Raw genomic sequence first — 259,723 nt, 5'->3', positions numbered from 1 at the left:
CCTTTCTCTTTGAGGAGGGGGAGTGAGGGAGCGGCTGTGGTGGAACTCAGCTGCCCACCTGAGTAAAACCCCCACAGGTGCATGGCTGCAGCTAGGACTGGGAATACCAACCAGCTCAAATCCAGTTAAAAGCTGTGAGAAAGGCTGAGGAGTGCAGCATGCTTGCCTGGCAGTTTGTGTGTTGACAGCACAGTACGAAGCCCAGGGTCTGTCTGTGACATGCAGGGGTAGCAGTGCTGCTTCTGTAGAGGTGGCTGCTCCAGCAGCCTGCTGATCCCTGCACAGCCCTGCTGGACTCAACCAAGCGAGTTCCTGCTCATGAATCACCTCCGCTGCTTCCAGTCCGAATTTTCCTTGGAGTTTGTCCAGACAGGCTATAGGACAAGGTATGAGATCATGATGAGACCATCAGATGCCTTTTGGGGAAAGGCAGCAAAAAATGAAATGCCCAGCGTGGCATTCTGTAGTCAGAGGAAAGCAGGAGGGAACCTGCTGGGGCACCCTGATTTAACAGCAGAGTGCAGGACCTGACCTTCAGGGACACTTGGTTCTTCTTGTAACCTGGACAGACACACATGCTCTGAACCAGTTAAACCCCAAGCCTGGGATGCAGGGAAGATGTTTCCCTTTGATCCCTCTGCGTAAGACCTCAGACCGTTGAGGCCCCTCCTGCTGCTCTGCACCACAGACCCCAGTGTATACAGCACACAATGATTCCTGCAGAGAAAAGGAAAACCTCGCACTGAATAGCAGGAAGCATTTCATCAGCCAGCTCTAGCATGGCCTACTCTCCCTGGGGGAGCACGGGTGTCCCTCTGCTTGAGTCAGCCACAGTTTAGAGTCCACTGCACAAAAGGCTAGAGGATGCTCAGGAGTGAGGGACAGTGCCTTGGCTTGGGGAGGACGTGGCATGGGGACTTCCCACCTTGGTAGCGACGGATGCTCTGCATTGGGCTGGTGCTGGCTCCTGTAGGGGCAGGCTGCTGCCCAGCTCTATGCGATGCTGCTGGTGGTCTGTGAGCCCAAGAGCAGATCTGGAGCTTTCTGGCCCGTAAGCTGCCCAGAGAGGTTGGCCATCATTTTCAGTGCCTTCCCATTCTCTTCCAAGTCATTGCAGCCATTATCCCAGCAGGCCCAAGCAGTGCTGCTCCCCAGGTAGAGAGCTGGAGCTGGGGACAGTCCATCCTCTGCCTGCACCTCCCAGATCCTTGGCACAGAGGTGTAAACCAAGAGGGCTGACCACCTCCAGATCCAGAATAAGACAGGCCTGGGCCAGGTCTGAGTATCCCTGTGATCCCTAAAAGGGAGGATCTGCTGAGCAATTTTGCCCTGAAGCAACGCAGTGAATCTGGATGCCAAGCTGAGATGGTTATTAAATTGACTACTGTAACATAGTGCATTTTTTTCTCAATTAAACCCAAAGTTAGGATTTTGTCTGTCTGTAAGCCTGACTCTGGAGAACAGCCCATCAGTCCTGCCGTCCCAGCCCACAAGGGTGAACCGTGGCATGGTGGGGGCTGCTTCCTTCCCCAGTTCCCACAGGCCTGTGGCCAAGCAGCCCACTTTACCTCCACAGCATCCAGAGACCTGGGCAGGACAGAGCTCAGCATGACCCTAACGGGCTCTGGGGTGTCACCTGCCTCAGTGCCACAAGAACAGCCAGACTGGGGAGCTGCCTGGGGGCCTTCATCCCTGCCTTATCTGGGCAGAGAACATCCACAGGATGTTCTCTCATCCTTTCACAGCCCAAAGGGCAGAGAACCAGCCAGCTTCCCCCTCTCTACACCTTCAAAATATGTTCCCAGCTCTTGGCCTGTTAACTTACCCTCCATAGGCAGCCCAGCTTTTGCCACAGCCCCGTGATCCAGAACACATCCTGGGCAGCATGGCAATGACGACGTGGTCCCGTGGCTCTCAGAGCTGCCACCACGGGGAGCACCTCCCCTGCTTTCATCCCCAGGTGCAGGGATGCCCCATATCTTGCTCCCCCCCACGCAGTGGCTGCCTTGGGTCCATCACAGGCAGGACTGCAGCAGCGGTTGCATGGCCCCGTGCTCTGTCTTCCTGCACACAGCACCCCGAGCTGAGCGCCCACAGGCTGGGATCCCTGCCCATGCCAAGTCAGCAGATCCTGTTATTAGCCCAGCTGGGGCTTGCAAAGGCTTTCACCCCCACTCCTGCACCTCCTGCTCACTCCTCCCCAGCCAGAGCAAAAATCAACACAACAATTCCGGTTGTCCGCAGAGAAAACATTCCAGCTGAGGTATTTCCAGTGCTGCCGGACCTGGGTCGGGCAGAGCTGCAGGCATGCAGGGCTGCTGCTGAGGAAAGGCAGGACGGTGCTGCAGGATGGAGCTGGGAAACAGGAGCCCAGAGCTGGGGTGCCCCAGCAGCACGGGGAGGTGGGGATGCAGCAAGGGCCTCCTGCACAGCCACTGGGGATATTAATTGCTTAATGGACATTGAAACGGTCCAGAGTTCAGAGTCCTTGATGAGACCAGCACTCTCACAGCATTAAGGTTCAGGTTCACACAAAGCAGAACGAGTAACTTGTTTCCCCATTGCTGGGACTAGGGCTGCTGCGGCTTCTGCTCTCTGGATGCTAATGCACAAGGGTACTCACTGCCGAATACCTGCTTCCACCTATTGCAGCTGTGTACTTTAACCCTTCTATCTTGGGAAGCACTGGAGCCCTAAAGCATTGCTTCATCCCCCCTCCCATCCCCCAGGTTACAGCAAAACTCACTGGCTGTGCAAGGGGCTTGCATTACTAAACTCACTTCCTAAAGCAATCCCTCCCCCAGTCAGCAGATGAGCATAGAAATTATTTCATGCTTTACCAGAGCTACTTGGGGCTAAGCTTGTCAAAAACAAACACACACTCTCTACAGACTGTTCACTGCCCCTGCTTCAGCATACACTGTAGGAGCACGAGCAGAAAGCGCTCGCTTGGCATTCCCTTTTGAAAAATTCAACTCTGACATTTGCAAAAGCGAAATGGACTTGAGGAAAGCAGATTTCATGCAGTGGGATAGACATTTTTCTCTGCTTAATTCATCAGGAATGGGTCCTGCATCACAATCTGAAACCCCAAGTGACCTCAAGCCCCAGAAACCTGCATCCACAACCCTCAGCCAGCCCAGCAACCTCTAGGAGCTCCTCCAGGGCAGGTATGAGAATCCATCTCATAATTTTCAGCCAAATGCTTACTGATTCCTGGATTTTAAGCCCTGTTCGTGTTGATCTGTGATCAGTGGTGGAACTCAAGGAGGCTTTGCTTCATCAGCAGATACCTAAATACCACATCCAATACGTGACTCTGAATAAACACGTGGGGCCAGCCTGGCTACAGGCTCTTGCCCCTGAGAAGCCAAGGCAGCTGCCCCATGGCAGGGTGAAGCACAGATACTGGCACCAGCCCCTTCCACCACACTGCTCAGCTCCAGCAGATGCTCTGCTGCACCCTAAGGGCAGCAGGAGCAGGTCCATTGCCCACCACAGCACACTCAGGATCCATGCCACTGTTTCACAGACGCACCTTGGTGTTTTGAGATATCCCACTAGTAAGGGCTTGTTACGTACACCCTACAGGTCTGACTCCTTTCCACCCCCATCATTAAATTAACGAGCCAAGTGTTTGTTACAAAGTTATTTATTAGAATATTACATTGCACTTAAAAAATAAGGGCGGTCTGACCCTGTCGCGTCTTGACCTACCAAAGGACACAGGGGCAGACCTCCAATAAATATAAATACTATGTACAATTTATCTAAAATAAATATATAATTTAAAAGGAAAAAATATCGTGTTAAATAGCTGTTACCCTCCCACCCCTCCTGTGCCTAAGAAAGCCCCGAGCCAAGTTTCTCCGCCTTTCACAGTTTGTTCCTCCGCGTGCACCGCAGCGGGCATCCCCCAAGCTCTGGGCAGCCCCTCTGCTGATCGCTGGCCGGTTCCTCCTGCCCTTCTGCGGGGCCATCTCTGCAGCATGGCAAGGGATCTTGCCTCGTGGAGAGTCTCTCTCCCCAGTCTTCTCCATCCCAGAGGCTGCTGAAGCTCCCTGCAGCAGCACTGCTGCCCAACAGAATCCAAAGCGAGCACGGTCGTGCTGCTCCAGCAAGCTCCTGATGCACTGCAGGGTCCCAGGGGCAGCACTGGCTCCGTGGCTCACATCTTCCAGGAGGTAGAACTGCGTTAGTGCCGAGCCCTGAAACACAGCATCACGGGATCAGTCGCTGGCTGCACACCAGTATCCAAAGACGCTGCTGATGTGCTGCCCACAGCCACCCTCGCCCACGGAGCTGAGCCCTGTATACCAGGGCCAAGGTGCTCACGGCATCCAACTGCTGAGAAAGCTCTTGTGGCCACTCTGCAGGACGGGACCCAGGAGAATTGAGGCCAGGATGCCAGGGGAAAGCCGTGGCAAAGTACAGGTAACCTCCCGTGTCTGTCATGGCATTGTTCCCCTGCACATGGCTTCCCCAGGGCAGAGGACAGCAGTGATAAATCTTGCTCTGATCCTCCTTCCCTAACCTTCAACTCCTGTCAAAAAGTAGAAATCCCACCCCCAACACTACCCAAAATCTAATAAATAACATTTCAGAAACCCTTTGAAGGCATTACTTGATACACCACCACCCCCAAAGAGCAAAATACTTCCATTATTCGAAGGAGAAGTAGCCGTAATGTGTACGGGAACACCTAACATCAGGGTTTGGACCAAGGCAGAGGAAGTCTGCAGGCTTTCCAGCACCCAGCTACCACTGACATGTGGCCACCTCCGGGCCAGAGCACACCCAGAGTAACATCATGGGGCACTCCCATGCCCAGCTGCAAAGCATTACATTGCTGCAAGTAATAAGCAAAGGACAAGTGGGAGTGAAAAGGAAGGTCTTTTTTTTAGATGTGTATATAAATAGAGGCAATATCTAAGGAGGGGAAATGACTCAGTGGGTCAGACAGAGGGAGCAGAGCGAGTTACAGAGTGGGGGATGAAGAGGGAAAGCAGCTTCCCTGCTGCCAAATATCCCCCAACCATGCAGCAACAGGCCAAAGGAGAGACATAAGGTTGTAAAGGAGGAGGTAGCAGGCGGGTGTCAGAGGACAGAGATTTGAACTGAAAGGGAAGGAAAGATAGCCGGGGCCACACGCGGCAGCCCTTGCTTTTGGGCCAAATCCAGCAAGCTGCTTCTCCAGGCTCAAAGCAAATTCAGCTCATGCCTGGCTCTGGCACAGGATCAGCACAACCAAGCAGAGCCCCAAGCCCCCACCAATGCCCCAGCCCACAGCAAGGGCTCACCTTGCCAGCACCTGGCATCCTCAGTGATTCACAGTGATGCCCAGCTTTATTTTCTCTTCATTTTCTACGTCGTAGACACCCCTCTTGTGACACCTGTGAGGCCAAGCAAAGAGAGGCTCAGAGCATGGAGCAAGCAGCCCCTGCCACCGTTCCCCACAAACGGGCTTCCCGGGGACAGGGCTCCAATAACACAGCCCCCACCCGCTCACCTGAGCATCAGCAGGGCTGCAATGATGACAAGACACAGCGAAGACAGGACCACAGCGACGACAGCCAGTGCTGTGGTGTGGTCATACGTGCTAGGAGGGTGCTCTACAGGCAGTGAAAGGCCATGGCATCGCTCTCCGTGATATCCTGGCTGGCATCTGGGTGAGAAAGAGAGTTTTTAAGGATGGTGGTGGCCAAGCAGCAGCGCTGTTGGGTCCCTCAATCCCCAGTGCAAAGGAACTGCCTCTGCTTTGCTTTGGCCAGAATCCTACAGCCTTCTCCTGGTCCTCATCCTGAGGCAGGAGGCCTGGTTCTCAGGGCATGTAGAAGTTGGGTGCCAGGCAGGCTGCCTCCGAAGGGAGGGGAAGCCTCAGGCAAGGAACAGGAAACCAGCTGGGGCCATGGACTCAGTGCTTCCCTTGGAGCAGGATTTCCCTGTGCTCTTAGCCAGGGCAAGAAGCGCAGGCTCCCTGCAGATCTGTGAAGTTGTTCACATATCAGAAATATCTTTCCCCATCAGAGCTGTGAGGCAGCCACCCAAGCCTTCCCCATGAGGCAAAGCACACTGACGTGACCAGCTGAATGCATCCACTGCCACCAACCCTCAGCAGAGCTGGGCAGCACCACACATGCTCCTTCCCAGCACAGGGACTCCATCCAGCCCTTCTGCCTGGCTCACGATGCTGGGGCAAGTTCCAGGACAGCCACAAATTTCTATCCACTCTCCATCCATGCAGCAGGGCTGGGTGCTGCGCTCTGGCACCATCCACCCTCACTCCCAGCAGAAGCAGAGGTCAATAAGACCCCACAACATGGCACAGCTGGAGCCAAAAGCAGCCAGGAGAGCAACCACAATCAAGTGACACCAGTCAACACAAAGCCTTGGGGCAGTTTGTCCCCTGAGCTGCTGCTGTTCTGAGAAGACAGCCCAGAGACAGGCCACCAGAACGGGAAGCCCCCACCTCAGCCCCAGCACCAAGGCTGGAGCACCCTGCCTGCATCCCCAGCCTTCCTGCAGCCGGTCAGGAAGGGGGCACGAGGCTGGGGCCGTGTCACACCCTGCTTTGGGCAGCCCCACGACACCTGGTCTGAGGGCCCAGCAACATTTTCATGTCAGGCTCCAGGCAGAGGAAACTAAGTAGTTCAAAGACCTGCGCAGACACTGATCCCCATGGATTGCAGGGGGTGAGAGCTTCTGGGCACTGTAAGCCAGGGAGCTATTATCTGCTCTGGGCACAGGGCTGAGTAGCTCAGGGGATTGATTGCAAAGACCAAAGCCTCTTATATCCACCAGCTCAACCCTTGTCCACGTCAGCAGAGATCAAGTGTGTACCCATGGCTATTTCCTGAGGTGGCAGAGCCAGATCCAGGTGCCCAGGCAGCAAGTAAACTATTTCTCCTCCACCTGCCTCGTCTGATCCCTGCTCGCTACCTGCGCCCCACGGAATCTGTCACACACAGACCCGCGTGGTGACACAGCCCTGGCCTCAGGACCAGAGAGCCACAGGGATGTAGTTTTAGCATTCTGCCCCCCAAGGAACTGCCTCTAATCCCACCTGCCTCACAGGTGCCTCAGTAGATGCTCTCCCCGTCCCATCTGGGGACGTGGCAGGGCGAAGGAGGGAGCCCGTTCTCCTCCCCAGCTCCTGCACTTTGATGGCACAGAGCCACGTAACCCACGCTGAACAAGGGATCACGCACACCATGCTCACATTCTGGAGCCTGGCATCTCTGTACCTGCAACACCCCTGCTGGGGACGCAGCCATGGGAGCTCCTTAGGGCTTGCAACAATGAGATGGGTCGAGGAACATATTGAGAAGGGACAGAGTCCCTCACACCAGACCTATAGAACACCTTGGATGTAGGACCCAGCCCTTCTCAGAGGCCCAGGTGCTCAATTATTTCTCTGGGCCCAACCAAACCTCAAAGAAAGTCAGCCCCTGGACAGCTGCCAGGCCTCTCAGCCCCACAGGTTGGCCTCCTCCAAACTCCACCGCTGCAGGCCTCTGTGCCAACCTCAGCCAGAGCTCACTGAGTCATGCCCCACAGGCAGGGGTGCTGCGGAGCCTCCTGGGTCTAAAGCTAAGATTTTGGCAAGAGACAGAGCTGTTTAAAATTCAGGCCAGAGTGGAGGCTAAACTTTCCCACTGCTCCTCAAGTGGGACGCTGCGCAGAGAAGATGCAAAGTCAGAGCCATCCCCCCATGGACAGGGAACATGCACTAAAAATATCCCCTACGCTCTTCCTCTGCGCTGCCTAGAGAATTCAAGGAACAATGACTAAGGCTTTCCCGGTACAGGCACACACCAGAAACTCACATGCAGGATGGAGCACCCAGCTCTCGGATGTATTTGCATTCACCATGAATGCAGAAATCCTTGTACTTTCGCAGACACGGGTCTCTCTTCTTCCCCAAGCCTTTTCCTTTTCTTCTTTTATTCCCGTTCCCCTTTTTCTTGGGAGTAACCAGGCCTTGAGGCTTTGACAAGAAGGCAACTGGAAAACAATTTCAAAAGGAGAAAAAAAAGTTTATCACCTCAATTTGTCATTTGACGAAGAGACAGAGCAGCAAACCCTCTGTTACTGTGGCCAACTCAGCCCTGGCATTTGTGCAGCCTTTTGTTCAATCTGCCCCCAGGCAAAGGTTTTTCCATTTTTTCAGATTTTCACAAATATCATGGCCTTTCCAATTCATATGAACAATTCTAAAGGAAATAAAGGAACAATTAAACAAGAAACCAGGGGGAAAAACAAGAGCTTTATGCATCTCAAATGTTGCTATTATATGCACCAGTTTCCACTGAACACAGAAGACTGCTAATTGCGCTGCTATCTGGCTTTTATTTCCTTGATGAGTGCGGTCTTTTGTAAAGAGTCCATTCATGGCCCCGAGGGACTCGCCTTCCTGTGGTTACAACGATGCTTGCATACAGGACAAGAGCAGGATTAGAAGAGCAAACCCAGGTCAATTTTTGGTTTTGCAAAACCAAGTCGATGGCTAAGGAAGAGTTCCCATGAATTACAAAGGTATTTCTTAATTGCAGCGCAAAAATTGGTGGGTTTTGGTGCAAGGCCAGCTCCCTGCCAGGCTGGTGGGAACCGGAGCGAGAAGTCCCATGCGTGCTCCCCACAGACACAGAGTGAAACCATCAACATTATTGGAATAGTTTGGAGATGGGCAGATGTCAAAAATAAGCCCCCACTCTGCTCCCACCCCGAAAAGATCTGGCGAGGTGCCAGGAGGTCAGGGAACACTCCCTGCTCAGAGGGAGACTTCTCAGCTCTGCCTGGCCACGGCAGCCTCCCCGAGACTGGGGAAATAGGAACTAAATCGTGTTTAAACCAGGGAGGGTAAGGGGAAAAAGGGCAGCCACATCTAACCTGGCAAGTTTCAGCCTGCCCCATTCCTTCTCAGCAGCTTCCTTACATAACCGAGTCCTCAGCAATCTCTTCCTCCCTGTGCAAGACCATTTGCCTGTCTAAGGAGACATTTCAAGATCTCAACATCCTTCAAGGTAGGACTGGAGAACACTGACCCACCAGAAAACTCTGTGACTTGGTACAGGCGAGGCACAGAGCTCCAAGCAAGCTGCCTCAGGCTGGGAACAGGGGCTGCCCCCTCCCCAGCAGGCTACCACTGAGGGTGCCCCGCAGACCGGCACTGCCACAGGGCTGGCACAGCGCTGCTGACCCCCCCGTGCTATTTCACTGGTGGCCTCCACCGTTACCACCCCCTTGGGGCTCTGCCCCTTGTCCCCCAAATAGTGCAGCTCCAGAGGCTTCAGATCATCTTGTGTGTTGGCAAACAGGTCCAGCCCAGAGGGGCAGGGGGATGCCAACAACACCCTTGGTATTTGGATACCTCATGCCATGGGTCCTCATGGGCTGCACCACCAAGGAGAAGGTGCCTTCAACACACAAAGCGTGTTTTTCTGATTATAGCTCAGCTCAAGGCATTGAGAAAGTGCTCCAAGAGGCCACATGCTGCTGACCATGCAGTGCTGCCTCAACAGCTGCTCTTTCCCACCCCGTCAACCTGTCCTCCCCGCACACCAGGCACAGCCCAAGCCTGCCAGATCGCTTGCACCTCAGGGGGACGCATTGAGGAGCATCTCCCCATCGAGCCTCCCATCAGGAGGGGCAGCAGCGTTTCCCAGGGGCTGAGTCCCCTTTGTTTAGGGCTTAACCCAGTTTTGCAAGCCAGGGTTTGAGTCACAGTTGGACGAACGCAGACAGCAAAGAAAAGCAAAGAAAGGAGGGCTGGAGAGCCGGGGTGACCTACATGGAGCTGAGCACATTCACCCTGGTGCCAGGTTAGCAGTCTGAGCACACCACATGCCCAAAGCTGGGCAGGTGTGGGTCGCTTTTCTCAGCCTGCAGCGGGTCCCCTATCCCATCCCGCCCTCACAACCCCTGGAGAGCCCTCCAGACGCCCTCTGGTCCTGACCCGGGGGGGGGAGAGGAGCCAAGCATGAATGCACAGAGAGCCTAACAGAGAAACAGTGTCCCCAACGCCCCCGTGGCAGGGACTGCCGGCTGACTAACCCTGCCTAGGTATGAGGAGCAGCCGTGTGTGGGCGGCGGGTGACTCACAGCGATCCCCTCGCTGCCATCCACTGCTGCCGTGCCCGGGGGAGCCACTCGGGCCCACGAGGTGACCGCAGGGTCGGGCTCCCACCCGGGGCCAGCAGGGACCCCCATGCCCAACACCAGCACCCCAACCTGGAGCAGGGAGGTGCCCGCTCTGCCGGGACCCCCACCCGGGGCTACTCTGGCATCGCCACCACCGGGCAGCCCCGATGGCCACGGCTACCACCAAAGCACACCCAGCTCCTGGGGACCCCCGACACCTCCCCCAAATCCGGGTTCACTCCGCAGCCTCACTTTTCAGTCCGGACCCACCACGGCTCACCCTCCAACCCCTCCGCCCCGCCAAGGGGCCGCTCCCCGATGCCGGTGAGGCCCCCCGGGATCACTCACGTACCTCTGGGCACCTCGCTCAGCTCGTCCCCCGAGGCCGCTCCGCCGCCCTCCTTCTCCGCGCTGCCCCCCAGCAGCGGGGCCGGGGCCGGGGCCAGCTCCCCACCGCCGCCCTTGTTCAGCACCTCGTTGTGCAGCTCCTCACGGCCGAGCCCCCCCGCCGCCGCCGAACACACTGCGGGGAACGGGACACGGTCAGATCGGGACCCGAACGGGACACATTCCCCCTCACCAGGCACCCCCACACCCGGGACCCCCGCTTCCAGCCCCGTACCTGCTGCCAGCAGCGCCTGGATCAGCACCGCCCGCCCGTCCATGACCCTTCTCCCGTTCCCGGCTCCGCTCCGCCGGCACCACTCGGCCCCCCCCGGCCCCGCCGCCGGTAGAAAGCAGCAGCGGGCGGCGGGGCGGGGCGAGGCGGGGCCGTGCGGGCCGCCCCTTCCTCGGAAAGGGCTTCCCCCGAGCCCCGAGGGGCCGCCTCCGTCGGGGCTGCAGCCAGCCCCGGTCCCCCCCCTCCGCAGCTGGAGGTTTAGGATCGGGGGGTGTCCTCCGAGGTTGGTCTGAGCCTGGGGTGTCCGGAGCGGGGCGCGCTGCCGGCTCGGCGGTGGGACTGGGGTGCTTTGAGGGGTGTCGAGGGAGTTGTGGAGTCTGGTGATTCATGGAATTGTAGAATAGAGTCATAGGATCATTAAGGTTGCGAAAGACCTCCAAGATCATCTGGTCCAACCGTCCCCCTACCACCACTATCACCCACTAAGCCATGTCCCCAAGCACCACGTCCAACCTTGCCTTGAACACCCCCAGGGACGGCGACTCCACCACCTCCCTGGGCAACCCGTCCCCATGACTAACCACTCCTGAGATGAAATGTCTCCTCATTTCCAATCTAAACCTCCCCTGGTGCAACTTGAGGCCATTCCGTCTACCCCTATCACTGGTTACCTGTGAGAAGAGGCTGACCCCAGCCCCCCACACCTTTCATTCAGGTGGTTGTAGAGAGCAATGAGGTCTGCCCTGAGCCTCCTCCAGACTAAACAACCCCGGTTCCCTCAGCCACTCCTCATAAGACTTCTGTTCCAGGCCCTTCCCCAGCTTCGTAGCCCTTCTCTGGACATGTTCCAGGGCCTCGATGTCCTTCTTGTAGTGAGGGGCCCAAAGCTGAACACAGCACTTGCGGTGCGGCCTCACCAGAGCAGAGCACAAGGGGACGATCACCTCCCTGGTGCTGGCTGCACTACTCCTGACACAACCAGGATGCCGTTGGCCTTCTTGGCTACCTGGGCACACTGCTGGCTCGTGTTCAGGCCAGCATCAACCAGCACCCCCAGATCCTTTTCCTCTGCACAGCTTTCCAGCCACTCTGTCCCAAGCCTGTAGTGCTTGTTGTTGTGACCAAGTTCAGGACCCAGCACTTGGCCATATTGAACCTCATCCCACTGACCTCTGCCCATTGACCCAACCTGTCCAGGTCCCTCTGCAGAGCCTTCCTACCCTACAGCAGATCGACACTTCCCCCCAACTTGGTGTCATCTGCAAACTTACTGAGGGTGCACTCAATTATTCCTTTATGACCATCCTAAAACTGTAGAAGGGAAGAAACAGATGAGAAAAATCAGACTGGAAACTTTCTGTTCACTTGTCTTGCACAGATGAAGAAGAAAGGGGATCACTGAGGATCCAGCATACACCATGGCATGTGGAACTTGGAACTTGCTGCTGCAGGATGTTCTCCGGATCATAATGTTAGTGTCAAAAGTGGACAGGTTTCAAGAGGAGCCAGGCTCTCTGTTAAGTACAGCCTGCAAGAAGAGTGTCAGACAGGAAGCAGAACTTCACAGTTTGGAGGTAAAACCTTTTCTGGCATTAGCAGTGGGGATGGCCCCCTGTTAAGGAACAGACTTCAAGCCGTGTGAACCTTGCCCTGTTGCCAGCAAGTATTGGAAACAGGTGACAGGCCATATGACAGCCTGAGAAAGTAGTGGAAATCCTTTTTTTTTTTTTTGGAGGACATCCAGCAAAGGGCTACCAAGATGATGAAGGGACTGGGGCACCTCTCCTTTAAGGAGAGGCTTGAGAGAGCTGTGACTGTTTAGCCTGGAGAAGAGGAGGGTTGGGGATCTCATCAGTGCCTGAAAATACCTGCAGGGAGGATGGAGCCAGCATCCCATTTCAAGGGTACCCAGTACCAGGACAAGAGGCAACAGGCACAAACTGGAACTCAGGAGGTTCCCCTGGACCATCAGGAAGCACTTCTGTACTGTGTGGGTGACTGAGCACTGGCACAGGTTGCCCAGAGAGGTTGTGCCATCTCCCTCCTTGGAGACCTTCAAAAGCCGTATGGACTTGGTCCTGGGCACCCTGCTCTGGGTGTCCCTGCTTGAGCAGGGGGTTGGACCAGAGGTCCTTGCCAGCCTCAACCAGCCTGTGATTCTGTGATAAGCCCTGGTGCCACCTTTGTGCTTGGATGAAGAGTTCATTAACTAGGTTGATTCATGGCTTCCTCTCGCAATCTGGCGTGAAAACATCGAAGTCAGCTGATCGCCCTGGCTCTCCCCCACGGTTCCAGTCCGTGGTGCTCGTGTGTGGGGGCTGGCTGTGTTTCAGTCTGTCTCCTGTGTCATGCTGAGAATCGCTTTGGTTTGTGTTGAGTTTGGCCTTGTTTTCATGCCAGGTGACAGGCTAGAAAACAGTGATGACGCCAAACATTGGGCAAGGGCAGTGGCTTTGCATTGTTTCAAGTCACATTTGAGATGGACACATCCCCTTGATTGTTCCTGGTGGTAGCTTGAATTCCCAAGCCAAGAACTCTGGTGCCAGTTTCAGTTCAGCAAGGCATAGTCGCGGCATGATTAAATATTCCTGTGATTGTTGTTGTTGTCTCCAAGGAATACTGCCGGATTTGGCAACCCCCCCCTACTCACGCCCTCCTTCTTGCTCAGACTTGACTTTTGCAATTGTTTGCTGGATGTTGTTCCTTCCGGCTCCTCCAGGCATCATCAGCCTTTAAGAATTTGGCAACAGAAGCAGCACAGGTGAGGTGAGTTCATCGCAGCAGAGTGCTTCTTGCTCCTCTGAGCAGCAGAGGTGCTGGCACCTCCAGGACTCCTACCCATTCATTCCCTGGTATGCCCCTGTGTCAGGAAGGGATTTTCTGCCCGTCCAGTTCCCAGCCACGTTCCACCAAAACCCTTGAGGATGGTCTTGCACGGCTGACATGCGTGGGAGGTGCTTTTCCTGACTTACCTGGAGCAGCACCAAGCCAAGTGAGCACATAAGGAGAGAAAGGCACCAGCTCGTGTCATCTGTGAAGGTTTTGCTTCCTGCATTCCTCAGCCCATACAAAATGTTTGACTCTGGCTTAGTGGCCGAGCAGCAGTAAAGGTTTGTTTTCAGGCTGTGGCTCATGCATAGGACCCTGAAAAAGCCCCGATACCGGCAGCGCAGCCTGCTGGTGTTACCAGTGGCAGGACTGGGCACTTGTGAGTTGTGTCAGGTCCTGGGTGGCTGAGATCAGCAGTTCTCCCACAGACCCAGAGCTGGGTTTGAGTCCACAGACCTCCTGACTAAGCTGTGTCTCAGCTCAGAGGCAGCCCCACTGGCCAGGCCTGCCCAGGAGCAAAGCAGGTGGGGATGTTTAATTCTCTTTTCCTGCTCAAGAAGATCCTGGCATCCTCCACCTGTGCCCCTGGGTCTGTGTTTGTTGGCTTCCTTCTCTCAGGCAGTGCACCTCTGCAGCTGCTGTGCCTCCCCCTTGCCTGCAGCAACCAGCAGCCCCTGTGGCATGAATATATTCTGCTGGCTGTTGTTCCCATGGACACTGTGTTCTCCTGCTCTAAAGCCCAGGAAGCCTTTCTGCCCAAAACCCTTTCTGCCTTGTGCTGCCGGTGTGCTGGCTGCCTCCCAGCCCTGAGGCCCCACATCTCTAGGATCGTCAGAGCTCTGTCTGCTCCTGTGCAGCACCACCCTGGAGGAGCAGCAGCCGTGTAGGAGCAGCACCCTCACGAGGGATGCAGAAACATGAGTGCCCCAATGATCAATAAGTCAAAGATCAGTGATCAAAGGTCAATAAAGCTTTTGCTGTGCCCTGGAAGCGGCTTTGTGACTCTTGCTCAAGACAGGTCAGCCCATGCTACTGGTGGAACTGGGCAAACGCTGCCAGCCTGTTACAGCAGGGTCAGAGTGGTTTCAGGTGCTTTTCCTGGGCCTGGGCCTGGGCCAGTTCCAGTGGCTTTGCAAACACTTTTCTTTTTTTTTTTTCTTTTTCCAACTGTTCTTTTCTCTAGCCACTGTGCGAAAAGACCTTTTGCAAACAGAGGAAGAAAACTGGCAGAAAAGCTGGCTGTTCCAGAAGAACCGAGGTGCAGGTCAAGCTCAAAGACCCATCAAATACCCTGGGCAAGATGCGTACAGATCCCTTTCAACTCCTCTCCTTGCAGGTCTGCGTTGAACACTGGAGAGAAAGCAAATCCAAGGGCGAACACACTTTTCTCTCCCTATTACCACACTTTTCTTGCCTGTGGCAGCACAGCAGGCAGTGGCTGGGGAGGGGCAGGCACTGCAGGCTGGGATCCTGCCTGCACACATGCCCTGTCTTCACCTCTGCTCTGGAAGCAAACCACAGGTCAGCTTTTCCACGCTGCACACGTAGGTGGCTCTCCGCAGGCCAAATGAAAGCTGCTGCATAGCTGGTAACCTGCAAACCACCCGTGTGCACTGGCATACTCCTTAGGAAAACACTGCTATCGCAGGGCAAACAACCCGGCAGGTACACGGAGCACAGCTGGCGTGGCGAGGGCCTCTGGGGGACGTGGGTGCCAGGCTCCAGCCCTGAGGGCAGTGCTTGGATCCCTGGGGATGTGGCAGGGTGAGATGTGGCTGAGAAGTGAGCAGAGAAGCGAGAGAAAAGGATCAGCGTTAAACTGAAAGGGAGAAGTGAGAATTTGGTACCTAACGGGAGAAGCAGGTTGAAGCGATGAGGGCAGGGAACAGAGCAGAGCAGAGAGGACATCCAGTGTCTCCTGAGCCAGGTGGGCAATCGCTGCCCCTCGAACAGGACAGCCTGGGGGTGTGGGTGGGCTGCTGAAGCTGCTGCTCCCAGACACGGCCTCCCACTTTGCCCAAGGAGCACTGGGGATGCGTGGCAGCCCCAAAGGGGCTGGGGATGGGCCTGGTAGGTGGGAAGCCCCAGTCAGTAGCTGTTGGTGCCAGAGCAAACCTGGTTTGCTGCATCCGATGGGATGCAGGCACAGGGCAGTGTGTAGGCATGAGGCAGATGTGGTTGTAGCTTTGGGATAATGAGGTTGGCTGGGAGGTGTGCAGGGAACGGGGGGGATGAGGAGTAGGAAAAAGACATTTGACCATAACAAGATGACCTTTTTTGACCAATTTGACCAAAACCCCCTTCTTGGGGTGGGACTGAGTGCCACACGGGGAATGGGGACCAGTGCAGGACCTGTCAGAGCTACCTGGGGAAGGCACAGGAGAGGCCGAGCAGCACAAGCAAGAAGAGTTCCTGTCCCTGCTCAGCACAGAGGGTCTCACACATCCCAGTGCCTCACTGTGGACCAGAGCCACCATGGCCTTAGCCTCAGCTCCTGGCCCACTGAGCCCAAGCTACAGCTGCTGCAGAGCAGATACCAGCACAGCACAGGCCATCGTGTGCCCCTTTGGCACTGGGGCCCAAGTTTATGACCACCCGTGCTCCCCTGAAACGTGACTTCAGCAATGGTGGTGCCTGGCCCTGCTCCAGGCTGCTCCCAGCACCAACTCCTGCACAGACTGACTGGTTCCAGTACAAACAGCCAGTGTTTGCTGGGCTGTTTGTGTTGCATGTTGTGGTATTTGCACTGTATACAACGGGACTGTTTGTTTGCAAGGCACGAAAGTAGCAAAACCCCACGGCAGTGCGCTCCGTGCAGGCAGGGCTGCATGTTGTGGCAACACAGCAGGCTTGTCTCCATCCTGCCCTGGCGCAGCAGCACAGGGCACCGCTCCCTGCCATCAGCTTTTCTCCAGGCGTGGCCAGCTCAAGGCACAGGGGTGTCCAGCTGTCCTCACAGAGGAGGGTGGGCTGCTAACAGTTGCTTGGGCATGGTGAGAGTGGGTCAATGGTGGTGCGAGGAGGCCGACTAGCCCCTTGCTGCTAGGCCAAGTGAGGGCTGGGCCCTTCCTCCTGCGCTGGCAGAGCAGTGATGGGAAGGAGAAGCACTGAGCGGGGCACAGGCTCTGTCTCCACCGGCTGTGGCTTCACTGTGCCAGCTCCCTCTGCCCAGGAGGGCCGTACAGATGTCCCCACATCCTTCCTCCTTGCACACGCTGCAACATCCGCTCGCCTGCCGCATCCCATGGTGACATCCACGCATGCCGTGATGGCCCTTGTCGCCACTCATGACGCACTGTTCACCTTCTGCCGGGAGCCCGCCAGCAGCTCCTCATCTGCCAGAGGCTCCCTCTTGCTCCACTCTGGATTTCCTCAGCGGTGACACATCTTTGCCTGTCGCACATCCCCGTTGCCCCATGCCAGCAAGGGAAGAGCACGGTGCCACATCCCCCTCCCCAGCAAACACTGCCATGGGGCCGTGTGCTCCTTCCTCCCACACACCGTGCGGAGAGTGGGCACAGGTATTGGTGGTGGGTTCTGGCATTTAACCAGGAAAGCCCAATCTCACCCTCACTGCAGCAATCACAGAGTCATCACGATGGTTATCTGGCTCTTGTCATTGTCCCCAGCAGCAAGCGAGGTGGGTAAGGATGGGCCGTGTCACCCACAAGCCCAGGTTTAAAGCAGCTGGTGGCAGACCTGGGGTCCCCAGGGGTGCCCAGGTTGGTGACTAGGAGCAGTGGGAGCCAGAGACACCAAGGTTTTCAGGGCTAGCCACTGTATTTTGATAATGCTGTTTGGGGTTTGGCTCCTGGCTGTTAGTCTGTGGCCAGTTTGAACTGGCTCACAGCTTTTATAAGGGCGAGATGAGCAAGATGCCAGCAGCTCCAGAAGAGTGAGCACCCAGCAGAGCTGGTGCATGTGGCTCCCAGTCACTGGTCACAATGACAGACCAAGTGCCTGGGCCGGACAGTGCAGCTCCCCAGGCAGCAGATGCCCACCCACAGCTCAGGCACGAAGACACCCCGAGCAGCAGCTCCGATGTCCTCTACCCAGTGGTCAGTGGCAGCATCTTTGCCTCAAGCATCTCCTCAGCAGCAGAGCGAGTCCGTGCCATCCTGCAACAGGAAGAGGTGGGGGACAGAAAGTGTCCACTGCTGTTCATCCAGCTCAACGAGCTGCTCAGCACCCCGGCAGGCCTGGAGTGGAAAGAGACAGCCAGGTAGGCACTCGTGCTGTGGTCGGGCCAGCTGGTGATGCTTGGGGAACCCAGGGTGAAATGGTCTTTAAACTGCTAAGTGCTCCAGCAGTGCTGAGCTGTCTGCTGGGCAAGTCCCCTGCCTTACTCTGGCATGTAATGGGTCCTCAACAACAGGGATGCTCAGTTTGCTCTCCCCCCTCCGGTGCCCGTGCTATGTCTTCCAGGAAATTCTTCTTCCCAATTTTGCGTGACTCATTTCATCTGAAAGTTTCCACCAGCCGTGAGGACACAGTGTCAGGCAAGGTGCAGACAGTGACCCTGTCTTTGCACAGTGCTGACACAAGTATTTCCTCAGTTCTGCTTCTGCATTTCCTGCCTCTCCATGGCCTCAGCATCTATGCTGCAAGCTGGTGACGGGACAGTGCTCCATTGCTCGCTGTCTTTGAGCACTGGCCTGGCACAGCTGAAGCAGAACTGAAAGCATAGCAGCAAGATCACTGTGGGAAAACGGGGAAAGTAAGTGTCGTAGAAGAGCTGGGGAGAAGGATGTACCCTGCACTGCACTGGCGTCAGGGGCAAAGCCTGGGTGCAGACCACGAGCAGTCCAGCAACACTGGGCAGCTCTTCCCGAGAAGTGGCTGCAACCTTCTCAGAAACTGCTGGTGAAAATGGGGGCGTGCTGCCCTCCTCAAAAATTCTGGGACAGCATGGAGGAGTTGGGTCTCAGCCCAGCACGGGGGCTAGGCCTTCGGCCGTGATCCCTGCACACACAACCTGAAGGCCTGGGAGACGATTTGATTTCTTTTTGAGAGCATGGAAGAAAGGCCTGGAAAAATGCTTTGGCCATAGGGCAGCACTGCCAGGGTGGACCTGGGACATAGGGAGAAGGAAGGAGTAGGATGTGGAAATGGCTCAGGTGCCTGAGGCAGCAGGAGGCAGAAACAACCCGAGGGGGAGAGCTGGGAGCGGAGGAGTAGCTGGAGCTCAGGGCTGGCTGGGGCAGCTCAGGCCAAGGAGGGAATGAGGCCCTGGGGCTGAGGCACCAGCGGAGAGGAGCCAGGCCCAGCCATGTGCTGGTGTGGGGTAGGAGCGTGGCCAGGATGTGTCCCCTCGCCATGCCACCCCTCCGCAGCATGGGAGGGATGATGTGTGTGAAAGGGGGCTCTGGCAGCAGCGGGGGCCAGAGGGTATGGAGGAGAAGTGGGTGCCACTGCCCAAAAGCCAAAAGTGAGTGTGCTGGGCGATCTCCTCTGTCCTCTGCCAGCATGGCTGTGCCCCAGGCTCCGCCTCAGCCACCATGGGCCCCTCCTGAGCCTGCCTGGAGGAACGGCCAGCACTGGGCCCGCAGGGCACGCTCGCACCGCGCCGCGTGCTGGTGGGACAAAGGGAAGCTCTGTGTGTGCTGGGCTGCAAATATTTGGCACGGCCTGTTCAGGGTAAATGCCTCAGAACACGTCTCTTCTGACTGCCAGCGAGCACTGCTAGCTACAGGGATGGGTGAAATTCCTCCAGGCAGGAACTCGGAGCAAGGTGTGAGGTGGCAGGGGTAGGGATGTACCTGCCCGGGTTGCTCCTGCCACCAGCCACCCACACTGCCAGCCCCGGGCCCCAAAAACCCATCCCACCTGGTCTAGCCCCATGCTGAGATCAGCTCCTGCTGCTGGGCACGGGACCCCAGAGCAGCCCACTTTGTGCCACTGACCCTGTAATTCTTCCTGGGTAGGTGGATAAAGTTCGAGGAGAAGGTGGAGGATGGAGGGGAGCGCTGGAGCATGCCCCACATCCCAGCCCTCCCCCTGCACAGCCTCTTCGAGCTGAGGACGTGCCTGCAGAAGGGGACAGTGCTCCTGGATCTGCATGCCCACAGTGTCAAGGAAATAATTGGTACGTGGGAAACGTAAAGGTCTCCTCAGAGGATGAGCTCCCTCTGGGAGAGGGGCCAGGCCACCAGGAGATCCCTCACTGAAAGCCGTGACACAGGATTGCCGGGTAGCCAAAGAGGCTCTGCCAGGCCAGCAAAGGGGGCTTTTCTCTGGCAGAGCCCCGTGGCTGGGATAGCACAGGGAGCTAAGCTAACCCTGTCCTTGTTGCAGACAAGGCGCTTTGCAGGCAGCCCGACAACTGGGTGCTGCCGCCTGAGCTGAGGGACCGGCTGGCAGCTCTGCTGCTCCTCCAGCCGCGGCACCAAGCCACCAAATCCCCACTGCTGGCACTCGCTGACCTCGGCCTCAGTCCCTGCAGAGGTAACGCCTGGCACCTGGCCGTGCCCATGCTGGGAGCTGAGTCGCTCACGGCCCAGCCACTGTCCCTCCTGCTGTGTCTCTGCTGCCTCTGGGCCACCTACCTGGGGCAATACCCATGCTGAGATTTTGCTTGCACATGTATTTTGCTGCCTTTTTTTTTCCTCAGGGAAGGCCAAAAACTGCCCTCAGCCCAGAGCCCAGCTCTCAGAAACGCCTCTCAAGGAGCAGGTAAGGCAGGAATGGAGGCAGGAGGGAGCCAGGATCAGGGTCTCGGTGGACGTAGTCAATTTTTTTCCAAGCAGCGGATGCATTTCTTGGCCTCAAACCCAAAGTGGGCTGAAAAATTCTGCCCACTAATGGCATTACTGTTACGGGATAGGCCTGTGTGTGTCACTGCAGATCCAAGCCTTCCTGATGTGTCATCTCTGAGGGAGGTAGGGAGTCCCCAGGCCATGATGCCCCAAGGAGATGGCCAGGCAGGTGCACAGTGCAGCTGACAAGGCTGGCAGCTGGAAGTGCTGCAGCAGCTTGGTTTCATTGCAAGAAGTTCCCTGGCCCCTGGGCAGCCGTCACATCCTGAGTTCCAGCTGCTGAGCAGAGGGAAAGCCTTAGCTGTGACAGTGCTGTGGCAGGTGTCATCCTACACGGACTTTCCTTTCCGTGTCATTTCAGCTGAGGAACCGATTTAAGAAGAAGCTCCCACCAGGGGCCGAAGTTGCCAACGTTATGGTTGGTGAAGTTGACTTCCTGAAGAAGCCGTTTACTGTCTTTGTTCGTTTAAGGGAGGTGGCGGCACTTGGCTCACTGACTGAAGTTGCTCTCCCCAGCAGGTAACTGGAGCTTGGCTAGTGGCCCTTTGCTGGCCACACAAGCCCCTTTTCCAGCCCTGCAGTCCCCTCTGTGGTCTGTGTCCCCGCTCGCTCCTGCATCCCTCAAGCTCTGGACCATGCAGCACAGAACAACCACTTGAGCTAAGCACCAATGCCTAGACTCACCTGGTGAAAGCCAAGGGGAAGACACCCAAAGCCACACAAGGAGCCTGCGCAGTCCCAGAGCCCTGACTCACTGCCTGACTCCAGCTTTCCAGAGTCCCTCAGGAGCTTAGTTCACTGCAGCTGGGAAGTGCTGAGAGCAGTGCCAGCAGCTGCCAGGCTGCTGGGGGAGTCGACCCCTGTGTTGTCCCCACCTGAACTCCCTAGGAGAGTCTGGATGCACTCAGCTTCCTCCCCAGGAGCATCAAGGCTGGAAAGGGTTTCAGATTTTGGGGAGCCTTTCTCTTTCCTGCCAAGCTGGCCTGACGGACGCTTTTCAGAGCAGCGGGGTGTCTCTTGCTCTAGTACGGGGCATTGTCAGCATAGAGGGAGAGGAGAGGGTGCAAGAGGTGTTTTGCCGTGGTTGCAGGGTGTATCACTTGAAGCTGTAACAGGGAGGTTCCAGTGTGTCCCTCTGAACTGGGGACTTCCTTAGGAAGCACACTAAGACAGACAGGGATCTGGAGGAACATTGCCACCTCCTGGCCACTGCAGCCAGAGCATCCAGAGGATGAACAGAAGCGGGACATTCACCTCCTGTAGTCTCCTTGATGGGAATTGTGTGGCTTGATGTCGAGGCATATCCTCATGGAGCACTGCTGTGTGTCTTTATATGGCTGACAACAATGCTTTTCCACATATTTTCTGAATGGCCCTTTTTCCTCTCTGGGCCCAAACGGGAGCAGGAGAGTTTGTCCCGACCCCTCCCATTACCCGTAACACCATTCCCCTTTGCCAGCCACTCTGAGCTGCCACGTGGATGCAGCCAACATTCCGGGGCTATCAGCCCCCCAGTTCCACCTCTAGGATTTTATCTGTCTGGTTTTCCCATTGCCTCCATGCATGCACATATGTGAATGCAATCCCAGGCAGCTGCTGCTCTGTGCTGCTTTCCTCTCCTTCCTACTACTTGGAGCAGGGTCTGGGAAGCTTCAAGCACTGGCATTGCATATCAGGGCTGGAGCAGGCTCTTTTCAGCCACACTTGGCCCTGCTCATGCTGTCAGAATAGTTCCCCTGTCCCATTTCTGGATGTTGATCTGGGTCTGATCGCTGTAACCACTCTGCAGCCTCTGTGTATCGTGACAGTAACAGATTTCTGCAGTCTTAGAAAAAAAGTGGGGAACTTGGTTAAATATCTGGACTGGCTGCCCCTCTGTAGACTTTCTATCACAGCTCTCTGTGAGGTGTGGGATTTTAGCCATATTTCTTCAAGGGCTCAGCCCTCTTCCCATTCTCTCCCTATGTCCGTGTAGTCCCATCAAACCTGGCTTCCCATGCAGCTAGCAAGCTCTCCTTCCTGATAGTAATGCTCCTGCAGACTGCCTGCGAGCAACATCCCCACGAGCACGAACCCACACATCAAGCACCTGACTCTTCCCGTGCCCCAACGAGCTGCCTCCCACCCCACTCAGCCCTTTCTGCAGCCCTTGGGGTCCCGGTGCCCTGTGGTCTCCTGGCTGAGTGTGGTTTCTAGGCACTGGGCAGCAGGCGTGTGTCCTGTCTTCTGCCCACCACCCCCAGCCTCCTGCTTGGGGTAGCCACCCACCTGCCCACGTGCAGGGGAGGCTGCTTGGCATCAGCAGTCCCTCAAGCTCGCAGAGCCTTTGTCCCTGGGATCCCAGCAGCACGGTGGCCTGCCCTCAGAAGAAGCTCCCACAGGAGAAGTTGCTCGTACGGGGATGTTCACGGGTTGCTGTCCTGTCCACAGGTTTCTTTTCATTCTGCTGGGCCCCCACGCCAAAGTGAAAGCCTATCACGAGATCGGAAGGGCCATGGCCACACTGCTGACAGACGAGGTAAGCCTGGTGCAGCAGTTGTCCTGAGCACTCGGGGTGGAATGGGGCAGAGCTGAGGACACCAAGACTCCTCCTCTGCAGGCTGCAGTGTGAGAAGCAGGGGACAGAGAAGGCTGGCAGCTTCCATTGCCTAGGATAAGAAAACAAGAAAATAAGAAAATAAGGAAATAAGGAAAAAAAAAAAAAAAGATTTTGGCTTGGTCTGTAGGATCTAGGTGTACCCATTGAAATGAAGTGTATGGGTGCTTTCCTGGCTGGGAGTCTGGGGGAAGAGCTCTGAGCAGCTGAATGCAGGGTTTTACAGCTAACCCACTGTGTATCACCACAGCTCTTCCAAAGGGTTGCCCTGCAGGCTAAGAACCAGGAGGACATCATTGCAGGGATTGATGTGTTTCTGGATGAGCTGACCGTGCTTCCTCCTGGGAAATGGGATGCCAGTGCCCGAATTCCTCCACCAAGCTGTTTGCCATCTCCACACAAGAGGTATCCTTGGGGGAAGATCTGCTGCAAAAGATCTCTGCTGCAAGCCTGTGATGCTGAAATCTGGGTCTCCATGGGGGTGAAGTCACCCAGGAGCCAATCTTTGCCAGGGAACTCCTCCTAGCCAAGCCCCTTCACGTCTCCAGCTGATGCAGATCACAGCGATGGTCCCCAGTGCTGTTGGTCCTGTGGTCCCATGTGGATCTTGACAGTGAGGGAATGGCAAAACCCCACGATGTACTGTTTGTGCAGGAGCTGCTGGGAGTGTGGAACTGGAGCACACTCCAAGCAGGACACCTCCTGCTCTGCCCAGCTCCCCCTCTAGAACTGCTCCGGCTGGGGCTCATTCAGGGGCTGGTGAAGGGAATTTCTCCTCCTCATCCTCCCGATCCTTTTCCTCCTCCTCATTGCCAGGGGATATACAAGGTTCCTCCAGCCCTGCCTACAACCCTCTTCCCTCTCCAACCTTCCTGTCCCCTCGTAGCCTCTCCTAGATGCATCGGTGTCCTGAGGGTCTGTAGCCTACCTGCTCAGGCTTCCCTGGCTCTGCCTCAGGATCTCCATGCACCTGCGGGAGAGGAAACCTCACTGCAATGGGAGCACGGCAGCAGCAGAGGACAGACCTGGCCTGGGCCACCAGCACTTCAGTGAGGAGCTGGAGAGGACAGGGAGGTGAGTGCGTGGACAGAAAGGTTATCTTGCCATGGAGCAGGCCTTCACCTGCTCCATCAACCCTAGCTTAGCTGGGCAGTTCAAAGGTCCTCCCCAGTGCGTTTGCCAGAGCCACCACCTCCAAACCGTGCTGGCTGCTAGCTCCAAGGGAAGGGACCAGCAGCTCTCTGGTGGGGCTCTGGCCATCAGTGCTCTGAGACCTCTTTCCTCTCACAACCTTCTGGCTGTAGGCTCTTTGGGGGGCTGGTCCGAGACATCCGGAGGAAGGCACCTTGGTACAGGAGCGATTTCTCTGACGCCCTGCACATCCAGTGCCTCTCAGCAGTTCTCTACATCTACCTGGCGACTGTCACCAATGCCATCACCTTTGGGGGCATGCTGGGGGACGCAACAGCCAACATGCAGGTCAGTGTGCTCACGGGGTGCCAGGCTGGGCGTGAACCATGCCACAGGGTAGGCATGTGGGGCTTGCCTGGCAATGAGCGTCCCGAGGGCAGGGCTGCCAGGGGAAGCACAACACAAACCTCCCTGCTCATGCACCACTTGCCCAGGTTGCAGGACCTCATGAGGCACCACCTTCTGTTGGTGCCCGTGGAGTGATGGCCAGGCCTGTGCATTTTAAACACTGTCTTTGGACAATAGTTTGCCCTTCCCTGGCCTTCCCAGGGCCCCAGTGCCAAGCTAGGGCCCCGCACTCTGGGGCTTCCCCTGCTCCAGGAAGGATGAGGGATGGCAGCTGCCTCAAGACACAGCCTGCAGGCACAGATGGGGCTGGTGGTGTTCTGGTGTGCTGCCCCACGGTGGGCCCAGGGGAGCTGCAGCCCCATCTATTTGCGTTGCAGGGCGTGCTGGAGAGCTTCCTGGGCACTGCTTTTGCTGGCTCCATTTTCTGCCTCTTTTCCGGCCAGCCCCTGACCATCCTGAGCAGCACTGGGCCCGTGCTGGTCTTCGAGCGCCTCCTCTTCTCCTTCAGCGAGTAAGGGCTGCGCTGAGGGGGGCTCCTCGGGGGACATACCCCTGCTGCCACCATCCCCTGGCATGGTTACCTTCCTGTGTCTGTGCCGTACTGAGGAGCTGGGTCACCCTTCCTGCTAGGGACTACAGCCTGGACTACCTGGAGTTTCGCCTCTGGATCGGGCTCTGGGTGGCCTTCTTCGGCCTGGTCTTGGTGGCCACTGAAGCGAGCCACCTGGTGCAGTACTTCACCCGCTTCACCGAGGAAGGCTTCTGTGCTCTCATCAGCCTGATCTTCATCTACGACTCCCTGAAGAAGATGCTGAGCCTGGCAGAAGCCTTCCCCATCAACTGGCACTACCGAACCGACGATGTCACCTTGTACAGCTGCTCCTGCAACCTGTCCAGCCCAGGTGAGCCCAGGCTGCCCTGGCCGTGTTCGTGGGGCTGTACCTGCACAGGGACCTCACGGCTTGTGGCACAGCCCCAGCCCGGCAGCCTCAATGTTTTCTGCTGTGGACTGGTCTCCACCAGCCTGTCCCAGAGCAGGAACAAGGGAGGTGAGGCAGGTGAGCACAGCACGTCCCAGGCACCACAGAGCACAGCCCTGCCTTGTCCAGGGGCTAGGTTTGGCCCCAGGGATTGCTGTGGTCCCCAAGGAAGATGAGGGCTGTCTGGCTCACCCTCATCCTGCCTCTTTGGCTGCTCTGGGCATATCCCAGCGGGATATGGGGGCTGCCTTCCTGACTCTGGTGACAGCCCCATTGACACTGCCCCATGCCAGGGACCCCTGCTGAGCCCCTCTGTGAGCTGTGGCTGGAATCAGGGCAGAGACACCATCCATCCACCCCTCACTCAACCTGTGTCACCTCGGTTGGAGTGCCCCGATGAGCACAGCCCAGCTCCTGCAGCCTGGGGATGGGGGGAGAAAGCCTTGCAGGGTCTGCGAGGGGCTGTGCCAGGGATGCATCCTGTACAGCTTGGCTCCAGCCCCTTCACACAGCTGCCGATCAGCCTCTCCCTCTGCTGCCCAGAGACATCTCCAGGCCTCGGGGGTCCCAAAAGCCCTGCCTGGGCAGCCAGAGCAGCTCAGATCCCCCCGGGGATGCCACAGGAGCGGGGTCCTGGCTGCCCCAAGCCCAGCCCCGGGGCACTGACTCCCACCACTCTCCCGCAGGCCACATCTGGGCAGGGAATGCCACCGACACAGCGCTCCCTTCGCCCACAGCCCTGCATGAGGTACGGACCCTTCTCCTTGGGGAGGATGCAGGGCTGCCCACCGTGGCCCTCGGGCTCTGGGTGCCCGCATCCCTGGCCCCTTTCCTCCTGCTCCCTCCCTGCATCCCCGCAGCCTCCCGCAGCCCCCGCCTGGCTGAGCCGGGCGCAGTGCCTGAGCCGAGGAGGGCAGCTCCTGGGGACCAGCTGCCACTACGTGCCTGATGTCACCCTCCTGTCCTTCCTGCTCTTCGGGGGCACCTTCCTCTGCTGCACAGCGCTCAAGCACTTCAAGAGCAGCCGCTACTTTCCCACAGGGGTAAGTGGCCCCCAGCCGTGTTTCTGGGGTGCACGGATGGTTCCCCACACCGTGGCTGTTTTGGGGATGGTCCCCGGCCAGCCCTGGTAAAAGCCTCCCTGTCTGTGGCACGGCAGCTTCGGAAGCTGGTGAGCGACTTCTCCATCATCCTGGCCATCCTCATCTTCTGTGCCATCGACGTGGCCCTTGGCCTGGAGACCCCCAAGCTCCTCGTTCCCAGCGAGCTGAAGGTGACTGGCAGGCGGGGAATTGGCAGCACCTTCAAAGAGGTGCACGCAGGGCAGGGGCTGTGGGCCTTGCCTGGCCTTTTGGGCACACAGCGCTGCCCAGGCACCGCTGGGTGGGGGAAGACACCAGGGCAGGGGGCTGCTGCGGCTTGTGCAAGGTCTCAGCCCGGAGGAGGGAGGATCTGTAGAAGAATGGAGCCTTTGCTACGACTTGCTTGCTCCAGGCCAGCCCAGGCACGTCCCACGCACACCGCGGGTGCTGGAGGGCTCGCCCTCGCTGACAGGAGCCTGCCTGCTCATCTCCACAGCTCCTCGACTGTCTCCAGCATTGTCTCACAAATCGAGGGGGCCTTGGAGGAGAGAGGAGACAGGGGGCTGCCCAGAAGAGCTGGCATCCCTCCTCCGTGGGAAGCAGGTGTAGCCTACCCAGCCCTGGTGTAGCGCAGGGAGTGTAGTCCCTGTGGACAACAGGAGAAGCAGCTGGAGCAGCAGGCGTTGGCATGCCAAACCCACTCTGGGCAGCCGGGGAGCCTGGATGCCCAAAGGCCGCGGGGATTTGCCATGCCAATGCCTAGGAGCTCAGCTCTTCACGTTGCTGCTGGTGTCTTTCCCGTCAGTGTGGTCTGGGTGGAAATGCAGGGCGGATTGGTGGCATGGCATCAGTGTAGGTTCCTCCCCTGCACACAAGGGGCCGAGCCGCAGCTCCTGCGCTCTGTAAATCACCTGGCCCAGTCCTGCTCACATGGGACAACCGCCTCATGCTACGGCTCGTGCTGGAGCTGGAGGCACGAGCTCAAGCCTGGGCTTGGGCTCCCCACCCTGGGTGTGGAGAGGGATTGGCAGCGCTAAGGAGCAGGCTCAGCCTCTTCCAGGAGCTGGACTGTCGCCCACGTGTGCTGCCACCTCCTGCGAGGGCCTTGGGCACTGGTGGCTCCCTGTCATCAGACTCGCAGCATCTCCCTTTCTACCCACCACTTAGCCTCTGCCCCCACAGCCCGTGTCCCGGCAGGGCACGTGCTGCCCTAGGTGTGCCCAGCTCCTGGCACTCGCTCGTGGTGCCTGCTCAGACGGAGCCGGGGTGTCCTGGTAGGGCAGCCGGGTGAGTCAGGCCACCCAGCAAAGACCATCCGCAGGTACCCGTGTTGCTCCAGTTCGGGCACCCACGGGCTGGTCTCTTCACCCTGCTGTGGCATCACGTCAGCCAGCATGATCCTTCTGCCTCCCGTAGCCCACGAACCCCACCCGGGGTTGGATTGTCCTCCCCTTCGGAGCCAACCCCTGGTGGGTCTGCCTGGCAGCCGCCGTGCCCGCCGTCCTCGTCACCATCCTCATTTTCATGGACCAGCAGATCACGGCTGTCATCCTCAACCGCAAGGAGTACAAGCTGAAGGTGAGCGGGGGGCAGAGGATGGGCAGGGGCTGCCTGTGGGGCCAGCCGTGGATGGGGAGCACCCTGCTGTACCCCACATCTGAGCCCTGGGACAAGCTGGGCAGCTGGGGACTCAGTGGGGCCTTACCATGGACACACACCCGCCCTGCTGGCCGGTGGGGACAGCCCCCGGGTCTGCCATCCTCCGGGACAGCGCCTTGCCCCCTGTGGGAGCCCTCCAGCCCCGTGGTGCTGCCACGAGCCACAGCTCACCCCCAACCCTGCCCTTCCTCGTTGCAGAAAGGGGCAGGCTTTCACCTGGACCTCCTCTGCGTCTCCCTGCTGATGATCGTCACCTCTGTGACGGGCCTCCCCTGGTACGTGTCGGCCACCGTCATCTCCTTGGCGCACATGGACAGCCTCAGGAAGGAGAGCACAACCTCAGCGCCGGGAGAGCAGCCTGAGTTCCTGGGCATCCGGTATGGTCTGAGCTCGTCCCCCACAGCACCCCAATTTTGGGTGGCTCCCCTGTCCCTCCTGCCTGTGGCTGCAGTGCCAGGTACCCGCAGCAGTCAGCAGAGCTGGCACCAAGCTTTGGGACTGCTCGTGAGTCCGTGGGGAAGCCCCTGAGCCCCCCAGCAGTGCCTGGTGGGGCTCGGTGGTTGGGAGAGGCTCCCCGAAGCCCAGGGGCGCTGCTGTGTGCCGCCCCCACGTGCTGCCACCACCAGCAAAATGAAAAAGCCTCCGCAGGGACCCAGTTGGATTCCTGGGGGCAGGCAGGGGCTGTGGGTGCCTGAGGGAGCCCCGAGCCTCGTGTGACACACGTGCCACCGCCCGCAGGGAGCAGAGGCTGACGGGGCTGGCAGTCTTCATCCTCACAGGAGTCTCCATCTTCATGGCACCCATTCTCAAGGTACGGAAAGCAGCTGCTGGTTTTGGCCTCCAAGGGTTTTTTGCCTCCTTTCTGAAGTCAGAGAGGAGTGCATGCAGGCAGCAAGGCCGGGGCCGTGGGCTGGTGGTTCCCAAACCCCTCCAGCCGCAGCCGGCCCCGGTGCCATATCACAGAGCTCAGTTACGGCCCTTCAGGCACCCATCCCAGGCCAAAACCTGCCTTTGCTTTGCCAGCCACCCTGCTATTAATAAATCTTAAGCCCCAAGACACATCTCCAAGTGGCTTGGTGCCTTAGCTCCAGCATTGGATGGCTCCTGCCATGTGCTGGAACATGAGGACACCCGGTGTGAGCGTCCCCTCTCTGAAGATGGAAATTGGTTGCATTGGTTTCCAAAACAGACAGGAACACACCTAGCCCTCGGATCCATCATATAAGCAAAAAGACATGAAATTGTGCTCTTGGAAGTGAGCAAATGTCATGGCCAAATACGCAGGCTGTTCTTAAGGGAAACAAAGCTCGGCGAGCGCAGATCACAGCCTGCTGAAGCCTCTCCCTGCTGTTTTGCAGTACATCCCAATGCCGGTGCTGTATGGGGTCTTCCTGCACATGGGGGTGGTGGCTCTGAACAGCATCCAGGTGAGTGGGGCTGCACAGAGCACGCCTCTGGACTGCTCTGGGGAAGCCTGTGGGTACTGTTTGGGGGATGCAGGGGTTTGCTCGATACCAGCTTTTACTTTGCTGCGTGGCACAAAGCCTGGATTCTGCATCCGTGCAAGTTGCAGTGCAGCACTGAACCCACACGCCCAAGGCAGTGGGGCAAAGAGGGGCCTGTAAGGGTCAGAGGAAAGGGAAAGAGGCATCTGGGATGTGGGGGCACATGAGCAACTGCTGCACTGGTGGATCAGGTAGTTTGGGAGAAGCAGAGGAACAGTGGATGGCCCAGACCTGCTCTCCACAGCTGCAGGGGAGCACGTCCCCGCGGTGTGTCTGGGAGCTGCAAGCAGAGCAGGGGACCAGGGGACCTTTATTTATTTATTTTTTCCTCTAAATGGTACTTTTTCCTTGCAATTCCCCTGTTCTGGATAAGCTGGGAATCCTCCCTCCTCCCTTTGCTCGGGGAGCCCGGGGGTGGGGAGGGCTGTGCTGCATTAAATGCAGGAGCAGTTTCCTGCAAGAAGGGAAGAGTCGTCCAGCTCACAATGAGAACATGATTGCAGGGAGGTGCTGTGGGCTCAGGCCGGGAAGTCAAGGGGTTATCATTTCTTGGTTGCACTTTGGACAAGCTTGAGTTGTTTCTAAACGCTTCCCTTGAAAGAGCTTCCTTGGTTTGGAGCGATGTTGTGCCTCGCCTGGCAGCCCTGCTCAGACAAATTCACCTCTCACAGACCCTGTGGGCAGCCGCAGGGGCAACTCCTGGCGCCCCTCTGGGCTAGCTGGCGAGTGCTCACGACAGGGAGGGAGGTGGCAGCTGCCGGGAAGCTGGAGGTGCCAACAATGCCCTTCCCTGCGCCATGTACGTGAGGAGCCTGCTGTCCTCTTGCTGCAGTTCACGGACCGGGTGCGGTTGTTCCTGATGCCAGCCAAGCACCAGCCCGACCTCCTCTACCTCCGCCACGTGCCCCTGCGACGCGTCCACCTCTTCACAGCCATCCAGGTCCTGTGCTTGGCTGTGCTCTGGGTCCTCAAGTCCACGGTGGCTGCCATTATCTTCCCGGTGATGGTAAGACACAGCCGGTAGCCAGACAGCACTGCCGGCGACCAGAGCAAAGCCACGCACCCACCCTGACCTGCATCCACGTGGGCAGTGCCATGCGGTGCCCCAGCCCTGAGCGCTGTGCCCTGCTGACCTGCACTTTGCCCTGGCCCCAGCTGCTAGCCCTGGTGGGGATCCGGAAGGGGCTGGAGCGCATCTTCTCCCTGCACGACCTGAGCTGGCTGGACAGCATCATGCCTGAACCAGGCAGGAAGGAGGCAGAGGGGAAACTGCCCCGGAAACACGAGGAGGAGGAAAGCGACACCGAGGAGGTGGGTGATGTCCTGGGAGCTGTGCTCTTTTGTTGTTGTCGCCATGGGCGTGTTGGTGCTGAGGCTGAGCCTGGCCTGGGCGTGCAGCTCAGGGCAGTGGCATCTGCAGCCCGGAGAGGCAGGGAGAGCCAACAGCCTCAGCACAAGACGTGGAGCCCAGCTGAAATTGTACCAAAGCCATGAGTGCTTGCGTCTGGGAAGCAGCACAGGAGCAGGGACTGCAGCAAAGCCAGGCCACGGGCTCAGCTCACGCCATGCCACGGCGATGCTCAGTGCTTCACGTGGCAGCCTGGGCCAGCCGCTGGGTCAGGCTGCTGGCAGCGGCCAGGGTTGGCTCTCCTGGCTCTGCCAGCCTCACCCCTCTCTCCCTTCTCCCTCCAGTCTGAGCTGATGCATCGCCAAGGACCAGAGATCAACATCTCCGTCAACTAGGCTTGCAGCTGGGACACGGGGCAAGGCGAGCGGCAGAGGAGCATGGACCTGGGACCACCCTCACTGCTCATCTCCAGCTCACCAGAGACACCCGACCTGATGGCGTGCGGTTATTCCCACACCGCATTGCAACCGGACCCAAACCTCCCCTCATTCTCCACCCTCCCAAGCCAGGTGTGCTCAGGGAGATTCATCCCCCGTGGGTGCATCCATACCAGCGCCAGCGTGGACTTTGGCAGCACAAAGGCTGAACCGAGGGACTCAGAGCCAGGGGGTGCCACAGGACCAGCAGCCACCCCACACATATTTGCTGCCCACAGCTCCTGGGATGGCCGACCCCCTGCTTTAGGGGTGCCCTGAGTTTCTCTCCTTTCCCCCTCATCTCGCTGTGGGGTCGCTGCCCGCACCACACCGCCCTGCGCCCCCTCAATGCCCTCATCCCCGCCTGCCACCAGGTGCAGCCCCAACAGCGGCTCCGTCCCCCCCTGCCACCGCCAGGCCCCGGCTGAGGCTGCGGGGAGCCCCGCGGCATCGCTGCGGGCGGGGTGGCGGAGATAATTACGGGTAATTTGCATTCGTCTTAATAAAGGGCCCCGCGCGCCCCCCTCCCTTCTCCCCCCGCCACAGCCGCCCGACTGCTGCCTCAGGGGGCAACGCCTGGGGGAGGGGCGGGCGGGAGGAGTGACAGCCCGCTCGGCCAATCGCGGCCCGCGCTGCGCGCGGGGGGGTGGGACGTCAGGGGGCGGCCCGCGCGCCTTGACGGGCAGCGGCTTCGTCCAATCGGCGGGCGCGGGCCAGGCTTTGGCGGTGACGGAGACCTTCACGGGGATCCGAAGGGGGGAGGGGTCTTAGGCCGCGGCAGGAGCCAATCAGACGGCGCCAGACGCCGTGCGCTGTGAGCGACAGCGACAGCGCCCAATCAGAACCCGCGCTTCTCGTCTCACCGTTGATCGACGGGCGGCTGGCCCAATCGGCACGCGGATCTCCGGCAGGGCTCTTGATCGACGCGCCGCGGAGCCAATCCACCCGCGGCTCGTTCAGGAAGCGAGCCCGGGGAAGTGGGGCGGGGCGGCGCTCTCCCAACCGCCTCGGCGTGTGCTCTCAAGGCAGCATGCTGGGAGCGCGTGACGCGGCGCGGAGCGACAGCCGCGCGGGCCAATGGCGGGCGGCTCCCGCCCTCCCTCCACCAATGGGCGCGGGGGGGGGGGGCGGTGCGGCGGCGCGGCCGGCTAGGGTGTGAGAAGTTAGTGGCGCTGCTGCGGTGCCGTGAGGGACGGAGACGCCTGGGCTCGGCGAGCGGCGGCGGCCCCGGATCAGCGCCATGCTCACGGACGGCACCGCCGCCCCCCTCGGCGACGAGGAGCTCGATTCGGTCGCCCCCCGCGCGCCTCCTCCTCCTCCCCCTCCCCCCCCTCCTCCTCCTCCTCCTCCTTCTTCTTCTTCTTCTTCTTCCTCCGCCGCCGTCGTCGTTGCCGCCGCCGCCGCCGCCTCAGAGCCGCCCGCCGCGGCCGGGCCGTCCCCGCTGGGGCTGCGGGCCGTGCGCCTCTTCGGGGAGGCCGGGCCCGGCGGGCCGGGAGGCCCCGGAGCGCCTGAGGCCGCCCTCGACTTCAAGCTGGCGGCCGCCGTGCTGCGCAGCGGGGGCGGTGGAAGCGGCGGCGGAGGTGGAGGAGGAGGTGGAGGTGGAGGTGGTGGTGGTGGTGGAGGCGGCTCCGGCAGCGACGAGGACGAGGTGTCCGAGGTGAGCCGGGGCCCGGCCTGCAAGCGGGGGTCGCGGCCCGCACCACGCCCCCTCCTCCCGCGCCGCCCCGGGGCCTCGCCGTGGGCGGGAGAGGCCGCAGCGCAGCGGGGCCGAGCGGCCGGGGCCTTCCGGAGGAGAGCGAGAAGGGCCCGGGCCTGGGCCGAGGGGTGGTGAGGGGGGGAAAGGGGCTCGGCTGATCGCCCCCTGGGTGGCTCCAGGCTCCTCCGGGCTCCTCCGGGCTCTCCTCCGCTGCCTCCCGGCCCGGCCCGGCCCGGCGGGGGAAGGTGTGCGCCGTGCTGCTGCCTCCTGACCTCGGGGAGTGGCTTCCGCTGCAGGGGGGGGGGTGGGGGGGGAGGCGAAGCCGTCTCCGTACCTGGGAGAACAAAGTGGAGGCTCCAACCCCGCCGCCCGATGACTCGGGGGGGAGAGAAATGAATCTGTTCGATGCCCCCCACGGATGGGGTTGGTGGAATAGGAATCCTCGCTACCCGGCAGCCTCTCTCCTGGAGGAATGGTGGAGGGGAATGGAGGTGGCTTTGATCTTCCAGACCTGCGGGGAGTTTTAAGGGAAGGGGGTGGGAGAGGGGCCGGAGCCTTATCCCAACCCAAACGGGGCTTCATTGGGCAGGTAAAATTGTACCTGGTGCTGCTTTGTGTAGCACGGGGAGAGAAGGCTCTGATTTGTCCCAGCTGCCCACTTATTACACCAAAGGGGGAACCGATGTTCTCGGTCACCTCCTTTAGAAAGAAGAATTAAGGATGCCAGCCACGAGCACAGCCCTTAATATAGTTTTAGTGGATGTCAGGAGAGAGTGGAAGCGCTTGGAAGCTTGTTGCAGATCCAGAGCTTTGCACTCCCATATGGTTCTGCAGGAGGAGGAAGATGGTAGCCAGTATGAAACGTGCCATTGGAGGGGGGGAGCAGGAGTGGTTACTTTAGTACATGTCCACATTCCTTCTGAGAAAATAGAAGGAGGCAAGCCTACATTTGTCCTTCTGTGTCTAAATTTTCTGCTTCCCGTTGACTGTTCTCTTTCACCCAGTGCCCCCCAAAGTCTGAACTGCCAGGTCTGAATTAAAAAGTGATTAAACCGATGCAGACCCACTTTTGCACCATATGGCTGCCTAACCAAAGTTAAAACTTGTGGTAACAGCAGGGCATTGAACTAAACTCAAAATCTAGTGATCATGGAGCTAAAACTTGTGAACATTTCTTAATTGACTGATGTTCCAAGCATATGGTGATACAGGATTGCATGTTCAGGTGCTTTCCTGTTTTGGGGAGCTGGAAGGCTTGTTGTAGGGTGAATAGGAGACAATGAACTTAGGAGTTTCTGCCATTTAGGCTGTTCTTTTAATGTCTGTCCATTCACATTTCAATATATTCTTGAAACGTGCAACGCTAGTTACAGAAACTGGAAAATGATGCGAAATAAACTATTTATTACAGCGCAGTGTCAATGGCACTCTTTGCAAGATGAAAATGGCAGAGTTGTGCTATGATAGCTTATCCCTTTTGAGCCTGCCCTATTATTTAAAGGACGTGAAGATTGAACACTTTAGCTGTTCAGTTGGTCTTTTGACTATTGGCAAGTATTAAGATAGGCCATTATAAATAATGTCTGGGAGGCTAGCACTGAGGTTAAAAAATAAAAAAAGGTTTACAAACCGTTGTTAAAGTAAAATTACTTGTTTGAAAAACATGAGAAGAGCTTTCTTACTTAAACCGTGTCATCAAAATTAAATTGGAATTAAAACACTTGAAGAGTTCCAGAACATGGTTAGAGGACTTGGACCAATCCCTAGAGCTGAAATTGCAGGGGAGTTCTGGGGTTTTGTGTTTCTGGTTTTGCAGAGTAGTGTGTGGAAGAAATGTGGATGGCGAGGATGTGCCTTGCACATCTGTACAGCCTTGCTAGTTGATGGGGTGTGGTTGTGAGGACCCAAAGTGAATTTTCAGTTTTCTTTTCTTGGTATGAGAACTAAAGGAGCACCTGTTGCCAGTGTGGTGTGGGTTTTTTTTTTTTTTTTTTTTTTTTCTTTTTTGTTGTTATTTTTCACAGAATATTAGGGATTGGAAGGGACTTGGAAAGATCATCTAATCCAGTCCCCCTGCTGGAGCGGGGGATTTTGTTTGAACAAAGAAAATTAAACTTGGGATGGAACATTACAATTCTTGAACAGCGCTGTTTTGAAAACCTCCTGGCTGTTTGGCTTGTGGTCTTGTGTCATGAGTCACTGAGTTGGGTGTATGGCTTTAGCTACTACCACTGAGTGGAATTAGTGAGAACTGGAAGGGAGAATTAAATAAATAATGTGAGCGTCTGCCATGCTGCCATGATCTGTGCCCTGTTCTTTACTTTTGAAGTCATTAAATAATGGTACAATATTCGGTAGCCTGTGCCATGGCTGTGCAGGTTTTGTATCCTTGTATTAGTCTGGGGGTAATACGCTGTAACTCATTAAAATGGCAGATTAAGCAGGAAAAAAAAGTAATCAGGGAAGTGCAGGAAGAAGAGCATAACGAAGTTTTTATTTAGGGGATGAAAAGAGCGATGTGCTTTCGCTGCTCCATAAAAAATATATATATATATTGCATTTCTTCCTTCAGTTCTTGAAGTAGTTTGCAGTGGGAGTGCGCTGAGTTTATCCTCCTGGTGCAAAACAGGTAGAAAAAAATGAAGTTTTCTGGTGTCCCAGCTCAGAGCTGGCTGATGGCAGGCACCGGGCAGCTGCTTGGTACGCCAGGGACTGAAACGGGTCCTGTGTGAGCTGTGCGAGGGCTGCAAGGTGAAATTGAAAGGCAGCTATAGGGAATATTTTCTAGACTTACCAGTTAAAACTATCACATGCAAACTGAAAGGACTGCAAGCTGAAGCACGCCTTGGGCCAAGGAAGGAAGAGACCAGGAGGCTTTCTGCTACTTCTGGGTAAAATAGAAAGGAAACCATGGTTCTCCTGAAAAACCTTCACCAGGGCTTGTGTTCTGCGAGGCGAGGTGGTTTCCACCTTGTTGTGTGTGATTGCTTCATGCCCTTCTAACCTTGATCAGGACCTGGACGCAGCTTACATGGAATTGAATTTTGGTGTAATTTTACGTCTGCTATTGCCACTCCGTGTGAATTTTGCTGGCACTTCAAGTGGTGCCAAAGGCACGAGTATCAAGCAGCCTCCTAGATAATGGTTGGGAAGCCTGTAGGTCAGGGTGAAGGCATGCTGTCGGGGCGGTGAGTAATGGTGCGCCTATGCGGAGTTCGCAGGGTCCCTGCCTGAGAGGACTTCCAAGCACGGCGTGCGGGTTCTTATCGCCTGCTGGCTCGGCAGAAAGCTGCTATGGAGACATATGGAGTTGAAGCAGGTGATAAATACGGCAGAGTTAGTGCTCGCAGGATTACTGTGTGGTTTGATCTGTTGTAAATCAAGTATGAGAAGCTGCCAAAGGTACCAAAGGACCTCGGAGCTCTGTTTGGTCAGCGGCTCTTGGCCATAACCATCCGTGTGGCAACTCCTGCGCTCTGGGATTCGGGGCTTGGAGGCACGCAGTGGCAACGCTACCCACCTCTGGACTCAACTGAGCTCTTGGTTTCCCCTCTCCGGAGCAGGATGCCTGCCTCCACCAGCCTGCCTTACTTAAGCCTGTACCTATTGCATAAGCCTCTGGGGATATTTACATAAAGCATAATTAAAAATCAGACATAACCTCCCTCCTACAGTGAGCAGAATTATTATTCGAATGGCATGCATGCCAGATCAGTTCAGCACTTGGAGTTTTTGTTTGGGGCTTAATTTATTTTTTTTTTTTTTTTCACAAATATTAAGTCTTTTAATTTTTCAACTGGGTTTTGAATTCAAAGTAAATACTTAAATGGTTTGTTTTAAATTAGCAATGCAATTTATTAAAGGCATGGCTGCGTCAGTGAACTTCTTAAGTGTGGCACTGCTTAAATGGTATTTACAACGTGTCTCTGGCTTTTGAGGTTGATTTAATGCGTATAAATTTTAGTTTCAGCATGGTTAAAATAATGGAAGGGACATTTTCTTGACAATAAGGAATAGAAATTCAAAAGGTTGATGCAAATTAGCTTCGATAATATTAGCCAGAAAAGCCTTTTCTCTGAAAATTTACTAGTTGATGTTTTTATACTATTTTTACTATCTCTTTCAAAGTTTGGGAAGTAAGAGATGGAACAAGATGGAAAAATTTTGTCTAGAATTACTCATTGATTAGAAAACATCGAGGGATAATGGGGTCAGGTTCCCAAAAGTATTCATTTAGATCCTTAATTTTGCAGGAAGCTGGTCAGTGGGGTTCATTCCTGTCCAACCTTTTAGGCATCTAATTCTTGAAAAATCCTGAGAAGTATCTGAGATACTTTGGAAGTCTGGCCTGAGGTAGCCAGAAACGATCTGTCTAGTTGTAGCTAGGACTTCATGTTCAATAACACTTCCAAACAAACTGCTTTCTAATTATTTTTTTTTGTAGAATCCTGGTTTTCCTCTCATGCAGCTTGACCCAGTTGAATACGTGACCTAAAATAAATATCGTCAACCTTTTTCTAATGATAGGTATAGAAAGCAAAGATGTGAAATCCTACTATATAATTATAGAAACATGCAGGACATCCCCTTGGTAAGGAAAAACTTACCAAATTTAGCAGAACATCTCTAGTTAGTTACAAATTTGCACATAGGTTTCACCATTCAACTGGTTTCTGTATGGGGGTGCACAGGGTTCGTTTAGGCTTCAATGCACAACAGATTACAGCTGGCAAATGAAGAATTGTCATGTTCTGATTCAAATTGGGGCAACCCAGCAGCTCTCCTCTGAAATTGATGCTGGAATGCTCTCTCCTCTCTTCTCCTGTCCTCATCTCAGAGGAATCTGAGCAGCAGGATGATGCTGCTGCAGCATTGTCCTGTGTTGAGAGGTCAAGCCCTTCCCGGGATACTCCCTTGAGAAAAGGCGAGGTGTGGAGGGAAGGGAAATGTAAAGGCACTCCTTTCTTCTGTGCGCACACGTGGCCTGGCCTTTAGAGGCTGTGAGCAGCTCTGTTACTGGCTTGGCGTGCTTGTGGAGGGAGTTGAGGCTGGGTTTTAGCCCCTGCAGGTGAGGAGACTGCGTGGCTTTGATCTGAGGAGGTCACTCTGAGTTCTCGTGACATCTGTGAAGATACTTCAGAAGTATTGAGCTGTTGTGGCCAGGGGAGGAGAAATGACTCTGAAACTGAGGAGAGTCTGACATGAAAAAGACAACTTTCTCAGGCTTGTTTCACCCTTAAAACTTCATCGAGCAAGAAAAGTAACTTCTGCATCTTGTCTGAGGGCTCTGCAGAGCTCAGTGCCAGCTAAGTTCTGAAACCTTGGCCTTCAGTAGGGTGCTTCAGTGTTGCCTCTTTGGATCCTTGCAGACGTGTGGATCCAGCCAATGCACACATTGCAAACAACCACCTAAAGTCCGCCTTAAAGCTCACATCTCTCACTGAAACGTCCCTTAATGGAAGAGTTCAGAAATCAGTGGTTTGGTCAAGGCTCATTTCAAGGTTCGTTTTTTTTTTCCTCTCCTTTTAACTACCCCTCTCTGGTTGTTGTGAAGGTGCAGAGGTTTCATTTTGCTTGTTTTTGGAGAAATGCTGAGCAAGTGAAATTTATGGAAGAAATGCACCATATCACAGCATGTTGTCTTCCTTTTACTCTTGCAGCTCATTACCTAATGTTAACAAAATATTGATTCTTTGACACTTTAGCAGATTTTTTAATCAAAATATTTAAAAACTTTCTCACATTTTTGCAGTATTCCACATCTTATGTTCTGATGCATATCGGAAGCACCAAAAATATAAATAGAAGAATTGGTCCTGTACTAGATCTTGTCATTTCTTGATTTCTTTTTTTTTTTATGGTTGATATCACTCATTTATTTCTTGCCTTTTTCTTTTGGGAGGAGGTTATGCAGATTTTTTTTTTCCAACTTCTTTTCATCTTCAGCTCTTCTAAAGCATCCCCAGCCTAGAAGTCCTAGACTGAGTAGAGTTCCTCATGGTCGAGTTACTGTGTTGTGTTTTTCAGAGCGCTGGTATTGAGTGAGAGTGAACATGTGAGGCTGTTCTGTCCAGGAGTGATTTTGAAAGTTCCTGAACTGGATACCGGTCCACAGGAAGGATGAATCCCTATTTGTCAAGTTAAAAGATTTCTAATAAACTGAGAGGTTCTTCTAGGAAAGCCCTGACCTCTGTTGAACTCTTTCCTTTCCAAATCCACAAATAAAGCCAATGGTTTCACATGGCTGATGGGTAATAAATCCATCCTATTTCAAACCAAGGGAAAAAGGGGAGATCAGCTTTTAGGGCTGAATGCCCTGTCTTTGAGCCATGGTCTGTGGTCATGGCAGCTTCAGAGCATCATCTGTTGTGAGTGTGTGGTCGTCCTCAGCGTGACAACATAGCAAGGGGGAAAGGGAGTCTGGGAAAAGGATGCTTAAAGTTTTGGATTTTGTAGTTTAACCTCAATGCCGTATATGGAATGTTTTAGTTCTTTTTGCTAAAATAGTTAACTTTAAAGCCCTTCTACTGCTGCATCTGGAGTTTTCATTCAAGCCTATTCTAGATAGGGGTCTCTGCTGTGTTATTCAGTATGATGGGTTTTAAAATGGTTAACCGATGGATTAGTAGGTACAGTTTGGTTTTTGCTGGTTTTTCAATAGTAGAGGTCACACCAACTTGTTTATGCAGGCGTTGAAAAATATCTGCCACTACCCTCAGCTCTGAGAATGGTAGAAAGCCCAGCAGGGTTTTCAGTTTGGTATGAGGCTCTAGATTAGCTAAAATTTAGTCATGTTAACTAGTGAGGCCTCTCTCTGTATGTGAGAGAAGTTGAAATGGGAACGGATTATCGAAGTATTAGAGCAGGCTGCATTCATCAGCTCCACGTGTATGATTTTGAGCACTGGAAAACTGTGTGTCCCTTTGGATTGCTGAGAGGCGTGAAAAGGTCACCTCCAGGTTAGTTAAGCTGTTGTTATTGAGGCTGTGCATTGGCATGAGAGGTGCTTCCCAAGACGATGGCTTACAGTACTTGCCATCTCAGTGGGCGTGGGCTTTTGCATCAGCAACCACGTGCATTTGTTCATCGTCTGAAGTTTCTGTCACTTGATGAAAGCCCAGGCATGAAGATTCTCGAGCAGAGATCCCGCCCCAAAAGCCCTGGCTACGTTGAAACAAGAAGGATCTTGATGCCTGTAAGTTTTATGTTCCTTAAGTCAGGACATGGACTAACACCTGCTGTTTCTCAGGTTGAGACAAGGAAAGAAGGGCTATTTCTACAGGTCTGCCAGAAATAACAGGTGATAGGAGGGAATCTTAAAGCAAGTAGGTGCAAAGGAACACCGAAAATGTGATTTAGAGTGGGCTGAGACAGAATACACGAAAACAGGTAGTGTTTAGTGTAGATGATGCTGATTTTAGATGGTAAACTCTACTGGGCTCCCTTTGGGGGTCTTCAGTGAAGACAGTACATGTCATGAACAGGCAGGCAGTTCAGGAGCATTAATGTGAATTTTGGATAACTTCTTTGTCAGTTCCAGTTCTGTAAATGGCAGTTCCTTGTCATAAGATAATATTTTATTATAAATTAGGAAAACTTAGTTATTTTGTTTCTGCTTACCAGGCTTTGAATATTTGGTGGCTGCAGGTTAGTTTTTAATGATTGTGTTTTGTTTTGTTTTTGTAAAAATGAGTGTAATTGGTGTTTTCTGCTCTGCTATACAGAGAAGGTTTTGTAATGCTGTCTGCCTCTTGTAACAAGAGGCTGCAATCTGTGTTCAGTGGCTTAGGTTTTTGTGAGGGTTAACTAGGGGTACGGTCGTGTCTTGGGTTTGTTGTTCTTGAACGGTGTTTTAATACAAATGAATTGCAGATTTCTAGTTTGTGGAAGAACAGTAAATCACACAGCTTTGTCTTTTAGACAAAATATCTAATGTCCATTTTTTGCTTAAGAGAGAAATTTGCTATTTACCTGAAGTGGTTAAATGTATGTGAACCTTGATGACCGGTGTTTTATCGTGATTGCCTGCTTTTGCATTTTCTATTAGTATTAGCACGAGGAAATTGAAACCCTAGGATTAACAATCTCTAACACTGGAGAGTAGTCCCATAAAACATTAATTCCGAGTTATTACTTTATCTGCATGTTTCAACTACTAGCCATAGTCTTCAGAGCTGACTGCTTGCTTTGGGTGCTTGGCTTGAGATCTCCTGGTTGAGAAGCTGCCTGGGGAATATCAGGTCTGTCTTACAGCTGATGCAGCACCTATCGTGACTGAAGTCAGCTTCTGAAATCAGAAATTAATACTGACATCGGTTCCAGTGTGTGTGCCAGCACACCGAGGACATACCCCACAGGTCTATATGTGACTGCCGGGTGTCTGTGCCGTGCTGTGTGTGTGGCAGTCCCTTCCTTTGTCTCCAGTGACAGACCATAAAGTTAGCATCGTGTCCATCTCTGTGTTACATCTCGAGCAGTGTTTCCAAAATCAGCTGGTATTTTGAAAGAGGCTTATTACAGCCCAGCTCCTCTAGCTGCTAGTTTCATTTTGAACACAAGCCAGCAGTGTGCCCAGGTGGCCAAGAAGGCCAACAGCTCTGGTGAGGCCGCACCTCGAGTGCTGTGTTCAGCTTTGGGCCCCTTGCTAAAGGAATGACATTGAGGTTCTGGAACATGTCCAGAGAAGGGCTACGAAGCTGGTGAAGGGCCTGGAACAGAAGTCCTATGAGGAGTGGCTGAGGGAGCCGGGGTTGTTAGTCTGGAGAAGAGGAGGCTCAGGGCAGACCTCATTGTTCTCTACAACTACCTGAAAGGAAGGTGTGGGGGGCTAGGGGTCGGCCTTTTGTCTCAGATAACCAGTGATAGGGGTAGAGGGAGTGGCCTCAAGGTGTGCCAGGGGAGGTTTAGGTTGGAAATGAGGAGACATTTCTTCTCAGAAAGAGCAGTCAGGCACTGGGATGGGTTGCCCAGGGAGGTGGTAGAGTCACCGTCCCTGGGGGTATTCAAGGCAAGGTTGGACGTGGTGCCTGGGGACATAGGTTAGTGGGTGACATTGGTGGTGGGGGGGATGGTTGGACCAGATGATCTTGGAGGTCTTTGCGAACCTTAATGATTCTGTGATTATCCAATAATTGCTTAATATATATCGGAATAAAGCTGTCTTTTTAGATAACCCAGCCTCATTGTAGTCAACTTGGTGTTGTAGTTGGAGCTGAATAGAAGATGATCTGTTGGAGATCAGTAGATCGTAGTGACTTATTTAGGAATTCAGTTCAAGCCTACCAGCGGGGGTATATGTCCTTAATTATGGCTGTATTGTTATTTATGGTGATTACATGATGTTCTTATTCTTATGTGCTGACTTTGAAGTACTTTGAAATGCTTCTTTTCTTTCTCTCAAAGTGCCAAGAACATTAGAGTGCTGAGGTCCCACTGAAAAGTTTGGTGAAAACACCCATGTTCCTTTATGTTCTCCTCCACTTTTACCTGTTCTCTAGAAAATGAAACAGTAATGGCAGGATTATACTGTAATGTAGGTGTAAAAATACTTGGCTGATATTGCTGGGTTCTAGGGAAGCAGTGTTGAAAGGTACTTCGTAAAGTAAGCCCAAAGCAGAGCTCTCACTGGTATGAAGCCAGGGATGTGGCAGTTCTCGAGTGCCACGCAAGTAACAGTTCTTCGCTTTGCTTTCTCCTTGGGTTGATCATTTTGAGTAGTGTTGAAGGTGACGTTCTTTAAATGTGGAATTCAGAGGGGCTCCATGCCAAATTTGAAGTAGAAACTCATTTACAGTATTAACTTAGTTTTATCACAGAATATTAGGGATTGGAAGGGACCTTGGAAGATCACCCAGTCCAATCCCCGTGCTGGAGCAGGAACACCTCGATCAGGTCACACAGGAACATGTCCAGGAGGGTTTTGAAAGTCTCCAGAGAAGGAGACTCCACAACCCCCTGGGCAGCCTGGCCCAGTGCTCTGTCACCCTCACCGTTAAAACCTTTGTCTCACATTGAAGCAGAACCTCTGATGTTCCAGCTTACAGCCACTGCCCCTTGTCCTGTCATTGGGTGTCACCAAGAAGAACCTGGCTCCATCCACCTGACACTCGCCCTGATATGATACCTGCTGTCCTATCAGTACTCCCAAAAACTTTTTCAAGTAGGAATGATGAAATAGTAGTCAGATACTGGCCTTCAGTGTAATAAAGAACGTGGCAGTGTAAAGTGAGTGGTAGGATTTATCAAAGAAAAAAAATATTTTAGTGTAGTTCTAATAGAGCACAGTACACTAATTGTGGAATACCAATAGTTTAAACACAGGTGATCTATTTCCATTTTGTAACTTTGAACTTTTAGCCTAATACACAGGCCTGCATTAACCCTAAGGAAGCCAGGGTCCCTCTGTGTGTTAAGACCTGTTTGAGACTTGTCCAAATGGAATTGTTGCAGAAATAATTAGGAAGATACAGAAGAGAAAATAATTTCCAATTTCTAATGCAGAAGAGAAAATTGGGTAGCAGCTTATTTGCATTGTGATTTTGCTCAGGAGCCCCAGTCACGATGCTCGACTCCTTGGTGTTGTAGGCACTGCAGATGCAGTGCAAGGATGCCTGTTACCCCACTAGTGCTCATTGTTCAGAGCGTATCTGGACGAGTCAAGTTCAAGGATGTGATTTCACAGCATCTTTCTCTTACACTTTTCATAAAGATACTCCTCCAGGTAGTTTGGCACAGAAGCTGCAATGGGCTGCCTTCGTGTGCAGCAGGAGGAGGAAAGAACAGTGCTGGTGCAGCTAGAAGAGGAAGCTTTTCCAGTCTGTGGAGCCGGTGAACAGTCCAGGCTAGTCTGGAAAATGTTCTTTTGTCTGTAACCAGCAGCTTGGCTCTTGTTGGCATAGAAATACCTTTTTTTTCTTTTACTTTTTAAAGTAAAAAAAGTAAGTTCAATGTAGCGTAGATCAGCTTAGATTTGGTATTAGAAATCTAATCCCAATCCTATAGGTCATTGCCAATTTTGTAAGAATTGCTGGTGTTATTTTGGATGTTAGTGCTTGAGAAGTTGCCTGTGTGTGCCCCTGACCTGAGGTGAACTCTATCATGGTATTAAGGTATAAATACTGATGTACTTCAGTCCGAAGATCTGTGAATGTGGCTGTTACCGAGTGAGCCACCAGGAGTGTAACTGGATCTGCAGAGCTGTGAGATCGCTGCAGTCTTTGGCAGGGCTTCAGGAAAGCTCCATCAGTGCTCTGGCTGGATGTGGAGGATCACAGTACGGTGGATTGCCCTGATGTTCAGGGCCCTGTCCTCAGGTCCTACCCAGCTAGCAGCTTGCGATGCCTTTCGGAGTTTTTGATTGGGAATTATTGCTAGCTGTGAGTATTTCGGGAATTAGGCTGACATGTTGAATCCATGTATTCCTAATGAGTCTTTCCAAATAAGATGCTTATCAACCACTGCTGGCCAAAGCAGCTCAAAAAATAATCCCCAAATAGTGCAGTGACCAGGGACTAACAGTTTGCCTACAGATCTCATCAGGGTAAAGCAAGATACCTAAATTTTGCAATACAAGCATTATGTGAGGTCTTCCTGGAATTTGCGTGGTGGTGGTGGTGTTGTTTTTTTTATTATTTTTTTAATTTTTCCCCCTGTTTATTTAAATTTAAAATTTGTTGGATATATTTGGTGCCATTTGGTGGTGGTGATGTAACCATCATAGGTCACTCTCATTCACAAGTTGAGGTTGTTTCTTGCTCTGCTGATAGTGATGAAGTATCCAGCTGTGCATCCTCTGTAGCCGTGCCTGAGTGGAGAAACTCTGTCCATGTACAGAACCATCGCTTGTTCTGACTTGGAAGTTCATTGAAACCCATTTTGAAAGATTGGCAGTGGCACAGTTGCTTAACCAGGTTGTGGATTTTCACACTCTTTGTAGCCACAACACAAATATATACATTGTTAAACATGGGAAAAAAGAAAAATCAAAACCAGAGAATAATGAAGTACCCTGAAGCACTCCTGTATGCAGGCGTCAGCTTCTCCCCAAGTTATCTTTGCGTCAGCCCTTACGCCAGCAAGGAGTCCTTAAACTGAACAGAAACTGAAAGTTGAGTTCTGCGGAGGGGAGTCCTGGCGTACGAATACCTTTTGCTGTGTGTCATCAGCCCTTCTTTGTTTGTAGTAAAAGTGCGCACCCCTGGTTCAGGTCACTGCTTCTCTGCTTTTGTAACTCTCAGCTCTTTCTCACAGTGAAACAATACCCTTTAGTTTTAGGGCTGTTGTATCTCATTTGGACTGAACTAGAAGTCGTGCTGCTTAAAGCCCTGAGTCATAGCCTGCTGTCTTACCTTGAATGTTCGTGTGTTGGCACGCGAGGTACAATGCCTTTAAGTTAGCCAATATTAGGCAGATCCCCTGAGATGAGGAACTGGTGATCTGTATTCCTGAAGGCTACTCTTCCCCCCCTTCTCCCATGAATACAATTCATTGTACTCCTGTGTTAATGTTGCATTTCACTGGAGTAATGATGATTGCATTGGAGGCTAGGGGAAAAAGTTAAAAACGTTCACATAGCAAAAAGAAATTAACAGTTGCTTTTGAGGGCAGTGTTACAGGTAGCTCTCTAGACCCACAGCATCCTTCACCCAGTAGGGCACTTCAATTAATTTGTAGATGGCCTGATCTGGATTTTTGGAGCATTAAGGTGGCGTGTGATTTTACTGACTATGGTGGTAGGTTACCACCGGCATGGGAAAATTAGGGGAAAATAAGAGAAACGAAAATGAGGTTGGGATGTGAAGTTAGAAAGGACAGAAATTTATCTCATTTCTAAGGGATACTGAAGGCACCAGTAGCCTTGAGCGGGTAATTTCTGATTGAGATAGGGTCTGTGTCTTCATTTTAAAATATTGCTGAGGATAGAGGGAGTTATGCCTGAACTTGAGGCAGATTCTGAAATGTAGTTGTGCTCTCATTAGCGTATGAGTCAGGTATCCTCCTTGTTTATTCTGGCAAGCTGTCCTTAAAGCACAGTGTGTTGTGTTGAGTAATTCCGTGAGCTTGTGTTTTGAGATGACGTGGACCAGTGGTGGGACAGCATTATTGCTACTTAGTTGGAATACCTGCTTGCTTAATTGTCCTACCGATCTGTTCTTGTCTAGGAAACACTGATGGCAGGTTTGAAGTGTCGGTGCGGGAACAGATGTTGTGGTTTGAGTTGTAGTTGGCTGTCTTTTTTTCTACTCAAAACAAACAAAATCCCTGCGCTGCATTAGCTGAAGTCCCTTTCAAAAGGGAACTGAAAAATGCTTTAGGAAATCTTTCAGTCCCTCCCTGGCTCTCAGGTAGTAACAACTTCGGTATGGCTGAACCTGATAGCTGCTTTTGGTTTTTGGTAACAAGGTAGGCAGACCCCTGGTGACAGAGGTGCTCCAGCCTCTTGTAGCAGGCTGTTCTGGTGGTTAACAGTGCAAACATCCATAACATTTTTCTGGTGTTTAATCTGAGCGGCCCTTGCTGTAGCTTCAGCTCTTGTTAATTAAACTGTTGATGTGCTGCTTCTCGTGCTGAGTTTTTTCTTTTGTGATTTCATCAGCTACTTTTTCAGTGAGTTGATCAAATCACTTCTAAGGTTCTGTCCAATAATCTGTACAGTTAAGCCATTACCATGATAGTACAGCTAAGTTATTCCTTGGATTTTATAATATTTTACGTTTATTATAAAATGTCAAAAATTGTAAAACCGTTTTTTTTTGATTTCACAAACAGGTTGAATCGTTTATTTTGGACCAAGAAGATCTTGATAACCCAGTACTTAAAACCACATCGGAGTTGTTCTTATCGAGTGCTGCAGAAGGTGCAGACTTGAGAACTGTGGATCCAGAAACACAAGCAAGACTAGAAGCCTTACTGGAGGCAGCAGGTACTTTATGTATTTATTTTTTTTCTGAAACCAACTTGCACACAGATCTGGCAACCTGTAAATTTTGACCCTAGTAAAGTGTTCATGAGTCTGGAAGTTTACTGTGATGATGAGGAGCTGAGAATAGCAATAAGCTCATAGTTCTTATGGGTGTCGAGGGTTGCTTAGCTCACTGTTTCTGTGAGCATAAGGTTAGAAAAGTTTGTTTGAAGTAAGTGGTATTTCCTTGATCAGGGAAGATTACAAGTTACCAGAGGGAGAGTTACAGGGGAAAGGATGGAAGGAAGTAGACATGCTAAAATCATATTTTTCTTTATGCTGCTTTTGTCAATATATAATTATTAATTCAGTACTTCGGAAATTCCTGCCTATGGCAGGGGGGTTGGAACTAGATGATCTTTAAGATCCCTTCCAACCCAAGCCATTCTATGATTCCAATCTATGAAATTCCCAGGTGAAATACTAGTTTCTATTTTGACTTGCATAAAAATCTTTTTCTGTTCTGTAGTTTTGAGATATGGCTGTTGGAAAATGCATACTTATTGCTTCCGTTACAGAACCAGACTAGATAAACACGGTGCCACCACATTTGTTAGTTTTATGGTGAAAGCTTGACTAATTAAGGTTTTGTAAATTTTGTGGCTCAGATACTTGCAATGAAATAGGAAATCACATCTTTTTCAAAGTTCCAAGGAAAAAACACCCTGCTTTGAAAAAAAATAGTTTGATCACTGAGTGCATACTGAGACTAGTAGTCTTGTGCTGAAGTTGGAGTTTTCAGGCATTAGCTTTGAACACCCTTTAGGGGTAGATAAAATATATTTGTAGGTGTTAAGCTATCTATGGTCTTAAAGGAGAATTTCAATCTGAGGAAGCAAAGTTTGAGAAGTGGGCCTGCATGAACCTAAAGAGGTTCCACAAGGCCAAGTGCAAGGTGCTGCACCTAGGCTGGGGCAATCCCAGCCATGAGGACAGACTGGGAGAAAACTCATGGAGAGCAGCCCTGCAGAGAAAGACCTGGGGGTTCTGGTGGGTGAAAACCTTGATGTAAGTCAGCAGAGTGTGCTTGCAGCCCAGAAGGCCAACTGCAACCTGGGCTGCATCAACAGAGGAGGGGCCAGCAGGTGGAGGGAGGTGATGGTCCCCATCTGCTCTGCCCTTATGAGGCCTCACTTGCAGTCCTGCATCCAGGTCTGGGGCCCCCAGCACGAGAAAGAAGTGGGTCTGTTAGAGGGAGTGCAGAGGAGGGCCAGGAAGTTGGATCAGAGAGCTGGAGCACCTCTAATACGAGGAAAGACTGAGAGATGGGGGAAGATTCAGCCTGAAGAAGGCTGAGGGGAGACCTTATTGCAACTTTTCAATACTTAAAGGGGACTAAAGAGGACTTATAAAAAAGATGGAAAGCAACTTTTTCCTTGGTTAGAGTTAGATAATGATAGGACAAGGGGAACGGTTTTAAACCAAAAGAGGGGAGATTTATATTAGATACTAGGAGGAAATTATTCGGTCAGAGGGTGGTGAGGCGCTGGAACAGGTTGCCCAGAGAACCTGTGGATGCCCCAACCCTGGTGGTGTTCAAGACAAGGTTAGATGAGGCCCTGGGCAACCTGATCTAGAGGATGGCATCTGTGCCCATGGTAGGGGGATTGGAACAAGATGATCTTTAAGGTCCCTCCCAACCTGAGATGTTCTGTGAAAGGGGGCAGGGGACTTATTTTGGTTTCTTTGCATTTTGAATGTTAAAAACAAACAAACAAAAAAAGTACAGCTTTTGTCAGCAGAAAATTGCAGCACCTTAATTAATGATGGATCTCTGAATTTAATCTAAATGAATGTAGTTCTTGGGGACCAAACTTTGCTTTGCAGGAAAGATAGAATGTATCTGGAGTTCTCTGAAATCCCAAATTTAAATAGTTGGATCTGTTGCAGTTCTTCTCAGGTACCTAATGACTGATGTGGCCAAAAGCCTATTGCTAGCCTTATAAATTGTCAGCGAAGATGTCTGATGGCTAGTGTTATGAGGTACTGGTCTCTGAGGTATGTGTTTCCATCTAGGTTTGCAGTGTTTGAAATGAGTTCACAGTATATAATAAATCTAGGATGTACCATTGCTGCTTATAATGTCTGTGAGAATGCTTTCTTCAGGTTTCTAAATAGCAGTTTGCCACTTGTCCTCTGGATTAGCTAATTTGTTTTTAGTCTGAGATTCCTATGCTTTGATTTCCTCTTGTGCTTGGAGTGGAGATGTAGAAAATGGACAGAGCAGAATCTGGAAAGAAGAACAAGCCTGTTGGAGGGCTTTTGTTTGTTGGCTCCATCTCCTCTAAAAAGACGGGATGAAATTAATGCCTCTTGATTAATTTTTGTGGTTGAAAGATTGAAAATGCTTGGGAGAAAGTTCCCTAGTTAAGGCGTAGTTGTCTTTCCCACTGTGAATTCAAATACTAGAAATATCATTGGTTTAAAAAAAAATATCTAAATGATAAAAATATCCAAAGGAAACACTGAGAATCTGGTGTCTTATTGATAAGACTTAAATTGAAGGTGACTAAAAAATAAGCTTGTCTTTCTGGGAGAGGTTCTAAATAGCTTTATTGGGGGGCTCACACTCATCTGACTGGCTTGACTGAAAACACCCTTTCTAGCCTTAAATGAGCCGTTTAGGTTTCCATCATGGGAACAAAATGACCTAATGCTGTGATTTTTGCATTGTTTTGCAGTTTGGCAATAAAGGTGATTTCTCCTGTTAGTCATGTTTTAGTCACATTTCATTCCCCAGTGTTAAGTATAGCTTGCAAAAAGTAGATGGCAGCACTGCTGCTGGAACAAGCAGTTAGGCTACAGCTTGTCTGATGTGGTTTGCAGGGCAGCTCGGCTTCCTTTGTTGTGATTTACCCCCTCCTGCAGGAGGCTTGATCTTAACTTGCAACCCGCAGTACAGTCAGTCGTGTGCTTCATGTCTCAGATTTCGTAGTATTTTTCACATGCCGGGTTCAGGCTGTGTCCTTAGGATTTAATGACTTGCAAAACTCGTTCTGCTTACTGTTCCCAAATCCCTTAATGCTCACATCTCACGTGAGCACGTTGGTTATTCGTTCTGGAAAGTTAGTTCTAGCAACTGCAGCCAGATGAAATATTCTTTTTCAAATTACATATGCGGACTTTTCTTCAACCATTCCGTTCTTTTTATTTTTTAATTTTAATTTTTATTTTTTAGCAGCTGTTTTGATTTGTGAGCCCTTAGACCTGCATGTGAAGGTGTAGTGATCTGAGTTTAGCTGAACTGCTTACGAGTATTCCTATCCATCATGATGTAGTGCTGGATTTTTTTTTTTTTTCACAGTTTAGTTTTTGATTCCATTTCTGTTTTCAGGATGACTTAAAATATTTTATGTTCTCAGATGCTGAGTGGGGACGGTCTTAGAATTTGTAGTGTTATGGCCATGCCCCTCTCCACTTCAACAGAGTAGTAGATATACACATGTACACACTAAATATACATACACGCATGCAGACCATGCTAGATTCAATGCATTTGCTAGGCCCTCTGAAAACCTGGCTAATTAGCTTTATTTATGACAACCAGGCTCCTGTAGTCTGTTTAAGCAAAGCACAATCACTTTGTTAATGAAAAACTACCTTTAAACAAATTCAAGTGATTGTATTTTTTGACAAATAAACCCAACAAACTTGCTTTACATTCTGAAGTCTGAGACACTTCACTGTTCTGAAGCAGAAGTATGAAGGTCATAAGTGACTTGTTCTGATCTTCAGAAAAAGAACTGAATCCTGTTGTTTGGGAAGCTATCCTAAACAAGCCGAGTCTGTTGCTTGTTTCAAGCAAAGTCTCGTCAGTTTTGACCCCTAGTAGTAAAAAAGGGATTTATAACTAAATTAACCTATGGAAAGAGAAATTGAAAGAGAACGCTGCTGTTTTGAGACATCTCATTTTTTTCAGACTGTAACTGAATTGATTCTTAGTATTTGGATGCTGGGTTCATGTTCTGCACTAGAAACATTCAGGTCCACTGTTAATTAAGGTAATGTTGGTTTCCTAAAATAACATCCCAGCTCTAAAGAACTGTGGTACTTTTGTGGATCTTCAATAAGGCTACCTATTAAATTATTTATTTATTTATTTATTTATTTTGAGACAATAGTTGGCTGTTGGAGGATGAGCTTTGAATGAATGGGTATAATGCTTGTGTGTGAGTCCTTTACGTGCTCTAATCCTTCCTGGTACCTCAGAAGGGACCAGAGCTCTTGCTGCTATTGGCAGATTATTTAGTGGGTCCCTCAGCACATGTTCTTACAAGGACAAACTCCTCTCCAAAGAGCTGGGGAAGGTTTGGCAGGTTACAGCTGTTCCATGTTCTGGCCCCTTCTTTTATAGGCATCAGGAAGGGAAAATGATTTACTTCTGTAGCACAGGGCTCTTTAGGGGAGTACAGGTGGTTTGTTGTTGTTGTTTTTTTTTGTTTTTTTTTTTTAAAAAAAGGAAAGATGTATTGGTTGAAGCACGTGGTCAAATAAAAGTCTTGGATGCTTGTTTGATGCTTTCAACACCTGAAATATGGAATACCACAAAGTTGTAAAATGCCAGTGTTAATCCCTGCAGTTAAAGCACCCTTTTCATAGTGTTCCAGTGTGGTTATGGTGAGTTTTCTGGGAAACGATATAGAATGCTGCTGAATTGTTTTAGAGCTTGAGGAAACAGCTTGGGTACTACGTGCTTAACAGCAGGTCTTGTGAGCGTGGTTACAATCAGTTGGAATTTTGAAGCACTTGGACAATGAAGCATCAAAAAACAGATATAGAAGAAAGCGGCAATTTTTTTTTCTTTTTTTTTTGTAGAGTTAAGAGTACTTTTTATTCCTGTTGAATATTTAAATAGGGAGGAGTTGCGTTAGCACGCAATGTGTTGTATTAAAGGAGACAGAAAACGGACTGCCCCTTGCCAGCTCAGTGTCTACCTGACACGTGCACTCCTTGGCAGTAACCATGTGGGCAGCACTAGGAATAAGTCTTAAGTCTTATCTGCAGGTACATTGGTACTTCTGACATAAGAATTGTGCATAAAAGTCTGCTTAGGGCATATCATAGGCTTGTGCAGGAAGATGGCTTGCACCATTTTGTGAGTGACTTCTTCAGAAATCCTACTATGATTCATGAAGAGACCTGTGAGGAAGATCACGGTATTTTAGAGAGGAGCCATCTTCAGCCAAGGGTTAATGAAACAGATGTAAGTAGTCCATTATTATGTTCACAGAGTGGAGGTGTATTTCAACAGAAAAGGATGTAAATAAGACTAAAAGGTGGCTGGAGACCAGCAAATAAATGAAGTTGGGTGTTTGAGACTTTAGAAAGATCAAATGTAGTGTAACTCTGTTCAAATAAATGGTCAAAAAGAAATGATTTTTTTTTTAACAAGTGTCTGTTACTACAACAAGCATGCCTTTAAAAGAGGCAGTGGGCACAAACTGGAGTGCCAGTGGCTCTGTCTGAGTATCAGGTAGCACGCTGCCTTGCTGGAGACTGGGCAGGTTGTATGTTCTGGAACTGGGGACAGCAAAAAGGGGATCTGACCACCTGCTTAGTGGAAACAGAGAACACAGGTCAGAATAAGAATGGGCCCAGATCAAATCTGCCCACTTTACGATAAACTGAGAGGGTAGAGTTAGATTCAACAGCAGTAAAATTAAATGCTTCCCAGTGTGTCTCTTTATATAGCTCTGTATTTACCCACTCCACGTGCTTTTTGTGATGTGAGCAAAACCATTCATTATTCACTGATGGCACTTTTTACAGTAAAGCTGATGTAAAATAAATAAAAATCACCCAACATTAGAGGGCTTGAATGCAACAAAGTAGACTTGTGATCCAGCACTACTGGGGAGTGCGTATGTGGTCTAAATGAACAATTGGAAAGTTTCATGGCTTGCTTTCATCCTGCATCAGAGACACCCTTTGGAAAGTGTTGGAGACTAGGCTAGGTAAATATTTTGATCCATTTATGATAAAAAGATTCATATTTGGATCTGGTATTTCTTTTCTTAGAGTTGATGAGTAACTTACCTCTGGTTTTTAAATATAGGTGAGCATCTCATGCATTAGAAACTTAAACTAATTCTAAAGGGTGATCCAAGCTTCACTTCAAATTTTAGAATTTGTGGGCTGCAGAAAACATGGGTGATTCTGTTTATCAATTTAATGACTGCACATCTGTACTTGTGGTACGTAATGAACGCCCTTCTAGATCTGTGTCGTTTTTTTTGTTTTTTTTTTTTTTTTTAGAAAAAGTGGGCCCTTATTGGAGGAATCTAAGAGGGGATTGCTGGGATTGGAGCAAAGGTGAAGCTGTATTATTGTTAAATTATAGCAGTAACAAATTTGGAGTGTGTTTAGGCTTCTTCAACATGGCAAAAGCCTTTCTTTAGTCCAAGCAACCGTTTTGTTTATTTTTAAAGAAAGACTTCACCCTGATTTGCTTTGATCTGAAATACTTGTGTTAAATCATCATGGTATACGTATCAAACAAATGAAACAGTTCTCATCAAGATGGCCTCAATGGGCTTCGTTCTATGGGTTTCTGTAGAAATCAGGGCTGTGCTACTATTAAAATCACTAGTGCTTTGTAACTGGAATACTTCTGCCCTTTGAGATACTGACACATTACAGTGACTTGCTCATTTTCTTTCTTCACCATCTAAAGACTCAGAATGGGAAGGAATATATGGTATGTGAAACTCGCAGATGTGTTGTGCTTTTGATTAAGTTGTATAAACTGAGTTTTGTGCATGTAATTATTAATATGAAATTTTGCTAAGGTTTTGCATGACTGAAATATTTTTCTAATCTATTAGTCATTTAGATTAGAAAAAATCAAGTCTACTGTTGTGCTTAGAAACATTAACTTCCATATTGGAAAGTGTTTTGAACTGTATTGACTTCATGGTGTTGGATTCTTAGTTGGATTTTGCTGTGAAGAACAGTTTAATTTTAACACTTCAGTTGATGCTTCTGGGTGTCAGACAGTTATGTTACCATATTTGATCTGAATGTTAGGTTTTTAGAATTCTTTTATTTGACAAAGGAGATTCCACGATTTTAACTTTTCCTTGCGGGATGTGGTGGTGGGAAGAGTCAAGATAATGAGTGAAAACCTTTAACTGGTGAAGTTGAAGAACACTGGCCAGGGCACTGTTCAATCTTTTTAGGTTACTGCTATATATAAGTGGTCACTGTTAATCAACTAGTGTTTTATGCCTGTACTGTATGCAACTTGCACAACTCTTTTTTTAATATTTTTTATTTGAGCTCATAGATGCATTTTTATTCACTTCTCTTTCCTGTTTTACTTCTGTCTTGTTTTTTATGCGAGTTGGATTCATCTGCGAGGCAAAATCCTTCACTCTCCTGTTCTAATACGGGGATATTTCTGGTTAAAAGCTTTTTCCAGTTGGCATTATTTTGAGGGCGTCTTGTTATATCAGTGCTTCAAGTAGCCTCAGCCAAAGATTGAAAGTGGGGACGGTTTGGGCTGGAGAAAAGAGCTGGTGCTGTGTTGACAGTCCTGCTTAACACGGGATGGAAATGGAGCTCAGCCAGTACTCAGTGGGAATCCTAGCCTAGGACGTCCATGCTTCCTTCACTAATGGAAGTGGAAATACCGTGTTCAGGCTTCATGGGGGGGTAAAGGTGCTAAAGGAGTGGGGTAAAGGGGCTTTGTGCTACAGCAGGTGGCTCGGAGCTCGGTGTGCAGTACTGCGGCCTGCGCTGCGGAGCTGGTGCCCTGCACAGGGTTAGGGGGGGCTCTTGGGGCCAGGTACTCTGCTGGCAGTATATTGAAGCAGTATATGAAAACAAAAAAACTCTATTTTGGTCATCTTGAGTTTTATGCTTGTTATATAAATAAAGATAGTTATGTAAATGTTATGTAAATAAAGATAGTGCTGAGCAATACCACGTGCAAGATGGTTACGTGGCGATGTGATATTAACCACGTGCAGGAAGAAAAAGAACACTAGCTCAAACCACAGGTTCCTTGAGGCTGAAAAGCTGGTAAATATTGCTGCTGCCCCAAATATCTTATACCAGAATGTGTCTTAGTTGTGTGTGGTGTATTTCTGCTGTGTCCTGTTCCGTTTATGTGCTTGTTTCCATGTCTCAATAGTGATAGGACAGGGGAATGGTTTTAAACTAAGATGGGAGATTGAGGTTGGAAATCAGGAGAAAGTTTTTCACTCAGAGGGTGGTGAGGCACTGGCACAGGTTACCCAGTGAGGTTGTGGATGCCCCGTCCCTGGAGGCATTCAAGGTCAGGCTGGATGCAGCTCTGGGCAGCCTGCTCTAGTGCTTGGCAACCCTGCCCAGAGCAGGGGGGTCGAAACTAGATGATCTTTAAGGTCCTTTCCAACCCAGGCCATTCTGTGATATGATTCTTTTTGTGATGCCTGTGTAAGAGAGGAGCACTGACAGTAATGGTATGAAGTGAAGCAGTTACTGTGCCTACAAGTTGGAGTTCATCAAAACATAACTCTTTTCCCCAAGTGCATCAGCATAGGGGGAAAGGAGTGAGAAGGTGGGAAAAGCCTGGCTGAAAAGCCTGTCTCTTGCTTGTATCTCCTGCAAGAAGATGTGTTTATAAGTAACTCGGTTACACAGGCAGGATAAAGTCTGTGGGTATGATTGTTTTCTGTGCAGAAATAGGATCCAAATCTCCCCAGTAAGATTTTTTTTTTTTTTTTGACTTTCTGGAACTTAATGATGAACTGTGATTGAAATAATTAGTGCTAGCCACTTAATCACACAAGACAGACTGGTAAGTCAGGCTCATGGTAGTCTGAGTGTGAAGCCACCCATTCTGGGGCGGCATGGCAGTAAGCTGTGAGATGTAACAAGTACATCTGAAACAAGGCTACCTGATACCTTGCTAAGAGTTGCTTAAACCTTCTGCTCTCTGCACTTTGACAAGTGGCTCAGGAGACTTGCAAAGAATAAACTGACCTCTTCTTGGTGTACTTACAACATGTTGTTCTATCAGTTTTGTAGCTGAACTAAATATTGTGTTACTGTGGTGTAGCAGATACATCTGATTCTCTTTTCAACTGGTAAGTCACCTTTGACAAAATCCTGCTTTTTTATATTTAGGGAGTAATCACAGTACATACTAGTTTCTAGTAAAAAATATGATAAAATATGCCTAGTGTAAATGATCAAATTCTGCTTATATCTAGAAAGCTAGACTATTTTTCATGAGACTAATGAAAAACTAAAAATACATAAAAAATATTACCACTCATTCTTGGTTCTTATGTGATCAAGAGGTCTTTTTTTTTTTTTTTTTTTTTTTGAAATAGGACCTGAGCACTTTCATTTCCTATTTGAAATTCTGAAGACTTTATTTTGAAAGTAAAGAGTTTACATCTCTTTATTTATAGCAAGCTGTAGTATGTTAAGCATCTTGCACACTTTTGTCAATACTGTTTCTAATAGGTAGCTTTTTATCCTAAACTTGCTGAAACATTCTTTACATGCTTCTTTTAATAATATTTATGAATATGAAGTATTTAAATATTTGAAGATTAGACACATACCAATACACTTAAATTTCTGTAATGCATTTTTAATTATTCTTGTTTTATCCATCAGGAAACTACTTGCTGTGGAAACAGTGCAGTTCTGTAAAGGCTTTTTTCTACCCGTGTAACAAAGCGTTATCTCTACAACACCAATGTTAACTTCTTGTTTAGCCATTACCTTTTACTCATGTTTTGCACAGCTTCTTAAAACTTAATAATAGGGCTGGAAGAAATCTCAAATGTAGTTTTATCTCCTTCTCTTCCTTTTCCCCAGGCAACCTCAGCCGTGTCTGTGCCGTTCCTGACAGGTAGCTTTAAGAACTGGTTAGGCAAACCATTGCCAGCACTGGAAGCTCCCGGCGTGCTGAGCCAGTTGTAGCCCTTAAGACTGAGGACTGATACTTAGAAAAAACTTCTAATCCTATGTGCTAAAATATGTAACTCGGGGGTCAAGGAAACACTAAACTGGAAGCACTAAACTGCTTTGGAAGGACTTCATGAGGAAGAGGAAGGAAGTTCTCCTAGTAAAGCATCTGATCTTTTTTTTTGTGCAGTTGCTTTAGCTTCTTGCTTTACGCACCATATCTAGAGTTCATTTTCATTCCAGCTCGACTTTTCTGTTCTTGTTCTCTGGAGTCTCCGTATGTGATCTGTGTTCTTCAGGGCTTGTCGCCCCAGTTTAGTAACATCACTGAAGCTGAGCTCTATTGATTCATAGAGAGTAGGAGTATTACTTCATCTGTCCTGCAAGATGTGCTTTTGTTTATCTGTCACATTTTGTTGACTGTCTCTTTGCAGGGGGAAATGTTGATTTCCAGATTGAATTTGACCTTGAATAAATCTACCAATACTCTTCTGAAAACTTACCTGAACAAGCTATTCTGTATTTGTGCAGCTGATTATTTCTGTATGCTTACATGTATTTGTTATTTCTGTTTGAATATGTCCTTTGAGAAGAACACCTTGACTCAGAATCATTAGTTCTGAAGTTCTATCATTGCTTTCAAAGAACTATACAGCTTTTGAGTAACAGAGGAAGGACACAGCTGGAGAGAATAGAGTGATCAGCCTGGCCTGACTTCTAGCTTGTTTTGTCTTGCTTTGCCAGAACAAGCAAGCACCATGTTTTAGAAGCTTCTACAGGGAAAGGGGTAGGTGGGAATGAGAAGAGGAAAAATGTCCTTGTGGCCATGCTTTTGGCTAATAGTCTTCTGCTACAGTGAGCGTATCGAGTGCCTGATCTTCCTAGATTGTAGGTAAAGATATAATACAAGGAAGAACAACTTTTAGTTTCTTGTACAGATAAGAACAAAAATCTGGAGGGAAATGATGGAAGAAGTTTGCTTTACTAGAATCTTAATCTGGTGAATCTTTCTGTCATTTGAAACAACTTCGTCTGTAATCCCATCAGATGGGATTCATGCTTATTACAACTTTTCTTAACACTGTGCTCCAAACAAACACAGTAAAGCTTGCTTGTTGTGATGCTATGCGTTTGATTCTGTGACCTCTGATGGACAAAAACCTCCATCTGATGAAGCAGAACTGTCTGAATTGGTTAGAGATCCAGACCTAGGTGAAAGAGCATCTCTTGACAGCATTATGTTGCCTTCCTTTTCATTTTTTTTGATTGTGTTTTTTTTTTTTTTTTTTTTTTAATTTTAAGAGGATATCCCTAGGAATTAAAAACACAATGGGATGAATTTCCTGGACTTTTCTTGTAGAGGTTTTCTTTCTAACACATTCAGGGTAGGTGGGTGTGTGCTTTCTTAAGGTTGGGTCATGGTAAAATAAAGTTGATGTTCTTTCTGAATCCTGATTTTGGTGGTTTTCTACTCTAACCTACTGTAGCGTTCCTAGAGGTACTATTTTCAGAACGCTCTTTTATTTACTGACAGTACACCCTTCCCTCCCCCGTTGCTGAATTGCATAGTGAACCAGAGCTATTTTTTGATTAAGGAAAGTGTTTACAGTCCATTTGGACTCAGTTTTTCACTGAATGCTGCAAATTTGGGGTTCAAGTAGGATATTTGTCTATAAATAGCCTTTACAGGTTATTTGAGGTCTGTTCCTGCATCTTGATTGTGCGGAGATCTTGTCCTGCTGTTAGTCTCCAGAGGGCGATGATCCTTTTCCTCCATAAGCCGTAGGTTACTTAAACATCAGAAATAATTCCATTGTTTTCACCTTCTGCCACCAAATAGGTGAAGGTGTCTGCAAAGTATCTTTTTTTTTTTTTTTTTTCCAAAAGTCAGAAGCACTGAGGAAGATAAGGTGTAATATTTGTCATGGAACGGCAGCAGTAAAGAATAGGAATTCTGTGAACCTTCTACAGTATGAATGAGTTTTATTCTCTTCATCAAGTTGAGTATGGGACGTGTTTTTTTTTTTTTTTTCCTTTGGCATTTAACCTCTCACAGTGGACAATATTATTCCTAAGTTCTGTCTTTCCGTGTTTCAGCAGTAGTCTTAGTTCTGAGGTGTATACTTAAGATTCTTGGAGGCAAGCAGCTGTTAAACTTGCAGTGAGGAAATACTAGTGTTTTTCCATTAATTGCACTAAGGTGGTTGTCTGCGTTTTTACAAGGTAAGCTTTCCTATCACTGCAGGCACATCTCAATACCACACTCCTTCCTCCTAAACAATGTAACATCTCTGCAAAAACACAAAACCAATCTTTCTTACAGTTCATGATGGTTTTTTGCTCCTGGATCATTAAAAAGGCTGCTGCCTTTATAGCTTTATAGGTTAGTATTGTAAGCACTACAATCTCATAGAATAAATTCCTCCAAGAGTGACTTAGGGCTTTAAAGTAGTTTTAAAGCCCCCAGCAATCCTATTTTTTTTTTTCTCAGTCTCTAGTCTGGATGCTTCCTAGAAATACTGTGCGTCAGAATTGATGCCCAGAACTCTCAATTTGGAGCCCAGCTCCTTTGATTCTTGCTGGGTCACTCACTAGTTGATACCAATTCTTGTATGGTCATTTAGTGCTGTATACTGTCATCGCAATCCAGCTGAGTGTGCTGGTATGCATGGGTTGCACTTACGCTTCACTGAAGGGACACGAGCAGGTGACTGTCTCTAGGGCAGATGTGCTGAGTCTGCCATTTGAGTGGGTCCATTTAAAAGCTAAACAAATCCAGGCAAACAATTCAGCTTGTAGTTGACGTTTTCTCTTAGCTAATCGCTGTGGTATTGTCAAATGGGGTACAACCAGACGAGCGTTTGGGTTTATAAATGTTCTTTGAATACTTGCTGATGCTGTGGCCCTGGAAAAGATGTAGCAGAAGGAAGAAACTGAGTAGGGAAGAGAAGGCTTGGTATGGAAAGGTCTTCAGGCACCCAAGTAATTCACTGAGACTTGGCTGCCATGGAAAATCTTTCTGGGTGCGTACTGCAGACTTTCACTTATGTGTGGGGTGGGGGAATGGGACACGGGACATACACAAACAAAAACAGCTTGGTCATTCCAGAAAATTCAAAAGTGAAGCAATAAGCTTATATTTAACATAGAATATGCAGTATATATTACGATATCAAATACAAATTTAATATATAATATACAGTCCCTCCCATTTCATCTTAGAGGTGCTCCAAAACAAATTCATGTCCATAGTAATGTACAAGTTTATAAACTAGTGCTTAATCCTGTCCTTTTTCATTTGGATTAAGGTTAGTATCGTGCTTTGAATATTCCTGTAAAATGCAAGATTAAATTTATTTGCAATCAAAAACAAGTTAGAAAGGAGACTTTGTCTTGGGTAGAAGACCTTTTTTTAAAATCAAAACCAAACAAAAGTGTTATGCAGCTGATAGAATTAGCTGTTACTCTGACTTGGTTTATAGAAAACACCTGAGTTACTCTCAGAACTTCTGTAATATTGCAGTAAGCCCAGTTTATATTCTGAGGGAAAACTGGCAAGATACTGTACTTTTCTGTAGGATACAGAATATTTTTTCCTACGTATTCCAGTATAGATTCCTAATTTGACACGAGATCTTTACAGCTGGAATCTAGGGAAAAATCTGCTGCAGGTACCACCCCTGGCTTCACATGCGGCTTTCAATAGTTGTAGTTAGACTGGGTTGCAGCTGTCCCAGAGTTAGAGCAATTCCTTGTGTTTTTCTGACTCTTTTCCATCATAGTTCTCACTCAGCAGTCCCTGTTGATGCCAGTTTCTTTTGTTGTTGTTTTGTTTTGTTTTCTGGTCTGGTGTTGTACTTTTGCTGTTAACTCATAATGAGTAAATAGAAGCTTTCTCCTCCTCTAGATCTAAATTCAAATGCATCTATGTACACTTAATGTCTTGCAAGGCTTAGTTCTCCCAGCGAAGATGTTTTTAAAAGAAGTGGCTACTCCAGGCTAAGCTAGACAAGTCTGTTTTCATAATTGTTTTTTTTTTTGTGTACCTGCTAGAAGAAATATGAGTACTTTGCCATACTTGAATAAAATTATTCAGGTTTTGTGCTAGTTTGCTTTGTTCAAAGCAATTCGGTCACTGAATTGCTGTTTAAATCGTGACTTTGACAGAAGTGTCAAGTTCTTGCTGTATTATTGCTTGTGTGTTAATTCTAGCTGCTTCTCTAAAGCAAGAGCTGATCCAAGAGGCAGATATTTGTACCAGATGCTTAACTGCAGTGAGATGGGTGAAAGTCATTTGCCCTTTGAGAACTTCCTACCTTCTGTGATTACTGCTGGAGCATCCATCTCTGCATTGCCGTGCAACATCTGCAGCTAATTTTCAGTTCTGTTTTGTGTTCTGGCTTCAGCAGCACCGAAGAACTTGTGGTGCTTGGCAAGAACACATGTGGCTAGGCTCCAGCTGAGGAAGAATGGAAGAATCACCCTTTTGATGAAAGGATTGAAGTTTTGTGAACAGTAAAACTTGCTAATAGTTGGTGCACAAAAAGCAGCAGCAGACCGTTAGTTCTCTATACGAGAATCCATCCCGTACTGTATTCAGGGATGGATTTTGCAGCTAATTGATAAGAACAGAAAATGGCTGATGACAAAGATCTGTGACTGTAACGTAGGAATAATATGTGATGCTTCCATACTAACCACGTGTAATATGTTAGGAAAGAAAGTGTGCTTGGTTGCTTGATCAGCATGGCTTTATGCACATACATATTTCTAATGAACGTGTCCAAATGTCTGGGTTCCTCTAAAGAATCAGAAGCATTGAGGATTGTATCTGGTAGCTTGTGACCTTGTAATCAGGTGAATGCTTCTTTGATAGAGATATAATAGGGAGAAAATATTGGAAAACCCAAATTTGTTTCTTTTTATGAACGTGTTCTCTTAGGAAACCTAACCATCTGGACATTCTGAATAACTAGCACAGAAACATTGTGGTTGAGGTAACTTGGTGCCTATTTGCTCTTACTGTCAGGCAGGAATCTTCTGTTCCTAGCTCCACAATTGGCTCTTCTCTTTCCAGTTGTATTTGCTGGACCATTTGTTGGTCACGTTCAACTTGCCATTCTGCCATAAAGCTCCTTTTTCCAAAATGTGAGTGTCCTGCACTTGGTGGGAGTGCCTTGGGAAAAATCAGAATAATAGCATCGTAGAATGGTTTGGGTTGGAAGAGACCTTAAAGATCACCTAGTTCCCACCTCCCTGCCATGGACAGGGACACCTCCCACCAGACCAGGTTGTCTTCATGGAACAGGCACTCCAGCCCCTTGATCATCTTTGTGTCCCTCCTCTGGACTTGTTCTAACACATCTGTGTCCTGCTAGTGCTGAGGGTCCCAGAGCTGTGCGCAGCACTGCAGGTGGGGTCTCACAAGAGCAGAGGGGGAGAATCACCTCCCTCGCCCTGCTGGCCGTGCAGCTTTGGTGCAGCCCCAGATACAGCTGGCTGAAGAGGAATAGGAGGAGTACTATCATCTGCTTTCCTGGCAGCTGCCAAATACTAGAATATCTCCTGTTATTTCAACTGAAGAAGAGGTAACTAAAGAATTTGCTTAACTTCTGTGTAATGGGCGAAAAAGGGCATTAGCAAAATTACAAGGGTTGAAAACTCAAGCTGAGAGAGAAATGTGGATGCACATAGCGATGCAGGGAAAAATACAGTTTTGCAGCAGAAGTTTGTATCAAATGTATATAAGGGATAAATAAGTGCATTAGGACAGGAAATTTAATAGTACAGTAAGGTTTCAGTGCACTGGAACTAAGATAAGACTATGATTTTCGTATTCTTTGTTGAAGATGAGAGTTACATGCTTGACTTTGAGAAGACTCAAAGCCTTGATGTAATTTTTTAGCATTTTAGAAAACAAAACTAAAATAAAATGTACCGTATCAAATTCTTACTACTTCCTGCCTGGGACCGATAATGTTGTAATGACCAATTGTAAAGATGTAGAAAAGTTTTGTTGTGTTGTCTTTTTTTCCTCTAGAAAAGCATTAAAGCTTTATACACAGGAAAAATTTCTTTTAAATGAGAAATTTCAAAGAAACGAAAACATGTTTTGGGAGTTTGTTAGCTGTGGTTTAAATACTTCACCATTATGTAATAAAAATGTTTATTCTCTGTCTGGTTGCAATCAAGGTGTTCTCTTTTCTCTCAGAAGGGATTTGGAATTTGCTACCTTATTCTTGCTCTTCGTCCTGTCCCTTCCCAATCAAGACAAATTCGTCTACTTTTACAAGCCTTTTGTAACTTTTGAGGTCGTGTTTCAGACATGCCAGGATTTTAAATATTAGCACTGCCATTGTCTGATTTTTTTTTCAACTTAGGCGTAACTTCAAGTTTCATTTGCACTGTAATTAAGAATTTTTTCTGACACGAGTACTGGCTCCTTTTCTCACAAGAGCTCTTAAGCCTGTAGAGCTATTTGCAGAAGAGTTTTGGAAGATAGCAAAGGCTTACTCAAGTTAAGCAAGGTCTATCTGCTGTCAGATTGCCTCTAGTGCCAAAGGTTATCCTCTGTAATCCTCTATTTGCCAGTACCGTCCATAGGGAAGATTATTCTCACTTCTGTAGAGGTATCGTGCTTGGGAAAGCTTGAATTTTTTTTCTGTAGCTGTATGGGATTGCCCATTGATGGGAGTTACTGGATTGAATAACCCTACGGTGTAGGCTGAGGAAAGAGCAGAAGGACTGAGACCTTCTGCAGGGACGTTTTGTGGTTGCTCTGCACTAGTTGGCCACAATCCTGCTGAGGTAAGATGGCCCAGCTGGTCCCAGATGCATCCCAGCAGTGCCAGATTCAGTTAAACTACACAAATCAGCTCAGAGTTAGGTGTGCAATAGACACTGCTTCCCTGAAGCAGAGGTTATACTACATGCTATAGAAAGATGATTGAAACTTTTGGCTGGATAAGGTCATGGCAGTGCTAATTGCAGGGTTTTACTGCTGTGAAGAAGCCTTTAGATAAGGCCAGGGTACTAAAAATGCTGTTACTCCGAAAATGCATCAGCATGAGGAATGGAAGCATTAGGAAGGTTTGTGGCTGGATTTGGCTTGTACATGTGAGGTGGTTAGCGATAACTTCAAATGTTTTTTTGCCTGTCTTTTATTTGGAGGCATCCCATGAGACAGGAAAAGCTTAGTGTGTTTTAAATGCTTCCTGAATTGAGATATACTGAGTATGCCAGTGATGTTCTGCTCACATAAAATGTCCTGTCAGAAAGATGCTTCATTTGCCTTGTTGCATGATTGGTTTCCAGCAAAAATGCTGAACTTTTCTCATCTCAGGATTGGGTTGGGAAAACTTAAAGCATTAAATCTAGTTCAGTAAGCAGGAGTCCCTTGTAGGTGAGGGGTTTTGAACTGAGGAAATGAGCATCACCTCTTGCTGAGGTCTCTTCTATTTTGAGGCTCCTTCAAAACCTAGATCTTGTAAGAGGGGAAGGAGTAGTGAACAGAAGATCCAGCGCCTGTCCTAAGGTATTTATGTCTATGCTAGAAGCTAGCATCTTACTACTTCCTGATTTTTGAGTTATCCTGACTTTGGGGTGGGGGTTCAGTATTCATTTGTTGGATTTGATCTTGGAAAGGGGTTTTGGGGCAGGTGTAAGAGGTATGCCATAAAGGAGCGAACCAGCATCAGAAGCTCTGATACATGAAGTGGCGACACAACACTGCCAGCAAGTTCTGAAGGTACTGAGCATGAAAGCATGGAAAAAATATATTCATACGTTAAATTTAGTAAGCCTGTACAACTTTCTTGGATGATCCAGCCCTGCTGTATTTAAGAGAAGTGTGAATTTTATTAATAAATATAGTAATGGTCCACCAAGTTAAGTTTTAAGCACAGGTGTAATGCGGAGAAGCAATCGGAGCTGAATATGGAATGTTTTTTTCATGCTGCTGAAGTGAACTTAGTCTGAGCTAGTGCAGAACAGGTGCTTTAAAATATTATGACCAAATCTGTGTCACCATAGTCTTGTCTGATTTGATTTGCATTCAGATATGCTTCTTGGAAGCAATCCTTTTTCTTAAAGAGGGATTAAGTTTCCCTATATTTAAGTACAGTATTATACACTGTAGAAAGACTGATCTGGGAAGAATTTGGTGCAGGGAGACTCAAGCAAATATTACTTCATGATATTTTTGGTGTTTAAATAAGTTCATATATGAAACTGCATGCTTATTTAAGCACTAATGGGTAATCTTATAATGGTACACTAATAGGTGATAACATGTTACATAGATATTTAAAAGCTTAGGTCTCTCTTAAAGGATGAGAAAAAGCCATAATCATAGTTTTCTGGGTAGCGTGGTGATGAGCAAGTTTGTTGTGACAGAACTATGTGTTTTATACGTTGGGAGATTTAGAATACAAAAACTTTGAATGAAGGTTTCTACTCAAATTTCATCTTTATTGTTAATAATGTGAAAGATGAGGTAAAAAAATACTACGGCAAATAGGGTATTTGCTACTAGTGTATTTACGTAGGGGCAAAGGTCTCATAAGAGGACTTCTACGGTATGATATTGAAGTCAAAATGTTTTTTGGAATTCAAAGTAGAATCAGCTACTTGTATTCCGTGCATATTCAGGTTCTTCAAATACCATTAAAAAATAAGGCATGTTTCTTGACCTTGATTTTCATTTCATTTCTTTTAAGCTGTCTCCGTTTGCATCACAACTTGCCTTTGTGGAAAGAGTGGTTCGAGACCTTAAGAAAACACAAGATTCAGTTAAGCTTCTGGGACTAGCAGATGGTTCCACGTGAGCTGCAGTTTTGTTAGATTTCATTAAAAATGTGAGGTCATCAGCCTGGCCTGTTAGCTGGGGATTGGCCTCAGTGGCCTTTGTTTCTGTGATGCCGGAGGCTGTCCTGAGGAGCCCCATACCCCTGAGGTCCCAGAGGAAGTCGAAATAAAGGAGTTGGGCTGGGTGAGGACCAATTAAGCAAGCTGGACATCCATAAGTCCATGGGTCGCGATGGGATGCACCCCCAGGTGCTGAGGGAGCTGGTGGAAGTCATTGCTAGGTTGTTCTCCATCACCTTTGGTAAATCATGTGCATTGGGAGAGGTGCCTGAGGACTGGAGGAGAGCAAATGTCACTCCAGTCTTCAAAAAGAGCAAGGAGGAGGACCTGGGAAACTATAGACAGGTCAGCCTCACCTCCGTCCCTGGAAAGGTGATGGAACAACTTATCCTTAGCGTTGTCTCCAGTCATATCAAGGACAAGAGGGTCATTAGGGGCAGTCAACATGGCTTCACCAAGGGGAAGTCGTGCTTGACCAACCTGATTGCCTTTTTTGAGGATATAACCAGGTGGATAGATGATGGAAAGGCAGTGGATGTGGTCTGTCTTGATTTCAGTAAAGCTTCTGATGCCGTCTCCCACAGCATCCTCACAGCTAAACTGAGGAAGTGTGGTCTGGACAAGAACTGGCTGAAGGGAAGGAGCCAGAGGGTTGTGGTCAATGGGACGGAGTCAAGTTGGAGGCCTGTATCTGGTGGAGTCCCTCAAGGGGTCAGTGCTGGCACCAGTACTGTTCAATATATTCATTGATGAGTTAGATGAGGGAATGCCATGCACCGTCAGCAATTTTGCTGATGACACAAACCTGGGAGGAGCGGCTGACATGCCAGAGGCTGTGCTGCCATCCAGCGGGACCTCACCAGGCTGGAGAATTGGAGAATTAAATTGGAGAAATTTAATGAAATATAATGAGGACAAAGGTAGAGTCCTGCATCTGGGCAAGAGCAACTCCAGACACTGGTATAAGGCTGAGGGAGCTGGGTCTATAGCTTGGAGAAGAGGAGACTGAGGGGTGACCTTATTGATGCTTTAAATATTTAAAGGGTGAGTGTCAGGAGAACGGAGCCAGGCTCTTCTCTGGAGACACCCGATGATAGGACAAGGGGCAATGGGTGCAAGTTGAATGTAGGAGGTTCCACTTAAATGTGAGACGAAGCTTTTTCACAGTGAGGGTGGCAGAGCACTGGGCCAGGCTGCCCAGGGGGGTTGTGGAGTCTCCTTCTCTGGAGACTTTCAAAACCCACCTGGTTGCGTTCCTGTGTGACCTGATCGAGGTGTTCCTGCTCCAGCATGGGGACTGGACTGGGTGATCTTTCAAGGTCCCTTCCAATCCCTAATATTCTGTGATTCTATGGTTCAAGTGTATGTTGCATCATACCTTATGCTGGAATTGACTGAGGGGAAGGCAATCAGCACTGAATCAGCAGGTGTTTTTTTTTTTTTTTGTTTGTTTGTTTTTGGTGAGGGCTATCAGACCTGGCTTTTTGCAGTATGTGTTGATCTCTTTTGAACATCAATGGAGATTGCCCCGAGCGTAGGTTGACATCAGTCATGTGATGCACATAACCATGGGCTCCATACCACAGTCTTCTTAACATGTTTTAAATGATGATAATTGTGAGCTATGAACTCTGAACTATTTTTCAGTATTTTTCTTGATATGAGCTTTAGGAAGGACAGAGCAACTGATGCTCCTGTGAGATTGTTCCCTTTCTTGAAATAGAAAGGGAGGGGAATGGTTGCTAGAATGAGAATCACCTGACTCGTGCCTTTACTACACTGAACTTAAAACAACTTTGGACTGAGGTATTTCTGTAGGTTCTTCAAGATTTGCTCGTGACTTCTAATTTCTGTGTTTGAATTGTGAAAATACACGTACATAGTTTTCAGATGATGTTAATCTCCGATTCCTCATGGTGAAATCACAGAATGGTTTGGATTGGAAGGGGCCTTAAAGCTCGCCTTTAGGTGTGCAGTTGCTCCAGAGTCAACCCAGTTACATCCTAAGCAGTTGTCCGGGAAGCTCAGTTTCTGTGAGGCTGCTAAACTGTTGAAATGTTTAACCTGGTGGAAAGATCCTTTGCGGATGCAGCTGGAATTTGTGCACTGTGTATCCGGTAGTTTGTGGCCTGGTAGAGGGACTCATGGCCTTGCAGATCCTCGAATTCAGAACCGTTCCCTTGGGGTACTTCTCTTCTTCAGCTCAGAGATCTGCACGTTGATGTGTTGGGTGAGGAGGAGCTCAGTGTTTATCCCCAGTCAGGAGAGACCAGGATTAAGGGCTCTACTCTTATCCATCATGTAACACTGCTGGCCTTGCATCTCCCAGGTGAACCTGTTAATCTATTTCCAAATTCACTTCTTTTGGTATTCTGTGTGGCAGTTGAACAAAAGTACTTCTTTTTGGTTTCCTTCTCAACATATTCTTGATAATTCTAGTGGTAGCCTTTCACTTTGCATTGAGACTGTCACTGTTGCCATATCTTCAACAACTGGATTGTTCTCAGTAAAGATCAGTCTGCAGTGGCTCCCTTCTTCTCCTTATAGATTTACCCTGCAACAGTGATCAGACCATGGGGGAAAAAGATACTAGACGGCATCTCTGGTGCTTTGCATTCTTGGAAGTGTGACATTGTGCCACAGGAAGCAGAATGTCAAACACCGTAGGTTTCAGCTCAGGCGTTTTCTGAAGTCCTTAGCAATTCTTGTGACTCAGGAAAGTGCAAGTGAGACTAATAACGTGGAAAATTGAATTCATCTTTCTCACACACAAGTGATCACAGGCATGGAGAATCCTCTTGAGGATGCTTCTAGTGGAGGATGGGAGAAGATGATGAGCTCGTGATTGCCGTCCATGTGTGCGTGAGGTGTTGGAAACAACTAGTGGAGTGACACAAGAACAAGTGGTAATCACATGGACACAAAGTTAAATCAGAGATTAGAAAATGAGTATTAGAGCAATAAAATTCTAGCATAGTTGTCCTAAATCACAGAAGTAAACACCGAGCTGGTTGGTAATTATTATTTAGATAGTACTATAAAGCTGCAAAAGGGAAATAAATGCCAGGTGTCAGCAGCAACCAGCTTGGTAGTGCTTGTAGTCTGACTCCCTTGTACCATCCCCAGCCTAACAAATGTCTGCTCGGATGTCTCAGGTGGCTGGCTGCTGATTAGTTTTACCGTGTAATAACAAAGTGATCAGGTTGTGGAGTCATGATGCCCTTGAACTCTGTTTGGACAACAGTTTTGTGTCATCGTCCTCTCCCCCTGCCAGCTGATGTGAAATTAACACCAAGGAGTGGCACCGGGGTTGTTGAGCCGGAGTTGGCTGTGTAAATAAATGGCTGCTTCAGTTTACAACCTGAAAGTCCTTGGGATTATATCACCTTTTTTGGAACAAAGCAGGAAACAGTGAAGTGAGTTGTCGGTGTGCTTTGTAACACCTGTAAGGGGAGGGGGCAATGACCTGTGGGGTGGTAATTCCCCTGGGAAACCATGGGTAGTAATCCGTGAAAACAGAGGTTTTGGAGCAGGAGCTCTGCAGTGGCTGAATCCCATTTGTGTCATAGGACACAGGGCTGAGGTCTGTGCATGATTTATTTCTTTTGGCTTCAGAAATCCCGTGTATGAAAGCTTCGAAGAACAAACTTTAGGAATGGAGTCACTAGCCAAGTGCAGGTTCTGTTTGCTCGTACCTCATCCCGATGAGATCCAGCAGCTTTTCTTGGGCACTCACCAGGCTCTACAGCTCTGAGATGAGCAAAGAATTAGCCGAAGAGGCGCAGGTAACCCCCCCACCATACAGGGCCAGGATCAGCAGCCTGTACATCTGTCCCAGCTGTCTCACCTCATCCCTTCTTACGTACAGAGGTGAATTTTGCGGCCTGTCTAGGTATTCTGTCTGTCTGGCTACCCAAATCATTTGAAATGATTTGGATACCTAGTTTAGTTGCAGATAGCCAGGAAACTTTTTGTTCATTGACTGGAGCTTTTATTTCTCACCTCCTTTGCTAGCAGCAGAGCGGTATGTAGTTTTCCTTCCTGAGACCATTCTGGGTAGAGGAAAACTGCTGTTATGTACACTAAATGTAGCCTTTGCTCAGGGATCATTTTTCTGAATCCTTTGGACTTCTTGTACTCTTCCATTTTGCTTAACGCAGTGGTCAGATTTGGTTACACCAGTCCCAGATGAGGCCTCAGTGCTGCGTTGTGAACTCTTAATTCCCTTTCTTTCCTTAGGCAGTACTTGCAGATATCCTCCAAGTTAGCACATGTGAGCCCTGCCACCAGAAATAGCTGCTGTAAACATTTGGGTAATTTCCTCCGGGAGCTGCCTTGGGACATCAGAGCCATGCAGAAGAACTTCCCTGCATGACCAGTGCTGGATTGTTCCCTGTGCGCTTCCCCAAGGGCTGTACCCCGCTGTGGGGCAGCGCTGCCGTGGGTGCAGAGACTTTTTGCTCCCGAGCAATCCCAACTTGCTTCCCTTTGAACTGCCAACACGTTCAGTGTGCGTTGATACATGAGGTATGAGCTGTGGTGTTGGAGTCCTGCTATTCATAGCCTCGCTATATTTAGCAGCAGTGGCTAAAAAGGTTATGGCCTCAACAGGCTGGAGGCATCGCCAGCAGCCTCATAAGTGGGGTAAGGAGTCTGTAGGCCTACGTTTTGTTGATCTGACTCCTCCTCGGCATGGTTTTGGCATTTCTGACTGAAGATTTAGAGATTCCTATCGTGATTAGGACATTAGTCAGGACTAGTGCTAGCCTGTCTTTGAAAACCAGACAGGTGTGATGTGCTTAGAATCTACTTGGGATTTCTCATTGTATCACAGAGAGGGTAATTCATTATCAATGCCTTTTCACAGCTTCTTGATACTGCTGAAATGATCTGAAGTGATCTAGAGACAGGGTTAGAGCTGGGGAGATAATGTGCTGAGAGCTGGCCACAACCCTTCAGCATCTCAGTCTCCTTAGTGTACTCTCAATTTCAGTCATCTAAGTACTTTTTGCATCCCATCATGGTGTCTTGCTGGAGTTGATGGGATAGGATTTCTTCACTGTTCCCAGCAACTCGGTTTGAACACTAAGCCAGCACTTACGGCTCTGCAACAGTGGTGTAAGGTTATGTGGTTATGTGACAAAGCATCTCATATGCTGTTGTAAGTTGTCTTAGGACGCAAAAATGTGGCTAATGTTGGTTCTTGCATTAATGTAAAACAAATCAGATGCTCTCAAACTGGGGAAATACAGTGTCTGAAGGCAGCACTCGACATTTTCAAAGTGTGATTTCAGGATTTATACTGGAATAGCTGCAAGCTAGTTGTGGGAAACCTGGTGTCAGTCAGTCTTGTGGAAGTGTGCACATGCCAAATAGCAAATGTCCAGAGATATGAAATGCGTTTTTTTTTTTCCCCCAGAGGTTTATATCTAATTTGGCTACATTTAACTGCTAAGGAACTGAAGAGTTACTGTTTCATCACTGGTAAAGATAGCGAATCTAAAAACTAGTGACCATTTGTTGTCTCTAGCATGTGAAGCTTTTTTTGTTAGACCTGTTTTTTTCTTTACGCTATTTTCACAATTGTGTATGTGAATATAACCCTGTTGAAGGCTGTGATGAACTTCATGGAATAAAACCTGTGGAGTAAAACTACGGAGCTGTACTGTGACTTTATAGCAACCATGTAAAAGAAAGAGATAAATAGCTGCTTTCAGTAGTGTTCTGTGTTGTACTGCAGGAAAGAAAATGATTAAAATAAAACACCAAAAAAAAGTTGAAGTTCATTGAATCCAAGTGTTTCTACTGTGTAGTGAGATGTTAGTAGAGAAGGGGCATTATTTTCAAATATACTTAAAATACTTTATTTCGTATTTGTAGCTGGAACTATACAGTTTAGAATGTTACATTAGTGGGAATTTCAGCTAATTTTTAGAGCTTTTTCTGGCTCTTAAAAGAACCAAAAAAAAAAAAAAAAAGGTATCAGAGGTAAATCCACTTTACTTTGGGTGAATTTGGGTGAACAAAGTGGGAAATTCTTCTTCACATGCAGATAACCGTAATCCAAGTCTGGAATAATGCGTTCTTCCCATACGTCTGTGAGTGGGTTTAACCCTGTAGTCCTGTATCTGTCCCTCTACCTCCCCAAGATTTTAATTTGTATTTTAATTTGTGAAAGACAGTTTTATTAGTGCTTTATTCCAGTTAATTAAATGTTCAGGTTGTAGACAAGCATTAACAGTTTTAAGTAGTTGATTTTCTGGCATGTTTGCAAATGTTTTTCAACTAATAGTGCATGTGGCTGAAATCTAAAATAGTGTTTTTGCATTTCTTTTGTGTGACTTTCATACTAACCTCACTGATGAACGAACGTACACTGAAGGAATTGGTAAATTGTCCACTGCCGATGGTAAAGCCTTCGCAGATCCTGAGGTTCTCCGAAGACTGACGTCTTCTGTCAGCTGTGCACTGGATGAAGCTGCTGCTGCATTGACACGGATGAGGGCAGAGAACAATCACAATGCAGGACAAGTGGACAAGTACGTATTGATCATTCCCCACCCACAGCTCCTGAATAATAGAACATTTTTTAATTTCAAATTATTTTTTTTACAGTTACTCTTTAGTAATATTCCTGCTGCAGTACTAGCATAAGCAAAGTTATTGAATCTGAAGCTGTAACAGCTGCCACATCAGGTTGTTACCATAGAAGTATAAGAGAAGTACAAAAATGTTAACTGGTAGATTAGAGGAAATGCTGTTCTTTCTGTGTAACAGATAACTAATTTCATTTTTAAAAACTGGTTAAGCTCTTAGCTGTAGAAGAGTTTGTGATATTTTTCTATTTACTGCCTCCACATATTTTGTGGAAACTAAAGGATCTAGTTCATAGTGTTTTCTTTCAACTTTTAATACAAATACTTAAAGGGTAGTGATTTGCCCAGGAGTCTTGCTAAAGAACTTGGGGGGGGGGGGGGAAGAAACTTACCTGGTAACTTTTTTTAGGTGATAATTAATGAGAATAGCATTCAACTCCCATGATTATAGAACTAAGATGCAAAACCTTACTTCTTCATTGGTAATTTCAAAACATCATTAGGGGGCCTGAAGTACTTTCTAATCTGATAAGTGAACACAAGTTGTTCCTAAACTGTTGAGATAGTGACTGCACACACTGTTGAACTTCAAATCTCAGATCACAAATCTTGAAGTCTATTTCTTTTCATATGGGTGAAATTATCAATTTTGTCAAAACACTGAAAGTGATTATAATACAAATATACGTGATCAGATACCTGAATGTGCTATTCAGGTCAGATCTCAGCTTGTTTTATTTAGCAGCTACTACTACGAAGGGCAACAAAGATGATGAGGGGTCTGGAGAACAAGTCTTACGAGGAGCAGCTGAGGGAGCTGGGGTTGTTCAGTCTGCAGAAGAGGAGCCTGAGGGGCAACCTTGTAGCTCTCTACAGGTACCTTAAAGGAGGCTGTAGCGAGGAGGAGATTGGTCTATTCCTCACATCTTTAAAAGACGTTTAGATGTAGAGTTCAGTGGTTTAGTGGAGGACTGGTTAGTGTTAGGTCAGAGGTTGGACTAGGTGATCCTGGAGGTCTCTTCCAACCTAGATGATTCTGTGACTAGCACAGTTAAGTTACATTTAGTTAGTACACAGTTAGTACATTTTTGGGTATCTGGCAAATGAGTTCCTTTTAAAATAAAGCCTTAATGTCATTTAACCATTAGTCTTTGGAAAAATTGGAACTTGCATACTTTTCTGAGGAAATCCTGGAGTCAGATGGATATATTCTTCATTGCAAATAAACTTCTTGAATGATTGTCTCTTTCAGAGAAGAAAAGTTGAAGGTTTTTAATGAATCTGAATATAATAGCTTTTGTTTTAAGACATAAGCATCCATATCTTGTAAATAAATTATACAAGTGGGGATGCATCACATACAGTCCACTGCCATTTCTACTAGAAGGCTCTTCCTCCCTTTCCTTCTACAACCACGGCATTAAATGTATTTTCACTCCTGGTGGCTCAGGGAGTGTGATTCCTTGCATATGTTTTCCAAACAAAACAATATCATTTAGATAAGTAACTGAGTTGATACTGAGAATGGCTTAATTTTGTTTACACTCAAGTGGTCAGCCACGCTTTAGCAGTTGTCTTTTCTGTTAGAAATAGGCTTCTTGGTGCAGAAGAAGATTTAAAAGACAGATTTGGTTCAAAGTAAATTGAAGTTCACTCACCTTTTTCTAGATCTGTTTAGTGTGCTTCCCTAGGTATCAGGAGAAATAGCTCCTTTCTTTAGTGTAGAAGCTAATGATGGTTAAAGTAGTGATTATAAACTTCCTGAGCTTTTAGATGTCAAGAACTTGGGGTATGTCTGGTCATTGCCTTTTAACGCTTAGCTTGTAATTACCTATTCTGGCTTATGAAGGATCAGTTATTAGTGTTCCGTGTAGGATTTGTGGTGTTAGTGCGGTTCAAAAAAAGTGTACTTCAATTGGCTTATTTCATCCATATGAAAAGTTCTGTAATATACTTTCACTGTTGTATAAAAGGAAATAAGGTAAACTTTTTGTAAGACTCCTCTCCTTTCTTCCTTTAAGACCTCATTAGGTGAGGTAAGGGTTTTTCTTTGTTTGAAATGGCTGCTTAAGAAGAAGAAATTCACATGTTCACTTAAAAAAAAAAAAAAAAAAAAAAAGAAAAAAAATGAAAGCTTTGGGCTAGTGCAGGGAAGGAAATGGTCCCACTTTGAGAAAGACAATGGTCAGGAAGTTTGTTTTGTGGCAATATTTGGTATTAGTAGCCTCTTTGATGCTAGGCTGTTCACTTCTTGGCTTTATCTTTACAGGAAATTTGCCTTGGTACCTGTAGTTTGTCATGGTCATAGCCTGTGTGTATCTGGCATTCTAGAGAAGTGTAAACAGCATCAATGAGGTTTACTTCTGTATCTTACACACACAGAACAAAGTGATTTGCAGAGAACTTTTCTTCATGTAGCCTATATAAGAGCAAGTGTTAAGCTAGCAACTGAGAACAAGATCTAATATGGACATCAGCAAGGTCTCTATCTCCGTTTCACCAATGGAAATAATGTATATATGTACTTTTTTCTTAAAAAAAAAAAAAAAGAAAAAAAGAAAAAGAAAAAAGTTGCAAGGTATATTTCCTAGTAAATCTTAGTGCTGCCATCAGCGCTAAGACTATTTCCTTGCATAAGAACACTACCCATCTGTTTTGTGCTTACTCTTGTGATAAATGATTTTCCAGTCGCAGTTTGGCAGAAGCATGCTCAGATGGGGATGTAAATGCTGTCCGGAAGCTGCTGGATGAAGGAAGAAGCGTAAATGAACATACCGAAGAAGGAGAGAGTCTCCTTTGCTTGGCCTGTTCAGCTGGATACTATGAATTGGCACAAGTAAGTAACAAATACATTCACAACTAAACCTTTAGGAAACATTGTCTAAGGGGTTGTTAACTACTTTGGTAGTTAAACATTTTAGATACTCTGATTAAAACAATTTTTGTAGTCTAAGTGGAGTATCAGTTAATACATCTTAATGTGGGTTTACAGCTACTGTTTGTCTTTTTAATGTTAAATGTCATCATACATGTACATGCCTTAAGGTTTAACAGGCTTGTGTGAGGAATGTATCTAATGCTTTATGATTTGTCTGTTTTTCTGGCGTTGTTCTAGATGCAGTCAAGGTGTTCTGCCAAGCAGGCATTGCAAGAGGATCTAAAATATCAGCAAAATAAAAAATGCAAGGGCTTACATTCTGAAGACTTATGTCTCAGTCACTCAGTCTGTTTCTTAATGGCATCTGTGTCACCAGTTAGTTTTTGACTTTCATATATGTGTATTCAATAGCAGCCGCATGTTTTTTGTGATGGGCAAGTGTGCAGAGGGAAAACCGTTTACCTGTAAGCTTGACTTAATGTGGGGCTGTGGTCATTAATGCAGGTTTATAGTTCTTCTGTCACTCTGGTTAGTGAATTGCCCTGTGGCATTGGAAAAAGTCAGTACTGCACTGTAACTTAGTGTTGATTTTAACATATACAAACAAATGTAGAAAAACAGCATTTTCTGAAGCAGAGTGTAGTACAGGTGGTAATTCTACACTATTCCTAGGGAGTACCATTTGTGCTTTGCGTTGGTATTAATGTAAGGCAATGTCATGGCTGACTGGGGAATCGTTCTCAAGCCCGACTGAACTAAAAGCAAAATGGCAATGCTAGAATTTATTCATATATTAACTGAACTTTTTTTTCTTTAGGTGCTACTAGCAATGCATGCAAATGTTGAAGATCGAGGGAATAAAGGAGACATAACTCCCTTAATGGCAGCTGCCAGTGGAGGCTATGTAGATATTGTTAAACTTCTCCTTGTTCATGGTGCAGATGTCAATTCTCAGTCTTCAACAGGTAACTGGGAAGCAGGAAGTTGAGCAATCAACAAAATTAGCACATAAGCACATAAGTGCTTATGAATGTCAGTGTGTTTAACGTACAAGAAAACATGACATGATGAATGGTTAAGAATAGGCTAGATGCATGTTGGACGTGTTTAATAATGGCCAAATAAAGGTCCAAAGATTGCTTTTAGTATTAACAGTAATGGAAAGCACTGTTCCTCTGAAATCCATTGTGGTATTAGATGACCAGAAAAATTAATGAAGTTTAACTTCTCTCACTTTTATAGTCCAAAACTACCCATTAAGAAGGGGACATAGCTGGTCGAGACCAGTTACTATGGTCTGTTGCTTCTACCAAAGAAGAGCTACAGGTCTTTGGGCATTGAATATTGTCTGCTTTGATGATGCCTGACCACAACTTAACTAACCTTGCTGAGAGTATTAAACTGCTGTTCACTTTTGCTAACCTTAAGATAGAATTTACGTTTTTTTCAAATTAAAGTCAGATGTTGAATTATGCAATGTTCATTTTATCTTGATGTTTAGTCATACTAAGTAGAACTTAAAATTTACTGTAACATTTAAATCATGGCCACACATGATTGTCATTTTCAGAATTAGAATTTTAAGTTGCAATAATTTTATAAATGTTTTTTCAAGGGATCAATGGATGTTATTTTAGACAAAACACAAAAATCAACAAAACACAACGAGCAATTTTCATGCTCACTACAGAGTTTGAGATTTATTTGATCTCTGTGTGCTGAAGTAGGAAGCTTAAAGAAAAAACACCGATATTTTCTACTATTGTCTTAGTTTTAAAACTTTCATATTATAGTTGTGTTGAAGTTACTGGCCGGAGTAACATTACTGTGAGGTAAAAGGCTGCTGCTTGTGATGTTTTTGGTTTTGTTCAGAGTTTTAAAAACTAAATTTTCTGTATTGGGACTAGGTAATGGAAAAGACTTACATGCAAACTTCTTCTCTGCAGGAAACACAGCGCTCACTTACGCTTGTGCTGGGGGCTTTGTTGACATAGTGAAGGTGCTATTGAAAGCAGGTGCTAACATTGAAGACCACAATGAGAATGGGCATACCCCCTTAATGGAAGCAGCCAGTGCAGGTCATGTTGAGGTTGCAAGAGTATTGCTGGAATATGGTGCAGGAATCAATACTCACTCCAACGAGTTCAAAGAAAGTGCACTTACACTTGCATGCTACAAAGGTATTATTTTGTACCTTATTTTGTTTTTGTTGTTGCAATTTCTTTTCTGGGGTTTGTCTAACTCAGGGTTCCAGCCAAACTTTGGTTCAATGTTTTCTTAACTGTTTACAGAATGCCAGATTTTAATTTTAAACTCCATGTCAGGAAATGATCATCCTTGGTGTAGTTGTATTAAGACTGTCTACTTGTATCCAAATGTGGTAGACACACATTCAGCATGCTGGAGATGAAATCTTGTGACTGGCTGTGTCCAAACTTGTGCTTTGGCACAGCACCACTTTCCTCTTTCCCCACTACTGCATTTTCCACTTCATTCAGATTCCCTTCACCAACTACCTGCAAGTTCTGAAAAACATGTTACTATTAGTGAAATGTCAGGTTAGACTAGATATTTTTAGAATATGTGATGGGGGGGAAAAATGCTAGTATTATTACTGAATACTTTTCCTCAACTGTAATTTTGGAAGATGTTTATGAATTAATTCATTATTGTGAACACTTGTGGACTTTAATTTCCTGTGCAGTTCAAAGTTTCTACATAAAATAACTTGGTGCCATGGTAATCCATTGGACTTCCAGATTCTCTTCTTCCAAAGGAAAAAACAAACAATAAAAAAATTCCAGTGAATGTTTTTCTCCTAATAGAAACTATAAAGATGCAGATTATTGTCATAGTGATTTATGTTTTGGCTCTGCAGTTAGAATTGGAGGATACTGGTTATGTATAACCCATCAAAAGACTTGGATCTGATACTGTCATGGACTCCCTGCAACATACAGTAGTTCATTACAGAGTTTTCTATAATGGTACTCCTGAAAATGTTGGAGGGATACTCTTGTTTCTTGCAATGTTAAACTTAGTAGGTGGGATGTAATGCAAGATCTTCATTGACTAGGGATTTCCTTATCTTTGGCAAGAAGGTTGAGCTACCTTATGTTCCCCTCCAAAATGTATATTGCTTTGGAACGCTTACACAACTGTGTAACAACATTGTTTAAGGAACAAGCACAGTCTTTTGTAGCTTGAAGTCATAAGTTCCTGTTGTATAAATTTGAATTAGAGAGGTCTGTCTTAATTTCATAGTTGGGCAGTATCATTGGAAAAGACAGTCTGATGTCTGACCGTTCTGCAATTGATTTTCATTAGAGGACTTAAAGAGTAGATTTATGGGTTGAAACATGGAATTATTTACACTTTCATATCTTATTATAAAATTATTAAATGTATTTTCTGTACTACTGAAAACTTATGATATTAAATGCTTGCTTATTTTGTTCTGTTTCGTTTTGAAGGCCATTTAGATATGGTTCGTTTTTTGCTTGAAGCTGGAGCTGATCAAGAACATAAAACAGATGAGATGCACACAGCACTAATGGAGGCCTGCATGGTAAATAGCCTTTATTTGTACTTCTTCCCCCTCGGTGGGAGAGGAATAGAGGAGATGATAAAATGAAGGGGGCCTTTCTTAACAAGCTGTTTTAGGTCTGCAATTGAGAGTTTTAATTGTTACTGTAAGATAGTCTTTAGTATAGTTAACACAGGCAACTTCTTAGTCTAATTAGTTTTAGGGGAAAAAAATCTGTATTTTGGGTACGTGATACGTTGTATTAAATGTTCCCAATGTGAACTGTAGGTGTAATTAATTTACAATGCTATAGGGTAGTAGGTTGAGCCCAAGTCGCTTTCTTTTGCAGTATAAAGGAGTTTTCTGCCTTTGTCTTTATAAATAAGGTCTCACGGACCATCATGGCATGAGCCTTCCAGAAGTGCATTGAACTGGATGAGTAATGCATTGCACTTACCCTTTCACCACAGCAGGGAAAAAAGTGTTGCATGTAGAGACGGTTTGCTTTATTCTAGGTTTCTGTAAATGTGAGGTTTTTGTTTTGCAAACAAACAAAAACATAGTTCAAAAGTAGTTCAGTTCTTAGTTCCCTGTTTTCATAGGAAGCACAGAGAATGGAGGAAAAAATAGTTTTCTTCCACTAAGCTATATTCCCTAGAATATGGGCTGCGATGTTCTAGTCTTCTGAGATCAGGAGGATCAGTTGTTCTTTTACTGCAGCTGTGAGGTGCTGATGCCAGTCACCAAGGTCAGATTATTACATCTCAAGTGGTGTTGGTCTTCTGATAGTGAGATGGTAATAGTCGCCTTGAATAGGCTTCCCTGTATGACAGCCTAGTGCCAATAAAGAATTTGGAAGGACCCAATTGTGGTGGGTGTGTGGTGTCACCTCAAGGAGATGGCAGCATGGCTGCAAACTAAACGTTAGATTTGGTCACTTCTTATAATAGTCTGAGCAGCATGTTACCTTGGGGTCTGTGAAATGTCTCAGCTGGGGAAGTTACGTTGGTGGTCTGAATACTGTTATTTTGGGGTATTTTAGACCAGTTTGCATCATGTATTTGACCTTTAAAAGTAATAGAGAGGAAACTGATCTTTTTAAGTTCCAACTCCGAGTCTAGTGATGAAGTTTTTCCGTGTTATCTTTTAGCTACACCCTTGTGGAAGGGAACCATTCTGGCAAATTGTGACTTTTGCCAGCCAGCCTTCCGTGTTCTTTAACCAGTGCTACAAAGAAATACAGGTTGATATTTGAACCTCCAAGTTTTGGTAGTATGTTCTGGTCAAATGGGAGCACTACACCAAAGATAATACATCTTGGTTAGGTGAGGTGGTGGTTGGCTCTTTGACCAGCATCACTGAGAACAACAGCCTGTCCTTAATTTACACATTTGGTTGCTGTTAATCTCATGTTACCTAGTATCTGCTTTGTGGTTAACCTAAAAGAGACAAGCATTGTCAGGAGTTGCCTGTTTGATACCCCTCTTTCCCTATTTTCTGTTGCTCTGTGTTAGCTGTTGGAGTTACTGGCTAGTAATTCTGAGATCAGAATGGGGAAGTAGTTCACTTAAGATCGCTGTTCTTAATGGAGTAAGTCTTTACTTTTGGGAATTAGTGTGTGATGTAAATAAGAATTCCACTTTATGATCATGTCTGTGCCCTAACCTGAACAACTCTGGTTTTAAGTTTGGACAAAGGGGTATTCTAATGTCTTTTTTGCCCTTTAATATTGCTCAACTTCATTTGGATTTCTTTCCAAGAAAACAATGTAAAAACATCTGCTTTTTGCCACTGAAATTGCCCTTTTTTTTTTTTTTTTTGACTATACTGGGAGGAAGTGTTCTCTTTCTTCTCTATGAAAATCTGCCAGTAACTGTTGGGGCCAGTTTAAAGTATTAATCCAGGTTTATTGTCGTGTCCCAGAAGAACCACTGTGTCAGGGCACAGAACTCTGTGAGCACAGCTAAATCATCAAAGCTGTCTGAACAGCTTTTTCCTCTTATAGAAGAATCTATATTTCTTCTTTGAATAGTAATTATAGTGATCATTATGATGCAACTAAAATGTATGCATCTGCAGTATACAAGGCAGAAAGTGTTTTTTTCTCTACTAAGAGATGCTAACAGCATACCTCAATTTAAGTCTCTCACTTTGGAATCCCCTTTTGTCCTTACTATATCATATTACTTGTATATGCTGAAGAAAGATTCAGTATGACATCCTCTGATGAGACTCTTGTTTCTCACTGAGCACTGTTTCTATGACTTGAGTCTTCTACCAGCGTAGTTTATCCATTTGGGTTTTCCAATCTCCCTTCTCCGAAGTGTTCCAATCCATTTGTGTTAGTAATATGAGAGGGAGAAACCAGGAGGGTGTTCTTTCCTGATGCCAAAATTTCTTTGCATTTGCTTATTCTCAAAGGTATTGTGGCTCTCTACAAAACACACCTTAGGTAAATCATGAATTTTTGGTACTGGGGCTCTTTCAAGGAACTGGGAGTTTAGTAGTAGTTTCTGGAGAAGCTAACAGCTACCTTTATCTGCTTTGATTGGGAAGTCTGAATGACAGCTATGGCAATCCTAATTCTCTTCCTTCATTGGCAGATTGGCTCACCACAAGTCATTTTTCATTAGCCTTTTAAGATTTGTTCCAGCCTTCCCTCCTCATGTTAACCTACCTTACTGAAGTTTTTCAGCAGATATCTTTTTCAGGATATAGAAACTGACAGTTGGAGCCTTTTTGTTTGTAGAAGCTATGAATCAACTCTAAAGAAAAAGTCTTTTTTTTTTTTTTTCCAGTGTTTGGTTTGAGGTTTAGTCATGCAGTGGATTTAGTCATGGTATTTGTTTGCTATCTACAATACTTTTGTGCCCCAGGTATTTTGCTGGGTATTTAAGAATGTCTTACCCCATAACTCTTCCCCTACTCAGCACAAGAAAGGGGGGAAAGAAAATCTAGCTCTTTTTTCCTGATGCATTTAAACCTAACATAAGTGTAGGTGGAAATCTAAATGTCAGGTTAATCCAATTATTACAATAATGTCGTAAATTAAACCATGAGCTTCCTCTAGGTCACTTTCAGACCTAGTGCACGTAGTAGTGGTTGCAACTAGTGCATTAAATGCCTTTTTTGATTTCTGTTTTCACCTCTGTTTTGTAGGATGGACACGTGGAGGTAGCACGCTTGCTTTTAGACAGTGGTGCTCAAGTGAATATGCCTGCAGATTCATTTGAATCTCCCCTCACCCTGGCTGCTTGTGGTGGACATGTGGAGTTAGCAGCTCTCCTGATAGAAAGGGGAGCTAACCTGGAGGAAGTTAATGATGAAGGTTATACTCCTCTCATGGAAGCCGCACGCGAAGGTCATGAAGAGATGGTGGCATTGTTGCTGGCACAAGGTGAAATCACTGTTTCTGTAGCATTATTATGAAGCATGCAGTGTTGACTTCCCCATTAAGTATTCTGTGCAAATTCCTCTAATCTGGCCTGTGCTGTAACTACAGAGCAAAACTAAAACACCTGAACTGTGGAGGTGATGATCATTCGTGTTTCCATCCTTTCTCTGGTCAGTTAAAATAACAGCTATTTTGTTTCCTAGGGGCAAATATAAATGCACAGACAGAAGAAACACAGGAGACAGCTCTTACTCTGGCATGTTGTGGAGGGTTTTCCGAAGTGGCTGACTTCCTTATTAAGGCAGGAGCTGATATAGAACTTGGTTGCTCAACGCCTTTGATGGAAGCTGCTCAAGAGGGTCATCTTGAATTGGTGAAATACTTGCTAGCAGCAGGTATGTATACAGTACAAATGATCTGGCACACAGACTTCATATATTTGAATCATATGATTTAGAAGATACCTAGGCTCGGTGGTGGCAGCGTTGTAACAAGAAACCATCCTCAGGTGCCTAGATAAGGGGCGTGTGTGTGTTTTTCACCTTAATATTGTTTGATACTGTTAACAGAGGAAGGTGCCTCATGGAATACTGGTTTCTGTTGAATCTCCAATAAATACCAATATTCATTAGGAAAATTGTTTCCAGCATTTAGCAAAATATTAATACAGATAATGCTTGTTTTTATATTCTGCTCCTGCTTTAACTAAGCCAAATGATCTGCAAACAAGTAGTCTTCCTGAATAACAAGTACTTCAGAAATTGGACCCTGAGAAGCAGTGTACAAGACAGGTTTTGGAGTGTGCTGAATTTCTTCATTATAAAGTCATATAAAATTAAATCTTGCTGGAGTTGGTTGGGGTGAAAAGACACTTCAATGTTCATCTGTCAATTTAAAGCTGGTAGAAACTAGAGTATGTTAATATTATTTAAAAAAAAAAAAGAAGAAAAAAGAAAAAGCTGCATTTTATATATTTTCCTTGTATTGGACAGTAACTTATTTGATATTCTGTTTTTTAAGAATAAGCATAAAATGTGCCGGATTTGTAATTCTAGAAAGTAATGCTCGCTGCTCATCAAGGGACAGTAACAATGGTGTCTCTTACGCAGTGACACCAGCATGTGACACCAGGCACAAGCTTGCTTGAAACTCTGGTTGCACTTCACTTACAATGATAATGTAGAAAGTTAATTGAGGATTTTTTTGGCATCACTTGATTTCTAAATATTTCTTGCACCTTGGAAATAAGAAATTAGCTAATCACATTTCCTTTTTTAGAAGACTAAAACATAATTTTAATGTAGCTGATAAAAACATAAAGCTAGCCAAATTATTTCACTGATACAGTTTTAAAGAAAATGGTTTCAAAGAACAGGGAAGACATAAAATTTGTAGAAGTATATTTTCTTGTATTAATACAAGAAAAGTCAGTATTAATAAGTATTAATACTTATTCAGTAAAATGCATTTTGCCTGGTTTTACAGCTACCTGTCAAATGGGTAGTCTAGACAAGCATCTGAATTAACTTTTGTTGTTGGAACTGAAATCTTTATTGCTGTAGGGGAAGAATAGTAATAAGTGACCAATAAGTGCTTCAGTTTTCAGTTAAGCCTCTTCTAAACCTTGGCTTATCCCATCTACTCAGGATATTGTTATGAGATCAATGTTGACCATGAGAGCAATGCCTGTGGGCTGTGGAAGCTTTAGGTCTGTAGGATGTAACTGTTGTTGTGGACAAATATTGCCTTAAATTTATGTTTATCAGATATGAAATACTTGATAAGGAGATGTCCAGTAAGAAGAAAAAATTGTTGTCTCTGCAGGGGCTAATGTTCATGCCACCACGGCAACAGGAGATACAGCTTTGACCTATGCCTGTGAAAATGGACATACTGATGTTGCGGATGTGTTGCTTCAAGCTGGTGCTGATTTGGTAAGGCTTCTGTTGCCTTTTGTGGGGAAAACTTGGTTTGAAACTCCTTGCCAAAGGTTGTATGCTTGTAGAGCAGGAAGCTCTCAACAGCTGAGTTTCATATATGAATATGAAAAGAGGAGTGAGTAACTTTTTAAAAAGCTTACATGTTCTGCTTGCTCTAAAAAAAACAGAATTTCTTCTATGGGTCAAATATTAGCTAATAAGTTTTAGCTATAGATTACACATGTGACAGTTAATTACCATAATTTCAATATGTTCCATAGGTTTTCTTGTTTAGCAGGATACAATTCTACATTACCTTTATTTTTTTGTGCCTCATAATTTTTTCTAAAATATTGCAGATTACAGTTTCTGTTTTACTGCTGTGAATTTAAAATAGGCTAGTAGTAGGATATATTACTTTTCTGTTGTTAATTTCTGAGTCCTTTTGGTATTCTTTTGTGTTGCAGCTTTCAAGAGTTAATCTAAGCAAATGACTTTTAAATGACCAACATAGTATGATCTTTTATTTTTTCCAGAAATCTTTTCTTTCTTGTAACTTTTTTCTGTATACTGCTTTCATAGTGCTTCTTTTTTTATGATGCTTCTTTTTTTTAATGATGCTTTTAACCACAACTTTTTTAATGTTAACTGTTTTTTAAATTTGTTTTTACTTTTCTGATGTGCAGTGAGACACCTAAAATTTCTTCTTCATGACCTACAGTTATAATATTTGTCTGGCTTTTAAGCAGCAAAAGCAAATGATACCTTAGTCTTCTAAAGGAGATCAGGAGTCTTACATCTTATAAAGCAGAAGCAGGGAAGATTGTGCTTTTGTTTGTTTGTTTTAAATCTTCTTTTTCCTCACTGCTTTTGTGCTTTTTTTTTTTGGTGGGGAGGGTATTATTAGGGACTTATCTCAAAATAAGTCTTTAACTATTTGAAGTTTCAATTAAAAATTATATTTTTAAATACAATTAATACTTCCACTATTGTTGTGAATATAGGTTGTTTTTTGGGGGGGGGGTTTCAACAATTTATCTGCAGAAAAATTGTAGTTCATAACAATGCCTTCCTACCAGGAAGGGAAGTCATGCTAATCGTGGGGGTGTTAGTGGAATTGTTAGGGGGTGGCACATCTTCTGAACTTTGCTCAATTTACTGTTAGTTACTAATCAGTAACCACTTAAATAGATGTAGGCCTTTTTGGTTTTACTTGTGATTTAAAAAAAAAAAAAAAAAAAGTACTTTGTTGGAAAAGTATATAATCCATGACAGTGAGTAGCACAGCTACAAAGCCTGAAACAAAGAAATATAAATTTGGTGTGCAGAAGCTTTTAAAAAGATACAACAGTTTCTGCTTGCATGTAACTTTAATTATTTACAATTTACAAAAATGTCAATTACTGTATTTTCTTCTCTCACCTCTCCTGTGTGGGTTATTTAGAACAGTGCTTGTGGCCTTTAGCATCTAGCTCAGTGGTCAGTATTGCTGAGAAAAACAGCAAGCCTTTCTAAATTAAAGTCTTACTTTAATGCATTTTTTTTGTGTGCTGCCAATCAAAATGAAAAACTGTCAAGAAAATTATAGTAAGGAAGAAAAGTAAAATTTCTGTCAGTGGTAATTGGCTGTAGTCTATCCAAATAGTTGCTTATTGTTGAAGCACTGGTTTACATGTGGGGAGGGAGTCTTTCCATGTAGTTTCCCTGGTTTTGAATTCTGATGTTACGTAACAATCTTGCATTTAAAAGGCAATTGCAGTCGCTAACATAGGTATGTTAAACTTCTGTAATTATTTCTTAAGATGGAGGGAAGATGTTTGTCAAAAGCCACATGGTAAAGTTGTATTCTAAATAGTAAAGATGAAATCTTTAGAACAGGGAGATGCCTGTAGAAGTGTTGCGATGCTTACAGTGGGTGCCTAGAGTTTTGAAGAGTTTCTTTTCAAACTTTTGTGTTGCTTTGCTTTTTTAGAAATTCTGAGCTGTTGTGAATAAATTTGCCATGATTGTGATTGATCTAAGGAAGGTTTTGCAAGAGTGTCACCTTATCGCTGGAGTTTGAAATCCCTTTGGCAGTACCGTTCTTGTAGATTTCAATGTTCACTTGTAATTTAAATGAGATTAGTTGTCTTCACCAAGTTGTCACAGGAAGTCTGTGGTGTTGTGGTTAAATTGGTGCTCTGTCTGTCACTGTTTTTCTCATTAATTTTGCTTTCTTTCTGTTGTTAAGGCACATGAGATGAAAATGCATTTTCATTTGCTTTTCTTTTTCATGGTGCAACTTCAGTCTTTCTTGAGACTGCTTTCTGGAATCCAACTCTTTACCTGGGGTTTATATTCCAGTCACTGAGGAGATGGACATGTGCCATTTTACCTTGTGTTCCTTTTTGAGGGAAAATACTGATTATGTCTATATTAAAATAAAAGAGGGCCAAGGTCTGTTCCTGAAATGCCAGAAGAAAGGGTTGTTGTTGAACCCATCCATGCAGTGTTGCACTGGACCTGAGGATTCACCGAGCTTGTGCCTGTACCCAATGTTTATAAGATTTTGGTTTGTCTGTGGCTATGTTGGCTTTTGGGCTATGTTGCAGTCCACCATAATGGTGTTTGTTTAACACATCACTGGGACTATGCACTGAGCATGTGGGATGAGGTCTTGAAGTTCATCAGGGTGCAAGGCCTCTGAGATCAGTGGAGACTAACTTGATGTTGTGTTATCCATGCTGCCTGCAGGGAACAGCTTCTGGTGCCCCTTGTTCCCATGATTCTGGACAGGGCCAGAACTGTGCCAGGGAGGCTGTTAAGGAATAAACAGTGTGAAAGGTCAGAGATCCCATGCCTGAACTTGTTTCCTAGCCCTGGTTTATCTATTTACCTGGGAAACTACAGGCCAGTCAGTCTCACCTCTGTCCCTGGAAAGGTGTTGGAACAGCTTGTTCTAGATACATCTCCAAGCACTTGGAAGAGAAGAAGGTTATAAGGAGTAGTCAGCATGGATTCATCACAGGAAGTCATGCTTGACCAACCTCGTTGCCTTCTATGGCGGCATCACCAGCTGGGTAGATGAGGGGAGGGCAGTGGATGTCATCTATCTTGACTTGAGCAAGGCTTTTGGTACTGTTTCCCATGACATCCTACTAGCAAAGCTGAGAAAGTGTGGGATAGAGGAGTAGACAGTAAGGTGGGTTGAGAACTGGCTGACGGGCCGAGCTCAGAGGGTGGTGATCGGCAGCACAGAGTCTGGCTGGAGGCCTGTGACTATTGTGGCCAGCAGGTCAAAGGAGGTGATCCTCCCCCTCTACTCTGCCCTGGTCAGGACTCACCTGGAATACTGTGTCCAGTTCTGGGCTCCCCGGTACAAAAAAGACAGGGAGCTCCTGGAAAGAGGAGGCCTGGAGGCCTACCTGGGCAACCTGCTCTAGGGAACCTGCTTTGACAGGGGGGTTGGACCCGATGATCTCTTGAGGTCCCTTCCAACCCCTTCAATTCTGTGATTCACAGTAGAGGTGTGGTCAACGCTGAGTTTTATTGTTGCTTTGTTTTGTGAGCTGTCTGCATACTGTTTACTTTCAGACCACGAAGACAGGGAGCACGGTTTTTTGAGAATTTTTCTCTCTGATGATAAATTGAGGAAAGTTGCTCATATTTCTTCCCCAAATGTGCTTGAAGTAAAGGAACTATAAATACTGGCTGTATTTATCTGTATTAAGTCTTTTCTCATTTGCTAGGTGGTCAGGTCTGAGCAGAATTTAAGTGGAGACTTCAAGGCTGCAGCTCTGAGGAGGAACCTCTTTTGGGCTGCATTAGTCACATCAGCAGAGGGCAGAAGATGTTTCTGTCAGGCAACTCATTGAGAACTGAATTCCTTGAACTTTGCTAAAGTTATGCAGCTCATGTCCTGAACTGATTTGTTTGTTGTTTGTGTCCTGTTGAGGCTTTATCAATCTCCAAATAGAATCATGAGCTGAAGTTCAAGCAAGTTATTCTAGTTCCCACTGAAGTCTTGTTTGAACTGAGCAATTATTACAACTATATCTCAGCACAAAAATGATAGTGTTCCTGCAAGCAGAAAAAGAGAGGTCTTGCTTTCCAGGGGCTGATTCTCTGACATAGGTATTAAACATGTAATTTATTTGAGGAACCAAGCACCAGGTGATGAAGGGAAATAGCCTCAAGTTGCACCGGGGAGGTTTAGGTTGGATATTAAGAGAAATTCCTTTACTGAAAGGGTTGTGCAGCATTGGAAGAGGCTGCTCAAGGAAATGGTTGAGTCGCCATCCCTGGAGGTCTTCAGGAAACTTGTAGTTGTAGAACTCAGTAGCATGGTTTAGTGGTGGGCTTGCCAGTATTAGGTTAAAGGTAGGACTAGATGGTCTTAGGGGTCTTTTTCAACCTGAATGATTCTATGAGTCTGAAGGCTTTGCTGAATTCATTAAGCCTAGTGGCTTTATAAGAACCAGGAGAACAATGATGCTTACGATTGATGTTCTTGGATGTGTTTGGTTTTCCCTTTAAAACTCTGTAGTGGGATGTTATACGAGAAGTGACAAATACCAGAGCATATCTTTGTCTTCTGCAGAGCTGTTTGCTCATGTATGGTATTTTTGATGAAGTCATATCTTCTTGTGACTAATTCTTTATGTCCTGACTTGTTAGCAATTATTTTGATTGTTTTCTAATGGAGTTCCTTAAGGTATATGTGTTTTATGTCTTGAAAGAAACAAAGTTGGCCTGTGCAAATCTGTAGTAAAATAGGTTTCACAGGTCTACAATTTTTCTTGTTAATGTATGTATTTGAAATTTGCTTGCTTTTGTGAAGTATATGAATGACTTAATGAGGCACATCTGAAGACTTCAGACTGTGATTCCACCTGATTAAGATTCTCACACTAATGTGAATCCTTAATGCAAAACTCACTGTCCTTTATGTACGTGACACACTACATGTTTGCAGCATAGAATAACTTAGATTGGATTTAGGCCTAAGATCATCACGGCATGATGTGTAAGGCAGTTTTCAAACACCTACAAAAGTAGACAATACTTCAAGAATTCGAACGAAATGATAATGGAGATCTGTAATGGAATCTAACAACTAAGCTTTTTTTAGAGTGAGGGTTTTGAGTTGTCATGTTTTCCTATACCGCTTCTTTGAGCATCAGTGGAATATCAGGAATTTTAGGTCTCTTTAGATTTGGCCCTCAATCTTCTACAAATAAAGCAAAAGGCGGTAAGGACATGGGAAGCTAATTTTTGTAGTTAACGCCTTTTTGATGCTGTGTTTTTGCAATCTCTGGATGGTGTAAAGTACAATGAAATCCTTTGTTTTGCCAATAGGGAATAAAAGGTCATCTTGTATTTAATCAGATGCTGTGTATAACCTTTATGCTATCTTTGTGAACCTGAACGGATTGTAGTAGGAATCTTAACTGGTGAGAGCTGCGTTGCTTGGTTTTACCATTGTGTTTTGTTGGTGAAATTGCAGTAAAGCAGAACGTTCAGTTGGTGGATCTGATCCATTTAAATTCACTTTCCAGGTCTTCATGACCAAGGATGACATTTATGTGTAGAACAAGAGACGTGAGTTCTTCTTTTTCCTTCCGCAGGACAAGCAGGAGGACTTAAAGAAGACTATTTTGGAGGGCATAGAGACGGGCAAGCATCAGGTGAGGTTGGCCTTTGATGCTTGTAAGCTGCAGCCTCAGGATACGCAGCCTCAGGATACATGCTGAAGATGAGCATGGCTTTAAAGCACTTATGTTTCTTCAAAAAATCTTCAAAAGAGACTTGTGTAGACTAGAAATGCCTTCTTTGTCCTGCATTTTTCCTTCTTTTGGGTTTTCTGAAACCCTATTTTTATAGAAGAAAAAAGTACCTCAACCTGCAGCATGTATGAAGGTTATCTCATTGAGCCTATAAACACTAATAGTTCTGTTAAACTTCTTAGTGTATTTATGGTTTCCTGTAAGGTGTTCCCTTTTCAGATACTTACTCTAAACTAGAGGCCTAGTTGTGTTCTTAGGTGCCTCTGAAATTGTTTGCCCATGTATCTTGGGAAAGTTGTCTGGGACAATTAGGTTGGTGACTGCTAGCATCTTTTGATAGGAGTTCAATCTTGAAAACAAGCAAGTGGTATAGCATGAAGAACAGTATTACTTGTTGGCTGTCATAAGAAATCTTGTGTAAATCATTTTGCTGAGAGTAACAAATTTAGACTTGAGTTGTTAAATATCAACTTCAGAGTTGACAGTATTCACTGAGGAACTGAACATTGTTGTGGACTGGAGAGGCTTGCTAAAGAGTTGAGGAGAGAAGTTGGACCTTTTGTAGTGGGATTATGTGGCAAGGTTTTGGTAATGGGGGGCTGCAGGAGGGGCCTCTTTGAGAGGAATCCAGAAGCTGCCCCATGTTAGATAAGGGCCAGCTTTAGTTGGCTCCAAAGGGGCCTGCTGCTGCTCGGAGCCAAGCCAATAAGCAACATTAGTGATAGTCATAGAATGGCTTGGGTTGGAAGGGACCTTAAAGATCATCCAACTCCAACCCCTGCCGTAGGCGGGGTGCTCCAGGTGCCAGAGCTGAAGTTCCCCTGCGGCCTGTGGAGAGGCCCCTGGTGGAGCAGGCTGTCCCCCTGCAGCCCATGGGTCCCACATGGAGCAGATCTCCACGCTGCAGCCCCCCCATGGGTGGAGGAGCCCCCGGTGGAGCAGGTGGATGTGGCCTGGAGGAGGCTGCGGCCTGTGGAGAATCCCCGCCAGAGCTGCAGTTTGAGGAGAGGAGTCCACACAGGAGCAGGGGGTCTGGTGGGAGCTGCCGCCCATGGGGGACCCATGTTGGAGCAGTTTGCTTCTGACAGATGGACCCTGTAATAGGGACCCATATGTGGAGCAGTTCTTGAAGAGCTGCTGCCTCTGGAAAGCCCATGCAGGAGGGGGAGTGAGTTGTGGTGGAGCTCAGCTGTCCGGCAGGGTAAAACCACCACATCTTCACTTGAAAAATTCAGATTTTGTTCTAGAACTCTTAAATAGCATAGAACATTGGAAACAATCTTGTGAAAAATGTCTCAGTGAATAATACTTGCAAACCAAAGAGAATAGTTAATTAAAAAAAAAGTTTAAGAGTAGTTGAGGCATTACTTATTTTTATTATTGAGCTGATCTTGAAAGTGTCTGAGGACATGAAATCAAGCGTAAGAAATATCAGTGATTGTTGTAAAATACTTGTGATGGCATTGCTTTTGCTCTTCTCCTAGACAAATCAATACTCGAGAGAACATGCTTACTATTAACTGGACTCTCATCTTGGTTTTGCACCTTTTTCACTGGGAATTAAATAATGTAGAGTTGTACCTGATTTGGGGAGTTTTCTCATTTTCCCCTCCCTTCCTTACCTGGTACGCAAACCTACAGAAAATTGCACTTGGGCACTATTTCTCTTCAGACAGGAATTAGCAGGAGAGTGCAGAGAATGGCTTTTCTGGTCAGTGTGGCATTAGGTGTCCTTTATACCTCTTTCTAATGTGCTAATTACAGTATTCCTCAGGATTCAGGCAGTGAAGAGGGAAAGAATATTGTGATAATTCCTGCAGTGTGGATAGCAGGGGAAGTTGTCTTCGGAGATGAGTTCTCTTTGCTAATTCTTGTCCTTACAAAATGAGTGCTTACACATCTTCCTTGTATTAGCAAATGCACGTGCATTGTGAAGCAGGTGGGGGTTGCTGTTGGATAACTTCCGTGTTCTTTGTCCCAATATCGATCAAGTATCTACTACAGCTTCAAAGAAATATTTTATATTTATGGTCACTTCAGGTGAAATAAAGGAAGCAAGTAGAGAAGTGTAGTGTGCTGCAGTACTTTGGCTTGTTCTAGATGTTTGTCATTAAAGCTTGAGTTCATACTAATCTGTTAGCCTTTATGAAGGCTAAAGAGAATGCTGAAATCACAGAATTAATTTAATCTTAAAATAAGCATTTCTATATTCTGATAAGAAAAATACTATTAAAATGCTATAATTTTTGAAGCAAATGGTTTAGCTTGGCTGGACTGGTGATGTGAATGATACTGCAAGTACCTGAAGTATATAAATGCTGAGGATTAAGTTCTGCCTACTCAATGAAGTGACACTTGGTCAAAATGGTTAGAATAACTCTATTGCTTTTAAATCATGAAGCCTTCTGACATCTGTGTTTAAGACTTCAGCAGTGAAGTGTCCTAGGAATGGAGAATTTGTTGCAAATAGTGGTACCTAATTGCTAGATATCCGAAATACTACACTTGAATGCAATGAAGAATGGTCTTTCACTATCTTGAATTTAAGATAGTGAAATCTTGAATCAAGATGAGCTAAAATACGTTTTGCTTTTTGCTTTGTTTGCTGTTAAATCAGTGTGGGTTTTGAAATGTCTGTTAAATTGTTTAGGCAGTAATGTTCTGGACCTGTTCAGTCAGTGAAGTGTTATTTAATAGTTCTCTGCATTCATAGCTGTTTTGTGAATGGTTTGCCTGTAGTTCTGGGATTTTATTGTGCTTAAAACAAACGGCAGTATCTGGCTTTTTATAATGTATTGGCAGTAGCTGAGGATTAAAAAGCTATGCCAAATATCAAAGCTCTCGTGAGTATGCTACTAATCCCTGCATGTCATTGGGATACATACTAACAATTACTTTTACATGTCCTGTAAATATTTGACTGCTGAGAATCTAAAAGCATGTATATATTTACTGATATTTAGGCAGTGATTTGCCCTGGTAGTATAATTTAATTATTAAAAAAAAAAAAAGTGATTTAAGTAGTAAGCCTGTAAGGCTTCCTGTCTGCCTGCATGTAGTATGTATATCTGTGTGTGTGTGTGTATGTAATAGCAAGCATTTCTTATGAAGGTGGCAAGAATGAAGTGCGTAGAAGGGGTAGTCTTACCTTCATGATGTCAAAGGATAGGTTTGTACTATTTGTGTGGAATCAGTCTCCAATATCAGATCCAGTCTAAATATTTCTTCCTCAAGTGGAAAAGCAATTCAGCCAAATAGACGTTGATGATTGCAAGAATCTTGGTAGGGTATGCAGAGATGCAGTCAGGAAGGCTAAGGCTCAGCTAGAACTGAAGTTGGCTGAAGATGTCGAGAACAGCACGAAAGAGTTCTTCAGATCTGTAAGAAGCAGCACAGGAAAGACAAAGGTCTGCAAATAGCATTGACAAGGCAGAGGTTCTCAGTAGCTTCTTTGTCTCTGTCTTTAGTAGCAAGATTCCCAGATCACAGGACTGAGAAGCTACAATGCATGTAGAGGAGGAAGGGCTGGTCTGCAGCCTCAGGGGCTCAACCCACTTAAGTTTATGGACCCAGGCAGAATCCACCCCAGGGTGTGGACAGAATTGTCTGATGTTGTTGCAAGGCCACTGTCGATAATATTTGGAAAGTTAGTGAGATCAGGGCATGTCCCTGATGACTGGAGGAGAGCAAACGTTATACCCGTCTACAAGAATGGCCCCAAAGAGAACCAAGGGAACTACAAGCCCATTAATCTTAATTTTAATCTTAATTTAATCCCTGGGAAAGTAATGGAACAAGTCCAACTAGAAACTATTACAAACCAAATGAATCAGGTGGCTGGGAGAAGCTCACATGACTTTGCAAAAGGCAAATCATGCATGACTAACCTGATCTTTCTACAAAAAAAAAAAAAAAAACATCTTCTATAGACATAGACTGCTCTGTGAGGTGGGTAAGAAATTGGCTAACAGGATGGTGCTCAAAGATCCTTACTCAGACTGGCTGCTTGTCATAAGCTGGATCCCTCAGATTAATACTGGGCCCCACGCTGTTTAATATCATCATAAATCTTAACAATGGGATTGAAAACATCCTCACCAACTTTGTGGATGATACTAAACTGTGTGGTGGGGTGGACATGTCAGAAAGGAAACCATTTTAGAGACTTGGACTGGAAGAGTGGGCAAGGAAGAACTGTATGAAGTTTAACACAGTGAGTGCAGGGTCCTTTAACTGTGACAGCATAACCAAAGAGCCCAGTACAGGCTAGGATCTTTGTGGCTGGGATGCAGCCACCCAGAAAGGGACTGGGGGGTTCCTGATGGTCAACAAGTTGGATGTGAGTCAGCAATACAGTGCTGAAGCAAGGAAGGCAAATTGGATCGTGGGCTGCATGTTCAAGGCCATTACTAGCAGCCATAGAGATATGAGTATCTCACTCTACTCAGCATTTGCCAGACTGCACCTGGAGTACTGTGTCCAGTTGAGGTCCCCACAACTCCAAACAAAACATGAACAGACTGGAAAGGGTCCAAAGGAGGGCCACCAAGATGACCAAAGGGCTGGAGAACCTGCAAAATGAAGAAAGACTGGAGTTTTTTCTCCAGGGTGAAGAGAAACTTAGGCTCTGAGGGACCTCATTGCAGGACTCCAGTATTTCAAGGGCAGCTGCAAAGAGAAAGGAGGCCCTGTCTTCACAAGGAGACACATGTAGAAGACCAGGGGCAATGGGTACAAGTTGCACTGGGAGAAGTTTAGTTTTGATGCAAAAGAGATGTTCTATAGTGAGAACAATCAGTCATGGGCACAACCTCCCCAGGGATGTGGCAGAATCCCCATCACTGGGAGTGTTCAAGATGTGGTTGGACAGGCTGCTGGATAATCTCATCCAGGCTTCCTTTTCCCATGGAAGGTTGGATCCGGTGATGAAAAAAGGTCCCTTCCAACTTGGGCTTTTCCTTATGATTCTGTGAAGTGTGTGAACAGAAAGTTAACTTAAGCTGCAGGCTTGCAACCAAAGCAAGCAATGTGTCAAGATACATGCATAGTTTTTAGGAATATTGAAACTAAGGGAAGGAGTCAATTAGTTTGATCAAACGTGTTCTTCTGCTTTTACGTTTGTAAATTGTACCATTCCCCGTTGGTGCTAAATGTTAGCTTTCACAGTCAGATACACTTGCAATTCCAGGATTAAATAGTGTGTTTGGAGCTTGGCCTCCCAGATTCCTAATTTAAAAAATAAAAATACACATTCTCTTGTTCTTGTTGTATTATTGATTAGACTGAATATGAAGAGTGCAAATAAAAACACTCAGGAGGAGGATGTCCTTTCCCCTTGTTGCCGTGGGATAGTTGACGTGTGTCAGTCAGCATTCTTTGTAGCAGTAATCACGTCTACATAACAGGCAGACTTTCTATGTCTAACTTCTCTAATATAATTCTATTCAGCCACGTCTTTCCAGTTGTCAGGAACTTTTTAAATCAGAAAATCATTCTTGTTGTTCCTTCCTCTTTTGTTATTTTGTCATCTGTTCATCTGTGATGATGAAGTCATCCTTTTGTTGTCTTTGTGGTTTATTTTCCAGTACTTTCATTCAGAGGCTTGGGGACCTGCAGTGAAGGATATTTACCCGTCCAAAACAGAGAGGGAAAAAAAAAATAAAAAAGAAAAAGCGGTTGTCGTCTTTATATTGCTAATCCTCTTCAACGTGTCTTAAAAATGTTTTCTGCACTTTTAAAGTTATTTCAATTCTAAGTCTCGTGCAGCATGTGACAGTTCCCAGAACTGCTGCGTATCAGTTCTGTGTATACTTCACAATGTGGGTTGATACGTGTGAAATGTTTATTGGCCCGCAAGGAGGAAATGAGCTGTTACTATTCTCAAGTGTGTTATGCGTTTGAATGCTAAAATAAAAATGGGTATAGAAATTGGGAAGCTTCCTTGTATGACTAACAGTATGGATGTGATCTTGATGACAAAATGATGAAAATTAATTCCAGTCAGTAAAGAAGATGTGGATCTTCTTCAGAGACTGATAATTTCAGTCCCATCACTGGGTGGTTCAAGAGCTGAAAGGATGGTGAAGTTTTTGCCCATTTATGTAACATCTGTTATTTCTCTCTTACAACAGGAGCATGAATCTGAAGGGGGGAGAACTCCGCTAATGAAGGCTGCACGGGCTGGTCATTTATGTACCGTGCAATTCCTTATTAGCAAAGGTAAAATATTAGTTTCAATAATTAGGTTTTAAAACTTATTGTACCAGTTAGATTCTGCATTTGTGATCTGTCTTGTAAAATAATCTTATGTGTACGTGAGTGCTTGTCAAGCTGTTCACGGTTTTTTGAATTTCTTTTGGTTTATGCACTGCGTCCTGCACCTGGGCCAGGGCAACCCTGGCTGTACGTACAGACTGGGTGAGAAGATGCTGGAGAGCAGCCCCACAGAGAGGGATCTGGGGGTTGTGGTTGACAGCAAGTTGAATATGAGCCCTGGCAGCCAGGAGGGTCAATTGTATCCTGGGCTACACCAAGCACAGCATCGCTAGTCGGTCGAGGGAGGTGATTGTCCTGCTCTACTCTGCACTGGTGCGGCCTCACCTCGAGTACTGTGTGCAGTTCTGGGCACCACAGTACAAGAAGGACATTAAACTGTTGGAGAGCCTCCAGAGGAGGGCGATGAAGATGGTGAAGGGGCTAGAGGGGAAGATGTATGAGGACAGGCTGAGGTCACCTGGCCTGTTCAGCCTGGAAAAGAGGAGGCTGAGGGGAGACCTCATTGTGGCCTACAGCTTCCTCATGAGGGAGAGTGAAGGGGCAGGCGCCGATCTATTCTCCTTAATGACCAGTGATAGGACAGAGGGAATGATGTCAAGCTGAGGCAGGGGAGGTTTAGGCTGGACATCAGGAAGAGGCTCTTCACCGAGAGGGTGGTCACACACTGGAACAGGCTCCCCAGGGAGTAGTCACTTCCCCAGTGAAGTAGTCACTGCACTAAGCCTATGCGAGTTTAAGAAGCGTTTGGACTGTGCACTTAAGTCACATGGTCTGAAATTTTGGGTAGACCTGTGTGGGGCCAGGAGTTGGACTCAATGATCCTTATGGGTCCCTTCTGACTTGGGATATTCTATGATTCTATGATTATGATGCAGTGAATCTCAAAATATTTGGTAGCTGTTTTTTCAACTCCATTGTATAGATTAATAAATAGCTTTGAATTATGGCAAAAAAAAAATATTTTCACAAAAGGGAAAGAAAGCGTATCCACACTCCTCTGGGGGGGAGAACAAAAACAAAAAACAAACCTGCATTTCTGCTTTGTGAGATGATGACAATTCTGTATACAAGTCATCAGTTTATCTAAAATCTCTTGCTCTTATCCCTAAAATACGTATGAATTTGGATGATTAAAAGAGCAATCTTCTTATTCCAGAAAACACTTCAGTGTTTTTTTGATACTTTAAGGAAGTCCTTGTGTTTGATTCTGAGACTTTCTCTTTACAGGTGCCAACGTTAATAGGGCTACAGCTAATAATGACCACACAGTGGTGTCTCTGGCATGTGCAGGAGGCCACTTGGCAGTTGTTGAGCTCCTTCTGGCTCATGGTGCAGATCCTACTCATCGACTCAAGGTATTCACTTGAAACTATTTATTTATCACGGTTATTTCATGTATCAAAAGAACCACGTAATTGATTTAATTAAATAGTGAATGTGCAATTTTAAATTAAACATCATATCTGATGTTCTATACCAGGAAACAGAATTCATCTTCTGGCTTTTTATTTCCAAAATCTCAATTCAGGATGGCTCAACAATGCTCATTGAAGCTGCCAAAGGAGGACATACAAATGTTGTTTCTTACTTGCTGGATTACCCAAACAATGTTTTGTCAGTTCCTGCAGCAGACTTGTCTCAGCTCACACCTCCATCTCAGGATCAGTCTCAGGTAATGTATAAGAATTTTTTTTTTAATAACACCATAAATGTTGCAAGGAAACACCTCCTTTGTAACTAACTTCTCAAGCAACTTTAGATGCAAACAGAGTGGAAAGGAGGGGAAAAATAAAGTACACATTTGAAAATAACAGAGTAAGAAAGTTGATTGGTACTGTCTGCAGTACATGAACTTTTTCCGATTTTCTTCTCCCAGGAAATGGGATAGTCCCAGACCTAATGTCTTAAAAGTGTATCATTTTCTTGGTTGCTTAGCATTTTGTTTCTACAGCTCTAAACTGTTAATGACAGTGCCTCTTAAATATTCTGATTTGTTATATAAAAGAAATTATGCTGTATAAATTTATTATTTTTATTTATTATATATTTATTATTGAAGAGGTATCTTTCCAGCACAGTTAGTTCATTGAAAAGCCTAAAGATGTAAATAGCTGTCCAGCTTACACTGTCCAGAATTTTGTAATCACTACTATAGCTAACTGACATAAAATCCACCATAAAATGAGCTATACTGGTCATTCCAGCAGATAGCAGGGCACAGACAGTTTGGAAAGAGTAGAATGGAGGTCTTCTGTAGGAACATACCTTCATGTCAATGCCTCATGACTGGGTCAGTTTGAGAGATTTTTTTTATCTGACTGTGTGTCTGTGACTTTATTTTAAGGTTCCTCGTGTACCAGTGCATACACTTGCTATGGTTGTACCTCCCCAGGAACCTGACAGAACCCCTCAAGAGAACTCGCCACCTCTCGTGGGAGTGGTGAAAGGTTAGTATGTAGCTCTTTGGAGGATACATGCAGTTTGGAAACTGTTAGGCTAGGGAACAGTTTTCTGAGTGCTTATACATAGTATAGTCTGCTCCATCAAGTTCTAAACACCTGTAATGAAGGTAGGACTTAAATATAAAAGTATTTTATGTAGTGTGTAGTTCTTGCTAATTTTCTTATTTACTACGGTATAGTAACAGTGGTTACTGGGCATGCTCATTCTAAGTTTTTGGAAGAAAGTGGTTTCAGTAACTGCCATAGTCCAGACTGATAAAAACATTAATAAACACTGTGTATGGTGTTAACTTTTGAATTTTGTATGTTGGTTGTCTAGAATAGTTGCTGTTTCCACAAATTTGTTAATATCAACTTCTTTTTTTTTTTTTTAAAGTAGCAGTGCAAGCATTTTGGCGTCATAAAATGCCAATGTAGATTTACTTACAGGAGGACAATTTTTCTTCTATTAATAACAGTACCCTTGTAAGTAACTAACATCAGGGTTTTTGCTTTGAATGTGGTTAAGCTGACTGGTTACAATTATTTGCAGTCGTTAAATGGCAAATCCAGCATTTGATTTCCAGCTGTGGATGGAGTTACAAATTCTTCACTTCTGTTAAGGAAGTTCAGGAAGAGAAGCAGATTAAGTGGAAAGTTACAACTTCTGTCAATTTACTTAACAAGTTTTGGTTTGGAGGAGAGAGAGATTAGATATGGTTTACAAACCTCTGTCAGATAGCTTCATTTAATTTGTTTATTCTTGAAGTGTTCAATGCTAAAACAAACTAAAAAAAAAATGCCAGGGGCACAAACGAATTAAGAAAAATATTGTGTACCTAATGGTTTTTAAGTGTGTGAACTTGATTCTCCCTATGTATGCCATGTAACTTCTAAAATACAGTTGCTGTATAATTTCTGTAGGATGTGCAACATCTGCTACTTCATATGACATAAGAATTAGTACCAAAAAAAATGAAAAGAATATGTAACTTCTGGTCTAGATAACGCAGTGAAAATTATCTGCTAGCATAACATGCCTGCCCTTAAATAACTTCTGGTACCGATGAGTAGGCTAGGGTTCTGGAAATGCAGTTTGTGATGCATGGGAATTAATGAGAGCAGTTGATTGTGTATCAAAAGACTAAAGTTACAAGTTTAAAGTCAGATATTTAATCAAATTATGAGATGCAGAAAGTTGTTATAGTTTAAGAAATAGATCCCTTTTAAAAAGAAAACTTACAGGAAATTTCAGCTCATATTTCAGGCATGTTTTTAGCAATACTGCGTTGCTGAAACTGGTACTGAGGGTTCTTGATGTTTCACGATATGCTTCATGTGTGTCAGCAAAACTAATCTGTGATGTGTTACGTCTGAAAAGTAGCCATCTGAAATGTCATTGGGTTAATGAAACATTACTGAAAACTGTGTAAAGTTCTGGTATATCTAAAATGCTTAGGGGAAAAAACATTATTTGTGTCATAAAAACTGTGGTCATTATAAAGATACCACTCTTACTGCAACTGTGATAAGAACCAAAATTCAGCAGAGAACACAGTCTCTAACTTCTGACATGCACGTGGCTTTAATATAGCAGACTTCGTTGTTAGACTTGGGAAGTGAGGAGTGAAAGAGGGTGCAAATGAAGAAAGGCATATGCGGGGTGGGGGGGAGACAGGGTTGGGGATGGGACAGACAGAACAGTCTCAAGTTCTTATGTAATTTTATTTTATTAAGAAATTTCTTACCTGCAGAGTTAGAAATAAGCTCCTAAGTCTTTTTGCATAAATTCTTGACTACTTGGAGGAAGGAGAGGAACACCTAGCCTTTTTTACCTCATCTCAGTCTGTGTTAGGGGTCTGTATTACTTTTGCAACAAATGAGTAACAACTCATTTCCCAAAGAGTTCTTTACAAGTTGAGCGTATAACTAGAATGCGCTTGTGTGTTGTTATAAGCCAAATACGCTGTGAAACTTCTGAGGAATTTATGGTTTGTTTTTGAATGAAATTATTTTTACTGTAGTGAGAAGGCTTATAGGATCATTGCCATGGAATAAATGTTTTGGCAAATTACCTAATTTTGATTTTGGCAACGGAAAAAAAAAATCAGAGCTGACAGTGGATATACAGAGACAGAGGCACTATGCAGAAGTCATAACCTCATAAAGAGATGAAGAAAAAACAAATGAAAGAAGTAGCAGAATTAGTTCATGGGAGTGGAAAGAATTTGACTTGTAATTTAACTCATGTTTGCTTTTAGTATACTTCTAACCTGTGTCTAGCTTGTCCATGTAAAAGTGAAATCAGTGTAGTTCTGTGCTTTTGTGTGAAAAGGCAGAAGATTGCATCCTTGTTGTTCTGTATTTGTTGCTTCCCTCACTTGGATGCAGTCGGAATTGCTCAGCAGGAATTCTGATGTAGCTGAACAAGGATGGTCTTTCAGCTGGGGAAACGAGTTGCAGTATTTCTGCAGCTGGAGGATGAGCAGGTATCTTCTGCTGCTAGTTGTCCTCAGTGGGTGCTGAAGCACTGTGGCAGATGTGCAACTTCAAGTGTCCCTGCATCTGGCTCCCTGGAGTCTGCTGGGGCAGCTCTGTGCTCTCAGCCCAGCTGGCATGGAAGCTGCTTCTAGCACCAGCCAGCTCTCCAGCCAGGGTGAATAAATCTCTCTCTTGCTGTAAAGCACTGGCACTGGAAGGATAGACTTCTTGCAAGGCACAGTGACTCCAAGTGCAAGACTTAATAAAGAACCCTTTTGTAAAGCATTTCTCCTCACACTGTCTGAACCTAACTGGCTTAATTCTTTGCCAGTTCAGAAAGGTTGCTCTTCAGGCTCACTCCCCTGGAAATAAGCAGTGATGCTAAGAAATGTGATGTTTTGACTTCACATGGGCTATGTGAACTGTCAATTCCACTGAATGTAAGTTGTGAATACCATCAGGCTGCTTTTGTAACTTCAGGTGCACTTTAAAGACAGTTCTCTTTTACACCTCAAACGTGGACCATTTCCAATACGTGAAATGGTTGAAAAGAAAGCTATCACGTTTCTTTAAGAAACTAATCTGTGTAATATTGTATATCTTGTAAACTCAATCTAATGTTTAATAGTGGGATCCAAAGCTCCCAGCATGTGTGTATGATTCTGCACTGGCTTAGTCTTTCACAGCAAGCTTTTAGAACGTTATTGAAAATAATCACACCAGTGAAACAAGGGGACGCTTGGGGAGTTCGTGGGAAGCAGTAGTACTGTTTTCTTAGTCAAAATATTTGAACTGATGTAAGGCTTTTTTAAACATGTAGATTTAAGCCTGTTTTTTCAACATGGAGATATCAGGTACTCTACTTTTTTTTTCAAAATTTATTTTATTTCATAACTAATTTGAAATCTTGGTTACAAATTAATTAATTGGCCTTAATTGAGTGCTTAAAATTTCAACGTTCCACGTCTTCACTATTTTTAAGTTGACAGTAACTTGCAGTGTTTCTTATTTGGAGAGCTTGGTTATGTATTAAGACCTCAACAGAACTTACAGACTTGCTTTTCACAACTGCTGTTCACGTCTGCCTTTAATCCCAGGGGAAGGAAACTACAACTCCCTTAAAGTTAAATGGGTTTGGGGGATTTTTAAGCTTTTTAAGTGAGACCTTTAATAAACTGTTTTATCTGTATCATCATACTAAGTCTTACTAACAGTCTAATAGCTTGGAGAAATTAAAACAAAAGCTTTCACTTCGCTACGAACTAAATATATGGGTTTTAGTCAAATATCTTACTACTTTGCCTAAATACTGAGTTATGTACTGATAAAGGTGAGTTGTGTGACTTAATTGAAAGATCCCAAAGCATAATATGCCTACAAAGGATAATTCTAGACAGTATTTTTTTAATCTCAAGAGAGCAGTCTATGCCTAACTAACTTAACTAATGCTTTCTCAGTAAACTTTACATACTCATTCTTCTATGTGACTCTTTAGTTGCAGGCAGATGATTTAAATGAGACAGGCGTAGATCCACATGATCACGTGTATATTGAAATTATTTTCACGATGTTTTGTGAAATTCCAATCTTTGAAAGCTTCTGTTGCCTGCCTGCCACCTACTAATTTAGTCACATCTTAGCAATTTTCCAGTTAGATTCCATCAAGCCCCTGGATAAAAAAAACCCTTGGGAAGATGACTATAGCTGGAAAGCAACCAAAACTTCTGAATGTCAGAAATTGAGTTAAGGTTGAGTAGAATGTCAGTTTGGTTTCAGCCATGTAATCATTGCACCAAATTCCTGCAAGTTTTCTGTAGAAACAGTTGCAGGAGTGCTAAAGATTGACAGAAATACTACCTGGCTTGCAAGAGGAATGTAGTGGAATACAAATTCATCTGAACATTCAGTCCTCCATGAACTGTTCTTAAAGAAGAGTTAAGTATGCAGTAAAACAGTGTAGCAGATGAATTTTTTGGGGAAAAGTAGATTATTTTTTCATCGTCCAGTTAGCCCAATTAATATTTTGTGTATGTGGATTGACTGTTTCCCTGTGTTATTAGAGCTGAATTTCTTACTGATATTAATTATAGTTAAATACGTAATATTCTTGAAAATTCAACATTGAGCTCATCCTATTCCTGTTGAAACTGGTAAATTTTAATTGGAGACTGCAAATCTTAACTTTAACCTTCAATTTTTAAAAAAATCACCTGATTTCACTCTGATGTGCAAGAATAACAGTAGATGAAAAAAGCTGTAACAAAGCACTCATCACTGAAATCCTTTTCTATGGATTTATGCTTCCAAGCGCCTGCCTTTTGTGAAGGGAGGAACAAACTAAGTCTGGCTGTGTGGTTGGTTGGTTGGTTTTGTTTTTGTGAAGCCTAGGCAATATTAGCCATCAGGATGATGTGCTGATTAATACAGGTGTATATACTGGGTATTGATTCCAGTGGAGAGGATATCTTTAAATGTACAAATGTGTTTCACAGTTGTGTTTTTTTTTTTTTCATGCAATCATTTCTGTATGCCAGAAAAATCTTTTGGAATGTAACTGTTTGGATTTGGATCCACTCATTTTCTTTTAACAGCTCTCGAAATTAAGGAGCTGTCAACAAGTCCCAGAATTTAATCTAGTAAAAAGTAAATTAAAGCAAAGTGAGACTTACAGAACTGAAGTCCCTGTCTGTACTACTACTGGATGTTAGCAAATCTACACGGTACATCCAGTAACAAAGTCATTAGAGGTCAATAAGGTAGCTTGTCTGAGGTAGGTTCATCTGGGATAGGTAGCACTTCACCTGTGCTACTCTGTTAGTTGTGAAAGGACATAAAATCTACTACTTTATTGGGAAAACAAGATACCCCATAGATTAGATGACAGGACTAGAAGAGCAGTTTCCTAGAGAATCGTAAACACTAGGGATGAAATATGGTATCATATTTGTTCACAGGCAGCAACCCTGTAGAGAGTAAATGTGTGAAAGCAAATTTAAATTAGAAGATTTTAATTGCTTAGGAGAGCTGAGAGCTATAAATACTGAAGTTTCTTCAGTCTTGCTCAGAGCATCTAGGACCTTTAAATGTTACTTTATGCCAGAAGTTTTAAAAAAGAACTGGTATTGGTGTTCTCCATATTATTGGATGCTGAAGAGTTCGGGTATGGTATTTGGGGCGTGCTGATCTGGATGGATGGATTATTGCAAATCAACTTAGGTACTCATGAGATTCTCTACAGGGTACTGGGATAAGTACAGTAGATTGAAGTAGAGAACTTATACTTCATATTTCCTGTAAGTGTAAGTGGATAAGAATTCAGAGAAAATGATGGGAAACTGAATTTGTATTCAGTTTGTACTTGAGTAGTGTATGTTTGGTGAAAAATGGCTGAAAATGTTCATGAGAGAAGTGTGGGAGGCAAAAAGTAAAATGGTGACTGCAGGTGTGATGGTAGAGGCTGTATTGATGAAGTTAGGATGCAGAACCTGTGGAAGTATGGGAAGAAAAATAGGTTCCGCAAACAAATGCGTGCTGTAAATATCTTGGTACTGCTATTGACAGAATAAATTAGGAAAGGATCGTTTCCTTCCTCCACTGCTTTCCTGGCATGCCCATAACCACCCTGGATTTTCTGTCAACTGAACAATTCCCTTTCCTGTAACCCTGATTACCTGCTAGCTTGATGTTGGTCTAGCTACGTCTGGGCTTTCACTGGACCTCAGTCTTTAGTCTTCTTGGTACAAAATAAATGGCCAAAACAGCTGCTTTAGAGACTGGATGGATTGCTTGGTATTGCTAGGTTTAATTTCATAGTAGGTTGGTTGTCTAGATTTACAACCCACTGAAAAGGTAAATTAAAATACAAGTTGAAGTAATTATGGTCTGGCCTATACCTGAAATTCTAAGTCCTACCTTCAAAAGTGAAATTATAAAATAGTGTCTTGTTCTCAATTATTTACTAAAATGGGCACTTTTTTTTCAGGATACTGTAATATGGAAGAGATCTGAATAAAGGCAGGAAATACCTACTTCCAACTTCTAATATACTATATAATATACCATAGCACTTGCAATTTTTAAGCTACCAGTAGTGTCTTTTCCAGCTCTGTTTTGAACTGGTTGTTAGGATGTGAAAGTTTAGCAAAACTTTCTTCCTATTCCTCATCCTCTTCCATTATCCCCAAGATTATAGCTGGCAGGTAATTTCTGGCGTAGAAAGAGTGATTTAGTGCCTATAAAGCATCTGTTCTAATCAATTAGAAGGTGATTGAAGTACATCTCTGCATCTTTTTTGGAATTTCAGAGCCTAGCTCTTCATTTGTAGCATGTCCATATTTGCATGCACTTCGTGCTGTAGCATGCTCTGGGCTGTACTGATTTTTCTACATTTTGTTTTAAAAAAAAATTCTGAATTTTCAGTGCTAACTCCAAATCTGAGGCACTGTTTGGACAATCTGATTCCCATTGTGAGACCAGCCTTGTCCTCCTTAATCAGTACAGACCAGAAACACCAGATCTTTGTACAAGCCTACTTGGTCTCTGTAGTTGTTTCTCCTGTGCTCTTAGAGAACTTTTCTGATGACAACCAGGCTTGTTTTTTCCCCAGGTGGTAATTAGTTGAGGGGGGACATTGATAATTTATTATTTGGGGACTTCTTGAACTGCAATTTTTCTTTCCTATGGAGTGATGGAGGCTGTCCAAAACTGTCAAAAGTCATGAGAACACTTTGTGATACGATGAAGATGGTATAGTACTCTTAGGAACAAAAATAAACAGAGCAGCATGAAGTGTTACTGTTTTAACTACATCTTAAATTATGTTTACTAAAACATAAAAAGAGCAGCCTAGTTTCAAAGCACCAACTGACTTTTTTTTTTTTACTGATTTCTAACAAAGATGTAGAAAAACATTTTTCAGATTTTTGGTGAATAAATACATTTTCAATCGTGGTCTCCAAAACTTAAATTATATTTTAACTGTATGAATTAATTCACAGTTTTTAAAATGAAAGGGTAACTGTAGACTTTAGATATGCTACGAAGTCAATTAGCCAACAGCTTATAACAGCCTTGAGCTAAGCATCCAGTAGTATACCAGCCAGTACAAAGGAAGTCATTACTAAACTTTAATCAAGTTCCCTATTCTTTTCACAGAAATCATCTTGGTAATTAGGGACAGAACAGCAGAAATGTTTTGAGTAGGAGTTCAGCTGGAAGTACTGATCTTTCAGTGTATGGCAGGGATATAAAGTAGCTAAGCTAGAGAAGAAGCTTGGTTAAGGGTGTCTGTCTTGATGTAGCTACGGTTTTACAGCTTGTGGGTATGGTGGTAAATTTCCTGGGGCTATTAAGATTTTTGTTGTTCCCTTTAAATTTAGTTAGGTTTTGTTTTCAGTCCTGGGAATCTTTTCGGGGAAAGTATCCAGCATAGAGTTGGTTCAACTCTTACTTTTTTTTTTATTTTTTTGAGAGAAAATTCTCACGCTTGTTTGCTTCTTGAATTAGTACCTTAACAAAAATAACAATCTGGAAGTGCAGTGTGTGTGTCGCCCGTTTGGACTGCAATGTAAAATGAAATCACTTGTAAATTAGTATTTTGGTGAAGGAAGACCCAGAGAGAAATAAATTAGTGTTTTGGGGAACTTAAACCTTCCAGAGCTAGTGGCTTATATAGAATTTAGTTCTAGCATCCAAACTTTCACTTAATTGTGTTATGTTCAGGTAGCTTTATTAATCCATAGGTGAAATTGCATAATTTCAGTTCCCTTTTTAATGCTGAGATGTGAGTGCTCTGTAAGTGTTCAAGTTCTGTTTCTTTAAAGCTACATATATTGCTGCTTAGATATGGTAAATGAGTGTTACTGCAGAAAAGTAATCAAGCTAGAACATTTGATCAAGCTAAAACCTTTTACATTTGTCATTAGAATTTCTTAAAGTGAAGTACTAATTACAATTTAAGCACTTCATAGATTTATATTAGCAAGAACTGGCTGAAGCTTTCGCACATGGCTTTCAGGACTGTGCTGCTTGAAGGCAGTGCGTTGGGAGCTTTCACAGAAGCTGTGCTCAGGCATAGTGTGTCGTGCTGGATCGAAGATTTTCAAGTCTTCATAGTGAGCAGAATCGCTAATTTGTTACCAGAGAGAGGGAGGCAAGCAAGACGTTAATTTTCTCTCAGAACTGGTAAAGGGGTGCCAAAGCTTGAAAATATATATTTGTATATATTGAGCTTGCACTGGCAGGATTCTTTTGTAATGTAAAGGTAGGATGCTATAGCACTTGGATAAACCATATATAGTGATCCACAAAATACTGATCTCACTGTAGTTAGTTTTCTCTCAAATATGGAGAACTTTTGCTTGCAACCTCGCTGTTGGACTTAGCTTCTAGAAAATAGTTTAATTTGCTCTGCACACCCAAGCGACTTTGAGAACTTAGTAAATTATTTAAATTGCCTTGCTCTTGCTGATTTCCCTTCCAAGATGCATTGTTGTGGGTATCAGAAATCATAAAGGTTCCTTATTCCTTAAGATTAAAATAGTGCTGTTCAAGGGTGTATTAGGATCAATATTTAAAATTCCAGCATTTGCTTTGTCCTTTCTGTTTTAACGTGGAGTGTAGGGTTTACCTTTTTATGATTTGACAGATGTGCAGTGTTAGTTGTAAAGACTTTTATTTATTTATTTTTATTTTTTATTTTTATTTTTTTGGTGGGTGAGAGGGGAGGTATGGGGTATCTTCAGCATGGCATTTTTTCAAACATTTTTCATGTGCTTAGGTGCATCCAAGCAGAAGTCAAGTTCCCTGCAGGTAGCAGATAAGGACCTACTGCCACCTTTTCACCCATACCAGCCTTTGGAATGCATAGTAGAAGAGACTGAAGGCAAGCTGAATGAACTTGGACAGAGAATTAGTGCTATTGAAAAAGCACAACTTAAATCATTGGAATTAATTCAAGGTGAACCTTTAAATAAAGATAAGATTGAAGAACTTAAAAAGAACAGAGAAGAACAAGTACAGAAGAAGAAGAAAATATTGAAGGAGCTACAGAAGGTGGAAAGGCAGTTGCAGATGAAAACACAACAGCAGTTTACCAAAGAATATTTGGAGACCAAAGGTCAGACAGACACACCACTTCCCCTGCAGCAGCAGTGCCCACTTACAGGGGTCTTCCCAGAAGTGGAAGCTGATAAGGGTCTGCCAGAGGATAACTTTTCAGGGTTACCTCAGGTTGACACAATTTTGTCAAAAGATGATGAGCAACAACAGTCACCACCACCTGCTGAACAAATAGATTTTGTCCCTATCCAGCCTTTGCCAGCACTGCAATGTAATTTTTCTGGTAATTTAGGCTATAATGGGACAGAGTCTCTTGAACTTCAGAAAGCAATAGGTAATCAGCAGAATATAGGACAGCAGCAGCAAATTGCTGGGCAGGGACTGTTAGTTCAAGAACCAGACGGATTAATGGTTGCCACTCCAGCACAGACGCTTACCGACACTCTTGATGACCTAATAGCAGGTGGGTTAAGAAATATACCTCTTTTTGCATTAATTTGTGTGCTCAGTTTCCCTTTCTCTCCTTCCCTCCAAAAATATCTTGGGCTTTTCCAGTTTGGGAATACTTGCTCATGCATAAAGTTCCTGATTAATCTATTAATTTTAACATTGACTTCCAATTCTAATGTGAGACTTTAAAAAAAAAAAAAAAAAAAAGTCTTTTTCCAAACCACAAAACATCCTGTACTGGTGCCCTGTTTGTTTATTTTTTTTAGACCTTTCGGCCTTTTTTTTTTTCTATGCTACTTTAAAGCTACTTCACAAAGCCTAATCATGAGTTATTTGTAGTGCCCACTAGGAGATCTGAGAATGTGACAGCTTTTTTTTGTCTTCTGTAGAATTTTCCATATAGGCTTATACCACAGAGGATATATTTAGTGTACTAGTCATCTCCAGAAAAATACAAACGATTGTCACTTGTATTGACAAATGTATCCCTCTCCATTCTGCTGGAAATGTTGCTACAGTTTGAACGCAATCTGGAATCCGTGCACAGCCATTGAGTTCTGTAATGGCTTGTGTTTTCGGAGTACATTTTAAACTGGGATCATTACACGGGAATATCTGCTTGTTAGATGTAACATGGCAAAAAAAAACAGTCCTGTTATCTGGATGAAAAGAAAAAAAAACACAAAAGCACTCTTCCATTTGTTAATAACTACATGGAGCAGAATTGAAGGTCCCGCCCTGTGCATTTTGTGAGTCCTGGTGTGGAGCAAATAGGTATCGTTTTCGTTGACTTCATTTCATACATTTTACTAGGATTTGCATTTACTGCTGGAGGTACAGAATCACAGAAAAGTTCGGATTGGAAGAGGGGGCCTTAAGGATCATCTTAATTCCACCCCCACCCTGTTGTGCGATTCCACCAGACCAAGTTTCTTAATTCCACCCCCACCCTGTCCCAACTCCCACCAGGCCAAGTTTCTCAAAGCCCCATCCAACCTTAAATGCTTACAGGGATGGGGCATCCACAGCTTCTCAGGGCAACCTATGCCAGTGCCTCCCCACCCTCTGAGTGAAGAATTTTATTCCTAATATCTAATCTAAATTTACCATTTTTTAGTTCTAAATGTATGCAGGGCATAGCCAATGTTGATTGGTCAGGTGTGTTTTTTTTTTTTTTAATTCAGTGTTTTTCAGCTTTTCTTTGCACCTTGTCTGCCCTTAAGCCCTTATTTTCCTGTCTTTTTTATTTTTCCTCTTCATAGTCACTGCCTTCTCCTCTGAAGTTCATTTCAAGGTTTTAGAAATGTGTGGTAAGACTTGCTAGCAGTTTCTGTGAACTTTCAGAATGGTAATTGCCACAATTGAGCTCATGCATGTCAAGGCTAACTACAACTTTGCAGCCTTGCCTGGAAACCACAGTAGATCAAATAGTTGTGGTGTTTTGTATCAGCTGCCTTCAGCTATGTAGTTTTAATTCAATGAAATCTTCTTGTGTTTTTTTGAGTATCGGGCGTTGTGCAATATACTCAGCTAACTTGAAAGCAAAAATGCAATTGGATTGTTCTCAAAGCGTTACTCAAGATTTGAAACTGCGGTGTGCAAGGAGGAAATTTTGGATGTATAATGCAAAGCAACCAACAACAACTTCATGTTTGCAATAGTTACTGTGCAGAGTTGACCATCTGGCACAAAACCATGTGGTGTATAACTCTTAAAGGTTAGCAGCTGTGCATTATATTCAAAATCCTCGGTGCACACAGACCAAAAACTTGTTACAGTCACCTGAGTCAGCTCCACTAATTTTGTTTCAGATGTATTACTACCAAAATACTTCTAAGTGACTTGTCAATGATATTGGCATTGTGCCCTGTGACAAAATCTACCTTGTTTTTTCATTTCCAGATAGCATAAGAAAATGAAATATACTTCACTGTATGCTCGGGGAGTTGGGGGGAAGAGGGGGGGTGGGGGAAATATTGATCAGGAAAATAAATTTTTATCTTAAAAAAACAAACAAACAAAAACAACACACAACTTTGAATAGAAATAGTTTGACTCAAGGACCTTTAACAGTGGATGTGCTAGTTCCTGTTGTTTCATTTTCAGATCTGTTTACTGCTTTTGCGAAGTAAATCTCATTTCAAAAACTATGTGCAGATAGAGCACACTTCTAAAAATGATTAGATGCAGCGTGCTTACAGATGCATATCAAGGAAACCTTAACTATCCTAATTCCAGATGTTCCTGCAAAAAAATACTGATGTTGCTTTACGTAAATTCATAAATTTGTTTCAAAAACAAAACGTCAGGAGATATTTAGATTGTTTTACACAGTATGGATTTTTTTTAAATGAGCAAAAACTATGTGTAAATCATAGTCCTCCTAAACTCAAGTGTGTGTTTATTTAAAAACAATGTAAATCTACCTAATCTTACATGTAATTCTTTGATCTGTATTTAAAACAAACCTGATCATTTTCCAGAAATTTGTTGATTAGTTGTTAATTTTGTAAAGCAATTTTGAGCAGAAAACATGATGAAAACTGTGTGCGTACTATAGATGCTGGTTAAAATTGTTAAAGAGGTGGGTGTCTGGGAAGTCTGTCTCCATGAGAAGACTCCTGTTCTCCCTCTGACTGAGGATTTAGTGTGCCTGTGAGATACCTCCCTTGATTACAGTGCCACTGGTGGAACTACGTTAACAGTGGTGAGTGACACTTGATTTAGAAGAGGTGTGAACATTTTTATTTCTGTTGAGTATTCAGTTTGTTTCAAGTCTACTTTAGAAGAACAGAAAGTTCAAATCAGCTTTTTGTGCCCTCTGCACTGAAATGACATATTGTTGCTCTTATCAGTGGTAATATAAAAAAAAAAAAAAAAAAAAGGCAAACTTCTCAAAGCTTCAGGTCTGGCTATTTGTTTATAGGGAAGGACATAGATTTCTACAAAACCCCAAATCTTCCTTTTGCTAAGTAACTCTGTTTGACAACCTACACAGAGTATTTCTCTTGTCAGCTAATAGAATAGCTACTAAGGGCTGAGATGACTGATGGTAAGGTACAAGGTATTGAAAAGTAACAGGTAATTGCTGGGAGGTGTTTATACCTGAGTCTCCTCGTTCATAAAGCTGATCAACCTGCACCTGAGCTATGCAGAACTGAGCAATATTTGGGAAGTCAGGTAAAACCTAAAAACAAAGCAACTCTTCTTGTCTCTTCATGTTTGGTTATAATGGAAATTCAGATATGCTGAAGTAAAAACTTTACAACTAATTTCTAATTCTATCTTTGAAGGTGTGATCTTTAGTCAAAATTTTAATTGGGTCTGCAGAAGAGATATATGAATGTAGCACAGTTTAGAGTGGGAAAACAATAATTTGGATCACATCTTCCAGTATAAGAGCCCATTTTTGACTTAATTTTCATTACTTGGTACAATTTTTTTAAAAAAGCTTCTTGCCTTGCATTGTTGGAGTTTCATTGCTGTGCACATTGCACATTTGCCTTAGTAAATTTCTTAGGTGGCAGTAGCTGAATTGATGCTTTCTTGCTTTTTATTTGTTTGTCTATTGAAGATGAAGGATTTTCTTTTGCTACTACATTTGCTCTGTAGCTAGAATATTCATGATTCCTGCTTGTACTGAGCTGTGGTTCTTTTTTGGGGGGATAGCATACTTTGTTTGAGATATCATACTATCTGCCTCTCCTCCTGGGAGTTCTGGTTTGTATACTTACATTCCAGATGTTTTAAGACACTTTATTAAATTTTATTTGGTTCTGAAATTCTGGTTGTGGTTGGTTATCCAGAACTGGATTTTTTTTTTAGCATAACTATTTTAAAGGTGTGAAATCTGGTATATTATTTTTAGGATTGCATTTTGGAGTAGTACAGTTTACTAGGATAATGTGGAGTGAGAATTGTGATTCATAGAACGAGACGCTGCAATATACAGAAGAATTGTTCTCTTTGTCCTGCAAACACCAGTCCCTTTGAGGAAAGCAGAGCTGAAATACGAGTCCCCTGCTCATGACTTTACATGTTCGTGGCATAACAATTATTATGCATATTCTCCTTCAGACTACAGCTGTGGTCACCTCTAAAAGGTGTTTGCTTAAGTTTGTGCCAACACCTTGAGTCATAGCAAGACGAAATACGAAGTTCTTGCTTCCTTTTTTTTTTTTTACTCATGCTCCTTGTGATTTACTTATTTTCCCATAACTTTGGGAAATAGCCATCCATGTTTATTTGAGAATAAACAAAGGCTTCCCCCTGGTGCAAAGGAAATCTCTTTGGAAAATTGCATGCCTTTCTTAAAATGTGGGGAAAATGGATTTTGACATTGTCATTTAAGGGTTGGACCTAGTAGAAATAAGTTTTTGGTTTAAATTTAAGTCTACAGAAGCATCCAAAACCTTTGTCACGAAATAAGCGTTTTATCATGATCTGAGGTCCATATTGTGAAAATTGATTTAAACTTATTCTTTAATCAATGCCTGACTATCATTGTTCATGGGCATCCTTTCACATGGAAAGATGAAACAGTTGCTCGGTAGGAAGCAAGCTGCATTTTGAAAAGCTTTGTCTTAAAGATTAAAGCAACACGTTTTTCAAGTCCATCAGAAATTCCGGAGTGAGGCTTGACGCTTGGAGTCCCTGGAAGTGATCTTCCCTTTGATCACTTGTTTTGTATTCTCCAAGCAGTCTTTCCCCTGGAAGCAACGTGATTCACCTCCTTCCCTCACGCTGCTGTACTCCTACAGGTGTCCTTGTAGGACTCCCGATTGCTGAGACACGAGGAATTGCTGTGAGCTGCATCGGGTGCGGTGTTGCTGCTACTTCAGAAGTCTGTACTCTAGCTGTTGGTATTGGAAATACAACTTGCTAAAAATCAGTCATTTGGAATTTATCCTCAATTTCCCTCTGGTCCTTCAGGCAGACGATGGGATTCTTGCAGAGGTCTGACAGAGCTGGGCCTGGCCAGGGAAGGGGATGGAGAGCTGCTTCTGCCATTCCTAGAAAGGGTTGTTAAGATGCCTTGGAGACTTTGTTGCGAGATGATGCTTGGAGTTAAAAATCTCTATATTCTGTAACCTTTCTAATTCGCTGAACTGAAACATCTGCGTGAAACTGGAGGCAGAAGTTCTCAGATGGGTTTTACTTCGCAGAGCACAAAGCACGCTGGCGAGTCCCTTAGGCTGATCTGAAGCCTGACAGCCATTCTAAGGAAGTAAAAAATACACTTCAGGGAAAAAGAAACCCTGCTGTTTTGTTGACACAGCAGTTAAGAGGAAAGGATTAATCACTGCATAATGTAGGACTCCTGTTAGATGGTATTTTAAAGAAGAGGTTGGGGTGTCAGTAATGTGCAGGGTTTGTGTTTTGCTGCCTGTGGTGCTTTCTCTCACACTTGACGTTCTTACTGTGTAAGCAAAATGCTTAAAGCATGCTCATATCTCAAACACGTGATGAAAATCTAAAGTATGCAGGAAATAGTGTGATGCTTCCAGTTACGGTTGTGAAATACAGAGAATTGGGTGAATCTCACAGCGACATTAAATGCATTTCATTAACAAATCTTAAAGTGGCTCAAGTGGAGTCCCTCCACATGCACCTACTTTGTATGTCTCACATGCATATGTTTTTAGATGCCATCTGTAGCTGCAAGACCTGAAAGCATTGAGTCAGTATCTTGATTTAAAGTAAAATCAGTCCTTAACGGGGTGATTCGGTGTTTCGTGTTTTAGAAGGAATAATCTTTAGAAATCCAGGTAATATCTTGCACTCCAGTGCTTTGAGGGAGAAAATAATTGTAGTGCACGAATTCTCATCTGCTGCTCTAAGCAGTAATCCATAGGAAGCAGATGAAGTGTGGCAACTCGGAAACTTCTAAGGCAAACCTGGTTTGTTCGGGAAGGTTGTAAGGGAAGCAGAACTGGGAATTAAGGTAGAATATCTTGCTGCTGAAATGTTGTGGCCGAATGTTAATGCTTGTTTGTGACCATGGACCAAGGAGAACGCTTTTATTAAAGTAGCATTTAAAATTACAGTGGAAAATGTAACTTCCTGCAGATTGTGTTACCCCTACCCCCATGCATTCATGCTTTCTCTCTTTCTGAACACGGGTGAACTGAGCTATCTACAACCTACTCCAGTCTGCATTTCCTTGTCATGTGCAGTTGTATGTGGATAGGCTTCATGAGTGGTATTAGAAGCCACGTGGAGGATTTTTCTAAGACTTTTCTACCTACACTATTTTTATATGAATAATTATGGATATGCAAGAGGAATCATGAAGGCTGAACTATTTAATCACGATTATCGGGAGAATTTTGCAAAAGTTCCTCTAACAATACACGGATGTGAGTTTATCCTTCATGTCCCCTTGCCACTTGAAATGTTTGAGCAGAAGCAGGTAACTGCGCTGCGTATTTCTTACCTGCAGTTGTTAATGTTTTCCATTAGTTGTTTGCTCCATGAATACTCCAAAGCAGTATTTATATTGGAATAAGTAAAGCTAATGAAATATTGCATCTAAAGAGGCTGTGCAGTATAGAAACTTGGTATTCCTGCAGCACAAGTTACTTGTCAAATACAGATGTTACGTTAATATGACTGTAAAGTGTAAGTGAAGTGCACTAGTGGTTAGTGCATTAGACCTTCCTGACAAGAAATCCCAGCTGAGAGCCTTGATTTGAGTTCCCCTTGTAGTCCCAAAGCTGGAAAAAACAGGGGAACCTTGAAGAAAATAGGGAGGCTTGTAGCTTCTATGGCTTTTGTAGTCTTTTAGCTGAGAAAATAGGGAAAGAGAGGCAGGTGGCCAGACATTTTCACTGTGTTACAGAGGCAGGCTAGGGTCTGGAGCATGCAATACATATCCGTGGGGATATTTCTTTGCTTGTTCTGTTAAAGCTTTTCAGCCCTTATATTTAAGACTAGTCGAATAAAAACCAAGTCTCAGTTACCAGTTTCTTAAGTTGTTAAGAAAAAAAATGAGGAAATAAAGTTGCGCTACCGACCTACTTCTGTCCCTGAGCTGAGAAGCACCTTCAGGATGAAGTCTTTTAAAGGCTGTGACCAATCCTAATCCTAAGGAGAACACAGTCTGCAGTTTTCAGCTTTCTTATTCCCTATTCCCCCTTCTGTCTTTCAGCCTTTCTGGGTTGTTACAGCCCTTTATGGGTTGTAGATAACTCATGTAACTTTTGGGTTATTATAACACGATTGAAGGTGTAAGTCACTGTCACTTGTCTTGCTTTGGAAACCTCCTCTGGTGTCTAGATGTGCTCTAACCTTTACGTGAAAAACTTTTTAATTCCAGATTTATACTTTATTTCTGAACATTGGGTTTGTATTTTAGTGATTAAATTCACCTGTGGTTAAATCTAGTATATGATTGATCTCTAAAGTTGACGGTTGCAATTAAAAAAAAATAACTAAATGTTATAACTTATAATATTTACAGTCTAATTCATAAAATTATTTTTCTAAATTAACACAGTTTGGAGATAATACGTTTATTATTGAACTCCTGGAAAGCTCCTTTATGTGAAACACCAACTTGTTTGTTGTTAGGAACCCTTAATTTGTTTTGTTTTTTTTTTTTTCCACTTCTGTTTTGATACTAGACTGTTGCGGTTTTACAGGACTAAATTTCTCATACAAAATGTAGAATTTCGAAGAATGACTTCATGATCTGTTGTTACGTTTCAGCTGTGAATAGCAGAGTGCCCAGTGGCTCCACCAGCTCCTTGCACACTACGGAATCCCCTACACCTGAACCCTGCTCGCAGACATCCAGTAACGTGGCGTCACAGTCGGTGCTCCCTATGTATCCTTCAGTTGACATTGATGCTCATGTGAGTAATGCCAACGAGGCTCGAGTGCTTTTCCTTTCTGAGAAATTTGGAAAAGACACTTTTTAATCTAGTACTGTCAAAAATGCTGAAGCTCTCTTAAAATATTTGTAATTTTTGACTGTCTTCTTTTCTTGCCCACCTGTGCAGACTGAAAGCAATCACGACACTGCTCTGACCCTTGCATGTGCGGGAGGTCATGAAGAACTTGTTTCTGTGCTAATTGCACGGGGTGCCAATATTGAACACAGAGACAAGAAGGGTAAGCTACGATATCAAAAGTTTGACCTTGAGCTACAACTTGAAACTTGGTGTTCCAAATAGGAATTTGGGATTCCTTGCTTCAGAAAATAGCCAGGGGTTGCAAAAATAATGAATTGCATTCTGGTGCTTCACGTAGAAATATTGACTATGTAAATCAAGAGACGTCGTATGGCATTCCGTCCTTATTTTTAAAAGAAGTGCATCTATCTGAATTGGCATATTAGGCAAATTTCTGAAATATGAAGCACTTTTATCATGATTCACTCTTAACAAAAGACCTTAGTGTCCTAGATAGAGCAGCGAATTGGGGTAAATATCAAATCTTGGATGACAAAGGTAATGTTTTGATTGTGGATAATGTCAGGTTGCGAATCACGTCATTCCTAATAAACAAATTAAGCAAAATCTCAAATCTCTTGGAGCTGAGAGAACAAAAACATCCCACTCCCCAGAGCTGGCACTGGCCACTGGAAATAACCAATGTGCACAGTGCTGATTTGTTCACCGGTTGGAATGATACTAAATAAGAATTAAGTAGAAAGAGGTGACTTGCCTAGAGGCATGAATTGGTCAGAAGTTAATCCAGAATGATCAGTGCAATATTGTTCAGATTTATTTATTTATTTATTTGAAGAGCCTTTAAACATATTTGGGGTTAGGTCTAGAAGTCTCAAATTGTCACTATGAATTTTGCATTTCTGCTTCTTACAGTTCTGAAATTCTCTAGGTTACTTCTAACATATTTTTTTGTTATTAGGTTTTACACCTTTGATCCTGGCTGCAACAGCTGGACATGTTGGTGTAGTGGAAATTCTTTTAGATAAAGGTGGCGATATAGAAGCACAATCTGAGCGCACAAAGGATACTCCACTTTCATTGGCATGCTCTGGTGGACGCCAAGAGGTACAGATATTTGTCATCCTTGAATTTTAATTCTTCTTTAAAATTTGTTTTCTGAATGGTGTTTTTTTGTTGGGGATGGTATAATACATCTTCCATTTTTAAAAAAAGGTCTTTAAATTATATAAATGTGACTGGTTGTAGTCTTTCCGAAGAAGAAAGGGAATTTATTATTTTTTCCCCTTGGCTATCCCTGTTTTGTTAGCTGTTATAACTGACGATCATTCTATCTATGTATCCCTAGAAGACAGGTAGTTTTGTGAAGGAGGTAGAGGCATTTAACTTCATTCACTGACCACTACCCTTATGAACCCTCCCTGCTCTCCAAACTTAAAACAGTCAGTGCAGGCAGACAGGAACAGAAACTGGAATTTTGTGTTGGCAGTACGTGGTTTTACTACTAAATTGATAAATGCAAATACAATGCACAGCACATTCTCAATAGAAGGACACGTTATACTACTCTAATGATGTTTCAGTTCTCTCAACTGTTTTATTTGGACTTCAATAGGTTGTTTCTCTTTTTTTAAACCCTACTTCAGCTGTAGTCAGACTAGCTTTGAATATACCATAGTAATGGCAAAGGATTCCATGCCAGGTACAAGAGCGGTAAGTTTTGAAATCAGTAAGGGCTAAAGAGATTGGACAAAATTGGAAAGTTTCCTCTTTGTCTTCCAAATCACGGTAAAAGTGGTGCTCTTAAATAAAATGAGGTATTAATGTAGTTTGTGATAGTATTACTTATTAAACTACATGTCTCGTTCTTACCTTTTTGTTTCCATATGCCAGGATCTACCTGCCCTGTTTCTGGCTTAGCAACTTGTGGAGAAGCTTTTTTACTGATCAGCTAGGCTATGGTACACCAGTGTGTAGTACTTCACTAGAAACCTTTCAATTTTTTTCTCTATTTCTCTTAAGCAGCTTCTGATCCAAAGAGTAGTTCTTCCTCATCCTTGTTCCATTAATATCAGTCTGATTTTTACTGTGTGCTTTACTGTAAAGACCATGTAACAATCAAACTTCTATCAGGTGTCATTTGAATTAAAGTTTTGGGAGTTTCTGAGAGACACTCAGTGTGAGACATTACAGGAGTTGAATGTACCCATTGTTTGCAAACTTAAATTCACAGGAAAAGCTTCACTTCAAAGCCTTGTAATATTTGATTAGGTAAAATAATCTTTCTGGCAGACAAGTACTGTACTGTTACAATGCACGTGGATTATCAGATATAGTTGTTAGTTGGTAAGTCTGTACAGTGACATGGGAGGAAGGTAAAGATTCTACAGGAAAACCTCTATCTTCTTTTGCTCACCTTTTGACAATAGACAGTGGAAGCAGACTAGAAAGTTTGAGTGTGATAGCTATCATCCAAGGAAGTTAAAGGCCACATAAATACGTCTTCTAATGTGTGCTGTTTTTTCAGGTCGTTGATTTGCTGTTGGCAAGGGGAGCAAATAAAGAGCATAGGAATGTGTCTGACTATACACCATTAAGCCTTGCTGCATCTGGTGGATATGTTAATATCATCAAGATTCTTCTCAGTGCTGGGGCAGAAATTAATTCAAGGTAACATACCTAAGATGAACTGCATCTAAGGCATATATTGAAATCTCTGGTACTTTCAGACCTCCTCGCAGCTTTTCTACACTATTGATGTTACAGTTTTTGTTCACATTTCCTTTTATTACCTTTTAAGTTGCCTTTAATTACCACAGACAAACTTCATCTCTATATAAATTTCAAGTGGTGATGTAGCTTGTAAACCTATTCCTTCACTCTTTTATTTTTTTTTTCTGGGATCTAGAAGCCAAATTTCCAGTAGAGCCAGCCAAAGAACAAGGCAGCTTCATGTATTTGTTTGGAGACACTTTCTTCTGCAAAAGGAAGAGAATGTAGTTGTGTCTCTCAAGTTTCCTATTTATTAACTGTAGGAAAACTGATTTTTTTCTATCACTACAGAAATTTATGCTTCTAACACACGTGTAACTTTTCATGAATCAGATGTAGTCTTATTTATATGCTGTTTAATTCTTTTGTGTACTTCAGCCATCTAAACATGTAAAAGCTGAAACAACTCTCACTTGTTTGTTAATTTTGGTAGTCTGTGGATGTAGTTAACTCTGCTGGTTTCTGATAATCAGTTCAGAATGGCTAGTATTTTAGGTGATTGTCTGCTTTTTTATATTTTAAATGTTTCAGTTTGGCTTCCAATGAAGCATCTTGTTCCTCTTAGATACACTTCCATTTTCCCAAGCGTTCATCCAGTTGTGGGAACTGTAGTGTTTCTTTCTCTTTAGGACTGGGAGTAAACTGGGTATTTCTCCTCTGATGTTGGCTGCTATGAATGGCCATGTACCTGCCGTAAAGCTGTTGCTTGATATGGGTTCTGATATTAACGCTCAGATCGAGACCAATCGCAATACAGCCCTCACCCTGGCCTGCTTCCAAGGCCGAGCAGAGGTGGTCAGTCTGCTCTTGGACAGGAAGGCCAATGTTGAGCACAGGGCAAAGGTAAGTGTGCGAATCACTTTTCTGTATCACTTATTTCTCACGAGTGTATTTCTAAGCAGTCATTTCTTCATGTTTTCCTATTACTTTTTGGGCATTCATCTCTGTTTTCAGTGGTTCAGTAGCAAATTAGCAATGAAAGGAGGTGGATGTTTGATCAGGTGTCTTTTTCTTTAAAGATATTGAACACAGTGCTTGCTGATGAAAGATTAAATAATTTTTAGTAAATATTCCTTGCCCCTGCTGTGCAGGTTTAATTTACTGCAAATGAGAAATATACGAGGACTTATTTAAAGTTCTGAGATGTTTGTTTTTGATGTCTTGTTTAAAAATGCAAGCATTGATGAAGGTGCATTGTTTGTATTGGGGGTGAAAGCAGACTGGTTCTTCCAACTTCATAATGTAGCTTAGATTTCCTCTTGCTCTCCAGTACTGGCGAACTTTTCAGGTGTAATGTTGGTGTGATATTCATCAAAAGATACTTCTACATCTGAGTGAAGTCTAGACAGGAAGAGAATCACAATGCTTACAGTGATTGTTGTATAAAACAGATCGCTTAATCCACGTGAACAGAAGTAGTGGAATCAAACCCTGTAAAACTAATCTAAAAATGTTGGTGCAGAACCCATGGTTTCAGTACTGTGACTTTCTGTGCCTCTGAAATAGGTCCCATGTGTTGGTACCCTGGGGCAGCTTTGTATCTTGTGCCATAAAGCTTAAGGCTTGTGTGGACAGCCAGACTGATTTCCTAGCACAAAACATTTTTTGGTTAACTCTTATGACTGCTGAAATAATTGCCATCGGGCCAGCTTTTGGAATGGCTGTGGCTGGAGAAAAGGGGATATGGATAAAAGCCAGCTCTCAAATGGTCAGTTGGCGTAAGTTGGCATTTAACAGTGTAGTCGGGCAACTGATTTGGCCCCAGAACAGTCGTGCTAAGGGAGGCTAGAGAAATTGGATAAAGCTAGTTTGGGGACATTTTTTGTAGAAATAATCGTCTCCATTTGGATCTGTTCTGACTTTTTTCTTCAAGATATGTTGTAAGCTTTGTTTTTGCTGTTGAGGTAGGTATCTGGCCGTACTTAATACAAACCCAGGCAAGCTCTTGACTAAACCAAATGGCAAGAGTTTTTTGAGAGACTGCTTCAAGTTAGGCTCTTTATATACAGCTAAGTAATCGAAAATCTGATTTCCACATGTAGAAAATCATGTATAGTTTACCCAAGTGTATTGTATGAGTTTCACATCATGTCATTCATTCTCTTTGCACAGACTGGTCTCACACCTCTGATGGAAGCTGCTTCAGGAGGATATGCAGAGGTTGGAAGGGTTCTCCTTGATAAGGGAGCAGATGTTAATGCTCCACCCGTGCCTTCCTCAAGAGATACAGCTTTAACAATTGCAGCAGATAAGGGTCACTACAAGTTCTGTGAGCTGTTGATTAATCGGTAAATTACTTCTCATTAGCAGCCTGTGTGTTCTGTAGCTATATTCCTCATGGCAAGGGTACTCTTGTTGACATTGCCTCATGCATCTGAGAGCAAATGGAATGGGAATCTTCAGAAGTAGGATGTTGCATCTGCTCCCTACTCTCCCATGTTATCCTAGAGTATCCTGCTACTCCAGTGTTAATTAAGCTAAGCAGACAGTTGGGACCACAGGTAAGCAAACAGTGTCTGATTTGGCAGCTCTGTTGGCTGTGTATTAATCCAGCAGTTCACACGTGATCATCGTCCCACTGTCACTTGTGGGGCAAAGCCTGGAAGTAGCTTGAGCTTTCAAGAGCATCCCCATATATAGCTAACATCTCAAGGGGCTGCTTTGCCCTGTGTTTAGTCACCATGTTAATGAAATGGTAAAGGACCTTTGGTTGCTAGTTGCATAACCGTGGTGCAGTAGGCTACAAGAGGTGGGTGCTCATTGCTGGGAAACAAGTAAAGGAGTCTTAAATAATCCTTGTGTTACTGTGTTGTGACATAAACGGATGATTTCAGGGACACAATTTCTCTAGCCACTAGGTTTTTAGTAATTAAAGTTTCATATCTAATCGTACTCTGCTCTTTCATTATCTTACTTCTGACTTCATTTTTACTCATGCTTTATTCCACTTGATTACACTTGTACTCTTTTAGAGGAGCGCATATTGATGTTCGTAACAAGAAAGGAAACACACCCCTTTGGCTGGCTGCTAATGGTGGTCACTATGATGTAGTCCAGTTGCTTGTGCAAGCAGGAGCAGATGTGGATGCAGCAGATAATCGGAAAATAACACCTCTTATGTCAGCATTTCGCAAGGTAGGACACCAACTGGATTCTGTGTTTCAGTGCAGTGTTTTCAAAACAATTTCTCATTTGGTCTTAAATCTAAATAGTTGGTTTTGGAAGAATCAACACACCAGAATTTCTGTTTTGATAAAATGCTTTAAAGTGATCGTAATTTTGTATTATTTACAACGATCTTAATTTTTTATGATTACTTTAATCATAATCTGTGAACCCTAGACCCTGTATGGAGAAGAGCTAAGATGTACTTCACACAGATCTAATTTGTAAGAGGTGAAATCTTTGTTCCATAAAGCATGTTAAATAACTGTGCTATAGCAGAACAATTCATTAACTGTAATTGTTTTATCTTTAATAAAATATCAAACAAGTCTGCAGCTTTTTTTTTTTTTTGACAAATGACAGTACTGAGAATTCTGCTTCTGTCTCTCCATTGCTTTCAAATAAATTCCGAGGCAACGGAGACTTTCTTTGTGGCTGCACAGTGTACCCCATCAAGTGGTGGATCCAGCAGCAAAAGAACGTTTGCCAGGATAATGTTCAGGTGGCTTAGTTCCCTGATCAGACTCACCTTGTAACTGGACAAATTGCATTCGCTCAGTGGAGTGATTGGCCAGAAAATGGACTAGAGGTGACAGGTGGGGGCAAAACAGGGTTCTGGCTGTTAAAAATGTGAACAGCTGGCTTTGCCCTCAAGCCCGGTTTGCTCATTGTATTTTAAAAGAAACAATTACTTGCAAGAGAGCTTGTCGTTGCCACCATTACATACAAAAGTAAATGTACTGTCAACACTAAGCAAACTGTAACTGCCTTTCAGCCCAAATAGCAGTTTAACAGAAATGTTTTCGCAAATTTTGGTCTTCTGTACTGAACCAAGAGTATCAAATTCTTGTGTTGATGAGGAATACTAACAATTTTATACCAGTGACTAGATTTTTCTTTGATATTCTAGGGGCATGTGAAAGTAGTTCAGTTCCTAGTGAAAGAAGTTAACCAGTTCCCGTCGGACATTGAATGCATGCGATATATAGCAACAATAACTGACAAGGTGAGTTTGAGAACAAACCCTGTCCAGTATTTTCAGCAAAAACGTATGAGAAATTCTTAAATATTCAAAAGCTGAATGTATGTTTGCTCATATGCCTGTCTGATTCTGAGTTCTTTGAACATCTTATTAATCCAGAATTTAAAATTGGTGTTTAGTGCCTTAATCTGTTGAAATAGTTTGTATGTTTATGAATACAGGGAATCTTGTGCTTTGTAGAGCAAGCCTGTCTCCTTAGTTTATTGCATAGGTGGTAAGAAAAATTTTGTGTTCCAGGACCTGTTGAAAAAGTGTCACCAGTGTGTGGAGACGATTGTGAAAGCTAAAGACCAGCAGGCTGCAGAAGCGAATAAGAATGCGACTATATTGCTGAAGGAGCTAGACCTGGAAAAAGTGAGTTGAGAATTGCAGTTGTGTAGCCTAATTGCTGAAGTTATGTGTAAATCTATAGGCTGTATTTCCTCTTGGTGTTTCTTTGGGCAGTAGCTCTTCATGCTATAACTGTATTTGCTTTCCTTAAATGTAGAATATATACTCAGGATGGCAGATCAGAACTGAATTTTGCTTTAGCCACTCCATTGTTATTTTTAGGAAAGCTTGGACTTGGTGATTGTTAGCTTAGGTAGTAGCTCTTTTGCATTACTTCAGCACGGCTGGTAAGTTTGAATAAGGGAGATTTTCAGTCCTGGTGGTGTGATACATGGTATGTTGCATACAGTGTGAAATATAGTCCGTAGGTGTTGTAAGGACCTGTAATCAGGTTTGCAAAAGAGAGCGTGTCAGATGAGCTCAATGGAGTTGAGCAGATAGTGGGGAAAAGTCAAGTTCTTCCTCACTGAGAGTATTGATAAGTGTCCGGGAATAATGCAGAGGCTTCCGAAATACTCTTTAACAGGCTTTCTAATTGGAGGCTCTTAGAACTGCTGATGAACAGTTCATACTATTTCATTAGTGAGGGATGTCTCGGACAATTACATATTCATTTTTTTTAAATCTTCTGAGATTGCTGACTTTTTTTAACATCTATCAGTTGCTGTACAAAGCTACAGTATAGCGTAGCTGTGACTGATCCCATATACTAAAAATGTGATTAAAATGGAAAAATTATAGTAGTTTCTTCTGTAAAGTATTCTAGGATACTGTTGAGTCAAAGGTGGTAATCTCATCAGTATTTTTGCGACACTGTGAAATGTTTTTTTGAGAAAGGATAATGAGAGATTTTCTGGCTTTCCAGTAAAATTGTTTTTATATCGTCTCTTGTGTAGCTGCATTTTACTGACATTCTTTGGAAGCTTTTGAGACCAGCTAGTCCTGTTCCATGACGTCTGTCTAGTCTCTGCATGATGACCGTCACATACTGAATCATTATTGTTCACCCTGCTCTCCTCTCCTTTCTCCCCAACTCCACTTTGTAGGAATTATAATTTAGTTTTTGTCATAATGTTTATATATTAATACTTTTTTCCTACATAGTCAAGAGAAGAAAGCAGAAAACAAGCCCTTGCTGCTAAAAGAGAGAAGAGAAAGGAAAAGAGAAAGAAGAAGAAAGAGGAACAAAAGAGAAAACAAGAAGAAGATGAAGAAAACAAACCTAAAGAAACTCTAGAACTTCAAGAAGATGATGATGAAGAAGAAAATGATGATGAAGGTAAAGAACAAGTGTTTCTGTGAACAATACAGTTGGGGTTGCCTGTTTTTTGCAGTTTTTTTCTTTTTTTTTAAACCACCTAGTGGTTAAAAGTGAATCTTAGGAAGCTGTTTTTTTGGGTACTGTGACATTGTTGCATAGTTTCTGCCCTGGATCTTACTCCTTCTGTCAGAAACTTGACTGAGCAGTTGTCTGTGTTTTAGGTAAATCTGCTTTGTTCTTTTTTTTGGTCTCCTCCTATGTTCCCAAAGCTTTTACCTTCTTGGAGATTTTACAGCTGTATGTGGTGCAAATATACTGACAACTCATCAAAGAGCATAACTTCAGCTGGAGTATCTTCAGGGGCACTGATTCCTATGTTTTGTGATTTTTGACTGTATATCAAATCTTTTTCTTTCAGTGGAGCAAGAAGTTCCTATAGAGCCTCCTAGTGCAACTACGACGACTACAATTGGAATTTCTGCAACTTCAGCTACTTTCACAAATGCCTTTGGGAAAAAGAGAGCTAATGTGGTGACTACTCCCAGCACAAATAGAAAAAATAAGAAAAATAAAACAAAAGAGACTCCTCAGAATATGCAGATTATTTTGCCAGATCAGCATATATCTCTAGCACAGCAAAAAGCAGATAAAAATAAAATAAATGGAGAGCCAAGAGGTGGTGGTGCGAGTGGGAATAGTGATTCAGATAACTTGGATAGCACAGATTGCAATAGTGAAAGTAGCAGTGGAGGTAAAAGCCAGGAGTTGAACTTCACAATGGATACAAATTCCTCTGAGCGGCGCTATGCCTCGTTGCTTATCCCTTCTCAGGAAGAAAAAACGAGCGCTTCAGCTTCAAAAACACCAACAAGGTGAGACTTTCTTGTTGCTTCCCTGTTGTTTCACTGTGTTTTACCTATGCCAATGTAAATTTTTCTGTAGCTCAGGCCCTACGCCATTTGGTACATTCCCATAATCTTAAGATTGTTTGCTTTCCTGTTAAATCACTCTGTCAAGTTTGATTGCAGCCTTGTTAGAACACTAAAGATAAAATTTTTGATATTGCTGACTGGTTTTTAATACTACTTTGTGTGGTGGTTGTACCTGGCCAGACCCAGTACACTTTGTCAGAACAGCCAGTTTTCTCTGCGCTGTTTTAAATACCTGTGCTAAATTGGTAACTTCATTTGAATAGATTTTAGAGTAAATACACTGGAAATTTAAAAAATAAAAGCCAGCCTTTCTCATAATCTAGTTACAAGGGTTAGTTACCTCTTGATTGTTTTCTGGTTTCATCATTAACTCATTTGAATTGCAATCTCTTTGTTTTAAGGAGGGAAGACGTTGAGGACTCTGAGCATTTCAACTGTCAGGTTGATGGCCAGTTTGACTTAACCTTGTCGAGCCAGAGGTAAGAGTCAAAAGAACTCAGGGAATGTCTAAGGGCCATGTGAATGGTTTGGAAGATCAAGTTGCCAGTGAATGAGCTAATAACTAACCTTTATAAGACCAGGTTGGTTTGAACCAAAAAGCTCAGATCCAATCTAAATTTGTTATCTTTGCGAAAAGTTCCACTATAACTTGGACATGTAAGTAGTACAAGCCTGATCTCCATATATATTTTTTTCCCTTGGCATTAAGTGAGGTAGAGGGGTTACATGGGTCAATCTTCAGGACACCTGTCTAAAAACCCAATTTCAATAAGAATGCAAACATGGGATCAAAAAACACAGCAAGCAAAAATGCAGTTGCCAGACTGATTGAGGCACTTGGCTGAGAAGTTGGGCTCTCAGCTTTTTTTCTTTTTCCCTTCAGGATTAAAATTAGGTGCAGAATTGAGTGGATTTGTCAGCCCTTGGGGTTGTGGGAAGGGAGAACGTCTCTAATGTTCTATACCAGTATTAGAAATTGGTTTCTGCCTATGTTCTATTTTATGAATATAAACTGATTCTGCCTTGAACCTTTTGTCCAAGATCTACAAAAGCCTTTGAATATTGTACACTGAAGCAGGATTAACTAAATGTGTACTTCTAACTCCTTATATTGAAGAAAGGAGTGGTGCTTCTGTTAGAATTACACTTAAGAAACCAAAACAACAAAACAAGACAGTATATAAATTAAAATGAAGCTAGGATGTTTAACTTCTGCAGGTGCTCTTTGGCTCTTGCACCGGGCAGACTTTTTCTGAAAAAATGTCTTAAGTTTTTTCTCTTCCTGAATTCTTTTTCTCTTGGGTCATAGACAAGTCTGTGACAGTGCTGTTATAATTCAAATATTTTCCACTTGTGCTGTAGATTTGCTTGGCCGAATCAGTTAAGTTTAGTCTTATAACTATGACACACAAAATTTTATAACTTTTTAAAATTTTTATAAGACTTACAAGATTTTAGAGATCACCTGTGTTTCAGTGCTGCAGATGAACTTGTGAGCCACCAGAACCGTTTCTTTCACCTTCATGTAGATCAGTTAGCCTACAAGAGTTTATCTGTCCTTCTTTCCCTTTTTCTCTCTCATCCAAACTTTGCACTGTTCATATCACTAGGCTGCTGTTGCAGTTTTAGTACAGCTAATGTTTGCATACATGCTTTCAAATTGACTTTACTGGGAGTTAAATATCCTGAAATACCTGTGCCCTGGTTACCCTTTCATAAAATGGGGTCTTGAAGGTGTAAAAACACTTATCCAATATTTTACTACTTTCTGGGCAATCTGTAATAATAAGAGATGAAAATTGGAGACATTTTCAAGTACCTAGTAAGAAAGCAACATTATTCTCGAAGTACCTTTTATTAAAAAGCTATTCAAAAAAGAGAACACATAATCAGGGTGTACCTTAAGTGGTTGTGTACCACCTGTAATAAACTATTTTATAGATGATGTCCTTAGTACTTCTGGTATTAATTCATTCAGTTTAGTGCCTCCGCTTCTTGAAGAAAGGGTAGAGGCTGTGGACTAAAATGTGACAAGTTACTTAAGTCAGCCAGTGGTTTGGGTGGGGGGCGGGGGAAGGAATGAAAGCAGTTGGGAAGTTCCACGTTCCAGAGATGTACGCTATAATGCTGGTGTCATCATTCTGTATTTTCTAATCATACATTTCTGTTCCCAGACTTGATGGTGAAGGTAATTCAAATTCTTTGTCAACTGCATACAAGCCTGTTTCCCTGCCTCTGAGCTCTCCAAGTGTAAAGCTGAATCTGACTAGTCCAAAAAGAGGCCAGAAAAGAGAAGAAGGCTGGAAAGAAGTGGTCAGAAGGTAAAGACTTTAATTCTGTGTTTAAGAACTGTTTCAACATTTTATTTAGCTTGTAAATTATGCTCAAATATAGAATGTCCATCAGGTTCATTTAGTTATTTCAGTGTAATAATTTATTTTAAAAAAATCCTCTGTCTTGCAGTGCCATGAAAAATTGCAGTCCTAATTTGTAGTTACCCCTTACTAAGTTAATGTCAGTATGACACAAACACTTCATGTGGCATGAAGGTTTTCATCACCTGTGGCTTCAGCGGAATAAAGGATGTGGGGATAAGATAAAAGGGCAGGGGACAAATGGTAACAAAAAGTCCCTAAGGCAGATGATCACAAATGAACTAAAGGTGGAATAATGTTGGTGAAGTAGAGGGCAGGTGGATGATCACTGCAAGGCTAAACCTCAGTTGTGTTTTGGATGGTGACTTCAATCCCTGATTCCAATGAAACTTTTTTGTGAGCTTAATTTGGGTGCTGGAAAATGTTTACAACTAATTTGTACTTTTGTAAAGCACTCTTTCCCTTTGAAAATAACACTGATTTTTATTATCTGGCTATTAGCCACACAGCATCTCTTCTGTAATCTTCATTAGGTCTGCTACTTTTAACTAGAAATTGTCATCTGGCTTTCTTGTTTTGTTTCCTTTTTTAATAAAGGAATGCGGCATGAACATACAAGTGTCAGGTGCTTTAGGTGCACTTCTGCTTTTCTTTTCTGCAGTGGTAGTGACCAAATACCTCATTTTAGAGAATTTTAGGCTGTGTGCAAAGAAAATAATCATACAGCAGATTTAATGCATCCAGATTAGCGGAAGTCACAATTTTTTTATGAAAAGCAAAAAGGAGGGTTTTAATCTGACCACTTAAGCGTTTGAACCGTTAGAGTTGGCTCAGTCTTCTGCCTTTTGTTGCATTCACAAATATGGTTCTCTGCTGTGACAATGACCTTGTGTGGTCGCAGACTGCCCACCACTTGGTGAGTCGTGCAGGCATGAAACCATGAAACAGGCAGCTGGCTCCTTTCCAGGGCTGCACACAGACCCCGCCATTGACCCCGGAGCTGCTCCATCTCTCCTCCTGTGTCTCCTGAGTCTCATAGGCTCAATTTAACTGCTTTGTTGGGTATTGTCTGCTGTCCTGCGGAGATGCTAGAGTTTTAGAAATAACATCCAAAACCCGAGCTTTCTTAATCCCCGAGGGCTCAGGTCTTGTCACAAAGAGAGAATGTGTGCATAAAGTGTTTGGTGCCAGTGTTTGCTGTGCCCTGCCTGACCAGCAAAGCATGTGAGCAGCCGAAAAGCATTTTGGTGACTATAGATGTGGGTGCAAAATGCCTGGGAGCTGCATGCCTTCATCTCCTAAAGCCTTTCCCAGGCTCAACAGTGGGAATTCTCCTCCTTCACCTCCACCTCCTCCTCCTCCTCCTCTCCCCCCTCTCTCTAGTCCCCCCCCGGCTAGAAGGGATGTCTATCAAAGAAGTAACCGATGAATGCATCCCCTCTACCCCTGACAGGCAAGTAGGCAGAGTTTTGAAAGACCCTCCCCCTAGCAACACTCTGCAGCCAACACCAATTGAGCAATTTCAGCTGCAGAGAGGAGGACGCTGCTGTTCAGGAGCAAAAAGGTACTGTTTTGGGCACTTCTCAGGGTTAAAAAATGACTGAGCTTGGTGGGTAGGGAGGGAAACAGCAGTGGGTGTTGGGTGGGCAGGGCCCCTGGGTGCTGTGGTGAACTCTGCTGGGAGAGAGACATCTTTGTGGGTGGTGGCATGGGGTTCTTAGTGGGCTGGGGTGAAAGGAGACCAAGGTTAAAGAGCCCTGTGTAATGTGGAGCTATCTTTAAAGATGGGTGATGATGGGATCTTTGGTTTGGGGAGGGGGCAGTTGGGATGTCTAGCTTGAGTGAGGAGCCTTTGGGGTAGAGGGGGCCCAAAGTATGATGCAGCCTTGGGATAGGAGCTTGGTGCGTGCTCTGAGTGCCTGGTTTCTGGGGAAGGGAGGGTTGGAGTGTCATCTCCTGGCAGAAGGGAAAAGAAAAAATACCTTGGGAAGACAAGGTTAATGCTTTAGAACATTTCCATGTATTTCAATATGTTTAAAATAAAATGTTTTCTTTAAATCCTGTTAACTGAGAAACAATTTATCCCTGGAAGTCTTCAATAGACGTTTAGATGTAGAGCTTAGGGAAATGGTTTAGTGGGGACTGTTAGTGTTAGGTCAGAGGTTGGACTCGATGATCTTGAGGTCTCTTCCAACCTAGAAAATTCTGTGATTCTGTAATTCCATGAGGATCAAGTTACTTAATATTTTCAAGGACTGGAGTAGCTAGGTGAAGCTGGCAGCCTTAGGGAGGGGGCGGGGGGGGGCTGTGTGTGTGATCTGTACAGTGTTCAGAGGTGCTTGAACTGCAATCACAGTGGTTTCTGAAACCCCTTTGAATCCCCTCTAATTGTTCAGTGTTGAGCTACTGCACATCACTAGCAAGCTGAAAAGCAGTGTATGGGCTTGAGAGGTCCAGCCTTTAAAGTCTGGGGACGTTGGTGGTCCAGAGAGACCTTGGCTGGGGTCTGGATGCAAGCACTGATCATATTCAAAGACTTCCCACTACTGTATGCCTGCACTGACCCACCAAAACTATTTGAATTGGAAAAATCCTAAAATGACGTTTCACTGAGCATATGGGTTACAGTGTTATGGCCTAAAAATGAGCCTGCTTCTGAAAATCTGTGCTACCTTCATAGTGGCAGCTCGTTAAATCACGGAACTGCACGATTTAACAGACTGGTGTCCACCATTGTGTAGTGGCACCAATTAAACTTTAGGATCATGTTTGGTCAAGGTCTGAGAGAGGTGGATACTAAAAGGGTCGTGAATGCAAAAGGTACCAGAGAGCTGATCACTGGGAAAACACTGGCAAATCACCTTCTCCTAGCTGTAAATGACCAAAGTGGCTAAGTTGTGGCCTTTTATATTTGAAGCAGTGCTGCCTATGTAAATTCAGGCCAATAAGCTGAGGCTTTGTCTCACTTTGAAGTTACACAAGATTTTAAAAAAAATAAAAAAATGTTTCTGAAGCAGTTTGAGGCACATACACCTGTGATACAGCAGTGGTGGTAGAAATGCTTCTGAAGAGTCCTCATCAGGTACTGAGGATGTGAGTGGGGGATTTTTAGAGAGGCTCCAAAGGGTGAACAAAATACCAGCAGAAAACCACTTGTTACCCTGAAACTTAAAAATTTTGCTGCAGACAATGAGGGAGTTTGTACGTGTTTAAATAAATTTCACAACTTTGTGATCTTTCTGATATAGGTCAAAGAAATTATCTGTCCCAGCTTCTGTCGTATCTAGAATAATGGGGAGAGGTGGATGCAACATTACAGCAATTCAGGATGTCACCGGCGCCCATATTGATGTTGATAAACAAAAAGATAAGAATGGAGAGAGAATGATCACTATAAGGTACAGTATCTAGAAGTGAAAGTTTAAGTTAGTCCAAAATGTCATTTATTAATAAGCTTCGTTTGCTTTTTAAGACAGGATGTATTTGGTTTCTTGGTTCTAGAGTAAAACGCCTATAACTGCTGCCAAGATATGCTGAAGGTCTGCTTATTCAAAGTTGTTTCTTGACTTTTGCTTATCTTAAGGATTAACTTACTGGAGTAAGTTGCAGTAGACTTGTAGATCAGTATTAAATTGGGGCTACAGAATGCTGCACTTAACTTTTTCTAAAAGACAAATCTGTTCCTATTTAATACAGGGGTGGTACTGAGTCAACGCGATATGCAGTGCAACTCATCAATGCCCTTATTCAAGATCCTGCTAAGGAACTGGAAGACTTGATTCCTAAAACTCATATAAGAACACCTGCTTCAAGTACCAAATCAATCCATGCAAACTTTTCATCTGGAGTTAGCACTGCATCTGCTTCAAACAAAAACTCCTTCCCTCTTGGAGCACCACCTCTCGTTACATCGCAGTCATCAACACTGTCTACTTTCCAGCCTACGAACAAATTAAACAAGAATGTCCCAGCAAATGTGCGCTCATCTTTTCCAGTGTCTCTTCCTCTAGCTTATTCTCATCCACATTTTGCCTTGCTGGCTGCCCAAACTATGCAACAGATCCGGCACCCTCGCTTACCTATGGCCCAATTTGGAGGAACGTTTTCACCTTCGCCAAACACTTGGGGACCATTCCCAGTGAGACCAGTTAACCCTGGCAGCACAAACAGCTCTCCTAAGCATAATAGTTCAAATCGCGTAGGTAGTCAGAATGGGAATATTTTACAGACGGAGTCTCCTGGATTAGCTACTTCTAGTTGCCCCATTACTGTCTCTTCAGTAGTTGCTTCCACCCAGCCGCTATGTGTAACAAGTAATCGGACTCCCTCTTCAGTCAGAAAGCAGTTGTTTGCCTGTGTTCCTAAGACGAGTGCTGCAGCAACAGCGATCTCAACCGTGACAAGCACATGTAGCGCTCTGCCTTCGGCCTCCTCTGCACCCCCAAACAACGGGCAAGTTCCTGCAGCGTTTCTGCCTTCTAATGCTCCACAAACACAGCATTCTGCACTTAAAGTGGACTCTTTCTCAGCTGTCTCAGCACCCAAAGAGAAGGTATCGCCACCAGACCAGCCTGTTGGAAATGCGTGCGTGCCATCTTCAGTTGCAAGTAGTTCCAGTATGTCGACTAGCAGCAATTCAGGAGTCGCCGAAGCTCACCCATCCAGCAGCCCCACGCCACAAAGTAACGCCCAAGATGAAATACTACCAGCCAGCGTGTCGGAGATCGGTCCTTCTATGTCGATGCCTTTTTCTTCCAGCTCCGAACCCTCTCCTTTAAGCTTAGCGTCACCCAGGTCAGTTGTTGCGGATAATCAGGACAACAGTAACTTACCTCAAGTAGCTGTACCAGCACCTCGAGTTACTCACAGGATGCAGTCCAGAGGTTCTTTCTATTCAGTGGTACCAAATGCAAACCTACATCAAGATCCTCAGTCTATTTTTGTTACAAATCAAGTTCCCATAACACCTTCTCAAGGTCCACCTGCTGCGGTGCAGCTTTCGTCAGCCATGAACGTTATGAATGGTTCTCAGATGCACATTAACTCAGCAAATAAATCATTGCCTCCTGCCTTTGGGCCAGCAACGCTCTTCAATCACTTCAGTAGTCTTTTTGATAGCAACCAGGTGCCCTCTAACCAAGGATGGGGAGACTGTCCTCTCTCTACCCGAGCAGCAGCTGACCCATCTTTCACTGTTCAGTCTACCTTTCTGAATAACTCTGTGCTAGGACATGTGGAAAACATGCATCCTGATAACTCCAAGGCTCCTGGTTTCAGGCCACCTTCCCAGCGGGTTTCTACTAGCCCTGTAGGTAAGTCACTAAGATCATGCACCGGACAGAATTTTTTTTTTCCAACCGTTAACACTTCAGTCATTTGAAATTGTTTGAGAAATAGCTTACAAATTAAGGTTATAGAATACTAGCGTAACAAATACAGCCTAGTTTTGTTCAAGTGCTCTTTAAAATTGTTATAAGCTTACATGCTTTGAGAAATTGGTGTGCTCCTGCATGGTGTGTTACTAGGAAGTTGCTGCCCTTCAACTCCTAAGTGCAGTAGTTGAAGTTTACGTGTTTTTCATTGAAATGGGTTAGGAACGCTTGAAGTGAGCTCCCTGCCTGCTATACTCTGCCTCGAAGATCATCATCCTCTTATTAATGATGATGATAGTGCAGGGTAACTAGCAGCATCCACTCGCCTGAAAGGGATCCTCAAGAGATTTTCTTCTTTGCTACCCCGTTCTCCCATTTGTTCTTGCTGTAATGAATTTATGGTGCCTTGAAGCTGGATGGCTGGAGAGCCTTGCTTTGAAGTTGAAGATATCTAACACCGTGTGTTAGATATTTGAGCTCATGCTTCAGGACTTGAATGCTGAATTTGGGCATTTCAGTAGTTTGACTTTCAGAGTAAAGGAAAGGGGGACACTGGGAAGATGTAGTGGCGGATGAAAAAGATTTTCAGCATTCCTGTTCATCCCAGTTAATTTAAACATATCCGGGGCTTCTGAAAACCAGATCACCTCTCTCAGATCAGGTTTAAATCAAGATGTTTGCTATCACTGTAGTTTTCTTAGACATCTAGTTTGGGCTGTGTAGCTGCACTGCAAAGAACATGAACACCTAGAGCTCTTGCAACATGTCCATTCCCAGCTCAATATGCGGAACCAGTCAAAGTTAAGACAGGGAGGGAGGATGTTAAAGTAACTGGGCCTTGCTCATCAGATAGTCTGCCACGAGAAGAGTTGCCAGGCCCTCCTCAGTAGATACCAGAAGCATTTACATTGTCTCACCTTTCTCTGCAGTGCTCTCAACTGGATGTTGGCTCTTAATGGAACACCCTGCCCAGGGGAAGGAAAGTTAGGGCAAATGGGGCCCAATCATTTTTCTTATGAATGTGCTCTGTGTGTACAGAGACTTCACATAGCAGCAAAAAAAAATTGCTGTTCACTTATGTTAGTGTCATCTGTTTTTCATTAGGGGGAAAAATATTTTTTATATACTTAAATGGCTGTAAATATTTTAAAGATAGCTGTTCTGAGTTAAGAGTTAAGTAAATACTCAAGGGCAGTGAGTTTGGGGAGATAAGCATGAAGTTCTTCTCATCTGATGCACAAAAATATTCAGATGTAACCCAATTCTTCTAGTCTGGAACTTGATTGGGATATTACAAAATAAAGAACAACTGAAAGATACGTAAAATGTGCCCCTAAAATCCTGACTGGTGACTGGCTTGGTAGGTCCTCTGTTGGCTCATAATGTCATTCTACTTTAGGCTACTTCTGATCACCCTCATTTCAGAATCTAAATGTGGTCTGTTACACAAAAGGAGAAGTGATTTACTGGAGTTAAAGGAGAAGGGGACATTTGTAGGCGTGTTGCTGAGGAAAGAAGAGGGGACAGTAGGCTGAGGACCTCTCTTACGAACCTTGTACCAGAAGCATGGTCCTGCAAATCTGCCTGTCTTTCACTGGTGGTTCACAGATGAACAAACTCAAGTTTTCTCTAATTGACCAGTTCCTTTGAGAAGTGTGTGCGTGTGTCCCTGCTGGCTGTGGATCGGTTCTGGAAATGGCCCTCTGTCCAGTATGTGTTCTCATATCTCTTGTTCTAGCAGTTTACAGATTGAGGGCAGGCTTAGACTGTTTGGGAAGGCTGTACAGAAGACCTGAAATTATTTTTTTTTCCTGTGCATTTTAAGAAAAGATTTGAGACCTTGCTCTTCATTAAAAGGTATTGCAAACTCAGTGTAGGTCAGCTTAAAAAGCAGCAGGACTACAAAGTTGCATGAGATGACTGGGCTCCCTATTTTACAAGGAGTCACCAAGTATCGTTTCTTCTTATCAGAATGTGGAGTTAGCTCTTGCAGTTAACAAACTTTTGCAGGAGTGTCTGGGGCCTTTGGTAAACTGAATTTTGAGCGGAATTTGTGTGAGGCTGATAAACCAGTCTCTTAAAGCTCAGTTATGCTTTCAGAGTGTAACGAAGAGCCCAAATTTATGGGTGAAGTAACTGCAAATTACACTGTTGCAAAATGTTCTATTCTTAGTTTTAATATTAAAGCATCTGATTCCATTGGTAAATACACAAACAGAAAGCTCATTACTGAAATCAGAATGAAATCTTAAGTCATTGTTCATAGAAGCGATTTTTAATATTAAACTAAGCTTTCTTCATCTGCTTCAATGAATCATAGAATCATTTAGGTTGGAAAAGACCTCTCAGATCATCAGTCCAACTGTAAAGACAAAACAAAAGCAAGATTGAAAAGTGACTGCTCTGTTGAATTTGCACGTCTCTGGCTGTCACACCTCCTTCTACCTGTACAAAATACACAGCAGTGCCGAAACTGCTGTGACTGTTTAGTCATTGCACTCTGAAAGCTGTGTCCCTGTCCTGCCAAGCATTCAAGAAGCACACTTAGGCACCTTTACTTCTGCTGAAGAGCTCTCTTTGTCGCAATCTGTACCTTGTTCTCCATTTAGGAAACAAGCAGTCCCCACGGGCCTCAGCTCTGTTACCCCTTCTGTGCAGGGAAGAGTTCTTGAAACTCAGCATCTTCAGTGGTTTGTCAGCCAGCTGGAAACCAGTTGTTTTGTGGTGGAACTTACAACCATGGGGGCCTTTTGACTACTCCAGAATGTACTTTTGTGCATGGAGGGTTAGGATCAGCATCCTGTTGGTAGCTCCATAACAGGCGTGGAGGAAGGGCCCCTCAGCTAGAGATGCTGCAGTCTGCTTATTGCTGTGCTAGAGCAGAGCCTGCAGGCTCTGGGCAGGTAAAGATCACTTGAGCTGCGTTTCCAGGCAGCCTGCACAGGCATTAATACTGGGAAAGAGACTTAGCTTTTAGTAACACATCCAGGAGATGCAAGGTTTATGACCTGTTGCCTGTCACCACTGTTGTTTTCAGACTTCGGGGATGTAAGTAGGAACTAAGTAGGAACTTAGTTTCAGCCTTGCTCTGCGGCATTATAGGCTAGTCCTGGTTGTGGTCATTCTGAAATGTTTAAACGGTGTTGAAACTAGTCTTGTTTAATAGGCCCTTGAAACTAAACCCAGAACTCAGGTAAACACACGGTCATGCCTGCTTATGCTTTTTTCTGGTAATAACGTGTGATGAAATCTTTCACATCATTTCGGAAAAGTGCTTAAAAGCTTTGGCTTGTTCAAAAACTGTAATTACCTTTTGTTAATTCATTACTGTGGGACTGAACTTTCTCTCCATCTTACCCTTCCTCACCTTACATCTGTAGAGAGCAGCCCCCTCACCTTTTGCACTGTGGATTATCAGCACTGTTTTCTGGGATGTGTTATGCTCTGACTGACCTGTATGTGAATGTAGCTGTGGGATGGCAAAAACTGTACTGCAGTGAAACTTCATTGTTGTCTAATTCCCTCAGGACTTTCACAGAGCCCTCTGTTCCTGTTTAACTTGCATGGCTCTTTTCTAAGGAAAGATTTTTTTTTTTTTTATACTCCCAGTTTTCCTCTTTTGCCTTCCATGCTAGGACTTCGATTCCTTCCAGTGACCAAAATGTTGTTTTCTCTGCTTTCACCTCAAGTTTTAACAAAAACATACATAAATTCATTCTGGTAGCTTCTGTCTGAGGGAGAATCATGCATCTGTAATATGAACTTACCGTGTGCAGGTACCCTTGAAGGTGATGAGGTGCTGTAGTTATATTTGGAGCACTAGCTCTCTCTGGTGCTTTGAAGCAGGTTCCCGGAGAGAAATATTTAATGAAATTTATGTTTATTTCAGGCTTACCCTCTCTAGATCCATCCAACAGCTCTACAACTTCTTCTTCAGGTCCTTTGACAGGCTTTTCAGCAAACATGCAAGGAGCACGGGTTTACCTTCAAGGGCCAGCGCCTGTTGGGACTCCCAGCTTTAACAGACAGCATTTTTCACCACATCCTTGGACAAGCGCAACAAATTCATGTAGGAACTTCATGGGTCTGTCTTAGTTAACTGTAAATTCTTAGTAGATTTGTAACTTGAGGGGAAATGAGCCAGTGATGCACAAAATGCTTTCCAATTGTGTTTAGCAGTTGTGAGGATGAAGTGCTAATCCCACCTATTTGTTTCTTAACGTGTAAAATGTCACTAGTTCTGGTAGCATAACTAAAGACGTACTTGGGCAAAAATTCAGTCATAGCTTCTAAAAGGAGAAGGCATGAAGTTGCGGGGGAGTGGAAGGGATTGTACCAAACCTAGGATTCCCCTCTAAATGAGTGTAAAATTAGGTGAAAATGTCGTGTGTAACTTCAAACCATGGCAAACTTCTTTGTTGTTGTTTTTTAAATTGATATTCTGGAATTTTCATGTTAGTTAAAATGTTCCGGATTCTTAATGCATCACCCGGGGTAACATAGGGGCATAGGGTTTTCCTCCTCGTGGGAAGAACATGGAAGTAGCTTTACAGAAAATATGGATCTTTGATTCAGAGGCTTAAATGAAGAGACTTCTCATGTCACTGCATGCAACTTCACTGCCACTCTAAGCGTAAGAACTAAAATGTTTAAATGAGTGCTCAAAAGAAGTTGGATTTCACAGTGAGAGTCAGTGACGCTTCTGAAGTTGGTGGAAGTTACGCTTTTATGTTACATATGTTGACTTTGGGAAGCTGTCTTTAGTTTCTCTTCTGCTGGAGGTGGTGGAGACCAAAACCAGGCTGCTTAGATATTTACGGAATTTTGGCTGATTTTTTTTTCATATCTTCCTGAAACTCTTCCATGTTTCTTATTCTTTCTTCTAGTTATTTTAGATGCACTTCTATGTCATGACGCTGTCACCATTCTGATGGCTTAAAGCATTTGTGTTAATGTTTGTTTTAGGGTTAAACTTTAAACAGCAGTTCTGTGAAATTCTGTGAAAGAGTGAAGAATGATGGGGGGGAGGAAGGCTTTAAAACCTTATTATTTGATTTGAGACAATATTGGGGGGATAGAGAGGACTGCATTTACTGTCACTATCTTGTGTGCTTTTTGTGTGATTAAGCAAAAGAAATGCTCTTTCAGCAGGTGAATCTCCAATTCCATCAGTTTCCTCAGGATCGTCTTCGCCCCTTTCAGCTGCTTCTGCACCTTCTAACTTGGGCCAGCCAAAAACGGGTAACACAAATCAAGATCGAAAGGTACCCCCTCCCATCGGGACAGAAAGACTCGCTAGAATTCGACAGGGGGGATCGGTCACGCCTACGCCCTTAGGAACCAACTTTACGGCTCCCGTTGGTCATAGTGGCATTTGGTCGTTTGGAGTTAACAGTGTGTCTGGTAAGTCCACTCAGTACAGTCTGGGATAGCCTGAATAAACTTGCGGAGCCTTGTGGAAATACTCCATTTCAAAAAGAAGTTGGATAGGGAAAGTGGGAGGAGGAATAAAGTTCCACAGCCCAATCAACCTCCATGTAGTATATCCTAAAAGGAAAACTGGGATCAAAGTGGTGTGTTTTTTCAAAGAAATCGTCAATGAAAGTGTGGCTTTCTCTCCTAGTATAGGTGATTCTCACACAGTCTAGATTCTGAGTACAATTGTTAAACCCTGAAAACAGTTTTAAAATGTCATTAGGTGTATTGAATGATATGGAATTTTAAAAATAAATAATTTTACCTATTAAGGGAATATATCTCCAAGTCTGACCTTTAGCCTGAAAGGCCAAGAGCCTTTCTCCAAGTTTCTTCTTATTATCCATCAACACTTCAAAATATGAGCTGTGGTGCAGCTAATACATCCAGAAATGCATGGTTGTGGATGATGATTTTACGTTGATCTCCTCATGGCTCTTAAAGAGGATTGGATAACTTCTGTTCTAGACAGTCCCATTTTAGAAAGAATTACTTAGAAACAGCTGAAGTCTTGCATTCAGTTTCCTGATAGCATGGGATTCTTCTGGAAGGGAGGAGCTACATCATTTGAGTTGTAGGTTGTTTCTATTTGTAAGCTAAAGACAAATGCATAATGGCCCTGTATTTGTTACATTTTTGGGTAATGCCTTAGATATTTCCTTTAACTTCAGTTTCTCACTCTTACTGTGTTGGAAAACAAACAAGAAAAGCTCATGTATGCTCGCAGACAATGTTTGGAAGTTTATTGAATCCTAATGGTTCTACTGTGGACACGTGAAATTTGAAGTTACTAGAAGTCTCCATAGCTTCCTTGCTTGTCTGGAGAACCAAGATGAATGTGCACTCAGGTGGCCTGCGTCCGGTGCTTCCAAACTTCCCTGGTCTTAATGGACTCTCATCTTTCCCTTTTTTTTGGTCCCTATCAAAAAGTGTAACTTCTTGTGTTCCCGTGATAACGGACAGCTACACGACAAAGGAAATGGAACAGCCTTAACTGGTGTGCTTTCAGCAGCTTCCCTGTGAGAGGCCATGACACTGCTGCTAAGACTTGCGTCTTTGCTTTGTTTGTAATGTGTTAATAGCCTAAAAATTGCAGGTATCTTCCTACTATGTGTAAGCTGTGGGAATTCGGCCTTTGCCCAAAGTAGAGCCCTAAAATACTCTGCAACTATGTGTTTTCTGGGAGCCTTTGGATATGTGGGGATGTGTGCAGCTGTATACACCAGCGCTCTAGAGAATCTTCAATCGATTTGTAATTGTCCATTTTCAATCTCTTCCTTTCCAGAAGGCTTGTCAGGTTGGTCTCAGCCTGTAATGGGAAATCATCCAATGCATCAGCAGTTGTCAGATCCAGGCACCTTTTCTCAGCATCAGCCGATGGAGAGAGATGATTCTGGAATAGTGGCACCCTCGAATATTTTCCACCAACCTATGCCAAATAGTTTTGTGGATTTTTCTAAGGTAAGTCACAGAGGGCTGGGTTTGGGCTATTAAATGACCAAATAATTTATTAGCTGGAGTTATTTGGGTAGTATAAGACTAACAGACAGGGTTCATGACACTACTTTTCTGAAAACAACTGATCGCTTTGGAAAATCACTGATCTGTTCAGGTGTTTTGCTGTGCTAGTAGACATGAGGAGTCTGTAGCATTTATGTTGAGACAGATTTACGCTGGAGTAAATCTGTTTTTACACTGGCGCATGTTCTATTTTGACAATTTGTACAGTATGTCTGTCTTCTACCATTTCTCAGGGTACCTAGTTCTGAACCTCCTTTCATCCTAGTACTGATTTTGCTGGCTATAAAAGATACACAAACCTAGAGGTGCACTTAAAAACAGAATTTGGGGATTGCAAATATTCCCTTGTTCAGGCACTAGATGCCTCTATCGTTCTTCGGTTTCCTTTCTGAGAGACTCAGCCAGTTGGAAGTGGTATCAAAAGGCTTGTTCAGCTCTGGAGTCTGTTGAAACATACAAGTCGTGCCTGTGAACGCTACAAACCTTTCTTAAGGAAGTGTCAGCCTGAGAGAACTGCTCATAAGTCTGTATATTGTTGTTAGTATTGGAAAGTAGCTCGAAGCAAACCAGTGTTGCCAAGCCATCATCAGCTCAGCATCCACTGGGGGAATGTCCGGGGCATGTGCTTTTTGGATCTTCCAAATTGTAGAGCAGCAGTCATCTGAACACAAGAAAGAAGTCTTGTAATTGCAAAATCTGCTCTTTAGCTTCCTCTTTCTGAGCTGGATGAATATTTTAGATGGCTGTTAAGTAATTTATAGAAAATATTCAGCTTGGAGTCTTGTAGTCTCAAGCTGCCTGAGGGCTTTGCTGTAGCAGTCCTCTAGCTGTGGCACTGTGTGCAGCAAAATCATCGTGTTGCAGAGGTGAGGAGAGGAAACTCTGAGATCACTTTGTGCAACTGCTGTGTCCTGCTTTTGGGGTAATCTGAAGGCATTTTGCAGAGGTTATCACCTTTCTAATTCACTGTAAGATGTAATTTCAGAAAAATGGGTACATTGTCCTGAATCTCAAGCTTTGAAGAGTCTTTGTATTGCAAATTCTACCAAGGTGTGCAGTGATGTCCCTTTCCTTACAGTGCTAATACTTACCAGTATGTGAATGTTACACAGGGATTTGAACCATCTCTGTCATCTTGGAGAACATGGTTTATGCTTGTGCATAATCCTTTGCAACTGAAGTCTGACTAAATGTTGATTTATTTTTTTTTTACTGCTTTCTGCATTGTTTTTAAAATACTACAAATCAGTTGTGGTGCGTGTTTTTTCATTTTCAACATTTCCTGGTGGTGTCCTTGCCTCTCTCTTAGGCCAGCATTTCAGAGGCAGATGTGATCTCTGAAGTGTTTGGTTGTTGTGTGACAAAAGATGAAAGGTACTGCACTGCAGAAGCAAGGGAAAAGACGACCACAGTCATCTTCCCTAACCACTAACTGTTCTCTGATGATGCTCTTTTTCTTTTCTTTTAGGGCCTACCAATTTCCATGTATGGTGGCACTCTAATACCGTCACACCCTCAGCTCGCGGACGGTCCTGGAGGCCCACTCTTTAACGGGCTTCATACTCCAGATCCAGCCTGGAACCCCATGATCAAAGTAGTCCAGAATTCAACAGAATGTACTGATGCTCAGCAGGTAGTGTGATTGCATTTTCCCCCCTTTGCTTCTGTGGGGTTTTGTACAGTGGTGTGCTTTATTTTGTTTTTCTTGATTAAGCTAGGTGACTTTTTCCAGTTCTTTGATAGTAGAATTGAGATGGTGCATGATTTTTCACCCATAGTGTGTGTTTACAAATGCGTATAGCACTATCCATGCCACAGCTTTCAGGTAAAACGGCCAGAATTCTTTTAAAAAAAAAAAAAAAAAAAGCACAACAAGGTAAGAGACTTTGTAAGGGGTAGGGTTTACATCCATACTTGTTGTCTTGCAGGTTGTCAGTCAAAACCTGGCCAGAGATGAAGACAGCTCCCATTCTTTGGCAGTTGGGTTGTATTTTAGGGGGAAGCCTTAAGCATGCCCTCTAGTGGTTAAATTCTATTAAAGGAAACTTTATTTGTTTTCATAATAGCCTTGTCTTTTTATTTCTTGCTGTAGATTTGGCCTGGCACCTGGGCACCTCACATTGGAAACATGCATCTCAAGTACGTCAACTGATTTAAGGGGGTCTATCTGTTGTTTTTTTGTTTTTTTTTTTTTAGCCTTGTTTGGGAAACCTTATGATCTTGGAGAACCTTGGGGATTTTTTATAATGTGCCTAACTAAGCAATTTTCTGTGGGCTGTAACAATGAAAACTTTATTGCTCGTTGTATAAGAACAAATTGATTTACTTAAACAACTGATTCTGTTCTCCAGTTAGTTTAGCCATTCTGAACTTAAAAAAACTAACTGACTTAAAACTAATGCTGGCTAAACTCTACTGGATGCTACTTGCAGGAGAGAACAAGATGATTTCAAACTTCTAGGGTGGTAAATACATGTATAATTGTTCACATAAAAAGAACAGCTGGGTAAATTTCATGTCGTATAGTGGCTCTACTTTATGTAGCCTGTATTAATGTGAAATACCTGAATATTCAATAAAAGGCCAACAGTATATTTATAGGTTGTGTGTGAGAATTTTGGAAGAGGATATATGTGGCTATCACTGGTAGCTGCCATGACCAGTGGTGCATCCTTTCAGAGTCACGTCGTTAGCACGTGGATGTAGGGTTTGGGGGAAGGAAGGGGGTGTTTCAATGTGATATGAACTCCACTGGGTTCTCCCCCCTGCCAGTCATAGTTATTGTTTGTTTGTCTTGTGAACATGGCTGTGTATCTGTCTTTTCTGGGTTAGTTCTGTTTCTTGTAGCGCTCTTTTTGCAGGTGGGTTGCGTGAGACAATCAGGTATTGTTCAGTGGCTGACTTGACACCTTGGCAGCCTAATGGTGTCTTAATTTGCAGAAGGTAAATCAGCAGCTTATAGATGAATGCAGGGCTTGGCTTCTTCACCTGACTCTGTGACTAACTGCTCAGAAGCAGATACTAGGAAAGCAGAGACCACTTACTACCAGAGAAAACGTAATTAATTAATTTTAAACTTCTTATATCCCTTTAAATCTGGTAAGAGCTTCTCAAGTCTCTTCCCTAAGAAGGAAGGGGATTTTTGCATACTACTTAAGCGGAACCATCCTTCTCCACCCAGCCTGATTGCAGAGTTGGCCTGCACTTGGAAGTTTTCCACTTCCTGCCTTCAGCCTGTGCTTATTTCTGATTTTGATGAGTGGTGATGCAGTAACTACACTGAATGTTTGGTCCATTTCTCAAGCAGGTAACTACAGTGCACAAACTGTCCAATGCAATGGACCACTTTTGATGGTCTCTTAGACCAGAGAACAGATGGAGACTTCTTTGCCTTCCTTCTTCCTCCTCCTGACCATTCCTTACATGCAACAGCAGTTTCCCCAGGAAAAGCATGAGGAAAGAGCACCCAAAAGAGAGGATCAGTGATAATTTGCATGGAGTAAACTCTTGAAATAATGTGATGGTGTGTGTTGGCTGTCCCAGTTACTCCTGAGCGTTGAGGAGTGCTGAAAACATGAAGTGCACAAATAGAATCTGAGTACAATAGGCAAATAAACCTCAGGAACAATACTGGATGTGTTCAGATATTCTACCAGGTACTCAAGAAGGAAAAGAAAAATGTATATATATTTGGTGTTACTGCTACCCTGACAATGCAAATGCCAAAGGAGAAACACTTGGGTTAACAGTAGTTGTCTACTGCAAATGGAGAAGGAAAAAAATGGCAGTCCAGTAAAGTGGCTTTCGTGCTTGTTTAGGCATCTGCTCTTGGGGATCCTGGGGTGAGCTGTTGCAGCTGTGGCCCTGTGGGTGGCACTCTGCCTAGCAGCGTGTGCACCGGAATGAGTTGTCCTCAATTTTGCATTAGTGAAGAGTCCCGGAGCTCTGCTGTAGGCACTGTGTTATTTTTTGCTGGCCATCAGACGCCGCCCAAGAGAGCTGGAAGGAGAAGGGTTGGCAGGGCCCCTAAACCAGTTTTGTGAAGCACGTGTGAGAACTGGGCTGTGTCAGTGTCGGGTGTGGGGCTGAGGCTGTTGCAAGCCTGTGTGCTGCTGGGGTGAGCAGCCCTGGGGGGCCAGGACCCTGCCACACGTGTGTGTGGGTCCCCTGCCCCTCGAGGCTCCGTGGTGTGGGCAGCATCACCTCCTCATGCCCCATCCTGGGTGGTTGCAGCTTCCCTGCCCCGGATGGCTACGGTCCTACTCCAGGTGCCATCCCCTGCTACACTACATCAGGCTGCGTGTGCAGGGCCACGCTGGGGAGAGCTGAACTTTAATCTTGAGTGAAGAGCGGTGGCCTTGGCCATTTCTGCTCCTGGGCAGCCCTGGCTGTGCCCCTCTGCCTCATTCCTGGTGGTGCAGGCACCTCCCTGCCCAGGCACACTGCAGCAACCCCCCTGGCATCTGGCAGGCCTCCCCTCCCTAGCTGGAGTGGCAAAGGGAACCTCATGTTTTGTGTAAGGACTGCAGAAGCTGTAGCCACTGCAGAGGCCAGCATTGCTCTCGTACAACCCATGGGAGCAGGCAGAGGCTGTGCCTGGCATCTGAGGGCTGCGCTGCTGGGGAACGGGCTCCTGGCAGCACTGCTGCAGCTGCTGGGGGCCGTTCTGCTCCCAGGGATAGGCTGTACCCCGGCTCCTGGATGGAGAAGCATCCAGGTTTAAAGGCCAAAGTGCTGCAGGCACCACAGGGCTGGGCTTGGAGCACTGCAGCTGGCCAGTACTGCATGGGCTGCCCCAGGGAAATGTGTGGCTCCCACACCCCCTGCCCTGCACTGTGCCTTCCAAGGCTCTGGGAGGCCCAGGAGGAAGGAACCGCATTGGGAGCAGCTGCAGGGTGGTGTTCAGTCTGTAGGAAGCCTCACTGTTGTTCCAAACCCAGCCGTGGCTCTACCAAGGCCAAACGCCGCGTCCCACCCCTGCTCTAGGCTCAGGCCCAGGCTGTGCTTCTCAGGGAAGGGGGCTGCCAGGGGAAAGCAGCGCCTGACAGCCCCCTGCTTTTGGCAGGTACCCCCATCATCTACGTCCGCAAGTTCCTGCTGGAGTGCAAGAATTCGCCCGCGGCCAGGACTCTTCCCTGCTGCCTGCCCCAGATCCCCGGTGTCACCTCCCTGGCCCGGTGCAGCCTCGTCAAGCCGGGGGAGCTCAAGGAGCAGAATGAGAGTGAAGAAGCCATGCCAGGTGAGCGGCCCAGGCAGCACGGCCCTTGCTTCAGCAGGCCCCGCTGCCTGGGGCGTGGGGCTCTCACCTGGCCCCCCTCCAGCCCTTTGCATGTTTCCCTTTGAGGCAGCCCCCTCCTAATGCCTCGTATGCCTCCCTACCCCTGCAGATCAAGACCAGTGTGAGATGGACATCTGACTTTCCGGCTTCCACTCTCTGGGCCGTGGCTGGGCCTGTTCCTGGGCCTCGTGGAGGTGCTGGCACCGTGACCAGCTGGCTGCAGTCCTCTCTGATGCTGGGGATGGATATGACACCTCGGGCTCTAGCACAACTGGCTGGTGCAGCTGCCTAGGAGCTCATGCTTGATTAATAAACACCCTGAAATCCCTGTGTGGAAATGATGAATCTCTCTATGCTGGGGCTCAGCTGGGTCCTCAGAGCCCTGGGGAAGGCAGCTTGGAGGAGCTGATTGGTGCCAGGTAGCCTTCCAGGCTGCAGAAGTATTTTTCCTCCTGTAGTGTGATCCTGCACGTTAACACAGGACCCTAGGGTCATGCCCAGCATTGCCTGGACCTGCACTGAGGCTAGTACTGCACTTGGAAACACAGGCTCAGGCTGGGGCCCAGCTGGATCTGCTCCCACATTTGGGATGCTGTGTGCCCCCCTACTGCCCGAGCTGTGGTTGGGGCAGCTGCTGAGACCTTCTGAAAGCAGAGGGTGGAGCAGTGCACATGGGGTCACTGTAACAGCCAGAACTTACAGGGCTTGGTGGGCTTGGGCCAAGCATTGAGATGTTTCCTCCCCCTCCCTGAGGCTGCCTGGATCGAGGTGCCCAGACCCTGAGCCGTGCTCGGGTGATGGTGACAACCCCGCCTGCAGCTGTGGCACGAACCAAAGATCTGTGGTAGCCGAGAGCCGATGGCGCCAAAGTTCCAGAACAGGTCTTGAGCAGGGGCAGAGAGCGCTATTTATTGACAGGTAGTGAGTCGCCACTGCCAGGCAGTGAGTAAAATCCCCCTCAGGAGAGCGCCGGAGCCAGGAGGGTTGCCCCTTCTGGGAGTTCTTTCTGCTGGCAGCTGGAGGCAGAGGCTGCCCTGCTCGCAGTCTGCAGCTCCGTGCTGGGCTTCAGGGAGCCTCCTGCTCGGGCTGGGCCTCGGTGCTGTCGTCCCTCGGTGCAGCTGGTTCCTCGGCGGGCAGTTTCCTTGTCTCAGCTATCAGGCGCTTGACGCCTACCAGCCACTGGCTCACCTCATTCACATAGTCCACCATGAGGGAGCGGTGGATTTCGTCTGCCGCGTCCCAGTGGCATTGCTGGAGCTCTGCCAAGAAAGGGGAACCCGTCAGCAGCTCCGGGTCAGCGCTCCCATGGCCCGGGGGTGGTTTGTGTGCAACACCCCGTCCCTCACCTTGCACCAGGAGGCTCATCCTCTTCCTCACAGGGGCCGACAGCTTCCCCTGAGCCCACGACTCTTCCAGCACTGTCAGACGCCGCCCGATGTCATCGCACACTTGTTTCTGGAAGCACCAAGATGAGCCCTGGAGGGGACCTGCCTCGGGGCAGCCCTCCCAGGCAGGGGTGGCTGTCATCACCCCAGACATCCTGGGTTTCTGGCAGGTTGCCACCCTTCCACGTTTCCCTCTGCAGGCCAGCAGCGCTGTCTCGTTTGAGCAGCCCTGCCTGGTGGGGCTAGGAGGCAGAGGAGTGAGCGTTTTGGCCTCACCTGCATCGTGGGCCGGCAGCTGGCAAGGGTCTCCCTCAGAGGGCCGAGGACAGCGTCTGCTGGCACATCGCTGCCCTCAGAGCTCTCCTCTGCAGCCGGCCTGGCGCTCTCTGTCCTCAGGGCAAGGTTAACAGGCCCAAGCGGAGGTGGCCCCAGCGCTTTGGGGGCCTGTGCTGCAGCTGCAGCAGGGGCAGTGTCTGGAGGAGCACCTGGGGAGGAGATGTGGTGTGAAGCCTCATAAAGCTCTATGACCACAGCCCAGAGGGCAGAGGCGCCAGCCAGGTGCAGGGAAATGCCATTTTGCCACCCCATAACACATGCCAAAGGGGAAAAGGGATCTTAGCCCACCACCACCTGGCTCCATCACCCCCTGGCTGCCCAGGACCTGGTTGTCCCATGGGGTTGGACGTGCAGTGCCAGCACTGCCTGGCCCGAGGGGCTGCAGCGACAGCGGGCACCAGCGCTTCTGCTCTGCACCCCGCGCCCCTCATGGGGCAGGGGGACGCCGGTCCCGATCCCACCGGCCCCAAACGCAGAGTGCCAGGGCTCCATCCCCGGCTCCATCCCCCGGGGTCTCTCTGGGCTTTGCGGGGCCCGGCGGGTGCTGACCTGGGAGAGCTCCCGGGGCGGGCACCCGGCGAGTGAGAGGAGCTCGCCTGGGCCCCGCTCCCTGCGCCTGCAGCCCGTAGGAGAACTGGGGGGGGTCGTTCCAGCCGCGCTCCTTGTTCCCTGCGGGGGCAAAGGCCAGGGTGAGAGGCTGCCGCTCGGCCTGCCCAAAAACACCGCCCCGCAGCCCGGCCCGGCCGCGCTGCGCCACCCCAGCCCCCGGCCTTCAATCCCCAGCCCCTCCCCGAGCCCACCCCGAGCCCTCCCCGGGTCCCCCCCCGGTCCCGCAGCCCCTCACCCGGCTTCACGTAGAGCTCCGCCATCCCGGCCCGGCCCCGCGCCGCTCCCCGGGGCCCTCCCGCGGGGCGGAGGCGGCCGGGGGCAGGGAGGGAGCCGCGGGGCGGCGCAAGGCGGAGCCGGCAGCTGCGTGGCGGAGCTTTATTGGGGGCGGCAGCGGCGCTGGATGGACGAGGAGGAGGAGGAAGAGGAGGAGGAGAAGGAGGAGGATGATGATGGGGATGGGGGGGGACGCGGCACTCGGCCCGGCCGCGGAGCTCCGGCTCCCCCCCCTCTCCCGGCCCCCGGGGTCCATCCGAGCCGAGCCCCGCTAGGGCAGGTGCAGCAGGGAGTGCTTCTGGCGGAAGGCCTCCAGGAAGGAGAAGACGCCGCGTTTGCGAGGCCCGGGCCCCGCAGCCCCGCCGCTGCCCCCGTTCGCCTTCGGTACCTCCCCGCTCGGTGCCTCCCCCGCCGCCGCCGCCGCCGCCGCCCGCTGCCCCTCCAAGGGTGCGCGCTTCGGCCTCGCCCCCGGCGCGGCGGCCACCAGGCACTTCTGGTACTGCACCTGCGGGGACACGGGGGGACACTTGGGGACACGGGGGGACACGGTGTGACAGCCACCCGGCAGCAGGGCAGGACACGCAGGGCCGTGGGGTGACGCATGTCACGGCAATCCGGCACCCTCCTGACCCCACACTGTGCCCAGCCTCGCCCCCAACCCCTCTGCCAGGAGCGCAGATGTCCAGGCTGGGTGGATGCTGTGGGGTGTCCGTGGAAGCAGCATGGGGTTATCCCCCCTCCCCGGGGTGCCGCTCACCATGCAAGCCGCCTGCACCGCCTCCGAGATGGTGCCGGCGTCGGGCTCGCACCAGAAGGCCGTGCACTGGAAGTGCTGTCCCGTGTCCACGATGAGCGCAAAGGTGTGCGCGTCCCGGCCCACCCCGAGGAAGGTCACGTAGCGCACCTGGCACTCCCAGATGTGGGGCCTCTCTTCCTCCTGCTGGGACAGGACAGGCTGAGCCATCGCACGCCGAACCCACAGGGAACCCTGCAGTCCTGGGCACCCCCCAGCCAGATCTCCTCCTCCCCGTGGGGGCTCGGCCGCTGTGGGCCAGGCCCTCCCCAGGGGGCTGCTTCTTCCTACCCTGGGTGCCTGCTTCCTTCAGCCGCATCACCCCAGGGCCCCCCCTTCCCTCCCTGGTCCCACCTGTGCAGGGTGCACCCGCATGGCCGTGTCGGACACGCTGATGAGGGAGGGCGTCCAGCACTCCCGCCCAGGGCCTCTGGTCAGCTTCTCGATGGCCTCGTTCAGCACATCCATCCCTGGCAGGAGAGAAGCCTGGCTGCAGCTCCCTGCCCCAGCGAGGTGGCTGCTGGTGCTGGGTGCCCTGCAGGTAGCGGCCCCCTACGTGGGATTTGCTCGGTCTCCCCACACACGTGGGCATTTCTCCAGCATCCGCAGGGCCAGCAGCACTTACCCATGGCCCTGGGTACGGGCAGGCTGCCGATGTACAGTGCTTCGTACTTCTGGATCGACTGCCTCACAGCATCCAGGATATCCACTGCCAAGAAAGGAGGCTTGGATGGGATCCCTGGCCCCCCCAACGACTCCCAGGGTCCACCCCAAGGCCCACAGGGATGCATCAAGCCAGGCCACGACGTTCTGTCTGCTGGGCACCCCATGGCCCTGCTGGTCTTCGTGCTGGGGGCAGCAGCACCAGGAGACCTTGGGCACGGGGAGAGCAACACAGCCCCGCAGTGCGCTGGCAGGGGCATGGGAGCTGCAGCCAGGCCCTGTGCCCACGAGGTGGTACCTTGCAGCGGCAGGTCGTTAGTGGAGATGGGTTCCAGCGTGATGGCGTGTGGCAGCCTGCTGCTTGCTACTGCTCGCTCGGCCACGATCTGCAAGAGACGGAGTGCACGGGGTGCCGCACGCTAAGGAGCAGCCTGATGGCTACTGTGGACACCCAGACACCCTCCCTGTGAAGGGTGAGCAGAGCTCTGCGTGGGGAAACTGAGGCTCACAGTGGCAGAGGCAGGGCTCCTGTGCCTCCCCTCACCCCCGAGACCACCCTAAAACACCCCCCCGTGAGCACCAGGGCCATGAGAGGGCTCAGGCCACCCATGCCTGCAGGCCCTATTAGCCCACCTTGGAGCACATTTTGTGCAGGGCCTTGGCGATGCCCTTGGCAGGAACGTTGCAGTGGAAGACGTGACACTTGAGCACGCAGGTGTCCTTGTCACTGGCCACAAACGCGAAGTCCCTGCAAGGCCACAAGCAAATAAATGAGTGAGGTCCCAGCAGAAGCAGCCTGCTTTGCTGACCCTAGCCCAACACCACGTTACCTGTCCCTGCACGTCGCAACAGGAGGGGAGAAAGGAGAGCAGATAGGTTACTGCCTGGGTTCCTTCACCCCGAACGGGCAGAGCCACAGCGAGCCCGTGTGTTCTGCCCCTGCCTCCAGCACCTGCCGTTGTTGCAGCCAACACCCCAGACGCGGATGTTGAGGATGGGCTGGCAATGGATGAGGCTGTGGTCGAGGGGGTCTACCAGGCTCATGGTGTCCTTCTTCAGGATCATCACCAGGTCCTGGCCCTGCAGAGAGTCGGGGGCACCCTCAGCTTGGCAGCAGGCCTGGGCAGCCCCAGCACACGCCCCATGTGTGGGGACAGCCCCAGCCATTCAGCCTACTGTACGTGGTCAGAGTTGGCTCCCTGGGCTCCCCACTCCCTCTGTGTGAGGACAGCCACCCCCAGCAGCACTGGTCCCCGGGCACGGAGGGGACACGGTACCGTGACTGAGCACCACCCCAGGCTCTCACCTCACCCCAGTTGTCTGCAGAGCCCTGGCCCTGGCACTTGCTGTTGGAGAGCTGCTGGATGCAGTTGTTGACAGCGATGCTGCTCTTGCCAGGTGCCAGGTCCTCCTCAGGGATCTCGACCCAGCCCAGCGAACGTACAGCGAAGCACTGAGCAGAAACACACCTGGGGCTTGAACGACAGGCCAGCACAGCCCCTGTCTCACGCCCCTCACTGTGCCAACACGGCCACCCCTGCCCTTGCTTCCACCTCTGTGCCTGCCAGCTGCTAACTGCACACTTCTCTCTGCCAGCCCCAGCACACGGTGCTGCAGCAAACCCTCTGTGCGGGCTGGGCTGGGTGCAGGAATCTTCTGGCATGCCAGGAAGCCCCCTGATGCAGTACCTTTGAGCTGGACTCCGTGCTGTGCTGGAGGTCGTCTCTGTGCCAGGGCAGCGAGGTCCTGCAAAGGGACAGGGTGGTGAGGGGAATGTCCAGGGAAGTGCAGGAGAAGAAAGCCCTGGCACCAAGAGACCCCCACACCACCAGCCGGGTGCTGTCCCACAAAGGTGCTCAGCTGGAGCCCAATCTGTGTGGCAGTTCTGGGGGAACACACCAGGGTCCGGCACCCACTGGTGTTCGTGGGACACTGGTACCCCTGAGTACCACGAGCTGGCAGAGCACACAGGCAGCCCTACCTCCTGGAGAGCGAAGCCATGGGGCTGGGAATGGGCCTGGTTTTTGTTGGGTGCTTCACCACGGAGGCCTGGCAGTCCTGAGAAAGAAGACGAAAGGGGTGAGGGCAGCAAGAGGGGGTGTCAGGAGAGGACGTCTGCAGAGGCACCAGGTAGGAGGCCTCCCTCCCAGGACAGCAGTCTCAGTTCACGGGCAGCCTGAGAAGAACCAGGATAGGATCAACACGGGCCCTCCTGAAGTCCTTCAAGGGGCTTAACCCTGACCAGGAGCAGGACTTTGGGGTGACAGAGAGAGTCCTGCTCCAAGGGGAGGCAGGACAAGGTACCCAGAGGGTCCTTCAGCAACCCACCCGCTCCCACAGCAGGCTTCTGCCGGGTAGTGGGAACCAACACTCCCCTGCCCACATCCCCTACCGTTTCCTGGAGTGTCTCCTCTCCATCAGCCTTCAGGCACCCTCCTGGGCTCGTGGTATGTGCAGGGTGCTGCCACTGCGTTGTGCCAGTGGGCACGTGCCAGTAGTAGGTGCCCAGAGTGTCATGGATTTTCCTCCAGCCTGGGGGGAGGTCTGTGTCCATCTCCAGGCTCTGGTCACTCCAGAGGTTGTCTGTGCAGGGAGAGCGTGAAGCAAAGGGGGAAAGCTCCCACAGCTGCTCCCAGCTGCAGGGAGCCTTGAGAAGCAAGCAGCTTTGGCCAGCAGGGAGAGGGTCATGCAGCTGCCTTCAGGGAACAATGTGTTGCCCCAAAACACGGCTGAGCACAGGGTTTGGGAGAGGAGTGCTGACCAGGAAGGTTTACAGGTATGCCAGAGAGGCTGCAGTAGCAGCAGACCCCAGGGCACCATAACCAGTGCAGGCAGTTGCCTCCCTGACATCTGGAGGAACGGGGTGACCCCACCATGAGCACAGAGAGCTTGGGCAGCCTGAAGCTGTCCGGAGGCCTTGTCAGGGACGTTGCCATGCTGACTGCCAGCCCCGAGACCCTCCTGCTAGCACTCAGGTCCCAGCTCTTTGCCAGCACTCCGGGCTGCCCGAGCCTGGCTTCCTCCCAGCTTCGCTGGGGAAAGGCACAGACCCTCCTCCCCGCACCTCCAGCTCCGAAGAGATTAAGCAAACGAGCCCGTGGTACGGATAAATAACCAGATCTGCTCCTGGGCGTGCGGCTAAAAATACCCAGAGGTCGCCGTGCCCCTTTGTGGGTGCTTATCCCCGGGGGGCTGTGCTGGCCTGAGCATAACCACACCGCTGACAGCGGCCCTGCCACCACCAGCGGGGCCGTGCTCACCCCGCTCCGAGCCCTGCACCCCGTGGGCTGCCTCCTGCGCCCCGTCTGCTCTCGGGGTTCTGGTTGCAGACCCAGGATCTGCCCCCTCCACCTCTTTCTGCACCCCCCCATCTCTCTGTGCCCTGCCCGTGCCCTTCCTCCGGGCAGCGGGGAGCGCAGCAGGAGGCAGACAATGGCGCAGAGCCCGCAAGGGCTGCGCCCAGCATCTCCTGCAGCAGCCGGGCAGGGCCGAGGGGCTCCCCAAAGCCCCGCACCCCCCGTCTGAGCTCGGGAGGGTGATGGGGGGGTCCCCGACCCTCACCCTCTGCACGTCCCGGCCCCGTTCCCACCCCTTTTAGCCCCGGCTGACCGTCGCAGTTGACGAGGATGATGGCCAGCATGTAGTCCTTGCCCAGCATGGCCCCGGCTGCCGGGCCCCGGCTGCGGCAGGGGCTGGAGGGGAGCGGGGGCAGCGCCTGCTGGGGGGGGGGGGGGTCTGCGGCTACCGGGAGCCGGAGCGCAGGGAAGGGGCCGGGAGGGAGCGGTGGGAGGGCGGTGTTTGGGGTAGGAGGGGACGGGCTGGGCGTGGAAAGGGCGTGGGGGGAGGCTGGGGGGGGGGATTGGGAGCGATTGGGAAGCGAGCGGAGGGGAAGGGGAGGAGGCGGCTGAGGGTGGGGGTCCCGAGCCCGGGGGGTGCTGGTGTGGGAGGTTGTCAGGTGCAGGTGTCGGTGGGGAACGGGTATTTGGTGTGTAGGGGCAGGGAGGGAGGGGTTTGGGGGTGTGTTAGTGGGCTCAGATGGGCTCTATCCCACCCCGTGTGCCCTCGGGTTCGTGCTTTCCCCTCCCCACGCCACAAGGCTTTTTCCATTCCCGTGCCCTAACACGGATCACCCCTTTCCCATTCCCTCCACGCTTATTCTGCATTAACTCTCTCTCGTGCATGCTCAGATCCTCGCCATTTAGGGGGAAATCGGAGGATTTGCACAGGTCTAAAGACAACTGCCCGTGGTCCAACCTCTTCCAGGCAGTAACAAACCACCGGGCTGTGGGTGCCCGTCGCGTTCCTGCTTTCACGCAACGTGCAGTGCTTTGCATTTCCAGTTTGAGGCTTCTTTTTGCCATGCTGTCCTGAGCTGACAGTCTTAGCTCGGTACCTGGGGACAGAAGCTCTGGATACATTTGTTGTGCATCTCAATTTCGCAGAATCGTAGAATGTCTCGGGTTGGAAGGGGCCTTAAAGATCCACTGACCCCAACTCCACCATAGGCAGGGGTGCCACCAGCTGGATCAGGTTGGCCAAGGCCCCATCCAGCGTTGCCTCGAACACCTCCAGGGATGGGGCATCCACAACTTCTCTTGACACTTGTTCCAGTGCCTCACTACCCTTACAGTGAAGAATTTCCTTCTAATGTCTATCCCCTTATGGTTTATAACCATTCCCCCTTGTCCTATCATTATCTACCTGAGTACAGTCCTTCACCATTTTTTTTATAAGACCCCTTTAAGTACCGAAAGGTCTCAGTGAGGTCTCCCCCACTCCTTTTCCCCATGGAGCTCTCCATGTGCTGTTACACACAGTCCTTCCAAGCATTAGGTGCCCAGTGACATGTTCCAAGATGGTTTGCAATCTGTCTGGCCAGCCCATGATGGCTTCTTATTGTTTCCTTCCACACATCCAGAAGCTAGGAGTCCACGTAGGGCTTCTTCTAGTCTGGATGTAGCATATATTCTTGAGAGCCTCCCATGCCAACTCGTCTGCCCTGCTTCTTTCCATGCATGGCTCCCCACAGAGCTTGTATTTTTTGGAAGTACAAAATAAAGTTTTCATGTACGTTTCCTTGCTTTCAGCCATTTTTGCTCAGAGCTCAGCCCAATTCATGTGTTCTGTGGGCTAACATGCCCCAAATCTCATGAGACTGTTTCACAGTACCCTTCCCTCCTATCTGCTCGTCTGCTGGCCTAAAAAAGGCACCAGCTCCATAATCCAATTTGGTAGCAATCTACCATTATTTCTGTCTTTTTATCTTCTGTTGAAATCTGTTTTCTTGGCTGCAAGCTATTTTTTTTTTTTTATTTCTTTATGAGGAACAACTGAAGGAATTGAGGCTGTTTAGCCTTGGGAAAAGGACGCTGAGAGGAGACCTCATTGCTCTCTACAGCTACCTGAAAGAAGGAAAGAAGGAGGTCGTAGTGAAGTGGTTGTCATTCCTTTTTTTTTTTTTTTTTTTTTTTTTTTTTTTTTTTCCAGGTGACAAATGATAGGATGCAAGGAAACAGTTTCCAGTACCACCGGGGGAGGTTTGTCTTGGATATTACTTGTTATAGTAACTTATTACTTGTGATATTACTTGTAATATCACAGTGTGTTCTTCTACATGTTTCCTTGTCCTTAGTGCATCTGAATTTTATAGAATGCTTCTCAAAACTGGGCTTGGATATTCAGACATGTGGCAACAACTCTGAATCAAATTGTTCTGTTTTTTCTTCCTGCTTAGTAGACCTGTCAGTGACCTCCAAAGAAGAAATGAAAAAGAGAAAGTCTGAAGATGCCAGATCAGAAACCCTGTCCCAACAAACACTTGCTTGATAAAGCACTTGGTTACATGTCTAAAGGCTAATCAAAGGAAATGGAAGAAATAACAGCAGGCAGAGAGAGCCCTGTAACCTACTCAGTGAAAATGGAGCACACTAAATAGGCTGATCCTCATATCATCAGAGAACAGTCCCTGGTGCCATGGGTGATCCACCCCTGCATCATCCCTGGTGCAAAACCCACCAAGGTGACTCGCTGAAAGGAACTGTCTCCTGGTAATGCCATGAAGGGTAATTATGGCCTACAGCGACATAAGACATTACGGGATGCAGAGGGAGAATTTAGAAATGGAACAGAGCAGAACCTAGGGACTGCATGAAACTTCATATGGGATGTTTAGGGGAACAGACATAGGAAGGGGAAAAGGTGGGAGGGATGAACACGGCAATCCAGATATGGGAGGGATGAACACGGCAAAAAGATAAAAAAGAAAAAAAGAGAAAAGGAGCCAGTGGCATGTAAACAAGGGGACAGGTAGGTATGCTTGACTAACAGAGCATTTTGTTTCATCACTGTAGTCTGTCCTATACTCTTCTTAAATCCTATTTCTTCTGTTTAACTGTGCTCTTTGCTTTGAGCCTTTGTTTTTGAGCAGCTAGTGAACCTCAGGCTGCACTAGCTGCTGAGTAGACTAGGTGGTCTGGACACCCCCAGCGTCTGAGGGACCAGGCTGGTCCACCATAAAAGTGGGTAAATTCTATGTGCTTCTATGTGAGGGAAGGGACATTGCTCCTAGCTGCTACGGTAAGCACCAGGAAGCTCTTTTGGTAAAGGTAAGGTAAGCTCTTTTGACCATTGCTCTAGAACTACATCCTAAGAAAGGAAAATACAACACACGAGAGTATGTAGCAGGGAGAGTACCTTGCACACTCACCCAAACCTGCTTTAAGCACAGTAAATTCAGCTCTGGACCAGATATGGATTTGAGGGCAAGCTGTTGATGGGAGCAGCCATAAAGATGACCTGGTTATAATGGAAAAAATACAATCAATTACCATTGAGCATTTATATCCCCACAAGCTAGCACCTGACAGGCATTTAACATGACAGCTTGAGGCACTTCTCTGTCACATTCACGCATATCTTGACAGGGTATCCTGTTGCTTCCCTTCTTGGTCATCCTTTTTCCAATTGACCAAGGCCCTCTGAGGCATAAAAAGGCCAGAGTCAAAACTAATAGTTGACCTCTCCCTGACATTATTTTTAAATCTTAGGTTTCCAAATAATTATCAATATTAAGAATAAGATGAACTCTGCTACAAGAATTAAAACCCTTTGGGGGCACTCCAGTTCTGTGTAGGCCAGTCCTTTCTCCCAATCACAAGTCACATTCATTAGTTACTTGTGAAAATAAAATTTGGTTTACAATTATAAGCTTTAATTACACACAGAGTCTACTATGAAACTTCCTTTTTAATTTTAACTTTCAACGACTCTTCTGTAGGAACAACTTCTCAGGTACTAGGGTCGACAGATGTTTTCACTTGAGTATAGTGAGTCCAGCCTTTTCCCACAGCTCTTGTGGTTGTTTCAGGGGTGAGCAGTACTTGGAATGATCCTTCCCGCTCAGGGTGGAGTTCTGATTCTCTCCAGGTACGTATCAGCATCCATCACATGGAATGAATGCACTGGGAATTCCAACAGTGGGCTTTGAGCCAACAGTCCATGAGCCCTGAGAGACGTCAAGGAAGAAGACAACCTGAGTATATAGTTTTTGAGAAAAAGACCCTTGGTTTCAAGAGTAGGTATCTCACTGCTTCTACCCAGGTATGGTAGTCCAAACAACATCTCACATGGCAAAACTCCTATATCTTTCCTAGAAGCAGTTCGAATTCTGAGAAGAGCTAAAGGTAAGCATTTTGTCCAGGAAAGCTTAGTCTCTAAAACCAGTTTTGACAGGTGTTTCTTTAATGTCTCCAGACGAGGAAGGATACCATGGAGTACAAAACTCCCATTTTATTCCCAAAGTTCTCATTAATCCTTGCAAAATGTATGAAGTAAAATGACTTCCTTGATCTGAGTCTACATTTTCAACAATCCCATGCATAGGGATAATTTGTTCCAGAATTATCTTTATCACCTCAATAGCTGTTGTTGATACTGAAGGAAGAGCTTCTACCCATTCTGGCAAATGGTCAATTAATGCTAGCACATACTTTCATCTACCTACATTATGTAATTCAGTAAAATCTACTTGGATGCTCTGAAAGGGTCAAAGTCCTGGCTTCTAGAGCTTGCCTTCTTACTCGCTCGTTGGCCTGCCCTGCTCCCATGACACACCCCATTCCTACACACACGTATTTCTCAATACAGCGTCACACCTTGCCTGGCTTCCCAGTGGCTTCCCTGACATAGAACAGCTAAAATTTCCCTCATGATTTGTTTATTTACTGTTTCTCTTCCATCAGGGAGAGTCCACCATCCTTCTGTCTCCTTTGTTCCTAGCTCCTAGAAGGTTTCTATCTTTTTTTAACTGCTTTTCAGGTGGAAGCTTATACACATGTAGAAGAAACAGCTCCATTTCTACTTCTAATTGCAAAGCCATTTTTTAAGCCTTTTCACCTATAATTCTGTTTCCCCACTGAACTAGGGAGTTTCCTTTTTGATGTCATCTTGATACACACCACAGCAATACCTTCAGGTAACAATAATTTTTCCCAAATCTGCCTAATTAATTCTTCATGGATTGATCCCTCTCCCTTACTGTTTATTAAACCCATTTCTTTCAATTTTTTTCCCCCAATGTACGTATCACCCCACCTGCACAACACAAACATACAGTTCCCCGTTTCCCTCGTAAAACTTTTATTTTATCAATTCTGACGTAAAAACAACGTTTTTGGCCCTGCCCTTCACGGACCGCGCATGCGCAGAGGCGGCGCTGTGCCGCCACGCACCGAGCGGCGGGCGGGGCACAGGGCGAGCTCCGCGGCGCCCCCCTGGCGCCACCTGCTGGCAGCTGCCGGTACTGCAGGCGCCGGGCAGCCTTGCCCTCTGCTGCCGTCTGGCGGCACGACAGCGGTACCACAGGCGAGGGGCGCTGCGCATGCGCAGTTCGGGGTTTTGCTCTAGTGCAGTAGGCGCAGTGGGGCCTCGCAGCCCTGCTGCCCGCAGGAGGGCTTTGGGCTGTGTCCTTACCCGTGAACTAACCCTTAAACGGCAACCCGAATCCAAGCCTTAAACACAACCCCGAACCCAACCCTTAAACACAACCCTGAACCCAACCCCTAAACACAACCCTGAACCCAACCCTTAAATAGAACCATGAACCCAACCCTTAAACACACCCCTGAATCCAACCCCTAAACACAACTGAACCCGGAACCCAACCCTTAAATACAACCCCGAACCCAACTCCTAACCACAACCCCTAAACACAACCCCAAACCTAACCCTTAAACACAACCCCAAACCTAACCTCTAAACACAACCCCAAATCCAGCAGCAGTGTTTGCAGGGCTTGGGCGCGCTTGTTGAGTGCGGCTCGCTGAGCATAGCTCAAGCAGCCCGGCACGTGCTTTGTTTTTTGTTGCTGTGGCGTGTCCAGGCTAATGCCATCGCTTGTATGATCAATTCTCCATTTAATTGTTTTTTATTTTTCTTTTAAAGGTTCTCCTCTTTTTCAGGAGGGCATCCTTTCTGAGCTGGCCATCAGGTGCTCCGAAGTTGGGACTGGAGCTTTCAATGGCAAGAACCTTAGACTGCAGTCCAGGAGACCTGAAATTCCCCTGGCAAACCTTACACCACTGCACTCCCAACAGGACTCTGTGATTTCTCTCCTTCCAGACCCTTTCCCTCCTCTAATACTCACCCTAACCTGAGATTAAAGCTACCTGAGTTACCAATGAAATAATGAAATCCTCTTGGGAGACTGCAGCTGGCAGCCTTAATTGAATCCCACCCACAATGGGACTCTGAGCTTTGTTGTTCCCAAAACCTAAGCCCCAGAACAGAACACTCACCCCAAGGCAAAACTCACGGTATCTAACCACCAAGGAGCCATCTCTTTTACAAGCATTTCTCTGTTTAATCATTTTTATTTTACTGCTTCTCAACTGGACACTGAACTTTATTGCTCCCCAAAACCTAAGCCTAAACAAAACCCTCACCCCCTAGGCAAAGTGAACTGTAACTATGTGCTAAGGAGAGCTGGAGCTCGGCACTTCTCCCTGAATGCAGCACTGATTCTGTCGCTCTGGCATTGCCAGACTGATGCCATCACATTTACAAGCAATTCTTCATTTCTTTCTTTTTTTTTTTTTTTTAAATGCTTCTCCCTTTCAGGAGTTCAACCTTGCTGACCTGGACATGAAGTGCTGTGCTGAAGCTGGAATGCTGCGTGCTTAATGGCAGAGTGGCAAGAACCTTAGACTGCAGTCAGAGACATGAAATTCCCTTGGCAAGCTTTACACAACCGCACTCCCAACAGATCTCTGCATTCTGTCTCCTTCCAAACCCTTTTCTTTCTCTAAAACTCACCTTAACCTTAGACTACAGCTACCTAAGCCTCCCATGAAATAGTGCTACCAAGGGAAGCCTTTTGGGAGACCTGAACACGCAGCCTTAATACGATTCCGCTCATGGCAGGACTCTGAGTTTGTCGCACCCCATGAGCTAACCCTTAAACAGAACCCTGAATCCCAAGGCAAGGCGCACTGTAGCTAGCCGCCAAGGAGCGCTGGAGCTTGGATCTTCTCCACGAAAGTGGCTCGCCCCCTTGCTGGAGGACCGCGGGGACTCCAGGTTGGCCCACGTCACTGCGGAGTGGGAGGCCGGTGCCCAACACCACTTCCCAACACGTCTGCCCCACTGCGCTGCTTTCTCCTGCCGTGTGCTTCCCCTTCACCGCTAGCACATCCTGTGACAGTGCCCACAATGCACACACCAGCGCTGACGCTACCACCGCAAGGAATTCCCAGCTTCTCTGGAGCTCATTTTGCATGTTGGGATTTTTGGGACTTTACCTCCCCTCCTGAAAGACCAGGACACCAGGAGAGGTGCTGCAAGATCTGCCTGAAGGAGGAGTGATGGCAAAGGCTTCAGGGCAGCCGAAACAAGGTGTGCTAAAACCTTCAAGGATCTTTCCCTCTTGACCTCTTCCACTGCTGCATTCCAAGGCCGAAGGAGCACACTGCTGTGGCTCCCAGGCAGTCTCAGGGCATATTGCCTGAAGCCAGGTATTTTGGGACTGCTTCATTTCCCCCCTGCATGCATATCTGGGTCCTGGTGCTGGTGCAGCCCCTGCTCCTGACCCCACAAAGCCCAGCCACGAGGCCAGGCACTGCCAGCAGCTCTGGATGAGCAGCATCAGTACAGTGCTGTGAAAGAAGCCTTCTACCAGCTGCAGTTCTGACCCTGAGGCTCCTGACCTGCTTTCCCACTGCCAGCTACAGTTTGACCCATTAAAGGTCATCGGAAGCTGTGTTTATTTTTAGTTTTCCCTTTTAAGCTGCCCTCAAGCACCGAGGACTGATGGGAGGAAGAACCATCCTCCCTCCCACCAATGCTGGACCAGGACCCTAGGACATTGATGCTGAGCAGCCATGCCCACCATGAGTCCTAACGAGAGGCACGGCACTGGTGGCACCAGGCTGGCACAACTCCTGCCATGCTCCCCGGGGAGCCCCCGGCCACTGCTTCCCAGTAAGAGCCATGCAGCCCTGGCAAGTGCTGCTGCTTTCTTCTTGGCGTTATCACAAGGGCTTGGTTTTCCTTTTGTTCCTCATATTGTTTTGCAGGGAAACAGAGAAGCACAGCAGTTCCTGCACAGCTTGGGGATTGCTGGGTCCCTGCACCCACCAGGCTGGCCTGGGGACACAGCATTTTCCTCCCCCTTCCCCATCGCCCACACTCCATCCCATGCTGCAGCCAGCCACCATGAGGAGCCTGAGCCACATAATTAGGAAAAATCATTTTTTTACACTTCTAAGGGTAAGAAATACCACAGAACCGCTAGCCACAGGTAGGTGGCGGGTTCTCTCTTTTGTAGGAAACCTCACTTTTTTCTTTTCTTCCCCACAGTCTAAAAATGGAACGCGGGCACTTCAAATAAATTCCTGGAGAACAAAACTGAGAAAACACAATGGGATTTGTATCAAAGTGTTTGGATTAATTAGTTAAACTGAAAGCTTTCATTCTGATTTCAACCTCAGCTTTATGTACCAATAAATAAATTAAAAAAAATAAAGCAACAAAGCTTTGCAAGTTGAAAAATCAAAATGTTGCACCCTGAAAATATCAAAACGAGATGCTTAGCCTCGCCGAGCTGCTTTGTTTCTTTCTAAAAGCAAATGGCATTAAGACCAACACCTTTGCAAGCAGCTTGGATCATTAAGAGCTTCAAAAAAATCTAGATCAGCATAAGCAATTAATATCTTAAGCAGATTTATTTTTTTTTCCTCCCAAGGAAGTGTAAAACTGATAGCTGACCAAAATTATCAAACTATTTCTTTGAATACTTTCCTTTTACTGCGTGGTTGTCACATGGAGCTTGAGCCTGAAGCCCTGAACTTGTTGCTCAGTGCTCTCTGTGTTGGACACATCAGTTCAGCCCCTTGCAGCTCATATTGTGAATCCTGGAAGGGAAAGAGATATGAAGGAGGTTGGGATTTTATCAATGTTTGTATTCTAAAGATGAACAAACCAAGTTTTTGTGAACTTTTTCTTACTGTGGGTGAAATTGAGAAATGAAAAATTGGGGATCTGGGGATCATTGTGCTCACTTTGTTACTTTCTTTTCTCCTTCCTTGTCAAATGCATTTCTGTTTCAACAGCAAAATATGAAAAGGGTAAAACCAGAAGCAGAGAAGAATAATAGAGGAAAAGAGAGGCTGGAAAGTAGAAATGCAGGGAAACAGAGAAGGTGCAGCTGTTGTGGGCTGGGGGCTTGGGGCAGCAGGGCTGGGGGCTGGCTCCAAATGGTTTTGTGCAAGGATGGGGCCGCTGATGGTGCGGTGGTTGCTGTCACCTGTTGGCTCTGATAACTAATAAGCTGGAGGGGGAGAGCCCCGCTGCCAGCACCATGCACTTCTGCAGGGTTGGTACCAATTAGCTAACGAGCATTCCCGTGAGGCTGCGGGTCTGCTGGGGGACGCTGAGGCTGAAAAGCAGAATAAGGTCCCATGAGGTGATGCTGAGTGCAGAGGGGGAGGCAGAGCTTGGGAGCTCCTGGGCCAAGGTCCCTGCAGCGATGTCCTTCCTGGGGGGAGGTGAAGGCACCCTGGGATTTGCATGCAGAAGGTCTGCACCGACAGGAACCTACCAGTGGCCAAGTGGTCACAGCCCGTTCCTCCTCTTATGGCAAGGAGCTGGAAGATGCGGCATCCTCAACGGGAGCATGCTCCAAACACTGGTCGTGCCCCAGGCTCCATGCAATGAAGGTGGCCCTGGACGTGGTGCTGGCACCTGGCATGGCCCCATGCACCCAGAGGAGCCCCCCTGGTGCCCATGGCCAGTTGGTGCCATCCCTGTGTCCCTGCAGCTGGTGGGCAGCCGACTCACCAGGGGGAGAGAGAGCATCCCTGCCAGGTCACTCGGGGCCAGAGGGGTGAGCAGAGCAGGGGCTCACCGCCCTGATGCAGGCTGCAGGCACTTATCTACACCCCATGCCTTGCCTGGCCAAGTCCAGGGGGGTCTCGGTGTCCCTCAGAGGGTGGAAGCTCTCTACAAGCTACCTGCCATCAATTCTCCTGCATTATTGATAGGGTTGAGTGCATTTAATGCTCTGGTCAGTGCAGGGCAGAGATATTTCCAGCATGGGAGGAGAGCAGGGATGAGGGACCGCGGAGGGAAGCCATGACCGGATGGGGCAGCAGGAAGGGTGGAATTGGGGGACTCCTTTGCAGCAGCTCTTCCATCAGCCAGGAGAAACCAGGTGGGCAGGAGAGACCTGGCATCACCTGGGGACCTTCTGCAGGCGGAGCCGGCTGCCAGCTGCACGTGTGTCCCCATGGGGCTGAGTTCTGGGCTGGGCTTCACGGCGGTGCAGGGCTGAGGCAGTGTTGGGAGGGAGGGAAAGTGAGGGCTCCAGAAGTGGTGGTGGTTGGAGGGGCAGTGGGAAGGGCTCCTCTGCTGCATTCGTGGTGAAAAAAGTGACGTGGAGAGCATGTTGCAGGTGAGTCGGGGGGCTGGGATGTGGGACGAGCTGGGGACACCAGCAGCTCATGGCACACCTCATATCCCCTTACATGGGGGCAGCGTCCTTGTGCAGGCAGGGAGCACCCTGTAACCTTGTCGTGGTGCACGCAGGAGAGACCCGACAGGAGCTGGTGTGGGCTGGGAGGAGCATCTCGAGGGCACGCGATGTTTTCAGGAGCTGTTGGCTCACATCTGGCAGAGCACATGAGGCCTGGACTCCTCTGCCTCCCTGCAACCTTGGAAGAAGCTCTTCTAGAGGCAGAAGGAGTTTTACCCTGGCAGCTCCGTGTCCAAAATCTGCTCATACCTCCTGAGGCTGCCCCAGAAGCAGCAGTGGGGGCTGCTGGAGCTCTGCTTTCACCCACAGCAGGGTGCTTGAGCACGGTCACTGCTGAGCAGGGGCGGTGAAGAAGGGCTGCAGCAGCTAAAGAGCTCAGAAAGGCTCCGAGTCCTGGTCTCTGCACGCCTGGAAACCCCCGAGGTGGTTGCACAGAGGTGAGCTGATGGTCCAAAACCAAGCAGCAGGGAGGAGACCCCAGAACAGAGCCCAGGCTGCTCCTGGGTGTTGGGCACCCCCGATGATTTGGGGCGCAGGGGCTCTAAGCCCACCCGACCCGGCGGCACGGCTGGGGCCTGCCGGCTGGTTTCCAAGAGCACTTATTTACCTCCTCTGCCCTCGGCTGGAACAATGCAAGCCAGGGAGAGGCGCAGGCCTCAGCATTTCTGAAAATGAAGCGCTGAGTTCAGCGCCGTTTGGCCCCGGCGCCCGCGTAACCCTTTCGCTGCAGGATGCAGAGGGGGCCCCTGGGGGCAGCAACTGTGGGAATGGTAAGGAGGTCTTGGAGGTGGAAGGAAATTCCTGAGTGAGGGCCACCAGGGAGAAGAAATGTCTTACAGCCAGGCCTGCATCTCAGCAATTTGCCACGCTGATTTTGCTGCAAAAACATTTTATTTCCCTTGTGTCCTGCATCCGTGCATGACCGCCCTCCATCCCCAGCTCCCTCCAGCTGGCACCACCCCAAGGCCAATGCATTTTGGGGGACCTCTCTGCCCCCAGCAGCCAGGAGGCTGCGCTCAGGGCAGGGGGTTTTCTCCTCTCCGTGCCTGTTTGCAGCAGGTGAAAGCAGGAACAGGGAGCGCAGGAATGAGGAAACGCCACGGCCGGACGGACTCTGCCCTCCTGCCCAGGGCACTGCTGGGGCAGGGGGGGCTCTCAGCAGACAAGGGGAGGAAAACACTGCCAAGCCCAGCACCAAAGCAGGTTCCCCAGCCCTATCGGAGCATCAAAACCGCGGAACAGAAGTTTGTTTGACCCGAAACGAAATGTTTCATCTTGTTTGTTTGCTTTTTCCCTGGCTGCCGTCAGGTGGAGGCCGGTTTCCTTTTGCTTTCAGGTTCATTTTTAGATTACAAAGTGAAAAGCGAGGAGGCTTCATTTTGAGCCTGCCAAGGAACGGTCAACGTCTGAGCGCTCCCAGAAGGAAACAGGAATATTGGATAAGATTATTAACCCTTTCTTTGTTTTTAAAAGAAAAAAAAAAACAACACTATTTTTCTCAGCTAGCACTGTTTGCCCAGGCGCACAAATACTGCTGGGTCCACAGATCTCTTATCCTGTGTGTCTGCACACGCATTTTGTCTGAAAAGCAGCGAGTTCCCGAGCTGCTCCCCGGGCTGCTGAGCCTGTCCCCGGGCAGCGAGGACGGGAAGTCCCCAGCCTCAAGGACACGACACCCGAGCAGGGGACAGGTGAGAGCCGGGAGGGACCGGTGGTGGCACGGCACGGGGTGGACACGCGTGGAGAGGGACGGAGCCCAGATGTGGTGGCCTCCCCGGCGCTTGTTTCCCGACGAGGCTTCCCCTGGGGAGGCAGCGCCCTGTTGCCCCGCTGACCTCCGCTCCGGAGGCTCTGCTGGGAAGCGGAGGTTCCCGAGGTGATAAGCCTCTCTGGGAAGAAATTCCTTTCCTTGTGCGAGGGAGTGGCGGCGCTGGGGACGCCTTGCAGGCACGTCCACACCTCTGCGCACACCGCCAGCTCCCGGGGGACTTGGAGAGGTGGGAGCAGCGAGGCTGAGGCTCCCCGGGGAGGACGGCGGTGCCGGGTGCTGTGGAGGAGCAGGTCAGTACGGCCACTTGCACCGCCGTGTCCCCGTGCCTGTCGCATGCTGGCCGGTCCCAGCTGAGCAAACAGGGCTGGGCAGTGGTGCTTGCAGGTGCTGGGAGCAGCTGCGTGCAAGGGGGCGGCTGCGCAGAGGGTGGCTGCCCTCCAGAGTGGGGCAGGGAGTTGGGATTTGGGTCCCGGTGGGGTTGGAGGCTTGGATACGGTGGTGATGAGCACACCGGGGAGGGATCGGTCTGTCTGGGGTCCTTTGTGTGTGGGAACTGGTGGGAGAGTGAAAGGGGAAATTGCACCAGCAGGAGCTAGGTTTAGCAAAGAGAATTTGGTGCCGGGAAAGGGTGAGACAGCCCCAGAGAGCAGCGGGGTGCCCAGGCTGTGTCCCCAGGTGAGGGTTGCCCACGCAGCCCTGCTGCCTGTTTCGTGCCCTGGGGAGGGAAGCGGGGCCAGCAGCAGGGGCTGCGCCAGGGCTGCACAGGGAGCAGAGGCCCTGGGGGGCTGGTGGTGGTGGCTGTCCCCTCCTTGGGCAGGGGCTGTGGCTGTGGGGACCCCAGGACATCGCTTCTGCAGGACAGGGTGCTCCTAAGGAGGCCAGGGTGAGATCAGCAGCAGCAGCAATGGGGGCTCTGCAGGGGTACCCGTGGTGCTGAGGGGACAGGGGGGAGTGGAATAGGAGGAAGTTGGGTTTCTGGCCAAAAAGAAAATTAAATTTCAGATCAAACTGGGGGTCAAAACCTTCACCTGAAGATGGGTGGGTTTGGTTATTGAGTTATCTGGGTAAATTTGACAACAAACGGAAATTTCAAAAGAACAAATTATTATTTTTTTTTTTAAAGAAACATAATCTTCTGTTGATTTTTTTTTTAATGAGTATTTTCCCCTGCATTGATGTTAATTTATAAATAGATGTTGCTAAAACAAACTGCCCTGTTCCAGCCCTGGCCACTTTGGCAAGGTGGGCCCGAACCAGCAGCATCTGTCCCGTACAGATGTGCCTGGTGGCACCCCACAAACCCGGGCTGTGATCTGAATTCCCCCTCTGGTCCCCGATCTTCAGAGCATCCCCAGGCTGACTGGGGGAGTTTTCTAAATCCGGAGCCTGCCAAGGCTGCGTGCAGTGGGAGCAGGCAGTGTCCTTGCCGGGGGCAGTGCCTGTCCCAGCCGCTCACCTTTGCACCGGTTCCCTCCGTCGTGCAGCTTTGCGGGGCTGCAGGGCAAGGATCAGCTCGGTTTTAGCACGCCAGGAAACAGCAGCAGGGCTTTGTGCCCTCACATCGAGGGCTGCAGCACAGAGGGGGAGGAGGACGGTCCCTCCCCCAGGCAACCCCAGCATTTTGACATCTGGGAGAGCCAGCGGTGCTCCTGGAGCATGGCACAGCAAGCAGGGCACTGCCGTGTGGCACTGGCATCGGCTGGTGTGAAGGTGCATCCCTAAAAACCTCCCTGCCTGTGACTTCTCACCCTACACCGCCTTTTGTTGTTTTTCTCTTCACACAGGGGCTGTGCTGACCTTCCCAAAGCTGCTCTGAAGAAGTCTGCCACCACGCTGAGGCCACCCAGAGGGTCCTGAGTGCTGCTCCTGGAGGCTGGGGAAGGTCAGGGTGCGAGAGTCCACCCGGGCAGACCCTGGTGGAGATCCTGTGCAGACACCAGATCACTCCCTCCTGCTGTTTTTGGCTGCAGTTCAAAGATCTCAGAGCCGAGATGAGCCCTGCTAGCCTCTCATGAGGCGGCTGTTCATGCTGCAGAGCCTGGTGCCTCGCTTAGCCATAGCTCGGAGGCCGGCGTGGTGCCCTTGCCGTGCAGCGGGGAGAGCGGGGCTGCTGGCTGGAGCGATGCTGGAGGATGCTGGAGGAGCCCCGGCGGGCTGTGCCAGCAGGTGAGGGGGTGTCACAGCGGCATCAGGAGTGGGGTTGGCTTTGGATGGGGGGAGATCAGGGCTGCAGCTCTCCGGAGGGGCCAGCTTGAAGCGTTCCCTGTGTCACAGCAGCAGCCGGCAGGAGGAATGAGAGGAATGCGCCACGTGGGCCTGGCGACAGGCACCCGAAGGCGAGGGCGAGAGCAGAGCCTGGGGCAACAGCAGGGCAGCGATGCGGGCGTGAGATGTGCCCGGCCCCCGCCCCACAGGCAGATAGGGCCCGTTCAAAAGGCACATTGTGCATTGTGGCTGGGGCTGAGCTGCAGTGGGGCCGGCGGTGAGCAGCTCGCTCCCTCCACCAGCACAGCAGCAGCCTGCCGGCTCAGGGCTGGCGGCGATGCTGGACACATGGGCTGCTGCTTGGGGGCCCCTTGGCACCAGGACCTGTCCCTGGGGTGCACAGGTAAGTTGTTCCATGGGGAGGCTACAGCCTGGCTTTGTCTGGCTCAGGGGGCTGGTTTATTCCCATGCTGTGGGGTTTTTGGGCATCCTGTCACCTCATCCTGCTGTCACTGCTGCCCTGGAGCACCCTGAGCACTGCAGGGCTCACAGAGCCCTGGGTGCTGGAGCAGGGGGGCAGCGCAGGGCCAGCAGCTGTGGTCGTGTGCCCCCGGGAGAGCAGGGCCAGTGGGTGCCAGGAGCACAGCCGGAGAGCCTGGGACCTGCTCTCAGCTCCGGGCTGGGGCTGCTTCCTGCCCTGCATTGCAAAATCTTTCAGCAGTCGGGAGGTAAATGAGTCACTGGCACGAATGGGAACGACTCTCCACCAGCACTTTCAATTGGTCTCTTGAAAGAGCTCCCAGTTCCCTTTCTGAGGCTGGCCCAAACGCAAACAAACACTGAAGCAGCGAGCACAGCCATGAGCAAACCCTCTTCTCTCACCCAAGGAAGCTCCGTTCCCATTTTGCTCGGCTCTGCGGGAACCCACCGGGGCGCTCGGCCAAGCCGCTGGCTGTGCCACCATGAGCGATGCCCCACCTGCCCCCTCCTTCCCCACGGCTGCCCATGGGGCACAAGGAGACCCCTTGGGCCTGGAGCATCCCTCCGGGGGGCTGAACGCCTCCCCTCACCACCCCTTTTCCCCAGGCGAAGAGTGTGAGTCCTGCTGCCCCCGCTCGCCCCTGCTCCTGCCCCGCTGGGACCGCCTGCAGCGCGCCGCCACCGAGCGCCGGGGACCATGGTGGCGAGGGACAACCATGGCATCAGGTACTGTCCCTGGGGAGGGGACACCAGCCTGCAGAGCCCGCAGGGACTGCCAGGGTGCGGGGAGCAGAGGAAGGGAGGGACGTGGGAAGCGAGTGCCGCCCAGCCCAGGCAGCTCTGTTGTAACTCTGCCTCTGGCTCCTTTCGCTTCCCCGTCTCCGTTTCCCCCCCGTGTGTCAGAGGGGTTGGAGTTCCTGGATGAAGTCCTTTGTTAAGCGTGCTCAGTTCTGCTGTTGAGAAATGTAGAGGCTTTTCTTCCAAAGAAAAGCCCCATTTATTGCCTGTCCAGCCTTGGGCCATTCTTTTCTGCTGCTAACTCTAAGTAAGGATTATAATTCTGTGTGCAAATAACGCAGCTATTTGACTGGCTAGCAAAGTGGGCTGAATAATAAGACCTACAGAGAACAGTTATGGTCACAAAAGTAGCGTAGGAAAGCTGCTGCACTGTTCAGCTCCAGATCTCTGGGTACATGTTAGTTGTGCGAGTCCTCTCTGATTACTGACAAAAATTGGTTTCTAACCTTGTTATCCCTCCACAGCCAATACAGCTGTGGAAGAGCAAGCTGGATTTGTGTGTGCCTCAGCCATCATTAGCATAATTACCAGTGAAAGTTTCCACTCCTGAATCCTTTATGGCAATTGTTGGCAATGTGCGAAGCTGAGAGCATGCAGCTTGGATTTCAAATAGCAATTGGATCAGGCAGGGGAGAAAATCTTATTCTGTCAAACTGATGAGCAAAGAGTTTTGCAAGTCCTTGGCTCACCCGTGCTGGAGAAGTGCTCTCACTCTGAGATCTCCTCCAGAAAACCTCTCTGTCCCGGGATCTGCTCTGTGACACTGGCTTCGGAGCAAGCACAGAAAGTCCCTCACTTCAGCCCACCCCCGCACTGGGAAGGACCCAGTCACCAAGGGTACTGCGTAGGCAGAATTCATTAATCTTGCTTCCCCCTTTCAGTACGATTTCAGGGTGATGCCCTTTGCATGCAGTCCCCCAGGCAGATCTGCAGTATAGCCCACGGACTTTGCTTTCAGGTGGCATGGCTAGGCAGAATAGCCTAGATCCCACTACCAAACCTGACAGCAGTGTTTCTGTGTCCTGTGTAGGTAGGGCTGGGGCACCAGAGCCAAATGGTGCAGCTACCGAGGCAGCAGAAGGCTTGCCGGACACCTCCTCGGTGCTGCTGGCTGTCGGGGAGAGCTTTCCCCCAGGTAAGAGGCTGCCTTTGGCATCACCCAGATTTCCAGTGGCTGCACGTATGAGGCCAGGCATCGCGGCTGAGCAAGCCCTGCCATCCCTCGGGTTGCTGGAGGGGAAGGATGGGATCTGCCCATGCTCCTGGAGCACACAGCTGGGCTGGAGGCAGCCCCATCAGTGCTGTGGGGCTCCTTCCCCCCTAACCCTGCATGTTTCCTCTCCAAGAGATTTCGCTCTTCTTCTCCGTGGAGAGCCGCTCCTCCCGGTGCCTCAATTCCCAGCTGCAGGAAGCTGCCAGGAAGAAGCTGTGGGCCCTGGAGAGTGACGACAGAGCGGTCCGTGCCCTCTTCAAGGTGGGAGCTGATGGGGGAATGCTGGTCTGGTGGGATGTGTGATGGGACACCCAGCCTGGCCGAGGAGGAGGAGGTTCTCTGGGATGTGTCCTGTATACAGGGGAGCTGGAATGATGTGGGAAAGGAAACGGTGATGGGTGAGGGGTAGATCCTCATGTCTGGAGCCTCATATCAGGGGCAGTGAGCTGCCGGAGGGATGGTGCAGGTAGCACCGGGGTGAGTGCTGAGGAGCTGGTTGTGCTTCATAAAGAAAAATCCCATTCACTGCCCTGAACAATCCTTCCCTGCTGGCTTTCCATGCCCTCACCCCTGAGGGCACCCTGCAGAGCTGCGCAGAAGACCTGGGACAGTTCATAGCTTTGGTCTCAACTGTGCTAATAAATGCCTGCCTGGTCTCATCCCGGGGGCTGCTTTTATGGCCACACTGCCAGGAAAACCCCTGTCAGGCTCCCATCCCTCTCCTTCAGCCTTGCTTTCTGTTCTCCGTGCAGGAGCTGTCAGCCAGGCTGGTGTGTGTACAAGCACAGGAAGATCGGTTCCTGCTCACCTTCAAAACCCTGGAGGAAGTCTGGAAGTTCTCCACGTACCTAGCTTTAGGTAATGTTTTCAAGGTGTGGGGGATCCAAATGGATGGTGTGAGAAGGATTTTTGGAAAAGGTATTCTGTGACACCAAAAAAAAGTAATGCAACAGGGAGAACACCTTGAAGAGGAAGGAATATTAATGAGACTTTGGTATTCATGTACAGCTTCATGAAACCAGTCTGGATCAGTGGAAAAGGTCCAGGAGGTTTCCTTTTGGGTAATTCCTCTATTGATCCTGGGGATGGAGACAGAACTGGAGATCGCTGCCTTACAGCATGGTTACAGGTGGCACATTAGGAGACACTGGAAAAAACTGCTCGTGCTGCCCAGCAAAGGAAGGTGCTACCATTACTTTCCTCTTTGCTGTCGTAGGCTATGTGGGCAGCTGCTTGGAGCAGCTTCTCTTTGGCCAGGAGTACTGGCTGAACTGTGCTCTGATGGAGGACACGGCGATCAGAGTTAGCATGGATGAAGATCGCTTGGCCACCATCTACCTGGGTCTGCTGCTGCAGGAAGGTGAGACGGGGCTGCGACAGCATCTCGGCAGGACAAGGACGAGGGTGGCCATCTCTGGGTCTGTCCTGCACTGGTGCCATTGACCTGGCCGTGACTCTTTCTATCTGCAGGTAACTTTTTTTCCAGAGCAGTGCCCGGTGTCTGCCAGCCTGAGGAGGAGGGAGAGGAAGGCCTGCAGCTCCGCAGGAACGAGCTGATCCATGTGAAGAACGTTGGAGAGGAGTCCACGTGGGAAGGGGTGTCCTTGCTGACGGGGCAACGAGGGCTGGTGCCTGTGGCAGCTCTCGAGCCCGTTCCTCACCCATTTTACCAGTAAGTAGGTGGGCAATGGATGGTGCTCAAGCCAAGTTAATTCCTGACCCAGATGCACCAGCTAACACCAAGTCAGCAGTGAGGAACTGCTCTTACCTCTGGCACTGGGCAAGAGCCAGATAATTTTGTGAGAATAAACACTGTAGAGACAGCCACTGGAACCAGTTCAGGTCCTGTAGTGGGATAGAGCAAGGGCATAGTTCTGATATCGTTCTTGTATAATATTGACTTAGGTCATACCTGGGACTATTTGTGATTTACAGGTCAGTAACTGGGACACAAAACAGCCTGTCTTGGGCAATGCCAGCCAAAATGGGGCCTGACACCTGGCTGAGCCTCACAGACAGTCACAGATCTTCTTGTAGGCACACAGAAATCCTCCTTAAGGGCTGGCAAAATCATCTGCCCTCTGTGTCCTCTGTGTCATTAGGGGGCCTCTGTCCTGCTGTGTGGGACTGTCCCTCGTGGTAGCCCAAGGACTGCTCGGGGAGGACCAGCATGGCTCCCTCTTGCCTTGCAGGTGGTTCCTGAAGAATTATGCCGTGAGTTTTGGCATCTCCCAGGACATCAGTGGGGCGACCTCCCAGCCGATCGGTGAGTGATACCTGTGTAAGGTGGCCGTCCTTCCCATCAGGGGCATGGCTTTTGGAGACTGGGTTTGGCCAAAAATGCAATGGGTCCATCTCCTGTTCTGACAATGGCACTCCATGGCAAGGGGTTGCATCTTGAGACTCTCCTGAGCAGATTACAGACCTTTAAAATTGCAAGTGCTCAGAAGGGTGATCCAAGGAGCATAATAAGAGTCTGAGACAGAGAGCACAATAAAGCTCAGGGGACACAGAGACAGGCTGCTCCTGCTGAAATTGCGGTCTTTTTGCCCAGGTCTTTTCCAGCAAGGAAGTTTTTGCACTGGGCCTCACACCAAAATGCGGTTGTTTGCCTTTGTTTCCCAGTGAAAGGCAGGTGCACAGCCACACAGGACCATAAAGGAGCAGCATGGGATGAACTGAGTTTCTCCGAGGGAGACAGCATAGAAATCATCGGCTTCCTCATTCCAGGACTCCCGTGGTTTGTGGGCAAATCCCTGAGCAGCGGCAACATCGGCTTTGTCCCAACGCGATGCATAAATGCCACGGCTTGTGAACCCTTGTAAGTTTACTGCTACCATCTAGATGAATTTAAAGTCAGGTGGAAAGCAGGGGAAGACCCAAAATCCCAGTTCAAGGCTATGTGTGAGTCCGGAGCAGGTAATTTGCTTTGCAAGGACTTCATAGAGGATTTGTCTGAGGTCTGTCCAGAAGCCTTGGCCAGGCTCTTCTGCCACCAGGCTGGCTTTGCTTGCCTGCTGAGGGATGCCAAGGCAGGACAACCACTGGCACAGCTCCTCTCTGAGCAGAATTGAGCACCCTGCTGTGGACGAGGACAAGGGTTATCTGAGGAGGAGGGTGACACCTTAAGATCCAGCAGTTGTCTTTGTTGCTGCCTTAAAGACAGCTCCATTTCAATACCCATCCAAAAAGGCTTCTCCTCCAAGACCATGTGTGGGGGGACGGGGTCCTTAAGCTGTTGCTAGCTCTGCTAACGCATCTTTTGGGCTTTCCTGGGTCATGTTCACTCAAGATAAGTCTTAGGCGCATTTCTCTGACACTACAGAGAAACAGAGAGGAGATCAGATGTGTCCTGGCCTCAGAAAGGGCTTCTGGAGAGAAAAAAAAGGCTAATAGTTTACTCCCTCTGGCACTCCTTAGTTTCTCCATGGAGGAGCTGGATCTCAGAGCCCTGCTGGGGAAGGGATCCAGACTCTGGTATCCACCTGCAGCAGAGCTTTTCTGGTAGGAGGAGGAGGAGGGGTGGGAAAACCCATCTCCATCCCACAGGACAGCTGTGCTGTCAGGGGATGGGGAGACACTGAACTGTTTTTCTGTTGTGTCTGCTTCAACCTAGGGGAAAAGGCTTGGTGTTTCTGAGCGAAGAGGAAAAATCCCCCCTCCTGCGCATCCCCTGCAATGGGGGCGAGCAGCACTTCGCCACCCTCCTGGGCGAGCTGGCACGCACAGACATCACCTCCGTGTATCGGCTGGGTGAGTTCCCCTCCTCTTCTGTGCACAGCCCCACTGATCCCCCCGGGGAGCAGCCCTGGGCCATGCCTAGAGAGCTCCTGCTCGGGGCTCTGCCAGGGCTGAGACGGCTGCTAGGCCCTCTGCTCAGCCTGGCCCAGGAGGCTGGAGATACCCTAAAGGACTGCAGTTTGCAGGAGGCTTCTCTGCTGCAACTGTAATCACTGGGGCTCTCCTAAATACAGGTCTGGGGTTTAGCAAAGCAGCAGATCTCTGTAAGGTTTGTGTGCTCTGCCTGCGCACTAACATTGACTTGGGCTTTTTCTTTCTGTTTGTCTCTTTGTGTAGATGGTTTTGAACCCACAGCCATGTTCCCCAAGGTGCCATCAGGTGAGTGTGTGGAGGATGCTTTTATAAATATGTCAGAGGGTGAATTTTGACGTGGGGAAACATTCTGCTATGGTTTTCCTGTCCCCTTCCAGAGGCTGTTCTCCATGGTGGTAAGGATATCCAGCTGCTCCAGTCCTGGGAGGAAATAAATGGCCTGGCTACAGCTAGCACCTCCGAGCAGTCCAGCCCCGGGAGTGAATTGGCCTCTGCTACATTGGAAGATGTTCTCCTGGACAAGCTGGATGACTTTGATGATCCCAAGTTCTTTATTGACCTGAATGCTGGACACATGGAAGATGCCGATGTCTTTGACCCCATACTGACCTTCCTTAACCACGAGAGTTATGTGCCCAGTTTTCAAAGCCTCTACGATATGAGTTTTTCCTTTCTCAACTCCACTTTTTATGGTTTCTCTGATGAGGACGAACTGGTCTTGTACCTTGAAACGTCCAGGAACTGGGCTAAGAGGACTCACGCAATTTGGGCTCATGTGAGGCTCTGTTTCCTCTTGGGCAAGCTCTGCATCAGAAAGGTCAAGTTCTCCCAGGCTCGAGTCTATTTCGAGGAAGCCCTGAGCACCCTGGACAGGGGCTTTGGGGACCTGCCCCTGCTGGCTGCCTTGCATGTGAACCTCGCTTCCATCTACCTGAAACAGAACATGAAGAACAAATTCTCCTCCTTGCTGGGCAAAATGGTGACCTTGCTTGTCTGCTTGCCTGGCCGCCCTTTTAGCTCTGAGAACGAGCTGGAAGTCATGGTGTACGTGCTGAGGGAAGCCATTGCCGTGGGCAATGCTCCCCTGGAGGCACGGGTCTGCTTCTTTATTGTCAAGCTCTTCCTACAGCTGGGAAAAACTGACGAGGTGCTGCCCTTTGCTGAGCATCTCCAGTGTCTCACCACCACGTTACTCAGCCCAGATGCTGCTGCTGTGCCACTGGATGTCACTCCCATCTTGAGCTACCTGTATGACAAGAAGTACTTGCCAAACATTGCGCTGGCCTCTGCCAGGCTCTTTGTTCCCAGCGGCACCAAGGGGGCACCAACGCCCATTTGGAGAGCTGGCTTCATCCTCCAAACTACATCCAAGCTCCTGGGAAGCCAACCGGAGAGGAGCAGCATCCCGGCGCTGGCTTGTTCCTACCTCCAGCAGGCCCTGCGCTTCTCCTGTGAGAGCCGTGCCGTGCCCACCCAGAGGACGCTGTGCACCATCTTGTCCCGGCTGCACCTCCAGCATGGCCTGCTGCACGGGGCGCTCCATCACGCCACCAGGGCCGTGGCTTTCAGCAGGCTGATGGGCGAGGAGGAGGCCTTTGAGTCTTCCCTCTCCCTGGGGTGGACGTATCTCCTGAACAGCCAGCCAGGCCCGGCCGCAGAGATCATGGGGCAGCTCCTGCAGTCCCTGCACGGGACGGACAGCGTGACGCAGGGGGGGGCCGTGCACAACCTCCTGGCCATTGCCCTCAAAGGGGAAGGACGGGTGCAGAAGGCTGCGGAGAACTACCTCCGGGCTCTGCACAAGGCCAAGGAGACGGGCAACAAGAGGAACCAGGCCATCGCCCTGGCCAACCTGGGGCAGCTGAGCCTCTCGCATGGAGCGAGCCAGCTGTCTGAGCTCTACCTGCTGCAGTCCGCTCAGCTCTACGCTGAGCTGCAGGGCTGCCAGGATCCAGAGCTGGAGGTGGTGCAGGTGCTGCTGTGGCTGGCGCAGGCCATGGTGAACAGGCAGAAGGTGGAAGATGGCAAACTCTGCTATGAACTGGCACTGGGTTTTGCCCTGAAGTGGCGTAACGTGAGGAGTGAGTACCGCTGGGCTGGCAGGAACTCACCGTGGTGCAATGCCTGTTAGGTCCCTAAAGCCGTCCCTTTCCCTTCCCTCTACCACGCAGGTCAGCTCCACGTCACGGAGGCTCTCTGCCATTTCTACAGCGAGGTGTCCCCCAACCTCCAGGCCTGCATCACCTACCACGAGCACTGGGTGTCTCTGGCCCAGCAGCTCCAGGACAGAGAGATGGAAGGTGATGTTCGGCAGACCCTCAGCCAGCTCTACCAGGATTTGGACACCTCCGAGTAAGTCCTGAGTGGGGCTGTTAGTGTAGATGCTTTCAGAGCAGTTTCTGCTTGCCCAACACCAGAGCAGTGGCCTTTCTGAGGTGTCTGGAGCAGAAGTCCCCAGGGAGAGGTGGGGAAGGTGTGTGGCAGCTCCCTTTTGGCAGGCTGGTGGCTGGGGAACTGCTGAGGGTTGTGAGCTGTCCCTGTGCCGTGACGGGGGGAACAGCTCAATGTCAGCCAGAACGTGGTGACTGCTGGGCAAACACCGGGCTGCGAGCTGGGGCATGGCCAAACACGGCTCTCCAGAGACACACGCAGCCCTCTTCAGAGGGGACCCAGTGACAGGGAATTCATCACTTCCTTTGGAGGCTTATTTCAGTGATTAATCACCGTCCGCCGATAAAAATAGACTCCTTATCTGTTATTGAAACAAGCCTGGCTTCGGCCTCCAGCCGCTGAGTCTGCCCTTCCCATCTCTACTGGAATATTTTCCCCAGGGATGCACGTAAGACCCTCTGTCAGCTCACCCTTCAATCTCCCACTTGACACATGCAGGTGACATAAGGTTAGGCAGGAGGGGAAAGAAAAACTTGGGCAGACCACAGACTTTCTTCCGTCTTTGAAAGCAAACGTGTCCAACAGCGGAGATCTGGCTCCCATGTCCCAGGAGGACAAGTGGGCAGGGACTGTCGTTAACTGGGACGTTAACCTTCCCCTGCTGGGTCACAGTGAGTTCAGAGGGAAGGAATTTAGGAAGCAGACGCCTGTCATGTGAGCGGTGCTATTTAAGATCACAAAGCGTCCCCCAGCCTGTGCTGGAAGGACAGCTGGAGTGCAGTCAGCAGCAGGCGAGACACCAGGCAAGCAGACATGCCCTGGGCACTGCCCCGCGCTCCCCTGGCCATGGGTGCCTCCTGCCTTCGGCCTGTCACCTTGTCCTGCTGCTCATCCCCTCGTCCTCCAGTGACATGGGGCTTGGGAAGGGGCTGTCAGGCCTTGCACATGTGGCCACACAGCTCTTTTCGGATGCCCCAAGGGGCAAACAGCAGGCAGAGATGTGGATCTGGGTTCCAGAGGCTGTTTGGGAGATGAAGGTGCAAGCACTGCCAGCCTGCACTCCCTTTGTGGCTGGGGGTGATTTGGGGCTTGGTGTAGGGGGAAATAGGGTTGGCAGGTGACTTGGACAAACCTGCTTCATCAGCTAAAATGAGGAGCAGCCACTGGGGAGCTGCTCCGTGGGGGCTGTGCTGAGATAGGAAACACACATATACATGTACGTCCTGTCCTTTTGCCAGTACACATAGCTAGGAGCTGTGGCTGTCCATTTGGCTCTAACCTGCAGCAACAACAGGAGGAGAAGACAGCACTGCTAACAGGGAGGTGCTGCAGCCCTGCAGCTGGTTGCTGGTGCCCTGTGGTTGCTCTGTAATGGCTTTCTGCCCGTTGCTGTTGCAGGGCTTTGAGAAGGTCTCTGGACTGCACCAAGCAGAGCCTAAGGATCTTCATCGACCTGGAGGAGACTGGCAAGGCGGCAGAGGCCTGGCTGCAGGCAGGAAGGCTCTACTACCTTATGAAGGAAGATGAGCTGGTGGAAATGTACTTCCAGGTATGGGGGAGGTGTCTGGAGCAGCCCTGTTCCCACCCTGGCTAGCTGCATTCCCATCAGGGCTGTGTGGCTCAGGGACATTTGGGGCTGGAAAACTTGGAGAGTTTTCTCATGAGCAGCAGAAACCTGCTGCTGCAAGGAAGCGCTGTTGCTTCAGCACTTTTGTTTAAATTTCCTATTAATTTTCCTATCTTTCCTTCCATCTGCTGGGTTTGGAGGATTCTGGGGTGAAAGTAAGTGAATTTATCGAGTCAGAAAGTGATGTGGGAGTGCCAGAGAGAGCTGAAGCTGCTAGGTGATCAGTTCCCATTGAAATGCACATAGATAAGGGTGAGGTGCCAGTGATGTGCTTGGAGATTTCTTGGAGCAGTAGACTTCTGGCTTCTTTCCGTCTCTATCATTATTCTATCAGCTGGGCTGCAAAGAGGAAGAAGTACTCATAAAATCTTAGGGCTGCATCCTCCAGGGAGCATCTATTTAGAGATGCAGAAGCCTTCCACATACTCAAAGTAAGCAGAGCAGGAGGCTGGCTGGGTCTGCTGGCATTGCATTGAGCTGGGGTCTCCAGCAAAGCACCAGCCTGAGCACACACAGAGGATGCTCTGCGTCCTCACCCTGTGACCCCAGAAGCATTTCAGAGCTGGTGGGGCTGACTGACTGAGGCACCTGGTGGTGGGGACAGGGCGAGGAGCCTTTCCATCAGCCACACTAGCCTGCCTCCAAATCAAGGTGCTAGAGGCACCTGTGTTACTGGTACTGGGAGGCTGCTCAGGGACCTGGGTGCCTCGAACATGTGGCTCTGGCATCAGCTGGTTTCCTAGCCCAGAACGAAGAGCCATCATTGCCTTTCTTGTGGTTTCAGCAGGTTTTCAGGAGCTAAAGAGGGGTGACTTCCCATTAAGACGAGCCAGTGGAGGACAGATTTCAGCAGGACATGTCTGCAACCCTGAGGGGCCCTTTTCCAGGCACGGTCATTGGCAATGATCGATTGTAACGATGAAAGGAACAACACGTTCCTGCTGGAAGGTGGCACCAGGGTCAAGTGTGCAATTGGCACAGACATCTCTTCTTCCCAGAAGTTAGCATACCTGCCCTCCTGCTGGCTCTGCCCTTTCCCTGTCCTGGCTCTCTGCTCCCCTTGTCAATCTTCACGTTGGCTCCATCACACCACAGGGACAGCCCAGCACAGGGCAGCTGCTGCCTGCACCCTTCCCACTCTAAATCCTGATGCCAAAGGACGTCCTGGCTGGTCGGTCTGGCACACTGACCATGCATGGGGATGGGTGGGTGGCTCCATCCTCACACGTCACCAGGAAACACGGCACAATGTCCCCCCAGCTTGTTTACCAACCCATGTCCTTGCTGTTAGGAGCACTGGGGCTCACGTTTAGGGTGACTTGGCTTTATTTTGTTACTCCAAAGTCTTTGTGCAGATGTCTCTTTCCAAGTCTCACTGCAGTTCCTCTTCCCTCTAGGCAGCCATTCAGACAGCTCTGAAGTCTGAGAACTTCTCCTTGGCCATGGAGCTTTATGAAAAAGCAGGTGATACCTTTTTCAATGGCAGCCGAAACAGAGACCGAGCAGTGGAGTTTTACAGGGTACTGATCCCTCCAAGTGTTTCTCTGTTTATGTCCCTGCTACACGACGGCCATGGGGAGCTGTGCCCAGCAGGATGGAGGGTGGAAAGGGACGGGGTCGTTCTGTGTGTGCTGGCATGCAAATGTGGCTGGGGGGGGAACCTGAAGCACGGACACATCTGTAACACCTTAGTCCATCTCCTGCTGCTCCATCACCCCTCTGCAGGCAGTGCTGTACCCACACCTCCAGGAACAGCCTGGACTCACTCTTTTCTCTCCCCAGGGTGGCGCTGTGCCCTTGGCCAGGAAGCTAAAAGCCCTTAAGACAGAGCTACGGCTGTTCAACAAGCTGGCAGAGCTGCAGATTGGGCTGCAAGGCTACGAGAAGGCGCTGGAGTTTGCCACGCTGGCAGCCCGGCTGAGCATCAGGGTGGGTGAGTGATGCACACCCCCGGGGAGCAGGGCAGAGGGGGTGCCTGTCTGCGTGACAGCACTGTGCATGCGAAAGGGAGGTGCTCCTGCTTTCATAAGACCTCTGGACCAATTCTTATCCTAAGGGTTACATCTCTTTAAAGGCTGCTTCCCTTTTTAAGCTGCCCACGGGGGTGCTCCGCTGTGGCGGTGGTGGGGCTGGCTGAGCAGAGGGCTGTTGCTACACCAGAGCACAGGAAATCTTATGAGGGCATGGGACTGAACGGTTCCTCTTTGCCCTGGCTCTTCCGATAAACCTACCCCTTTCCATTGCAGAAGTAGGCCTAATGGGCAAAAGAAATGCCTGAGACGGAACCAGCCTTGTAATAACCCTCTCCAGCCCCCAAGAAATCCCCTGGCTGAATGATATATGATATATATGGCAATATATATATGATATATATAGACTGACAATCTATCCCACTTTGGTATCAGCACCCATGATAGCTCTGTTTTCTCTGGACCATCTTCAAAGGCAGTGCCTCCTTATGAAGACAGATATCTGTGCCCTGGGGCTGTGGAGCAAACACATCCCTGAGTGGCTTGGTGTGCTGGGCTAGGAACTGTGTGTGAGCACCCTGCAGTCTGACTGTATCAGCAACTTTTTTCCAGGAGATCAATTGCAAGAGCTGGTTGCATTCCACCGCCTGGCTACAGCCTACTATTTTCTGCAGATGTATGAGATGGCAGAAGACTGCTACCTGAAGACTCTCGCCCTGCGCTCCCCCGTGCTGCAGTGCTCTGGAGAGGCCCTGTACTACTCCAAGGTGTATTGCCACCTTGGCAACCTCACCCTGCACAAACTGAAGGTAGGAGGACACTTGCTATGATGCTGTGTTGAGTTCTTGGGTCTTCATGGGGTGCTGGAGGTGGAGTATCCCATCTGCTGGCAGAGCAGCCATGGTCGTATACAGCAGCATCCTGTGGCTCTCTGTCCTGGCTGCAGCTTTACAATAAGCACACACAGTGCTGGCACAGTCAGGTTTTAAAGTGGGACAGGCAGTTTGGAAAGAAATGCTAGCACTTAGTGACTGTACAGAGCCCATTTCAATGAAGTCAGGTGTCACCGGCTTCTGCCTGGAACCGCTGGGCTCTGCTCCAGCACCCTCACACCCCGTGGCCTTGCATTACTTCCTAACTGCCCTGCTCTTTATGCTTAGGATGAACAGGATGCAGCAGCCTACTTCCTCCTGGCCCTCGCTGCAGCGACCGAGCTGGGAGACCAGGAGCTACAAGGCCGCATTCACGCCAAGCTGGCTGACATCCCCAGGGTCACGCTGGGGCCCGTGGGCACGCCGGGCTGTGCCACGTACCGGGCCCGGTGGCTGAGCGAAGGTGGCCACGTCGTCTGACCCATCCATCGCCATGGGGACGTGCCTGCAAACAGCTTCTTGCCTCGCACGGGTCCATGTGCTCTCCAGAAGCAGCATCACAGGAGGGGTCCGGCCGCCAACAGCAATTTATCTCCATGTCCCCAGCAGACAAGGGACCTGGGACCCTCATTTCTTGGGAGTGGGGCTGTGTGCCATGGCGCTGCTGGCAGAGCGAGGCAGGATGGGGCCCAGGAGCAGGTGCTGGAGCACAGTGCAATGGGGAGAGAGGCAGGCAGCACTCCAGGAGTGTGGCTGTGCAGGATGGGGATGAGGACAGGAACATGGACAGGGATGGGGACAGGGACAGGGTGCCACCCGTCCCCACCCGGACCCCACCGGACAGCTCAACCGGCGATGGGACACCTCCGACCCGAGCGTGTTTTAACTCGAATAGCAACTTTTATTTATTCCTACCTGTTCTCTGTGCTGTGTGCTCTGCTCCGTGACCCCACAGCTCCGCAGGAGCCGGGTCCTGTTGGGCACCGAGCTGCAGCCCCGCTCACCGCCAGGGCGCACCAGAGCCCCACGGTTGCGGGCGGCGGAGCCGCTCCTCGTCCCGCTCGGCCCCAGCCCTGCTGCGGGTGCTGAGCCAGGGGGCAGCGCTCCCCCGGGCTCGAAAGGCTGTGCCAGCGAGCTGGGGCTCCACGGGGAGACCCTGCTACAAGTCCCTTCGTCTCCCTTCCATGCTGCGCCCCTTGGAAGTGCCAAACGCGCAGCGTGGGTCTCCTCGCCCCCGCTGCAAGTGCCCACTTCGTTTTCCCCTTCTGACCCCTGTGAGCCATCCATCACCAGGGCAGCGAATAGTTTAATGCTTGTTTACCAAGCATTCCTGCGATGCCATCGGGGCAACCTCAGCCCTGTGTTGGGAGGAGGCAAATCTCTGTCCCGTTTGACATCCAGCGAGCTTTTGGGGGAACTGGTCCAGGAAAATCCTCTGGCTGGCCCCATGGGCAGCCCGCTCTGCGCTCAGCTCAGGTGCCGTGCGCTCTCCCAGCAGAGGCCAGGATCTGTGCAGCTGCACCAGCCCTTCTGTGCGCACATCCCGTCCTCAGCTGTGTCCTTGGGGGCCCCAAAATGACACCTGGGGCCACCATGAGGTCAAGCACCCAGGTGGGTGCAGACCCAGCATCCCTGCAGACCCACATGGGTGGCCAGTGGCTCTTGTGGTTCTTGTCAAAGCAAAGCCCCGTGGAGGATGAATCATGCAGAGAGCATTCTCCCTAAAATATCCCTTCCAGAGCCAAAACCTGAGGCCTTTCCGCCTAGCACCAGTGAGAAAAAATGGTCTTTGTTTAAACACAGCAAGTCAGAATTTCAGCTGGTCTAAATCAGCTGAGACATCCTGATCTGCAGGACTGTAGGTCTGGCCCGTAGTTTTTAACCAGACATGTGTTTTCTAAATCACAGCAAATGACTTTGTGCTGCCTGGGGGGAAAAAATAAAAATGAGGAGGCTCACTCTTTGAGAACATCCCATAAAACATCCTTTTCCCTCTCATCAACGAGCCCTCTCTGACAAAGCTGGGCTGTTTTCCTATCAGGATGAGAGGTCAGGGTGGCCAGGGCTGATTAAACACCATAACACTTGGAAGTAAATTGAAACTTGGTGCGTGCCAGCCCCTGTGTCTGTGCCCAAGGGTGGGTGAGGACCCAGCGTTCCTGCAGCTGGGGAGGAGATTTCTCCTTGCCCCCTTCTTTCTGGGCAAGGAAAAGCAGGTCTTTTGGGGTCTTCGTGCCAGAGGAGGTCCCTGGGTAATGGCACAAGCCCCCGGGCAGCCTGGCTGGGGGTTATCACCTTCCACCTTTCCATCTATCATTCCTTGGGCATGGGGCTGGGAGCTGTCTGCCTCTAGGGCTCACCATGGAGCTGCCGTGTATGTGTAGGAGGCACAGAGACCACGCAGGGGGTGTGCACCCCAAAGTGCTGCAGGGTGCAGAGCTGTGGCATTGCTTTACCAACGAGGAGGTCAGAAGAGAAGGACGGTAGCGAGACAGGAGATATTTATCCTACAGGCCCTGCCACCAGTGCCCAGCCTGCTTCACCAGTGCGAATGCCACTCCGAGCAGAGGAAAAAATAGGGGAAAGGGAATGGATGGATCAGTTCTCCTCGTATCCCAGGTGTTGTCGCCGTGCTGTGGCTTGTGACTCATTTCTGAGCTGCATGTGACTGCCTGCTCCGTGCCCAGTCCCGGCACTTTTCCTGCCCCCAGTCCCTGGCCAGCAGAGCTGGAAATAGCACCAGTGGCCCCACGTGTGGCAGCATGCACCTCCACACAGCCACAGAAAGCTGCACCTTCCCTTCCAGCACGTTCAGAGGGCGAAGGGTGCTGCTGGAGGAACCTCCTCGCTTTGGTGCCAGAGCTCGTACGTGCCTGGGGCCATCCCCTGGCTCTGATCTTCCGCCGGTGTGATCCTCCGGGCACCAGCATGACCAGCTCTGATGCAAGCCTGCGTAAAGAGATGAAGCTGGCACCCTGACCCCATTTTTGGCCAATGCCCCGAGGGGAAATTAAGGCCTGGAGTAAAGAAGGACTGGATTTCTCTAACATATGTTCATTCTTGGATAGTGGAAGTACTACGACGAGAATAATTCCTGGATCATCTTAGCTCTGGTGTTAGCCTCCAGGGCGTTATAAAAAAGGAAGCACTGATAACTGCACGTATAGATACGGACAGAAGTGTCGAGATAGCTGGATTTATTTGGGTTTACACAGAAACTACTCTTTCGTGCAGAAACACAACACCCAGCAGTAATAATTGCTATGAGCTGACATCTTTCATTGTATGGTGCTGCAAATCTTCCTGGTCCGTGCTGGACAGACCTTCGTATTCCAGCTGCACCACACAGCCTCATCCCACACCCTGCCTGAGGGCCCTGTGGGTTAGCTGAGGGGCAGAAACCCTCACTGAGTGCTGTCAAAGCCCTGCGGTGGGGCAGGGACGGTGCTTGTTTCTTGGGTGAGATGTTTGAATTTCAGGATGTGCTGCACGGATCCAGGGACTGGGTAGGAGCCGTCCTGAGGACCTGTGCCTGGGCATCCCTTAACCAAAATAACCAACCACAGCACAGCAGCCTACCCTGCTAGGAGCACACCAGGGCTGTGCAGAGCTCTTCCGTGCCCAGGTTTTGCAGCCAGAGATGCTGTCTATGGATCTTACATCATTTATCCATCCCCATCAACCTTGTATTTTGGCAGAGGGGTGGTGCTGGCTTCCAGCAGTCTGCTTCCCCTCGGGCTTGTTGAGGATGCGGAGGAGCAAAGCATCAGGGGCAGAGCTCACCTTGTCTCAGGGGCGGCTGGTCCTGCATCTTCCTGCTTGGGAGAGTAACGAGAGGCTGGTAAACACCAGCTGTTCTGCTAAACAGAGGTGGGTGAAGTATGTAAAACGGGCGATTTAGATTAAAAATCATTTATTTTCAGAGCAAGCCGGGTTTTTGTTTGGTGTTAATTGGGATCATAAATATGCATGCTGGGAGGTGTGTTCGAGGCTGATGCCAGGAGCCTGAGCAAGAGCCAAGAGTCACTAACTGTAACTCCACGTGCTTAGACAAACCTGTCCTGCCCTGCAACGTGCAGCCCATCTCTACCTGCTGTGATGGGGGCTCATGTTTGCACTGCTGGTGTCCCCATCCTGGAAGCTCACCATGTCCCTGGGGCAGGGGAGAATCAAAACCAAGAAGAGAGGAGGGAGAGAGCGGCTGGGCAGTGACTGATGGTGCAGACAAGGGGTGGTGAGGCCAGATATAAACCATTTCCTAGCTGGGATGTCACAGGTTTTGTGCTGAGATGGCATCAGGCGTGGGTCAGCACTGGGGCTGTCATTGTTCACAGGACACCCACACCTCCAGATCGTACCCATACCTCTGCATCTTCTGCCCTCGTGAGCACTCTGCATCCAGCCAGACCGCCTGGACACCAGCACTGGATGATGTGCTGGGCAGTGCCAGGGCAGGCAGCCCTCTGGAACCAGAGAGAGCAGAGAGAATAAGTGGCAAACACAGGGCAGAAGGCATTAGAGCACTATCCTTTCAAGCACCCAGCTGGCAGAAGCCATGTATGCTGGTGACAAGCACTCCAAGAAGGGTGACTCTCTCCTGGTGGGTCAAGAGCTCCATGTCCCTGGCTTGTCCCATCTCCAGACAAACGGGATGGTGCCAGCATGTGCCAGGGCACACCAAGGTCCCAGCAAAGCTGCTCTCCTTGTAGCTCCCCAGCTCCTGCCTGGTGTCCCACCAGCTGTAGCTCCTCATTGAGAGGGGTGCAGACAAGAAACCTGGCAGCGAGACCCCCTCATCGCTGGGGACATGCAGAGGAAACCACACAAGTGCCAACTATTCCTGTCTGCTGCAGGGCAGGGGGGAAGGAAAAAGTGATTTTGGGAAAAGAAGAATAAATTTTTACATAACCAGCACACAAAGGGGTTTTGTTTATGGTGATTTTATTTTTTTTAATCATTATTATTATTTTTTTCTTCCTTTCTTTTGCACCTGCTCTGGCAGTGGCACTGGGGCCACACAAGAACACATGGATGTATGGGGAGCAATGGCTGTAGCATTTATGTCCCGAATCTCACATTTAATTCTGTCTGGGGCACCTCCAGATCCTTGCAGCTGGTTTTCCAGTTGCAGCATGACCTTTCCCCATTGCTGTCCAAGATTTAAGTCATCCCTGATCCCAAAGTATTAGTATAATATTAAAATGTTTACTCCAATGCCTTAGGAAGGATTTGCAGAAGTTCCTAAATGCCTCTTGTGCACCAGGTTTGTGTTCTGAAAGCTCTCCAAACTCAGCAGATCGTCACTGCCTTCTGACTCATCTCTGTCCTCTGAGCCTGTATCATCCATCTCGTGCCTGTTTGGGAAGCTATTTTGCGCTCCAGAAGCTCCAGTCCTTGGGGGGTGAGAGGACCTGCTCTGTGCCTGGCTTATTCTGCAGAATAGGGTTTGTGAGCCTGTCCTGGCACCTGCCAGTCCTTTATGAGCTCAGTTTTCATCCTGCACCCGGCTGAACTCCTACCTAAAGTGCCTTTGTCTGGGATCGACATCTTTTTCTCTTAAATCTCGAGAAGCAGGGGCATTTCTCCCAAAACTGGCCGTCTTGATAAACTAGTGGGCATGAGCACTCACAGTTCTTTGGTTAGTATGTTTTGTTTGTTTGTTTGTTTGTTTTTCTCAGATTTTTTCCAAATCTGCCTTGAAAACTGGCACATAGCTCCTTTTTTGATGCCACATCCTGCTGTGTTTCCAGTGTTCATCTCAGATTGGAAATCACTTGATCTTGCTTATCTGTCATACTTTTATGTGCAGGAGGAACACAATGGGTAAGGAGGCACTTAGACAATAATGTCTATTAGACACTTTACAAACCCAAATGGTCGCTGAATGGACATCTGGTGATTTGCATCGGCTTTTGGCAGGAAAGCAGTTGATTTTGGAAGTCAGCAGGTGTCCCTTGGATGGAGCCACAGTCGCTGAAATTTTCATCTCTTGCCTTTCTCCAAGCTGAAATCTGCTCCTGCCTCTCCCTGAAGCCTGAGCCAGGGCTGTGTGAGGGTGCCCCAGTGCCTTGCCCCAGAATGTCGCCTGCCATGGCACTGTCCTGCCAGCCTGTTTGAAGCAGTATTGCCTGTTCTAACCAAAATCCCTGCTGGCACTGCTCCCCGTGCTGCTGTGGCAGTTCCCACCCCGCAGCTGGTGCCATGCTCCTGCTGGCACAGAGGCTTCAGTGAGGCTGAGCCTGGTGGAGCTGTGCTGCCTCCACCTCCAGAGCACTGAGGCAGTTCCTATGGCCTCCCAAATCCTCTGACACCTTGGTGCCAATTTGGCATTGAATTGGAGGTCAATCTGCACGCAGCTGCCGTGCAAGGTGACTGAGCTCCTCTGCGCCTTCATTTCTCTCTATTTGCACTACCTGCGGTGTCACCCAGGGCATAACCCCAACCCCTCAGTGGTGGCTCTGACAGTCTGGCTCTTTCATCTGCTTTTCTGCTCTGCAGGCTTTAGTATGACAATTCTTGCCATGGGCTCTGTACAGGAACCGTATGCACATCATTTTCCACTGTCATCTTTTTCTCATCACCACCCACAAACCTTTCTTTGCAGTTGTTTTCCCTTTTTCCTTTTATCTCTGACGTCTCTGGATGTGTTTAAATTTTATTTCCCTGAGATTTCCCCTGCTGGACTGTGGCATATTGCTGCTCTCACCTCGCCAGCACACCAGCCCCGGTTGCCCTTTCTCAGAGCAGCCCTGCAGCCTTCCTCCCTCCTCCAAGCTGCAGTGAGCAATCACAGCTCTGAAGGCTGGGCCCTGCTGATGAGATGCTGGTTCCAGCAGGCACAAAGCCTCTCCCACACCTCCCTGTCACCTCTGCAGGTGGGACATTGCAGGAGCCTTTCAGAGCTGCCAGCAGCTCAGCACAAGCAGCCTTTGCCCATTGCAGCTAGCCACGAGGCTGCTCTGCCTTCCCGGCTCTCTCCCAGCCTCGCTGCAGTCCTGCTGGCTCTGTACTCTGGAAAATGCCCAATTTCTGAACATTTCCTGTGTCGTGTCCAAAGGCTTGGAAGTCGGTGCGCTGCTGTGTGCATTGTTTTCTGTGTGATGTTTGTTTCTTTCCTTTTGTTTTGCTGGATTTCTTGGCTCCAGTGGCCCCTTGCCAGCCTCCTGGTGTCTGGAGTATGGGATACTAAATCCCCTGCCCCTGGACACTTGCTTTCTCCATAGGATTGCACTGCCTGAACCGTGGGGAAGGGGAAGCACTGAGAGCTTCTCAGCGGAGGATAAGGAGGTGAGGGTGCTCAGATGGCAGGGGAATGGGTGGGAAGTGATGGGAAGTGATTTGGACCACAAGGGAGATGGAGCAGAGACATAAAGACAGAATAGAAAAGAGAAATGCACGTTTTTGGAAGGCTGAATTGTCCCCCCATCCCAGCCCTGTGTGAGTGCGTGTACGCAGGGGTGTGTGTGAGAGAGCAGCCCAGCAATAATTAGCAGCTCATTAATATTTCCTGCTGTCCAGGCTGAAGGCCATTCCTCGTGCAACCTCACCGATACGGCCCCACGCTCGCAGGCATCCTGAGCCCTCCCCTGCCAAGCCACAGCTGCTGTTCCTGCCTGGCCAGGGGAAACGAGCTCTTCCCTTTCCCTTCCCTTTTTGAGGGGCCTTGGCTAATGCAAAAATACACATGAACCAGGAGCAGGACAAAGGCAAGTCACGGGGCCAGCTGCTGTTGTAAACAGAGCTTTCCTCCCCTCCCTGGGCTCTCTCTCAGCTTTCCTGGATATCCCACAGCCCTGCCAGCCCAGCTCACAGCTGGGGGCATGCTCCTGGGGGCTGTGAGAGGAAGAGGAGGATGGCAGCAGGGAAGCAGGCAGTGCCCCAGCGAGCGCTGGGTCACAGCTCCAGCTATTTCCCCCACAGAGCCTTTGGAAATCCCAAATCTTTCCTCATTATTCAAGATTTTATCAACATTAATTCTGAAAGTTGCTGTCTTGGCCTCCCCAGACACTCCACGTGTTCTTCTGTTGGCCCTAGATCTGCTTTAGCCAGAGCTATCTTTGAGAAAGGCACCCAGTCCTGCTTTGACAGCCTCCCAGTACCAGTGAACTGCTCCACCCCTGTGGGTGCTGTTCTGCTATTTAATTACTTACCCTGCTTCCCATTCTGAATTTGTCTAATTTCACCTTCCAGGCTCTGGGTCTGCCCGTGTCCTTCTCTACTTGGTTGAAGACCTCCTTATCATCACAAAGCTTTTTCCGAGCTGGCATTTATAGTCTGTAATCAAGTTACACATCTGTCTTCTCTTTTTCAAAGAAAATAGATTGGATTTCTTTAATCTGCTCCTGCAAGCCCAGGTTGCCAGACCCTTTTTTGTTTTCTCCTGCACAGAGTGCACCTTGGCAAGAGCTCCAAGTGCCATATATGCCCCGAGGGAGCTTTTTAAAGAGAGGGGAGAGAGTTTTTTTCCAAAATTGGCTGAATTTTGCTGCTCACATTGGCATCCCGTTTGCAACTTTTGATACCGTTCCCGTATATTAAATGATGTGTTTAATGTTCAGCTGCACAGATTAATAAACACGACCCTTCTGTGGCTGCCTGGAGCTGGGCAGGGTGAAGGGTTCATCCTGCCAGGCGCAGGCCCTGTGCCGAAGCTTTTACAGTCCAATGTAGGACGAGCTTCGAGGGAAGCCGTCTAGAAGGGTGAATGAAAAACCAGCAGGAGAAATGATGAAGGAGATGCCTGGGTAATGCCACCTCGTGTGGGTGGGTGGCCAGTGTCTGCTTCTGCTGCTCCTCATGGGTGGAAAGGTGCTGGGAGTGTGGGGAAGAGCTGGTGGGGAATAGCCAGGCTGTGGAAGTGGAAGAAGGGGACACTGAGGGACAATTGCTGGTGGGGGTGTGCACAGAAGGATGGGAAGGATGGGAAGGGCAGCCCGGACACTGCTTTCTTGGCTCTCGCTCTGTGACAGATCGGCAGTGCCAGGCAGGCAGGGCAGCCAGCACAGCTCGCAGGGACGTGCCGCAGGCAGCCACGAGCTCGTCAGCATTGCTTGGTGACCCACAAAAAGTACGGCTGATTTTTAACCCGATGTAGGAGTTTGCAGGAGGAGAGGGGACACCTCTGTTTTTATGCACCAAGGAGGGCTGCGGGGGCAGCACAAGTGATGTCGGGACATCAGATTAATGGGTTCATCACGAAAGGCAGCGTTTCAGACAGGCAGCTCCTGGGGTAGCCCTTTGCTAAGCCTGCTCTCTTCTGAAGCATCAGTACAAAAGCTTCACCCCAAAGAGGCTGCTGTGCATTCTCTGTATTCATAGGGAAGTCACAGGCTTTCAAAAGCTGGGGTCTGTACATGGTGGCTTGGCCCAGAAGTGGGATGGTGAGGGGCAGCTAAAACTCATGGGCATCCTGGGGAAAAAATAGCCAGCATTAGCAGGTGGAAGGGCAGCACGTGGCCAGGAAAAGGGGTTACCATGGCAAAGAGCAGGCTGCTCCAAAGGACGTCCTGAACTCTTCCAGCGAGCAGCCCAGGCTGGAGCCCGCAGCAATCCCCGCTGCTAACCGGGGCTGCTCTGCGTACGGGCCTGCACCAGGTGAGCTTCATTAATTCAGTTTGGGCAAGGTGGTAATTGCCTGTTTATGAACAAGCACAAATAAAAAAAAAATGGCTGAGATTTAATATCTGCCCGGGAGACACGGATTGATTTCCTGTTCATCAGCCAGTCTGTAATTATTGCTATGCACCTTTTTATTTTGTTTCCTAAAGAAAAGGCAATGAAAAATAGAGACGAGCATTAGATACCTATAACTCAATTTATGTATAATAGCTTTATTAGCTTGAAGCCTGGAATGTTCCAGGAGAGTTACCACAGCACATCCTCGAGATACGAGCACTCACTTTAGCTCTGTGGGGACAAAAAACCCTGCCACACTGTCCTGGCCAGGGCAGGCTCCCAGCACGGGCAGCAGTTTTCTGACACCTCTCCTGGAGCACAGCGCCTGCAAAGCTCCTGAGGTTACCGTGTCTTGAGCCTCTTTTGAGGTGTTAGTCATTGTCACTTGAAAAAGTGCTCGCATTTCAACATTTATTAGCAGTTATCTCTGAAAGCTTGCCCCACGCTTTGCCTTTGCCTTAGGGGAATGCTGTGCCCAAGTACTTGGTGGCCCTGTCACTTCTTGTGCATGTCTTGGCTCCATCGTACGCCTCGTTAGTTAATTACATGGCAGAAAAGTGAGCAGCACAAGTCAGAGCAGCCCTACAAAATGTGTGAAAATGTCAGAGGAGCTCACAAAGGTGCTGCCCGGGGTGAAAGCCCCACGTTGTGCATCTTGTTGCTGTCATTCAGGATGAACACGGAGCGTAGGTGAATGCTTGTGCCACACCAGGACAGCTCTGGTAGGGGAAGAAAACACCTCACAGGGTGCCTGGCTGCCACCCCATGCCCAGAGGGGACACCCTGCCCCAGGGTGACAGACAGCAGCGTGACCCCAGCTCTCCGCAGGACCCTTCTCATTGCAGAGCAGGTGCCGTGCAGGCACCCCCTGCCTGCCCAGGGGCTGCCCTCCAGCTTTCAAGGGTGATTTCCAGCATTGCATCATTTCTATTTTTTTTTTGAAAGAGAAGCAGGGCTGTGCTGCTCCAGGGTTGCCAGGACGCCCATCAGTTGTGCAGTGGGTTCCTGCTTTGCCACAGGCCCTCTCTGCCACCTACTCTCTTCTATTCATTTCTCCAACAGAAAGGGATAAAGGGCAACACTTCATCATTCAGCCAGTTTTTGGTCCACATCAGAGGCCAGGTTGCTCTGCTGGCATGCTGGCACATGCCAGCCCCGCAGGTGGACCCCACCTGGGCAGCCCCAGCCCTCGCTGTCCTGTCCAAGGACCTCAATCCCAGGATTTACCTGTTACGACACAGAGGAACAGACCCCCTTGTGTCCCCGTGGGGAGGTATTTTTCAAAGACCACATTTTTTACACACATAAAAATGACTTTTCCTATTTGGGAGGAAGGTGAAAGCCACAGATTTATGGATATGGAGCCAGAAGGTGCTGTCCTGATCGCTCCATCTGGTCACACAACCTCCTGCCCAGTCTTCCTCCACTTCCTACATGAGGTGTGTACAGGCAGGGGGAGAGCAGAAACCTGCCCTAGGGAGATATCCAGGTTTGATTTAATAACTGCAAGATGGTGCACCTACATGGGTATTCAGTCTTGCCTTACTGCAGCATTTCTGCAGCTGCAGGACTATTTCTATGCCAGGCACTCAGGACTTTGCAGACCTCTTCTGCAAAGCATCTTACCCTTAGCATGCAAAACATGTGCTTGGGGTGTCCAGCCCCAAGGAGCCCCTCTTGCTGCCCCGTCCTCCAGAAGCCAGAGCTCTGTCCAAGGCCAGACCCAGGCACCAGAGCTCCCCTCCTGCAGGGCAGGGCAGGGCAAACACCCACGGGCTGCTGGGGGACACGGGGAGGCAGGAGAAAGCCCCCACTGCAAGGCACAGCCAGTGCTTTCTGGAATTTGCTCTGCCACGTGGGCCACGGTATTGATTTTTAAAACCCCTCTGCTGGTTATTTTGTTCTGAAATCAAGCCCTGTGCCTGTGAGCTGGGCACAACTCTAAATTTTAGGGAGTATATTGTACCTGGCTAATTTTATGGTCTGCCTTGCTTTTTATCTTAGCTTGCTATTAATTTAACAGCAAATCTCTGTGTTTGTCAGTTCTGATTCCTGGGGTACCATATAATTTCGTTTGAAAATTCATTTGAGCTTTCTGATACTTCAATAAACCCATTTGGTATAAACACAGCTCTTCATTTCCCTGTGAGTACGTGGACAACAAGCAGCAGCTGAGCACAAAAATAGACATTTATTTAACCAGCAAGTATAGCAAAGGGGGCGGCAGGAGCGGGGCGGGTGGAGCAAGCAGCAGTCTGCTGACAGCCTTCAAACAAGGTGCAGATTTTGGTGCAAACCATGCAGCAGTTATGTCCAGGCAGGCCCCACTGGGTGCAATACCCTGTTAATCTGTTGTCTGCTGTGTGCGGGTGAGAGGGTTGGGGTATCACGGGGACCCTCAGCTCCCCCAGCTGCACTGTCTGAGATGCCGCGGTGTTTCCCAGCCCCAGCTTCTCTCCAGGTGGAGATGGAGCAGGTGGGGTGTTGAGCAGGGACCAAAGGAGACTGAGCCCAAGCTGGGAACAGACTTAGCTCTTCATCCTGGAAGGCCACCAGGGCTCCCTGCTCCTTCTCAGCTGTTCCTGTTCTCCATGCTCATCCTCCCCTTCTCATGCCCAGTTTCTTACCCACCTCACCAGCAGTGGATTGTGGTGGAGCAGCTGCCACCTGGCAGAGAGGACAGACATTGTTATCTTCATTCCTCTTTGCAACCAACTTTTTTCTCTATGCTGTCCTGCAGGACACCAAGGCAGCAGCATGGAGCATCCACAGTCCGTATCCCACTTGGAGACAAGCTGCAGGTCCGGGCTCAGCCAGCTGGCTGTGCAGCCACTGCAGCTTGTTCAGCGCACAAATAGCTCTTGAAAGCCCACAGTAACTACTAATTAAATTAATTTTATAGCTGATGTGCCATGTGCAGGCAGTGGGTGATTCACAAACAGGGCTCTTGTTAGGAGTATTGGCTCAGAAACCGCTTTCAGGCTGGGCACCGTGTGAAATATCGATGAATGTGGAGAAGAGACGCGGCACTTGCAGCCAGGAGGGCTCAGCCAAAGGCTCTGCTCCCGCTCAGATAAATTCAGATAACTTAACGAGGGCTGCATGCTGTGACAGGGGAGGGCTGTCACTTCTCTGTATGCCTCCTGGGCCACAGTTGCTGCTCAGGGGCTAACACCCAGTGCCCACTGGTGGGAAGACCCTGGGCAAGATGGGCTGAGGCAAAACGGGGGGCACCCAGGTGGAGCACCTGGTGTGCCATCACACCGCTGCCTTCCTGGGAAAGCCTGCGAGAAGGACCAGCTTTCTGGATGTTTTTAGCAGCAAAAATGTTTTCATTCATATGTAATTGTCTTCTACACTGTCTATGCAAAGGAACTTGCAAGGAGAGCATCAGTTTTTGCTGGCTGCATTGCTGAGGACTGGCATATGGGATGCAACACCCTTCTGGCACAAGCAGCACCTGCAGGGAATGCAGGGCAGCATTTTAACCAGAGCACCAAGGGCTAGGAGAAAACGTGCTGAAAGCTGTGCAGATGCTGTGGAGTGGGGCTACACCACATGCAGCTTGTTAGGGGAAAGGACAAGTGGCAGAGCACCTAACTACAGGCAATGGAAACCACCTCTACAACTGCTTTGTCGTGTGCTAAGTTGATAGACCTCCTTCTGCTTCTGTAATATAATTCTTTAAGCCCTCCCTCAACAATTAGCAAAACGCAGTTTGTGAATGTTCTCCTTTTACTTCTTTTATTTTATAAACCCATAACCTGGTATAGAGGCACACACTTTGATTACTGCATTCACTTTCTCTTCTCAGCTGTATGTTTTATACCTTTTTTTTTCCTTCCCAGTTAATGAAGCTTACTTGTAAAACTGCAGATTGTGAGATTAGAGCTAGAAAAGTTTTATCTCAAATAGCTCCCAATTATCATTTAGACTTTTGTTATTTTTTGTCCTCCCTGATCAATACTGCTCTTAACTATTGCAGATTGGAGATAAGCCATCAAAATATTCTATTTCCACAAAAGATGTATGATTAGGTCTCTCGTTCCAAGTCACCAATCATTTTTATGATAATCATTTCTCTAAAGGAATTTCCTTTTTCATTTCTGAAACTCTTTTCAAGTGCAAATACCAGGAAAAGCCAGCTAAAGACAAACTTGACTTCTCATAAGGTAACAGGTTGGTTAATTTTTAGGGGGTGGGGAAAAGCATTTTGAAAAAAAAAAAAAAGAATTTGAAAACCGATATAAAAATAAGTTCATTTCTATCTTCCAAAATGAAACATTTGTTTATTTTTGTACAAATCCATTTCTGCTGTCAGCCACAGGCTGGCTGGGAGATCTCTGTGTGGGAGAGTGAAATTGCTCAGGCTGCACCAAGTTAATGATGTAGAGTGAGATATTCTCTTTTATTTATTTTCCTCTTTTTGTCAGACAACGTTTGTGCTTGTGCTTTTTTCCCCCAGTTCTCAAATGCTAAGGGGAAGAGGTCCCCATGTGCAGCAAGGTGCCTCCTCAGCCCCACACTGCCTTAGAGAGGGGCTGTCAAAAAAACCCTTGGGAGTCCTTCAAAGTTTTGAAGGGAGAGCAGCCTCCAGCATATTTTCAGTGCATTTCATCTCCCCTTTAGCTATTCCATGGCTAAATATTCTCCCAGCAGTGCAGCCACCTCCCCGTGGGTGGCGGGCGATGCTTCTCCAGGCCAGGGATGGATGGCAATGGCATTTATTGCAGTCTGCCAGCAGGCCACAGCTGGGTGGGCAGTGCCTCCAACAAGGGCTGCATCACCTTGTTCTCCCCACTGCGCTGTGCTGAGCTCGTTCCCACATCTGCCCATCATTGAGGCATCTATTTCATGCATTCCCAAAAAAAACTTTGCACAGGAGGAAGCAAGGAGGTCGCAGGCTGCAGGCTGGTGACAGCAGCCTCTTTTATATATATATAAAGTGCCTCTCACCATACTGATAAACACTCTTTTGAATTCCTCTGATGGCAGGGGTAAGAACAGGAGTTATCCCCTTACCTCAGCTTTCCTCTTTCCAACCACTGCCCCTGTTAATGCCCCCTCAAGTCAGACAGCAAAACCACAGAGGAGCTGAACAGAGAAGGGTGCTTGAGTGGCAGCGTTACAAAATGCCTCCTTCTTTGAAATTAATTGCCTGGATTCTGACAGAACCTGTTATTAAAAGAACACCCTTGCCTGCTTAATTGAGTTGTTTGTAAAGCTCTCCCAAAAACTGGAAATCATTCCCCCTCCCTTCCTGTCCCCCCCCCCCCCAAGCTCTTTTGTTCATTTCCATCTGAGGGGAATTCATGAGAATTCATTAAAAAAAAAAAATATTGTCAACACAGAGCCAAAGGCAATGGGCCTCTCAAAACATCCAAATAAAAACAGCTCTAATGAGTATCTGCTGTCAAATGGCCAGACCAAAAAGGAGAGATAGGACAGCAAGCATAACTAAACAAACTTCAGCGTTTGCCTGTTCAGGGACTGCAGTTACACGTTCTGTGATTCACACCCCAGCTGTCTCCAAAATTATGCAAGGCAGAGAGCATCACCCTCATGCCCTGGGCCTTTCATTTTTTGAGCAAAAACCCAGGGCTGAAGGCAGCTGGGGTGCTGTGAACCTACAGATGTAACTTAAAATAAGGAAACAAGGAGAAATCAGCTCAAGGCAAGCTGTGACCTGCCATCTCCTGACCACCACGAGGTGGGAGCAGGTTCAGAGGAGGTAACAGCCTGATTCTGGGCACTGAGCCTGGGGACCCTGCCCTTGGCCCTTGCCCTCAGGCACCGTGCCATGGCACAAGGGGCTTTGCAGCATTTGGGCCGCACTCACAGTGGCTGCATCAATATTCAGCCCGCTGTAAACATGACCTGCCCCTGCTGCTCGGAGTCACTTCAGACCAACAGCACCAAATCAATGTGAATAATGATTAAATGCAATGTTCTTCAAAGCCTGCATTTAACAAGAGAGCTTGATTGGATTTGCTGTTTTGAGGTTGGGTGGATTGTTTTCAGTTATGCTGCCCTTTTTTTTTCCTCCCCCTTGTGGAACATTGTGTCATTTTCCAAATGAAGAATTACCCTCTTGCCTTTCAATAAAAACTTCCCTCTGAAGGATTCGCATCTTCCTGCTTAACCAGACAGCTGCTATATCACACCCCAGGCAGGCAGCACCCAGCACTGTGCCGCAGGGACAGGGACACCAGGGGCAGGTGGGTGCCAACTCCACATGAGACCACCCAGGACAGGATCGCACACAGCCCAGCTGGGTGCCCGCCGCCCCCCCAGCTCAGACAAATCCCACTGGCTCTGGCAGTGCCCAAGCTATTCTGTGTTTTTCTGGATAGATAAAAATGGTATTGACATTTGTGTCTCGGCTTCCATCAGCCGGAACAAACAGCAATTACAAAACCTGGTGCTTGCCCTGGAGAAAGCTTTATATCTTCACAGAGAAAGTCAGAAGACAAAATGCAGAAAGAAGTTATTTACTTGATGATCCCTATGGGCAGTGCTGGAAAGGCATCCCTGAAACTCCACCACAGCACAGTTTTACCTTTTAAGTGTTCATCAAGAGCCCATCCACCCATCCAAACACCACCCATTGAGGGGTCCCAGCCTCCACAGAAAAAGTCCGGAGTTAAATCCGAAGGAGGAACACGCTCCATGTAGACACACCAAGATGCAATTGCTACACACACCTGGGGCAATGCAATGGGTGAACAAGGGCATAGTTTTACTGCAAACAGAGCTGCCATTGTATTTCTCATCTTGTCTGAAAGTGAAACAACATACAAGGGCTCAAAAACACTTTGTAAGAATGGAAAAACAGGGAGAGGACAGAACAGTGAAGTTGCTGAGTTGCTACTAGTTAACGACAAAGACATTAAAAAAAAAAAAAAAGTCACTGACCCTCCAAAGCACAGAAGTGCTAAGAAAAGCAGCAGGCCAGCAGCCCCTGGGGCTGTGTGACACTGACATGGGGACACGGGCACGCTCACCCCATGCTACGTGCACCAGCAGCGCCGCCACTGCTGCGTATGTGTGGGCACGAGAGTGTTGCTGCTCAGGTCTCTGCGCCTGGGAGGAGATGGACAGATTGACGTGACCCAGAGGTCCGGGGTTACATCTGGTTAGCCTCAACGAGATGAAATCCGTTTCAGGATCTCTAATGGCCCTCCTTCAGAGTGGAACGCTGGAGCCGGGATATTAAGGGCACCTGTCAGGGTTATTTTAGGAACCAGAAGCCTCCTGCCTCCCTCCCGTCTGCACTGAGCTTACGTGGTGTCAAATGAGGTCTGCTGGAGCAGGGTGCTCAGTTTTGTTTTCAGTGGAAAGAGTGGATGAGAAAGTGACTTTCTGAGCCCCCTCCAGTCACCCACAGCCCTGAACCTGACCCATTACACCAGGATAAAGGCGAGGATGAACTGGGCTCGCTCTTCCATGAAAGCTTTTTCTGGAAATACCTCACCTCTTCTCAGGAACTGCCACAGGCTAAGTTTCCCTCTCAGCATGAGCTGAGCTGACCTCGGGCACCTCTGCACGGGGGCTGCAGCACAGCCTGTCCCTGCAGAGCCAGCACTGACAGGAGCGCTGCGAGCCCGGCATGCTTGGCTTGGGCCAGGATAGCCTGGGGAAAAACACGTAAGGGAGGGACAGAGAGCGTTTTAAAGCAAGAGACTACAAAGCAAACACATTAAGTGCACCGTATGGAGGAGGAACCCTTCCAGCTCAAGAAGGCTCCTGCTGTGATTTGCATGGGAAATAAACCCTCGGTGGAGGAAAGTAGGTGTACGATTTCTCATCAAATGAGCAGCTCAGGCAGACAAGAACACAGTTCTCAAGATTATGTTGCAATTAATTCAGTTTAGCATCAAAGCCTTTTTTTCCGCTTGTCCCATTATCTCCTCCAAGGCTTCAGACCCAAATTTCTCTTTAGCAACCGTACTTGCCAGCACAGGAGAGGCCACCACCATGCAGCCAGCTCCTGCGGCAACAAGCTTGGAGGCAAGTGCTCTTCCTGACCTTCAGGGAACCAGAGGTGAGATGCATTTCACCTACTACTGGTCATAAGGTGAGGAAAGAAACAGGGGGAAAGTAAGAAATAAGTGAAGGAAAAAGTTAGTGCTTTATGTGTGAGATGCCTCACCAGCTCAGTATGCCCAGAGCAGTGCTGCAGCTCTGCCATGAGCTGTGTTTGGATTTATCACCCACCTTTTGCTTTCAGCCTCCGTCATCGAATTGCAGACTCAGGCTGTTCCTTCCTCTCCCAGAAGGGACACAGGGAAGATGCAGGAGTGAGATTTTTCAAAACAACAAATGGCTTTTGACTGGTAGCTCAAGACCATAGCCAGCCACAGTGGTAACCAAACTGCTCCCAGAGATAACTTGATGTATGGGCAGCCTGAGAGCCCTGCTTTCCAGCAACAGCAGCTCCAGTGCCTGGTTTCCAGCTCTCCTTAAAGGCATCTTTAAGGGCATGAGCAGGCAACAAGAGCACTGAGAAACCACTCCTGGTTCTGGATGAGAGGCCTTCCTGCAGTGAGAGCATGCACTTTTTTTACACTGCTTTCCAGCACAGCCCTAGTGTAAAAAAGCTTGTTTTCTTCTTCCGTGGAGAATTTGAAGACCCACCTGTGCTGTGAGTGGCTGCTGGCAGGATAGGAGGGAATATACCTTTATACCTGACCAGGTATAAAGGACTCTGCCAGAGCCTGCCTTTGGCTGGGGAGCTGTAGGCTGGCCTGAGCTGTAAGGTATAACTAAGGAAATTTATTGTTCTGTAACTTCTTATAAATTTGATTATGTTTTCTTTTCTGCTAGATGTTCCTGATGGCCCATGTGTTCCTTCCATGTGCTCTCAGTGCTGCTCACTGGAGTGCTTGCTGTGCTCTGCCAGCTGCACTGCAAAGCAGGGTGCTGGCTCTGTGACCCTTCCTCTGGCTTTCCCACCCCAATCCTGATCATTGGGATGTCTTTGTGGGTAAAACTGCCTCAGAACTGAATTTATCCTGGTATTTCCTCTTGGGAGAGGTCTGTTCAATCTGCTGCAGATGAGTCCTTGGTGAGTTCCTGTTGTAGGGAATCACCACCTGCATTGATTTAACCTAGTTACTGGTGAGCTGAAAGGCCTATGGCTCAGTTCCTGATGTAGTGATTCTATTGCTTACAAATCCTGTTACATCAGCAGATGCAGTTTAGGTTGCTGAAGGCTGCACTAATCACAAATAAATGCAGTAATATATCTGTCACTGAAACTTATCCCTGTGCCTGACTGTGGAAAACAAATGCATCCCAAAGCTACTTCTAGAGCTGAAAGAAAACTTCCCACTCAACACTCCTGTTGTTTTTTCTCCAGAAATCATTGAAAGGGGAAGGAAATGGGAGGAAAGGGAGACATATTGTAGATAAAGCTTGAGCTTTGTCCACCTGCTTCTGGCAGAAGGCAGCAGGGCTCTGTTTGTGCCCCATCCAGCTGTGCAGCAGCCCCAGTCCTGTGCTGGAGGGGGGGTCTGAGCACCTCTTCCTGGGCCGTGTGCCCCTAGTGCAGGAGGGACCAGGTGGCTGCAGGGTGATGGCTGCAGGCAGGCATGAAGGGCACTTCTGTCATCAGACAGACATCTGCCCGCAGGGGGACAGAGTCACGGACTCCTCCGGCAGGCGCTGCCCTGGAGAGATTAACCCCAAAAAGGGGATGGAAAAACAGCCTGACATGAACCTGCATTCCCTGCAAGCGAGTCTGGAAGGAAATTTGGGCACAGGACACAGTGAGTCAGGCTCCTTTTTCTCCCCTCTAATAATACCACCCTGAGAAGGGTCCCCTGGAGCTGGGGACTGGGTTATGTGAGGTTGCAGGGGAGGTTTCCAGGAAAAAGCAGAGCTGTAATGACTGCTGGAAAGCCTGGTCATGTCTCAGCCCTTTCGGGGTTGCAGTGGTGCTGGATTTACACCTGTGTAAGTGAGAGGTGAGAGCCTGTTCGGATGTGGCTTGCCAAGATACACCCACACCAACACCCAGGCACATACACGTGGCTCCAGCATCCCCAAAAGGGCGCTCTCCCAGCCTAGCTGCATCCCTTAAAGTTCTTGCAGAAGTCCCCACACCAGAGCTTTTCTGTTCCAGAAGAAAAGCCAGGCAGTAAATACTGGGAAAAGCAGTGACTGATGAATTGCTGCTGCAAAAAGAAATCCCTTCAGCCTGGCAGGAACTTTCTCTTAAAGTCTTTAGTCTCGGTTTCTCCCTGGGGAACAGTAATGGAGCTCATTAGAAGCCCCATGACAAACAAACCCTGGTGGCGTGCCTGAGGCCAGGCAAGTCTGCCAGCTCCCTGGTTCCCTCCTGGAGATGTGAGGGGATGCCTTGTGCTGCAAGTGCCACGCCAGGGGACAACGTGACAGTGCCACAGGCTTGGGCTGCTGGTGAAGATAACTCCTGTCCCTTGAGGAGCTGTGTGCTCAGCACCCACCTCTGCATCCGGGAGAGTGCTGGAGAGGGCAGCCAGGCTTGGTCTGTGCTCTGCATCCACAGGAGGCATTGATGCTGGTGCATTTGCCTTGTCCTCACCTTGCTGCTATGGTCCCCAGCTTTGATCTGAGCTAATCCCAATGCCCACTTTATCAGCTGTATCTGATGAAGATCTGGAACAAGAGGTGCCACTTGTCCCATCTGTCCTGGTCCTGCTCTCTTGGCTGCCTGGTGCTGCTGCTGGTGGAAGACACCTGGCTGTGGTGGGGTCGCGCTCTGCCTGGGTTAAATTACTCAGCTATTGACTATGTTCATTAGTCACATATTGACTCACTGTGCTGAAGAAAATGAGGACTGCTACAGTAACTGCTTCAGTGCTCGGTCTGTTGAAAGAAAAGCTTCTCCCCAAAAAGTTGAATATTCAAAAGGTCAGAAGGATGTCTCAGCATGAATCAGCCAGGAGATGTAGATCTCAGATCAAAGGGATTGTCAATCCAATTAACAGCCTGGGTTCCTGCAGTGGCAGGCTGTTTGCTTACAAAATACACTCATTCAGTGTTTCATCTCCAAGTCCCAGTCCCTCTGGAAGTCTCAAGTTTTTCTTCCCATCTCCCTGCTGACCCAGACATCCCTCAGCTGGCAGGAGCAGTTCTATTACCAAGAGCATAAATACTTTTTTCTCTTTTTCCCCAGAGATGCAGCTTTTTTATTTTTATTTTTTTTTTAGGTTAATTAAAACCACCCTGTTTTCTTGTTGCGGCTGCCTGCCCAGACTAGAGGGAGGAAGCTCAGCGTGTCAGCCTGCAGAAGGGAATTCTGGATTTTGGATCATAAGCGGGCCATGAGCTGAGCTCTGGGGGGAGCAGGAGATGAAGCTCAGTACCTCTGCCCAGGGATGGGGCTCTGCTGTTGGTGGTGCCTAGCACTGCTCTGCACCCATCTGTGGCTTATTACACAGAAAGGCAGCATGGGCTGGCTTAAAGCAGGAGGATTAACCCTGAGAAAGGAAGAGATTGAGAAATGTTGGAGGTGTACAAAGGACCTCCTGAAGGTCTTGCTCCAGGCAGGTTAAAATCCACGTGCCCTACATGGAACAGCTTCCCCGAGGAAGCGAAGCCGGGCTATTAATACCCTGCATCAGTGCCAGTTCCTCGGGGACGCCCAGGGTACCCATTTTAATACCCTATCAGCACATTAGGATTCATGTGGGCGCAAGAGAGACTGCACCAAAGGGATGAATAGTGATGAGGCCATTATCTTATTGGGCTTCCTGGAAATGCTGATGTCCCCTGTGCAGAATTAACATAGCGAGCAGTGGTGTTGCAGGCAGCCAGGAGGACTTGCCAAGCATTCGGGACCTCCGAGCACCCAAAGCACTGTGGATACAGGTTCCTACCCTCTGAATCCCTCCCTGATGGGAGATGAGGAGTCACTGTGTCCTCCCTGGGCAAGGAGGTGACAGCTTGTAGAAAAGGAGGGCTTGACACCTCCTCTGCCTTATTGCCAACACCCGGTCTCTGGTAATGGCTGTCCCAGAGGAAGATGAGCACACAAACAAAGCAAGCCCTGGCTGAATGCTCAAGGTTTTCCTGTTCCCCAGCCAAGTTAATAATAGAGCAGCATCCAAACCCAGAGAGCCATGTCGTATTTTAAGCTGGTCCCAGTTCCTTCAGGGGAGCCAGTGGACTACATGCAACTGGCTGGTTACCTGGCCATGGGAAGGTGGGAAGGCCATGGAAAGGCAGTGCTGGTGGAGAAAAGCCCCCCTTGCATTGCTCTCTGATACCCTCATCTGGTTAAATCTGGAAACTCAACCTCCCAATGGACAGTAACCCAGTAGCTCCTCATCAGCATTTAGGATAAATATGTGGAGTTGGGACCAGGCAGCTCTTCCACCAGGCACCTAGAGAGTGCTGAGCTAAGGGAATTCACGACAAAGAAACCTCACTTTTGAAACATGTTTTCTTCCTCCAAAGTTCTCCAGTCAGGTGATTTTCTATTAAAAGTCACCCCGAGATGCAGCTGCCGGGTTTACATGGCATCACCCCGGTTGGCTCTGCAGTCCCCAGCTGTGCTGTGGCGATGCTCTGGTACATTCTGTAATTGCTAATCAGCTCCATGCAGCCCCGGGAATCGATGCTTAAATAAGTACAGGGAAGTCTGAGCTAATGAAATGGGTGTTCGTTTCTATTCTGGGGCCAGGCTTGTTCTCTTCTTCCTGAGAAGTATGCTGGGTTTGTGTGCTGACGTTGAAGCAAGTGTGGCAGTTGTGAGTCCCAGATCTGCATCTGCTTAAACATTTCCCATGACACATCAACAGGGGCATCTTGCAGAGAAACCAGTCTGCTGCTATCGTACCACCACCATTCATCCCTTCAGAGCTATGAGGCTCTGAGTTTGCGTTGCTCACTGTTTTTTATAGGTGAGCATCCAGGACATGAGGGCATGTCTTATGAATCAAATACAGAGGCAGAAAATGAGGACAAAGCCACAACCATGGTCTTTCCCTGTGGTTTCAAGACATTTGCTTGGGGAGAGCTGCTTTGCTCTCCCTCATTCCCTGGACCAGCTTTATTTCTACAGCCCAACCCTGATGCCTTTGCTCATGTTGCTGTTGCCATATTTTGTCCATTCATTTTTGAGCTTTTGGCTGGAAGAAACACGCCTCAGCTGCTGGTGGGCCAAGAGGTAGAGACCACCAGGGAAGAGAGCAGTGATGAGGCTTCCCTGTATTCAGAGGTAATATGAGCACTGTGTGAGCCAATGGTCCCCTCTCCCTGAAGCACCCAAAAGGAGGGGAGGCCTGAGGCTGAATGAAGGCTCCAGGCAATAGAAAATGTGGAGTACTTGTTCGCAGCAGGATGAAAGCAACACTCATTGAAATCTTTCCAGGGACTTGCCCTGCCGGTGTATCTTTATTAAGGTTGTCAGCTTTGGAGCTTTTCTGGCATCTGTGGGTGCCACCACATGATCTGGCTCCTATCAACAAGAAAATCCTCTCCTGTGAAGTTCCTCTGTTGAGTTGTGTAGTCTGTGCAGACTGTCCCTTATCAGCCAAGCTCCCTGATCCTAGAAAAAACACCTCTCATCCCTGCTTCCCTCCTTCAAACCTCATCTGGGGGTTATGTCTAGCCCAGCCTGTTGCAGATGCAGGATGCTTCTCTTAGCACTGCATGGGGAGATCAGCCCCATGCCTTTCTGCCATCCCAGCATTGCTGCAAAATTGCAAATATCATCCCTGCTGGTGCTGAGCCCCGAGCATCTTGCCCTGCTGGGGAGGTCTGGGTCAGCCCTTCCTGCCTCTGCCTGGGGCAGCACTTGCTGCTGAGCCCTCTCTCTCTGTAGCCAGCCCAGCTCACAGTATGTGGGGCACATTAATCCTTCCTGCCCTCAGGCATGCTCCAGAAATAGCGCTGAGCCCCCGCCGAGTGTGGCCACGACAGCAACAGGTGCCGGGCCGTGCAGAGCACGCCAGCCCCAGCCTGCTTCTCATCCCAGGGGCTTTGGGGCCATTTCTGGGCAATTAGCACAAAGCTGAAGTGTGACCCACATGTACCCCACTCCCCCTGGGCTCAGAGAGAAGAAGAAGTGTGCTTGAGGAGCCTCCGCTTGCTCCATCTCACCCAGCACCACGGCCAGCCTGCTGCAAGCCCTCCTGCAGGGCCTGCTTCCATCCCACGTGGTGATCTCAAAAAGAGGGGCAATTTCTCTTTCTTGGCAGCGTGCTGGTACCCCATGGCCAGGCATGTCACTGCACCAGCTGCAGGTGCAGCACAGGAATTAAAAGCCGTGTCTGCCTTTCTCCACACTGCAAACCCTCAGCTGGAACTCCAGCACAGCCCATGGCATTGAAAGGCATCAGGAAAGAAAAATCCCCAAGTGGGTTAAAATGCCAGGAGGCACACTATGGAAATCAACCCAGGAACAGTATAATTTCTGCCTGCAGCAGGTCAACAGGTGAGGGAAGTGAGGGAAACCAAGACAGCTGCTGGGGACCGATGTCCCCAGCCCTGCTGGCCTCATCCGTGGTGCCGTGGGGGTGCTGGGGATGTTGTGTCCTCGGGGCTGAGCACGGCATGAAGGCTCAGTCACCCAGAGCTTATTTGCCAAGTGGGACTTGGCAAAAGTCCCACTCATCAAAACCTTCCTGAATCCATGCAGGGACCAGCATGAAGAAGTACTCCACCACTGCCACAGGATGGAGAGCTGGAAGTACCATTTAATGGAAACGGCCACAGTCTGGGGATGAAAGGGTCTGATTCCATCAAACCCATCTCCTTTTCTCAAAAACATAATTTATGATTTCATTTCCATAAGGGCACCTCTGAAACATGGCAAGCTTCATTTTGGGTTGATGCATTCATTTTGCTTTGGTTTTGATGATAAAAGAAAACTGAAAAATTTAATTTCCTCTTTGTTTGCTTTGTCCCTGAATGCACTTGTCTAGGCGATGCTGAGGGCACTCTGGTTCTTCCCCTCCCCCTTCTCTGTTATTTTTAAGCAAAACAAATAAAAAAAAAACTTTCCCAACTGAGGAAGGGTAGGGGAAAGCAGAACAACCTGGGGGGCGGTGCACTCTGAGTAGAGTTGGGAAGGGGAGGAATGGGGTGATGGAGATACGGTTTATTTATTTAAAGGAAAAAAAAAAAAGTCTGATTTTTCAAACACAAATATTCACTTAAGGAAAAAAAACTTTTCCAAACAGCTGCCTCGACAAGCTTGGTGTTTGTTGTGCAATTGCCCTCTGGTTCTACCCTTGGTGCATGTGCTCCCTGCAGGCAGCAGCAGCCTGCTGGGCTTGTGCAGGGGCAGTGCCCCTGGCGGGGCCACAGGGAAGGCTGGCACGGGGAGCTACGAGTGCCTTTGCCCCACGGCTGGGCCACAGACATGGAAAAGAGTAGACCAAGTGGCCAGCATCGGTCTGAGCATTTGCAAATATCTCCAGCCAAGCTGCAACAAATTGCTCGTGTAACCTTGGTAGAAAAATCGCCCTTCGAGAGGCAGTTTGTTACCTCTTAAACAAGTGTGCTGCCGTGCAGCCTACAGCCGGGATTAACAGCAAAATGGTTAATGATTGCATTAAATATTTTTCTACTCCTTCAGTTTCAAGCTGCAACAGTCTTTAGAGAAGCAGCACTGGTAAATCAGTCTCTGCCCGGAAATGTTTTGCTGTTGTTTTTTGTTTTAATTACCATAATTTCCATCTCTGTAACACCCTGTCTTCCTGTTTTTTGTTTCCTGCTGTCAGATGACAGCCTGGTCTGTGCAGATTCACATTTTTGTTACAAATTTCACTGACAGACACGTTCGAAAAGAAAAGCAGGCAAATAACCCAGCCCCCATAGCTTCCCCAGCCGATGAGCCAAAGCCATTCTCCCCAGCATCGGGACTGTGCGATTGAAAGGTGATTTATTTTTTTTAATCAGTTTCCGTGGAGACCAGCATGGAGTGCCTGGGATTTAAAAGTTCTCCTGTGTTAATCAAAATTATGGTAAATTACTGGGACGAAGTTATTTAATCCAACATTTGCTGGGATTTGTGCCTCTGGAATTGGAAGCAAGCATGTCTGGGAGCTCCGGAATTGGGCTGCTGCCTCGGGAAGCAGGTCGGGATGTCAGGCAGGCTCAGGGCTGATGTGGGTGCCATGACAGCAGCGCCCTTCGGGGTGGTGTCAGGCCAGGGAAGCGTGACCGGGAAAAGGGGCACGTCCTCCAGAAGCTATGCCAGGCATACGGGGCAGGGCAAGCACCTCGCTGCTGTCTATGCCCAGCCGTGTGGTTTTTAAAAGGATGCTGTGGATGGAAGACCCCAGGTGAGGGGCTGCGGTTACAGCAGGGGAACCGTGGCTCTGGGGTCAGTGTGGGGGCTGCTGCTGGGAGCAGGTTCCCCTCGATGCCCCTCTGTCCTCCAGGGAAGTCTGCATCAGGATCAGCAAGGCTCTGCAGGAAGGCATCTACGGGGTTTGCTGGCTGTTAGCTTGTGCGGCTGCTAACAGAGCAGCCCTCAAAGTTGCAGCTGGAGCACTGAACATTTCTTTTCTCTGGTTTTGCTGCTGGCTGCCCCCGAAGAACCCCTGACTCCTCCATAGCCTCTGCTATCTGCCAAGTAGCAGGTAAGCTAGCCAGACGTGGGGCTCTTTTTTATCAAAGTTATATTTTCAAGCTGCAAGACATCTCGTCTGCTGCAAGGGATGACGGTGCCAGAGCCTCGAGCAAACAAACAGGCAAGGAAGCAGGGAGCGAGGAGTGAATGTGATGCTCAGAGCGGGCAGAAAGGGGTTGTTCAATTCCTGGAAGGATTAAACTGGCTTGTAAAAGAGCCCCATTCAGACAGCAGCGTTTGTGAGCGCTGACAACTTAGCTTAACAAGGCTCTTTACCCGCAGTTTGAGAAAACAATTTTACATGCTGCTCTCAAGAGGCTTAAGCTGCCATAATTCATGTTCATACCTCTAACCATGAAAGGATGAAGAAAAGGTTTATTGCAGTTTTGTGCCGCAATAATCTCACAGCTCTTTTCTCAGGATTGCTTTAAAGCTTTAGGAACTTCAGAAAGATATTTGGACACATCATGGGATGTCTGGTTGTGTTCTTGGAAAATAAGGCTCACAATCCAGTCCCAAAAACCCCAGACTGACCCCAGAGCTCAGTAAATCCAGATACGAAGTCTGGGAGATGGGGAAAATGCATCCTGTTAGCTTGCTGGAGGCCTGCATGGGCTAGACAAGCCTTGTTACTGTGGATGTGCAGGCGCTTGGGTCTGCACCTGGCTGGTGTAAAAGTCTCTGAGCCCTAAGTGACTTTGGAAATGTCCTCAGAAAGCAGGACAGGAAGGACGCTGAGTTTTTGTGGTACTCAGCCCCACAAAAAAGTGGAGCTATAGCACTGTGGGGATGTGTATACAGCTATACAACAGCTGAAGGCTGTTGCTACTCCTTGATAAAAGACACCCAGGCTCTCGGGGTATCTCTGCCTGCTGCTCTCCCCAGCTGACTGCTCCCAGGCTGCGTGCACCCACAGTGCAGACGCTGCCTAAAGCCCCGTGCTCCCTGCCAGCCGTGGAGCACAACCACAGCCTCGAACATCTTTATGTATTGAGGCCCTCCAGGACCTCTGATGTTTTAAATTGGGATGATTAATTGCCTAATCATGAATTCTGCTGGAAATGTGTTGTTTTGATTCTTTCAGCGTGTGGGGACCAAATGCTTCTCCTGACGATTGCTTCTGGAAAGCTGTAATGCTGTCACCGCCACCCTGCCCCAATTCACAGGAGAGAGCAGCTGGGGATGGAGAGGGGCAATTAAGGATTGTTTTGGTGCATCACCAACCTGATGTTTGGCCACAGAAGGAGCACCTGGAAGCACACTGCCACATGCAAGGGACTCTCCAGATTCCTTTATCATCATCCTGAGAAACCCTTGGGAGTCTCAGCATCCTCCCTCATCTTTTTGTCTCCTCGGTTTCCTTGACCTCCCATCCTCCTGCCCCACACCACAGCAGCTGCAGGCCCAGCACCACCCCAGACTGCCTTGTGTCGCTCAGCTCCCTCCAGCCCTGTCCCACAGCCCCATCCCCAGCAGATGCTGCACCCCAGCTGCCTCAGCAAACTCCCTGGAATTTCCCTGCTCCTGTGCCCTTTGCATTTGCTTTCCTGGCTGCTCTGCCTGCATTTGACCCCTCCCCGGGTGACCCCTGGCACCTCCCCATGAGCTGTCCTGGTGTCCCCAGGAGCGCAGCAACTTCTGCTCCTCCCACCCTGGTGCTGTCCCTTCCTGCAGCACCGCTTGATGAATAGTGTAAAAAAGACGAGTGGGAAGAGGAGGGCTTTTCATTCTTTATTTGTAGGAACAATTTGTTCAGTGAGGAGAGAACAGAGCTCTTACGATCACAATAGTGCTCCGGCTGAGCACAGCACGCGAGGCTGCCCCAGCACGTGCTCCACGTGCGTTGGTGCTCAGCACCCTTCTGCTGAGCAGGATGTGGGGTGCCCTCGGTGCTGAGCTCATGGACCTGATTTCCAGGCAGCACAGCACAGACAGTGGCTATGGTGCCCAGGTGCTCCCTTCCCCATCGCTCAGCCTGCGTTTTGCAGAGATGGAGAGGTGGTTGTGCACTCTCCCTAGCAGGCATTTGCTCTCTGTGGGACATGAGCTGCTCACTGCTGACTTGGACACATCTCTGCATCTGCCCTGCTTCTGTACCACGCGTGCTGTGCAAGGAGGTGGAGAGCAGCTCCAAGCAGCTGGGGAGACTGGGCTCTGCTATGGGTCCTGGCTGCTCTGCTCCTGGGTGCAGATCCCTGACAAAAACCCCCAAACTCTGATTTAACAGCAAACAGGCTCGTTCTGTGCCAAACTATGGGAAGGACAGAGCAGCAGAAACCAGGGAGCCAGAGAGGTTCGTGGGGGAGGCAGGAGGAGTGCAGTTCAAGTGGCAGAGCTTGCCCAGGGCATAACGAGCAGCGGGTATTTGAAGGAATAACTGGGAATTAGATTATTCCCATCACTAGGAATAATGGAATGAAATTTTCAGGAGGAAATGCAGGTGCAATGCTAATAGCAGCTCATGACTTGGACTACGGAGCAGCCTCCCAAAGGACAGCACATTAACCCTGGTGTCAGTGCATTTAAAAATAGACTGAGCATACCACCAGTAAATGGAATACATGGAACAAGCCTGAAGGTTCATAGGCAGATGGATTTGTAATACATCTCTTCCATATCCAACTCTTACGACTCTGCAAGGAAGCAATCAGCAATAAGCAGGTCACTGCTTTGGGGCCGCTCTGGTGAATTATTGGAGAAAGTGCGTCCATCTCGTATTGCCCTCGAGCATGAGAGGATTTGTGAGAAAAAGACCTACAAAGATCCCATGCGTGTCTCTAACCTGAATGCTAATCCCAAGGGCAGTGTTTCCAGTACATAATACGTGACTGGAGCCAGCCAGGAATCTTCTGAGGAAACAGGTTTTTGGTTGAGAAATATTTCCATTTAGCAGCGACACAGGTTTGGACAAAGCCCCTCGCCCAGAGACACGGCTCCTCCAAGGCAGGGGACGTCTGCTTCGTTGCAGCTGGGAGGGCAGGATCTGCGCATGAAGCAGGAAAAAGTGATTTGTGCATAAGCACTGCACAAACTCAGCTGCACACAGTGCACGAGGCTGGAAGGGCTCCGCAGAGCTTATGCAGCACACATCTGTCCCACTGTCCTTCCCGTCCCTCTGTCCTTCCCAACAAGGGTTTGTCCAACCTGTTCTTAATTCTCCAAAGACCAAAATTTGTGCTGCCCAGGCAACACATTCCTGTTTTACTGGCAGCCTTTTCCTCCTGCCTCACACTCAGGTACTCCCACACTCCGTGTGCGTGCCCGGATCCGGCGTGATGGAGGCGTTTACACCTGCTGCACATCACCCCCAGAAGCCTGCTTGTCCCTGCATGTGCATGACCCACTGTGTGCCCTTGTCACCGGCCTGGTAACTCTGTGCTTCATGCAGACAGTACTGAAGGTAGGGCAGGCATCTGTCTGTCCGTCTGTCCACTCTCATCTCACAGACAGACGTACAGCACACGCTTCCTCTCTGCGTCCTCGCCCAGCATGGGAGGTGCTTGGGGAGGGTGCCCTGTTAGCAGCGTTGCATCAAGCAGCAAGGTAATAAATAAATAAATACGATTGCACACAAGGGAAGGGTTTTGCAGCTGGAAGCCCAACAGAGAAGGTCCCAGCACAGGTCAGTACCAGCTCGTTTTTTCCAGGCATCCAGGAGAGGCCTGCTGAGCAGAGACCTGCAGCCTCCCAGCTGGATGTGTCAGTCTGCTGCTGGGACGCCATCTACAATTAAGAAGTGCAAGATTCCCTGTGGTTTTGAACCATTTTTTTCCTAAAAATTCCTGCCTGAGCCTTTGTCACTCCCTATGTCTCTGTCTCTTTCTCCGCTGAATGAATTTTTAAAAATCCGCGATGCAGGAGCTGAGTGTGCAGCCTGCCAGCATGCTCGTTTCAACAGCTACAGCAGAGAGGTGGATCCTCTGTGTGGTTTTGGGGCTCTGGTATTAAACTTGGCTCCCAAGAGTGGCTCGTTGTGCTAGCATATGACTGCTTGTGAGTAGGATTGCCAGGCTTGAGCCTTTCTCCCAGCTGAAGTCCAGGCATTGCAGCTGCAGATCTGTCGGCATATGGAGCAAATGAAGGCCAGGCTGTGTTTGCACTGTGCAACGTCAGCCCCATCTGGCAACAGCAAACTGCACTGGGCAGGATTTGCCCTGTGCTAATCCCTCTGCTTGTTTGCGTGGGTCTGTGCCCCATATGCAGTACATTTAGGGCTAAAGAGAAAAAGAGGTAGACAGAGAAGATACCAGAAGGAGAAACAAGCACAGAATAAACCAAAGCAATCTTCCATGCTCCTTCTCTCTCAGTCTTGGTCAGATTCCTGTTTGTCTGGAGCCCCAGCCAACATGTGGACGGGGGCTGTGGGCACATCCTGCCACTCTTCTGACCTGGCCGTAAGGCAGGGACCTTGCTGTGGCTCTTCTGAACCAGCCACTGGAGACAGCCACGTGGTCCTGCTCCCCCATGCCCTTTTGAAAGTGCTTTCAAAGGATGCTGTGCCAGGAAAACCCTGAAGCACCTTTTGTACTGACTCGGACCTTCACCTCCATCAGTTCACAGGGCTCTTGTAGCTTCTTTCCAGAGCTGGTTTCTCTGCAGTGACTCCTGCAAAGTGCCTCTCTTAGTGCTGGTTCCCCATCTGCGTCCTCTGATGCTTGAAGTGCTGCTGGTAGAGCCTTTTCTGGTCCTCTGGTAATCCTTCATCAGCTTCTCCTTCAGGCAATGCGTGATGGGCTAGGGGTTGAGATGAAGACATTTGCCAAGGCGATCACTTCCCGCAGCATCCCCAGGCTCAGAGAAGCAAGGCTGTGCTCCCACTCGATCCCTTCAGAGCCCTCAGGAGCTCAGGGGTGATGAGGAAAAGAGGTCGGCCCATTCAGCTCTCAACCATTCCTGGACACCCAGGGATCTCTGTGTGAGAAAGAAAAGGAAAAAAATGCATCAGATTTGCATAGTAGGAGTTGGAATAGAGGAGGGATTCAGATGCTGAAGCCAGGGGAGAGGTTACACTTCCCTGGGACTCTGTTGCCTGCTGTACCCCGTGCCCACTGGCTCTACCTTAGCCTACAGACACCCATCCGATACATCCCCCGAGGGAGCCAGCAGGCATATGGGCACCAGGAGCAGCCTCTCTCCATGTCCCCTACCCACACACAGCACCACATACCCGTGCTGCTCCTCCTTGAGGCAGGTGAGCCTCAGCCCCATGGGCTGCAGCGCTGTTTCTACAGTGCCCTTGTAATCCTGGGCTGTGCGAGCCATTCTGCAAGGACAGCTGGGTGTGTTAGCACCCGGGCAATAGTTTTCCTGCAGTGCCTACCAAAAAGCACTTCTTTTCATGAAATAATTGGAATAAACAGATGCGGCTCTACGCATGCGCTCAGGTCTGCTGACCAGAAGATGAGAACATATTTCCTTCTGGTTTTAATATCTGTGAATCTACAAAAGGGAAGGAACAGGGCTTTCTCTTGATTGTGGAGATACCTGAATGACTGACATGTTAGATGGAAAAATGGGAAATTAATCTTGAGAGAGAGAAAGGAACAAGTACTAGATATGCCTGTGCTTTTGTTTATTTGAAAGCGACATTTTAATAAGTATGTGGCAAAGATTACAGTCGGGGGGGGGGGGGGGGGCGGCAGCATTTGTGAATAGAATAAATCTGAAGAAATGAAGAAAAAAAATCCTGTTCTTTGGGAAAACAAAACCTCTCTTTGAAGAATTCTGCGTACAAAAGATGAAGCTGCATTTCTTGCGCAAATGGAAGCTGAAGTTCCAATATGAGAGGGCTGATATGAAACAGTATCAGTTGCCGGCACCACTTTTAAAAAACATTTCACTCTCCATCTGCCCTGCAATTTGTCCATCCCTCCACCCTTCCTTCCTTCCTACCTTCCATTTCAGAGTAACCCTGGCTCCTGTGATGTCAAACCACTGATCTCTCCTGCAAAACCTGGGTTTTATTCTGTACACTGATTTAAGCAAATATGAGGAAGGACTGTGAGTTCTCCAGGGTGAGCAGAGAACTTTGCAGGGTGCTGTTGGAGCAGGTGGCAGAGCAGGAATGCAGAGAAAGGGGTTCCCAGCCGGAACAATAGCCCCATGGAAAAAGCCCAGCCATGGCCAAGCTCTGCACCTCAGAGCAGCTCCGGCCATGGCTGGGGTGTGCAGGTGGCACTGGGGGGGAGATGTGTGCATGGGGCTGGTTGGGGATGCACAACCAGAAATGTTGGGGTGGAGTACTTAAGAAAGTACAATTACACCCTGAGCATAAAATCAAGCATGCTGTGGAGAATTTTATATTGCCAAGAAGGCTTCTACTTTGCACAAAAGAAGGAAAAAAGAGTTTTTCACCTCTTATGTTTCTTACTCTAAAAAACCTCTGTGAGCTGCAATTACTTCTGCTGGTGCAGCTGGTGCAGTGAAGTGTGGGCTGGGGCTGGCAATGATTAAACACCAAGGTGAGGAAAACTGATTTGCTAAATCAGCTGGATTTAGATGATTTGTATATGTTAATTGTTACCATTTAGTTTTATATATGCGGCACTGCAGTCTATCAGAACCATCGCACGGAAATCTTACAAATCAGAAGCTCTTTAGAAAATCCCTGAGATTTCCCATGTGGAGTGATAACATCGCCACAACTCCAAGTGATTTCCGCAGGCAACAGCCCCATGGTCATGCAGTATGAGAGCAAGGGCTGACAGTTTAACTAGGGAAGAAAACTATACCCAAATATGAAGTAACAATGAGGAAATCGGTGACATTCCGCAACACGGTATGCAGAACATGCTGGAATTTCTCCAGAAGAAAACTGGAATTTCTGAATGATGCTTCTCTGCCCTTTTTAATCAGCTTGAAGCCAAAGGGCTCTTCTTCTACTATCCTATAGATGGAGCCTGTAAGCTTACAAGGACACTTGAACCATGCTGCAGCTCCAAGGGCAAAGCCACTGCTTTAGAGTTCATCCGGAAAGGAGGAGGGAATTTCAGGAAAGACACCCATGAGGCAAGGTTAAGTTTCCTGCATTCCTCTGCCGCTGTGATTTAATTGCCCCCGCTCTTCATGGGAAGAGCTCTGGGACTGGTGATGGTGCTACTGACTGCCCTCACAGGCCAGCCCCAAGGTCCTGACTTCACTCTTGCCAAGAATGCCAAAGAAGTCTGTGTTTTTTGATATCCGGATATTTTATGACATTATTATTATAATAGTGACTGTCTGGTATTCCGAATCCCAGCCGTGCAGATTAGCTTTGATAGGACACAGAAGTCCAATGTCCTCTCTTGCTCCCGCATTGGATGAGCTTCACTTTCAAGCCCAGATCCCTATGGCAACAATCAGTTTTGTTTCATGACTGGCAAAGTCCACAGCTTGCTGCTGGTGAACACATTGGCTAAATTATTTACTGCTGGTGAGAACAGAAAGGGTGGGAAGACCTGGGCCGTGCTCCCCTGGCTCTGGTTTCATCTCCACCTTGCAGCAGGGGGGGACACGGTGGGGGCAGTGGGCTCCAGGTGTCTCCGAGCAGCACCAGGCGATGGCTGGGCCTCCTTGGGGCCAGGAGCATGGAGAATAGTGTTTGTTCTCCTGCCTGCAGCCAGACTTGTGGATAGCAAGTGGAGAGGGAAGGACTGCAGTTCCTGGCAGGTTTCTGGGGTTCTCCTGGGCCTCTCACCTCTGGCAGCACAGGGGAGGCTCTTTGGGAAGAGCACTGAGGAAAGTGCAACCTCAGTTGAAGTAAAACAGGAAGAAAATGGAGGGCTTTCCACTTTCCAGCAAGAGTAGGAGCTACCTGGCACACTCACAGCCATGTCCTGCTCTGTGGCACCTCCAGGCTACCCGGTGGGTCAAGCAAGCCTCACATCGATGTGTTGCCATTGCAGCAGTCACACCATGCAGGGTTGCATTTCACCCCGTGCCACTCACAGCACACCCGTGCCATTACAGGTCACTTAAGAACAATTAAGGGACTGGCCACATGCCAACAGGAGATCGCAGGCCAGCGGGTGTAAATCTGTTTGTCTCCACTGGCTTTAATGGAGCAAGGCTGACAGACACCGAGGTAACCACTGAGCTCTCTGACTTCCCAGAGGAAAACCAGCAGAAATCCAGAGCCAAAGTCTCTTTCATACAGCAAGACGGTGTGGAAAACCCTGCAGTTTCAAGAGGAAATTTCCATTTCTTGTCTCCTGCTTAAATCTGCAGTCCGCCGGCTGAATCCACTGGAGATCAGAGGAGGGGCCAGCACCCCTTTTACAGCCAGGCTTTCACCTCTAGCCCTTTACAGACAAGGTGGGAAAATCCAGAGAAACAAGTGTATAAGGATTAACACCCTGACCACTGCCAGCACAGAATGCCTGCAACAACTGCGGGTGCCCTCTCAGAGGAGAAAAGTGCAGCCAGCTCTCCTACCCTCCCTCCTGGCCCTCAGCAGTTTGAGCTACTGCTAATGCAGCATGCCTGCAGTTTGCAGCCCCTGATCCTTCCTGACACCCACCTGGGAGCAGTCTGTCAAGACAAATGGACAGATTTACCCCTAGGTAACTCTCCTGGGGTAGTGACCAGCGATAGGAGAAATCACTTTGCATGGGAGTGTTGGCTTATTCTTTTTTTCACTCACCACCTGCTAGATGAAGCTCACCTAGCCCCAATCTGTAGTGAAGCTACCAGTAATTTTCATCAGCATAATGCCTGTGAAATCAGCGGAGTTGTTCTCCATCGTCACCACTGTATCCCACATGTCCCGCTGTTCAGTTACGTAGTGCTAGGACATGCTGAGCCCCGCTACTTTTGCTCTTGTTCTGGCGTAAATCAGCAGCAATGCTGTGAAGCCAAGACGGCCCAGTGTTCCTTTACACTGCTATTACAGTGCTGACGTCAGTGGAGTGACTTCAGATTTATGCTAGTGTCACTGAGGAAGGAATTAGACCTAGATGATTTACACCACTGTAACACTGATGCACAAGGGGAACTGGGTTTGCAGCACACAGACCTGTCCGAGCACTGACAGAAGACAGTGCTATCTACCCAAATAACGGCATAACCTGAACAATCCTTATTTATGGTCTCCAAATGTGTGCGCGAACACAGAAAAGAGGTTTAGAAGATGGCAATTAAAATAAACAGCAGATCACTTCTCCTAAACATATGCCTCGTAAAAGCAGAAAATCAGATGTTGTCCTGGAACGCTCGCTATTTGCTGCTCTGGGTAACGCAGAGCTCGCCTGACCTCTTCCAACATTTCCTCTGCCCTGAATTCCTCCGGGTTCACAAGTCAAAACATAATTTTCAAAACAGAAGTCGTCTGAAGAAGCCTTGTGGTCTCTGTTATTGACTGGTGCCTGTTGGGAAGCCTGGTTTCGTGCACAGGCCAGCCAAGATGAGAGGATGGACCACGTGCATCCCACAAAGCAACGGATGTGTGTAGAACAGGCCAGGTGAGTGCATCTTGCTAACTACGTAGCCAGCTCGGTATCAGTAATGTGCATGCCCTTATGTAGTACCAGTACAGTCCTAGAAGAGATGGAAGACTAATGATGAAACCACTTCCGTCCATTACTTGTAATACATGTCAGGCTTCAGAGCAATCATTCTGTAGAGTAAAACTCTGATGAGAAAATAAATACTACCTTTTAAATCAAAGGGAATTGACTATTACCTACACTGTTACAGTGGGACTTCAAAGTGCCCCTGAGGGACATTTTCCAAGGGCTCAAGGGAAGGATGAAGAGAGGAAAAATCCTTCACTGGCCCCAGGTTGTAGAGTTATCTCATGTGGTCTCTCCTGTTTCCTGGAGATCATGGAAAGCCCCAACACACTCACCTTTTTGGGGTCCAATGTGATGGATTACTCCCACAGGGGACGCTTTCAGCCCTTCTTGCTCAGCTTGCCCCAACTCCCAGTCCACACTGAGAACTCCTACAGAGTCAAAATCCAGATATCCCCAGGGCAGATACTGCACAGGTAGGCTCTCTGACAGCCTGGAGAACTCAAAAAGCCCATGTTTTTTCTTGCTGTGGAGCTCCCCACCTGAGCTAGTCATCCAGGCTGTCTTCACAGCCAGAGGAGAGAAATGGGCTCCTCTAGGACTCAGTCCTCAGCTCAGTGTCGCTATCTGAAAGGCAGCCAAACAACTTTTCCAAGCATCAGCTGGATTTAGGGTGAAGTGAGGGTACAGCAAAAGCCTTCGGGCATCCCAGGCAAACAAGATAGTCTGTCAACCTTACACTGCACAGCCTGTGCATCTGAACAGAGGTCTTCCAACTGAATAAAGTCTGGTGCAGACTGTCTACAGATTGTCCCCTCCTTCCTTTCATGCTTTTTCAATGTCTCACTGGAAACTTTTTCTATTTTATGTTTCAGCAGACTGTCACCTACCATTTGTCAACAATTCTTCCTATAATCTTTAAATAGCATACGTTAAAAGTGCAGGGTGTAAGAAGGATCCTAGGGTGCAACAACATGAAACAAACCATCAGCTGCTTCTTCACAGATCAAAGTAAAAGAGGAACTAGTTAATACATGATAAGAAGCTGAGGTGTAACATAGGTCAGAAGGAACCACAGAGCGCATCAGTCCCAGAGTTAGGCTACTTTATGACCAGACTTATTTGAACGGAAACAAAACAAAACAAAACAAAACAAAACAAAACAAAACAAAACAAAACTTTCCATTTGCTGTAACCCAAACCTGTGCTTCAGGGCCTGTCTGTACTTGCCTGTACAGGGTGACACATGGTGATACTACTTGTTTTCATTTTGTTGCAGGGCTCTGATAGAGGATCAGAGAATCATCCCTCCACAGAGCCCATCCATGACTCCAGATACAACTTGCAGCTTTGGGAATGTCTGGCAGTGCCTCTGAACATTTTATAATGAATCTGTCAGCTCAGGATTCATTATTACTCAGTAGTATTTTTCCTCTGTCACTCTCACCAGTTTGTGCTCATTTTGTACTCCTTCCCTGTGAGCTCTCCGAGGGAAGAGGCATCCAGCAGCCAGTGCAACCAAGACAAACCTTGACACAACTTCCCAGTTAGTGTCAGTCCTTAGCACATCTCCAGTGTGCTTGCTACTAGCCAAGCACTGACTCAACTTCACATTTCCACTTTTTGGTTGTTATCAAACTTCTCTGAGTCCTCGTTGTCCTTTATTACCAGTTGGAGAACACAGATCTCTCACCACAAGGATACACTCAGATCTGCCAGGGGCTCTGTGAAAATTACTGGTTCTTCAATTGATGCAGGTGACACCACTAAAACCCCTACCTGGATCCTCATTTACTTTAGTGAGAAACTTTAGAAAATGTCCTCATCAAATTCTACATTTGAAGGACTTCTTTTTCCTGGCAGTCAATCATCAGAGTAACTCTGGAAAGTAGCCAGAATGTGGAACAGCTGCAAAGCAACAAGATTTTAAAAGCTTTTAAAAGATTTCTCTCTCTTGTTTGCTTGCCCCGGATTTTCTGAGGGGGTTGTTTGCTTCCTTTTTGATTTTTGGGGAAGTCGGAAGGAGATTGTTTACTTTGCTTTTTTTTTTTTTTTTTTTTTTTTTTAATCATTTAATAGATTGAAGGTGGTTCCCAGCAGAATAGCAATTTTCTTTGAAACTATTAAGTCAAACTGCAAAATCTTGTAGTCCCCCAGCAGAAACTCTTGACTGTCAGAGAGCTGGGAGCCCTGTGCAAAGTTTTTTCTGGGGTTTTATGTGTGTGTTTTTTTTTGGCAAATAATGATTTTCCTCCCTGTGTTTTCCTGACAATACTGCAAAGTGCTGCTCTTGTGCATTCAGTCTGTGCAGCTGATAGACTTCACTTGAATGTTGCAATCGTGATGTTAACTGTATCATCAGGGCAAGAAGAAGGACTACAGGAAGAGAAGACACTTTCTGAAGCCTTAATGGGAGAGGTGGACTGTGAAACATGAGCTACTGCATACACACATGATGTAAGGCAAATGACTTTCTCCACTGTTGGAAACACTGGGACAGGGCTCCGTGGAAAAGCTGCAACGCAGCCAGTGGCAGCAGGCACTCAGCCCACACTGATCTGATAACGCTCACACCAGGCACCTCGCTGCTGGCTAGAGCTGCATGCATTCCCCCAGGGCTGCATGCATTCCTGCAGAGCTGGATGCATTCCCATAAAGCTGCACATTCCCATACAGCTGCATCCATTCCCTCAGAGCTGCACGCATCCCCATTCTGGCCACGTGTGAATACCACATATATGGGATCTCCCTATGCTCTCAAGGTGCAGAAACATGATTTCACAACCATGTAAAAAACACATCCTTTTGATGCTCCGCAAGCCTGCAATCATGACAGAGATAAATGTGCTGTTATAACCAAAGCCCTGAATGCCAGATAATGCAGGCAGTGCTTTTGTCTTGGGTTGTGGCAAGACACAAGCTTCCTCTCCTTGGTGTGATGCCAATATACACTTCTCCTTAAGCCAGGCTTACACCCAGTTTCCTCTGATCTTGTTTCAACTAATACAGACTTAAAAACAAATCAAACAAGTTACAATGAACAGAAAGTCCTTCTTCCCGTAGGAACAACAGACGACTCAAACATCATGCACACTCCTCCGTCTGCTCTGCGTTCAGTGCCCTGGTGAAGGAAGGTGCTGGGACGGGACCTCAGCTCCTCTCCTGCCCCAGTCGAAGGCACAGCAGTGAGCAGCCTGCTCTCACTGACCCTGCTTTGGGCAGGGGGCTTGGACCGGGTGACCTCCAGAGGTCCCTGCCAGCCCCAGCCATTCTGTGAAGCTGTGAAACACAGCAGGTAGCACTGCTGGGGGCATGTAGCATGAAAAAGGGTATACATGGAGACACTGACATCTCTTCTTTCCTGCCAGCCAGCTGTGAAGTCGCAAAGACCTAATGTTCCTCTGAAATGCCTAGATGCTGCCCTCTGGGCAGCACACTGAGCTTGCAGGGCTGTCAAACACATTAGGTACTATGCTGGCACCAAGGGGCACTCCAGTGGCAGTTTCCCTAAGGACTCTTGAGGCTTCCAGTGAATTGCAGCAGCAAGAACCCTTCACTTAAGTGCCATTCTGTTATTTAAGTAACAAGGTGGTCACAACCAGCTGAAATAGAACCTCCCGATGACTTTACAGCAGTGTTTTTTCCCACTAACTCAGAAGTTCTCCGTTTTCCTGCTATGCTGGGATTTGTTGCTAGGTAGGCTACATCCAGCCCCAGGACACAGAGGTGGACCACCATCAAGACAACCAAACCTAAGGGCTGTTAAGGCAGAGATTAAGCCCAGGTGCCTTCCCTGCCATGCTTGTAGATGCAAATTTATAAGTATGAATAACAAACAAGGGCCCTCTGGGTGAGAAAGGGCCTGGAATGGGAACAGAGGTGACAGAGGCACATCAGCAGGTGCTTGCCTGTGAGTGCCTGGCAGAGCTTTCACACTAGAACAAGTTCGAAGTATTAAGAAAAAAGCATTTGTGAGCAGCTGTCCCGTGGTCACTCAGAGCACAGAATCTCTCCTTCTGGAGGAATCTGACAGTCACAGCTAGATTGTTGTAACCTACATTCTGCCTCATTGAACCAAACATTTCCAGGATGGCTTTCAACCCTGGACAAGGGACCGGGACACTGGTGGAACTCAGGGCAGGTGACACTGGGCATTGCCATGTCCCCCTTCAGAAACACGGAGACTGAACATCCCCGCTAGTGCTTCACAGTGAGCTTTTGTGCTGCTGTTGCGGTTCCCTGGGCCTCCTCCTCGGTGAAGAGGCAGGAGGAGAGTGCGAGACAGGAGGACGTCCTCCCCTTCCTCTCACACACAGCTTTGCGGCCGTCCCTTTCGTGGGTGCCGTTCCCATGCGAGGCTCAGGTGGAATGGCCTCAGATGTGGGAAATGGTTTGCAACCTCAAAGCCAAGTCCTTTATCCTCAGGCAGCCTGTGAACCCTGTGCTCACCCCAGGGCTAGGCAGAGGCATGGGGAGGCTGGACGTGACACTTCCATCACTTGTTGCTGGGCCCTGCTGAGCCGCAGAGGTTTGTTTGGTGTGCCGGGAGCTTGTGGCCACTGGGATTTCCTCTCCTGCTGGGAGAAGCTGAGAAGGAGACAGCTGGCTTGTCTGCATCCAGCTCTGACACTCCTGCCCGCCCCATGCTGCTCTCCTCCTTCCTCAGCAAAGCCCAGCCTGAGACGTGCATGGAGCACTGACCCCGTGCGATGCCAGAAATGATCCGGAGCGGGGCCGGATGGAGGAAATGGCCCCCGGGGCCGTCCCCCAGAAGGAAGGAGCTGCTGCTGCCTGTGGCTGCCGGCGCCGTGCTGCGTGGCCGGCGGTGCTGCCGCGGCGTGGTCCCACCACTGGGAGCGAGGAGGAAGGCGTCTGCCTGCTTGCATCATCTCATAAGTATTTCCCTTGCTTTCAGAATGCTGCGTGTCACCTGCCTTTAGTCAGAAAGACGTGCTCTCTCCCACCCAGCAAGGAGGGGCTGGGACCTGACCAAGGGCACTCAGCGAGCCAGGGCTACTCGCGATAGAAGCCTGGTTGCCAAATCCCTGATCTTCAGCCAGCTCTCTGCACAGCTCTGGCATCTCCTGGTGCTCCCTGATCTAACACAAGCGCTAGTTTATGACTAACATGACTAATGAGGTAATGCGAAAGCTAGTTTAGACTCAGAGATGTAGCAAATGCCGTTTCACTTACAAATAAAATTCTTTATTCAAAGAAATCCCCTCCTTCTCCTTAGAAGATCACATTCTCCAAAGCTGGGCATTATCAACCTGTTAATTTCTTGGCGTTGGGATACGGCAGAGAGGACAAGCGACCAGGCAGGGGCTACCCATGAGAGGTGACTATGGGGGAAATCCAGTTCCCGGGGTTTAAATCAGTCAATCGCTTACACAAAAGTGAATTTGGTGAGAGTATCCAGGCACAGATCAAAAGCAGCAGTTCCTAGATATGATTTTAGTGATCTAATTTCAATCAGCCCCACTCAGGAAGGAAGGAGGGAGTCACCAGGTTCTGTTCCGTTCATGTTCTGCAGCCACGTGGCTGCACTGACCGCAGAGGGACGTGGCCGCCTTGCAAAGACAACTGGGGCATTTCAGGGGTTGCCCGGGGTTGTTCAAGGGCTCAGGTTTTTTGGTCAGGCTAAAGGTGTGGAAGGCAACTTACCCTAATGAATGGAAATCAAAATGGAAAGAGAAAGTGGTGAAACCTTAATGCTACAGCGGGGCAGGAGGTGCCCTCTGTTCTCAGGCGTGACTACAGGGCTCAGAAATGTCAGGGCTTCTTTTTCAGAGCTGTAAGAGTTGACATGGCAAGGTGTTGGTGCTGCCACTGTACGTAAGGGACGTGCTGCTGCCCCTTGGGACAGCCCCAGCAGCTGGAAAGCTCGGCGCTGCCACAGCTGGGGGGGTTCTGCAGGGAGCAGGCGGTGGCAACAGGGGAAAGCAAAGAAAGGGGAAGAAAGAAGAGTCATAAGGTTTTGAGGTTTTCTTAAGGCAGATACTGGAGGACTTACACGGTTTCCTAATGCTTGGGGAGAAGGCGTTTACGTAACTGTACATGATTCAGCACAAAGAAACCATCTGGAGACAGCAAGTCCTTCCCCTCTGTGTCAGTGGCGGCACTAAGGGAGCAAGTAGATAACACAACGGGAATGCAAACAGCGTCGCCATCCCCGTCACAGCTTTCCTGCACGGCCGCGCTGCGCAGCAACCCTCCTGCAGGACACACAGGGCTCCAGGGAGCGTGGAGGTGGCATTAACCCCCTGGGAGCTGGCATCCTCCCCGCACACATCCCCAGACTGCACGGAGCAGCACGGAGCAGCTCTCCCCCGAGCTGGGGCTCGCAGGGTGCTTCCTCTGCAGCAGTAGTTTCTCACTTCTGTTTCTTAAGACCTAAGCAAGCCTGGAGGCTCCTGAATAGCAATGGAAGCAGCCTGCTCTCATCCAGCCAAAGAGGCAGCAGGAGAGAAGGCTGGGCAGAGCAGAGCCTGCAGAGCCCAGGACTGCAGCCATACCTGAGGCTGTTGGGTCTCCTCGTGGTGCCGTCTCCCACACAGAGCACATGGGAAGCTTTATTTTGAAGATCAAATGACATGTTAGGTCTCTGGGAGATCCTCTCAGTAAACTATTCCTGAGAGGCTTCAGTATGGCATTAGTGTACCACATCTAATGGCACTATTCCCCTTCCCATGATATGTGACCTAATAAAAAAGAACCTATTTTTCACCTCATACAAGAGTAACCTAAGAGCAAACACGTGCATTTCATCCTGTGTGTGCTGAGGTCACAGGAACAACTTGCAATGGCAGTTTTCTGCAGTCATGGTTATATACTGGTGCTTGGAGGATATCACTCCCAGGAAGCCCAGTGGCTCCATCATCCCGTTAAATCAGGGAGGAACACATGAGAATTACCTAAGTGCGTGGGCAGGCCGAGAGATGGAGCGCTGCCTGTCCTTTATTCCTCTCTTGTGCAGTAACTTTTTCAAAAGTGGCTCTGGAGCTTAAGCCCCATTTTCAAAATTACCTTGGGAATCATTCACATTTACTCCCCACATGAGTAACTTCATGAGAAGAAGCCGAATTCCTTTTCCCTTATCCTGCTCATCCACATCAAAGGGTGGAGCACAGAGGCCTGTGCCAGGGCTGATAAACACTCCCAGGTTTTCCAGAGCTAAACCTGTGCAGAAAATGCCAGGCTTCACCACAGCAGAGCTCCCTCTGCACATTTCTTTCCTTCAAAGAAAAGCTGCAGCCGCCCAAGCAGGGGCTGGCGCTCCGAGGTGCTGGACACAACTGACGGTATCGCAGGCAGACAAAACACCACCCCGCAGCAAGCTGCTGTTTGCAGCACAAACAGCACAAAGGCGACTGCCAGGAATCCATGGGTGGAGCGGGCATCACACCTGGGCAAATACAGCCCCAGCAAGAAGGCCTTTTTTTCCCAGAGCCCGGCTTTGAGCTGGTGATTGCACCACATCAGCCCTTGGGGGCTTTTCTGCATTACTCTCTGGCAAGCAGCTTTGTGAGTGAGTGAGCAAATGGTTGGCATCTGCCACGGAGCTATAAGAAGACTTCCCTGTGAGGTGGAGCTTGGCTTGCAGATGATCTCATGGTTTCAGTCACGGTGACCTGCTGCACTTGATGGATGCACCCCTTCCTCCAGTGCCCCCGCTCCTGCCCTCCTGTCATTCCTGTCTACAGATGGGTTTCCAGCCAGTGAGGCTGCAGGCTCAAACCTGTGGCTTTCCATTGCAAATGGAAAAAAAAAAAAACCCTGAAGTTAACGAAAGGAGAGGAAGAGCCCAGCAACCCCCTTCCATAAACATGCAGAAATGGCAGGGGCAGAATGCGAAAGGGACACCAGGTTCTAATTTCAGCAGTTTATTTATTGCAATTTCCCTGCTCTTTAGGAAGGGCCAAATCTTACCTCATGGCATCATGACCCTGAAGCAAGTGCAGGCTGCGAAGCCCAGCTGTAACCCAAAACCCCATTTAAAGCATGGATGGTCCCAAGGCTTCTGCAGGATGACTGTCCTGCTATTTATTTACGAGGTATTCAGGCAGCTCAGCTACAGCCCTCTGATGGTCTGGTTTGGAAGGGATTTCAGGTTTATTGTATTTTCAATCAGTTGCACAGTTATGACTACGCTGACATCTGAAGCCCTCTGGCTTGCCTACTGGAGACTCACCAGCAGGTGAATATCAATAATCAGCTGTCTGATCCCTCCACATCTGAGCCTGAGATACAAGAGCTCACTGTGATGGTGAGAGGAAAGAGTGGTCTTCAGGACCACTGGAGTTTCCAGCTGTGTGCTAAAATGGCCAATATAGAACCAGTGGCATGCAAAGGAACAGTGTTTCCTGTGGCACGGGAATCCACCCAGAGGGAGTCCTCATGGAAATCATTCAACTTTTCATAAATTACTGGAAGTCGGACATTAACAACCTCCTTGTAAGGAGATACAAGGTGGAGCAGGTGAGATGCGTACATAGATTCAGCTTTATTCACCTCACCTCACAAACTAGTCCAGCCAGCCCTTTAATCGCTCAGCAGCTCATCCCCAACTTGTCTCTATTTTTAACAGTCCTGTGCTCGTGGGAGCTGCGGGTGGGGATGAGGACACCTGCGGTGACAGGCACCCCGCTGGCACAGGGCAGAGCCCCAGCATCCCTCTGCTGCCCTCCTCGAACAGCCAGAGGGACTGAAACACGGCGATGTGAGCAAGGGCATGAAGTTCAAGGGACACAGGAATAGGAAAACGTGTGCTTCTGGGGAATCTCAGACTTCTGTCTGAGGGAGAGGTGGGCACCCTGTTGTCCTGTGTAGGACAAACAGCATGAAGAGCTTATGGGTGACTTCTGAGCACAACATGCTCACACATGTCTACGTTACAGCAGAGGAATCCTCCAGAAATGCAGCAGATGAGCTAATAGGTCTAGTTTCTGTTAGTCATCTGCTTGTAACAAACAGTAATTGGAACTTCTGGCTAAAATCACCGGGGGTTTCCTCAGGCAAAGCCATAGCTTGGACCTGGCTTTGCTGATGCTATAATTAGCAGGAGTACAGAGAGGTACCCATTAGCATCCGCCGACTCCTTTGGCCCTATTTGCACTGATGGCTGTGATGCGCTGGCTTCTTGTATCACCCACGGAGGAACGTGGCATCCCTGGATGAATCATGCAAGAAGCAGCGGGGAAGGAAGAAAGCTCTCTGCAAACACAGCTTTTTTCTTAGGCAGCTGAAGGAAGGAAATGGGGGGAGAAAAATGTAGCCACTGTTTGGGGTTAATTAAAATGAAACGCTTTTGCAGGACGCTGATGTTGCTTTTAGATTAGGTGGAATCGCTCAAAACTCTCTGCAAAATCTAACAGTTAATGACTTTCTACTGCAACTCGGAAGTTTCCTTCTTGGTGCAAAGGGTTTATCTTATCCACTGGGGATCTCGCCCCGGTCTCTCAGCCTGCTTGTGGTGAGACGTAATGCTGTAACAGCTCTTGTCTCACAGACAACCTCGCAGCACTCTAGGTAAGCTCTGGCAAAGTCACAAACGGTTTAATCATTAAATGAAACCGGACCGGGCTGAGGTTGAGATTCCTGCCACGGCAGCCAAGAGATGACAATACCTGGCAGCTGTGAAGCATCTCTCCTCTCCAAACTCCCTGACACTGCTTGCAGAGGCACTGCCCTCCGTGGCTCCGCGCGCCCAGCAGGCTCCATCTCGCATCACGCGCGGCACCGCGATGTGCAGTGAGTCACGGCACCAGAGCGCAGCCCTCGGCGCTCTCAGCTTCTAATCTGGTGCCTGCATCGCAGATGTTTGTCACCACGGAACATGCTGATATTTTTGTGCTGTATTTCTTCCTGTAACTCAACAAGAACCTCACATAAAAGTCTTTGTGCTTTAGAGAGGGTTGAGGTCTAGAGGAATTACGAATATTTTGGCGCTACTGACTCGCTTCTGTTTCTGTAACACCACAACAGAATATCATGTAACAAAATGCTTTTCAGGGATGGCAAGGGACACTGAGGGCTGAGAGCATCTCAATGTTACTCCAAGAGCACCTTGCACATCAGGACATCTCCAGTCCAGACGCAGATAGGTTTACACACCTCATATGGCCAGGGTCATGCCCAGGTTCCAGTCCGGCTGGGCTCCCTGCATGAGGCCCGATGTCCCTTCAGGCGTGGGGCAGCTGCAGGACCCTCTGTACATCCTCCTGAGCTAACAGCAAAACCATCTCAGCAAGCCGGGGCTGACGCTAGCCACGCAGTATGCACCCATGTTACCACAAATAGTGTGGCTGGAGCAGTGCAAGGGAGCAGTGTGGGCACACCAGGAGAGATGAGCTATGGTGACCTGTCCATTCCCAGCTACAGCTGCCGGCTGGCACATCTTGTTTCACGGCAACACCCCCAGCCAACACATAAAATGCAACCAACGAGCAGCAAAACTTCGGGGAGCGATGCTGGTGCCAGAGCCCAAGCAGCATCCCTGCTCCCACCCCGCTGCCCATCCCCTTCCTGCGCCTCTCCTGCAGGGAAATCCCGGCTGTCCCCACCTGCACCTCGCAGCTGCATCTCCCGCTTATCACCAGGGCCATCACTGGGCCAGGCAGGAGATGGCTGTCCCCATTTGTCTCCGTACCTGGCAGGCACGCTGGCTGCAGAGGCTCGCAGGCTTGCAGAACAGCAGGTCCGCCTGCTCCACGCCCTCCCTAATCGCGCCTTGGCAGGCGGTGGAGCAGCTCCGAGGAGGAAGCAAGCTCACGTTAGAGGAAATTGCTGCTCCACACAAAGCTTCAGCAATGCGGGAAGGAACCTGGTTACTGAGAGGAAGTCAGGAATGCGTTGCTTTAAATACTCCTGCCTTGCGCCAAGGATTAGGAGGGGGCTTTCCAAAGGCACGGCCTTGTCCTTGTGTCTTCTAGAAGACACGAGAGGAGGAAAAAGATGCTTTAGGAAACAACTAGGTTGCAGAACTCAAGGGACCCAGCTCCAGAAGGAGAGGGGTGGAAAATAAAGGACACACAGATGGTTTATTAGGGCAGACAACTTATTTTTGGAAATGGATAACAGGTTGCCTTCATCTGCTGGCCATCACTGGTTTTCTCTGGGCATCTTTATCAACAGGTGGTATCAAAAGCATTTAAAAAATGCTTTTTTAAAGGCACCTTCTAATTCTTTCAGCACTCACAGACATCAGAAGTTAAAAACCCCAGCTAATGCCAGCCAGAGCACAAGCAGGTACTACACAAGCATTTGTCTACCCCCATTTTAAACCAAAACAGTGCTGTCCCCAGCTGAGGCTGTCCCCCCCCCAAAAAAAAATGCTTTCAGCAGGAACTCCTTCCTTGGCCGTTTGACCTGTGGTCCTAGGATTCAACCCACCCCTTCCACAGGGTCACTTTCTTAAAAAAAAAACTGCTGTGCAGGACACATTTTTCACATGACTCCAGCAGAAGTGTGCTGGAACACTCCTAGTTGCTGGGACACCCGTAGTTGTGAAACCTTTCTTCCCTCAGCCACCCTTCCTTTGGGCTGAGAGCTGCAGCAGGCTGCAGGAGATGGCTCTGTGCCCTAGCTGCATGGCTGTACCTGGGTCTGTCCCCTTTGCACTGTCTGAGCATGTGCTCAGATGCAAGAAAAGCCTCCCTGACACATCGGGAAAGTTAGGAGAGCATTTCACCAGCAGCAAAGAGCATTTTGACGTTCGGAGATTTTACTCTTGGGTTTACTCATTGCTAGCACAGCACAGGTAATGTATTCTGGCCCATCAGCCATGCAGGCTCCTACGTAAGCATCGTGTTGGCAAAACACGGCATCTATGCCAATATTTCCCCCTGCAGTGTGGACCAGCAGCTGCTGGCTCCTGGCTCCCACTGACAGGTCCGTGCGAGCTCCGGTGCTGTTCCCAGAAGACAGAGGCAGCGCAGGATGGAGGAGAGGAGGGGGTGAATGGTTTTCATCCCCTCTCAGCCAGGTTCCCCAGCATTTCTCTTCTACCCAGAAGCTGTCCCCTCTCCCTGCCTCCTGCCTTCCTCTTCCTTCCTCCTCCTGCCAGCTCCGGCTAGCACCAGCAGAAAAAAGATGAGAATGAAACACTAACGCAGGAGGGAAGAGGCACCAGTCAGGCTGCCTACAATGAAATGCAGATCCTGCTCTCGTGGCATTTTCCAGCCCTGTCTCTTCTCCTTCTGCAATCCCTTTCCAGCTTCTCTCTCCGTTTCCACAAGGGACTCAGCCTCTTGCTTTCCACCCCAAGTTTCCTGCTGGTGTTTGAGTCATTTTCTCCCCTAGGGCCCATTTCTCATCTCTGTTTGTTTCTTTGTCACCATTTTATGCTCTCTTTGGGCAATATTTCATTTTGCCTTTGTTCTTTGGTTGCCTCCATCTGTCTCTTCAGCCATTCTCCTAAATGTCCTTCTGTTTCCCTCCAGTTTTCTTCAGTAGTCTATATTGTATTTATGAATCTGTTGGGAGATGAAAGCTTCCTTACAGACACAGGCCCTCAGTAAGCTGCAGTTGTCCAAATCTATGCTAAAAGGTTGGCTTTTCCAAACAGATTTATCATTATTTTTCATCTCCGGAGACTTGCAGTGTAAAGGGAACCTTTAGGCAGAAAATGTCTCCAAAAATCACTCTGATTTCGATACAAGCCTTTGGCTTTGTATATCAAATCACACAGGAAAATCCCCAAAGCTTTGCCACCTGGCTTTAGCCCTCTGAAATCCAACAGTGGCTTGTCTCCGGCACAGGTTGAAAGGAGCCTGTCCAGCCTGAGACCAAACACGAGTAGATGCAATATCTGCACCCCTCTGGTCCCTGGGGTTCAGGGGGGGCACTGCAGACTGGATGGGGATGCACGTGAGCTTGTTGTGCCTCTCAGCAGCACTTTGTAGGAGCCCCACGCTTCACTGGGATGGCAGGAGGACCAGCCTGCACATCACCGGGATGGGGAGATGTGCATTCAGGGCTGTGTGGCTCTCCTGCAAGGGTTTCCATGCTATAAATAGGTCCTGCGAGGATCCCCTTTTAACAAGGGTCTTCCTCTGCAGCAGGAAGCCCGGAAGGGATCGGGAACTAACTGCACATCCAGGCTCTAAGTGGGCTGAACAAATCATACCATGCAGTTACAAGGAACTTCTCTCCGTGAGTCACAAAATATCTTTCAGGGGTTCTGCTCTCTCTTTTTCTTGCCGTGCTTCTCCTCCCTGCAGCTCTGCTTTGTCTCAGCTGCTGTGCTGAAGGGATATGAATTAACTCCAGCAGCTGTGGATTGTGCCCCAGCTCAGTGCCTTCCTCTCTGCCACATCTGCATCCGTGTGCATTTCAGCCTTGTCTCTGGATTTGTTTCTCAGCAGGACACAGCAGGACCTCCAGGTCTGGGTGGGACTTGCCCTCACTGCTCCCCCCTGTGAACTGCTCCCCGGGCAGGGAGGCTGTTAACGGCTCTGTTGTGCAAAAGCCTGGCTAGCTCACAAGTGACTCCACTTTCCAGAAGCAGTGAAGAAGAGGACAGCCTGTGCCTGCGAGAAGAAGACGAGGGGAGGGGAGAGCTGAGCCACAGCACGTCACAGAGAAACGCAGGTCCCTACCGGCGCTCGCTGCAACCCAAACCAGGCTGTGATGCAATGTAAGACACTGCTCTGACGTCTGTGCTAGAAAACCAGTCCTGCTGCGTCACACCGACCCCTCCAGCCCATCTGTGCCAGCATCTCCCTTCCCCTCCCACCTACCACAGCAAAGATCTCTACAGGCATGCCCTCCAGACCATGCAGAGCATCGATCGAGTCCCTCTCACAACCGGTTGCACCGATTCTGGTAACACAGTCCAGCTCAACAAGGGCACAGAGCATTACACGTCTGCTTGGAAAATCTGTGACCTGATGGCTTACAGCACAGTTGTCTTTCATGTATAGCAAGCTGGCTACAAAGAGGTCCTGCTCGAATCAGGCTGGTTTACATAGAACCACGCAAGGGAAGGCACCGGGTAAGAAGGGTCCAGCACTGCAAACCCCTGGGGAGAGCATCCTACAACCATCCCACATCAACACCTCTCTGTACCGAACTGCTGGGGTGCTACCAGGGTTTTTCCCATCCCAGCACGAGGGAGCTATTGCTCTTTCTCATCTTTAGCTACAAAGCAGTTCGTCCAGCCCTTCCTGCTCAGCAGCTCTGTGCTCCAGCTTTTGAGCCCGACTTGTCTCTACAAAGAAGAGCCCAGACTCGCATGGAGGCATGATATCACTGTAGGATCTGGGTTACCGGGACATGTCACCACAGCCTACAGCCGAGACTGATAGGGATTTATCTCAACATCACTCTGGTGCAGGGCTGCCCGCAGTGCTGGCATGCATCCTACCACAGCCCAGCGGCTGGCAGCAATGCCCTCATCTGGGTGAGACACTGACCTCGAGCGAGGTCCTAGGCTGGAGGGGAGTGGTGACAGCCTATGCCCAGGCCCACCTGAGCAGGACAGCCAGATAAAACAAATGGAGAGTGAGAAAACATCTGAACAGCAGTGACACATTTCCCAGGGCATAGATTTCTACACAGCTCCTCCATCCCCCTCTGCACAGACGTGTTGGGTGCCCCCATCTCTGCTGCATACACAAATATTTCCTTTCTCACCCAGCTTCTACCAGAAAACAAGGAGTATCTCTCCCTGGGCAGTTTGCTTTCAGGGTGCTGCCATCACTGACCCACTGCTGTCCACACCCTGGGACCCCCACCCAGGTGACACCGAGCAGTGTCACATCCCGGTCCTGCCATGCACCCAGCGGGGCTGGCACCATTCACTCCAGCACCAGCATGCTTCAGAGGCAGGATGAGCAATAGGGATTTGGGGGCGATAAGAAATGCTGTTGGCAGCATGGGTTTTGCTTGGTCTAACGGTTACAAAACACGAAATATCAAAACGCAGGCTGTCCCTGCCCAGGGATGAACAAACATTTCTTTCCGCCAGAAAGAGAAAAGATTAAGGAGGGATATTTCACACTCGCATACACTTAAGAGGAAAAAATATTTATATGAAGGAGAAAGGACTTGGCAGGGTTTTCCCAGAGGCCCCGTTTGCTGTTTATGCTTTTCTCAGGACGGGGTTGATGTTGCGGAGCCCAGCGGAGGAGCCCGAGCTCCCCCCTGCTGCCGAGGCGGGGGTGCAAGCGGGGGCTGCACACAGGCTGCCTGCAGGGCTGCTGAGAGATCTCGCCGAGGCTGCTGTTGCCCACGCCTGCAATGAAGTGATGTCTGCGAGGCTGCAGGTAGCTCTGGCAGCAGCTGCCGTGGTTTCCTGATGGCACTCGTTTGGCACGGCTGGGGACCAGAGCCAGGAGGGGGTGAGCACCAACAGTGCTGGGAAGTGGGCGCTGGGCTCTAAGCACCTCTTAGGACCAAGCCCAGGGTGGGACGTGGTGAGAAATGTTCTCCACTCTGAACGTCTTGTTTTAAAAGGGTGCATGGCAGCTCAGGCTCCCACCGAGATACTGAAGGGCTGAGCCCCTTTTCCAAAGCCCTGCAGTTGGCACTGGCTCCTGTTCCTAGCTGGAGCTCTCTATCCCTTGAAAGCACAAAGTTACAAAACCATAAACAATTATAATTTGGGCACCTGCCGTGCTTTGGAAGTGCCTGGTGCAATCCCTCCCTGTCCAAGCTGCACTACGACTCCTGTTCTTGTTTCTGGAAAGGAGAAGCCTTGAAACGTGCAGGGCTTGCACTGGCCTTTGCTGCCAACGCTTTCATCATGGTCTTAAGTGGCATAAAGAACGCAAATACTTGTCATTGCAACATGCGGGGCTGGGATCTTGCTTAACATAAAGCATGCTTTCCTCACCCCACCTGAGGCAGTGAGAGCAGCAGCACGATAGGGCGGGGCAGCAGGTACCAGAGGAACAGGCTGGGGCTAGGATGTTTTTCCAAAGACCTCTCCAGAAGCATTTCCAATCCTAATTAGGGGATAAAGCAACCTGAGACAGGCAGGAGAGAGCCACCACACTGTGCTACTGTCCCCCCGCTCCTGCAGGTCAGAGCATCATTGCTGCTTCACCCCAAGGTCCACACCAGCACAGCTGGAGGTGCTGCAGGGAAGCTTGCTGAGCCAGGACAAAGAAGCCCCAAGAGGTGTGCAGCTCCCGTCGTGGGCACAGTGAGACCTCACCCAGGCAGCTCAGAGGGAGTTTTACGGTCGATCCCTGTATGCACTGCCCATATTTCACATTTCCCATCCCTGTGCTCTGTGCTGGACATCCATGTGCTCCTCCCGGCACTGGGGAAGGCTGGCACCAGAGACCAGCAACAAAGGATTAAAGGCCCAGCTGTCCTCAACCCTGCTTCTTTAGCAGCCCCACTCTGCCACCACATGACTGTGGCTGTTTGAAGTCCAAACAGGCAGCAGAGCAGGTGGATTTTCAAAAAACACTTTACCTACAAGCCCTGGCAGAGGAGATGGAAGCCAGAGAAGCCTTTTCACAGGGCAACGCTGAGCACCCCCAGCTTTCTCAGTGTTTCCAGGTAAGGAGAGCTCACAGCACTGCACAAACGAATGAAATTCTCTGCCACTTGAGGCTCTGTGTGCCTCCCGGACCACACCAGGCAGCTGGGCTTTGTTTTGTGTTTCACAGGAGCCCTGAAGATTCACTGGAAGAGTCTTGGAGAGTATGTAGTAGATACAGCCAGAACAGCTTTAAGCAAGGACACTTGACTACAAGCATACCATAAATACTCTTTATTTAAACACATTTTCAATCAAGAGAACCTGGAATAAATACTCAAACTTCTGAACATACATGTCCTCACCTATGTATCTAGCCAGCACAAAACACCTTTACATTTCCTTGTTTATATACAGATCTATATATCAGTGTATATAGATAATAGATATATACACACATATACATACGTATATCAAAATATATATGCACTTGTGCAAAAGTGACCTTACCAAGGACAGTAAACAAGTAAATATTTCCCAATCCACTCTCACTGGCAATATTGCACTGAAGTTCAGTTGTATGCTCCTGCCATCGGGAGAGCGAGAAAACAGGAGAAAAACTGAAATTGCATGCATGGAGAAGCAGCAAATCCACTTTTATCATGATCAACGACGTTTGTAAGGGCTTGATGCCCCCTGAAATACCAGGCTTGATTCAGCACCCTTACAGACAGCAATCCCAGCAGATACCCACTGCCAAATCCAGGGGGAATCAGGGTTGTGTCCAGCTCTTACAAATAGATCCCATGACACTTACCAGGAGAGATAACCGCCTCCCAAGCTCTGTGTAAACTTGTTTCCAGCGTGCACAGCTCTGTCTAGACCTGGGCTGTGTTACCATGACCCCAGCCGAGCTGGCTGTACTTTGTTCTGTGGCAGGCAAACAGCCTCAGCACTGCAGCTGAGGGTGCAAGGGGCAGCAGTTGTGTGCCCCAGGGTCTGCCTGAACCACCAGCTGCAGCTCAGACCCCAAGGAACAGCTGTAGAGCATCTCTCAAGAGGCAGAAATGGGCAAAACATTCACTGCCCTGCTCTGCAATATCATGAAAAGCACCTACAGGTTAGCTTGGGTGCCCCTGCAGCTGGAGACAGGGGAGGAATGTCAGTGATAGGAGGGTGTAGCTACCCCAGCTGCCAAACGGGGATGTGTGTTCACTGCAAAACGTTCTCTTTGCCTCCAAAAAAGAAAGGTTAGGGCTAATGCTCACTTTCAAGCAGCTCCAATAAAAGGCTAACCGGGGGAAGATGTGCTCAGCTCTCAGAAAGAGCCAAGCTCTCACACTGAAAGAGACTTTGTTGACAGGGAGATGCCCAACAGTGGCTGTAGTCCTATTCCTGGTCCTGGGAAGCCAAGCACAAGTGCAAAAACAGTGATGAAAGGAACCTTAATCCTTGCAAAACACTGGTCTCGGGGAGCCAGGGGTCACAGCACCTCTCTGCCGAGCACAACATCCAAGGCCAGGGTGGTTTTTCAAAACAGCTCTTGCTGATCTAAACCTGAAGCACCGCCCCTGGATACTATGCACACTGCAAACACCAAGCACAGGCACACAGCTTGGACAAGTTCGCAAATTCACAAAAGACGTGGGTCAGATGAAGTACAAAGTGCTTCCCCCGGGCTGGATGCTCCTACAAATGGCTGGGGAAGGGGCAGCCCCCCTGGCTCCCCATTCCCACTCTCCCTGTCCTGGGACACAGCCAGGCTGCTGAGGAAACCTTTGCCTCCCTGCCGCTTTTGAAGGGGTGGCACTTTGTATCTGCTGACAGAGAGCAGAGAAGGGAACGTGGAAGGCAGGACGTCCTCCCCCCGCCAGAGGAATGAACATGCTCATAAACTCATCTCCTTGGGAAATGGATTCATCATACCAGTTAACACAAACACGCAGAGGCAGGGGACTGGCAAAGGGAGGGGAGGAAAGCCTTTCCCTGAGCCAGTGCGGGTGATTTGGGCTCCTGGCAGCTGAGCATTGTAATATCAGAAGGGCAAGAGATGCTGGGAGCGAGACTGCACTGCTGTTTACTCCTAGCCAGCCCTGTCAATGCCCTCCCCCCCTACAGCAAAAACATGTCCCTTATAGTAAATAAATACATAAATAAGCCCTTTGAAAAGCACAGTGGCCGTGACGTGGCAGGGCTGAAGAGCACGGCGTGTGCCTGCTCGCACACCCACTCCGCAGGAGCGGGGCTCTCCTTTCTGCACTACTAAGCCCTGGCCTATTTTCAAACATTTGGGAGGATTTGGTAACTTAAGTCTCTTCTCTCCCTCCCTGCTGTACCCAGCGCCTGGGCAGTGCCCTCAGGCAGGGCTCCCACGCTGTCCTCAACCAGAGGAGAAGCCCACATGGTCCGGACCTGACTCCGCAGGCTCCATGAGCCACCCAGCACCCCACAGATTTGCAGACCCCACCAGGCAGAGATCTGTGCCCAGCCTGCTCCCCCTGTGCTGCTCCCCTTGCACAGCAGATTGTATTTCAAGACCTAGGCTTCCCTGAAAGTGAAAGGTCTCCAGGAATGCTCCCAAGAGGCAAAGGACCAACAGAACTCACGACACTCTGCCTGCTGTGCTGGATGAAGCCAAGACAACTCCTGATGTGGAAGCTGCAGCTGCCAGAGCAGGGCCACTCGCAGCAAGGACAGGATTTTTAACACAAAAGCTGCATTTGTGACACTCATCCTGAGCAAGACGTTAAAAGCAGTAACAACCTGTCTGACTGCAGCTGAAAGGGTGAACGTACCGCAGTGCAAAGCTCCAGTCTGTGGAGCCTGCCCGTGTCCTGCACCATTTGTAAGGTACAAACCAGCAGCACTGAAGGCAGCCTGGTCAGTTTGCAGTTAGAATTGGGTATTTCAGCACAGTGACTGTCCTCTAATGAAGTCACTGCTGTGTTTTCTCAGTTGTACTTAACCTGAGTCAACCCTCTGCTTGTGTAAATCCCAAGTACCCTAAAATCACTGTAAGCGGTTCATGTCTGGACTTAAATGTTCTATTTTTGAATGCCTAGCATACATCTATAAAATTCTTTTTATTACAAAATATTTTAATAGGCAAAAGGATTCCTTTATACAGCTTATCTTTGCAACCCTGGAACAGGAAAGGTTTGTCATGTTTGGCTTTGCTCGTGCCACAATATTTTGTCCTCAATTATTTCTCTTTTGGTTCCCGCTGCCTCCAGAACTGAGCAGTTTATATTGTACCTGTTTCCCTAGTGTTGCCTTAGAGGAACGAAATCAGTTCTTTAACACTCAGACCACGTTGCAAGCCTGAGGTTTCCTAACACTGCAACTGAGCACTGCAATACAGAGATCAGACAGATGTCCCCTGTCCCTTCCACCTCTGTGTGCTGGGCACTGCACGGGTTCTGCAGCTAGCCATCGCTCGTCTCTCAGCTCTGGCCACGTACAGCACCATCTGATCTGTGAATATAACCAGCCGGGCAAGCAGAGTAATTATTTGGACAATAAAATCCTGGTCCACAACACATGCTATTGAAATGCAAACAGTAATTAATAATGGTAAAAATACGCAGAGCCACTGAGACGTGGGCACCGGGTTTCTCCCGGCCCTGCCTTGGCACGGGACCTCCTCCCGCTGCGCTCCTGCTACAGCCTGCATTTCCCCAGATTTACGACGGGGGAAATCGATCATGACAATCAAGAGGTTAATTTTCACTTCCCCCAGAGCGCTACATGACAATCATGAGCTGCACTGAACTGAGTGTGCCTCTAACCCACGCGGGGCACCTACACCGACCCCGCAGCACAGGGCCTTTCCTTTCAGCCCTGGTACAGTAGGAAACCAGAAGCACCTGACCCCGCACAGCCCGTTAATGTGTCCTGTTAATGTGTATCTGAGGAGCAAATGTTTTTGCAGACCGGGGGCCTCCTCCTCCCAGCAGTCACACACCATACTGTGCCATCACGCCCCTCGTTTGCTCAGGTGGCTCACAGTGTGATTTCAAAGCTGAACTTGCTTTAAAAGCTGAACGCAAGGGAGTCGGGGTGTGCTGGGGCACTGCTGATGGCCTCACCAAGGAGGGCACGGGCAGGCACGGCGTAAGTGTTGGCAGCGAGAGGCTGGAGGGATGAGCGCTCTTGGGCACATGCCCTGCCTCTGTGTACTGAGAGCTGGAAAGGCTGCAACGGAGCTGAGCCAGCACCCATCACAGCACCAGAAAAGGATTGGGCTGTTACAGCTCTTCGCCCTTCCCAGCACCCTTTCCAAGCAGGATCGGGACCGCTTTGGGAAAGATAGAAGGGAGCACCGGGAGATCCCATACCCCTTCCCCACAAAAGCCGTGTGGGGCTTTATCACGAGGAGTGCTGAGAGCTCACAGATGAGCCTGCTGCTGCCCTGCACCTTGCAGCACCTCTCCTGCCCCACACTGTCCCTACAGGGGTGATTTCCCCCTCCAGTGCTCCCTGGGGCTGCCTGTTTGGGTGCCAGTGCTCGGGGCAAGTCCTTCCCAGGGTTGCAAAGGGAGCCGTGGTCACAGAGGGACTGCAGAGGTGGGCAGGCAGAAATCCCACTCCCTCCCTGGCCAACCCAGGACAGCACAAGCTGCTTCCTTGCAGCACTGTCCCCCCTGCAACAGCTCAACCAAAACCCCCGGCGCTCAGGGCAGGTGCCTGGAACTGCATGGGGAGGAGAAGAGCCCCCCACATGCAGTGCCTGAGCATCCCTCCCACAGGATACCACAGCGTGCCGATCTATTTCTCCTCCATCTCCCCCAAGTTTTTTTTTGGAAGACACCACACTTTCACTTCCTCCTCCGGTCCCCCCCTTTCAAACAGCAGTTGAGGGTGAAGGCAAGGAGGGAGCCCCATTTTCCCAGCCCTGTTGCTGCTCTCCTCCAGTTTGGGGCTGTCTAAGAAGCCCTCAGCAGCACAGCCCAGCACAGCCCCTGCCCTGTCCCATCCCACAGCCTGCACCTGCCCGCTCCTGTCTGCGTGCCCCTGACAGCTCCGTGCACCCGCCGCCAAGTTTTGCAACCCGGGAACAAAATGCAAAGCCTGCTGCAAGGGGAAAAAAACCCTTAACAAACAAACAAACCTAAAGCCATCCCACGGCCAGAGCTGTGCTTCCAGTCTGTCAGCCCTCTGCGACAAAGTACGGAAGCCCTCCTCCCTGCCCACCTCCTCGGGCTCTCATTTGAGACCTGAAGTTAAACAAGCAGGGCAGTTAAAAGCTTTTGCTGGAGTCTACAAAAGGTCGGTCTGTGACTGTGACAGCATCTCACCCAGCTTCCCAGTACCACAGTCTTGAGCCCCACAGTCACAGTCCCACATTCTGGGCAAAGAGTCCGTTTATTTCTATCATTATTTCAGCAAAAACTCCTACAGCACTTGGCAGAAGATGCATTCGTTATTTCTGGGAGTTGTTTAAACTGTCCCACGGACAGCAGTAGCTGCGGGTCAGACACAGCTGACCGGGTTACACACAGCCCTGGTCCTAAGTACCCCTTCCATGGGGAATTAGGCACAGGGTGCCCTCTCTGCTGGGCTGGGCAGCGCTGGGAGCACAGGGCTCCTCTAGCAGCCACCCGGCCGCTCACACTCTGGCCATGAGGTAGTTCAACATCAGACACCGTCAGGAAGTTCAATTCCTCCTGGGACGAGCTTTCTGCACAGCCTTAAAATACCACACACCCCCCTCCGCTCCCCCCAGCTCAAGGGACCTAAATAGGTTTCTTCTGCGAGCAGCCAGCCTGCCCGAGCCTCCCCGGGGCAGCCTCCCACCTGCCTGCAGAAGGTTTGCTGAGTTTTAGGTTTCTTGCAGCCTCTGGGTTTTAGGGGTGCTTTAGATGAGGATCGATATTATTCTTGGGGGTTTTGTTTCTCCTTACAGAGGGAAAGGCTCATCTTTATAACCAGCGTGCCACACCAGAGCCCATCGCGTCTCGAAGCTACCCGCTAGGCACAGTACCTTTGCAGTGCAAAAAGCCCTCGGGGTTAGGGAAGGAGCCCTCTTCACAGAGCAGCTCACAGGTTTTATCCGGTGCCAGGGGGTAGCCGTTGTCCTCCTCGTTGTAGTCGCTCCTGCCGTTGCTGTTTGAGTAGCCGTTGGCATACATCTTCAGGGCAGACCTGCGGAGGCACAGGAGCTCCTGGAAGGCATACCTGAAGTCCGGGCTGCGGCAGTAGATCAAAGGGTTGAAGGCAGAGTTGACGTAGCCCAGCCAGTTCAAGAGGATGTACACGTACTTGGGTATGATGTCGTCCTGGATGACATGCACGATGTTGACGATGAAGAAGGGCAGCCAGCACAGTGTGAAGGTGCCCATGATGATGCCCAGGGTCTTCAGGGCTTTGTGCTCCTTCAGGAAGAACTTGGAGGAACGGCGGTGCCCAGCTCGCCCGTTCTGGTCCTGCTCCTTGTTCTGGGTGTGAAATCTCCCCTCACTCTTGTCTATCTTCTGCAGCTGCTTCTTGGCCACCTGGAAGACCCTGGCGTACACAAATACCATGACCACGAGTGGCAGGTAGAAGGAGATGATGGAGGAAGCAATAGCGTAGGCTTGGTTGGTGAAGAAGTCACAGCATGTGTCCTTCTCATAGCAGAGGATGGCCTCGACACGGTCTGCCCGGTACCAGTGCATCTGGATGGGCAGGAAGGAGGTGAGGGCTGACACCACCCACACCACCAAGATGACCACGCGTGCCTTGCTCTTGGTCAGCAGGCACTGATACTTGAATGGGGAGGTGATGGCGAAGTACCGGTCCACAGCAATGACGCAGAGGGTCTCGATGCTGGCCGTGACACAGAGCACATCCAGGGATGTCCAGAACTCGCACCAGAAGTTCCCAAACTTCCACATCTCCATGATGATGTGGCTGGCGCCGAAGGGCACCACGGCCAGCCCCATCACCAGGTCAGCGCAGGCCAGCGAGGTGATGAAGTAGTTGGTGACAGTCTGCAGGCGCTGAAACCGGGCGATGGCCGTGATCACCAGCACGTTACCGAAGACGATGGCCAGCACGATGAGCGACATGAGGATCCCCATGCCCACCATCCACACGTCCCGCGACACCGTGGGGTCTGTGGCGCTCTGGTTGGTGCTGCCGTTGCCACTGGGCAGCTCGGTGCCCGCCACCCCCATGACACCCCCCCCAACGACCCACCCCTCTCCCCGGGCAGGCTGCGGGGGCTTTTCCCTAGGGCTGTGCCGCCGCGGGGCTGCTCATAGGGGACAGCAGGTGCGGGACGGGCTGGGTGCCGGGGTGCGCTGCGGTGCGGTGCTGTGCGCGCTGCGCCCCGGTGCGCTCCGCTCCCTCCCCGCCGCTCCGCGCCGCGCCCGCCCGACTGCCCCGCGCCCCTCCGGCGCCGCCGAATTTATAGCGGCCCCCGCCGTGACATCAGCCCCGCCGCAGCCAATAGCAGCCCGCGCCGCGCCTCCTCGCGCGCACCTCGCGCCCCCCCAGGTCCCCACTCCGGTCCGCCCCCGGCCCCACGCGTGTCCCCGCCCCGCGCGCGCACCCGGGGGTCCCCCGCGTGGGGCGGCCCCGAGGTGCCCCCTGCTTGTCCCGCGGCTGCTCGCGGCCCCGTGGTGGCCCCGCGCTGCCCCGTAGTGGCCCCGCGCCGCCCCGTGGGGGCCCCACGCCCACGCGTGCTCCTTGCCGCCGGGTGGCCCTGTGCTTCCCGCCCCTACGCGCTCCCAGCCCTGTCCCCGTGCCTGACACCCACGGGTGCCACGCACCACGGGCGCTCCCTGCCTCGGGGTGTCCCCACACCCCTTGCCCCACTCGTGTTCCACGCCACCCGGGGGTCCCCACAGTCCACCCGTGTGCCCCGTGTGCTCCCCGAGCTGGGCTGTTCCCAGGCCAAGTGGCACCAGGAGGGTCCCCACGGTGCTCTCAAAAACTGTGTCCTCAGCTGGGCACGGGGGTCTGGCCCCCCTGAGAGCCCCCACCCGCCTGGTGATGCTCTGTGCCAGGGTGGCACCAGGTCCTTCAGCCCTCCCAGCACCCAGCCCAGCACCGCAGCCCTACAACCGAGGTATTTGGGGTCACATCTGAGCGCTGGAGCTGCAGCCTGGCCCCAAAAACCCAGGGCTGGCTAAGGGCACAGGGGCTGTGCGACTGCTGCGCGCTGTGCTCTGCCACGCTGCAGCCAGGCATGTGTTTAACCCCGGCCACCATCACAAGTATTTCCCTCCAAAGCAAACAAATTTGCTAAATAAGGACTAAGGAATCCTGCAAACTTCCTTTCAACCCAACAACAGATAATGTTGCCACTGGAGTTTCATTTCTGCCCATCGCTCCTCACTGAAATCTCCCCCCCTGGTGCTGCTCTCCCGCAGACTCTTCCTGCTGCCTGCAGGCCCTGGGGGCTTTCAGAGGTGCCAGCGGGGCCCGAGGGCTGTGCTTGGCACTGCTGCCAGCCCTGTGCCACAGAAAGGGAGAAGAGAAAGCATCGCCTCCACATTTACCCCCTGCTACCAGCTGCACCAGCAGCGGCTGCAGCTCAGCAACCTGGCTGCCGCACTGGGCTAGCAGCAAGGCAGGGAGGGTGGCTGCTGCCTCTGTTAGCAATTAAGCAGTTACTGCTGCTGAATCTTGATCGAAATGCGTCGGCCGCCAGGGTCTGAAGGGGTTCTGTGAGGCTCCCTCACTTTTTTCCAGAGGAGCGCAGCGCTGCGGTGCCAAGCAGCCCTCCCTCAGGCCCGCTAGGTGTCCGTGGCTTCGCGCCGCCTCAGCCCGGGCTATTTATAGAGGAGAGCCGGGTGGAGGAGAGGAAGTTTTGTGGTTTAAGACAGAGGGGCAAACGAGGTGTTGGAATCAGGAAATAAGATGAGAGGCAGTTTTAGCAGTGTGAGCGCTCTGTCTCGGCAGGGATCTGCCTTAACTAGTGGCTTCCCACGCGCCGCTTCTGCGTCTGCACGCTCCTGAGGTTTTAAAAGTGAAGAGAGGAGAGCAGAGCATCGCAGGCACCTCTTCCCACGGCAGGCAGGTGCAGGCTTCAGGAAATGGGTGTTCGGGGGAGCCAAGTGTTCAGGGGAACACTGATGACCGCAGCTAATTACCACGAGTTTCCACTGCCTGCTACTGAGATAAACAGGCTGTACGTTCACGCAGGAGGTACAACTGTAACCAGCTGCTGTACGCCTGTAGCTCTCCTTTGGCTTTCACGGACTTTGCAGCAGCTGAGGGTGAGGTCTGCACACAAATGCAGGCTGGTTCAGCACCTGCTGGGTGCCCTGCCTGCACCCCGCTCCCTGCACGCAGGTCCCCGCGCACCCTCAGGGGCCAGCAGCACGCACCTTGCAGGGGATGAAAAACAAGAAACTGCTGGGAAAATGAAGGTATGGATCAGGTGCGGTGTTAGGGGAGCAGAGCAGGGAAGGAGAAGTGGGAGGTGTGGGAGCTACATGTCGTACTCAGCTCACTGTTCAACCCTCTTTTTAAAGACCTGATCAGAAAACGCTAGCATAAGATCCAGGCAAGCTTCTGGTAAGAACCTGGCAGGTGTGCTGGGCTCTTTCTTGTGGGTTATGCTAACTTCTGGGGATGCTCTAATGCTAAATCAAAGCTTTCAGAAAGCATTGGCTTTCTATCCTAACAGATGTGCCAATGCTCATCCTCGCAAGAAGCACTGAGTCTTGAAAGGAGGAGAAGCAAGTTTGGGAACTTAGTACAAAATACACTAACTCTGGGGCAGTCAAAGCTCAGTTCTGTCCTGCACGTCCCTGGTAACAGTCCCACATCCTCTCCCAGAACAGTCCCACATCCTCTCCCAGAGCCTGCCTCAGCTCTCAGAAAATTTCCGTGGCCCAGGATGCAGAAATCAGCAAGCCCAGCTTATATGTCAGTATTTTGTCTTTGTTGTGCTATACTCAGAGAGGCCTGAACCTCTTGTGGTTAGTGGGGTGTGGTGGAGGAAGCACAGAAAAGCCGAATTTTCTTCCTCGATTCCACAGCTCTCTGCTTGCTTTGGGTCTTTGCTCACCTATGTGAGGTGTGTTGGGGTGTCCCCATGGCATGAGCTGATTCCAACCACTGGCTAAGCAGCCGTGACCCACAGCAAGTGCAGTAGTGAGCACGGGTTCAAAACAGAGGCAGGAATTTACCCCACATAAAAAAAAAATATATAATCATCATCATGACCCAAAGCGTGGGTTGCTTTTGTGGCTCGCCTGCCTTTATTTGTGCTTTTGAGTAGTTGTTACCTTCTAGCATGTTCAAGGCTTCCTATTCAAACAGAAATAACACCAAACCTCAGAACAAAGGTCAAGAGGAGAAGAAAGTTTGCATTTCTCACACTGCCCAAAGTGCTGGGGCTCTGCCCGCTACCAAATGTCTCCTTCTGGGCATCCTGGGCTTGCAGGGTGGCAAAGCCAGGCACGCCTCATTTATTTTGTGCAGCACAGCTCCACCACGGACCCTGCTGCTCTGCCATCAGGCCAATCTTTTCTCTTCTTATAATTGGATGTGTGCTCCCTCCTTGCTGGGTGACATTTGAAGAACGGCCCGTGGGATCAATGAGAAAGGCAGGACTGGTAGGAAGAGGTAATCACTTTTATTAGCCCAACTGACATAAATTGGGAAAAATCAGCCAGGCTTTGGGGTGTGAGAGACCTTCCTCGGGACCATGACTAGCTGGGATGCTGCCCTCACCCCTCATTCCCAGATGCTTATCACAGGCAGGAATGCAGGAAGCACCCTGACAGAAAGCAGCTGTTCAGAGCAGGCCCTGGGCTTGCAAAACCACCAAAAACAGCATGCAAATAGCCCCGAGGTGTTCCTCCTCGTGTGGCTACTGCTTACCACCAGCTCTGCCACCGGTGACCTGGTGCCAGGGCCACCCGTGCCCAGCAGCATGGAGCAGCCAGGGGACAACCGCTGGAGAGGCTCTGCTCTGCCCAATTTTCTGCTGCATTTGTTCACACGTGTCTGGCTTTGGGTCTCCAGGGGGTTTTGGCTTCCTAATTCTGCTTTGGACACAGCGACTTGGCAGGAGTCAGGGAGCTTTTGTCAGGTTGGCCGTGGTGGCATCCGTGTGCTCCCGAGTTCCTTTCCTCTCCCGCTCTTCAGTCCATGAGGGGGAGCCACCTCTGATTCCCAGCTCCTGGTTACTCTCCTCTCTGTTATTTTGGAACAGCAGTGCGATTAGAAACAAGGATTTGAGCAATAAAGTGATTTTTTTGTTTGCTTGTTTCTCTCTCAGGTCTCCCTGCAGGGGCTGGTGGGAGCCCAGGTGCAGCTCCTTGCTCGGTGAGCAGTGAGCAGAATCACAGGGCTGCCTTTTGGGAAAAATTCCTGCTTCGTTTCCTTGGGGAAGATGCTGCCACCCCCACGGCACCCAGACACCCAGCCCTGGCACCCACCAAGGGCCGTGTCCACCTCGAATTGTGGAAGGAGGCAGCGGAGAGGCTGTTGTCCACACTGGGGTCTGCAGGATGGCACCCGAGGGCTCTGCCCTCCTGCTCTGACCCAGTAGCATCCCTCACGCTGCCACAGGTGCCGTTTCTGTCACAGAGTGCCAGTCCCCGCATCCTCTTTGTGAAGGTGCTGTGGGGCTGGGGAGGGGCACTGCAGGACACCCTGTGCTGCTCCGTGCATCTCCCAGGGCGTCTGGATGTCACGGCTGCCAACCTCTGCAGCCCTGGCATTTGCAGGGAGATAGTAATTGCCCTTTTTTTAGACTAGACTAAATAAAAAAGAAACTGCTGCATATGAGCAATGACCCCAGTGAAAACGGAGGTGCTTAATTTGGAACGTGACACTGCTGGAGCAGCTGAGCACAAACGATTCATCGTCTCTGGGCCAAACACCAAACTGTTTGTACAGCAGTACCGGTGGTGGATACAGGCTATGGAATGGCAGCAGGAGAAACAGAAGAGACCACTGGAATAACAGTTAGAGATAAAAGATTGTTATCAAGACTTTTTTTTCTTCTCATCATGGCTCCCCATCGATGAGGGTCTACAGTGATCCTCAAGTGAGTCCTGGTCCTGGGGATAATGGTCCCTGCTTGAAATAGGGCCAGGACTTCACCTCTTATTCCTAATTTTAGAAGCCTACTTCATGAGCTTTTAGGAAAGGGAACTCTGTGTGCCGGAATATGTGCCCAATTCGACTGAGTCCAAGAGGAAATTTGTTTTTCCTGAGAGCTTTCTTATCAAATCTGCTCCAAATCAAAACCAAAACAGCCCGTGTGGCTGCTGGTCAGAGCAAGCTTTCCCTCAGCTTTCAGGGATGGTTCAGAGGTGGCTTTGGGATTCCAGCACCAATGTGCTGCTGCGGGTGGCACAGCCTCTGTGACTGCTGTGTGCAAGCTCTGGAGCTGAAACATCAGCAAGGAGGAGAAGGAAAAGCTGCAGTGCTTGGCATTTGGTTCCTACATCACATAGACCTTTTCAGTAAATGGACCTTTAACTTAATATTTCCATGCAGTGAGGCAAAACTAATTCATCCTTATTCCTCCATGCATCTGAAGAGGACATCCACTAATGTCTGTGCCAGGTCTTTTGGAGCAAACTTTACAAAGTAAGGACAAAAAAATTGTTTTATTCTGTGGCTACACCATCTATGGTCCCAATGTTTCCCTAAGCACCTTGCTGGAAGAAGAAAATCACAGTTGAGAAGTGGTTTAGGATAAGCCTAGTCTGTCTCTTCTCTTTGTTATGGCTCAGTTTTACTATAGCCATCAGTCTTCCTTCTTTATACAAGGTCATGACATTTGCAGTGGGAATTGTCATGAAGTTCTTGCTTTTGATGTGGAAGATAATCCATGTCCTAAAAGAAAGGCAATTGATGTGTTAAGAGAGATATGGGGATGGGAAGGTCCTTTGGAAATGAACGTGTTTTATTGTAAACATCTCCAGAACACACCAAGATACTTGTTTTGCTAATCACCAACAAATTGCCTAACTGGAGACCATGTCTAGCAGCAAAAAGGATGGTAGGCAGTAAGGTACAAAGATGCTGGGTACAGCGGAGGAGCCTAGGCAGAATCCAAGTCTCCACATGCAGCATCGCTTGCCCCTTCTCCTCAGCCTGCTCATGATGTGTGATGTGAACCATGTTTAATTTATCCCCTGGCTCTGGGAGGAATTTGCAACACATTCCCAGCTCATATTGCATACCCCACCTAGTATCCATCAACCAGTCCTCATGTTTTTCTGCCTATTAATGATCTCAGGCTAAATTCAGAGCAGCACATGAAAGCGAAAGGCACCACATCTCATGACCACCCTGTCGCTTTACCCACCCCAGCCCATGCTGGAATGTCAGAACAAACACCATGTCTAACTCCTCAAACAATGCAAGCAATCGCTTTTAGATGGGCCATTGTGTGTGGCATTCATCTAGGAGATGGTATCTGTGAATGGTGTTTTGTGTCGTTAGTGTATTTTAATAGTACGTGAGATTACATCTTTGGCTAGTGTTTTTATTTGCTATAGTATGGTAATTGCATGATTTTAATCTGTGGATGATTTTTTTTAATGTAGCTAGCCCTGAGGGAAATGGTGTAAATCTGTCTCTTACTAAAATTAGTCCTGGCAAACTCAAATTTGCCCCTTCCGCCAGCTCTGAGCGGAACAGTCAAGAAAAAAAGGGTTGTGAGTCTGGCCAGCTAAACAAGCGAGCCTGGGCTTCCTCTCCTGCTCAGGCTGTTAACTCAGGCTCCTCTTTGACAGAGGCACACAAGGTTTTGAGAACCGTGCATCCTCCAGAATTCCCCCCCTGCTTCCCAAAGAACAGGCACGTGCTTCCTCCATCCACCAGGAATGTCATCAAATTCTCAGCTTTTTGAACCAAAAAAAGGTTGTGCCTGATGCCTGAGGGCTTTTCTAGTCACAGCCCTGGGGGTGCTGCTGCAGTGCTGGCCCAGCCCTGGCAGTCAGCACTGAAAGCACCCTAAGTCTCCTGTCCCTCTCCAAATTCCACCTCTCCAAATTCCACCTCGCAGCTGAGCTGCTCCCCAGGGCACGGCAGAAGGCCAGGGCAGGTAAATTGCGAGTTGTGATGAAAATCTCAATGCATGAATCAAGCCTAACACGGGCTGGCTCCTTGCCTTCTCCCAGAATAACAGAAATTAAGGCAGTGTTCCTGATGCACCTGTAAATATTTCTGCAGTGAATCAGGCCCAGCCCAGCCATTGATTCCCCGCTTCAAAGGTCAAAGTCATTTGGTTTCATAATCCCTTGTGTAAGCCTCTGATGGGAGTGGAAAGCAGGGAGAGGAGTCCCAGAGACCTTGAGGGGCAGGTGGCACAATGTGGGGGATGCTGCGGTCCCAAAATGCAGGGCTAGATGTCCACATAGATCTGGTGTGAGGACTAGGGAGGGGAGAAGGCAGAAACGCTATTGAGGGAGCTCTTGGTGGGCAGAGGTCCTCCCTCCAGGCCACCACAGTTTCATCCCAGGAGCTTCTAGCAGCTCAGCTCCTCTGCTGAGGTGCTCACCACCCTGAAGTCCACCCTGAGCTCTTCTCCCTGCTGCTGCCAGGTCTGACTGGCTTGGGGTTTGGGAGGTTACCCATGATAGGTGATGGAGGTGAAGGCTTCCTTTCAACAGCAAGTCATTCCTTTCAACAGTTTCCTTAACAACTTTCCAAAAAGACCCTCTGAAAATTAAAAGACTGGGCAATTTTACAGGCAAAGCAGAGGTACGGAGGAGACCTGGAGCTTCCATGTCTGATGTCAGCTGCACCAGCTACAGCTGTCCTCAGCAGCATATCCCAGACACAGAGGCTTTTCATCCAGAAAAAAAAAACACAAAACTTGTCCCTTTCCAGATTTAGAGCTTTAGGGTGACTATGGTTGATAGATGCTGATAAGAGGGAAACATTTTCCAGGAAGGTATGCGTTCCCTTCCCTTGTAAATCTGAGTTCATTCCTCTTGCATTAGTTAAGGCAGCTGCCGAGTTTGAGTGGGTGCAGTTTTGAAAGGGAAAATCCTGCTTGAAGTCCAAAATAAATAACAGTGAATATAGCCATGCGAAAAGTAATTATGAGGATTTAAATAAAATAAAATAAACCAGCACCCTTACCTTTTACCTGCTAGCAACTCACCTCAGCAGATGCGTTTCCCATCCGGGTGGGTGAGGATGGAGAACTGAAGCAGGTAAAGCAGCCTGAAGCATCCAGAGCGGCTGCTTTTTGCTGGTCCCTGCCAAGCACAACAGCCTTCCCCCCAGACCAAGCATGGGACCAGGAGGTCGTGGCTCCTGGCTCCATCCCTCACTTCGCCAGCCAAGTCCCCAAACCTTTCTTTTCGCCCAAGAATTTGAGGCTCATTAACTAAACAACCCACACAGTCTGTGTTATTATTATCACTGCGACTGAGGTCAGCAGCTTTTGTGGGAGATGAAGGAGACCCTGGTTCACAGGAGCTTCGCTGTGGGCAGAGGAAAGGGGGCGTCTGGAGCTGCTCTGTGAGACCCAGCGCCCGGCCAGCTGGGGAGAGGCTCCAGGCAGGGCTTTGGGCAGCTCCGGTACCTTGCAGGGCTGAACCTGCTTTGTAAATTGGTTTGCATCTTCTCTGACAGCCTCTGTAGCTTTTATTACTATTATTTTATTATTATTTTTATTATTTTTAATTAAAACTTTCTTGTCTTTTTCATGCTTCTCTGAAGCTAAAGTCTTTCACGTAGGAGCCCATGTCAGGAAGCAGGTGCCTTGTACTGAACCACGAAGGTGCAAACAGGAGGCAGACCTGCAGCTGAGCACGGGTTCCCAAGCCCCTCTGCCATGTCCTTCACTTGTCAGTGCCATCTCATCCATGTCCATTTCTCAGGCCACTGTCCTGCTCTTTATCAGGACTATGGCAGAGTCCTGCTGAGATCTGGATTTCTTTAAATGTGGGCATTTTCCTGGAGTATGCCTTCAAATTGTACTTTCCATTGATGTCCTTAAATTAGACCCACAAATATAAGGCTACCTTGTGACCTCCAACCACATTCAGACAATTTTCACTCCACGGGCAGAGCCTTGGTACCCTGTAAAAGCAAAATCTTTATTTTACTCACCTGCCTTATGCTGACGTATTTATTGAGCAAAACCCCAAAGTACATAGTGCCTGTTTAGCATCGGCCTTATTCCTATGTGAAAAACAAGCTCATTGCTTGGCTACTCGTTATGTAAATACCAATTAAAATTAAATAGCCCAACCCTTTAAGAAAAGAGGCAGCTGAGCAGTGAAGCTGGGCCATGTGGTGTGTATGGGGGAGGCTGGGGCAGGTTGGTGTGGATGAGCCTCGAGAAGCCCCGTGGGTCTCAGGGACTCAACACAGCTCCTGTGCCCAGCACAAAGAAGGGCAACCACAAGGACAAGGAGCAGAATATTTCAGACAGAAGGTTCCTGTCTGACAGCCGTCATACCAAGCTCCGGGAAAGGGAATAGGACAGGAACTTCATTACCAGCCCTTCACCAGCAGCAGGGGAAACACCTCATTAGTAGCTCTGGCTGGCGGGAGGGCTATCCGATCTGTGCCATGTGCCCGTGATTATCCCCTTGACAAGCAATGTTCCCGCTAATCCCCAGCTTCCTGCTCCGGATGGTGACTTCAGAGCTGGTGTCAGCGCTCAGGCTGGCAGCCAGGGCAGTGTGAGCCCCGCGGCGGGGGCACAGGACGGGCTGGGTGGCCCCGGTGCCATCCGCAGGGCAGCAGGTGAAAGCCTGGCAGGGTTGAAAGCTGCCTTTTGGGCAGGGGCTCCCTGCCTGTTTTGGTCCTCCCCGACCTCCTGCTGATCTTCAGCAAGGCTGGAGGAGGGAGAGCATCTTCACCTTCTCCCAGGAAAGCCCCCTAGACCGGGCAGTGGTCCTGTTTAGAAACCCACCCGCCCTGGAAATGCTGCACAATTAAATGAAAAATCCCTTCCCTCAATAGCAAGGTCTAACACGGCCAATTGTTTCCTGCCTTTCAGCTCTGCTCCAGCTGCTGCTGGTCTCCAGGCTCCAGGGGCCAGTAAAAACACTCAGGGATTAGCAATGATTTAAAAATCACAGCAGGTCTCGTCAAATCTGTTCAAGCCCTCTGGAGGGGAGACAACTCCCCAAACCCAGGAGCCTCTCTACTGACACCCCAGCCTGTAACTGCCCCACAGCAAAGCCAGTGCAGTGGCACTGGGGGGAACAAACCCTCAGAAATGTCCCCCATGTGCCAGTGCCCTGACATCCCAGGGCCCTGCACAGCTCTCAAGTCGCACTGCCAGCCCAGCAGCCAAATTTCTGGGACCTGACCACAGTGCCAGGACCCCAAGGGACAGCCCTGGAACTCCACCAGGGTTAAGTCCACTTGGGGATTTCTCTGTCTGAGTTTTGGAAGGGATTTCAGCACGGCTTTAAATAAAAGCTCTGCCAAGGAACGGGTTTAGCATCGCAAAAAAAAATTACACAGAGCTCTGCCAGTGCATCTCAGCTGGGACCCACAGCACCATCTCCTCAGCCTGAAAACCAGCTCATACAGCCTCCCTTAGTCCTGGCTTCATCTTCATATCCCCCAAAATTAGCTTCTGCTCATCTTTGCTAGCAGAACTCCATCCAGAGTTACAGTAACACCTATTCATCTAGATCTGAAGGCAAAGACAAAGTTGTTTCTTGATTTTGTGGTATGCAAAAGTGAGGGAAGTGCCTCTTTGGGATGCAGATAGCAACCTCCAGCAATTGAAAGAAATGACATATTTAATGGGTCCTTCCATCCTACTGGTGGAAACACTACTGAATTTGTTATCTGGGTTGTCAGTGGAGCCAGATCAGCTCTTCTTCATCTATAACATCTGTTCATCTCGAGCCACCTCTCTCTGCTGTTAGTAGATGTGCTATATGGTTATCAGAGTTAAAACCACAGCTCAGATATGGCTAGCCATCTGCCACAGAATGTACTGATTTGGAATAAGGAACACAGGGGCATTACCTCTTATTTACCACTGTGTCCAACACTGTTTTCTTACTCACATCTCTATATGTACTCACTGGATGCAAACCTTCTTCATCTGGGAACAGGACAAAGCACTTCAGAGAACCTAGCCCTGCCTCAGTCACTTTTGGACCACTCCCCAGCAAATGTTTCTGCAGATAAGGACTCAGCATTGTTAGCTTTGGGTCCTTCACCCCAGGGGGAAGAAATGAGCACGTAGCTACTGTGGCAAATCATAAATCATGGGTTTCCTAAAGGCCCATTGACAGCCAGGCTTCCTCAATGGTTCCAACGTTGCTGCCAGCTCCCCTTTGTGCCGTGGTTCAACAACAGGGTGACTGCCTCTACAGGGTGTGACACCTTCGTGCATGGGAACTGGGGAGCAGAAACCATCCCCAGGCTCCTGGATGGCCACGGCAAAGCAGTCCCAGGTCTCTGAGCTCCTCACACACAGTGAGCACAGTGCCAGCAGACAGGTTCCGAGTCATCATGCTGGTGGCTAGGAGAAAAGTAGGATGCCTGGAGATGTCTAAGCACTTACTCATGCATTAAAGCATGTTTCCAAGCTCTGCCAAAACAGAAGGATTAGGGAGGGATTTATTTATTTATTTAGTTTATCTGCTTTTCAAAGATTGCTTTTATTTGTGGTTTGGCATAGCAGCGCTGTAGGTCTTTCAAGGATTGAATCGAGTAGGTCAGTGTCCTTCATAAATATGCGGTCATGAGCTGGGGCTAAGGTCTGGTACAGCAAGGAAAGGACAGAGACAAAAGGGCAGAGAGATGTGAATGTGATGGCTGTTTTGTTCTTTTGCTGAGGCTTCTTCAGCATGGGGCTTGCCTAGACCAGGAGGAGATAAAGATGGATATTGCTGGTGGAGGCTTCTGTGATTTTGTAGTAGTGCTGGAGGGATGGGTGATTTCCTGAATTGCTGTTCCTCAGCCTTTTTCCCCAGGAAGAAATGCTCTTGTTTTCTGTGGACCCCATATCTGTTGCTCTTCCACCTTCCCACAAGGGACATGTGGTGGGGTGTTGCTCACCCAGTTGCACAGATAGGTTTCGTTATCAGACTGTGCAGGAGAAACCCTGATAAAAATGTAGTGACAGCAGGAGGGGAGAGAGCCACAGGCCAAAAGCTGGTTTCACTTATCCACATCTTCCTGTCTCAGGGACAGAATGCAAGCAAGCGTCTGCCTGTACCAAAATTAGCAAGCACCACCCTAGTGGTGCTTAGTGTAGCATAGCTGGGAGATACTGATTAAAAGCCCTTCTGCTTTTGTGGAGATTTAGGGTGACAGCAGAGAAAAAAATGGAGGAGCTAGTTACTTTAAAGGATCTTTATTGGAAGTAATGGGTTTTAGAGTAGCCGGGATCTGCACTATAAAGACAAGATTAGGGAAAATGAGGAATCCGTTGAAGGGTGAGCACGAGTTTTGCTAATGTAGAGCCCCAGTAATTTGATTTGAAAAGGGAAATCAAATGATTGAGGGCGTTAGGCTTTGCAGTTGGGGTGGCTGGGCTGGAGCAGCTGCCATGCACACTGATGTACCTGCAGTGCTCAGCGAGGAAAGGCTCTGTGCATGGGGATGGCTCACACCTGCTGAGGTGAACTGAAATTGCAAAGCTCTGTCTCTGCTAGCAGTGTAGGGAAGAATCTTTTATTGCCCCTGCAGTGCCTCAGCAGGCAGGGGAAACACTTGTCAAATGGACCAAAGCAGAGGCTATTCCACTGAGTCCCTACAAAGTCCCTAAAGCAATAGGCTTTAGAAAATAGGATATTAAATAATACAACTAACTTTAAATAAATACTGCAACTAACTTCAAAACTTTCATAGTAGATTATACAAAGGGGGAGAAAAGCAACTAAATATATGAGGAAGAAATGTTTTCACCTGATTCCAAACTGGGAGCATCTTTTTCTTTAATTTCTGGGGGAGTATCTTCCTCTCCGACTGAAGAACCATTTTCCTCCATACTGTCACAGGCCCCATAATTTGTCTCTGTGAATGCACACAAGCCAGACCAGGAGCACTGTATACTGAAGACGTCACACATACAGCAGAGCACAGACACAAGCCAAGACTTTGGGAGCTCACGGATGACACACTGGGGTTTACCAGGCGTGTTTGGATGGGCTGGAGGGATGTGCATGTGCCCGAGTGTAATCAGGATGCCACGCTGTGAAAATACATTTGTGCTTGACTTGTTTTATGAATGATGCTTATTTCTTTCTCCCTAATGCTCTGTGACTGACATGAAATTAAAATTCTCTGAAAGCAGGCAGCCGGTGCAGAGCCATCCCAGCACCAATGTGCCCAAACTGCTGTCCCACGAGTCTGGGCATGTGGAAGCACATGGGGCGGTTACGGTGATAGCAGGCACAGCTCCTCCACGCCAGGAACAAGCAGGTCCTCTGCTGTGCCCTCCTCTCATCCTTGGTCTGATCCTTCTCCAGGGCTCGATGCCAAGGCAAATGCCAGCAGGGGAAATGGTGGTAGGAGAGGAAAGGAATAATATGTAACATGAGGCAATTCTCGCAATGTTGACAAGCCAGGATTATCTAATAATTGGGTTAATTTGTTAGTGCCCAGTCAACACCTGGCATTATGAGCCAGTCAGGTTTCTGTTTGCCTGTTCCACAGCTCGTGTTCTCGGTATGAACTTTGCATCCTCTCCGCCTCAGTAAAGGTTATCCATGTTGGATACAGCTTCTACAGCTTCTTCTCACACAGCTTCAAAAGATGTCTTTCTAGTTAGGTTCTTAGGAGTATCCATAAAATCTTGCATCACAGTAGAGCTCGACCTGGCTCTGCAGTCTTTATAATCCAGAGTTGTATTTGAAAACTCTGAAAATTCTCAGGATGGAGGAATTGAAAATCAACTCATCCTTTTGAATTTCCATACTGTAACTCCATCTTCAAGGGATGGAGTGTGCTACAACAGAGGAATGATTAAGACATTAGCTGGCAGCACTCCTAGTAATGAATTGTCTTCGTATCTGACCATATAGGGTATTAAACTTCATGGTCTCAAACTGTTTTAATAAGAAAACAACATGAAATCTATATTTTGCATCCAGTGAAACTTTGTATTTGCAAGCACTGAAATGAACTTGTGGCTGTATACTGTACTGACAAATCTTGCCTTGAATTTTAACTTGTTCTTAAAACATTTCAAAATTATAACTTGGAGTAACACCTGGAAACACGACCTGGATTCTCTGGTTATGGGTAATGAGGACAGCTGAGCATTGCAGAATGCGAGGAAAGCACCTTTCAAACACTTCTCTACTGTTTCCAAAGAGGACAAAGCGTATAACATGAAAGAAAAAAAGTGACCTGGAGTGGGGATGATATCACTTCCCGTACGCAGCAAGAAAAGCAAAGCTGAATGGGCTTCTAAGTACCAGGAGCAATATTTCATTTTCTGAAAGGTAAGTGCATAAAAATTGGGTACTTCCTACTTCAGACAAACCATAGAAAAGTTAAAACAGGAGCAGTAAGATAAGGTCTGTTTTATATGGGAATTATAGGTTTATTTTTCATGTAAAAACAAGATTGAGAAGTGCTGCATTACAGATGCCTGGCTATGATAAGAGCTGATCTCCTCTGTCCAAAGCCCATAATAAAGGAGATGGAAACAGAAATAAGATTGTTTTCTCCTGTTTCAGTCATACAGTGCACATAAAACAAATTTACATAGTATCTATGGAGTTGGAAGTTTGTTCAGCTACATGAATACTTCCTTGATATCCTTCCTCAAGTGTCCTCAGAGAATATTCTTTCTACAGAGTGGTGATTTCTTGATTTTTCTTTTTCTTCAGCTGAAGGCTAATTAGAAGAATAACAAAATAAGGAAGGACCTTCTTACATCATATTTGTGCTTTTCCTGACCCAGACTGAGGAGAGGTAAGAGCAGGGGCCAGTGGTTAGGACAGCAGCTGCAACAGGGTTATTAAGACTGAAATCATAGAGGCAAAGAAGGAGCTTCAGCAGGACTTCTCCTGTGTTATCTGGTGGTGACACCTGGAAATACATGACAAATTCCTCCTTGTGCTGAATGGACGTTAGAGGAGGCCATCCTTAGTATAATGCCTGTTATGTCTCCTAGATTTCAAACATTTTAAATTGGTCTCGACACGGTTTGAACGTGCAGAAAACCTCAGGATTTGTACAGTACATTTGGCCAGGACATTGGGCAGCATTAGCCTCATCCCAGAATTTTGTTACAAGCTTCCCATCCTTGTGCAGAAAGTCTGAAGAGTCTTTCAAGTTTATACATGTTGACGTAAACAGAGCCCCTCGCTGTGGAAATAAAACTAAAGAGAATTTCTGGCACAATGCAGAATTATGCATAGTTTTGCGATGACCTCTCCATAGCAAGCCCAAAGTTCTATCTCCCTGCTTGGCACCAAGTGAAATGCTTGGCTTGACTTAAAAAGCCCTGAGGACCAAAGCAAGAGCCACCTCTTAAGGTCCTTACCCCCACTGCTCCCTGCAGAAGTATAGGATAAGTATCATTGCTCTTTTTTTTTTAAATCCAGGAGGAGTTGAATTTTGGAAAGGTTAAGTGAGTTGCTCAGGGACACACAGGAAATCAGTCACAGAGCCACCAAGCTGTGTTTCCTAAATATTCTGTGCGTGTTCTTAAGGAAACCGAAGGTTTTATCCTACTGGGGAGCAGGTGGTGGGCTGCCCCAGACAGATGGCCCCAAGCACCCGCTCCAGCCCCTTCCACCCCACATCAAATCTGCACCTCTTCCAGCTGCAGGGTGCCCTCTTGTCTCAATTTGTACCCTGGCGTGGAGAAGAAAGAAACCCCTGTCATTTAGCAGCAGGCTGGCAGCAGCTGACCTTTCCATGACAAGCAGTATTCCTCAGCAGTGTGCATCAGTTTGCATCGGTTTACATTTATTTTGTTCATCTCCTGTAGGCATCGCAAGTGAAACCAATTGGATTAGACAGGCAGGATCTCTGGGCATCTTGAAGCAATCTGTAAGGAACCAGCAGCACGATAGTCATTAGGCAGCAGTTACTGCAAACAGCTTCAGGGAATTTGTCTCTGCTAAAGAGCATTCTCGTGTCAGAGGGAGGATTGGGAAAGCCTCGGCAAACAGGGTTGTGTTTGTCTTGGAAGAACTTTGGGGAATCACGGGGAGAATTGGAAGTCACTGGTGGAAATGACCCCATCCAGCTTTTTACACAAGCCCCTTGGAAGCTGTCACTCTTTCAGCTTCCCTGCATCTCTTCTAACACTGTGGAAAAACAAAATCATAGCTCCATCTCCACTGCATTTATCGCAGTACACAGCAGTTTTCTTGCTGTAAAAATGATGAAATGCCACCAAAATCAGAGCATGATTTAGGGACAGGGATGCAACTGGAAAGCTTCAGCAAAGTGTTCTGCAGATGTACATGTATATTGGCTTGTTGAGACAGGTGACACTAAATTGCCTTTAAAAACTCCCTAAAGGTGAATTAGCTGGGTAGCAGACCTTCATATGCTGCTCAGCGCACTTCAGACACTGCAGCACACCTGTACCAGGGCAGTGCCTGTGCTCCTGGAACACCTACACCTGTGGCACTCAGGATTGTTCTGATGGGACTCCCAAAGGCTTGCTCAGAGCAAGTTCAGCCTCCCCCAGCTTAAGGGGTCAGAAACGTGTGTCAGACCTGGTCTTGAGGGATGAAACACTGAGGAAGTTTGGAAACCTTTGACAATGGAGGCCTGGAATGTCCTTACCCCATCCCCTATACAAGGTCTGTTCCTTCAACCAGTTCCTGGTGGCATGACCTTTCCCATGCAGCTTTTCCCAAAAGGAGCCAAGGGACACAGAAACACATTTATACTCAGGAAGAAGGAGAGATGAGGCTCCAGCCTTGACTCACTCCCAAATGGGCTCCAAGTGACGCAGCACTGGAGAGATCTGCACTCCCAGAGGCAGTGAGGCACTAATGCTGCACTGAGTCTTGGCGCAGCTTCATCAGCTCCTTCACCAGGGTGACTCTAAGGGGCCACCAGCAGCCCTCGTAGCTGCTGGACCCAGCAATGAAGCTCTGCATCTCGGCACTGTTCCACTTCCAACAGGAAAAGAGCAAAAGTGCCCCACTGAACCTAGGGCAGCATGCTCTTCAGTGACATTAGCCATTGCATTCATTTCCATTTGCTGCTGTCAGAGCAGGACAGTAGGATTTGTCCTTTTGGCAGAGATGTTGCCCACGTTCTATGAGATTGCAGCCTCCTGACCTCAGGAATCTGTCATGCAGCGATTCGGGTCCATGGGGGAACCTCAGATGAGAGTCAATTCATCATCAAGCCCCCTGGCTTATCAACACACTGTCCAGGTGGGGGAACTGGAGCAGGAGAACAGTTCTGAGAGGATTGCTTAAGAGTAGTGTCACCGCCGGGAATAGGACCAGAACACTTTGTTGCCACATTACCACTCACATGTCTGAAGCAACAGCGAATAATGTACTCTGGAAATGTCAGTAGGACATTCTTTCACGTCTTATAACTGGATACGTGTGTAGATCCTGAAGACCCAATAATGCAGTGATGAAGCGGATTTTTTTCTTAATAGGTTGTGCAGTATCCAGTGGGTTTTGGCATTAAAAGGAGAATGAGCAGAAAGACCATAAAAAAAAAAAAAAAAAAAGGGTGGGAAGGGGGAGTTGTTTAGCTATGAAGTAGAACTCAATAATTCAAATCAGAACATGACGTGTATGTGTGTTGGCATTAAATGATACCAATGCCATGTCAGCATGGGTATGCCATCAGCAGCAGTAGGTAAGCACCAACTCGGGTTTGTACTCATGACCATATCACCTGGGTATGTACCCAGAAATGTGACTATTCACACTCCAGTCCAGCCCAAGCCTGAAAATTCTGCTAATATGCTGTGTGTTTTCCTGTGTCAGCCACTATCGGCAATATCAGCATCACCAGTATTGCAACACAGCTGTAAACTGGAGCTCAGACATACAAGTCATCCCACCCTTCTCTGTAACACCACTTGCCCAGCTCATGAGCCTTCCAGTCTCTCCATCCATCCACCTATCTCCTTCCACTTGACATTTGTTCCCTCCTTGTGGTTTTGGCCATGCTGCCAGCAGTTCATATTGATCTCTGACTGTCTGCCATCCCATTGAATTTCTGTGCATTCCCACTACAAAATAATTTTGCATGTAAGCACTCAGCCACCTTTGGCCCAATGAGGCTGAACTGCTGTGAACCCAAAAGCGTAAGCAGCAGCTCTGGGAAGGGGCAAACCAGTTTTTACTACACGAAGCAGGATGCAGCACTTCTCGGAGTTGCAAGCCATAAAGCCGTCATCTCCCCTGCCCTGCTCCCACTGCAAGGTGCTTGCTTTCCAGGAAGAAGAGGAACAGCGTGCCGTGGTGGGGCGGTCACGGAGGACAGGGACGGGCAGGCCATTTCAGGCTGTGCAGTATGCAAGCATCCACCAAACTGCCCCTCGGGATGGGCCATTCAGCTACGACCCTGCATCCTTCCCACAGCAGAAGATACCACGGGCTGACCACCAACTTTCCGCAGGCATGAGGAGCAGGATAGAGGTCATGCCCGGAGCTTGGTCATTGCAGTACCGGGTTGGTTTTTTGCTTCCCTTTGAACTCATTTGGCTTCTCTTTATCTGGAGGCCTCCCATGGGATTTGCACAGGGGGCTCTCAGTGTGCTTCCCAGCTCATTCCTAACCAGACGCTTCCCAGTGAAGGGCTCAGGAGAGCACAATGAGAGGTCTCACAGCATTTCTGTTATGATGGAAGCCACCATAATATGGGGACTTAATTCCCACTGAGCTGGTTTGGCACCAGCAGAAGTAAATCCTCGCCTGTTGACACACCTGATGGTAAATCCCAGGGTTTTTGTCCTCCCTGCCCTGGGGGCTGTCAGCAAACAAGAAAGCTGTTTCTTCTGCCTGCTTTTCCTGATCCTTCCCCATCTCTCTGGTGAAACCTGCCAGTTCTCAGGGCAGGAATTCAAGAGGGCTGGACAAGTGTGTGGTGGGGAAAACTCTCCTTAATCTCAGCAAGAGTTGATAAAATAGCTATAGCAGTTCCTCACACCCTTCAGGAACAGACCTTATCCCTTGAAATTCCCTCTGCTTCCCAGCCTCCCAGCTGCATGGTCTCCCATTGTCCTCAGCACATTGCCCAGCCCAAAAGAAAAACCCAGGTTCTGCCTTGTTGAGCAGGCTCCCC

At 48.2% G+C, this 259,723-nt stretch overlaps 7 protein-coding genes across 31 annotated transcripts; 3 read left to right on the top strand and 4 right to left on the bottom strand.

Moving 5' to 3' along the window:
* Positions 1-3,636: 3,636 nt before the first annotated feature.
* HBEGF (heparin binding EGF like growth factor) lies at positions 3,637-10,910 on the bottom strand. Its single transcript, XM_084535304.1, has 6 exons — positions 10,763-10,910; positions 10,493-10,663; positions 7,827-8,004; positions 5,510-5,665; positions 5,301-5,393; positions 3,637-4,208 (listed from the first exon to the last, which is right to left on the bottom strand). Exons 1-5 carry the CDS (start codon positions 10,803-10,805, stop codon positions 5,321-5,323), a joined length of 621 nt encoding a protein of 206 aa, XP_084391430.1. The 5' UTR covers positions 10,806-10,910; the 3' UTR covers positions 3,637-4,208; positions 5,301-5,320.
* Positions 10,911-17,507: 6,597 nt separating this feature from the next.
* On the top strand, positions 17,508-32,073 carry SLC4A9 (solute carrier family 4 member 9). Its single transcript, XM_084535507.1, has 21 exons — positions 17,508-17,810; positions 19,513-19,673; positions 19,883-20,032; positions 20,199-20,260; positions 20,705-20,862; positions 22,774-22,861; positions 23,190-23,344; positions 23,897-24,013; positions 24,244-24,418; positions 24,856-24,989; positions 25,109-25,380; positions 26,145-26,206; positions 26,319-26,501; positions 26,618-26,731; positions 27,957-28,118; positions 28,398-28,576; positions 28,938-29,010; positions 29,558-29,626; positions 30,537-30,710; positions 30,860-31,015; positions 31,397-32,073. The coding sequence occupies exons 1-21, from the start codon at positions 17,533-17,535 to the stop codon at positions 31,445-31,447; spliced, it is 2,973 nt and encodes a 990-aa protein (XP_084391633.1). The 5' UTR covers positions 17,508-17,532; the 3' UTR covers positions 31,448-32,073.
* A 523-nt stretch (positions 32,074-32,596) lies between these two features.
* LOC311444767 (ankyrin repeat and KH domain-containing protein 1-like) lies at positions 32,597-146,504 on the top strand (the record flags this gene model as incomplete). Of its 18 annotated transcripts, none has more annotated exons than XM_084536153.1 (39): positions 32,610-33,185; positions 46,992-47,145; positions 72,338-72,494; positions 75,240-75,387; positions 76,247-76,394; positions 77,376-77,609; positions 78,903-78,997; positions 82,115-82,352; positions 82,553-82,744; positions 84,174-84,283; positions 89,875-89,934; positions 96,165-96,252; positions 97,537-97,664; positions 97,838-97,981; positions 98,654-98,756; positions 108,010-108,753; positions 116,451-116,596; positions 116,744-116,855; positions 117,615-117,760; positions 119,181-119,323; positions 120,055-120,268; positions 121,538-121,713; positions 122,398-122,560; positions 123,501-123,596; positions 123,870-123,986; positions 125,067-125,241; positions 125,642-126,095; positions 126,557-126,634; positions 128,330-128,476; positions 129,984-130,094; positions 131,779-131,928; positions 132,227-133,842; positions 137,840-137,986; positions 139,051-139,305; positions 140,663-140,838; positions 142,367-142,531; positions 142,991-143,037; positions 145,964-146,137; positions 146,286-146,504. In XM_084536153.1, exons 1-38 carry the CDS (start codon positions 32,769-32,771, stop codon positions 146,115-146,117), a joined length of 8,148 nt encoding a protein of 2,715 aa, XP_084392279.1. In that variant the 5' UTR covers positions 32,610-32,768. The 18 variants fall into 18 exon arrangements, with proteins under 18 accessions (XP_084392274.1, XP_084392272.1, XP_084392270.1 ...); XM_084536149.1 differs by having other exon boundaries at positions 137,792-137,986; positions 140,666-140,838; XM_084536151.1 differs by having other exon boundaries at positions 32,611-33,185; positions 137,792-137,971; positions 139,054-139,305.
* A 556-nt stretch (positions 146,505-147,060) lies between these two features.
* Positions 147,061-149,005, bottom strand: SRA1 (steroid receptor RNA activator 1). The gene is made up of 5 exons (XM_084536157.1): positions 148,742-149,005; positions 148,447-148,566; positions 147,838-148,046; positions 147,523-147,631; positions 147,061-147,435 (listed from the first exon to the last, which is right to left on the bottom strand). The coding sequence occupies exons 1-5, from the start codon at positions 148,764-148,766 to the stop codon at positions 147,242-147,244; spliced, it is 657 nt and encodes a 218-aa protein (XP_084392283.1). The 5' UTR covers positions 148,767-149,005; the 3' UTR covers positions 147,061-147,241.
* A 45-nt stretch (positions 149,006-149,050) lies between these two features.
* On the bottom strand, positions 149,051-153,957 carry APBB3 (amyloid beta precursor protein binding family B member 3; the record flags this gene model as incomplete). Its single annotated transcript, XM_084536159.1, has 12 exons — positions 153,845-153,957; positions 152,628-152,818; positions 152,217-152,293; positions 151,924-151,981; positions 151,542-151,688; positions 151,188-151,315; positions 150,869-151,034; positions 150,534-150,621; positions 150,198-150,281; positions 149,927-150,042; positions 149,537-149,716; positions 149,051-149,284 (listed from the first exon to the last, which is right to left on the bottom strand). The coding sequence occupies exons 1-12, from the start codon at positions 153,891-153,893 to the stop codon at positions 149,051-149,053; spliced, it is 1,518 nt and encodes a 505-aa protein (XP_084392285.1). The 5' UTR covers positions 153,894-153,957.
* Positions 153,958-165,377: 11,420 nt separating this feature from the next.
* SH3TC2 (SH3 domain and tetratricopeptide repeats 2) lies at positions 165,378-182,336 on the top strand. 8 transcript variants are annotated; one of them, XM_084535544.1, is made up of 19 exons: positions 165,378-165,952; positions 167,817-168,198; positions 169,324-169,443; positions 170,546-170,650; positions 170,862-170,989; positions 171,481-171,586; positions 171,945-172,088; positions 172,199-172,400; positions 172,921-172,994; positions 173,354-173,549; positions 174,345-174,481; positions 174,806-174,847; positions 174,940-176,643; positions 176,734-176,914; positions 178,352-178,502; positions 179,978-180,100; positions 180,363-180,513; positions 181,163-181,359; positions 181,711-182,336. In XM_084535544.1, exons 2-19 carry the CDS (start codon positions 168,165-168,167, stop codon positions 181,900-181,902), a joined length of 3,987 nt encoding a protein of 1,328 aa, XP_084391670.1. In that variant the 5' UTR covers positions 165,378-165,952; positions 167,817-168,164; the 3' UTR covers positions 181,903-182,336. The 8 variants fall into 8 exon arrangements, 7 of the variants coding, with proteins under 7 accessions (XP_084391670.1, XP_084391669.1, XP_084391671.1 ...); XM_084535543.1 differs by lacking the exon at positions 165,378-165,952 and adding an exon at positions 166,065-166,322; XM_084535545.1 differs by lacking the exon at positions 165,378-165,952 and adding an exon at positions 166,345-166,416.
* Positions 182,337-209,386: 27,050 nt separating this feature from the next.
* LOC311444518 (beta-2 adrenergic receptor-like) lies at positions 209,387-240,759 on the bottom strand. Its single transcript, XM_084535731.1, has 2 exons — positions 239,571-240,759; positions 209,387-212,578 (listed from the first exon to the last, which is right to left on the bottom strand). Exons 1-2 carry the CDS (start codon positions 240,742-240,744, stop codon positions 212,544-212,546), a joined length of 1,209 nt encoding a protein of 402 aa, XP_084391857.1. The 5' UTR covers positions 240,745-240,759; the 3' UTR covers positions 209,387-212,543.
* Between the last annotated feature and the right edge of the window lie 18,964 nt (positions 240,760-259,723).

This window comes from Aythya ferina (genome assembly GCF_964211825.1).
Source record: "Aythya ferina genome assembly, chromosome: 14".
NCBI lineage: Eukaryota > Metazoa > Chordata > Aves > Anseriformes > Anatidae > Aythya > Aythya ferina.
Note: the sequence above shows the minus strand (reverse complement) of the source record. Positions and strands in the feature narration are given on the sequence as shown.

Bases quoted from the DNA above. Each gene is read 5' to 3' on its own strand.
- SLC4A9 (XM_084535507.1), top strand. From the start codon at position 17,533: ATGACAGACCAAGTGCCTGGGCCGGACAGTGCAGCTCCCCAGGCAGCA. The intron at 24,014-24,243 runs GTGAGTGCGTGG...TTCTGGCTGTAG, and splicing joins GAGCTGGAGAGGACAGGGAG to GCTCTTTGGGGGGCTGGTCC. The intron at 26,502-26,617 runs GTAAGTGGCCCC...GTGGCACGGCAG, and splicing joins GCCGCTACTTTCCCACAGGG to CTTCGGAAGCTGGTGAGCGA.
- LOC311444518 (XM_084535731.1), bottom strand. From the start codon at position 240,744: ATGGGGGTGGCGGGCACCGAGCTGCCCAGTGGCAACGGCAGCACCAAC. The intron at 212,579-239,570 runs GTACTGTGCCTA...TTTCTCACACAG, and splicing joins GGGCTTTTTGCACTGCAAAG to AGATCCCTGGGTGTCCAGGA.
- SRA1 (XM_084536157.1), bottom strand. From the start codon at position 148,766: ATGGCGGAGCTCTACGTGAAGCCGG. The intron at 148,047-148,446 runs GTCAGCACCCGC...TCTCCTCCCCAG, and splicing joins CGCCCCGGGAGCTCTCCCAG to GTGCTCCTCCAGACACTGCC. The intron at 147,436-147,522 runs GTGAGGGACGGG...CTTTCTTGGCAG, and splicing joins GATGAGCCTCCTGGTGCAAG to AGCTCCAGCAATGCCACTGG.
- HBEGF (XM_084535304.1), bottom strand. From the start codon at position 10,805: ATGGACGGGCGGGCGGTGCTGATCCAGGCGCTGCTGGCAGCAG. The intron at 8,005-10,492 runs GTACGTGAGTGA...ATTGTTTTCCAG, and splicing joins GCTGAGCGAGGTGCCCAGAG to TTGCCTTCTTGTCAAAGCCT. The intron at 5,666-7,826 runs GTGAGTTTCTGG...TTTCTCACCCAG, and splicing joins CTGGGTGCTCCATCCTGCAT to ATGCCAGCCAGGATATCACG.
- SH3TC2 (XM_084535541.1), top strand. From the start codon at position 168,586: ATGGGCTGCTGCTTGGGGGCCCCTTGGCACCAGGACCTGTCCCTGGGG. The intron at 170,990-171,480 runs GTGGGAGCTGAT...TTCTCCGTGCAG, and splicing joins CGGTCCGTGCCCTCTTCAAG to GAGCTGTCAGCCAGGCTGGT. The intron at 178,503-179,977 runs GTATGGGGGAGG...TCTTCCCTCTAG, and splicing joins TGGTGGAAATGTACTTCCAG to GCAGCCATTCAGACAGCTCT.